This window comes from Megalobrama amblycephala, linkage group LG11 (genome assembly GCF_018812025.1).
Source record: "Megalobrama amblycephala isolate DHTTF-2021 linkage group LG11, ASM1881202v1, whole genome shotgun sequence".
Classification (NCBI taxonomy): Eukaryota; Metazoa; Chordata; class Actinopteri; order Cypriniformes; family Xenocyprididae; genus Megalobrama; species Megalobrama amblycephala.
This window is the reverse complement of record NC_063054.1, coordinates 18158750-18447107: the sequence shown is the minus strand read 5'-3', so window position 1 is coordinate 18447107 and position 288358 is coordinate 18158750. Positions and strand designations below refer to the sequence as shown.

The 288358-nt window shown below is 36.7% G+C and overlaps 16 protein-coding genes and 1 long non-coding RNA gene across 42 annotated transcripts in view; 6 read left to right on the top strand and 11 right to left on the bottom strand.

Annotated features, from left to right (window-relative positions):
• The window catches only part of chga (chromogranin A), an 11095-nt gene extending 9002 nt beyond the window's left edge, over positions 1 to 2093 (bottom strand). The window contains exons 1-3 of the mRNA XM_048206525.1: positions 1833 to 2093; positions 1063 to 1112; positions 1 to 41 (exon numbers count right to left, since the gene is read on the bottom strand). The exon at positions 1 to 41 is cut by the window's left edge and continues 53 nt beyond it. Of these exons, the coding sequence (XP_048062482.1) occupies positions 1 to 41; positions 1063 to 1112; positions 1833 to 1878 (137 nt within the window). The 5' untranslated portion in view covers positions 1879 to 2093. The remainder of the gene's footprint in view (positions 42 to 1062; positions 1113 to 1832) is intronic.
• A 6231-nt stretch (positions 2094 to 8324) lies between these two features.
• LOC125277918 (phospholipase B1, membrane-associated-like) lies at positions 8325 to 12907 on the bottom strand. Its single transcript, XM_048206520.1, has 7 exons — positions 12779 to 12907; positions 12209 to 12300; positions 11877 to 11958; positions 9891 to 9992; positions 9631 to 9726; positions 9329 to 9400; positions 8325 to 9215 (listed from the first exon to the last, which is right to left on the bottom strand). Exons 1-7 carry the CDS (start codon positions 12809 to 12811, stop codon positions 9078 to 9080), a joined length of 615 nt encoding a protein of 204 aa, XP_048062477.1. The 5' UTR covers positions 12812 to 12907; the 3' UTR covers positions 8325 to 9077.
• A 180-nt stretch (positions 12908 to 13087) lies between these two features.
• LOC125277920 (phospholipase B1, membrane-associated-like) lies at positions 13088 to 16353 on the bottom strand. The gene is made up of 8 exons (XM_048206521.1): positions 15781 to 16353; positions 15467 to 15557; positions 15116 to 15174; positions 14876 to 14943; positions 14655 to 14698; positions 13562 to 13682; positions 13376 to 13427; positions 13088 to 13262 (listed from the first exon to the last, which is right to left on the bottom strand). Exons 2-8 carry the CDS (start codon positions 15507 to 15509, stop codon positions 13104 to 13106), a joined length of 546 nt encoding a protein of 181 aa, XP_048062478.1. The 5' UTR covers positions 15510 to 15557; positions 15781 to 16353; the 3' UTR covers positions 13088 to 13103.
• A 140-nt stretch (positions 16354 to 16493) lies between these two features.
• sel1l (SEL1L adaptor subunit of ERAD E3 ubiquitin ligase) lies at positions 16494 to 30180 on the bottom strand. Its single transcript, XM_048206519.1, has 21 exons — positions 29574 to 30180; positions 29370 to 29416; positions 28934 to 29105; positions 28427 to 28594; positions 28021 to 28126; positions 26968 to 27130; positions 26703 to 26756; positions 26556 to 26615; positions 26141 to 26222; positions 23986 to 24140; positions 23418 to 23474; positions 23243 to 23311; positions 23036 to 23113; positions 22885 to 22947; positions 22714 to 22801; positions 21653 to 21801; positions 21402 to 21567; positions 20026 to 20100; positions 19442 to 19614; positions 18381 to 18509; positions 16494 to 18294 (listed from the first exon to the last, which is right to left on the bottom strand). Exons 1-21 carry the CDS (start codon positions 29644 to 29646, stop codon positions 18088 to 18090), a joined length of 2334 nt encoding a protein of 777 aa, XP_048062476.1. The 5' UTR covers positions 29647 to 30180; the 3' UTR covers positions 16494 to 18087.
• A 1088-nt stretch (positions 30181 to 31268) lies between these two features.
• Positions 31269 to 35469, bottom strand: ahsa1a (AHA1, activator of heat shock protein ATPase homolog 1a). 2 transcript variants are annotated; one of them, XM_048206517.1, is made up of 9 exons: positions 35024 to 35469; positions 33380 to 33570; positions 33196 to 33278; positions 32992 to 33109; positions 32803 to 32894; positions 32412 to 32537; positions 32175 to 32276; positions 32003 to 32054; positions 31269 to 31791 (listed from the first exon to the last, which is right to left on the bottom strand). In XM_048206517.1, exons 1-9 carry the CDS (start codon positions 35101 to 35103, stop codon positions 31619 to 31621), a joined length of 1017 nt encoding a protein of 338 aa, XP_048062474.1. In that variant the 5' UTR covers positions 35104 to 35469; the 3' UTR covers positions 31269 to 31618. The 2 variants fall into 2 exon arrangements, with proteins under 2 accessions (XP_048062474.1, XP_048062475.1); XM_048206518.1 differs by having other exon boundaries at positions 34982 to 35114.
• A 4344-nt stretch (positions 35470 to 39813) lies between these two features.
• Positions 39814 to 52296, bottom strand: si:dkey-177p2.6 (uncharacterized protein LOC568712 homolog). Its single transcript, XM_048206516.1, has 2 exons — positions 51748 to 52296; positions 39814 to 43383 (listed from the first exon to the last, which is right to left on the bottom strand). The coding sequence occupies exons 1-2, from the start codon at positions 51894 to 51896 to the stop codon at positions 42678 to 42680; spliced, it is 855 nt and encodes a 284-aa protein (XP_048062473.1). The 5' UTR covers positions 51897 to 52296; the 3' UTR covers positions 39814 to 42677.
• Positions 52297 to 53154: 858 nt separating this feature from the next.
• Positions 53155 to 58423, bottom strand: cdca4 (cell division cycle associated 4). 11 transcript variants are annotated; one of them, XM_048206506.1, is made up of 4 exons: positions 58260 to 58398; positions 56654 to 56678; positions 56088 to 56174; positions 53155 to 55391 (listed from the first exon to the last, which is right to left on the bottom strand). In XM_048206506.1, exon 4 carries the CDS (start codon positions 55381 to 55383, stop codon positions 54517 to 54519), a length of 867 nt encoding a protein of 288 aa, XP_048062463.1. In that variant the 5' UTR covers positions 55384 to 55391; positions 56088 to 56174; positions 56654 to 56678; positions 58260 to 58398; the 3' UTR covers positions 53155 to 54516. The 11 variants fall into 11 exon arrangements, with proteins under 11 accessions (XP_048062463.1, XP_048062464.1, XP_048062465.1 ...); XM_048206507.1 differs by lacking the exon at positions 58260 to 58398 and adding an exon at positions 57645 to 58202; XM_048206508.1 differs by lacking the exon at positions 58260 to 58398 and adding exons at positions 57645 to 57755; positions 57865 to 58202 and having other exon boundaries at positions 56088 to 56678.
• ftr97 (finTRIM family, member 97) lies at positions 57692 to 67622 on the top strand. Of its 5 annotated transcripts, none has more exons than XM_048206500.1 (17): positions 57692 to 57759; positions 60445 to 61045; positions 61142 to 61237; positions 61386 to 61619; positions 61776 to 61935; positions 62031 to 62162; positions 62338 to 62433; positions 62548 to 62676; positions 62773 to 62874; positions 63081 to 63200; positions 63352 to 63447; positions 66069 to 66170; positions 66266 to 66385; positions 66585 to 66680; positions 66771 to 66893; positions 67043 to 67132; positions 67228 to 67622. In XM_048206500.1, the coding sequence occupies exons 2-17, from the start codon at positions 60470 to 60472 to the stop codon at positions 67254 to 67256; spliced, it is 2301 nt and encodes a 766-aa protein (XP_048062457.1). In that variant the 5' UTR covers positions 57692 to 57759; positions 60445 to 60469; the 3' UTR covers positions 67257 to 67622. The 5 variants fall into 5 exon arrangements, with proteins under 5 accessions (XP_048062457.1, XP_048062456.1, XP_048062455.1 ...); XM_048206499.1 differs by lacking the exon at positions 57692 to 57759 and adding an exon at positions 58394 to 60218; XM_048206498.1 differs by lacking the exon at positions 57692 to 57759 and adding an exon at positions 58394 to 60218 and having other exon boundaries at positions 60357 to 61045.
• A 12882-nt stretch (positions 67623 to 80504) lies between these two features.
• On the bottom strand, positions 80505 to 85261 carry LOC125277911. Its single transcript, XM_048206497.1, has 9 exons — positions 84123 to 85261; positions 83880 to 84014; positions 83652 to 83786; positions 83291 to 83359; positions 83011 to 83105; positions 82795 to 82921; positions 82516 to 82636; positions 82206 to 82294; positions 80505 to 82102 (listed from the first exon to the last, which is right to left on the bottom strand). Exons 1-9 carry the CDS (start codon positions 84720 to 84722, stop codon positions 81995 to 81997), a joined length of 1479 nt encoding a protein of 492 aa, XP_048062454.1. The 5' UTR covers positions 84723 to 85261; the 3' UTR covers positions 80505 to 81994.
• Positions 85262 to 101203: 15942 nt separating this feature from the next.
• On the top strand, positions 101204 to 102825 carry LOC125277912. Its single transcript, XR_007187015.1, has 2 exons — positions 101204 to 101669; positions 102600 to 102825. It is a non-coding gene; the product is annotated as an uncharacterized LOC125277912 (long non-coding RNA).
• A 580-nt stretch (positions 102826 to 103405) lies between these two features.
• LOC125277910 lies at positions 103406 to 106508 on the top strand. Of its 3 annotated transcripts, none has more exons than XR_007187014.1 (5): positions 103406 to 104312; positions 105406 to 105525; positions 105691 to 105699; positions 105858 to 106221; positions 106315 to 106508. XR_007187014.1 is itself a non-coding variant. In XM_048206496.1 (4 exons), the coding sequence occupies exons 1-4, from the start codon at positions 104051 to 104053 to the stop codon at positions 106008 to 106010; spliced, it is 606 nt and encodes a 201-aa protein (XP_048062453.1). In that variant the 5' UTR covers positions 103406 to 104050; the 3' UTR covers positions 106011 to 106267. The 3 variants fall into 3 exon arrangements, 1 of the variants encoding a protein (XP_048062453.1); XR_007187013.1 differs by having other exon boundaries at positions 105691 to 105786; positions 105883 to 106221; XM_048206496.1 differs by lacking the exon at positions 106315 to 106508 and having other exon boundaries at positions 105691 to 105786; positions 105883 to 106267.
• Positions 106509 to 106930: 422 nt separating this feature from the next.
• Positions 106931 to 114837, top strand: ftr79 (finTRIM family, member 79). Of its 4 annotated transcripts, none has more exons than XM_048206492.1 (11): positions 106931 to 108098; positions 108198 to 108293; positions 108442 to 108675; positions 110403 to 110562; positions 110650 to 110772; positions 111163 to 111276; positions 111362 to 111457; positions 111854 to 111970; positions 112113 to 112208; positions 113860 to 113967; positions 114148 to 114837. In XM_048206492.1, the coding sequence occupies exons 1-11, from the start codon at positions 107523 to 107525 to the stop codon at positions 114231 to 114233; spliced, it is 1806 nt and encodes a 601-aa protein (XP_048062449.1). In that variant the 5' UTR covers positions 106931 to 107522; the 3' UTR covers positions 114234 to 114837. The 4 variants fall into 4 exon arrangements, with proteins under 4 accessions (XP_048062449.1, XP_048062452.1, XP_048062448.1 ...); XM_048206495.1 differs by having other exon boundaries at positions 106939 to 108098; positions 110650 to 110733; XM_048206491.1 differs by having other exon boundaries at positions 107008 to 108098; positions 110644 to 110772.
• Positions 114838 to 120463: 5626 nt separating this feature from the next.
• On the bottom strand, positions 120464 to 145053 carry LOC125278799. The gene is made up of 21 exons (XM_048208136.1): positions 144963 to 145053; positions 144777 to 144826; positions 144216 to 144394; positions 141937 to 142074; positions 141671 to 141788; positions 141403 to 141545; positions 141079 to 141246; positions 140583 to 140985; positions 137197 to 137378; positions 134855 to 134992; positions 134655 to 134772; positions 134363 to 134505; positions 134027 to 134194; positions 133533 to 133923; positions 132945 to 133073; positions 128484 to 128665; positions 125492 to 125629; positions 123062 to 123179; positions 122790 to 122932; positions 121074 to 121238; positions 120464 to 120967 (listed from the first exon to the last, which is right to left on the bottom strand). Exons 1-21 carry the CDS (start codon positions 144968 to 144970, stop codon positions 120557 to 120559), a joined length of 3633 nt encoding a protein of 1210 aa, XP_048064093.1. The 5' UTR covers positions 144971 to 145053; the 3' UTR covers positions 120464 to 120556.
• On the bottom strand, positions 133419 to 137755 carry LOC125277908 (leukocyte elastase inhibitor-like). Of its 3 annotated transcripts, none has more exons than XM_048206489.1 (7): positions 137463 to 137755; positions 137197 to 137375; positions 134855 to 134992; positions 134655 to 134772; positions 134363 to 134505; positions 134027 to 134194; positions 133419 to 133923 (listed from the first exon to the last, which is right to left on the bottom strand). In XM_048206489.1, the coding sequence occupies exons 2-7, from the start codon at positions 137362 to 137364 to the stop codon at positions 133510 to 133512; spliced, it is 1149 nt and encodes a 382-aa protein (XP_048062446.1). In that variant the 5' UTR covers positions 137365 to 137375; positions 137463 to 137755; the 3' UTR covers positions 133419 to 133509. The 3 variants fall into 3 exon arrangements, with proteins under 3 accessions (XP_048062446.1, XP_048062445.1, XP_048062447.1); XM_048206488.1 differs by having other exon boundaries at positions 137197 to 137378; positions 137463 to 137754; XM_048206490.1 differs by lacking the exons at positions 137197 to 137375; positions 137463 to 137755 and adding an exon at positions 135268 to 135325.
• An 8838-nt stretch (positions 145054 to 153891) lies between the features above and the next one.
• mylk4b (myosin light chain kinase family, member 4b) lies at positions 153892 to 183316 on the top strand. 3 transcript variants are annotated; one of them, XM_048206481.1, is made up of 15 exons: positions 153892 to 154099; positions 155644 to 155877; positions 175068 to 175155; positions 176364 to 176721; positions 177583 to 177821; positions 177901 to 178006; positions 179205 to 179298; positions 180208 to 180317; positions 180427 to 180568; positions 180659 to 180729; positions 180810 to 180938; positions 181049 to 181201; positions 181294 to 181372; positions 181462 to 181510; positions 181994 to 183316. In XM_048206481.1, exons 2-14 carry the CDS (start codon positions 155746 to 155748, stop codon positions 181504 to 181506), a joined length of 1746 nt encoding a protein of 581 aa, XP_048062438.1. In that variant the 5' UTR covers positions 153892 to 154099; positions 155644 to 155745; the 3' UTR covers positions 181507 to 181510; positions 181994 to 183316. The 3 variants fall into 3 exon arrangements, with proteins under 3 accessions (XP_048062438.1, XP_048062437.1, XP_048062436.1); XM_048206480.1 differs by lacking the exons at positions 153892 to 154099; positions 155644 to 155877 and adding an exon at positions 159053 to 159559; XM_048206479.1 differs by lacking the exons at positions 153892 to 154099; positions 155644 to 155877 and adding an exon at positions 171889 to 173842.
• A 428-nt stretch (positions 183317 to 183744) lies between these two features.
• On the top strand, positions 183745 to 280970 carry gmds (GDP-mannose 4,6-dehydratase). 2 transcript variants are annotated; one of them, XM_048206483.1, is made up of 12 exons: positions 183745 to 184017; positions 192542 to 192586; positions 192978 to 193065; positions 193163 to 193183; positions 196481 to 196590; positions 212002 to 212194; positions 213711 to 213815; positions 227945 to 228072; positions 265207 to 265325; positions 265541 to 265637; positions 280287 to 280355; positions 280446 to 280970. In XM_048206483.1, the coding sequence occupies exons 1-12, from the start codon at positions 183922 to 183924 to the stop codon at positions 280506 to 280508; spliced, it is 1134 nt and encodes a 377-aa protein (XP_048062440.1). In that variant the 5' UTR covers positions 183745 to 183921; the 3' UTR covers positions 280509 to 280970. The 2 variants fall into 2 exon arrangements, with proteins under 2 accessions (XP_048062440.1, XP_048062442.1); XM_048206485.1 differs by lacking the exon at positions 193163 to 193183 and having other exon boundaries at positions 183747 to 184017.
• Positions 280971 to 285763: 4793 nt separating this feature from the next.
• foxc1b (forkhead box C1b) lies at positions 285764 to 287838 on the bottom strand. The gene is made up of 2 exons (XM_048206482.1): positions 287551 to 287838; positions 285764 to 287458 (listed from the first exon to the last, which is right to left on the bottom strand). The coding sequence occupies exon 2, from the start codon at positions 287438 to 287440 to the stop codon at positions 286139 to 286141; it is 1302 nt and encodes a 433-aa protein (XP_048062439.1). The 5' UTR covers positions 287441 to 287458; positions 287551 to 287838; the 3' UTR covers positions 285764 to 286138.
• Positions 287839 to 288358: the final 520 nt, after the last annotated feature.

The window sequence follows — 288358 nt, the reverse complement described above, 5'->3', positions numbered from 1 at the left end:
GACAGAGCATCCGCAATTACTTCCACAATACACTTCATCACCTATATAAAGACAGAGAAAGGTTGGGATAGGAAACAGCATGACATTTTTATATATACACATTTTTATATGTAAATTACAGTAAATATAATAAATAACAGGAATATTGTGAAATATTACAATTTAAAACTGTTTCTGTAGTGATTCTTTGATTAATAGAAAGTTCAAAACAACAAATTACAAGTGATAGAGATTTTTTGTAACAATGTAAAAGTCTTTACTGTCACTTTTGAATGGTAGTGTATATATGGACTCTACACATTCATGAAATCAATGTGACAGAGGACATACAGTAGCAGCAGCATGCCAATGATATCTCAAATCCTCCCATATCTAACCGCCCTTACTGTCTTACGTTTCACTTTCAATCAATGTCATTTCCTTCTCAGTGCTTTCATCCCCCCACTAGTCTCTGCGATTTGTTTGCCTCCACATTCCCACAAAGTCAAACATTTCTCTGCTGTCAGGGAAAAACAGCATCCCTCAGTAAGGCCAAAGTGTTGCTGAAATGGCGTTTCATTTTACTGAGGAGAACAGCATCTGTTTGCAACTTGACATTAGCAATGTCTTTTTCCACAAAATGTCAGATTTGTATACATTTCTGGATTTTCTTGTCACCTCTATCAAAACAGACCCTCTCTTAAGGTTTTTCATTGGCAAGAGCAAAAAAGAGGCATGTGACAATCTGATCTAAGTTAAATGAATTCAACCCAACTTCAATTTAAGTTTAAATTCAGTTAATCGTAGTTTAAAAGCACAGTTTGCAGTCATCTGTAGTTGGCAAGCTCCTCTGAGTAAGCACACATGGTACCAGCTGTCACTAGGCTGAAGTCGTGTTGTTGAGTCACTGTCTCACTTATGCTGCTTTCCTCCACACTTCCTGACAACATGGACTTGCTGCTGTCGTTCTGTGCATCCTTATGCTCCAAAAGGCTGCTCAAAATACACGTTAAAATAATACTGCACAGTATTGAAACTGAAATAGCATTTTGTTGGTGAAAACAATGTTTTATAAACTCGTACCTTCACATCCTTATCATCCATGTGACCTGGGGAGACAGGCACTGAGAAGACTAGAAGTAGAAAGAATGTTTTGATCAAAAAAAAAAACTTAAAAAACAACTTAATGCTGTAAAATATGATTAGCACAAATTAGCATAGATTTAACCCTGTGTTGACTTAACGTCTTCATCTTTGGGTTAAGTAACTGTTACGGCGAGTCGTTTAGCAACAGGCGACCAATCACAAACGCCCTCAGTGCTTATCTCATTGAATATTCATGTTCTTTGTACAGTCCAGAAACTTTCACGCGCTGTGTGTAAACCGTTAAAAATATCAAACGACGATGCGAAACGCGTTAACAGACACATTATTGTTTTTGCTGTATGTTTTATATGTCTTAAAACAACCAGAGTAGACCTGCGTGGGGAAATTTACACAGATAAACTGGCTGTGCTGTATTTGTTCAATTGATGTTGCTGACCGTATACATATGCAAATGAGAACGTTAACCCTGTGTTTACGGTGAGAAATATCGAAGAGGATTAATTACCAACCAAGATTAAAATATTAACACTACGAAGCCACATAAACCACGATTACGAGTACAAATGTCAAAAGTGGAAAGCCCATTCGCGTTCCTCACAAGTGTTTTATCCGCTGTCCTTGGTGCTGACAGAGACAGAACAGCTCACATGTATAGTACATAATCAACACATCATCCAAAATAACACTAAGTATTCCCACAACAACTTAATACGTTACGTGATCATTTATACATTTTGCACACTTACCAAAATTCACCAGCACCACGAGACCAGCGCATCCTCGTGCGATCATTTTCGTAATGCGAAGTGCAACCGTTCTGCCTAAAGTGATGAACCGTCGTGCCAAAGCGAATGAACGTTAGTACTTTCCTGTCCTCGGAGTAAATGAATACACTTCGTGATTTATGGATGCATTATGCGCATAAGGCGTCTGCTCTTATTTGTTTCGCCAGATCCACAGATCACAATGCCTCAGTGTCACTACTCACAACCGCAGCGATGCCGCCTTTATATAGAAGACTTGATGAAGAGGAAATGACATCAGTATGAAATACAGCTGCTTAGTTCACCACCTACTAAATGATAAAGAAAAAAGTTAATAATAATAATTTTGCTTCAATATATGCATGCATATAGGCTATATACACACATTAGATATATAGAGATAGATAATGATAAATGATAAAGAAAAGGTTAATAATAATAATTTATATCACACACAAACATTCATTTTATATATATATATATATATATATATATATATATATATATATATATATATATATATATATATATATATATATATATTATATTCAAAATTCAAAAATACATAAAGGTCATAATCTAGAACAGACTCAGAACATATGGATCAAATCTGCTTTGCCAAACTAATATCAGTCACTTATATTAACAAAAATGCCATAATATTTACACACTGAGTGACTAGAGTGACTATGCTTTCCACTAAGTACAGTACAATATTAAAGGAAAATAAATGCAACTGTCATTTGGTCCCTCTAAAAGCAAACTGAATGACAGGCTGAGGTAAAGCTATACTGTATTGTTTTGCATGAATCTTTGTGCAGAATATTAAACATAAGTCGGTCAGTAGTGCATGCCATTCAAAACAGAAAGTAATTCAATTAGGGACAGCATTAAAAATTGGCATATACAGTAAATGATGGACCTCAGGGGAACCATACGTGATTACCCCACCAACTAATTTACTGAGCAAAGTAGAGATGCAAAGAGAGTGGCAGGGGATGAAAGAGAGTGAATGTGAGCAGAAAGCAGATTATTAGAAGTGGGATTAATTCACATTCTGCTTAATTGTTTGTTTGCCACTTATCCTTTTATGTTTTTATAGGTTTCTTTGATGGAAATATGCTTTGTTCATGGCAATACTTGTTAAATGTCCTTGTAGCTCATGAAAACTGTTTATAAGCCATTCATTGTGCATCTCAACAAGCCATTTAGGCTTCATTTATCATATTGTACGTAGATGACAGAGAATGCATGATTCTACCATACTGGGCTCTGATAATAGGCACATTAGAGGCAGCCGCGTTTACACATTTTATCCCTGTTGAATAAAATTATGTTGAGTTAAACATATACATTGCTGAAAAGCAAAACACTTTAGGCAACAGACATGTTGACCATTGATTTGTAATGAGAACATAATGCTATTTCTCTATTCTGGACACACTAAAATTGGATGAAAATCGAACAGTCGTTTGGAGGACGAGTATGTGCATGTGATGCATTGCATCTAATGGCCCTCAGAGATGAAACAAGGTATTGTTTCCTGTTTATATCAGTTTGAAATGGACAAAAAAAAAGACAAAAAAAAAAAAAAAAACTAAATGTAACAATGTCAACTATTGGAGTTTTCCAATAGTTTAATCAAGTTATATTAAAATGCATAAATTGTACATTTGTCACAGCTATAGAAATATATTAAAACTATGCAGCACTGTTTCTCAGCCGCATGGATGATTTATTTTTTTAATGTACCCGGCTAAACAAGAGACTACATGAGCAATTTGCTGTTTTGTTGTTTCATTTCAAACAGATTAGCCATAACAAGTTACATAAGCATAGGTTAAAGGTGCTACAGAGGATCTTTTCGTCGACTCAGAAACCAAAGACTGTTACTGAGTTTTTGAAATGAGCGCATGCGTAAGAACAACAATTTCAAGAGAACGCCTCCCAAAACTTGTGCACGAGTATTGGAACACGAGTGTTTACCACCGGCATTCGCTGTGTCGTGTTAGTGGATTCATTATGTCGGACTCACCACAGGTAACTCATAATCTGCAGTTGTTACTCCTGTCTCCGGACAAAAACATTGCATGCGGCACCTGTGGAGTGTGGAAAGTTACTGGAGCGCGCAGCTGCACACGTCTCTCACAAGGAACGTAATGGCAGTGATTGACAAGCCAGAGGGCCAATCGTTTACGCGATGATCGCGTAAATGATTGGCTGATGTTTTTAAGGCCCTACCTCGTGCACAGATGATGTATATTAATATTATTCCTTTCAGTTCACCTAATAAAGTCTTTTATCAGTTATATTGCAAAAATGTATAAAACAAAACATCCTCTGTAGCACCTTTAACTACTTTCTGAGAAAAGCCCAGAGGATATCATACTTACATGGAACTAAATGTTTTACTCATCTAACAAAACCCAGTGTTGTGAAAGTCATAAAAACTTTTTTTTATTATTTTTTTTATAAATGCTTGTTTTCATACTTGAGTACAATTATTTCTGATTATGAAAATACAATTTAACCATGATGGAAAGAATTTTTAAGAGCTGGGTTAAAACAATTATTTATTTTAATTGTATTTAATAAATAAATAATTGCAACTCACAATATATTTTACTTCTGAGAAGACAATCCCCACCAGCCTTTCCTCATGTTCTGAGACATGCTCATTATTGATACTGATCAAGGCAATATTAGGTGCAGTAGGTGTCAATACAGAGGAGTAAATTAATATATGTGTACACGACACAGATACAGTGCACAGCACAAATGAGTACACCCCCTCTGAACAAATACAAAAGATATATTTTCTTTATGATCACTAATACAATTCATGGAAAAACTAAAATGTATTAAACGTATACATAATAAAAACTGAGAAATATATGTCATTAATAGCCATAAAATAAGTAAATTAGCCAATTTTGTTTAAGTAAAGGATTGCAGAAATGAGTACACCCTAGATTTAATTCAACAAATGTATAATATTCTAGTACTTAGTATGCCCTCCATAATTTTGAATATACTGCTCTGACCCTTCTTGGCACGAAGAGTACAAGTTCATGACAAATTGTCACATCTGTCCTGTTTAACTCCTGGATGATGAGCTCCTTAAATGTCTTGATCTTTAGTGGGGAGTGTTGCTCAACTCGTCTCTACAGAATCCCCCACAGGTGCTCAAGAGTGTTAAGATTGAGTGCAATACATGTCCACAGAAGGTTTTTCACCTTGTGAAAATGTGTATCCTCAATGTCATGTTGAAAAATGCCCAACAATGCAGGGAATGAGGAAAGGGTAACATCTTCTGTTTCAAGTTTGTGTATTAAATTACACAGTGGTGTGTGAATGCATGACAGCATTGATAAAGCACAACTCCCTCACACCTTCAGCACTCATACATCCCTATATAAGATCTTTACTACCACTGAACTTTACTGTGGGAACCAGGCACTTCTCACTGTACTCCTCCTCTAGCAACACCATAACATTTTGGATACTGTTAGATCCAAAATGATTGACTTGGTCTCATGAGACCAGAGTATTGATTCCCAGAATCTATATTTTGTAAATATGGGCTTTGGAAATGGCTAACTGACTTTATTGTGCTTTGGCTACAGTAGGTAGTTCCAGTGAGAACAACAACCATGCATGTCATTTCTGCAGGCTGCATCTTACTCTGTGAGATAAACAATCACTCTTTCCATAGCTTTTGCTGGCACTGAGACACTCGCTTGGTATTTCTCCTGCTCTTTGTCTAGCAAAAAAATCCCTCATCACTAAATGAAAGCTTAAAATGAAGGCCTGATTATTTCAGGGGCCTTGTCACAAGTCCATTGTTTTTGAATTTCTGTTACTTTTGCTATATTTTCACACTTTCACACAATGATTTGGTCATCCTCTTGTACCACTGTCCTCTTTTGTGCTAAGAAATCAGTCTCCTGACAGTTCTCTCCCAAGTGCTTCCATCATTGTCAGCATTAAGTCTGAGAATGATTCAGTGGGCTATATAACACTTTTAATTGTCAAGAAATTACTTCTCTTTAAACGTTTTGGTTCAACATACTTACCAGAAAAATTGTATTTCATTTTATTTAATAACTTTTAGGAGGGTGTACTCATTTTTGCTACACAACATTTTATCACCTTGATAAGAAAATCTTATTTTCCTGAATAATTTTGACATGCTTCTTTGGTAATTGATCAAGCAGACTTGCTGGAACATTATATCCCTAACATGTCTTCTAAGTAATTGAGTAATTGCTGACTTTCAGAAGTTTCAGAAGGGGTGTACTCATTTATGCTGTGCACTGTAAGTCCCAAAAGCCTTTTAAATATTGGTCTTCTTAAACATTTGTCTTTTAAAAAGCAAGTCTGCTAGACACTGACAGCTCTAGACATTAAGACAGCAAAGAAAGAAAACTCAGCTAAGATTTGACAAATGTAGACGAAATCAAAAAGACTAACAAAACAAACATATTTATTAAGGACATAAATGTGAAGAAACCACCATGTAGCAGCTGGACAGATCAGACACACAATTATTTGTTATATTTAATAAATAATCCACTGGGGAGTCATAAGACTCCCTCTCAAGGTCCAAGCATGGTCCTGAGAAGTCTGGCCTCCTACTGATCATTCTCAACTTTTTCCCCCCTTCTGATACTAGCCAGGTAACTAGTGAACCCCAGAGATATTCCAGGTGGGGGAAAGGGGCCACGTGCAGCAGCAGACCATAGGAGAAACAGACATACAACAGACTTCTTTCCATTAATTCATAGACAAACCTTTCTCTGAATGAACATGCATATCCTCAGGACATTGTGTATTATTACTATTTTGTATTGTATATTTTTTTATGGATGCCTTATGATAGAACAATTAGATAATGTAACCTTATTGGTATCATGCTTCATATCAAAATAATCCTCGCTTAAATCTCTACCCATTGGTGTATATCACCTACTCATAATGTACATTGTATGCTTGTTATATTTATAAGAGTATATAGGGACACAACTGCCACTCTGATCATACAAATGAGTCAGCTTCTAAACAAAGGAACGTTTCCCGCCTGAAATTACACCCTTTTCATTGGTCAAGTCAAACTCGAGAGGGGTGACCTCTGCAGAAGTTACCCTCTCTTTTCTGGTTGCAGTTCATGTGGAAAAGACTGAAGTCAGACCATGATGCCACAGCGACCTCACTTTGCCCCGGTGCGCAGCTGGAGAGGCCTTAAAGTTACAACTAGCTGTGTCGTAACTTCCGATCCAGAAGAGAGGACCACGACATCGCTGAAGCACGTCATTCTTCAACTCGGAAGAGCCTGTTGCAACTTCACCACCATTGAACAACAACTTTCTTGTATATTCTGTACCCAGTAGAAACATTTTTTTTTCTGTGGCCTTGAAAACAACCTTAATGAGAGCTGAGAGACAATTAATATGTTTTCACTGGACAAACAGGTTAAGTAACCTGTTTAAATACTGCTACATCAAGTTAATTTTATTAACTGATCCAAATATTTATAATTATAACAAATTATAATTATTTATTCATATTTCCTTGAGCTAATTTGCTACAACCCATATAATTGTATTTGCTGTAATTTATTTTATTAAATAATTATTATTTTTAATTATTTGTTTTGTGTAGGAAAGAAGCTTGTTTCCAAGAAACTTTAGGAGCTGCTAAGAACCTTTAAAGGATTAGTTCACTTTAAAATAAAAAATACCCTAAGATTTACTCACCCTCAAACCATCCTAAGTGTATATGACTTTCTTCTTTCTGATGAATACATGAATACAATAAATATCCGGATGCACCTAAGCTTTATAATGGCAGTGAACGGGACCAACGAGTATGAAGCTCAAGAAAGTGCATCCATTTATTATAAACATACTCCACACGGCTCCAGGGGGTTAATAAAGGCCTTCTGAAGCGAAGCGATGCGTTTGTGTAAGAAAAATATCCATATTTAACAAGTTATAAAGTAAAATATCTAGCTTCCGCCAGACTGCCTTCCGTATTCAACTTACGAAGACAGTGTAAAACTCTTGCAGTTCAAAACGCTCCTACGCCTTCCCTATTCAAATGACGAAAAAAGTGATTTTTTCCCCCCGTAAGTTGAATACAGAAGCTAGATATTTTACTTTATAACTTTTCAAATATGGAAATTTTTCTTACACAAATGCATCGCTTCACTTCAGAAGGCCTTTATTAACCCTTCGGAGTCATGTGGAGTATGTTTATGATGGATGGATGCACTTCAAACTTGTTGGTCCCGTTCACTGCCATTATAAAGCTTGGACATCAGGATATTTATTAATATAACTCAGATTGTGTTCATCAGAAAGAAGAAAGGTTAGAGGGTGAGTAAAGCTTGGGGTAATTTTAATTTTAAAGTGAACTAATCCTTTAAGAACAACTATAAAGAAAGGTTCTTTGATTGGTAATGGAAGAATTTATTGACCCTTGCAGAACCCTCAGCATGTATGGAAAAAGCGTATTTAAAGTAAAAAACAAAACAAAAAAAGTACTTTCAAAGAAAAAAAAAAAAAAGGAAGGAAAAGAGGTAAGTATCCCTTCTGAAAGCTTTATTTGAGAAGACCGAAAGCACTTCTCACGTTGCAGCATCCAAAACAATTATCTTATTACTGTAGGCATTAGGAAGCTCTCAAACAGTTTACTTGTCAGAAGCAAAACAATGGTTCTCACTCAACATTCAAATCCTTTATCCGCACAGGCTTAATGAGTTTACAGCGTAACCTCTGGCCGTTTTTATTCAGACCACCCGGAATTAGCTTACACCATTACCTTTCATACCTAAATTAATTATAGCAGCATTACGCAGAGCTAAATGTGGCTTTGCACCTGCTCTTGTGCTATTTTAGTTGGGTATATCAGAAAAGGTCATCACATTAGCATAAAATGTTCTATTCTGAGGTTTCAACATTTCCATTTCAGAAACTCCATAGAGCAATTAAATATATTGACTGTAATCAAGTCATCGTATTTTGCCAACTCCAATTTTCAGTTTTCGATAACTTGTTTTTCATCTTTCACTCCCTCATTATCAGTTTTGTCATAGATCGTCCCGCAGTGGCTCAAGTCTCAAAATAGATCCTCAATGGTTCAGAGGCCGTCAAAGCATTGATATCCAGCCCAAGGAGAACATCAGGTGGGCAGAAATGATGTACCACGATACTCCATATGGATGTCTTACAAGGAGGAAAGATTAACAGCCAACCACAATGGAAGGAAAGCCAAGGCAAGCATGAGGTGGAGAACGGCTAGTCTGATGCCAGCTGATGGGCCTGGCTTTGCAGCAGTGGGTCTGGTGTAAATGTATGGATGACTCTGGGATTTGTCAGTTTGAGCATGAAAGAAAATTAAAGGATGTATTAATGGAATTAGCAAAATAATCCAACACATAATGGCATAAGAAAATTACACTAATCATTATTTCTTACCACAGAGGGGCAAATAAGCTCAATAGGGTTTGAAAAGCTCTCCACCATAAACTTCTCACCCTCAGGTTGAAACTTGCCACAAAAAATGAGAGAAACGATTTCAGAATGATAAACTGTGCCTATATGACAGTGACACAGAGATAATCAGAGGTTGTGATTGTAATATACCCAAAATGATATTTTATTCTATGTTTAATTTATTTTATATTTAGTTTTATTTATTTTAGTTTTGTTTACTTATATTTTATTATATTAAATGGAGCTTTGTGAATTTGTTCTGAGTAAAAGAAACCAAAACTTACCATGTTGTTCCACAGTCCCTTGGCTAGCTCCTCATGTCCTTTCATAGTAAAGTGGAAACAGTCCGGAGTAAAGAAGCTCATGTCAATCTTTCCATTCTAATCAGGGAAAATTAATAAAAAACACAAACCTTGAACAGCACATGAACATTTTAATGGAAACCTTCAATTTTAAACCTAATTCAAAGCTAGCAGTAAAGTGGCATAAATTATAGTAAATAATACTAAAAAAAAAAACAAAAAAATCAGAGGTCACTTCTTACAGGGAGTCTTGGAGGATCTGCGTGTTTCAGGAATGGCTGCAAAACTACAGCAAAGTCATTCTTAAAGAAGCGGTCACTGTGCAAGAGCTGCTCCAATGCTTTCTGAGACAAAAGATATTTTGGGTAACACTATTTTACAGTGTCCTTGTTACCGTACATATGTTACATGTACTTACTGTAATAATAACAGTAAACTAGAAACTGAAGTTTGTAAACAAACTTTGATGTTGGCTAGAGAAAGCCTGAATGGGCCTGAGTCAAAAGAGCCAAAACACAGGTCTGTTCAATGTTCTGTAGCTGGCCCCGCCACAAATAAATAAATAAATAAATAAAAACTTTCTTGTATTTAGGGCTGTAATAAATTATTATTTTGATGATCGATTAATCTATCGATTATTTTTTGTCCCCACTTTAGGTGTCTTTAAAGGATTAGTCCACTTTTAAACACTTTTCCTGATAAATTTACTCACCCCCATGTCATCCAAGATGTTCATGTCTTTCTTTCGTCAGTCGAAAAGAAATGAAGGTTTTTGAGGAAAACATTCCAGGATTATTCTCCTTACAGTGGATTTCAATGGCTACCAACAGGTTGAAGGTCAAAATTACAGTTTCAGTGCAGCTTCAAGGGCTTTAAACGATACCAAATGAGTAATAAGGGTCTTACCTAGCGAATCGATCGGTCATTTTCGATAAAAATACAACCGGTTATGCTTTAGCAACAAAACATCGCTTTGAACGTACTTTCCGCTTCCGCATTCTTCATAACGCTTACGCTGAATGTCCTACGCCTTCCCTATTCAAGTTACGGAAAAAAACGAAACTGGCGCCGCGTTCGTTCCGTAAGTAGAATAGGGAAGGCGTAGAACATTCAGCGTAAGCGTTATGAAGAATGCGGAAGCGGAAAGTACGTTCAATGCGAGATTTTGTTTAAAAAGCATAAACGGTTGTATTTCTTTTTCGAAAATGACCGATCGATTCACTAGATAAGACCCTTATTACTCATCTGGTATCGTTTAAAGCCCTTGAAGCTGCACTGAAACTGTAATTTTGACCTTCAATCTGTTGGTAGCCATTGAAATCCACTGTAAGGAGAAAAATCCTGGAATGTTTTCCTCAGAAACCTTCATTTCTTTTCGACTGACGAAAGAAAGACATGAACATCTTGGATGACATGGGGGTGAGTAAATTTATCAGGAAAAGTGTATTTAAAAGTGGACTAATCCTTTAACTATTATGTACTAACATTTAAATAAATAATTTAAATATTGGGTACATGCATGTTATTTTGTACTTATATATTTTCAAAAATACCTGCATGTAACTACAGCTTTAGTTAGTTTTGCTATAATTACATAAGAACACCTAATAAAAAGTGTGACCATTATATATATATATATATATATATATATATATATATATATATATATATATATATATATATATATATATATATATATATATATATATATATATATATATATATATATATAATTGATCTATTATTTTCTGATTAGTCAATTATAGTGCCTTACCAGTATAACCAGTTAACCTACCAATGAATAATAACTGTAATTTATGTTGGTAATCTTTACCAACAGGTTTTAAAAAGGTTTTATTTCAACTTTTTGTCATAAGATTTACAAATAAAAAATCCCAACATAGAAAATTTAGTCTCATAAGAAATATAATAATAATAATATTAAGTTTAAATAGCATTTCAATATGTTGGCTTTCTCAAGCCAACGTAATTATGCATAATTACATGCAACTAACCCTAAAACAAACCCTCATCCTAATCCTAATTATATAATAAGTACATGTTAATTGTTATTACTCAGTACTTGAATGTATAGTTACACTGTAACAACGACACTTTAAAATAAAGTACACCCACGTTTTGTTTAGCACCATATTTGCAAATTACAGATTGGTAATAATTACAGATTGGTAATAAATCTGTATAGACAATTGAGAAAACAAATCCACCTGGAATTCTAAGTTGACTCCAACCAGCTCCTTTAGATCAGCAGATCCAGCAGCTGGCTTTACCAGACAGGAGCAGAATGACCTGGAGAGATCAGAGCATTGAATAGGAGAGAAATGAACCTGTTGCACTGAAAGAACAAAGATGACGTTAACCACCTTAAACAAACGGACGCATCATCATATATATCAACCGCATAAACATTCAAAGAGATTTTTGATATGCATTATCAAACTCGATATGCATTGTGTATTTTCATTCGTGCACAATTAGCATCCATGACATCACATTTACTCTTAGATCAATTTTAAAAGCTTGATTTAATTTCCTGTACCTCTGGAGCAGACATCCTGGGGTGGGCTTCTGTACTTCCCTCAGGGTCTCCATCGGCAGTATCTGGACCACGTTCACTATCATTCGAGGAACCTGCAAAGGTAAATTGATACATTTTATTAATGCATTAAGTTGATCAAAGTGTCAGTAAAGACATATATAATATTACAAAAGATTTCTATTTCAAGCAGCACAGCTAGTATTGATCATAAGAAAAAATGTTTCTTGAGTACCAAATCAGCATCTTAGAATGATTTCTGAAGGATCATGTGACACTGAAGACTGGAGTAATGATGCTGAAAATTCAGCTTTGCCATCACAGGAATAAATCACATATTAAAATATTTAAAAATAGAAAACAGGTATTTTAAATGACTATTTTTTTCCACAATATTACTGTTTTACTGTGTTTAGCCTTGATGGTCTTTAGAGACTTCTTACAAAAAAAAAAAAAAAAAAAAAAAAAAAAGGTAAATGGTAGGGTATTTAATTCCGAGGTTTTAAAAGAAACTGGGGGAAAAAATCATATTTCAAACATTATTTTTGTGACAGTCTCAAAATCTGCTATTACCTCATTCATCAGCATTTCCAAGGACACAGTCATGTAATGGACAAAGTTCTCCACCGAAAACAGGGACTGTGTGCATAAATAGAGGACATAAATTTAGAGGCTCCACAAAGACACTCCTAAAGGACAATATGTCTGAATACAGAATATCGACTCTTTAAAGGTCACTTTTACTATAGCCTAGAACTGCTTTTTCACAAAGAGCAAACACATTTCAAGGCAATACTACAAGATGTTAAACAAGAGGTTGATGATCATCTCTACAAGCGTCTGCGTTTACAATCAATACAACATTTGTTTTAAACCTCCTCTAGTTCCCGCTTTGACATTATGAACAAAATCTGTCAATACTGTAGAAGAATCTTCTGTCTGTAGTTTGCCAAAGAAACAGCTTTGTAAGCAATGCCTTGTCTTTGCAGTAATCACAGATGTCATTCATCCCAATTAGAATGGTCAACAGTTTCCAGTCTTCATCAAAGTCAATATCCTGTAGCAAAAGATGGAATCACAATCACAGCATCTGTATTTGTAGCAAGCAAAAGATGCAGAGGACAAGCAACACATTTAGCTTTGAAAACCGCATATTCATAATGCATGTACCTCATATGTTTTCAATGTATCAATCAAATGTCTGACTTGTTCAGGAAGATTACTAGGAAGAAAGCAAAACTCATATCATCAACTGATACAATTCCACATTAGCTAAAAGGCCGCAAAATACAGTTTCAGGTATTTGTTCTTTAACAACCATTTATGAAGAATGACTAGGGATGTACTAGCATTTACAAGGTGTTGTGTCCGGTTACAGCCAGGTTAAATCCTGTCTCACTGAGGGGAGCTGGGGTCCCATGGACTGTCTTGGTTGGGGCAGGTCCCACTAAATAGGGGTTGAAGAGTCGAATAATGTCTAAATCAGAAGCACAGAAAAGCACAGGTCACCAATTCAATTCAGTTCTATTCACCAATTCATACTTTCATGAGCATTTGGGACCCACTTTATATTAAGTGGCCTTAACTACTATGTACTTACATTTAAATTACTCATTTGATACAATGCACTTATTGTGTACATACATGTCTTGACATTGTAGTTATATTTTAAAAACACCTGCATGTAATTACATCTGTAATTAATTTCTGTAATTACATTTATAATTACACTGCTGACCCATCCCTTAACCCTTACCCCTACCCTTAAAACCTACCCATACCACCAAAGCTTTCCCTAACCTTACCCGTATCCCACCTCAATATCAGCAAATGTGTTTTGCAATTCAATATGAACCCAATAAGTACATTGTACTTATTTTCTGATGTAAGTACATAGTAGTTAAGGCCACTTAATATAAAGTGGGACCAGCATTTGCAACCAGACTATGAAGATTTCTGATTGTTAAAGGGTTAGTTCACCCAAAAATGAAAATAATGTCATTTATTACTCACCCTCATACCATTCCACACCCCTGAGACCTTCGTTCATCTTCGGAATCAGTGTGTCGAATCAGCGGTTCGGACCTCTGATTCAACACAAAAGATTCATAACGCTCCGAAGCTTCATGAAGCAGTGTTTTGAAATCGGCCATCACTAAATAAGTCGTTATTTTGTTTTTTTTGGCACACCAAAAATATTCTTGTCGCTTTATAATATTAATATTGAACCACTGTACTCACATGAACTGATTTAAATATGTTTTTAGTACATTAATGGATCTTGAGAGAGGAAATGTCATTGCTGGCTATGCAGGCCTCACTGAGCCATCGGATTTCAACAAAAATATCTTAATTTGCGTTCCGAAGATTAACGAAGGTTTTACGTGTGTGGAACGGCATGAGGGTGAGTAATAAATGAACTAACCCTTTAAATGACAAAAGGACGTACTTGCCAGTGTAATGACATCTTGAAAGGATCCATAGCCGCCAATGCTTTTAAAACATGGAATAATTACAATAAAATTAGAAAATTTCTTGGCAAATATTTTGGCTACATTGTTAGAACTTCAGAAAGTATGAGAAATGTCATCAAAGTGGATTAAAAGTCACTTTATTTCTAAAAAGTAGTAGAAAATAAGAAGTGCATGTTAGTATTAGTAATACATTTACCTCCATGACACGTGACGAAATTCAATAGGTATGCCAAGAACTGTGGTTGCATTTGCACCAATGGCTGTCTACATGTGAAACAATTACTATTAGAGATCATTATTGCTTAACTTGCAAAACCCTGATATTATCATGAATAATGACAGTATAGAATTAATTCTGTTGTCAGCTAACTAATAAACAGTGTCCATCAAAAAAGAACTAAACCAAAAAAGGAAAGAGTAAATAAATCACACTCACTGTCAATGAATCCCCAAGAGCAGCGATCACTTTAATATCTGCTGCCCTCACCAGCTCAACTACAATAGATACACAGCGAATCAGAAGATCAGGTACCAAAACATTATACAATGCAGTTGTCTGTGGTACAACAAGAGCCAGCATTCCTCATCAATGATAAACATCAGTGTTGAGGTTTAAAAAGAAAATGTAAATTAAAATTTGTCCCATGAGTGACTAGCATTGGCAGCTTGTATAATCCAGCTTGATCATATTGGCTTTAGATCAGTAGTATATATTCATCAATGTTGGTCACAAATTCGTCACAATGTGGAAAAAATAGTCTAAAACACCGACCCTAGACCAGCCTACCTGAGGTTGGCACAGTAGAGGAGGGGTTCATGTCAGGACACATGAACGGTGGATGTTTGAAACTGATTGGCCTGGTCTTCTCAGGAAACTCCTGTAACAAAATAACATGCCAAACAGCCAGTTGACATCACAACCAAAACATCATTCAGGCCACGGACCACACCATTAATCACCTGGAGTACTCAAATGTTTACATTTTGATTTATCGCAGATAAACCAATTGGACAGTTGTATTTATGGTCTCATGTGACTGAAAAACATCCTCAACCACATGATAAAGCAAAAAAATTCCCATCACAAATACACAAACACACCTTTCTAAGCGCTTCCTCGCTGTAGTGACTGAGTCCTTCCTCATACTCCAGCCTCCACTCATCACCTTGAGATAAATATTTTGATCTGTGAGTACTCGAGCCTTAACAAAAGTTAAAATATGATACAGACCAGCCTCCATTGGTACAGCACAAAGCCCTTCAACACAGGATCGCATAAACATCTCGCTCCACCAATTTGGAGTCCTGGCGTCCCAGGTCAATCTCGCACATGTATCGTGGGCCCTGCGCTCCAGCTTATCTTCCCAGCTCTGGATGCTTCTAGCACTTACCTTTGACAGGGAACAGGGCTAGCAAGCAGGTTGCCACGGCAATGAAAAGCCACTCCATGGTGGAGCGTTTCCAAGCTGGTTAGCACAATGGATGTGCGTGCAGAGAGAACGGGGCCATTATATCAGTGCCCCTTTATCTCCCCCACCCAAAACAGCTGAGTGACGAAGTTCAGGCCCACCGACATAAAGCATGATCCAGATGCACATGCAACTGCCAGGGGACTGGTGACCATTCACAACTTCAGAGAGCTTTACTAGAAACTGTGTAGCACTGGGGCCTGGGAGAAACAGACCCACAGCGCAATGCAGATCAGGAGCCTTTCAGAGAGAAATAAATAAGGTGGCAGTTGATGTTTGCTCACTGGATGTTTGTTTGGATTGAATAGCATTTTAGGTCTAATTATATTAAGATAGGAAATGACATTCAGCTGGAAACCATTGATTTTTATTAGTTATTTAGAAACATTGCCATTTGACAACATTGCTTTTTTTAGACTCATCCGTTGTCATCTCAGTATCATGAGCGGCTTGATTTACATAGAAGAATCTGTTATATGAAGAATATGATTTTTATAGTTTCAAACCATTGCTGAATTGAGAGAACTCCACAAAAACAGACTAATGTTCTGGTGCATCTTTGCATGAAAAACAGTCCTTCACATCCTATTCACATATGTATGCTTACATTACAGATTTTTTATTTTTTTTTTAAACACCAAACGTTGTGGTATTGCTATATTACCTGAAACGACAGACACATTCCATCGCCAAACGATCAAATATTCTAGACATGCTCACAAATTAAGTGATCTGAAAAAATATTTTCCTCTGAAAAAAAGACACGAGAACTAAGATTCAGCACATCCTGAAGCAAATGAATCCGCTTCAGGAAGTTGATGTTACAGAGCAACAGACCTCACGCGATAATCATCAAAAATAGCTTTGAGAGTATTCGATGTCTTAATCTGAAAATAAAAAAGGAAAAAGGTGTCTTGTAAAACAGAAAACTGAGCATTATAGCCAAACAGCAACCCATTCAACAATTAAAATGTTGTTTTTCATGTATGCAGTGGAATTTATATCCTATTTTGGGAACTTTTGGGAAAGGTTGAATCGATGACTGCTGAAGAATGAAGCTTAATCTGAAACATACTGGACACCAGCCATAATTGCACTGAATCTTTACCATAAATATGCTACAGACACAATTTTGTAACAACAAAATGAGGTCCATGGGCAGTCTCAGTGACTCAACATTTGGCAGGGTGAGCGTTTATGGCAATAAAAAGCCTTTTGACAGAGTTCGGAGCTTTGGTAAGATTACTTACCATGTAGTTTATTCTTCTATAACTGCACATTTTAATTAAGTGAAATCTACATCTATGTGCTGGTGAAAACTTTTGTCTGAATACTGACATTATAAATAATTTCTGGACTTAAAAAAAAAAAAATCTGCTAGCAAGCCACTTAAGTTAACGTATGATTAAAGTATGAACTTTTTACATATCGAATTCAGAGCGCAGCCCACCTCACACTCTGTATCACAATGAGGACTGGTGTCCGAGTCCGAATTTGTACCGAACTTAATACTAACAAAAAAAAAAAAATCTGAATGGGTTGCACAAAACAGGTTCGGTCCTTGACTTTTAGCACAGCGGCAAGCAAAATTCATAAACAACTACCATAGTTTATTCAGCAATGTAATCTTTTTCCCCCCACATAGTGAGCGTTGATTTGCACAAATGTTATTTCACTTGGCAAAACCCTGAGGCGCACGTTTAAGATATCGTAGAAGTTCATCTAGTTCTTCCCCAAGCCACAGTAAAAAAAAGACTAGAGAGGGGCTAGACAGGGCAACAAGAGTCTTGAAAGCTCCAAAAGGGGTTTACAGGATTAAAGACCACAGCAGGGTGTAGGTGTCAGCGGCTGTCCTGGGGAGAGAGACGCTAGCGGGCCTCAATTCGCTCTCCCGTAACCCTAGTCCTGTTCGGTCACCTCCACCCTGATCTCTGCTCTCTCATTGTTCCTCAGGCTCTCCTGCAGGCTGCTCCGGCTGGGCTGGAGGTCTAGGGGGCGCTGGAGGGGCTCTGGGTACAGCTTGGTGCTGTCTCTGCCGATATGCGATCACTGTGCCCAAGAGCAGAGCAATGACAGTCATGAGATAGAGATCCCACTCTGGACCCAGTAACTGGTCAAGATCCACCTGAGATAGAAGCTCCTTCAGCTGAAGAAAAAAAGATGGATGCTATTGGTTATTCCTTGACTTGATAGCAGATTTAAGGTGGATCCTCACTGACAGAGGCCACTTACATTGAGATCCTGCAGGTACTGTAGTGCATAAATGAGGCCCAACTTGCACAGGGCCAGAAACACAGGAACTTGGGCATCAGGACTGGCCTCTGCAGCCATGTCATAGAAACGTTTAGCCAGATGAATGTCCTGTGGAGGAACAACCAAAAACATTAGTGCATTGTTTATTATATGCACTACAATTCAAATGTTTGGGGTCAGTAATTATTTTTGGTAACACTTTGGTATGGGGAACATATTTACTATTAACTACAACTTATGCCTCAAACTCTTAATTTACTGCTTATTAATAGTTAGTAAGGTTGTTGTAGCATTTAAGTTTAGGTATAGGGTAGGATTTAGGGATGCAGAATATGATCATGCAGAATAAGTCATTAATATGTGCTTTGTAAGTACTAATAAACAGCCAATATGCAAGCTAATAAGCAACTATTTAAAATTTAGAATTGTTACCCCATACAAAAGCATTACCCTAATTTAGAAAGAAATTAATATTTTTATTCAGCAAGGATGCATTAAAAAGTGACCACAAAGACTTTTATAATGTTACAAAAGATTTCTATTTCAAATTATGCTCTTCTTTTACATTTCTATTCATTAAAAAAAAAAAAAAAAAAAAAAAAACATACTGGAAAAAATAGATCAGGATCAAATGTAAAGGATTATGTGACTGAAGACTAGAGTAATGGCTGCTGAAAATTCAGCTTTGCAATCAAAATGTATAAATTACAATGGCTATGTTTAAATGCACAACTTTTATTTAAATTGAAATGAATTCATTCTGATTGATGAATCTGAATGCAGTATTTACATGAACGCTAAATAAGTGATTGTGAAATATGTTAAAATACAAAACAAATCATTTTAAATTGCAATAATATTTCACAATATTACCATTTTGGAGTATTTTTAATCAAATAAAAATGTAGTATTGGTGAGCATAGGAGACTTTTCTCAAAAACATTTTTTAAAATTTAAAAAAAAAATGATCTAAAATTACCGACCCCAAACTTTTCCACAGTAGTGCACATGCTATATGTAAATATACATGGAGATTTCACCTGTTTGATACCGAGGCCCTTCTCATGCATATATCCTAGATTGAACATGGCCTGTGCACTATGCTGTTGTTCAGAGGCCAAACGATAATGAATGACTGCGGTCTCATAGTCCACATCAGTGCCATAGCCATAGAAATGATAGTCGCCCAGCTTGATTCTGGCCACTGTGTATCCTGTTAACAAAAGATAAAACAGCTAAAATTCCTAAAGGAGTTTATTTAGCGATAACGATTGTCTGACTATATATTATCCAGTTTGTTATGTGGATGTGTAGCAAGTAAGTACATAACTTGGCATGAAACATTGAAACAACTATATTTAAAAAGAGTGCACCGTAATATGAGATATGCAAAACTATCACAGTCTAGAAGACTGGTTGCTAGGTACAAAGGTCAAAAACAGTTTAGCATTAATTAGACAGAAATATCTGACCACAGAATGCTACGAATGACCAATCAGATTCAAGTATCTGAGTGAGCCGTGAAGTAAGCAGTTATATTTGTCTCACTATAATGGTTGTAAGGCCATCAAAGCACTCGGCATTTTGTTAGAGCGACTGTATGGGTGCAAGAGAACAGTTTAACCTTGAGCAGCTGCTCTGGTCCAGTGGAGCAAAGCCCGTGGGTATGTTTCATTCTCATTGAAGATCTGTGACCCTTCTGAAAGACACAGACACAGAGTCAGATTGCTCTGTGCAGACTGCTTTACCTTCAAGAAAGATTCTGTCACCTTCTTTGTGCATTCCCACATATAAATTTCCGTAACTGTTTTCCAGTCATTCACGATTTGTAATAATTTTTTGACTTATCCATGACTTTTACAGGCCTAGAAATAACAATTTTAAGATTTCTTGATGATGTTTCCAGGTATTCATCCTGTTCTTTATTAAAAAAAATTACAAAACTGATTACAGGCGGGGGGCGGGTGAGGATGGGAAGTCAGTTGAATTTTATGTAAATTGTGTTTTTTGGAGATTTTCTTGTTATCTTTTATATTTCTGCAATAAAGATATGGTTTAAAAACAAAATTCAGATTACAAGGCAGATGCTGGCTGACATGAAACTATAAGGACAGATTTAAAAGGTCAGAAAGATCCAGGTTTGCTTTCTCAGACCAGCTTTGAACTAAAAACCACAATTAAAGGGTTAGTTCATCCAAAAATTCTGTCATTAATTACTCACCCTCATGTTGTTCATCTTCGGAATGCAAACATATCTTTTTGATGAAATCTGAGAGCTTTCTGTCAGCTACACAATTAAAATTCTGGCACTTCAAAAAGTTCATAAAGACATTGTAAAACTAATCCATATGATTTGAGTGGTTTAGTCCAAATTTTCTGAAAAGACTTGATCACTTTTTAGGATGAACAGATTTAATTTAGGCTATTACTCGCATATAAACATCGTTCAGCGAGCGTAAACAGAAGCTCAACCAAACCTGATTGTGTAAGAGCAAACCTCTTGCAGAAGCTCAAACGTGCTGTTTAACACACGAGAATGAACTTCATTGGTTCTTGCACATCAAGTGTTCTGTTTACCACAACTGATGTGTGCGTTGATGAATGTTTACATGTGAATATAAGCCTAAATTCAAACTGTTCATCATATAAAGTGATCGAGTCTCTTCAGAAATTTTGGACTAAAATTCATCAAAATCACCACTCAATTCATATAGTTTTAGTCTTATTATTACTTAGTCTCTTTATGAACTTTTTGAAGCGTCAAAGTTTCAGTTGCATAGGCTGTCTATGGAGGGACAGAAAACTCTTAGATTTCATCAAAAAGAGCTTCATTTGCATTCTAAAGATGAACGAAAGTCTTATGGGTTTGGAACGTCAAGAGGGTGAGCAATTAATGACAGAATTTTTGGGTGAATTAACCGTTTTTGGGTGAACTAACTCTTTAACATGCATGTAGGTGTTGGGGGTCTGGTGCCCTCTGGTGGTTGAGCACTGACTTACTTTGATCGAGGATGAAAGCCACATTGCTCTGGGCAACCTCATAACCTTGTTCGGCCAGCAGCAGATACTGTATTAGTGCAGAGTCCATATCTCCCTCCTTAAAGCTTCCGTATGCCGCCATGAGTCGCTCAGACCAGCGGCCACGCTCGCACACATTCTTGAAGAGCTGCTCTCATAAATACACATACATTATCTCAACTATCAGAAAATCTTTTTGAAACATGGCTATGCATCATGAAATAACGCCTCACCTCGACTGCAGTGTGGCAGGAGCGCATGACCCCAGTCCCCGTGGCATGCATCTGGGCTAGATTATAGAAGGCCAGGATGTGACCCGCTTGAGATGCCAGGTTAAAGAATTTAAGTGCCTGCTTATAATCACGCCTTACCCCGATGCCATCTAAAATATGAAGAATGGGAGAGTCATAAATGCACTTTGAATACTCTTCAAACACCCACCAGCTGAAATGACTAAGACACTTCTCAGTCCTCAATGTTTGTCAAGATCATGTCAAAGCAGAATGCAGGTGGGAGTTTGTCATGGCAACAATCACCTAGGCAACCAAACCAAAAGAGTCTGCTGTGATTTAAGATAAAAATAAGATAAATCTCAATTGAAGTGGTGGAACAGTAAGCTAGAAAAATAGAAAAACAGCAAAAACAAATATGTTTAGGTTCAGGTCCTAAAGCAATATTTTAGAGCGGAGGAAACCTTAGAAAACGTACATTCACAATATAAATTTCCATGACTTGTCCACATTTGTAAAATGTCATTTTACAAATTTCCATTAAATAAATAATACAAATAATAGTTGTTGTTATTGTATTCTCAGAATTTTGGAATGTCTGATAATAATATTAAACTAAATAAATTTTACCAGAGATTCCAAAATTCTGAGAAAAGACATTTATAAAGATACCTCCCTGTTCAATATTCTGCTGTATGTATAATTGTTAGGAATACGCACACTTTTTATATTTGCTATGAAAATGTGGTAAACTTATTTTCTTAGATCAAGACATTATTAAATCAGTCACAATATTTCCATATAAAATTCAACATTCATGATGAAAAGAATGTGAACAACCTCATGAATGATGTGTTTGGGTGTTTGAAATTAGTGAAACCCTGTGGGAACACATTTCATGGCCTGTACTGGCTCAGTAAATTTGTTCCCATTTATTATAAATGACTGCTTATTTTTCCTCTTGCAGTAACAGCAGGAAAGGTAAAGAAACAGAAGCGAGGGGGGAAAAAAGATTAATATTTTACGCATAATCTCTCTCTCTCTCTCCAGCACGCATGACTTACTGTAGTACATGGTTCCCAGCTGTAGCTGTCCGTCCACCCAGCCTTGCTCTGCAGCTTTCTGAAAATACTTAAGTGCCAGGTCATAGTTCTGCAGGAACAAGAAGAAACAATAACTGAAAAGGTAATTTAATGATCATACAGTGTTTAGTTCAGCTCGTCCAGGAAACTCACCACAGGAACGCCTCTTCCATACAGATAAGCCATACCGAGGCCACTCTGTCCAACTGGATTACCCTAAAAGATGAAAACAAAAATTAAGGATTACAGGAGAACATTTGAAAATAAACAGTTTCTTAATTTTAACAGGGAAAAAAATTCTCACCAAGTCTGCAGCCTTTTTGAAATAATGCAGGGCCGTCTCATTGTTCTGAGGCACGTACTCGCTGCCTTCAGAGTACATCTGAGACAACAGAACGAGGGAAAAAAGATGGACACATGGAGGTTGACAGATTAAGCCACATTGGACAAGAATGACATTCAATTACAGTCCAAGAAAACTAAAAATAAAAAGGACTCGTTATGTCGATACCTTTCCAAGGAATGCCATTGCATGTGTGTTCCCTGCATTTGCTGCCTGGTTGAAGTATTCATATGCTCGCTGAAAATTAATGACAAAAAGGAAGTATAAAATCCATTATTTTATATAATTTAAGAAAAATGATTAAAATAGCAGTGCCTCAAAAATATGCCTGAACAGAAATTACCTGATGATTCTGTTCTACACCTCGTCCTCCATGTAAGTGTAACTGGCCCAGACCCACCTAGACAAAAAATTAAAATATGACCGTAATCATCAAAAATACAGGTAGATGAAAATAGAATTAAAGTTTACATGAAACAGAAGTTGTGGTTGTCATTTCTTCCCTATTGTGATGTATAGCCAAGTGAAATGGCTTCTCGAATGAGAAAAAAAAAAGAAAAAGTAGGATGGGACTTGATTTTGTCCACTGGGAGATGATTGGATTGTTGTGGTTTGCTATTATGTGATGTCATGTGAGTGACAAGTTGTCCCAATGGACACTGATCAGAGAAGAGGAAGTTATTTTGATTAAAGATTACGAGGGAACATGAATAAAAAAAAAAAAAAAAAAAAAATGATGTGCACAGATAACACATTTATAATAAACACTGCAATATTCCAAAAAATAAAAGTATTGTAAATTTTTATTTCATATTGACTTTAATGCCAAAATATGAAATATACAAAATAGCCGCAGTGACATGCTCAATTTCAAATAATGCCACAGACAAAACAACATGGTTTTACTATACCTGTGCCTGCACATCTCCCTTCTCAGCCAAGAACTGGTAGTACTGGATTAAATCCTCCTCTAGCATTCCACTGCTAGAACCAGGATTTTCCACTTCATCTAAGAGCCTGATCCGCTGTACTGCACTGCCCCCTGTCAGGGACACGTCGCTGGCCACTAACCAAAAAAAAAAAAAAAATCCTGTCTTTTGATATTTCAAGACTTAATCATCACTGACTTCAGATCTGGATTAAGTAAATCTAAAATCTATCAACACAGCATGAGTAAATTGAACCAAAAAATGTGTTATATATTACAGAATTTGTATAGTATTTTTATGTTCACAATGCTCAGAAAACAATCCTTTCATATGTATTATGCTAGAAGTAAGTCACCATGTATTAAGTCACTAAACTTTTTTTTTAAACCGACTAAACAAAAAATTCATAAAGACCAAAATCATAGTACAGTGCTTAGCATAAATGAGTACACCCCCTTTGAAAAGTAACATTTTAAACAATATCTCAATGAACACAAAAACAACTTCCAAAAAGTTTAATATAACATCTGTTTAATTTATAACGTGAAAGTAAGGTTAATAATATAACTTTTTTCAGTTTAACTCAAATTAGGGTGATGCAAAAGTGAGTACACCCCACAACAAAAACTACTACATCCATGATTTTTAATGACATTTTTAATGTCAGCACCAAGTCTTCTAGGCATGGAATGAACAAGTTGGCGACATTTTGCAACATCAATCTTTTTCCATTCTTCAAGAATGACCTCTTTTAGAGACTGGATCCTGGATGGAGAGTGATGCTCAACTTGTCTCTTCAGAATTCCCCATAGGTTTTCGATTGGGTTCAGATCAGGAGCCACTGAATTACTTTCACCCTGTTCTTCTTCAGAAATCCAACAGTGGCCTTAGATGTGTGTTTAGGATCTTTGTCATGTTGGAAAAGTGCACGACGACCAAAGGCACAGAGTGATGGTAGCATCTTCTCTTTCAGTATAGAGCAGTACATCTGTGAATTCAAGATGCCATCAATGAAATGCAGCTCCCCGACACCAGCAGCACTCATGCAGCCCCACATAAGGACACTGACACCACCATGTTTCACTGAAGGCACCATGCATTTTTCTTTGTATTCCTCACCTTTGCGACGCCATACAGTTTTGAAGCCATCAGTTCCAAAAACATTTATCTTGGTCTCATCACTCCAGAGTATAGAGTCCCAGTAGTCTTCATCTTTGTCAGAATGGGCCCTGGCAAACTCTAGGTGGGCTTTTTTTGTGCCTGGGCTTTAAGAAAGTCTTCTTTCGTGGACGGCACCCATGAATGCCTCTGCAGCGTACGCCATATTGTGTCACAGGAAATAGTCACCCCAGTTTGGCTTTTTACTTCTTTAGAAAACTGCAGTGAACTTGCATGCCAATTTTCTTCAATCCTTCTCATCAGAAGACGCTCCTGTTGAGGTGTTAACTTCCGTTGACGACCTGGATGTCTCTGTGAGATGGTTGCAGTTCCATCTTTTTTTAAATTTTTGTACCGCTTTTGCTACAGTATTCTGACTGATAAGTAAAGCTTTGCTGATCTTCTTGTAGCCTTCACCTTTCTGGTGTAAAGAAATTATCTTTCTTGTGACATTTCTCTTCCATGTGGTGCTATTGCTGACAGCATGAAATGAGAATGGGTTTTAACACCCTTTTATAGTCAACTCTCTGTTGGACACCTGTGTAATGAACAATTAGACTCACCTGTGGTTGAATTCTTGTTAAATTAGACATTTGTAGTCTAAAATTTAGCTTTGCTCCAGAGACTTTCAGTGGGGTGTACTCATTTTTGCATCACCCTAATTTGAGTAAAACTCTGTCTAAGTTATATTCTTAACCTTACTTTCATGTTATAAGTTGAACAGATGTTATATTAAACTTAGTCTTGTCAACATTCTGGAAATTGTTTTTGTGTTCACTGAGATACTGTTTAAAATGTTACCTTTCAAAGGGGGTGTACTCATTTACACTGAGCACTGTATGTAACAAGATATCATCTTTACAAGTGGCCACCAGGGATCCAGATAACATCTTTTAAATTATGTTGTGCTGAAATAGATAGATACTAGATGTGTATGAGGATTGCAGCCAATGAAGCACAGAAATGTAACAAAGTTTACCGTGATTGGCCACTAGTCTATAGTGAGTGAGAGCAGATTCACAGCTCTGAGGAACCCCAACACCTCCCCAATATCTGTAGCCCTGAAAAGAAAGCATGGTATTCATCAGTAGGCACAGCCATGAACTGCAGGACAAACACAAGCCTACACCACAAGTACCAATGTATTGAGAAAGGAGTCATGGATAAATTATGGTGCCACAAGGTCTGAGGTTTCAACTTTGATTCATGTAACTGAGCCAACGTGTCGGTCAGAATTTCAATAGTTCCGAAGGCTTGTCTAGACACTCAGCTTGATATAAGCAAAGTCAAATAAGACTTGACACATAAGATAAGCAAGTAATCAAGTCTTGTTTCCAGGCTGGAACAAGATCCTCCCTTGTTTAAAATATAGGACAGAGAATCATTCTTCTTACCAGAATCATATGTGCTACTAGGTTTCCACCCAAAGCTCCAAAGGTGTAGTACACCAATGCCTGCAATTATGTGAAATACAGTATTTTCATTAAACATTCACATTTAAAATAAGCATGTTTTGCTTGATAAATGTCATTAGGGGATACCTTTGCTTGACTAGAGTTCACTCCTAATCCTGCAGCATATAGGAAACCGAGTGCCTGTGTGAACACAAAATGGATATGACCTCAATGTAAAAAAAAAAAAAAAAAAAAAAAAAAAAAAACTTTTCCTGATCCAATAGCATAGCACCAATAAATAACCCAGCACAGCTGCTATCCTTAACAAATGGCTTGAAATTAGTCACAGGACAAAAAAAGCATCAGTATTAACATAGAAGATGACATTTAGTTAATAAACAGCTGCTATTACAGTCTGGGCTTTAGGGGAGCCCTCCAGTGCCAGTTTCTCAAAGATCTCCTTCGCCTGAGGAACGTTCTGGGGTAAGTAGTCTCCAAACAACATGGCATATGCCACTTTCTCCATGGCCTTGGCATGACCCATCTCTGCAACTTTCAGGAGTCTGTCATACAACCTGTAAAACAGAAATTAATATAATTATGAATAGACTAGCATTCAAAAGTCTGGGGTCAGCATGTTGTTTTATTTTTGGTTTTTTAAATTGTTTTTGAAAAAGGACGCCATGGCTACAGTTACTTGATGAAAAATACAGTACAAAGAGTAATATTGTGAAATATTATTATTAAGAGTATTATTGTGAAATAAATATTATTATTACATACATACATATATATACATATATATATATATATATATATATTTATACATTTTTATTTATTCCCCTGATGGCAAAACTGAATTTTCACATGATCCTTTAGAAATCATTTTAATATGCTGATTTGATTTAAGAAACATTTGTTATTATCAATGTTGAAAACAGTTGTGCTGCTTAATATTTTTTTGGAAACCATGATACATTTTTTCAGGATTCTTTGATGAATAAAAAGCTCATATGAACAGCATTTATTGAAAATAGAAAACCACTAATAACATCATAAATGTCTACTGTACTTTTGATCAATTCAATGCATCCTTGCTGAATAAAATAATTAATTTCATTTTAAATTTTTTTTAAAAATAAATCTCTTACTGACCCTAAACATTTGAACGGTAGTGTAATTAAAATACATTTGATACTTTTGACACCAACAGAAGCAGCCAAAATCACCCTACACTTTTAGGAAAAAAAAAAAAATTGCAAACACTGTGCATGGAGGTACAAATATGCACCCTTTAGGGGCAGGTAAGCTACAAAGTTGTATCTTTGAGGGTACTGCACAAGCTATAAGCTTATAGTACATTTTTTGAACATTTCTTTCAGAAAGCGTAGCTTGAAGACGTAAAAATAACAGGTGCACTGCAAGCAATAAAAATATATATATATATACATGGCACAGAACTCACTCTTTCTTCTGGCTCCTCCGGTTGGTGCCATTAATCATTCTAATTGTGGCCTGGTACTGTTCTTCAGCCTCTTCCACCAACCTCCTCTGCTCTGCCTGCTCCTCTGCTGCGAGGACGAATGAACACATCACACATACATTTGGTATAACAACTGAAAGTGCTAAAAATCATGACTGATTTATAAAGGCTGGTATTTTTAGCACTGATCTACTCATATCCAGGCTAATTATGCAAAAGAGCAAGAGCAGTAAAAGACAAAAACATCATTCTACTAATGGCCGAGAACTAAAGTAGTAAAGTAGTATCATGTTTCATGTAGACTGTAGAGTCACAATACAAATCAATATGATTCATTTTTTCAATATAAAGCACTATAAAAATATGCTACCAATAATAGTTCACTCACTTTCACAGAAGCCCCATTTCTTATCAGTGCTGTAGTCGTACGTTGTGGCACACCACAGCCTCCCATCTCCTCTGCCTTCAGTAGTGCACTCAAAGTACTCTTTCCCTTGGAAAAGAAAAGGAAAGACGCAGGGCTCTCCAGAGGCCGTTCCACCAATGACCACCGGAACTACGTCACATAATTAACGCCAATGAGAAAACAACACAATAACAAGACACTTTTACAGGAAACTACACACAGGTGAATGCATGGGTGAGCAAGTTTCTTTTCTCAACAGACACTGTAGGCGGTGAACAGAAAAGAAAGATTTTGTGCAGTGAAAATCTAAACTTCAGCAACATACAGTATGACACAAATAGTATCAAAACTTTGATGGCGGGAGCAAAATAAAGGCTACAAAGTAGAGATAAAATGATGCTAAATGTACAGACAAATCTAACTACCGAAACCTAAATGCTACATCTTAATCAGGAAGCACCTGCAGACTGCATAATGGCTCTGACTCACCTTCTTTATGACGTTCCTCTGGTGGAGGGGGCTGATTTGGAAGGTCTTCTTTTTCAATCCCCTCAATCTCGCTTTCCACACCAGTGTCTGTTGTGCTTCTGTCAGGCTGGGCATCTTTAGGAACATATGCATGTCCCGCCATAATTCTGGAGCCATCATTATCATCTGTGCTCTGATTTTGACAAAACCATTGATGCAATGAGATGCAATGATCACTAGGAAAACAGCATTGTTTACACACACACACACACACGTGCATATATAGTATTTGTGTGTATATAATTACTTATGTTTTAAGAAATAAACAAATTTAGGTTTTTCATTGAGGACATGGAATCAAAATACAATACCAGGAGTCACTAACACAAACCACTGCTGTCTGAGTGGACATTATATAGCTCTGATGATGTGTCATTATGTTTTAATGCTGTATTACCTGAGGAGCACCAACCTTCGCACCCCCTTCATCATCTGGAAGTACTTCTATGAATGAATGTACCAAACAGTCAAGATATATACACTTTACATACCACATTTGAACTGTTAAAAGCTTTATACTTTAGTTAACGTCTAAATATATACATATTTTCTAATACAAGACTAAACATTGAATGCTTTTAGAAGAGTCTATTTGACTCACCACCAGCTGTCACATCCAAAGTCACAGCTAACGCCACAATAAGGACCAGACAAGACTTCTTAGTGGGATTCATGTTGCCAGAATGTGCAAAACGCAGTGAATGACTATAAATCTGACTTAAATGACTAAATCAGCACATGTGTTCTCCTAACTAGCCATCTAGCTATATAAATCTGTCAGTGAACTGCACCTGACTACATAACCGACCAAGCTATAGAACTTGGCCGGCTAACCAATCAACCATAAACTCCCAAAAGCCAAAATGGATGACAAAACAATCCATTCGCATAAATGTAACATTAACACAGTAACCAAAGCATTTGCAGCTAGCAGCTCAATGTAACTAACTCAGTGACCGCCTATCAAACACAGCTAGCAGAGCTAAACAAACAGCACTTCTCAAGAGACTTATGCTGTGGCGGTCGCAGACCATTAAATATTTCCAGGACGATTTCCGGAATAATGTTTCCAAGGCAACTACAATGTCTACGAAATTCAACAACACAAGAACGGAACAGTTCAGCCGTCTTTAAGGTTTCTCGTGTTTCAGCATATTTCTGTTCACTGACCGACCCCCTATTTCCTAATCCGCTGCGGCTTCACCACTCAGAGTACGGGAACGTAGGGGATAGCCAATCGTTGCGCTCCAAGAGTCAGTTGACCAATCAGTTGTGCACACACAAGAGCATTGCGGCTGCTGAGATACGCGAATGGAGCAGAAGTGTACACGACAGTTTGCAGGATGTGGGAACGCCTGTAACAGCTGACTCTCTCTCAGCCGTGTGTGAAGTAAACAATATGGGAGGAGGTATAACATATAAATAATAATTATTAGTATAATATTAGAAATAAATGCTTCAAATAGTCAACAAATAGGTTTAAAGGGTCTTACTATTTATTTCCTGTTTTATTACAACAAGATCTTACAATATATTTAAAGGGTTAGTTCACCCAAAAAATGAAAATAATGTCATTTATTACTCACCCTCATAACGTTCCACACCCGTAAGACCTTCGTTAATCTTCGGAACACAAATTAAGATATTTTTGTTGAAATCCGATGGCCCAGTGAGGCCTGCATAGCCAGCAATGACATTTCCTCTCTCAAGATCTATTAATGTATTAAAAACATATTTAAATCAGTTCATGTGACTACAGTGGTTCAACATTAATATTATAAAGTGACGAGAATATTTTTGGTGCGCCAAAAAACAAAACAAAATAATGACTTATTTAGTGATGGCCGATTTCAAAACACTGCTTCAGGAAGCTTCGGAGCATTATGAATCAGTGTATCGAATCATGATTCGGATCGCGTGTCAAACCGCCAAACTGCTGAAATCACGTGACTTTGGCGCTCTGAACCGCTGATTCATAACGCTCCAAAGCTTCCTGAAGCAGTGTTTTGAAATCGGCCATCACTAATTAAGTCATTATTTTGTTTTTTTGGCACACCAAAAATATTCTCGTCGCTTTATAATATTAATATGGAACCACTGTACTCACATGAACTGATTTAAATATGTTTTTAGTACCTTTATGGATCTTGAGAGAGGAAATGTCATTGCTCCTTATGCAGGCCTCACGGAGCCATCGGATTTCAACTAAAATATCTTAATTTGTGTTCCGAAGATTAACGAAGGTCTTACGGGTGTGGAACGGCATGAGGGTAAGTAATAAATGACAGAATTTTCATTTTTGGGTGAACTAACCCTTTAAGAGGTATCATGATCATACAATTAATTCGACTTTCACTTCATCACAGGCAAACGAAATATCACATATAAAACACTCAGTTTAAAATTGTTCAGTATGCCCAGACATAACATTCAAACATACATATTACATTCAAACATGACATAAGCTCTAATTCAATGCAATACCAAATACAAAAAGAATCTAGGCAACTTTTTTTCATTGAGAAGGCACAGGTGTTTGTGGGCGTCCAACTAACTTGTGCAGGCAGGATATACACAAGTGTTTCATATTCACAGATGTTATAATCTATGTGTATTATGTTCTGAGTTTCTGGCATGAGCTTTGGCTTAGCAGAGTCGTGCTCCATAACCAAAAGTCTGTTTAATAGCATCAAAGTAGTATCTCTGCCAGCCCTCTTTCATCCTTTCCTCCTCATTGCTGGGAACTCCTCTGGCCTCCAGAATCAGCTCTGTCTCACTGCCTTGATTCATAAAGTTTAAAATGACAGTTGCTGCGTGCCCTGAAAAAGAATTAAAAATAAATCATAACTCAGATTAAAGCAAACAGACTCAACAAGAGTGATGAACACATGCTACCAACAATCCACAGTGAGCAACACATTCATCAGACTTCATGCTAATATTAAAAGTGGTATGTGTATTAATTAAAAGATTATAAAACTATATTAATATAAACAAAAATAATACATAAATAAACAAATAAATAAATACCAGCAGGCCAACTTGAAAACCTCCATCTCATGACAATTTTCTGGTCTGGAATCTAAAGGGAAAGTGCAAGATTTTTAAAATCAATTTTGAATATTACGCTTCCCAAAGTGAAATTCTCACCAGATTATCTGAATTAATTAACATATTAAAGAGATGAAAGGTTTTTTCTTACCAGTTCTGCAAATTGTCCGTAAACATTTCCTTCCATTAGTCGGAATTTGCCACCCGAGCACCCATCCACAAAAGCAGCAAGGTGTGTAAATGCCTGTACCATCTACACCATGAAAAGACAAGGAGCAAATTAGTTCCACATCAAATAATATGTGCATCAAAGACCACCAGGATACATCTACATTTATTGTTTTAAATGCATTTGTATTTGTATCGTCAATAGGGGTGTGATTCTGACCTCTTGGTTTAGGAAAACCCTGTACAACTCTTCTGGTGAGGTAAGGAAGGTATCTTTCATACTGAAAGACACTGTTTGAATTTTGACTCCAGTGTTGGAAGAGTTAGCTGTCGTGGAGGACCCAATCTATAGGTTTGGGGATCAAAAGATGATCACATTTTGATACAAAGCATATCACTTGATTCCAAAAATAAGCACAAAAAAATTAAATAACTAAAACAATAACTTAAAGAAATGCATATATAATGGTATATTTTCAGATTACACAGCATCAGTTTTGTGCTGCTTTACACAGTATGTGAGAGATGGCCATTTCAAACATAAAATAAAGTGGATGGATGACTATATATCTAGCATATATATGATGCCAGAAATGTTTATGAGAACTTACTTGGGTGTTGTTCAGTTTGACCTTGGTTTGTGGCTCCTGATTCTGTGTGTTAAGTGCATTTTCTGTTGGTAAAATCATACCCTGAGAGAACTCTGTAAAAACAAGTCACAAGAATGTGATTAACTATACAAAAAACAAACAAACAATCAATGCAGATATGACTAATAAGTGTAGTTTTAGATCTCTCACCTGTTTTGAGATGTTTGACATAGTTGCCCAGTGCCATTCTGATTTTCTTGACTCCCTCTCTCCTCATGAGATCAGTCAGCGGTGTGCTTGGCTGGTCTTTACATAGTGAAACACTGATCTGTACAAACAAACATAAGTTAGATTTTCATGCAACATGCTCTCTTGTATAGAAAGAATATTTTATTAGAAGTGAAGTTCACTTACATCTAAGTCATCCATGTCATTTTCATCAGAGAGATTTGGTATTTCCACAGTGCCTTTATATTTGATTCCAATTTTATTTGTTCCTAATGTGAAGAAAAAAAAACATGTATTTATTTTTAGATTTTGAAGTTTCACCAATGCACTCGGTTATTTTGCTGTGTAATTAAACACAACTTTCACTCACCTGTCCATGAGGCTTTAACAATCCACTCATAGAAGAAGATGAGTTTCCCTTTGCGGTTGTTGATGGAGGCCTCGCCATCTATATTGCTGACATCTGTGATTTCGCATGAGCCTTCTTCACCCTCTACACGAATCCCAAGAAGGAGGTTATTTATTACATCTTGAGACCAGCTTGTGACATCTCTCTCTGTCCTGTAAGAAGATTATGAAATTTAAATATTCAGAAGCATAGTTTATTTTATATAAGTTGCATATAAATCATGTTTCAAGATTATTATGCAACTATTAGTTGCAGTTTCTCAGAATTCTATAGGGAAGTAAATCAGACTGACAGGTAAGACTGTCTCTTTAAGTATCTTTACAATGACATATGTGGCATACAGTGGGCGCGCACACACACACACACACACACACACACACACACACACACACACACACACACACACACACGTGTAATGTGTGTTTGTTTGTATATATTGTATTAATATTGATATTTAAGTTAATGCCATATATGCTTGAATATAAAGATACTTGAATGCTATGTGTTTGGAAAGTATGTGCAATACTTAAAATAATATTGATGCAGAGTATAAACCAATGTTCTTGACTTCTTTTGTTTATGATGTAGAAAAGTTGCTTAATGTTTGCAACTAACCACAAGGTTAAAGAGTGTCGACACAGGGGTGAAGAGAAGCTGTTAAAACCACAAGCGGAGATAAGATTGACAAAGATTACAGAAAAGAAGGAGAAGAGTGTAAGAAAAAAGACAACTAGCGTAGGAGAAGGCGGAAGGACATCCGGCTATTGACCATGAGACCAAGAGAGATTGATACTGAAATGGAATTATGCTGGTTATGCTGTTCTTTTGTTATTTTTTATTCATCAATGAATCCTGAAAAAAGTATCACAGGTTCCAAAAAATATTAAGCAGCACAACTGTTTCCATACACACACACACACACACACACACAAAACAAAGTAACGTCCTAATACATTTCAAGTAGGACCGTTCAAAAGTCTTACTCAGTTTGCTTTCCATCAGAACACCCTGAGTCTAATTCTGTCTCACATTCATGTGCTTCCAAAAATAGCCCTCACATTCAACTACAGGACATTCCAGAGGCTTCTGCAAACACTGGAAAAACTAACCTAAGGCCTATGAGAATCTATTAGAAATCAGATGTAGGCAGTAGCTATATATGAAATATCAAACAGTTTCAGCTGTTCCCTGTGATGTGACAAGCAATACTCGATTTTAAACATTTATAAATCATCTATTTTATATACAGTTTCTGTCCGCACATTGAGAGACAGCATTGAATAGTTGAGTATTTGTCAAAAATGAACTAGTGAACGTAGAAAGTGATCAAAATGCTCAAAATCTGTCATCATTAACAGAACCTATACTTTCATATATATATATAGTCTATACTTTCCTCTGTACATTTATGCATATATTAAGTTAAGATTTAGATTAATAAATTATAACCCTCCATATTATGGAAAATGAAATGTAATTTATTAAGAGACACTTCATAACAGTCCTACAGCATTAGAGGCATGCCCTCATCCATATTGTATAACAAAAAGCGACAAAACTTACACCATGTTGGTGCCAACTGGAAAACATGCACGTGCTGCCTACCAGTGCCAGTTATTGACATTTGTCGCATCTGCTCTTTCTTCCACGATCCAGCGCGGGTCCCCCTCACCCCATTTGGCCATGACAGAATTTATATGATTTGATAGAACTGAGATGTTCCGATAAACTGCGGATGCGGTCAGTAGCTCAGAGATTGACAGATGTAAATTCGTGCATAAACGTATGCAGCAGGAGCTCAGCTGATTTGCTGCGTCGATGAAGTTATGTAAATATTCATGAGATTATTCAGGAACAGCGAACGGAACGAGTAGGGATATTTAAAGTGTACAAAACAAAATTGTTAAAGAGAGGGAAATCCTAAGGAAGCACGGAGCAAACGATAAAAACGCAGGCTATGTTATGAGTAGTCGAGAGGTTAGTTGTCCGCTTCGTCAGCTGCTGTCCCCCAACACCTTTATTAAGCCCCTTAGAAAGTACCAGAACCGGAACTGGGTGAAGAAGTTTCCTCTAGAAGCTAGAAACCTGCGGACCTTTTTGGCAATTGATCCTCATTACCTCATTACAACCCTCTCCCCTTAAATCTCACCCTTCTCAAATAACTCCGAAATATCATCTGTCAAATACACTGACATTCAAACACCCCCTTTAAAAAGAAGTGTCCTTACCTGTAACCTGCAAATGTCCATTTGTAGTGTATTATAGTGTAGTGAACTTTGTAATATTATTAATATAATATTAATTAGCCTAAATAAAATGCCATTTGAGGTAGCTACTTTCATGACAAAGTTTGTTTATAAACTTTAGTACACGTTTTAAGCTAATGCTAGCTTGTGAAATTTTACACATTAGCCTACTTTGTTTGGCTTTTATGTCTTAATTAATCCACAATTCTAACCATTCTTACACAATTTTACCAAATCATTTTGCATAAGTAATATGTTATTTTGGAAATTCAAAAACAAAAACCATACATAGGCCTATATAGATTCATAAATGTATAGTAGCAGCCTATACGAAACAATATTTAGGAGAGTGAAAGAAACAGTTTTTTACTAAATGCACCAGGTATAGTTATATTTTCCAAATGCTATACTAGGCTGCTTTTTCATAAATAGCTTGTTAGCAATATGGGTACTACAAGCTGACCATTGTAATGAAGAACTACCAATGGTTTTACCTATGGTTACTATGGTTTTAATACAAAACATGACAGTTAAACTATGCAAAAACTATGGTAAATTTTCCTAAGGGAAGGAAAGTGCCTTTGAAACACTGAAACTCTACATGCATATAGGCCTATAATAACCAACATCACAATTACTCTGTTTTCTTTTTAAATTTAAACAATTTATTAAATTATTTATGTTATTAGATTTTCCCAAAACAAGTGTGAAATGGAGAAATGTGGGAAGAATAGAATATGTGCAATTATGTTTTTCCCTTTTATTCGACAGTACACAGTGTGTCCAGCAGGTGGAGCTCGACTCAAAGTGTGCTGACTGATCTTTGATTACAAGTCTGTCTTCTGGCCTTAAGCAAGACATGTTGTTGTGTAATAAAATTCAATGATTCTACAATTATTGGCATTATAACTCACTCCCACTGTCATTAAATTAGAGCTCTTATTTAAATTGAGGTTTTCCTCATGTTCCTCCTCACAACCGCCTCATCACCATTTGGAGTAACTGGCCTTTCAACATAAATGAACTGAACTGACATTCTATCAGTTCATCATATCATTGTCTTTCCATTTAAATGGTACTTTTGGCAATCTTTTGGCAGGCTACGATTTTGTGATATCAACTTTAAATTTGGAACACAACTTGGTTAGACATATGACTTTTATTATTTAGTTCATATTATTTTTTAACATTATATTATTACAATATTATATTTTAAATGTATTTTCTTGGCAGGAAATGTATTGAGCAAAATGCAAATTAAAAGAAGTACCTTTTAAAAGGGTATAAACAGAGGACAAAGACCCTTGATTTCTTTCAAAATTTCTGGAGGTAAATACCCAGCATATGAAATCAAATGAATTATTCAGAGGAAACTGACAGGTAAACATCTCATGCACTTGACTAGATTATCTGAACAGGAAGTGTTTAGTTCTGCTTTGTATATAACATTATGTCGTAAATGTCAAATTAATACATGAAAAAAATGTAGTCTTGACACAATATGTAAATATGAATCATGTTGTTTATAATTGTTAAACTGATATAATTATTACAAATGACAAAATAATTATAATTATTTAATGCTGTTTTTTGAGAGCCAACATTATAGTCTAATCCAGTAAGAATATGGTCATATGTACATCACATTTATCTGAGAACCACCATCCTGTCGCCATGCCACAGCAAGGAAGACTTTGAGAGCCACATTGGTGTTTTTCTTTTTCAGTCTAATTTGCCTTCCCCCACTTTGCTGACTTTGTTCTTCTTAGCAGCTGCCATCAAGCACAGACAACTGTAATGATATCCAAAGCTAGGAGTGCAGCAGGGCACGTCTCTGTATCCATGACAGTGGTGTGTTTATGAAGAACCTGGTATTTGAAATGCATACACTTTTAATTAGCCAGCTGTTTTAGAGAAAAATAAAATAAGAAGAGAGAGATGGCTGAGAGTTTCTATGGGGCCGACAGCAGATTTCTTCATACATGTTGCTGCATTATTAATGCATCTGTTTGTTGCAAGAAATTCGAGCCAAGTGCAGACGGCCTCCAGAAATCCATCTTAAAGTTTGAATTCAAATGTTTAACAACTAGCCTAGATTCATGGAAAGCAAACATCATTTTTGAATCAATTTCTATAGGCCTATATGAGATGTTTCATGGTGTAAATCCCAATTTTAAAGGTGCCCTAGAATCAAAAATTGAATTTACCTTGGCATAGTTGAATAACAAGAGTTCAGTACATGGAAATGACATACAGTGAGTCTCAAACACCATTGTTTCCTCCTTCTTGTGTAAATCTCATTTGTTTAAAAGACCTCTGAAGAACAGGCGAATCTCAACATAACACCGACTGTTACGTAACTGTCGGGATCATTAATATGCATGACCCCAATATTTGCATATGCCAGCCCATGTTCAAGGCATTAGACAAGGGCAGCCAGTATTAACATCTGGATCTATGCACAGCTGAATCATCAGACTAGGTAAGCAAGCAAGAACAATAGCGAAAAATGGCAAATGGAGCAATAATAACTGATCGGGAGCCGCAGCCTGAATCGGTGCATAGTTAATGATGCCCCAAAATAGGCAGTTAAAAAAATGTATTAAAAAAAATCTATGGGGTATTTTGAGCTGAAACTTCACAGACACATTCAGGGGACACCTTAGACTTAGATTACATCTTGTAAAAACTGGTTCTAGGGCACCTTTAATGCACAGCTTCTTATCATATGAGACTAAAGTGGTACCCTTTATTTCACAATTTTTATATACCATTTATATTTGTGTAGTAGGCTATATGAAATATACTGTATAGCATATCATGTAAAAAAAAAAAAAAATGTCAATGGCTGCGTCCAAAAACTGGAAAATGCTGCCTTCTGAGGACACATTTCAAAGTAGGAAGGCATCAAGGCACGCCGAATCCAATGTTAGCTTCACTTCCTGTTTCCTGAGATACCTTCATCTGGTCATATTTTAAAGGCAGCATAGATGTGTCCCTTGCTACCTTTGATATCCCACACTCCTTTGCGTTCCATTCTGTGACAACTGACAGAACTTTTGACCAACGTTTTCCACTTTTGATGTCATTTCTAGCTATAAATTACTACTGTAGTAATTAAATATTTGTTTTGTGCTCACCAAAGCTCTGGCTATTTTGCTGTAGATCATTAAACTGTTGCCTTATAAGTCTGTCTGAAATCAGTTTCGTGAGGTCTCTTCATGCTCAAACACTGCCTTACAAGTCACTGCCTGATAAGGCAGCGAGGCAACAAGTCAGCTACCTAGGTTTTCGGATGCAGCCAGTATCTATTCACATGCATTCATAGAATTTACCTTTAGGGGGCAATGTATGCCCATCTTTTCTAGATTTTTAACTGTCTTGTTTACTCCACATTGCCTGTCGGTTTTTAATCACTACTTCAAAAACGTGTGCGCGACTTGTTTTGGATTGGAGTAAATTGTTCTTGTTTTGGAGTGAATACACAACACATTTCCATTTCCATTTTTTATTTCACATACTGACCTGCTACAATGTATTGCATAGAATATGACTGCAAAAGAAAATGCTTTATTATTTACAGACCTCATAAAAACAGATCGTCAAAACAGATAGCAACAGATCAAAGGACAGTTACTGGGGCAAGAATAAATTGCAGGGATTACAGTCATTGTTTAAAAAAAAAATCTAGCCATGTATTCATTCAAAGTTATATAGGCTTACTACATTGTGCCATTTGCAAGTAGGCAAAACAGCGCTTTTTTCATATTTTCATATTGCACTTAGGACAAAGTGTCATTTTGAGGTTTCTGATATTACAATTTCATTAAAATCTCTCTCTCTCATATATATATATATATATATATATATATATATATATATATATATATATATATATATATATATATATATATATATATATATATATATATATATATATATATATATATATATATATATATATATATATATATATATTTTTTTTTTTTTTTTTTTTTTTTTATATATATTTATATATATATATATATTTATTTTTTTTTACAAAAAAAAGTTTCTCTTAAAAAATAAATTGCCAAATTAACAATATGAGGTGGTTTAAAGCTTGCTATTTTGTGCCTCACAACCAAGCAAATTTGAGGACCATGAAAGTCTTTCTGCTTTTTTGTATTCTCTGTGCAACCGGTACATCAAACATACCGTACATTATTTGAGTAAGCCGTTCACAAGTTTACAACACAGTGTGAACCACTTTTCACCATTGCTCTGTGCATTACTGCAATACATGCTGAGACTAACCCATAATGAACATTAGTTTAAAAACAGAGGCTCCTGGGGCTGATTATTGTAAAACAAATGTCCTTCAAGAGACTGAAATTCAAGCAGCAGGAGACATTACATTTAAATGAGGCCAACAACTGAAAGCTCTCCTCGATTAAGTTAACCACTTTAGCATAAAAAGTTAAAAAGCTGCCTAAACTGCCTGGTCCAAAGGGAACTGAACACACAGTAAAGAAGATCCCATCGTTGTTCAGTTCAGAGTCAGCACAGATTGAAACTTTTACAAATATTTCAATGATAAACATCTCTTCATAATTCTGCATCATCTATGTACATGTTAATTATTACTAAGAAGAGGAGGTGAAGTACAAATCACGCTTCAAAAAAACAAATAAACCCTCCTGAAGACCGAAGTCTACTGATCATATTTCACTCTTAAATAAAAGCAATATATTATCTCATGATCTTCAGTCAACAACAACAAATCAAAACACAAGAAAATGTATAAATACAAATATATATACACAAACACCACAAATAAAAAGAGAAATAAACAAAATGATCAAGCTTACAAAGCTTAAAAAGCTACACACTCATTAGATCCACAGCTCTCAGCATTAAAAACAGCTTGCTGATGTAACGCTGACGGTCTCACCATACAGTCTCTCTGGTTTATGGTTACCATCTAACACGAGCATGATTTCTAAAATCTGAGTGTAAACTTTGTGAGTGTCGGGTTTTCTCTGCGGCGGTGCATGTGTCTTGTGAGGAGGAAGGCAGGGTGGGGCGTCTGCGAGCCTGAGTTTAAAAGAGGACGAGCAGGCCTGTTTCTACCAAAAACCCATGAAGCCCTTCTATGCTGCTAACCTTGAACTCTGCGAGTAGTTTTTATTATTAAATGATTATCTCATTGTAATTTAGTTGGAATGCCTAAATTTAACCCAAATTAAGACTGTAACATGTCTCACAAGCCAGTAATGATCAGAGAGAGCCATCCATAGGCAAGGAAACACATTCCAACCAGAGTGAACATACCAAATTGAACTGCTTCTACTTGTTATTCTATTCCACATAAGAAACAAAGCTCCTCCCTTGAATGAAAGCGATTGGTCAGGAGGAGAACGGAGCCCCTCGGGGCCTCTCTGGGGGCGGGGCTTATTGTGAGCGCACCAATGCGAGTGTACACATACCAGCTGTTGTCAAACTCTCAATGTAGCGTTTACCACTAGCACGGCTCTCCACGTGACAGGAGCTGTTTGCTTTAACTCCCCCCTCCCCCCCTTAATCTCGCTCTCTAGTTCTTCCCCTCCCCCTTGTCTCTGCCCTGTCTTAATGCAGACCGCAGTTTGTGGCCCTTCGCATTCTACTGCAATGACTTGATGTTCAATGGATGTTAATGCAGCACAAAAATGAAGTGCCTTTGCTCTGGTCAACCATCTTGTGTTGTAGCAGTAACTAATAACTTAAAGTTGTGGTTGAGTTGGCTCAAAGTGGCCCAAAACTTGTGATGGGAGGAATAAAGTAAGCAGGTGAGACACCAGTTTGGATTGATCTCCGCTTCTTGCGAGCTTGTAAGCTTTGACATTCAGAAACGGTCTTCGAGACCACAGCACAAGAGGCATCCACAGATATCCACAATCAGCAACATTTTTGCAGTGCAGATCACAATGAAGGACAGTATGGAGGAGATGTGGACCCACATTTGGGTAATGGCTTCTTTAGAGGATAGAGGATCTTGCTAAATGCTCAAAAAAGCAGCCCACATTGGGAAATTCATAGGGGAAGTTCATAGCAGGAAACTCAGGCAAGTCTACGTGCGGGTCCACAGTGTGCAGTTCATCGTCGGCAGTCTTCATTCTCCATTGTAGGCACTATGTTCATACGAGGGATTCGACGGTGGCTGTGTGTCTGACAATCATGTACTTGAAAAGTAGAAATAGCATTAAATTCCAAGCGATTCGAAAATATATCACTTTTTACACAAGCAACAGCTCGTTCTGAAACGAAGAGTCAGAAAGGTTTCGAAAAAAGTTTTGAATAGAAAGATTGGAACAAAAGCGTTTCTTCTACAGCTATAGCTTTGGACAGAATCCTACCATTTGAGGAGAGGCTTTCCTGTGAACACAGAGCCATATATAAAACAATCAGCAGTTTTTTGAAAGTTATTGGAGAGAAACCATTCAAATACAGTTGTAACAATGACAGTCTTTGTATAGAGAAAGAGCTCTTGGTATCTTGAGAGGTAGTGTGAGTGCTGCATGTGTATGACATGATCTGATAATTGTAATTACTGACAGTAAATGTAATGCTTCAGAATACAGTGGAGATCACAAAAAAAAGTTGTTTAGCTCATCAAAAGCTACTGAGCGTCCATTATGATCCACTTTTCTTCCATCTCCTCCTCTTAAAGTCACTATTCAATATAAATAAGTGTCAATGGTAATACTTTATATTTGTTTCCGAAGTCCCTGCATATTCATATCTTAGTTTGCTTAAATATGAAGGATGGCAGCATAAGCTTGGCCATCTGTAAAGTCTTAAAAATGTGCATTTATCCTACAGTGAGAGTGTGTCAGGCAGTTTCCTTTTATTATATATAAATATAGCAGTCCTTTGTATAAAAATAGATAAAATATTTGTTTGTTTGTTTAAAAAAAGAAAACACATTGTATTATTCATTTTCCATAGAAAACATCGGGATGGCTGAATGAGGACACTGTGGTGCAAGATGTAGTTCAGGAGTGCACCAGGATCTCCATGATGTGGTCCAGGTCATTGAGGTCAGAGAGACATAGCTGCAGGCTGCTGTTGGAATTGCAGCTGGAAAGGCTCTTGAGGCCATCATCCAGCCCACTGCTTCTCTGCGCAGGAGACGGCAGAACAGAAACGTCTGCGGAGTCGTACATTGACGTGTCGATGTCCTCAAATATGTCATCTAGTGCCAAGTCTGTCAAGTAGCTGGTGGAATTTGTAATCTCAAATGAGCCGAAGAGAGAATCCGTCGACCTTGTGTCGTTCTCACCAGCGAAGGATGGCAAAAGAGTCTCATTTTCGGCACCGCCCAACTGGACCTCCTCATCCTCGGTCGTTGTGAGGGAAAATGAAGGGGACAGTGCTCCGGTTAGGGGCTGAGGACAGTCTAAGGGCACGGGTGGCAGGTCAGGAAAGTGGCGTGGGGTCGAGGCATGAGGGAGCGAGGGGCCGAGCGGGGCTAATGGCAAACAGGTTTCCCCCTCCTGTCTCATCTCCTGCTGAATCTGGCGGAGGGTGTTGGCCAGCAGGACCGAGCGGTGCAGGCTGGGTTCAGCTCGCCGCTGGCAGCTTTGTAGCTTGTCCAGACACAAGTCCAGCACCAGCTGCCTCTGCTGAGGATATGGCAAGTCCTGGGCAGGGTCCTCACATGTGCTCAGCTTACGTTTCACCCCCCTGCCCAACATGTACCTACAGTCGAGAACAGAAAAGAAAGTTAAGAAAAACAGGACAGAAGTTACATGTTGATTTCATTGTTTATACCATATGTTGATATTTCAATATGTGTGATTTATGTGGTATAACCAAGTAAAAAGAAGTAATAATTATAACATAACATAAAAAATATTTTCCTTACGCATTGAATAGACCTTAGTCGGGGTAGCGGCATATTTAATTTTTGCCAGGAATGAAAGAGAGGCTGTGAGGAATAGAAGTACATTGTGTTCAATGGATTGTACTGTTGTTTAACCCTTGTGCACCCTTAACCCTATCACACTTGTGGTGTTCCCGGTCAAAAATGCAAAAATGCGGCCTGCAAAAAATTGCTTATAAATGTCTCATTATGCTACCTTATCACCAAATATTGGATTCAATCTTTTTATCAGCTCGTTTTCTTTCAATTAGGACAGGATTTGTGTTTATTTTTGGAACGGATTGATCGTAGACGGATGAATCGCCTTTGGAACGGATAAATCGCCTTATTTATCTGAGCTCACGTACCTCAGTTTTTGAGTGAAAAAAAGTGTTTTTTGTGGATAATTTTGGCAATTTAGCATAAAATGTGAAATGTGAAATGTGAAAAAAGTGCACCGTTTATCACACTGGTGTGCTTTAATGTTTAAATGGGAAATTTGTTTTGAAATGGTTTTATTTTGTTTTTATTCATTTCAAAATGACACACACACAAAAAAAAAATAATAATAAAATAATCACACTTGTGGTGTTCCCGGTCAAAAATGACCAGCCTGCAGAAAAATAACTTATAAATCACTTGTTACGCTATTTTTATCACCAAATGTTGGATTCAATCTTTTTTTTCAACTTGTTTTCTTTAAATTAGGACAGGTTTTGTATTCATTTTTGAAACCGATTGATCGTAGGCCTCACTGATCTGAGCCTCACTGATTTGATAAAGTTCATCTCTGTGCAAAAGAAAGCCTGTAATACTCAAAATAGTACATGAACGTGTGTGTGTGTGTGTGTGTGTGTGTGTGTGTGTGTGTGTGTGTGTGTGTGTGTGTATGTGTATGTGTATGTGTATGTGTGTGTGTGTGTGTGTGTGTGTGTATGTGTATGTATGTGTGTGTGTGTGTGTGTGTGTGTGTGTGTGTGTGTGTGTGTGTGTGTATGTGCGCGGATGCACGAGTATGCATGTATCCATACATGCAGAGGTCCGAGGCCTTTATTTTTGCACGCCCACATGTATATATGTGAACATGAACATGATGAACACACTCCTGAACACTAATTGTTTCTCTGATTTTTGACTCGATTTTCAATGGGTGGTAAATTTTTGACCGATACAAGCTCAAATCAATGAGGCTTCACGATTGTGAAATTTCACAATTATTGATACTTCAGCAAAAACTAATACTAGGTTAACTAATGTAAGAAAAATGTCCTTAAAATAATTACATAAGACAAGTAAACAGTCAGCAATACAATGACAACAAAAACTAATTACAAAAAAAAAAAATGGACAAATACAACAGAACGAGAATACAATTTACATAAAGTTTTTCAGGAAGACGTACTAAGTGTATTCAGATAAGTAATATCCTACAATGAATCAACTGAATTATCAAATACAAAATAATAGTTTTACACAATAACGATTTTACCTCGATTATCTTGATTTCATAATTGTTGGAAGCCAAAATCAAAATCGAAAATCAATTATGATTAATTGTGCAGCCGTATTATATATAATATACTTTCTAAGCCCTGAAACTCAAACTATTTCCCGTTACCACATCCCCAGTATAGGGCTGAGTGGTATGACAGTATATGTCGTTACCACAGTTTAAAGATAGCATGCGATCGCATATTCAGTTCTCTTTCACGTCTTATTGCGTTCGAATGGTCAGATAGACACACAATTGTGTCAAAATGTCCGTCGTGTGGAATATTCATGTAAACAGTCGGTAATGTCTTGCATTAACGTGAAAGGTTGGGTGAAAACCAGGAGGTGTCAGTAAATTGGTTCCATGCATTAGATCTTAAAAGGACAGCAGCATAATAAACTGCTGTCTGGTTCATTAATGTCAATCAAACAACAAAAGAGAAAAATCACTCACTGCTCTTGACTGAATCAATTTTGTATCTTTAATAAGAATCAGATGATATTTGATTAATACGGTGAAGACTATGCAGTGTTTTCATTATACACTTGATTATTCAATTTCTGTAGCATTTCTTAGTAAATGTTAAATAAAGTAGGTTTATTTAGACTAATTTGTATCTTTATTGAAACGTTCTTGTGAAATAAAACTTTCATACCGTGAAATAAGATTTTAGTTTAATCTTGGCTTAAAATGAATGACTACTAGTCGACTAGAAAAACCTCAGGGACAGCCCTAACAAAAACTTTCAGTAGATTAAAAAAAAACCCATTTTCAAACATTTTGAAGTTCTGAAAGTGATTTTTGTAAACTGCATGTAATCTAGGACCTTTACCAGAATGCCTCTGTGTCTTGCCGTTTCCTGCAGAGACCATTGCACGTTCGCTCCGGTTATTAACTTTGCATGGAACAACCCAACTGTTTTTTACATTTAACATTTTACATTTAACAGCACATGACTGTCGTCTGTGCACAAAGACTATTGCTGAACTCTGTTCTTGACACTTTCGCCTTGAAATTTGACTGTTATCTGATACATGACTGATAACAAAGCTTTAACCTGACACAGCTCTTTCTCCTTCTCATCCCAGAGTGGGGCTTCCTGAGAGGTGGATGCATTAGCTGAAGCTCCTCCTGTCTGCGACTGCAGCACACTTGAGAATAAGATCATGCTTCATTAGCGCTCCCTTCACACAGCGGAGGAGGATACGCAGCACAGGAGCGCAATGCTTACTGCTGCAGCTCACCAAAGCCTTCTATCCTGCGAGCGATACTTACAAGCAAAGACCTCCTTCAAGTCTAATACATTGTTAAAAAGGTCCCAAAAAGGGGTTTTCACAGCAATGCCATAGAAAAGCCATTTTGAGCTTTTGTGCCTTTATTTTTAAGTATATGGAGACTGCCATGACCATTACCTGTCTAATCTAAATCACAGAAGGAAGTAGGAATTTCTCAGGTCATTTAAAATATGCAATTCCACACTCAAAGCTACCACTTCAAGCCACAATTTTTGTTTGGGCTAACATTTACAAGAGCGAAATGTGGCTTGTGGGCACACAATTTGAATCCCTACCATAACTGCCCTGTCAAATAGCCGTCTCGGATCTAGAGAGCTGGAGTTGGAGTGGAAAGGGCTGTAAATGTGAGTGACTGTCTATCCACCTCTGCGCTCTCTGTGGTGTAGGCGCCCCACCCCCTCCCAACATCCATCACTCTGAACGAAGGCAGACATCCCCCGCAGGTCTGGTCACTGACTGCTCTTCTCTACTGCAGGGTGCACAGGAAGCTGCTGCAAGAGCCAAGAAGAGCCTCTTGTGTTCAGAAGTGAGATGGATGCAATGCATTATATTGCACAGTCTCCATTCCACCATGTAGAAAAATGTGTAGTCTTAAGTCTTAGTTTAGGTAATAGATACCACAAGCAATCGTGAACCTTAAATAAAGCACAAAGGGAAAGGCAAGGAAAAAATATTTAACTAAAAGAACAACTCACACCATTGGTGTCAAAACAAGTTTGATTAAACACTTTCAATGCCCGGAAACAGCCTGAACATGTGTGCGCGCATGCATGGACTGCAGCGCTCAAGTGTGTCACGCTAGGGCTAGCAGTTATATAACCATCCATGCTAGCAGAGCACTCTGGGCTGAATTCCTGCTCAGCCCTATAGGTGCCTTCCCCACAAAGCAGTCACAAGGCTTCAAAAGGGACATTTTGTATCCCTGCAGATTTCACAGCTGAATTCCGACAGGAGCACGCATACGCCGAGGATCTCTGTCAGCAACAGAAAGCTACAAACGAAATGTGAGCGAGCAAACCACCAGTACACAAAAACAATATAATCCATTAGAAAGTGAAGGTAAAGAACTTGTATTACATATGGCTTATGCTTATGACATCAAACAAGTGTTAAAGCTTGAGAAAAAGGTTATAATGACTGATCCTTGTGCATTAAAATTTGCTTTTATAAAGCTTCTTTAAAGAAGGCAAGCTGAACAACTTGGAATTTGACCTGGTCTCTATAAAGTCTCACAGCTTTAAAGCAGCAAGACATGATTTAAATTGGGCCCCTCTGGTTAGACTGGCCTCTGTGGTCTGCTTGCCATGGCAACAGCGGTTGATGAGAGACTGGCGCTTGAGTGGCACACAGAGTCTGCAGCTCAAAGACAATAAGCACAACTACGTAGAGAACCATCAAAGTGGGTGAACACAATAGGATGCATTGCAGTAGAGTATGCTGGGTTGCATCAGTTCAGGTCGGCACACATACATGATGGTACTTCAGCCTTTTGTCTTTTTACCTAGTGGTAAATCAGAAGTGAGGCCCACCATGGAAGTCCCACCATGACTATACAATACAATGAAATCGAAACCAACCAATACTGATTTTTGTTTTTTTTTAAACAAGCAATTTTTATATTTTTGTGCACCCAATAACCAATGTGCTGAACTCATTTTTAATAATTTTATTGTTTCTGCAGTTTGACACAATAATAACTACATGATCATTATTTGTTAATAATAAATAACACTTTAATGTAATATAATACAATAACCTTTATTATTACTTTATTTTTACTAAATAAAACTTTCAAGGTTCAAGATTACTTTATTTGTCCCTTAGGAAATTTGTCTTGGACTTTAATATTAATAACAATAACAACATTTATGTTGTCATTAATTTATTTGATTAAATGTTTCTGGGTGAAGCGTAGTCTCAATAACACTAATTGCTATACCTGTATAATGGCGAATAAAAAAAACATGACATTCAGTGTTTTATAGACCGTCAATTTAGTACTTATAATGATTGTGAAACACACATAAGTATGGAGGACCAGGAGTGCCACTTAAAAATAAAACGAAGAATCAATTAATTAATTTAATAATTCAAACATAAATATATATATATATATATATATATATATATATATATATATATATATATATATATATATATATATATATATATATATATATATATATATCACTTTTTATATGGGCAAATTAATAGACATATTTAAAAGTTGTTTATTTATTTCCCATTTTTAAATGTAGTTTAATAAACGAATAAAACAATACATTTTAAAAATCTTTTGCAACCATGGCAACCTGGAATTATCAGAAATGGATAGACCTATAATATTTATTTTTAATTTAGAAAAAGAATGGAATTAAGAAATTATTATATTAACATAGCATATATTGTATTACGCATGATGTTGCTTAGACAGCATTCGAATGAAGTTTATCAATAAATGTTTAAATGTTGTACATTTTAATCCCATCCAACAGTCTTTTAAATCCATTCACTTATCGTTTATTTTTTATTTAATATTTTTATATTATTATTAGTTACATTTGTACATTTATTTGCTATATATAATATATTCCACCCTTATTTTTCATTCTTAATTAAAAATTATAGTATAATTCCAGGTTGCCATGGTTGCGCAGGTTGTTTACACATTTAACCCGTGGCCATGAGAAAAATATATCATTCCCTCACCATATGATCTGGAGGCCACGACTTTACATCGCATGGCCACGACATAAGGATGTCGTTACCTCGACAAAACGATCTCGTGGCCACAGGTTATTATCAAGTTCCCACGAGATTATATGTTGTGGCCACGACAAAACGAAATGAACCAAACATGTCCCCTCCCGGTCACCGTACTAACTGTCCAATGACAGTGAGTGTTACAAGTGAGAGAGGGTTGGCTCTTCAAATTGAGGCGAAAGTTGATTGGTTGCTCCCATGTGTGTACTGTCCAATGGCATTTTACCACTCACTTGACAAATGGATAAAGAAAAGCATTTGGCAAACCAACAAAGAACAGCAATTGGTAAATAGAGAGAAAAAAGCATTTGCCAAATGCTTAATTTATTGCTTAATTAATTGCCAAATTTACTAATGTACTTTTTATTGTTTTATTGATCTACGTTTTAAAAACTGAATTAAATGACCCGTTTCAAATTTGTCTATTTATTTATACAAAAAAGATTTTTAAAATTTACTGTTTTATTAAACTACATTTAAAAACAGGAATTAAATAAACAACTTTAAATATGTCTATTAATTTGCCCATATAAAAAGGGATTCATTTATATACATTTTTATGTTTGAATTATTAAATTAATTAAATGATTCTTTGTTTTATTTTTAAGTGGCACTCCTGGTCCTCCATACATAAGAGGTTGTACATCTGAGAAGTGTACTGTACTTTATTATACAGCTGCTTTCACTTATACCAAAGCATAACTGAATACCAGCCTTGTGCCACACAGATACACCAGTTTCACCAAAGGCAGAGAGATAAAGACTTCATTTCCATCACTGTGTGATTAGTACCCAAAATAAATCAAATGAACAGAAGACCACAAAGTGACAGACAAGCACTGAAATGATCTTTAGCCACACACTGAGCCCAAGATAAAGAGTTTCTTCAACTCATACACTAGTCTGCATTACGATACTTTCTGTACAAGAGCAAATCAAACTGACATGGTTGAGTCATTTCTCAATTTTTTCAGTTTCCCTCCCTTAGCCCTCCTACTTCCCCAAAGGATGCAGTCACGATAAAGAGGAGAGCAGGAAAGAGAGAGAGAGAGAAAAAAAAGGAGGGAGTATAAAAAAAACATTAGAGTGTGTACGTAAGCCAGAGAGAGCAGGAGAGTCGAAAAAGGTTAGTCTGAGAAAGAGAAAGAAGAAATACAGATTGAATTGAGGAGTGTGAGTAAGTGCACAGGGTATTGACTGAGTAGGAGGGAGGGAGTAGGTGGCAAATGCCATTGACAAGCCGACTAAGTACTGAATAATGAACCATTGGGTAGACAGGCCGGATGTCTTAGTTTGGGCAGCTTTGTAACTGGGCGGCTCCAACAGACTGACAAAGTGACTCAGAGTGTTAGTCACGCCGACAGACGTGAACACGCTCATACAGCTCCCTAGTCTTATTAATGATGTAAATCTTTGAGTTAGTGGTGAAACTTCACTCTAATAAGATATTCAGATGGATTTTATTAAATGAATCTGAATAAGTGTCTACGCAATAAGCAAGTAATATGACTGTTGTGCAATGGTCAAGAAATTAGATTGCAACCCTGCTTTACATTTGATTAAATGCTTAACGTGACAACATCAGGACCTTATAATCAGTCATTCACTTCAGCAAGAAAAAAAAACAAAAAAACACTTACAGCAAAAAACAATGACAACTCTTTGCAAGTAGTTAACTGACTGCTTGAACATCCCTGAGAGACCAGAAGGACCAAGTTTGTGCACTGACTTACTATATGTTTCTGCAGTAAACAGCATGTGTCTAGAAGTCAAATGTATATTAGTGAAAACTGTACATTTCTTTAAAAACATTAGTGTATTGACAGAATACAGACATGTATTCTGGTTGATGTCAATTATCCAAAAAACAAAACAACAACAACAACAAAACAGAAGCAATAATGGTGCACATGTCAACTAATGTAACATAAATAAAGCTTTAATAATTTCTAACACTTCATATACTATTTACTTTTACTGAAAACTATGGCATCCTCTTTTCGAAGGATAGCGGAACCTAAAACTGTACTTTATCACTCCTCTTATGATGACAGAATGAAACATAATTAATCCTTAAGATTCATGTAAAATTACACATCATTTAATCGAATTATTAAACTTTGGTAAAACCGAAAACTGCTTATTTGCGTTCATGTATGCCTGACTTTCGATTTTGCTTCAGTTATACATGCTTGCGAAAAGGTATCTAAAAATTTCGTAAAGATATCTTATTCTTTAATAATAAGTTTGTAAGAAAATTGTCCAGTCACATTTCGAGTGAACGTTAGCCGGGTGCAAACATCAGTGTGGCAAAATCGACCCCGTTACGCAACCGAGACCACGTACGAATCACAAGAGAAAGTGCGAGGTACCAAAGTTTCTGTTTAAAGGCTCACAGTGATCTAGATTTAGAATGCATGTATAAAACATAATTTTGCTATGACTCCGGTTGTAAAGAAACTAGTGTGTAACGGAGTAGAAGCTACTCAAAGCTCAAGTATCATCAACATAAACTCGAGTTGTTACGTAAAGCGGGACAGTGCTGAGCAGTTAATATATAAAATAATTTCCAGAAACAAAATGATACCTGAAAGGTCGCTGACCATCATCAGATGTAATTTAGAAAACGGTTTATGACTAAAAGTCTTTACCTTGACGAGGAAAGGGCACCATCTCCGCCGGGCTCAACTTCCTTCTTCACAGCAGTGGACTCCACTTCCAGTCGACACATAGATACACTGGGAATTCCGTTTTTCCTTTTCATGGACGCCTCGAACGCAGTGATATCCCTTTGACCCATACCATTATGTTTGGCTCAACCAGTTGCTTCGTTGTTTAGCGTTTATTACAACCAAGTACTCTCGCCAAGACGTGAGCGCGCACTGCTAGCCTCCGCGGCTAATCTCACAGTGATGCGCAGCGAATTAGCCAGTTAGCTAGTCCGTACTTGGGAAAAGTGCGATCTCTGAACTACAAAATAAATTTACACGAGTTACTCGAACGACAGCTACATTCTCTTGGCTGATAAAAAAAAAAAGACGTACGTTTGTTTAAATCGGTCGCTAGACCCCGAGTTGAGCTTCTGGTCCAAAGTCTGAACATTATTTTTTATCGCGAAACTACGCGACCGATCGCGTCTCACACGGGCACGAGAGCAGAACTCTCGCTACGCTGTAGAATCAACGGGAAAAGAACTCAGCTGATTGACGGTCGTCAGGTGGGATGGCTGTGATTGGTCGAACGCGACCTCAGACCCGCCTAGTAACTGCCTCTGATTGGTTGAACGCGTGTTCTGCCCCCACCTCTCTAGTCTATCACATTTGTCGCTCTAACATGCCCACAGACCGAAAACGTGACCGTTTGGAGCACTGGCTACCGGATTACGGTACAACTGCATTATAAATATCAAAATATCTATTTAAAAGCAATTAATATCTATTTAAGGAAACTATCTGAATACTATAACGTTAGATGATAACAGCTATATTTGATTCATAGTAGAATTTCTCTAAATAACGCTTTGTATATATCTATTTTTTAGATGAATCTGATACATTAGGTAATAAGAACTCAGAATTATGTGGGTTGGATAATACAACATTTTCTGAAATACAACCACCTAATAATATTCGCGAGCAGCGGAGGGATTTAAACATTGATGTTCACTGAGTCAAATCTGCTGACGTCACTTGCATGAGAATTCACTCCATACAGAACCGTGACGTCGATTTTATGTTTTACGCTCTTGTAAAAATTTAAGTTTTGCGCAAATTAATATATACGTTTTGTGTTTTCCTGGTATTACTAAGAAGAATTAATAAGTCAATTCTTCGCTAAATGAAAACATTTTAGCATATCTTTAAAACGGTTTAGAAAAGTAAATCGACACCAAAACCACGTCTTCACTTACACCCAATACCCAACTCAGTTACTGGGTAATCTTGCCACTTCAAATGTCACCCTTCTCATCCAACAAAAGTTCTCAATGTTCAACTACAGACGTTGATGACTATGATGACAGCTTAATACTTGATTGCAGGAGAAAAAAACACACAGAATTTTCATAAGTTGTACCTTTTATTAAAAAACGTTAAAAAAGCTACAATGCTCATATAAAATGTTTATACTCTATACTAGTTTAAGATCATACAATAAAAAACATCCTCTTAGAATTGAAGTGAGACAATGTTGAAGAAAACAATTATCAAAGTGTAATAACCAATAATTTGCACAAACATGGTTTATGCAAAACTTTACTTTAGACAAAACCAAACAAACTATATATGTAACAACTGGGGGAAATGTTGGGTAAAATAAAACCATCTCTTGTTGACTGATTCTGAAGTATAAAAAAGAATACTGTACTAAATGCATTTTAAACACTTCATACATAGAAAGTGTGTTATGACACTTAATGCATAGAACTGGACAAATGCCTTCTCATTATGAGGGGTCTAGAGGACTAATAGACAGATATACTAAAGCCATTCACCCATATTAAAACAGTTAACTTGCTTAAAATCAATACTTAAACCAATGATTGGTGCAAATCAACTTACAAAGCACTAATTCTGTGACCGATTTTCTATGAGCAAAAGGCTTTGGTCAATCAGTCCCCTAGAGTTAAAATGCCGCCCTGAGTTTGACCACAGCCAACACTCACCGTTTGCAGTAAATAAATTAAATAAATTAAGTCACAATACAGAATGGGTTGGCCCCATATAATTCATTTGTTGATTAGGCAAAATATAAGAACTTTGACGTCTAACAACAAAACCAAACCTACGGCTGAGCTGATTGACAGCCAACTGCAATCAAACCTTGAGAGGAAAAAAAAAAATACTTTGTGCAAATGAGCACATAAATGTAAAACATGCATCACTGTATGTATATTTGGTGCATTTTGCATACTGTAGTATTGAATTAAATTCCTTCAGTTTATGGATTTTGATAAACAGAAAAGTTGAGTTGTTGCTCATAAGAATCTAATCTCTTCGTTTAAAATCAATTTGTAGAACATGTACATAATGTACAGTAACATATTACAAGAAAAATCTATTGTAGAAAATATATATTTATGTACACATTTTAGACAATCTTTTGTCTCCTTATGAAAATATCCCAAGCTTTACAACTTGTATACATCTTGTTCTGCTCTCTGTAGTGTCATGAGTATAACAAATAAATTAAATAAAAACAAAAAAACACCATGTCTGGACAGACAAATACAGAAAAAAATGATTAAAACATACAAAGGGTATGCAAATAATGACTATGGTCAGCTCATAAAATCAAGGCCATCCTTCACAAGACATCAACTCTTTTCCCTGAAAGGACTCCAGACTTTACTTGCTTTCCATAAGGAACAGAAAAGCCATTAACATTAAGACAAGCGTGTAAGTCTCTGAATAAGGTCTAACCTAAGAACCCACAATGATTTCCATGATGTGATCCAGTTCATTGAGATCAGAACGACAGTTTGGTGTGGACACTATGGAAGGGGAACCGTGTGAAGGTCCCAAGCTATCAAGGAGGTCATAAGGCCCCATCTTGGGTGCACTCTGCATACCAGTCAGCATGGTGTCCAGATCATAGTAGGAGGTGTCCACATCTGAGAATAGCTCCTCAAGAGCAGAGTCTGGACCCGGTGAACCGTTTTTTATTTCAAATGTCCCAAAAACTTGTCCAATGGTCTTTGGTCCCTCCGTGGAAGCCTCATCCTCTGTGTCTACCTCCTCATCTTCTCCTGAACCAAGTCTAGAGTCTTCAAGGGCCTCTTCGTCCCTCTCTACGCCACTGAGCTCATTCTTCTCCCAGCACTGGCCTATACGGCCTGCCAGGCACACATTAGAGACAGTATCGCTAACTGAAACGGAGCACAGTGTCTCATCAGCTACCACCTCCTCTTCACGGCAACCTTCGTAGCTGATGACGGAAAAGAGCTTGGGTTCTGCATCCTGCTCCCGTGACCTGCAAAGGACCTCAGTGGCCACCAAACGCTCAGAGGGGCTCTGGCCTGCACCACAGAATGCTTCGGTGACCATATGCCAGCTGCCATCGTGGGTCATCTCCTCCTGAATCTGTCTGACTGTGTTGGCAATGAGAACCGAGCGGCAGAGGTTGGGCTCCACTAGCATGTGGCATAACTGCAGCTTAATGAGGGACATGTCCAGCAGTGACTGCCGTTGCAAGCTGTATGAGGATGCCACTCTGGCACCTACCAGGCCTTCGTCGGATAGCTCTTCACCACCATCGGAAAATTTACGCTTGGTGCCCTTGGAGAACATGTTTTAGCCTACAGACAAAAAAAAAAAAAAAATGGGATAGCAATGGTCAGTTCACATTCATCCATTCCTGTTAAGTGAATCAAAGTCAATTCTGGCAATATCAGAACTATAATATAAAACCAATAGAAATGTCAATGACAAAGGATAAATTCAAAAAGCATCATTCTATGAAAATGCAGTGCATAAAGCCTAACAAAAACATAAAAACAACAAATTCAGAGTGAAATTATTCTCTTAGGACACTTAAATAGAGTGTGTATATCATATTATATATATATATATATATATATATATATATATATATATATATATATATATATATATAAAAATGGATAATTAACTAATGTATGACTAAATACTTGCATATTAGAATAATAGATTATAAATTATACCAGAACTTGGTAATTAGAGCCTAATAGATCTATGGATAAAAAAATGCTTTAGTCTGACATTAAACTCCTACACTTCAGAATATTTTTGAGGACACAGATCACACTTTACATTCATTGTTAATCCACAGCCACCTAAAGTATAAAAAAGGCTTTTTTTTTTCTTTGTTTTTGTAGTGTAGATCTTTGCCCATGATGGGAATCAATTTTTAAGTAATCTACACTAATCTTCATCAAATTACTGATTTAGCTAAAATGTTGTAATTTTGCTTCAAGCTTTTGAATATGAATAAAAATGGAGGTGAAAGTAGATACCCCAAACAGAAAGTCTAATGTGGAGAGCCACAGTACTGAGACGAGGACTCCCTGTCTCCGTGGCCAGCCAACCAGGGTTACAGGAGCCTAAAAGTAACAAACATGCATCCAGTATAGGAAAAACACATGACACCAACCAGCATGACAAAGCACATTATCTGTCATCACACCAGATCTTGACCGACTGAGTGTTTGTGAGCGTGTATGTGACTGTGTGTATGTATGTAGGGAGGAGTAGGGAGGGGGCACAGGGACCTCTGATCTACTTTTGTCAAATACTGGTGGGTAGGTGAGAGGTGGGGAAGACATAAGACGAAAGCTAAACAATGGTAATGAGTTACATTTTACACATCAAACTCTTATGCAAAACAAGCAAACCAACAAATCCATTGAGTGCAAGCACACAAAAAACCACCACATATATTGCAAAGTCATTTCATGTTAAGAGGGATGACTTAACATAATGGAGATGATTTGCTTGACAGTTACCAAGATCACACACAAGAACTTTAAACCCATAACCACATTGTTATCCAGATATATTAATGGCATGGTGGTTTTCCTACCTGAAGCATGGGTGACATCCCAGCACTGTTGAAAAAAAGACCAGAGTGCAAGCTGACACACATCCGCTGCAACTAAAACTACAACCAACATTTCGTACACCAGCACTGTATTCTGTTTATAATAGAGTGCTGCAGGAATGAGTCCTAAAACCCAGAAACAAGTTAGAATTTTTTTAAACTTCTAGTTCCATCATCCCGAAGTCAATAGGTTTTTGGATAAATGCCTAAAAAATAAAGTCTGGTTAACAAAAGCTCAAGATATTTTCATTCATGTTTTATTCTCTGACATCAGTAATACCACACTCATGAATGATATGCTTTTATAACAAGTGGCTAAATGGGTCTACAGAGGATATTAAACATCACATCGAACAGGAAAATGCATCTACTGCTTCAACAGCCTCATTGTATTTAGACGCATGCTCTTGTAAAACTATTCTAACTCGAACTTTCCAAACTGTAGATTTTAAAGAATAAAAGATTTGTCAGAAATTCTGTGATGTTGAAGTCAAGCATGCATGGTATAAGTTCTTTATAGTCTAACTTTAGCTTTTTACTTCTGTCAATTGCATTTAGGCATCAACATTCATAAAAAATTGTTTTCATGCGTTATGATTATGATTGAAAAATTGGTGAGAATCATTAACTTTTGTTCATTACTGCGCTTATTTTCTGCAATTATCCCAAAGTCAATATAAAAATCTTACTAGTTTTTTTTCCCCTCAAGGGAACCAGGGTAATGCTAACTTCTGGGCTGGCCTACAAAAATGTGTTATCCCTGCGGCACTCTATATCTAGTAAGATTTGCAGGATATCTCCATGTGCCCTTAAGTATGAGAGTTAAGGTATTCTCCAGAACTGGTATTCTACATTGCAAGTACTGACACAAAGTTAAACAAAAGAAATATATATTTGTAAAAAAAAAAAAAAAAAAAAAAAAATCAATATACAATCCTTCCAGTAGCTGGAGTCTAAACTACATAAGACTTACAGCGAAGGGGGGCAATGGGTAATTCATCCACAGTGAACGTATCATACAGGCTCCACCCAGACAGACTCACTTCCCCTCCCCCACCGCACTGACGTGGTCAAAAGTGCGCTACTGGGTAAGTAACAAAATAAATAACCAGTGAAATAAACACCCAAACTCTTAATACGAAGGTTCGATAAACAATAATCCACTAGATAAATATAAAAATGAGGTTACTCACAGACTCCCTGACATGCGAGACGGGGAAACAAAGGTATAAACCTCTCTGCTGAGACGACAAAGATGGAAGCCATTTTGATTTTTCAAACGGGTCCGCTGGCTAGTCAACTTCGCCTCGTTTACGGCCAACCCAAACAGCATCTTCAACTTTTCCGCACGTTTACCGTGTCGACAAAATGCACATGAGAGTGAAATATATACTTCGGAAACACACATGACATGTAAAGGCAAATAACAGGGGCGGCTAAACATGGACCGCACGGTCACTTCCGCAAACATGCCGCTTTTCGAAATCGACCGCGCATTTAACCATCGCGGATCGAGATCTTCTAAAGCGGTGCGACTACATAATATAGATTTTATTTAAATCGCACATCACAGTACGTTAAGACTTACCTCGTGATATTTGTGTTTTTTGGTGGCGAGCGTCATAAGCGTTTCGTGGGCCTGGTTTAATACTGGAGCTGCAGCTCCTTCGGCCTCTCCAGCACAGATTGCAGTGAGCATACGGCAAGCAGCAAGAGGCAGCCAGCTGCAGCAGTGAAAGGGCCGATGGGGGCGGACGCTTGCATCTTGATCGACAGCAGGCCATCGCAGGAACGGGGAGCCCCGAACAAAAGCGTCTGTGATTCTACCCATGGGCCCCAACTTCAACAATGCACATCTTGTTTTTGAGGAATCTTAAAAATCAAATGGACATGCACGAATTTATGATTTCACAAAGCACACACTGGGTTATTTATTGGTCCCATTTCTCAGCCATTCCCACAGCCCAAAGACAACATTCAGAAAATCAGTTAATGTTAATTTTGAAAGATTCACTTTAAAAAAAAATAAATAAAAAATAAGTTAGGCTACAGTAAATTGAAGGCAGCATCAGAAAATATATTATACATTTGCACATTACACGTGGTTTTCAGGGTTGCTTTTTAACCTCTGTGAAGCTGTATTCCTTTTATGTAATTAATTCCTATAGCATACTCAAATTGAATCAATTAATTTAATTTAAATGGTTTCTGTATCCTGGAGAATACAGACATTTGATAAACTGGGCATTTGGAAGAGATACAAACCATAAAACCTAAAAAAAAAAATATATATATATATCTATTCTGAGGAAAAACAAAATGATATTTTATTCCTATGTGTTGGGAAACAGCTGGAAATTTTCAGAGGTATTTTTATGTCACTGCCCTTTGTCAAGTGGAACAATTTAAGTGAATAAAATCAAAGCAGATTCATTATAACGGGTGGGGAACGTTGTTTAAACTTTAAATGTTTAAACTTAACATTATTGTTATAATGATTATAACAATAATGTTAAGTTTAAAATGTATTTTTGACCACATTTTCAATATCTTGTCCATGCATTTTTACAGTTCTGCTACAGTAAGGGTAAAGTTAACTAGAAATTCTGTGCATTAGGTTCTGCATCCTGCTGAATGCTAATGGAAAATAATACCCCATCTGTGTCTTTAAAAATACAAAATTAGGCCTATTATAATTTAGTTAATTTGGCAGGGACACTGGAAAGTACTAAGCTGTCTGCCTTCAGTGGTCTGGCAGTAAAAACAATAACATGATTCATGGTTTTCCATATTCTGAAAAAGTGAGCCATGACTTTCATTGCTTTAATACTGTGAGGTTGGTCTCTGCAGTACTGTTTCCAATGCTATCAAAAGGACAGACCCCCTTTTTTTTTGCCAGTTTGTGGTGAATCTGTGTTCTTCCATAGTGACTCTAAACAGTGACTGTCTAACTGTGTGACTTCATTTTGCTGACAATAGTTTAGTCCACTTAAATCAGGTGACATTTAAGTTCTTCACTTGCTACCTTGAAAACATTGAATCTTGGAGAGAATTTGTCTCCACATCAATGTTGATAAGACTGAATGATGGTGTCAAAGGATTTACATTTGTTTAATGTATCTGATTATTTGACTGTGTTAACAATCCCATATATTTTAAAAGAAGAAGAAAGTTTATTGTGACATAAAAGATTGAAACTGAAGATTCTTCTCTATTCAGTGTCTCCATCTAGTGGTTGTATTTAACACACACACACACACACACACACACACACACACACACACACAAACAAGGAAACGCACTCATAGCCTTACGTTTACACAGTAGGCTCGAATCTTATTACGCTTTTTAACTGAGTTTTTTTCTTTGTTCCTTTTTATGTCTGCGCGTAAGACTATTTCTAAATAAGTATATTTTAATACGCAATGAAATTGTGACAAACGTGCACTTTGAACAAACATTTCAAGCTGTAAAATAGACCAAGGGTCAGAATTTTTTGAACGTGTCCTGCCACCTTACTATGAAACACACAACGGATTGTCATCAGGTAAATATAAGAATATTTTTCAATTCTGTAAACTTTTAGCCTGTTTGTGTTGTTTGTGTATTTCAGGAAATAGTTTTATCACGGTAGTTACGTATTACACCAATTCTTTACTTTCACTTTCACTCTCTCTCTCTTTAGATTTTACAAGACACTACTTTTCTAACTCGAGTAGGTCTTTGATAAACACCCTCTGTTAATCAGCAATATCAAGATAAATATTTTGCAGTGTTTTAGAACGTGTTGTAAGCAAAATGGCAGAGGCTATACTCGGAGATCACGACCAGTACAGCTGCTCGATATGTTTGGACTTGCTGAACGATCCCGTGACAATTCCTTGTGGACACAGTTACTGCATGAGCTGTATCAATGAATGCTGGAATACAAAAGATCAGAAAGCGACCTATAAATGTCCACAGTGCAGACAGACCTACAAACCAAAGCCTCCGCTCAACAGAAATACAATACTTGCTGAAATAATGGAGAAACTGAGGGACACAAAGCTACAAGTGTCAGAGACTCAAAGTCTTGCTGGACCTGGAGAGATTGCATGTGATTTCTGCTCTGGAGAAGTGTTCAAAGCTGTCAAGTCTTGTCTGGAGTGTCGAGCCTCTTACTGTGAAACACACTTACGTCCACACTATAACGTTCCAGCCCTGAAGAAACACAAGCTGGTGAAAGCTACCGTCATGCCAATATGCTCCAAACATGACAAGCTCCTTGAGGTTTTCTGTAGAACAGACCAGATTTGTGTCTGCATGCACTGCTTAATGGATGACCATAAGGGACATGACACAGTGCCGTCTACAATAGAGCGCAATGAGAAACAGGTGAAGATGTCCATCATTTTTTCTTCAATAACTTTCAAAACGCTTTCACAAATGTTTTCAGTGAGATTAAACAGACTGTGATTGATTTGCCCTTAGATGAAACTCACAGACACTCAGACAAAAGTCAAGCAGACAATCCAGGCAAAAGAAAAAGAGCTGCAGAAGATGAAAGTGGACATCACGTCACATTCAGTAAGTTCTAGGGTAAAACAAATAACATTCACTTTTAAACCGAATGGTTTATCAGCTGAAACAAGGGTTAATCACTGGGGTGATGGATCTTGCAATTGTAAATAACAGTGAAAAGATAACATTTTGGTTTTGTTTTGGTTCTCATCAGGATTCTGCAAAGGATGCTGTGAGGAACAGTAAGAGAGTCTTCACTGAATTAGTCAAACTTATTGAGAAAAGAAGTAATGAAGTAATTGAAAAGATAAAAGCTCAAGAAAAGGCCGATCTGGATCAGGGTGCAAAACTACAAGATAAGCTGGAGGAGGAAATTACTGAGCTGAAGGAGAGGGAAGGAGTCCTAGATACACTTCTACAGACAGATGACAACATCCACTTTCTTCAGGTACAACCACCATACGCAATGTGATTATACATTAAGAGCCAGGCCAGCATTATAAGACATAAAGAACTGTTCAGATATTTGACATTTATAAAAGTGTGACTTTTGCCAGTTGTTTTTAAAGTTATATTAATTAATTTGAATATTTTCCCCGCACAGAATTATGAGTCTATGTCCTCTTCATCTGGATCTGATGAGTTCCCCAGTCTCTCATTTCAGCCGTGCTGCTCTTTTGAGGACATAAACAAACTTGTATGTGAACTTACTGGGAGACTGGAGACTACATGTATGCAGGAAATAAACAAAACAATTAATAAAGGTAAATGCATACATTTATAAATTAATTTCATGACTTCTTGCATCTAATTGTATTTATGAGTGATTAAATGGTTTCCTGTAATCTTTTTCTTTCAGTTTCAGATTTGTCAACAAAGAGGACTCCATTTGACATTGCAGTTGGAGACAGAGTCCGCGTGAAACCGTCTGTTGTTATTCCAACACAAAAATGGGGATCGGTTACTCACATTAGTATTGGTGTTGTCAAAAGTGAGAGTACTGACTGATATTGATCTGATCATTTATATTAGGCATGAAAATTCCTGCCGTTTGCACAATAAATGAAGTAACGAAAATATAAATTGCAGTCTCACTGAATGACTATTACAGATTGAGAAAATGGAACATAGTTTATATTATTAATTTTTTGTTTTTACTTCTGCAGAAATTCAGGGTGAGTTTTTGACTGTAGATTTCCCCGAACAAAAAAACTGGACTGGTGTAGTTTCAGAAATGGAGCATGTGACCAGTGTTGGTTCAGGTAATCTACTGTATTCATCACACAAAAGCATGCAGAAGCATGTTGAACATTAAACTGTCAAACTGAATATTTAATTTTGCATATGAGCAGTTTGTAATATTTTGCTTGTTTCAGATTTGTTAACAAAGAACGCTTCAGTCGACATCAAAGTTGGAGACAGAGTCAGAGTAAAACCCTCCATAACTACCCCAAAACATAACTGGGGTAGAAACGTCACACATAAGAGTGTGGGTGTGGTAAAAGGCAAGAGCTATACATTTTTCCTTGCACAAATCATTCAGATTATCAAAAAATCCTCACTCAAGTACAAGTGTTACAATATGAACTTGTTCTGTTTAGACATTAAAGGTGATGACAGTCTGGTTGTTGACTTCCCTGGACATGCAAACTGGAAAGGAATTCTCTCTGAAATGGAGCAAGTAACTAATGATGATGAGATGGGTAAATAAATGTTTGAAAAATTGCAGCTCCAGCAGAAATATGAGTCCTAGCAGTAAAAATCTAGAGATTCTACTTCTACGAAACAGTTGTTCATCTGAAGGATGAGGCACAAAGTGTTTAAAGCAACCACATTTGATCTATGAGAGAATAATCTTATCAGAGTTTTCCATCAAACACTCATCTCACACCTCCATGTGACATTTCAGGACCTTCAAGTGTAGACTCCAATATTAAGATTGGAGACAAAGTCCGTGTGAAGCCATCTGTTGTTACTCCAACACACAAATGGGGAGCAGTCACTCACAAAAGCATTGGTGTTGTTAAAAGTAAGAGCACTAACTGGCATTAATTTCATCACTTATATTAGTCATGCAAATGTCTGAAAATGATGAATGGGGAAATAAATTATTGTATAGGCTCACTGAAAAACAGAAAAAGCAGCATACTTTATTTTAATGATTTGTTTTACATTTGCAGAAATTCAGGGTGAGTCTTTGACTGTAGATTTCCCTGAGCAAAAAAACTGGACTGGTATAGTTTCAGAAATGGAGACTGTGGCCAGCACTAATTCAGGTAATTGACTGTATTTAAAGACATTATCATTCAAATAACTGCAAACTTTATTTATTTATTTATGTATTTAATTCATTTTTGCTGCAGCTTAAATGTTGTGTTGTGCACTTAAAATGCCTACTGTAATATTTTACTTCTCTCAAATTTGTCAACAATAATGCTCTTTATAAGAGGTCATGGGCACATGCATGTGCTAGTTGGCATTAAGATGGGAGACAAAAAAGTGAAAGTTAAAGTGAAAGCTTCTATTACCACCCCAAAACATAACTGAGGTGCTTACGTCACAGGGATGGGCGATATAGCGGTAGACATGATTAACTGGTAGAAATTTGTCCACCGGTAGAGATTTTGGACTATTGGACTCTCTATTGCGGCTACGTTGATGTGATGTTGCTGTGCTGCATTGTCCCTGATTACGTCTCAATGTGCATACTATCCATCCTAAATAGTGTGTGACATTCGTAATATTCAGTACTATTTAGGTATGGGGAGAATAGTATGCATATTGGGATACAGGGTCTGTATTTAGTTGCAGTCTTTTCAGTGTTCATTTGTCTGGTCACATTTACACATAGCAGTTGGTTATGCTTGCTTATATCTCGTTTATATTATTATATCTGATCTTCATCTTCATCGTGTGTTCCTTGCAACTGCTGGTGACAGATGACCAGACCTAACAAGAAAATGGAGATCACCTCCATTAATGTTTCCACATGGATGGGAAACTAACCAACTTTTGAACAGAGGGACTGTATTTATTTTTCCTGAACGGCAGAGCTATTGAGGAGTACATAAAGGAGTTTTTGATCACCTGCCATCAAGCTGCCAGTGTAATACACCCATGTGTAGTCACAAGGTAATGTTTGTTATGTCGATGATGTCTGCTTAATGGAGGGATATCGGTGTTGTCTGGATGAAGTCTCTGCTTCGCCATGCCCCGCAGTAATTGCTAGACCCTGGAGACTTGGATGACCGCAGCCTCGTCCAACCACACCTCGACGATGTCTTGCAGCCAGACCTAGAGCTTAGCCCACAGCGCCAAATGGACACCCAGCGTCAGATGGAGAGCATCCACCCACCGCGAGTGAGCCACCTGTGACGACAGCGCCAACCATTGCCCCGGAGCCGATGCCCCAAAGTGAGTCTGACCAGGGGTGTGAGCCAGCAACCATTGTGGGAGTCTTGGTGGAGCTCAAGACTGAGGACTGTTTAATAGATTGGGACACGGAGGTAATGCTTCCCACCCTTCCCCATCCTGAATCATCTATATTATCATCATCTGTGCCTTCATCATCGCTGGTTCATCCCAGCATAATGACTGTGAATTATTGTTTTCGATCCCACCTAGCCTCCCTTTCCCCCCTCCTTTACAAATCTCAGCTAGTCCTCCAGCCCAGCCCCGCCTCAGCTCTCCTGCTGCGCCTAAGCAAGAGAATCCTTCATCTCCGCCTACAGCCTCTGACCCCTTCGCTCCTCCTCGACCCATCAAACTGTTGTGCTTCCTTGGCTCCTTCCAGCCTCGGCTCCACCAGGCTCCCTCGTCCCTCTGGCTTCACCTCAGTCAGCCGTCACCCTGCCTGTGCCACGGACTTAAGAGCCTTCTGCTGTGCCTCTGCACCCCTTTGGCTCCAGAGGGCTCTGCCCTCCCTCTGCATCCACCTTGGTCCTTGAGCACACTGGCTCTGCCTAAGGCACTCAGGCTTCACCTTGAGTGTTCGTCGCCACATCCTCACCTTGGTCTTCAGAGCCAGTGGTGTTACTCAAGCCCATCAGTTCTGTCTCCGTCCTGGGATTCTCTGACATCATCTCCATCCCTGCCAGTCATCACCCGGATGTTGACAGTCACCTTTACACCGTGGCTCCTCCCGCCGTCGACTTCGCTGTGGGCTGCTGTCCAAACTGCTCTCTGGGTCTGCACCTTCTGGCCACTCTTGTCATCACCACCTTGGATGCTCCCACCATCTACTCCTCTGTGGGTTCACTGCCTATCTGTCTGCCTGTTTTTTCCAGCCCTTCACCAACTCCTCAACCTCCTCCAAAGCCCCCACACTCCCTCCCTCCCTCATTTGTTTGTTTTTTATTCTGGCACGAGGTCACGCCTTCTGGGAGGGGGTGTAATGTCACGAACATTCAGTTATTTTGATCTTAGTTTCATTTTCATGGACATTTAGTTTATTATTTTCAGTCACATGTGTCCCTTTGTTTAGTTTCCCACCACTTATTAGTTACTATAGAGATTCATTAATCATCACAGGTGTTTGTCATTATTTCCCATTTGCTTTGTATTTAGTTGCTGTCTTTTCAGTGTTCATTTGTCTGGACATGTTTACGCATAGCAGTTGCTTATCTTGTTTTGGTATTACCTTCTGAGTGGATTATTAAAGATGTTATATTTTCATCTTCATTGTGTGTTCCTTGCAACTGCTGGTGACATTATCGTTATCATGAAATACAGTTACTCATATTGTGATATAAGATTTTGATCATACCACCCACCCCTGTCACACATAAAAATGGTGGTGATAAAAGACAAGATCTGTTTTTTCCCCACAAATAAATCTATTATTAAGCAATCCTCATTCAAGTGTATGCTTTACAATATTAACTTGTTCTCTGTTTAGACATCAAATATGATAACAGTCTGATTGTTGACTTCCATGAACATGCAAATTGGAAAGAAATTTCATCTGAAATGGACATAGTAACCAATGATGATGAGTTTGGTAATAATACACAGTATCATTATAATGTGTCCATGACATTTAAGTTGCAGCTATTAAATCTCTCTCAGATCTTCACAACACTTTTTGCATTTCAGGATCTTCAGGTCTCGAGTCCAGTATTAAGATTGGAGACAAAGTCTGCGTGAAGCCGTCTGTTGTTACTCCAACACACAAATGGGGAGCAGTCACTCACAAAAGCATTGGTGTTGTTAAAAGTAGGAGCACTGACTGTCTTGATTAAATCACTAATAGGCCTATAAGGCATGCGTATTCAAGACACTGTGATTGTTACTAAAATAAATGAAATGATGAAGGATTTTTTTGTAGACTCACTGTGTATCACTGAGTGAAAATAAAGTACATATATTTGAGGAATTTATGATTATTTTGATTGTTTCTTTTTAAATTCTGCAGAAATCCAGGGTGAGTCTTTGATTGTTGATTTCCCTGAGCATAAAAATTGGACTGGTATAGTTTCAGAAATGGAGCTTGTGACCGGCACTTGTACAGGTAATCTTCCTATGCATTTATTTATTTATTTATTTGCATCTGATTATATTTGTAAGTGAATATGCTTTCTGTAATATTTTACTTGCATAGATTTGTCAACAAACATTTCAGTTGACATCAAGGTTGGAGACAGAGTCAGAGTGAAACCTTCCATAACTACCCCAAAACATAACTGGGGCAGTGTCACACACCAGAGCATGGGTGTTGTAAAAGGCAAGATTTGTGTGTTATTCTCATAGAACAAACTTAATATATAAACTACTTCCATATTTTTAACATATCCACACATTTACATTTAGTATACATGGAGTTGCTCTTGGAAAAAATGTTTTGTAAGTAGGTTTGTCCTCTGATCTGGCTAGATATCAAATTTGAAGATGTGATAGTGGATTTCCCAAATCACAAAGGCTGGAAAGGGATGCTTTCTGAGATGGAACGGATAGATGATTCAGGTCAGTTACCTTAAGATTTTTTTTTTCTGAACTAGTTCTGTTTGCGAACAACCTGCAACCAAAATCTTATGCCTTTCTGTTGTAATTATATCTAGAGGCTGACGTTTCAGGATCCTCATCATGATGATGTGACAGTGGACATCCCTTTTGATTTTGTGAAGTTTTGATCACAGAAACTTGCTTTGTCTTATTTTTTATTTTGTAGTCATGTGTCTCTTTCAGACAATCCATTTTTGTTCACATCTGTCTTAGAGCCCTTCTGAACTCAGCAGAGTTATTTGATTAGTCTTGCATAAATATTCCTGTTCATTCGGGTGTTTTAAATTCAGTATCGAAACCAATCTTGTTCCCATTTTTTTCTGTTCTTCACTTTGACTCATATGATTGCATATTTTAATGTAGTCTATGGCTGCTGTAGTTAGAAAGAATATATTTTATGTCTTTCTTAAAGGAATAGTTCACCCAAAAATAAAAATTCTGTCATCATTTACTCAGCCTCAAGTAGTTCCAAACTTGTATGAATTTCTTTGTTCTGCTGAACACAAAAGAAGATATTTAGAAGAATGTCAGTAACCAAACAGATCTGAAATTTATGTTTCAGTTCAGGGAATATGCACACAGAAATTTGTTCATTCAGTTTTATTTTAACTATAATTTTAACAAATTATTCATTAATTATATATTTAATAATAATAAGATTCCTATCAAAATACCAGACACATATACAAATAGTGCTGCTATATTAGTATTTTTGTCTTTTGAGTGAACTTAATAAACTGTGCTCTTATATACAACCTGTGGTTTCATACATACTGTATCTGTGCCCCTGTTTTTTCCCCTAGTTGAAATTGTGCCAAATAAACAATCATGGCAGAAGCTAATTGTTATTAGTCATAACTTAGTTGTGTTGACCAACATTTTAGCTTATGTGCATTTTGTTTTGCATGACAAAACTATATTTTCCATCAAAATGGGTGTATAATAAAATGTGGTTATGTACTCCAGTTTGCTCAAAAGGCCCCATTATTCAACGGCGTGGTCCCAACCTCTATGACGAGGGAGGATGTGCATGTCCTACACTCTGAGGTGAACACTATGCTGGCCATAGAAGTGGTTCCTCAAGCCCAAGGCGAGTCAGGCTTCTACAGCCGTTACTTCCTCATGCCCAAGAAGGATGGAGGTCTCAGACCCATCCTCGATCTCAGACATCTGAACCGGGCCCTAATAAAGCGCCCATTCAGAATGATTACTGTAACAATGTTCGAGTTTGTAGGAGGGAAGACAACAGGGTCGGCTTTGTCTGCTGACTGCTCTTTATTTTCAACACAAAAACAAAAGTGTGCAGACAGGCACAAAACGGTCATAAATCAAGAAAATCACTCCAACTAAAATAAACACAGGAATCCTGGAGTGTGGCAGCCAGCAGTCCTTCTCTCTCTCACTCGCTCCTGTTTCTCCTGGCGTTTTATACTCTCTCCACGCCAATTACTGCAACAAGAGACAGGTGTTTGTTATTTGCACTTAACCCACTCACTCACCGCGCCTCTCTTGACGCTCTCCCTCGCAGCAGGGTTCGCTAAACCACGCCCCCCTTGCCACATACCCCCACCGCCCGACTCAGGCCGGGGAGCCATCCGGACTGCAGCCCCCGTGAGCCCAGCTCCTCTCAGCGACCTCAATACCGCCCTCACATGCTGCATATGCCGCTGCCAATCATTACTAAATATAATGATATCATCTAGGTAGGCAGCCGCATATGCACCATGGGGCCGCAACACCTTATCCATCAGCCGCTGAAAGGTAGCCGGTGCCCCGAACAGCCCGAAAGGAAGTGTAACAAATTGGTGTAATCCAAACGGCGTCGTGAAAGCTGTTTTTTCTCTGGATAATGGAGACAAGGGGATCTGCCAATAACCCTTCGTTAAGTCCAATGTCGAAAAAAAACGAGCCGAACCAAGCCGGTCAAGCAATTCGTCAACCCGCGGCATTGGATATGCGTCGAATTTCGACACAGCATTCACCTTGCTAAAATCCACACAGAACCGCACTGAGCCGTCCATCTTAGGAACCAAAACTATCGGGCTCGCCCAGTTACTGTTGGGTTCTTCTATTACCCCCATTTCAAGCATTGCCCCTAATTCCTCCTGAACCACTTTTTTCTTGTGTTCAGGCAAGCGATAAGGCCGGCTGCGAACCACCACGCCCGGCTCTGTCGCGATATGGTGCTGAATGAGGTTTGTACGACCAGGTAGGGGAGAAAACACGTCAGCAAACTCTGCCTGTAATGTAGTCAAATCAATGAGTTGGGAGGGCGAGAGGTGATCTCCCCCTGGGGCCAGAGCAAGAGATTGTTTTTTTATATTCGCTTCTGGTCCAAGATCATCCTCTCCGCTAATCACCGTCGCCAACATCACTGATTCTCCCTCATTCCATTTTTTAAGGAGATTGAGGTGATAAATTTGACGTGCTCCTCTCCTATCTGAGCGTATTACCTCATAATCGAGCTCTCCCACTTGCCGTGTGACCTCAAACGGTCCTTGCCACTTTGCAAGTAATTTTGAACTTGACGTTGGGAGTAATACAAGCACTTTATCTCCCGGTGCAAATTTACGCAAATTGGTTCCCCTGTTATACAGCCGGCTCTGTTTGTCCTGGGCCTGTAACAAATTCTCCATAGAGAGCCGCCCCAAAGTGTGGAGTTTTGTTCTCAGGTCCATCACAAACTGAATTTCGTTTTTAGATTGAGAAGGTCCGTCCTCCCAAGTCTCTCTTATGACGTCCAACACCCCTCTGGGCTGGCGACCATAGAGCAACTCGAAGGGGGAAAACCCCGTGGAGGCTTGCGGGACCTCTCGCACAGCGAACAACAGGGGTTCCAACCATCTGTCCCAATTTTTGGCGTCTTCCTGAACGAATTTACGAATCATTGTCTTAAGCGTGCGATTAAACCGTTCGACCAGCCCGTCCGTTTGTGGGTGAAAGACGCTGGTCCGAATCGATTTAATGCCCAATAATTCGTAAAGTTCGCGTAATGTCCGTGACATAAACGCCGTGCCCTGATCAGTGAGGATTTCCTTGGGAATCCCCACTCAGGAGATTAAAGAAAACAGTGCGTCAGCAACACTCTTAGCGGAAATGTTGCGGAGCGGCACTGCTTCTGGATATCGTGTTGCATAATCTACAATGACTAATGCAAAACGATGTCCTCGTGCTGATCGCTCTAATGGCCCGATGAGGTCCATGCCAATTCTCTCGAAGGGGACCTGCATTAATGGAAGGGGGCGCAAAGGCGCTTTTGGGGTGGCCGGTGGGTTTACCAACTGACATTAACGACAAGCCGCGCACCACCTGCGCACATTCTCGTGAATTCCCGGAGAATAATTCTCTCGATTTTGCTCTGTTCCCCCGAGGCAGTACTCAGTGGTCCCGGTTCAGTCTCTCCCACCTGCACACTCTCACTCCCCTCCGACGCATTTTCCCCCCAAGAGGCATCCGTACATAAAATTCCCAATAATTCTTTAAACGCTGGCCAATTCATCCCCAAAATTAACGGATGCCGGAGGTGCGGATTAACTGCCACCTCAACACTATGCTTTTGTCCCCGAAATTTAATAATGACCAGCAAAATAGGATGCTCAACCACGTCCCCGTGCACACACCGTACTTTAACCATGCGGCTCGTATCCAATGCCCCGGATTGTATCAAACTTTGATGGATTGAGGTTTGGTTACATCCTGAATCCACCAATGCCTGATAGGTACCCCCCTTGATACTCACAGGTATTTGGTACCACCCAGCCTGACCGGGGGCAGCCTGCGGGACATCCGGGACCCGGATCATCGTCCCCACCTCCATAACGGGACACCTATCCACAAAATGGTCCGGGTCCCCGCAACGCCAGCAGGCCGGCCCAGACTTCCCCGCCGCTCAAGTGGCAGGGAGTGGGTTAAGTGGCTGACGTGGAGAGAGCGGAGAAACAGGGGCGGGGTCCAACCCGGCCGGTGCCAGTCCCACCCCCCTGGTCCCCCCCTATGGTCCTCCACGAGATGGATAGCCGACTCCAGCGACGTGGGGCGGTGGCACTGGACCCACTCGGCCGTTCTTCTAGGAAGCCGAGTGACGAATTGCTCCAGCACCACTCGATCGATGATCTCCTCCACGTCGCTTCCGTCGGCCAGCAACCATTTGCGGCAGGAGTCCCGGAGCTGTTGGGCCAACACGAAGGGTCAGCCGGACTCGCCAAGCTCCAGGGAGCGGAAGCGTTGGCGGTGCTGCTCAGGACTCCGGCCGACCCGCTGAATGATGGCTCTCTTCAAATCCTCGAAGACCAGGAGATTCCGCACCGGAAGTTGCTGTGCCGCTACCTGGGACTCCCCGGAGAGCAATGGGACCAGGCGCATCGGCCACTGGTCCCGCGGCCATCCGTGGACCTCGGCCGCTTTCTCAAATAAGTCCAAGAACGCCTCCGGGTCGTCCTCAGGCCCCATCTTGTTGAGCGGGAGATGGGCGGGCACAGCTTGATGGACCGTGGCTTCCGGCCGAACCTCCCGGTCTATCCAGCTCCGGAACCTCTCGCGGTCTTCCTGCTGGGCTTGGAGGACGGCTTGGAACCGCCTCTCTTGATCATGTCATAAGTCCAGCAGGGCCTGATGTTGGTCGTGTTGCATGACCGCGAGGGATGTAATCAGCTCTGCAAATGGTGTAGCGGAGGACGCAGTTGTGGCGGCGGCATCCATCTTCCCTCCCGGGTTTCGGCACCAGTGTAACAATGTTCGAGTTTGTAGGAGGGAAGACAACAGGGTCGGCTTTCGTCTGCTGACTGCTCTTTATTTTCAACACAAAAACAAATGTGTGCAGACAGGCACAAAACGGTCATAAATCAAGAAAATCACTCCAACTAAAATAAACACAGGAATCCTGGAGTGTGGCAGCCAGCAGTCCTTCTCTCTCTCACTCGCTCCTGTTTCTCCTGGCGTTTTATACTCTCTCCACGCCAATTACTGCAACAAGAGACAGGTGTTTGTTATTTGCACTTAAAGGGCATATTGCAGGTTAGAGCTTTAGTGATTCAATGTGTAGAAAAATAATGTATGAAATAGATTTTCTTGAAAAAACACGCATAAATACGCTACATAGGCTTCTGGAGTCGTTTTTTGTGAGAGAATTTTACTTCCGCATCTGAAAAATGCCAAATCGGACGTGACGTCACTGAAGGGAACACGATCAATATAAACTATAGGAAAACAATGGATCGCAATGACAGTTTGGATGCTGAGGAAATTGTAAATGCTTATTTATACTCGTATAACTAATCACAGCCATACAATTAGCCTGCTATGTGGTCAAGAGAGCAGGGACAGGCCAGAATTAGACAGAATAACGGTCAAAAGAGACAAATTGAGCTGTTGTGTGAGAAGCAGTGGAGAACAGGACGAGACCGGTGTTAGCTTATAGATATAACGTTAACGACATGTGCTCAGATCACAATATTGTACAGATTATTATCATGAATCAGGCAATAGCTTTGCTATTAGGCCTACTCCTAGATGACCAACTGATTACTAATAACAGAAACGAATAAACTTTGATCAAGCGTATGTCACACGCGTTAATATCCGTCCACACTAACGTTATGTGATATAGCCGTTTCTCATCACGACTGATTTGGTAGTTAGCAAATGTAATAATCAAACACAAAACTTAAAATGTGCACCGTAAGTCTTCATAGAGCTGCATCTCTGACGGATCCGTGATCATGTCTCCCGCCGGCGGCCAAACATAGTGTTAACATACTGTATGTATTTCATGTTATCCTTTATTCATTAATTGTGTGTTATGAGTTTATTCCGTGCCCATTCACTGATTGTGTGAGGATGTATGACACCGTGATTATGTAGTTGTGTGAACTTGAATGTATATATAAGTTTACATACATGGCATGCATGAAATTGGAGTATTTACATTACCAGCACATCATTCAAAACTGTTTTGTGTGAGTGTGAGACTGTATGCATGTGTACATAATTTGTATTCATCAGTGTTGAAATTGATTCAAGTAAAAACGGTGAAGAAGCATAGCGTGTGTAAGTTTATTCATTTAATATAATAATTTACAGAAGTATTACAATGTTGAACTCCATCATATCGCCAGAATGATAATCCTCCAGTCTAAAATGAACGCGTTTTTCGACGCAGATGCAGAAGTGAAGTCCCGTCTCTTCACCTGCACAAAACAAACCCCGGCACGGAAGATAGCAGCGTAGTTTTTCTTGTTAGTAAACCTCTGTACTCGATGTCCTGACAGGCTGAAGTTTGTGCAACCTCCACAAACACAGTAATTTACCATTACGATGATAAATAGAATACAAAAACTACCGAAAACACACTGATTCACGGCCGCTGTTGCTAAATAGGCTACCAATATATTCTGCACTGAATCAACACAGAGCTCTGCGAACATCTCCCTGTAGTGACGTAAAATGACGCGACGCTGAAAAAAAGCGGTTTTTACAGAGACCGTCACTTTATCTACTAAATTAATGCCCTTATGTCTCGCAAAACATTTTTAAACCCTGCAGTACCTTTTTATATGGTATTTTTGTACAAGGTTATATATTCATCTCGAAAAAAAATGTTAAACCTGCAATATGCACTTTAACCATAGACTGTAAAAAAAATATGGACGTAGCGTCCGTGACGTCACCCATAGAGTTCTGAACAGCAGTTTTGACGCCTAAATGAGGCCGCGGCCATCTTAGCTGCGCGTCACAGCACGTCACTCCCGGATAACTGAAAATGGGCAAAGAGGCGGGGAGGTGGTTTGAGCTGATATGACTGGTTGCTGAAACCAAGCCTGCCTAGCTCGACGTGACCATGTTAGCAGCAAAGGAGCTATATATCTATCTTAGATACGATCTAAAATATTAATGAAGATAAGTTTTATCATCAGAACGTTCTAAAGGTTTACTGTCAATCTACGGTGTTTTTTAAGATATAGATGCTCCAACACCAGTAGTGTTGGTTGTGCAAATAACAACATGGAAAATCAAATGGGACTTCATACCTTTATAATGAAATAGAGATCGCGAGATGAATCCAATCCGTGGCACTTGGGTAAAATATGAATGTCCATTGCAAAACAAAAAAACATTTCACATTTCTTCTGAATGATCTGCTTTCTGTCATCGTTCTTCAAGAAAGGATGCAATCTGAGCAGCGATCGTATCTAACAAACAAATGAGCCTGTGTCCAAAGTATATTTTTTTCAAAATAGTGCAGCAGTTTTAGTTATAATATCCAAGCAGTGCTGTCGGATTTTGATATCCTCCCGCCATTGTCATTGCAGTAAATCTCACAACCAAAACTTTCAGCCAATGCCACGATCCATCAACAACGTGTGTTCTGTGTCTCTTCCCCATGCATGCACATCTACACAGACACACATCAGTCTCGAATATTATGCAGCAAGCCATATTTTATAATTGTATAAAATAATCGAGCACAAATACGGCTGAGATGCCAAATTCAGCGGCAGCTGAGGTAACATGACGGCTCACAGACAGCAGCGCAATCTACCTGTCACTCAAGTGACCACGCCCTTAATTATGCAGAACTTTAAGGCTTAATATAATTTAAACGGATAAGTTATAAAAAAAATTCACCCCCCTCAGAGTTGTCATGAAGGGCAAAAATAGCAGTATAGACCAAAACCACAATTTGAACCAACTTGTAAACATGTTTTTTTCTGCTATAAACTTGGCCAATTTAACATGGGACTCTATGAGATTCTGCTCTCTTTTGGAGCCTGTCCCTAGCGGCCAGGCGATGAATCGCAGTTTAAGTTACTTCCGTATTGGCTTCACGAGAGAAAGGGGGAGGTTGCCGCTTGACTTTAACCCACTCACTCACCGCGCCTCTCTTGACGCTCTCCCCCGCTGCAGGGTTCGCTAAACCACGCCCCCCTTGCCACAATAGAGTGCCCCAGGGATGACGTGTTTTTGTAGGCAAAACCCGGAAGCGAGTTAGCATTTTAGGACTTCCGGTTCCAACGCCATAAAGTCTATGGGTTTTTTGAATGGGTTTTTGCTAAATCGCCTGAAATAAGGTCTGTGGTAAACAAAGCCTCTAAATACTTTCACGTTTTGATCTATGACATAAAACACACCAGTTATAACCCACTTGTGATTTTTTTAACTTTTACTGCGTCTTCAAATCGGCGGTTGCTAACAAATTGCTAAAAGGGACTACTTCCTTTGGCGGGGACTTTAGACGTCATCATTAAAAACGGGACATTTGGACAGCATTTCTCATGAAAAAGTGGATAAGTATTCATACACAGCGCAGATCATAATCAGTGAGCATGTTTTTAAATAGAGTTGTTTTCTAAATAAAGTTTGAGGACGCTTGGTGGTGACGACGTTGATCCGCGACCATGGTGTGCTGTAGTCCGTTTATAGCCTACTGTTAGCCTTTTATATCTGACGACTTTATTTAGGCTTCAAAATCTATAAATGTTGTGTTAACTTGTAAATATTATCTTGATAGACAAAACGTGTAAGTGTCATAACCATTTGTTAAACACAGAGCTTATTTTCTGCGATTTTCCAAAAGTCTATGGGAAAAATGAATAGGCTTTCAGTCGAGGGAACCCGCGCGCCGCTAACTTCCGGGTTGGCCTACAAAAACGCGTCATCCCTGGGGCACTCTATTACTTTAAGTGTTATTTTAATATAATTGAGATACGATTATAGTTTTTATTAATAATTTGAATTAGTTTTTCTTACATTTTCAATGTAAATATATTATTAAATATATGTTTTGATATGTCTATAGATTTTTTAAATTATTTTTTATTTCAGTTTTAGTTATTGTAGTACTAAATTATTAGTTATTGTAAACTAAATGAGTATTACCTTTATCAACACTGAAGTGAATCAGGTGAGTTTGTGTGAGTGCTGTTAATGAATGAGAGAAATCTCCCTTATTCCTGTTTTTATTCACACACAGAGGTTCATATCTTTATTCTTTAAGGAGAGTGTGGATTGGTTTGCCTGACATTAAGAACAAGGGGATCATGAAATAGGTAGATAATTAAACACTGAAACAAGAGTAAGTGATAAAACACTCACAGAAAACCACTGTGGATGTATTTTAAACATGAGGCTTCATCAAACACCACAGCCAAAGTCATTACTTTTTTTGCACTTTCACTTTTGCTCTAGCTTCTGTAATAAGCTTACACTGTTATTCAGGTTTTGGTATGAAGATGAGCCAAATAATGCAGGTGGAGATGAGGATTGTGTTAAACTGATGCCTGACCCAGAGTCGGAATGATCTCAAATGCTCTGAGAATGGAAAAGGGATTTGTGAGAAATAGGGTTCATGTTTTTAGTTGTATTTTATGGAATCACTCTTATTGTGATCATGTAATTTTTGATTGAGGTTCATGTTTTTTAAATGGTCTGCTACTGTAATTTTAATTAGTAACTGCTTTATATCAATTTCATTTCACACTTTTATGTAACATACAAAACCATACATGGAATTCATATAATAGAAAAATGTTTAACTGTTAAAAAAAAAAAAAAAAAATGTATTGCTATAATAAACTTATAACATCAGTGGGGTGAATTAGGTAATAAGGGACAGTCGCTAATGTGGCACACCTTGCTCCATAACAAGCAGATCTATGCCGACCTTCTATCTAGTTTGTCCTTCTCATCTCGTTTGTTAGTCTGAAGTGAAAAATCACAATGTATTGAGTGTCTGCGAAACTACTTTTGAATTGCTTTCTGTTTTAATAAATGGCCAATTGCCATTATTTTCACAGCATTCTTTTTTTTATTTCATATTTCATTGTGTGTCTGCTTTATTGCACTACATATGGAGAGATTTGCTTTAGTCCAGCAGGGCACAGCAGAGAGCAGGTTTAGCAGACTGAAGTGATCAGAGAGGAACAGAAACATTAGATTCAAGGGGGTGCTTCTCATTTCTTATTTGTGCTTCCTCGTTTCCTTTCCTCACGTCACAGCTTCACCTCCGTAGGATGTGAGGGGAGGATGCAAAGAAAGAAAATGAGGACGGAGGAATTGAAGGAAATGTTATATTGGAATGTTCTTGATCAGTCGAGCGTCACGTTCTTGGTCATGTCAGGCATCATCAACTGCGCTTGAGGGATCTGCCCTCATGTTGTTAAAGTTTGGTTATTTAAAAAAATAATAATAATAATAAATAATAATAATGCAAGATGTCCCCTTGAAATATGTGAGATGTAAAGTTTATTTAAAAATTGTACAAAATAATACATTTAAAATAATTATTGTTGACAGTTGTGACGGGGGAGGAGAATGTATATGTGTCAGGTTTCTCGACTAAAGACTTACGCAGAGGATACACTTGTGTATCCTCGCACATGACTCCTCAGTAGCTTCCTCACTCCTCGTTCCTCGCCTCCTCGTGGTGCAATTAGAGAATTGAGATGTCCTACAAGATGGCTGAGCTCGATCGGTGTCCAGGTCATAGGATGGAGGACGGAGGAGTGAAGAAACAAGGAAGGATATTGAGAAGCAGAAGCACCCAGGGCACTTGCTGCTATTTCCTGCATCATCAAAACAAAGGACCAGTTTGGTCTGTTTAAGGGTGTTTGAGCCCATTTGAGTGGTCACAGATTCCTCTTGTTGGCTTTTGAAACTGAATGTTGCTAAATGTGATTGAATGTTGTGGTAGAAAATTCTCTATCCATCAGAACCCCGATAAGAACAGAAAAGAAAAGGGTATAAGAATGGCGTCCTGGCCAGAGACAAACTGAGATGTCCTCCAAGCATCTTGGCTTTGTTGCATTGTACAGTTAAGTCTTATTCTGAATTCTTGAACTCTGCCTCTTGAGCTTCATTTGTAAGGAAGAGATCATTTTTCTCCACAACATTAAGTAAAAGCAAATCTAAATTTCAGTAGTGTTTATTTTTACTCTCAAGTCACGAGTTTACAAATTCAGACAACTGTAGTTTCATTTCCCCTTTTTTATTCAGATGTCTTTGGCCGAAGATGCTTATTTTTCAAAACAAATGTTAATCCTGCAAGGAAAAGAAATGCGCAGTTCTTTGTCATAAATGCTGTTTACATAATGTGATGGAGGAGTGATACGAGACAGTTTCCTACACTGTAATGAATTGCTGTAAAAATTACAGCAATATTTTACAGCCGATGGCTGAATTTTAATGCTGTAAATTGCAATGAATTCCAGGGACGTGGCGGTTTGAATCAAATTTACAGAATATTGCTGTAAATTTCAAATATACAGAGGCATTGTGGGATCTCCAACGGTCAAGATTCGAGTAGCAGCAAGAGGAGTGATTTACAACTGTGGTAAGTGACTTATTATTTAATTTCCCCCTCAGTCTTTGGTAAATATGTATGTATTTACATTCGCGATTCATATTGGTAACCCCGGATTGACGCATCCTCCGTCCGCGGGGCGCGAAGTAGACTTGCGCGGGGTTTTCCTCAGCGCGGTCGCGGTAGGATCTCACACATTCCCCGGCGCCTTAGCATAGCGGCTGTGGGCCGAAAATTAATAATTAGAAACAGTTGGAATTCACGAGAACTTCGTGTTCATCAGCGCACTTGGTCGTGATTATTTTATGGCGTAAATCACATCTGTACAGGCAGACAGTCATCTGTTAACACGGGCCGAAACGAAAAAGCCTCGCGACGCGATTAGGCCGCTCACGGAGGATGTGTCACGCAAAATGGTGCTGCTTCATGCTGTTAACGTAACCAATGTGATGTATTTGTGGACATTTGCTAACTTAAGGTAATGCAAACACTTTAACATCTCTGTTTGATTTCAGTTTGCCTTGTATAGTTAACGTTAATGTATTAACGTACCATTACGAAAACAAATCTTTTTTAACTTGAAATGAAATGTGCTATTTACAGATATGAACAAACTGAGCTTCCTGAGCGGGGTAAAGTTAGTTTTAGGTTTGATATTCGCCGGATTTTCGCTTTCCCTTGCCACTGTACTACAAAGACGACAATCTTTCAGAGATATGAATACTATAAATAGTTTTAACAATTATGAAACTTCTGTATATCAACATAAAAAAAATCACTCAAAACCACCTACGGGTATTACAGATGCATATGTATGCTTTAAATCGCTTTCACAGTGCATGATCACGGTGCATGACTAAGGGAACGTCTGTCAATTCCCCAACTTCTTAAAAACGTCTAATTTGTATAATTTGAAATTACTTTAAAATCATTACAGTAATTCACCAAAAGGGTTTTTTCAAGATCCAAAGCTTGTAGTACCTTCCTAGTGACTAGACTGACTTACTACAGGTGAAATGTTACCAGTTTACCCCTTACTGTATGTACAGTACACAAATATTTCTAGAAAAATCATTACTGTAATTCACCAAAAGGGTTTTTTCAAGATCCAAAGCTTGTAGTACCTTCCTAGTGACCAGACTGACTTACTACAGGTGAAATGTTACCAGTTTACCCCTTACTGTATGTACAGTACACAAATATTTCTAGAAAAATCATTACTGTAATTCACCAAAAGGGTTTTTTTCAAGATCCAAAGCTTGTAGTACCTTCCTAGTGACCAGACTGACTTACTACAGGTGAAATGTTACCAGTTTACCCCTTACTGTATGTACAGTACACAAATATTTCTAGAAAAATCATTACTGTAATTCACCAAAAGGGTTTTTTCAAGATCCAAAGCTTGTAGTACCTTCCTAGTGACTAGACTGACTTACTACAGGTGATATTTGACCAATTTACCCCTTACTGTATGTACAGTACATAAATATTTCTAGAAAAATCATTACTGTAATTCACCAAAAGGGTTTTTTCAAGATCCAAAGCTTGTAGTACCTTCCTAGTGACTAGACTGACTTACTACAGGTGATATTTGACCAATTTACCCCTTACTGTATGTACAGTACACAAATATTTCTAGAAAAATCATTACTTTAATTCACCAAAAGGGTTTTTTCAAGTTCCAAAGCTTGTAGTACCTTCCTAGAGACTAGACTGACTTATTACAGGTGATATTTGACCAATTTACCCCTTACTGTATGTACAGTACACAAATATTACTAGAAAAATCATTACTGTAATTCACCAAAAGGGTTTTTTCAAGATCCAAAGCTTGTAGTACCTTCCTAGTGACTAGAATGACTTACTACAGGTGAAATGTTACCAGTTTACCCCTTACTGTATGTACAGTACACAAATATTTCTAGAAAAATCATTACTGTAATTCACCAAAAGGGTTTTTTCAAGATCCAAAGCTTGTAGTACCTTCCTAGTGACTAGACTGACTTACTACAGGTGATATTTGACCAGTTTACCCCTTACTGTATGTACAGTACACAAAAAATTTCTAGAAAAATCATTACTGTAATTCACCAAAAGGGTTTTTTCAAGATCCAAAGCTTGTAGTACCTTCCTAGTGACTAGACTGACTTACTACAGGTGATATTTGACCAATTTACCCCTTACTGTATGTACAGTACACAAATATTTCTAGAAAAATCATTACTGTAATTCACCAAAAGGGTTTTTTCAAGTTCCAAAGCTTGTAGTACCTTCCTAGTGACCAGACTGACTTACTACAGGTGATATTTGACCAATTTACCCCTTACTGTATGTACAGTACACAAATATTTCTAGAAAAATCATTACTGTAATTCACCAAAAGGGTTTTTTCAAGATCCAAAGCTTGTAGTACCTTCCTAGTGACCAGACTGACTTACTACAGGTGAAATGTTACCAGTTTACCCCTTACTGTATGTACAGTACACAAATATTTCTAGAAAAATCATTACTGTAATTCACCAAAAGGGTTTTTTCAAGTTCCAAAGCTTGTAGTACCTTCCTAGTGACTAGACTGACTTACTACAGGTGATATTTGACCAGTTTACCCCTTACTGTACAGTACACAAATATTTCTAGAAAAATCATTACTGTAATTCACCAAAAGGGTTTTTTCAAGATCCAAAGCTTGTAGTACCTTCCTAGTGACCAGACTGACTTACTACAGGTGAAATGTTACCAGTTTACCCCTTACTGTATGTACAGTACACAAATATTTCTAGAAAAATCATTACTGTAATTCACCAAAAGGGTTTTTTCAAGTTCCAAATTTGTAGTACCTTCCTAGTGACTAGACTGACTTACTACAGGTGATATTTGACCAGTTTACCCCTTACTGTATGTACAGTACACAAATATTTCTAGAAAAATCATTACAGTAATTCACCAAAAGGGTTTTTTCAAGATCCAAAGCTTGTAGTACCTTCCTAGTGACTAGAATGACTTACTACAGGTGAAATGTTACCAGTTTACCCCTTACTGTATGTACAGTACACAAATATTTCTAGAAAAATCATTAATTTAATTCACCAAAAGGGTTTTTTCAAGATCCAAAGCTTGTAGTACCTTCCTAGTGACCAGACTGACTTACTACAGGTGAAATGTTACCAGTTTACCCCTTACTGTATGTACAGTACATGTATGTATGTAGTTTTTTTTTTTTTTTTTTTGATGAATGTTATGTAAAAGTAAGTTCTGCAACTACTGTTGCTGGTACAACACATTTCAGTCATTGATTAAAAATCAGTAAGAAATGTTATATTAATTTAAAAAAAAAAAATTATTAAACAAACTTAATTATATTTGCAGTGTTATAAGTAACAACCTTATTTTAATGAATCAAGTAAAAACAAATTATGATATTCCTAAATACACATATTTAGAATATTCTCAGAATTTAGCCAACTTTGAAAAATTATCTTAACGTAAGACATTACAGTGGATAAAGTGGGCATGTTTCCACTGTTTAACTAGTCACACATCAAACAAAACCATTGGGCATCTTTTGCAGCAATTACGTCTGGTGATAGTCCAAGGCAACGAACATGGTACCATCTTTGGCACTGTTCACATTGTATCTTAAGAAATAAACAGAAATAAAAAAATTAAAAAATATGAACACATGCAATGTTGTATGGCTAGTACATGTTTACACACTTTTATTTACTTCAATATACATACCCAAACAACGTCACTTTTGGAATTCCGCAATCCTTTGGACTTTGGCAATTCTTCACATCCACAGTAAGAACAGTATTCCTCCTTGGATTCTATAGCAGATTGATTGATTACTTGGTTGGTTGGTTGTTATTTTATTTTAATTATTTCATTGTGTGATTTTTGAATTAATGTTTAACCATAAGTTGCAGTATGTGGACTACATTCTAAACTAGTGTTTAGGCCTTTTATTATTGGACTAATGCAGTGCAATAACTTTTACAGAATATTTCTATAGCTATCCTGTACAGTTGCTAGATGCTTGTTATATTACCTGATCCCTCAAGAATATCCTTTGCCATTTGTTGTCTGAGTTGCACAATGTTATTGCTATTGGGATCAATGTTGAATGCATCCGGGATTACTGGAAATTTCTCAATCACCTCTCTTGCCATCTGAAATGAAGGCAAATGTTTTAATGCAAAATGAAAGGAAATTTTTATACTGCCTGCAGGGGAAAATATTTACATATCATAATGACTATGTTGTTTGCCTAAATAGTAAATGATTTGTATTCATTTCATAAATGCTACAACAAATCAATAAAAATCACCTGCGCAACAAACACGCCACAACTTGTTGCATCTTTCTGCACTGTGTGGACAATGGTGCTTGGTTTCCATCTTATGTTTAACCAGTCCCTTTTGCCATGTTCTTTGAACCGTATCCTGAAATATTTTCTAAAAGAAACAAAAATTTTGGATTTATTTATTTATTTTTATTATTACAATTATGAGGAATTTATAATTTTTTGTCTCATTTGTCTTACCGAAAACGTGTGGCTGCTTGTTTTGAGTCCTTGAGGTCATTTGAGACATTATTAGGGTCAGCAACATATATTTGTTCTGACATGGCATGAAGGAGCTATAAATTAATTTCCCAGGTAGGTTCCATGAAAGAGAAGGTAAAGGAAAATAAATAAATTTTAAGAACATAAATTCACATAATCCTAAAAAAATAAAAATATGTCCAAGCATTTTTTCATTTAATTTACATTACTAAAACTATGGAATGAATAAAATTTTCAATTTATGAATGGTTTTGCTTACCACAAACTTCCAGTGATTGCGATGTACATTTACGAATCCCACTGCACCATCATAATTTTCAAAGTTTACCTGTAAAGTAATTTAAACTGTTACACTTAATGTAATACACAATTTGTTATACATTTGCAACTGGAGGTAGTAATAGATAATGTGCAGAGTACTCTCATCATTCAATAAATACTTCACCCTAAAGAAACATGACACTAACTAAAAAATACAGTACTGTACTACATAATAACTTTTAATGATTACTTTAAGAGTGTAGTAGTATTATAGCAGATCTGTGAGTATATATTTTAATATTACATATTGTAATTACATTTGTAAAGGTCATGTTTTTGTGCTTTTGAATTTTACTTACTTTTCTCAAGCCTTGGCGTGCAATTTGGGGTAATTTTCCGAACAGAATTACACTTACAGTGAAGTGGTTTTGAATGAACAGTCTCTTTGTGCCTTCACATTTATTCATATAGGCATGCATGTAGTATTCTATTATCTGGAAAACAGTTTAATATTTCCAAGTTTAGTACTGAAAACCTTTTCATTTTAAAATAAGTCAATGATCGTTGAACAGGGAATTTGTACTAACCTCTCCATTCAAAAGATTGTGAGGCTTCAATGTATTAAAGTCTTTGTGTCTAACAGACATCCTAGCCTTGTTGATTGCATTTTTTTGGACAGCAACAACCACTTCACAGCCTCTCTTTTCCCACAATTCTTCTGTCTATAATTACAAAGTCAAGATAAGCCATGATTTCATATGAAATACAATATTGTAATGTACTACTTAAAAATAATATTATCATTATATTGTATTGGAAATTTTACATACTTCCTTTTGAACATTTTGTGGTGTTGTCTCCAAAGTAGCTGCAACATCATTGCCTATGGTGGTCATGGAGGACAAGTCTGCGTCATCAATGCTGGTCATTTTGGATTTTGTTCCACTTTCTTTTGCTGTACTGACATTGTCGCAAATTTTAGGCTTCCCTGTCTGCTTCTTTTTGGGAGCAGATGTATCCTCTTCATGTTTTGAAACTGAAGTTTTCTCTTTTGCATCAGTTTCTGTGACCAGAGTTGCTTGTGTTGTTGTGCCTTGACTTTTGGCCTTTTTTTTAGGTCCTGGAATCCGTGGTGGGACAGAATAGAACTTGGAGTGTCCCGCCTTTGAAGAACCAGTCTTTTCTTCTTTTTTTGCCCATGATTCCTCAGCGAATCTGATGTCCTTTAAATTACGGGGTGATTTCAAAAGTTTCTGAGACAAGCCATGCTGCATTATATGTTCAGTATATCTACCCTGTAGTGAAGCATACATTTTGCGGACAAAGTTGCCCGGACGCAGTCTACGGGCCTTCTGTAGAATGTGCTGCTTAACGATGGAAAACCATCCTTCTACATGGCAGAAGTGTTTTGTCTTGTATTTGTTTTTCATCTTCAAATGATGTATCTTTGTCAGCTGAATGCCTTTTTAGGTCACCCAGCATGACTCCACTCCACATTGGAAAGATGGCCATGTATGTCTTGAAAAGTGTTTGAATAATACGTGGACTGTGGTACACGTTTTCCTCTGTAGACTCTCCGTCTTCAGGGACTGCAGTGGTTGCCTCATCAAACACTTTTCTGAACACGGCTGAGAAGCGAGACCTTCCCACAACTGTCCTTGCCTGATCATCTGTAGCAGCCGCAGTGTTCACCTGGTCTCTGTTTTCAGACATGTCTATGTCCAGGATGAAGCTCTGAATGAGTCCTTGAAGAGCCTTAACGCTCTCTTTTACAGAAGCAGTATTACTTCTTGTATGAAGGACAATGCAAAGAGCCCGAAATATCTCAACTGCTTCATCCAGAGTCTGGCTGTTTTGCAGTCTTGCAAATACAAATATGACAAACTCCCTGTGTCCCTTGTCTGTCACATGCTTGCAAACGGCCTGGGCCACAGCCTTAAGCACATGGGCTGAACAAAGGTGTATGATGGTGAAGTTTTGGGTCACATTGTCCTTACCCTGGCAAATATCAAAACATCTGTCAAGATATGTCAGAACACTCTCTCTGTTAAATGCCAGTAGAACAGCTTGAATAAGTGCCCAACTGTAGTCTGTTTCTACAAACCTGACTGTCAGTGTAGTGTACTTTGACAGGTTGTGCACAAACTGCATCAGCCAGAAAGAAACAGACGGCACTGTGTGGTCATTGGTCAGCATTTCAGCAATGGGCAAAGGTGGTGTGCCATGGCCCTGACCTGCCAAAATAAGGGCATAGTACAGAACTCTTTTTTTCTGTTGTTGTATTTTGGATACCACGCTTCCCGTGGCATCCAAGTAGAGGGTTACTGGTGATTTCCTCATATGCGTGGCTAGGATAGAAATACCCTTTTCAGTATACATATGGCAACAGAAAGGGTCCACTTGGAAGCTTTGGATGTAGCCGGGCAGATGTCTGAAATTGGTGTCACATTCTTTTATGATTTGCTGCGTTAAATGCAACTCTTACAAGATGTTGTCATGGAGAGAAGCTGTCTTTTTAACCTCAGAAGAAATTACTTTTAAAACATCTCTGTTTAGGGACCTTGTCAGATTTCCTGCCAAAATTTCTTCTACAGGAGTCTTCCTGAGCTTATTATAGTATACTTGGCTCACACCTTTATGGATGACTTTTGCAATTTTTCCTCTACGGATATTGGATGCCTGTAAATACTTTTCGAGTATTTACTTTTAAATGGCAGATTTGTCCACGGCGATAAACAGTCATGGAAACCTTTCTCTGCATGCTTGCAGGTTTTCTCTCCATCAGAAATATGTACTGAGCTTTGCATGTTGGAAATGTGCAAATTGCACGAATATTTACAAAGGCAGAATTCCTTTTCCTGCTGTGCATCAATCGGACATGTTGGTACTTGAAAGCAAGTACACAGTTAGGGTTCACTTTGTTGAATTCCTCATAAAGTACGTGTGTCCACGGTTTTCTTAATTTCCTTGAACCAATTCTTGGTTTTATTGTTCTCCATTTCTTTTTGTCAAGTGAAATCTTGAAGGTTTTTGGAACAGAACAAACCTTTCGAAGCTCCTTTGGCTTTCTCTGTGATTGATTGTGCTTTTCAACATGTTCTGTTGCCATAACAGAGTCAAAATCATCTGTAACTGTTAGCGACTCATGTTCACTATCCGTCCTTTCCTTGGCAAAATCTGTCACCATCTCACTCAATTGACTCAAAGTAGTATGCATGTCACTCTCTTCGTTGACTACTTCAGGAAATTCACTTCTATTATCTGTAGTCCCAGCAGTTTCCTGAACTTTAGCACAACATTGAGCAGTCTTATTGATGTTTGTTCTGTCAGTGTCATTCTCTTGTAACAATGGTTTTTTAATATCATCATCAGTACTCTTTCTCAAGGCATCATCAACGTCATCTTCACTGACATGTTGATTGTCACTGTGTGTTGAGTCTTGTAATGTATGAAGTGTTCCACTTTCTTTAGGAGTTTCTTTTGTCATGAAGGGGTCGCCAAGGAGCTTCCCTTGAGTATCAGGCGATCTTAACACAGGATCTGGAGGATGGCTCTTTTTCAGCTTCCTTGAGAGCAGCACTTGGTCTTTAATTCCCCTGCGGTTCTCATGCCAAATAACCCATAACCAATACTTGTTTTGTTTGTTCTCATTTCCAAAAATTGACAGTGACAGATTTGTCCAGATCTCAGAATTATATGGAACGGTATGTCCTAGATTCACTTTTGACAACTCTTTCTCGACAACACTGAAGCCACCTGCTAAAGCCCACAGGTCCTTTGATGCCTTTTGTTTCCTACCACGACTCATATTCTACAAAGTTAATGAATAGACAGTGTTAAAACATAAATCAAATTCCAAAGACAAAAATGAAAATAAGAATAAGAAAAAAGTAAAAAATTATTACAATAATGTCAAAGAACTAAGCTATTATGTTTGTGGCAGTCTTCAGTTAAGAGATATATTATTATCAATAACAGTTTATACTAAATACTATTGTTATTAGTTGGTGTTGTTGTTACAATTCTTAATGTTAAATTTAAAATAAAAACTAAAAATTAAAAAAAAAACTATTCATTTAAACTTAATGGAGTGTGACGATGACATTGAGGGCTATTTTTTGGCATGCCCCATTAATACTATTTTGCCTATATCTTGCAAATAATGTCAACATGCCAAATTTTCATGAATTTCTGATGCTAGGGGTTAATAGCAAATTCTACAGTGAATAACAGATAAGGGATGTACTAGTAATATTGTCCATATGGCAAAATGCGGCATCTCACTTTGGCACTTCTGGCGGCATCTCCAGCAGGCAGTGACTTTATTCAGCAGCATATATATATATACACACACACACACACACATATATATATACATATATATATATATATATATATATATATATATATATGTTAGATGCAATCAAAATTGTTCAACACCAATACAATTTTGCTGCTGAGAACAAAAATATTATTTGAGTGATTCCGATGAAGTTGATGAAAAAATCTAACTGGCTCTAACCATATGTGTTCACAAAATTATTCAACCCACACAAGTAAAATTTTGTGCAGAATCTTTTATTCTTTAGAACCTCCAATAAATGCTGCCTTTAAGCGCAGCTTTGAAGCTTCTGTCACCTCTCTGCTGCAATCATAGCCCATTACTTGATTGAAAAATTTACATTTTATCAATGCTTTTTACAAATTCCACCAAATATTTTCAATGAGATTTCAATCTGAAGACTGTTCAGCATATTCAAGTCAGCCTTTTATATTCTTGGTCAAGAGTGCAATTCGGCAAAGCTGGATGGATGGATAGATGGAAGGAAGATAGACAAGTGGTTGGATGGATGGATAGATGGATGGATAGATGGATGGATGGATGGATGGATGGATGGATGGATGGAAGATTGACAAGTGATTGGTTGATTGGTTGGATGGATGGACGGACAAATGGACGGACAAATGGATGGATAGACGGATGGAAGATGGACAAGTGGTTGGAAGGATGTATGGATGGATGGATGGTTGACGAATGGATGGATGGATGGATGGATGGAAGATTCACAAGTGGTTGGTTGATTGGTTGGATGGATGGACGGACAAATGGATGGATAGACGGATGGAAGATGGACAAGTGGTTGGATGGATGGATGGATGGATGGATGGTTGACGAATGGACGGACAAGTGGATGGATGGATGGATGGATGGATGGTTGACGAATGGACGGACAAGTGGATGGATGGATGGATGTTAGATTGACAAGTGGTTGGATGGATGGATGGGTGGATGGATGGATGGATGGATGGATGGACAGATGGATGTCAAGCCATCACAGTATAGCGAGTATGTGACCCTATTGACATCAGCAGACTCGGTTTCACACTTTGAAATACTTTTCCAGGCCTTTAATACAGCTTTCAACAGTTGCTTGTTTTTAAAGTTTCTGCTGTTAGTCTGCTCTTCAGATGAAATGCTTGTTCAGTCTGATATGTGTCATATAGTGGAGCATAAAAACTTTAATAACAAAATTTAAGATAAATTCTAACAAATGACAGTCCTGTGGTATACTTGTATTTTATTGAAATGTAGTTAAAAAAAAAACAAAAAAACATTACATTGAATTATGTAATTGGCCAGCGGCAGGTGCAGAAGAAGAAAGTCTGTGGCCAAAAGTTATGGTTATCTGCAGTGTGTTGAGCGCTCTTATTTTCAGGAACGAAATTTTGAGAAAAGCAGGTTTAACCCTCTGAGGTTCTTCATTTATGAATCACACTCAGGACCTTCAGGTCAAAAATGACCCGGAGGGTGGGATTCAGGTATACTTTTTTTCAGTAAAATCAATCAAATTTTGATATTTGATATTCAAATTTTGGTATTTTTGTTCAATAATATTTTTTCTTTCTTTTTTGGTGTTTTGAGAGAATTTTATGATAAAAATGATTTGTTTTATACATTTATTTATTGCTTTTCTTAATTAATTTTTATGCAATAATTATAAATTTTTTCCCATTGAATATAATAAAACATATATATATATATATATATATATATATGTAATTTTTTTTATTTTATTATTAATGCTGTATTTTATTTTAAAGTACAGCTAAGGCCTATAGAAAACAATTTTTGAAATTAGATTGGTGCCATCTGGTGGACAAATTAAGCATTTTTATCATGCAATAGCACATTTTTACCACTATAGAGAATTTACAGCTCTCTGTAGAAAGGCTTGTGAATTCTAGTGATTTTTGCAAATATTTGCCTATTTATTTCAGGTTGTGGATTTTAATATATAATCACAGATTCTCAAAGACTATTTTTGTCAAGTTTTTTTTTTTTGTTTGGTTGGTTTAAATGGTAATTTCAAGTGCCAGTTTTACTTTATAATACAGTCAAACCTGAACATTGCACTAGAAAGAGAACAAATGGAAAGCATTTTGTTACCCATTGTTTTAATTCTAACTTAATAAAAAAAATTACATTATTTCAATCATAACATATTTTTAATAACCTTTTATTATAAAAATTTCCATTAAAATTATTTTTTGCAATTCAATGAACAGTAACTCTTCAAAATTGCCAATAGCAATTATGAACAAAAACAAAAATAACAGCAAACGTATAATAATTTTCAAACAGTACATGTAAATGGAAAATAGAAAATAAAAAAAGTGTTTTAAATACCATCATAACTACATATTTACATATTATTATGTCCATATTATTTAAATTGAATGAACAGTAACTAAACTAACAGTTATCAAACTAAATTAATTATACTAACTATAAACTAAAAATGATCAAAACAGTAAATTATCAAACAGTAAATTAGATAAATTTAAAAAATCATTCTAACTATATTTACATATCATTTACAAACTAATTAACACAGGTTGTCACACATCACAATAGAGTGTCCCTTACAAATTGGAATGTGGCACTTTGAGCAAACGATGCCTGTTTTCAAATCGTGTGGTAACCACTTTCTGCATCTTCTTCTTTTGGCGGGGGAGGGACCATCTTTGGAGGGACCAGCTCGTGAGGGACCAGCTCGGGAGGGACCAGCTTGGGAGGGACCATCTTTGGAGGGACCAGCTCGGGAGGGACCATCTTTGGAGGGACCAGCTCGGGAGGGACCAGCTCGGGAGGGACCAGCTTGGGAGGGACCAGCTTGGGAGGGACCATCTTTGGAGGGACCAGCTCGGGAGGGACCAGCTCGGGAGGGACCATCTTTGGAGGGACCAGCTTGGAAGGGACCATCTTTGGAGGGACCAGCTTGGGAGGGACCATCTTTGGAGGGACCAGCTTGGGAGGGACCATCTTTGGAGGGACCAGCTCGGGAGGGACCATCTTTGGAGGGACCAGCTTGGGAGGGACCAGCTCAGGAGGGACCATCTTTGGAGGGACCAGCTCGGGAGGGACCATCTTTGGAGGGACCAGCTCGGGAGGGACCATCTTTGGAGGGACCAGCTCGGGAGGGACCAGTTCGGGAGGGACCAGCTTGGGAGGGACCAGCTCGGGAGGGACCAGCTTGGGAAGGACCATCTTTGGAGGGACCAGCTTGGGAAGGACCATCTTTGGAGGGACCAGCTTGGGAGGGACCAGCTCGGGAGGGACCAGCTTGGGAGGGAGTGTTGCAATACGCCTGAAGGTTACTAGGGAAGAATTCCATCCTTTGATCTCTGTGTGTGTGTGTGTGTGTGTACGCGTGTTCAAGAGAGAGAGAGACATAGTATGTGACTTTTGAATTTTGGACCCAATGTCTCCCCTTTATTTTATTCATTGATTTTATTTCACATATTCTCATATTTCTCTGTTACAGGCTCACCAGTCTAGTATTTCCTTGTGTGTGTGTCAACACCCACTGAGCAAATTAAGTCCAGAAGACGTCTTTTTGAGGTCTTGTCTCAGGTTGAAAAGACGTTCATTGAGGGGCCAGAATGAAAGTTTTTATGACGTCTTTTTTTGACGTCTTCTGGACATCCGATATAGACGAAACACGCAGAATCACCAAAGGAGAAAAAATCACAATTTTTAAGCCACCATCGTGGAGATGAGTGTTTGCTTTAGTTGGGCTCTTGACCCTTGACTTCTTAATATTAGAGTTTGTTTGGGCTGTTAACTAAGTCATAACAGTTAGACAAGTAAAGAGAAATGATCAGGTGTCAATTATGATTTCACATAATCATTTATGACCTGAATCACTGATCTCATTTAGAGCCCAATCTCTGAGTTAGATTTACGTTATTGATTACAGCAGAACTGTGATTCTACAGCTGAAGATCAACTTTATCAATATAATCTGGAGGTTTTCACAGGATTAAAAAAAAACCTTTCTTTTAGGCACACACAGACATCAAGAATCAGTCTGTGAATCTCAACGACGGTGACAAGCAACATATTCTGATCAACAGATCAACTCTGAACATTAGAAAACAAGCTACTAAAAAGTCACATAAAAACAGAAAAATTTAAATAGTGAGAATAAAGAAAATTCCTAAGAAAATTCAGCTCATAATTTATTCATGAAGCAATGCATGATGGGAGCCATGGGTGAATTTTGATTGGTGGCTCCCAGAATGCACTGCAACATGCTTTTTGATGGTCACCACTGTTGAGATTCACAGTCTGATTTTTTTTTTTTTCATGTGAATCGTATTGTAAAAGTTGATCTTCAGCTGTAGAATCACAGTGCTGCTGTAATCAATAATGTAAATCTAACTCAGAGATTGAGCTCTAAATGAGTTCAGTGATTCAAGTCAAATAATGATCATGTGAAATCAGAACCAACACCTGATCATTTCTCTTTGCTTGTCTTGCTGTTATAACTCAGTTACAACAGCCCAAACAAATTTGAATATAATAAGTCAAGGGACAAGAGCCCAACTAAAGCAAACACTCATCTCCACGGTGGTGGCTTAAAAATTGTGATTTTTCTCCTTTGGTGATTCTGTGTGTTCATCTATATCGGATATTCAGAAGACGTCAAAAAAAGACGTCATAAAAACTTTCATTCTGGCCCCTCAGTGGATGTCTTTTCAACCTGAGACAAGACCTCAAAAAGACGTCTTCTGGACATGTGACTTTTGCATTTTGGATCCAATGTCTCCCCTTTGATTCATTGATTTTATTTCACATATTCTCACATTTCTCTGTTACAGTTTCACTAGTCTCATATTTCCCTATGTGTGTGTGTGTGTGTGTCTATTTTGCAACCTTGATGGCTTACAGCCTCATGCTTTCATTGCTGTGCACTTTATTTCTTACATTGATGAATAATTGCTTTTATTTCACACATTTCCCAAAATTAGCTTTTGCAATGACACACTTTCATTTGTGTGATCGTGTGTTTTTGTGTGTATAAGTGTGTGTGTGTTAATTTTTTTGTCTGTTTTGCACTCTTGGTGTTTTAGAGATTCACCCCTTCACTGTTGTGTGCTTTTTTTCTGCATCGTGGCTGATTTGTAGATTGTACACACACAAAAACTCAGTATTTTCATATTTTTGCCAATTTCCCATTCATTTCCTATGGCGGGTCATTTTTGACACCGAAGACCCTGAGTGTGACTATTTTTTTTTACGACCACTTAGACTTTTCAAATCCTGTCCCCAATGTTTTTGGGTGTTCATATACCAAGTACCAATAAAGTCACCAAGTTTCGGACCATTCCGATGAAGCTACGATTTTTAACAATTTAAAAAAAAAAAAAAATCTCGGGTCATAAATGACCAAAGAACCTCAGAGGGTTAAATAACTTTTGCCTAGACATGAAAATGCACCTTCCAAACATAAATGGTTGTATTTCAAGAATGCTTGGAATAGACCTAAGGTTGTTTTTTTTTTTTTTAAAGAAGACACTTGTCAGATTATTGTAGAAGTTAAATAAATTAGGAAAGTGAAATAAATTAATGCAAGATATAAAAGTGTAGGTTTTTTAAAATGTAAAAATATAATTGTTTATATTTTACAATAATACATTTAAAAAATGTTTTACTCTTAAATGCAAGAAAATCTAAGCCAACAATGTCTACATTACAAATTTTATGTAGAAATATTTAAAAAATTAGTTTTCAGTAATATTTTGTTTGGGCGCAGTACCAAACTTTTTCCACTAGATGACACCCAAGCGCCATTATTGACAATTTAATGGCGCATCCATTTATTTGAGGGATCTGAACCATATATTTCCATATTTACATACATTTATGAAGTACACATCCTATTCAGAAGTAGTATGGGCAGTTTTTCAACATGTGATTTGAATTTAACCTCTAAAAAACATATAATTACAACATGTGTATTCATTATAGATCCATTTTAATAAAACAATTCTTTTTTGGGCAGTAGTTTGACTAACGTGAAATTTGCATTAATACACCTTTTCCCAGATCGCATCACACACTCAGACACAGACACACACACACACACACACACACACACACACACACACACACACACACACACACACACACACACAGCGGGGGCGAATTATGTAATTGGCCCGCGACTGGTGCTGCCGAAGAAGGTCCATGCTGCTGGAAATGCCGCTGTGAGATGCCGATGCCTCATTTTTGCGCCAGGCCCTACAGGTGAAGTTCACTTTAATAGCTGTAAATGTCTTTATTTTAGCCTATGCCTACTTCTCGAAAGCTGTAGCTCAACATCACTTTGTCTACCCTAACCTGCAGTGTCAATGTAAATTCACTATCTTATGAATAAAATACTGTCAAGATTCGAAATTGTTGTTTTACTCACCTGTTCTGACCGCGAAAGAAAAGACAGAAAAATGCAGAAGCTGGGAAAAAACCATTGCAGGAAAAATTATGATCATTACAAAATATTACAAATATATAGCCTATATATAATCTTATCACTTGCAGTAGCCTAATATAAGCGGAATAATCAACGCTATCTCACAACCAATTTTTAGGTATTTGACCAGGTGGCTAATTAGTACTAACTGTACGTCCTTACTCGATCGATGCGATCGCGAAAGCAACTCGGATACACTGTTTATTTCAAATTAAAAGCCAAGCATAGGCACTTCAGATTTTTTTTTTAAAACCCGGCCCAAAGAATAAATAAATAAATAGATAGGCTAAATTAAATTGTTCTTTAACAAAAAAAAAAAAAAAAAGTAATTACAAAACTACTTTTACATAAAACTTTTTCATTAGCATTCATTGTTGGTAAGGGTACAAGTTAACTTTTTATTATTTTTCCCCCCACATGTTCCATTTAATTCTGTAGAACATTCTTTTATATTTAGATAACGATTTTCATGATTTATCAAAACATTATGTTCTTATGATAAATCAACTTAGATAATGTTATTCAAATAAAATATATTTAGTTTTTTATATATTAATTTCTATAATTACACTTGTAATTACACTATTGACCCATCCCTTAACCCTTACCCCTATCCTTAAACCTACCCATCCCACCAAAGCTTTCCCTAACCTTACCCGTATCCACCTCAATAGCAGCAAATGTGTTTTACAATTCAATATGAACCCAATAAGTACATTGTACTTATTTTTGATGCAAGTACATATGAGTTAAGGCCACTTAATATAAAGTGGGACCATATTTTTCTCTTGTGGCCAGTACATAAAAAAAAACACTGTTAATCATTTAAATTATAGGCCTAATTAATGTCATTGTATAATAAAACAAATCTTATTAAAAAAAAAAATCTAAAGGAAAATAGGCTAATAGCCTAATCTTTTCTTCACATCTTATCTTAACAGCACGTCAGTTATGGGGTAATGTGCTATGAAATTACTGAGGATGAAATGTGGCATATTATAATATTAATTTATTAATAAAAGTAGCCTAAACAAATATTAATAGAATAGAATGGAAAAGGCCTAAAATAATTGGAAATGCTAAATGATCTTAATATTGCCTATATTTTTTGTTTTTGTTTTGACAATATCATTTTGATGCAACTCAGCAAGTTGAATTTTGAACTTGTGGTAAACTTGTCAAGGATTGATTATGTAATAAAATATTAACATGGGGGTTAACCAATTTCAGTATGCAATAAATACAAATATAATGAGAAAATGTCACGTTAAATGACTCGAGATTCAGTTGCAAGCATACAAATATTTATTAAGGAAGATAACGTGAACAACAGCTGAGTAACAAAGGAGGTCGTGGGTGCTGATGGTGTCTTCGGTAGTGCAGGGACTAAAATGGGTGGATGAATGAATTGCAAGACAGAAGTCCAGTGATAATGTGATCCACAAACGACAGGCAGTCCAAACACAGCGGGAACACTGGAGCACAGTACACAAGAGATCAGGTGACACTATACAAAGAACAAGAGTGAGCAGCAACAACAACAAAACAAAATATCACCTGTAGTAAGTCATTCTAGTCACTAGGAAGGTACTACAAGCTTTGGATCTTGAAAAAACCCTTTTGGTGAATTACTGTAATGATTTTTCTAGAAATATTTGTGTACTGTACATACAGTAAGGTGTAAATTGGTCAAATATCACCTGTAGTAAGTCAGTCTGGTCTCTAGGAAGGTACTACAAGCTTTGGAACTTGAAAAAACCCTTTTGGTGAATTAAAGTAATGATTTTTCTAGAAATATTTGTGTACTGTACATACAGTAAGGGGTAAATTGGTCAAATATCACCTGTAGTAAGTCAGTCTAGTCACTAGGAAGGTACTACAAGCTTTGGAACTTAAAAAAACCCTTTTGGTGAATTACTGTAATGATTTTTCTAGAAATATTTGTGTACTGTACATACAGTAAGGGGTAAATTAGTCAAATATCACCTGTAGTAAGTCAGTCTAGTCACTAGGAAGGTACTACAAGCTTTGGATCTTGAAAAAACCCTTTTGGTGAATTACAGTAATGATTTTTCTAGAAATATTTGTGTACTGTACATACAGTAAGGGGTAAATTGGTAACATTTCACCTGTAGTAAGTCAGTCTAGTCACTAGGAAGGTACTACAAGCTTTGGATCTTGAAAAAACCCTTTTGGTGAATTACAGTAATGATTTTTCTAGAAATATTTGTGTACTGTACATACAGTAAGGGGTAAATTGGTAACATTTCACCTGTAGTAAGTCAGTCTAGTCACTAGGAAGGTACTACAAGCTTTGGAACTTAAAAAAACCCTTTTGGTGAATTACTGTAATGATTTTTCTAGAAATATTTGTGTACTGTACATACAGTAAGGGGTAAATTGGTCAAATATCACATGTAGTAAGTCAGTCTGGTCTCTAGGAAGGTACTACAAGCTTTGGAACTTGAAAAAACCCTTTTGGTGAATTAAAGTAATGATTTTTCTAGAAATATTTGTGTACTGTACATACAGTAAGGGGTAAATTGGTCAAATATCACCTGTAGTAAGTCAGTCTAGTCACTAGGAAGGTACTACAAGCTTTGGATCTTGAAAAAACCCTTTTGGTGAATTAAAGTAATGATTTTTCTAGAAATATTTGTGTACTGTACATACAGTAAGGGGTAAATTGGTCAAATATCACCTGTAGTAAGTCAGTCTGGTCACTAGGAAGGTACTACAAGCTTTGGAACTTGAAAAAACCCTTTTGGTGAATTAAAGTAATGATTTTTCTAGAAATATTTGTGTACTGTACATACAGTAAGGGGTAAATTGGTCAAATATCACCTGTAGTAAGTCAGTCTGGTCTCTAGGAAGGTACTACAAGCTTTGGAACTTGAAAAAACCCTTTTGGTGAATAACAGTAATGATTTTTCTAGAAATATTTGTGTACTGTACATACAGTAAGGGGTAAATTGGTCAAATATCACCTGTAGTAAGTCAGTCTGGTCTCTAGGAAGGTACTACAAGCTTTGGAACTTGAAAAAACCCTTTTGGTGAATTACAGTAATGATTTTTCTAGAAATATTTGTGTACTGTACATACAGTAAGGGGTAAATTGGTCAAATATCACCTGTAGTAAGTCAGTCTAGTCACTAGGAAGGTACTACAAGCTTTGGAACTTAAAAAACCCTTTTGGTGAATTACTGTAATGATTTTTCTAGAAATATTTGTGTACTGTACATACAGTAAGGGGTAAATTGGTCAAATATCACCTGTAGTAAGTCAGTCTAGTCACTAGGAAGGTACTACAAGCTTTGGATCTTGAAAAAACCCTTTTGGTGAATTACAGTAATGATTTTTCTAGAAATATTTGTGTACTGTACATACAGTAAGGGGTAAATTGGTAACATTTCACCTGTAGTAAGTCAGTCTAGTCACTAGGAAGGTACTACAAGCTTTGGATCTTGAAAAAACCCTTTTGGTGAATTACAGTAATGATTTTTCTAGAAATATTTGTGTACTGTACATACAGTAAGGGGTAAATTGGTAACATTTCACCTGTAGTAAGTCAGTCTAGTCACTAGGAAGGTACTACAAGCTTTGGAACTTAAAAAAACCCTTTTGGTGAATTACTGTAATGATTTTTCTAGAAATATTTGTGTACTGTACATACAGTAAGGGGTAAATTGGTCAAATATCACATGTAGTAAGTCAGTCTGGTCTCTAGGAAGGTACTACAAGCTTTGGAACTTGAAAAAACCCTTTTGGTGAATTAAAGTAATGATTTTTCTAGAAATATTTGTGTACTGTACATACAGTAAGGGGTAAATTGGTCAAATATCACCTGTAGTAAGTCAGTCTAGTCACTAGGAAGGTACTACAAGCTTTGGAACTTAAAAAAACCCTTTTGGTGAATTACTGTAATGATTTTTCTAGAAATATTTGTGTACTGTACATACAGTAAGGGGTAAATTGGTCAAATATCACCTGTAGTAAGTCAGTCTAGTCACTAGGAAGGTACTACAAGCTTTGGATCTTGAAAAAACCCTTTTGGTGAATTACAGTAATGATTTTTCTAGAAATATTTGTGTACTGTACATACAGTAAGGGGTAAATTGGTAACATTTCACCTGTAGTAAGTCAGTCTAGTCACTAGGAAGGTACTACAAGCTTTGGATCTTGAAAAAACCCTTTTGGTGAATTACAGTAATGATTTTTCTAGAAATATTTGTGTACTGTACATACAGTAAGGGGTAAATTGGTAACATTTCACCTGTAGTAAGTCAGTCTAGTCACTAGGAAGGTACTACAAGCTTTGGAACTTAAAAAAACCCTTTTGGTGAATTACTGTAATGATTTTTCTAGAAATATTTGTGTACTGTACATACAGTAAGGGGTAAATTGGTCAAATATCACATGTAGTAAGTCAGTCTGGTCTCTAGGAAGGTACTACAAGCTTTGGAACTTGAAAAAAACCCTTTTGGTGAATTAAAGTAATGATTTTTCTAGAAATATTTGTGTACTGTACATACAGTAAGGGGTAAATTGGTCAAATATCACCTGTAGTAAGTCAGTCTCGTCACTAGGAAGGTACTACAAGCTTTGGATCTTGAAAAAACCCTTTTGGTGAATTAAAGTAATGATTTTTCTAGAAATATTTGTGTGCTGTACATACAGTAAGGGGTAAATTGGTCAAATATCACCTGTAGTAAGTCAGTCTGGTCACTAGGAAGGTACTACAAGCTTTGGAACTTGAAAAAACCCTTTTGGTGAATTACAGTAATGATTTTTCTAGAAATATTTGTGTACTGTACATACAGTAAGGGGTAAATTGGTCAAATATCACCTGTAGTAAGTCAGTCTGGTCTCTAGGAAGGTACTACAAGCTTTGGAACTTGAAAAAACCCTTTTGGTGAATAACAGTAATGATTTTTCTAGAAATATTTGTGTACTGTACATACAGTAAGGGGTAAATTGGTCAAATATCACCTGTAATAAGTCAGTCTGGTCTCTAGGAAGGTACTACAAGCTTTGGAACTTGAAAAAACCCTTTTGGTGAATTACAGTAATGATTTTTCTAGAAATATTTGTGTACTGTACATACAGTAAGGGGTAAATTGGTCAAATATCACCTGTAGTAAGTCAGTCTAGTCACTAGGAAGGTACTACAAGCTTTGGAACTTAAAAAAACCCTTTTGGTGAATTACTGTAATGATTTTTCTAGAAATATTTGTGTACTGTACATACAGTAAGGGGTAAATTGGTCAAATATCACCTGTAGTAAGTCAGTCTAGTCACTAGGAAGGTACTACAAGCTTTGGATCTTGAAAAAACCCTTTTGGTGAATTACAGTAATGATTTTTCTAGAAATATTTGTGTACTGTACATACAGTAAGGGGTAAATTGGTAACATTTCACCTGTAGTAAGTCAGTCTAGTCACTAGGAAGGTACTACAAGCTTTGGATCTTGAAAAAACCCTTTTGGTGAATTACAGTAATGATTTTTCTAGAAATATTTGTGTACTGTACATACAGTAAGGGGTAAATTGGTAACATTTAACCTGTAGTAAGTCAGTCTAGTCACTAGGAAGGTACTACAAGCTTTGGAACTTAAAAAAACCCTTTTGGTGAATTACTGTAATGATTTTTCTAGAAATATTTGTGTACTGTACATACAGTAAGGGGTAAATTGGTCAAATATCACATGTAGTAAGTCAGTCTGGTCTCTAGGAAGGTACTACAAGCTTTGGAACTTGAAAAAACCCTTTTGGTGAATTAAAGTAATGATTTTTCTAGAAATATTTGTGTACTGTACATACAGTAAGGGGTAAATTGGTCAAATATCACCTGTAGTAAGTCAGTCTAGTCACTAGGAAGGTACTACAAGCTTTGGATCTTGAAAAAACCCTTTTGGTGAATTAAAGTAATGATTTTTCTATAAATATTTGTGTACTGTACATACAGTAAGGGGTAAATTGGTCAAATATCACCTGTAGTAAGTCAGTCTGGTCACTAGGAAGGTACTACAAGCTTTGGAACTTGAAAAAACCCTTTTGGTGAATTACAGTAATGATTTTTCTAGAAATATTTGTGTACTGTACATACAGTAAGGGGTAAATTGGTCAAATATCACCTGTAGTAAGTCAGTCTGGTCTCTAGGAAGGTACTACAAGCTTTGGAACTTGAAAAAACCCTTTTGGTGAATAACAGTAATGATTTTTCTAGAAATATTTGTGTACTGTACATACAGTAAGGGGTAAATTGGTCAAATATCACCTGTAGTAAGTCAGTCTGGTCTCTAGGAAGGTACTACAAGCTTTGGAACTTGAAAAAACCCTTTTGGTGAATAACAGTAATGATTTTTCTAGAAATATTTGTGTACTGTACATACAGTAAGGGGTAAATTGGTCAAATATCACCTGTAGTAAGTCAGTCTGGTCTCTAGGAAGGTACTACAAGCTTTGGAACTTGAAAAAACCCTTTTGGTGAATTACAGTAATGATTTTTCTAGAAATATTTACGTACTGTACATACAGTAAGGGGTAAATTGGTCAAATATCACCTGTAGTAAGTCAGTCTGGTCTCTAGGAAGGTACTACAAGCTTTGGATCTTGAAAAAACCCTTTTGGTGAATTACAGTAATGATTTTTCTAGAAATATTTGTGTACTGTACATACAGTAAGGGGTAAACTGGTAACATTTCACCTGTAGTAAGTCAGTCTAGTCACTAGGAAGGTACTACAAGCTTTGGATCTTGAAAAAACCCTTTTGGTGAATTACTGTAATGATTTTAAAGTAATTTCAAATTATACAAATTAGACGTTTTTAAGAAGTTGGGGAATTGACAGACGTTCCCTTAGTCATGCACCGTGATCATGCACTGTGAAAGCGCTTTAAAGCATACATATGCATCTGTAATACCCGTAGGTGGTTTTGAGTGATTTTTTTTATGTTGATATACAGAAGTTTCATAATTGTTAAAACTATTTATAGTATTCATATCTCTGAAAGATTGTCGTCTTTGTAGTACAGTGGCAAGGGAAAGCGAAAATCCGGCGAATATCAAACCTAAAACTAACTTTACCCCGCTATCATAGCGTACTTGTCTTTTAGATGTACATTTTATCTATTGAGGCCTTTAACACAACTACAAACTATTTGTTTCTCAACTAGATTAGACATTTATTTTTTAGGGTGAATGTCTTAGATGTCTCTCTATTTGACGCTGGCAAACAAATTAGTTAAATAAGGTGTTGATTAGTGGGACATCTAAAACTTTCTGGGAGGTAAGTATTCAGGACTGGAGTTGTAGGCTAATACTGCTCTACCACATGGTATAATTTCATAAACATGATTACATGCCTCAAAAGCTAAAACCAATCTGAATTCCTGACCCTTTATGCACTTTGTAGGTATTTATCTGGAGAGAGGAACAAAGACGAAAGGAAAAGTGCCATCTAAAACAACAGGCAGACAGTTCAGAAGAAACGGGTTGCGTTCAACCTACATGTGGCCACTCTTCTGTGCAAAGTGATGGATTTTCAGTGGAATTTCTGAAATGTAAGAAATACACACACATACCAAGATCTATTTTTCCTTTTATTATATACTTTTATTATTCTATATCTGTATCTGACTGTATCTATCATCCCTCTATCAGTCTCTTAGGGTGCGTTCACACTTGTCATGTTTGGTTCGATTAAAACGAACCCTGGTGCGGTTGCTCTGTTAGTGCGGTTCATTTGAACATATGTGAACGCTGCCATCCGAACCCCGGTGCGCATCAAACAAGCGGACCGAGACCGCTGAAAAGATGGGTCTCGGTCCGCTTCCAAACGAACTCTGGTGCGGTTCGAATGATATATGAACGCAACACGGACCAAAGACATGTAACCGAACCAAAAACAGGAAGATGAGACCCTAAAAAGGACAGAATCCTCACGCATGTCGGTTTTTCTCGTCATAGAGTTTGCTCTATGACAGGCATCAGTTTGCGAGTTTGCTCATCACAGGCATCAGACGCGCGTCTCCACACAGCAGATCGTTTGTGTGTGTGACGGATGGATTCCTGCCGCTGTTTTGACTACTTTACACATTTTATAAGCTCTTCACGAGTTCCCAACTGGCCAAAATACCATCACATGCAGGCTACGCCCCGCTACGCACACACAACGAGCGCATTTACCTCAGCAAACAGCATTGTTTTGGATGTTCGGTAAGTTCCGTCTCAAAATAGGCAATACGTCATAAAATCCGACCAATCACGTTGTGAATGTATCCCTGTGCCTTTAGGTTCGGTATCTTTTGGTTCGGTGATAAAATTGCCAATCTGAACGCTAACCGGACCAGGACTAAATGTTTTTTTTTCTTCTTTGGTCCGGACCAAATGAACCAAACAAACCGAACTACAAGTGTGAACGTACCCTTAAAGTATTATGTTTTGTAATATATCTAATGTATTGTCCTCTTTGTTCCTTTCAATATTTCTAGCCTCTCTTTGAATCCTGGGATGGAACATCATCTGGAGCAGAATTGTTCTTTTTTGATCGCAAGTTTGTTGGACTTGTTGTTTGGCCATGTTGGTATGTTCATGAAGTGATAAAAGTGATGTGGGTTTTAAGAAATGTTTTTATATGACCCTGTTGGTCAAGTTATAGTTATAATTGTATTTCTTTGTGTGAAGGGCCATGATGGCCAATAAGTAATTTAAAAACATTTTCATGACAAACTTTTGTCCCTTTAAAAAATAAAATGATTTTCTAAATAAAAAATAAATTCAAAATAATACACCTTTTATGGCATTTTTTTAATGTAAATTTGAAAGATATATTTATTACATTTTGACCTGTTTTTCAAGATTAAGAAGCATCATTTTTTTGGGAGGGGGGTGAATTAAGTTATGCATTATACAACACTTTATGCAGTTAAAATTTGTTTAAAGTTTATGCAGTTAATAGATTAAATTTAAAATTCAGCTCCCAGTCATTAAGTGAGCAATAGGGAAAATATATTGTATACTGCATTTTACATATTCTACTTGACTAAACTACTTGAATGTGTGTATTTGCTATTTAAAGAAGTATGTTAAATGCAGTATACAATATATTTTTTTTGTAAAAATGCAGTATACAAAATATATAAATTACTGTAAATTTTACAGTAAAATACTGGCAGCAGGGTTGCCAGCCAGTTACTGTAATTTTTACAGTAGTGTTTCTGTAATTTAATTTACAGAATTTTACTGTATTCTCGATTTTTAAATTATTTGTTGGTTTAACTTAAAGAATTATTTGTTGGTTTAACTTAAAGTATAGCCTGCCTAACCTGGTTGCCTTAAAATTTGAGTCCATTTAAACTAAAAAATTGAGTTGATACAAAGAAAGAGATTAGTTTATTCAACAGAAAATAGGGAATGGTTTAATATAGGGCAGATTAAACATATTGCCAGTCTAGGCACTATTGCCAGTCCCAAACCCACACACACACAAACATCTACACCCCACCCACCACCACCACCACCACCCCCCAAGAGGGAGTATTGGCACTTTATTTTCTCTACTTCAAGCACTGGACGTGCTGTCAGACACAGCTAATAATGGATTTGGAACACATTTATCAAAATGTTGAACTCAGAGATATTAAGGACAAATTTGGACCTCGAACACAGAATAAAAGTCAGGATGAAGGAAAAGATGAAAAGCGCAGTAAGCAGAAAATTACTTTAAACAAAAAATGGTGTCATTATGTTTGAGGAAATTGTTTGAGGAATTGTTACATACATGTTTCATTCTTTCTTTATACTGTAAAACGATCTACAGCATTATCTAAAACAAAGGTAGATTACCTAGAAAGGTTGATTTGAAACTTCATTTCTAATAATATTAAGAGTATTCACTGATATTTGTGTTTTTGTCCTGTTTTTTTCAGAAGGAAGATGTTTAATGTTGATTACAGCGTGTCTCGGGGTCATTTGTGTTCTTCTGCTGGTCTTCATCATACTGCAGCACATCAACCTCACAACTGAGAGAGACCTGTTAAAGAGTTACAAGAACACAGCTGAAGAGTTCAATCAGACTATCAACAGCTTACAGGACAATTACACTGATCTAAAGATTGAAAAAAACCAACTGCAGAACAACTTCACCTCTTTGAGTCAAAAGAAATTACAGCTGGAGCTTGAACTAAGGAAGTTATATGAACAAGGTTTGGACAAATGGATTTATATGTATATTTGCACTTTACGACACAACTGAGCTAAATTTGTTAACAAAATTTGAAGTTGGCTTGAGAAAGCCCAAAAGTGCTGACGACAATGAGTTTCTGCTCTCTTGAATGTTTCTCTGTGAGCACGATCTTCACGTGGTGTGTGAGCTACTGTCTTATGTGTGTTTGTGTGCCATAATTGATTGATTGATTGAAAAACTTTATTAATCCCGGTAGGGAAACTGATTTGCCATCAACTTCGACAATACAACCAACAAACTCAGCACACAGTTAACACACAGATAAATTAAGAAACAATGAATACATGATTAAGAACCAGTGAGACATGATACAGTTCCAGTTTTGAGAAAAAATTAACGGTGTTCATTAAAATATCTGACCGCTGCAGGGACAAAAGACCTTCTCATTCGTTCACTAGACTAGAGCACCGAGGCATTATCAATCGCTCACTGAAAGAGCTTCTAAGTCCTTTAAAAATGTTGTGTAGTGGATGGCCACATTAGATCATGTATTGCCACATTATCAATGTATTGCCACATTAGATCAATATAATTATACACATCCGATGGTCTAAAATCACTTGAATGTTCAAACTGGCAAGCCTTTAAACACATACAATATTGACCATCTTTCATGAGGACGCAAGCAAAAGTGATCTTGTATCACTGTCTGTATGTGTGTACGTTACAATGCAGTAGCGCATAAGAATGGCGATTAACTTACCTGTACAACAAACTGTGTAGAACGTGCATTCACCTGATCAATACTGAGTATCAAGATGGTACAAATATGTGGAGCACTCTATGAGTTTATTTGACATTTATTTGATATTTTGAACGGATGGAAAATGATAGTAAATGAGAGGATTTATTATACTGGGACTCCCTCCCATCTTTAGCATGAATTAACATGTTTTAACACATTGCTAGCATGAATTAGCACAATGCTAAAATGTTGTTAGCATGATAGATAGATAGATAGATAGATAGTATCATTTACAGTGTGTCCACGACATTTAAGTCGCAGCTATTAAATCTTCTCTCAGACCTTTTTAACACTATTTGCATTTCAGGATCTTCAGGTCTGGAGTCCAGAATAAGGATTGGAGACAAAGTCCGCGTGAAGACGTCTGTTGTTACTCCAACACACAAATGGGGAGCAGTCACTCACAAAAGCATTGGTGTTGTTAAAAGTAGGAGTACTAGCTGTCTTAATTACTAATATTAGGCATGCAAGACATTGTGATTTTTACTAAAATAAATGAAACAACAAAAAAAGTAGACTCACTGTGTATTACAGAGTGTGAATAAAGTACATGAGGAATTTATGATGATTTTGATCTTTTTAAATTCTGCAGAAGTTCAGGGTGAGTCTTTGACTATTGATTTCCCTGAGCATAAAAACTGGAATGGTATAATTTCAGAAATGGAGCTTGTGACCGGCACTTGTACAGGTAATCTTCCTATATGCATCTGACTGTACTTGTAAGTAAACATGCTTTCTGTAATATTTTTCTTATATCAGATTTGTCAACAAAAAAACATTTCAGTTGACATCAAGGTTGGAGACAGTGTCAGAGTGAAACCTTCCATAACTACACCAAAATATGAATGGGGCAGAGCCACACACAAGAGTGTGGGTGTGGTAAAAGGCAAGATCTGTGTATTATTCTCATAGACAGAACAAACTTAAGGAGATATAAACTGCTTTCATATTTTAACATTCACAGTACATTCACATTTAGTATACAAGGAGTTGCTCTTGGAAAAAATGTATTGTAAGTAGGTTTGTCCTCTGATCTGGCTAGAAATCAGTGTGATTGTGGATTTCCCAGAACACAAAGGCTGGAAAGGGATTCTTTCTGAAATGGAATTGACAGATGATTCAGGTCTGTTACATCAAGACATTTCTTTTTTTCTTTTTTTTTTCAACCAACCTGCAACCAAAATCTTAAGTCTTTCTGTTATATTTGTCTATACAGGCTGACGTTTCAGGATCTTCATGATGATGTGACTGAAGTTCCCTGGTCACAGAAACTTGCCTGTCTTTTTTCTTTTTCTTTTTTTTTTTTTTTGTGTGTGTAAGTTTGTAGTCATGTGTCTCTTTTAGATAATTCATTTTTGTTCAGATCTGCCCCCCCCCCCCCCTTTTTTTTTTTTTTTAACTGTTCTTCACTTTGACTCATGATTGCATATTTTAATTACCTTTATTAGCAACATGGGTGCTGTATTTTAAAAAAATGAATATATTTTCCATTTCTTTATTAAGAGGTAGGCTATATAACATTGATTGTAAATTATGAATTGAAATTTATGTTCCAGCTCAGGGAATGTGCATCATTCAGTTTTAACAAATTATTAATGAATTATACATATAATAATAAAATACAATATAATTGATAATAGGCTAATAATAATAAAAAATCCCTGTAAAAATACCATAAACAAATGGAAATAGTCCTGCTATATTAGTAGCCTATTTTTGTCTTTTGAGTGAACTTAATAAACTGTATATATATATATATATATATATATATTACGTATATGTGGCCCAGTTGAGAATGTGTCAAATAAACAACGGAGGCGAATTGTTATTACTTATAAATTAGTCGTGTTGACCAACAGTTTAATTGGTGTGCATTTTGTCTTCAGCGCCAAAACTACATTTCCCATCATGCTCTGTGGCTGCGTGACTCGCGCATTTACGCTCTTCATTTAGGCATTTTCGCTCTTTACTGCATTGCATAAACGTTAAAAAAAAATCTTGTTTGTTTGAAAAAGAGGAAATGTGTAACATGTAGATTAAATCCTTTGGAGTTTGTAAGTAGCCTACCCATTTTAAGAGGAGTTATTCACAGTTAGGCTATAAAGAGCAGCTATTAATCGGTGTCTCCATCTAGTGGTGATACTGGAAACCATTTAAGTTAAAAATTCAAAGATCTACCACTTTGACTTGAAGCACGCTCGTCTCTTTCTCTTATGAGAAAAATACAAAATATTTTTTTTTTTTTTTTTTTTTTTTACGCTTACCATCTTAATAAATAAGCCTTTACAACTGTATTATTGTTAACATAGCCTATTGGTGTAAAGACTATGACGAATCATTCCCTGCTTTCACTTTCATTCTCAAACTTTTACTTTCACTTCAGTTCACGGTTCTTTTCTGACACAAGTAGCTTTTGATAAAGACATGGCAGAGGCTATACTCGGAGATCACGACCAGTACAGCTGCTCGATATGTTTGGACTTGCTGAAGAATCCCGTGACAATTCCTTGTGGACACAGTTACTGTATGAGCTGTATCAATGAATGCTGGAATACAAAGGATCAGAAAGAGACCTATAAATGTCCACAGTGCAGACAGACCTTCAACTCAAAGCCTCCGCTCAACAGAAATACAATACTTGCTGAAATAATGGAGAAACTGAGGGACACAAAGCTACAAGTGTCAGAGACTCAAAGTCTTGCTGGACCTGGAGAGATTGCATGTGATTTCTGCTCTGGAGAAGTGTTCAAAGCTGTCAAGTCTTGTCTGGAGTGTCGAGCCTCTTACTGTGAAACACACTTACATCCACACTATAACGTTCCTGCCCTGAAGAAACACAAGCTGGTGAAAGCTACCGTCATGCCAATATGCTCCAAACATGACAAGCTCCTTGAGGTTTTCTGTAGAACAGACCAGATTTGTGTCTGCATGCACTGCTTAATGGATGACCATAAGGGACATGACACAGTGCCGTCTACAATAGAGCGCAATGAGAAACAGGTGAAGATGTCCATCATTTTTTCTTCAATAACTCATAACAAAACGCTTTCACAAATGTTTTCAGTGAGATTAAACAGACTGTGATTGATTTGCCCTTAGATGAAACTCACAGACACTCAGACTAAAGTCAAGCAGACAATCCAGGCAAAAGAAAAAGAGCTGCAGAAGATGAAAGTGGACATCACGTCACATTCAGTAAGTTCTAGGGTAAAACAAATAACATTCACTTTTAAACCGAATGGTTTATCAGCTGAAACAAGGGTTAATCACTGGGGTGATGGATCTTGCAATTGTAAATAACTGTGAAAAGATAACATTTTGGTTTTGTTTTGGTTCTCATCAGGATTCTGCAAAGGATGCTGTGAAGAACAGTAAGAGAGTCTTCACTGAATTAGTCAAACTTATTGAGAAAAGAAGTAATGAAGTAATTGAAAAGATAAAAGCTCAAGAAAAGGCCGATCTGGATCAGGGTGCAAAACTACAAGATAAGCTGGAGGAGGAAATTTCTCAGCTGAAGAAGAGGGAAGGAGTCCTAGATACACTTCTACAGACAGATGACAACATCCACTTTCTTCAGGTACAACCACCATACGCAATGTGATTATATATTAAGAGTCTGAGTTATCATACATTATAGAGTGCAGTCGGGTTCTGTTAATAAAAATCCCATTTGATTTTTAATGATAACTTTAAAGACAGAGATACTGTGAGCTACTAATTGCTTCTGTTGAAGCCGCCAGTCACCATTATTTCAACTTATTTTTTAAATATTCATGTTCAACAGTGGTTTTCCTTGTGCAAATCTACATTACTCATGATTCTGCAGAGAAATCTCCACCAATCAGAGAATCGAAACAAACAGATCATGCCAAAAGAACCCTTTAGCATCCGCCCACTCCCATGAAGCACTGTGACTGATGTAATAGTCAATTCACCTTCATTCTCAAACTATTTAAATTTTTGTATATATTTTAAACCTAAAATATGTTGTTTCTATAGCTATACACAAATATTTTAATCAATGGTTTTATATTTCTCCATTGTTTTGTATTTTTTAAATTATGTAATTCGCAATGCTTCAAGGTACTGTAAATCTTTCTCTCATTAAAGCCGTTGACACGGTTTTGAATCTTTGACCCTTTGTCCAATTATCAAATACTTTTTTGTTTCAGATCAAAGTAGGTAATTTTCAGATTTTCCTCATAGCTGCTTGGTTTGGTTCATGGCTTATAACTCTTTAAAGGATTAGTCCACTTTCAAATAAAATTTTCCTGATAATTTACTCACCCCCATGTCATCCAAGATGTTCATGTCTTTCTTTCTTCAGTCAAAAAGAAATTGAGGTTTTTGATGAAAACATTCCAGGATTATTCTCCTTACAGTGGATTTCAATGGGCACCAAACAGTTGAAGGTCAAAATTACAGTTTCAGTGCAGCTTCAAAGGGCTTTAAACGACACCAGACGAGGAATAAGGGTCTTATCCAGTGAAACAATCTGTCATTTTTAAAAAAAAAATACAACTCTATATGCTTTATATAAACAGATGATCGCCTTGCACGTGCTTCCGCTTTCCGTATTCTTCACAAAGCTTACTCTGTATGTCCTACGCCTTTCCTATTCGGAAAAAAAACTAAACTGGCGCCGTGTTCATTCCATAAGTAGAATAGGGAAGAACCTTATTCCTCATCTGGTATTGTTTAAAGCCCTTTGAAGCTGCACTGAAACTAATTTTGACCTTCAACCTTTTGGAGGCCATTGAAGTCCACTATAAGGAGAAAAATCCTGGAATGTTTTCATCAAAAACCTTAATTTATTTTCAACAGATCAAAGAAAGATTTGAACATCTTGGATGACATGGGGGTGAGTAAATTATCAGGAAAATTTTATTTGAAAGTGGACTAATCCTTTAACAAAGACTTTCATATGGGAAACCAAGGCTGCTGAAAAAGTGACTTGCACTCTATTACACAGCTCTCTGGCATGCTTCATTTTGATTGGTCATTTGCGGCATTCATCAGTCAGATAGTTCCTAATATTCTCCGTTATCTATAGCAATGCTGTATAACTAAAACCGGTGTTACATTTATGTCTCTTGTATCACACCACAGATTCATGCTCTTATGTTTCACAAAAAACAAAACTGGCAATATCTAGCATCTCAGTAATTGATTGTGATGTGTGAAAGTTGCTAGATATAGATCTTTTCTACATGTTGCACTACTTTTAAGTTTTCCAGTCTATGACACATTAGAAAAACTAAATTAAATTTTTATTAATTAAACTATTGATGCATTTTTCTGCAGAATTATGAGTCTGTATCCTCTTCTTCTGGGTCTAATGGCTTCCCCAGTCACTCTTTTAAGCCTTGCTGCTCTTATACGGATGTAAACAAACTTGTCTGTGAACTTAAAGAGCGACTGGAGACTGTTTTCAACCAGGAAATAAATGAAACATTTAAAAAAGGTAAAATCACTAAGGAATACTTTCACTGGTCATATTTTTATTGTACCTATAATGTAATAGGCCTATAATATATTGTACCAGTTTCAGATCTGACAACAAAGAGCAATCCAGTTTGCATTAAGGATGAAGACAGTGTCAAAGTGAAGTCTTCTGTTAAAACACACGTATCAGGTAAAGGTGTCACACATAAGAGTGTGGTTGTGGTAAAAGGTAAGATCTGTATTATTCTCATGGACACAAATGGTACATTATTGTGCAAGGCATCACAAATGAATATGCGCAGCACACTCATTTACAAGTTCTTCTTTTAGATATTAACAGTGATGAGAGTTTGGTTGTCGACTTTAAACTTTTTGAGCCAGTAACTGATGATGATGAATGTGGTAAATATTCGAAGCAGGATTATAGAGTTTTTGTCATAGCTATCCAGCAAACATCTGATTAGATTAGAAGTATTTTTGCATGGAAACTCTTTGCTACAGAAATGTGTCATTTACATACTCAAGGATGCTATACTGTTTTAATACAGAGTGAGCCATTAAGAGTTTGAGATCGCCACATCAGTAAATGATAGCCTATGTTCTGCTCATTTTATTTCAGGATCTCTCACCTGCAATATTAAAATAGGAGACAAGGTCTGTGTGAAGCCATCTGTTGAAACTCCAAAATATCTATGGGGTTCGGTCAACCACAAAAGCACTGGCAGAGTTATAAGTAAGGGCAGTTAAGAACTTTCAGCTTAGTATAATTTATAATCACACATATATTAGGCAAGTATTAAAACATTTTCTCTCTCTAGGTGTGCAGGGTGAGACTGTAACAGTAGATTTCCCTGAGCAGGAAGGTTGGATTGGTGAAGTTTCTGAAATGGAGCTTGTAGTCAGTGCAGATTTAGGTATTATTGATTCATACATATACTATTTCAGTAATTCATCAGTGCTTAATGTGTGCCATTCTGTTCAGTTTAATCTACTTTATGTACATGGTCGATTTAATAGTGGTTAAAAATTTGTATTTTTGCACAATATAGATGAATGACAATATTTTTAAGAAATTACTAATTTGTGCAACATAGTCCATTGTTTTATTATGAAAATCAGTGGCATGATCTAATTCATTTGTATGGCACCACATGTGTAGTATAATTATATATTTTTCAATTTTTTTTCTATTTCACAAAAAGTTCAGTTTTATAAGCATTTTTTCACACTTGAATGTTTTACTTGTAGGTTTGCCTTGTGTAAATATAATAGTGTGAACTTTATTCCTAACTAGTTTCACTACTTCTTAGGCTCTGCCACTCATAACTGCTTCAAGATAGGAAACAGAGTCCGAGTGAGATCTTCAGTGAAAGAGCCAAAACATGGATGGGGATCAGTCACTCACAACAGCATCGGTGTCATTAAAAGTGAATACACTCAATATCCGTCAATGATTTTACTGAATTTTAATATACTGTGAGATACTTTAGTCTGAAATTACACAATTTATGCATCACATATACATCAAATCATTTTAGGGTTATTTATATCTTCTTCTATTTTCTGCAGAAATTCAAGGAGAGTCTTTGACTGTGGATTTCCCTGACCAGACGGATTGGACGGGTGTACTTTCAGAAATGGAGCTCATGAGTGGTGATGTTTCAGGTAATCTGCTGGATATTAGCATGTTATTGAACAAAAACATATGACCACTGCTACACTCTAAAAAATGCTGGGTTAAAAACAACCCAAGTTGGGTAGAAAAAATAGATAAACCCAGCAATTGGGTTGTTTTAACCCAGCGGATGTGTTAAAGGTGCCCTAGAACTTTTTTTAAAAAGATGTAATACAAGTCTAAGGTGTCCCCTGAATGTGTCTGTGAAGTTTCAGCTCGAAATACCCCATAGATTTTTTTAAATTAATTTTTTTAACTGCCTATTTTGGGGCATAATTGGGAATGAGCCGATTCAGAGTGTGTGGCCCTTTAAATCTCGTGCTCCACGCCCCAAGAGCTTGCGCTTGCCTTAAACAACATAAAAAAAGTTCAAACAGCTAATATAACGGTCAAAATGGATCTTTACAAAGTGTTTGTCATACAGCATGTCTAATCGAGTAAGTACAGTGTTTATTTTGATGTTTACATTGACTCTGAATAAGTTTGAGGCTATGCTCCGTGGCTAACGGCTAATGCTACACTGTTGGAGAGATTTATAAAGAATGAAGTTGTGTTTATGCATTATACAGACTGCAAGTGTTTAAAATGATAATTCGACGGCTCTTGTCTCCTTGAATACAGTAAGAAACGATGGTAACTTTAACCACATTTAACAGTCCATTTAACCACACAACAGTACATCAACAGCAACATGCTAACGAAACATTTAGAAAGACAATTTACAAATATCACTAAAAATATCATGATATCATGGATCATGTCAGTTATTATTGCTCCATCTGCCATTTTTTGCTATTGTCCTTGCTTGCTTACCTAGTCTGATGATTCAGCTGTGCAAATCCAGACGTGTAATCCCTTTCATAATGTTGGGAACATGGGCTGGCATATGCAAATATTGGGGGCGTACACCCCGACTGTTACGTAACAGTCGGTGTTATGTTGAGATTCGCCTGTTCTTTGGAGGTCTTTTAAACAAATGAGATTCATATAAGAAGGAGGAAACAATGGTGTTTGAGACTCACAGTATGTCATTTCCATGTACTGAACTCTTGTTATTTAACTATGCCAAGGTAAATTACATTTTTGAATCTAGGGCACCTTTAAATGTTTGGCTGGGCAGTTTTATTTAACAACCCAACTATTGTTAAAAAATTACTATATGGCTGGCTTAAAATGAACCCAAAATAGGTTGGAAATTAAAAATCAGACACATAATTACTAGAGGCAACAACAATAACCAAAAGGTGAACATTTAAGCAATTTAATAAATGTTTATTGTTTAATTATTATTCATTAAACTTATTAATAAATGTTAATTTCCATCATATTTTGGGTTCATTTTCAGCAAGCAATACGGTAAAATTTTAAACAATAGTTGAGTTAAATAAAACCACTGGGTCCATTTTCAACCCAACTTGGGTTGTTTTTAACACAGCATTTTTTAGAGTGTATGTTTAAATTCAGTTTTAGTTATTTTTAGTTAAACTAAATGAAAATGAGAAATGTTATCTTTTTAGGTTTATATATATATTTTATCATCATTTTGGTTGCAATTTATTTTACAGAACGTGCACTTACATGTACTTACAGTGAAAGTACTGGGTAATATAACTAATATAAAATAACTTCTTTATAATTCAGAACTCCTCAGTTTAAGCCCTGGAGCGAGGGTCCGTGTTAAACCCACCATCAGCACTCCAGCACATGGCTGGGGAAGTGTCACCAAGCACAGCATCGGAGTGGTTGTAGGTAAGTGTTTTTAGCCAGTTAGATTGTGTTGAAGTACTACAGTATTTAAATCACAGCTAGCATTTTCTGTTTCATTACAGTCAACAACACTTTTTTGGAATGTAGACAATAGATAATGACCACATACAGAAATGTCAAAGTATAGCAGTAACAATGTCCTTCTTCCCAATGTCTTAACAGCTATCGATGGCACCAAAGTGACTGTGAACTTCCCTGAGCAGTCTAATTGGACTGGCACTGTCTCAGAGATGGAGGCTGTACCTTAATGATGATACACAGCATCCAGGAGCAGTTAATAACATTTTTACTGTGCAAGGGTGTAAAATATGTTGATGTTTATGAAAAATGAGGTTGATGTTAACAGGTGTAGAGTCTTATGCACAGATTATTAATGCCCACTGGGACCCACTAGGATGGCCTGATCCTAACAGTCTAAACTTTATTTTACAGTGTCCTTGTTACATGTAGTTACTATAGTAATAACTATAAAATGTGTTATTACATGCAACTAACCCTAAACCAAACCCTAATCCTAACATGTACTTAATTAATATTACTCAGTATTTAAATGTATAATTACACTGTAACAAGGACACCTTAAAATAAAGTGTAACCAGACCTATTTTAAATGTTTCATTTACATAATGATTGCATAGGCATATTTCCACTACCATAATATACTAAAATTAATGTGTTAACATATGCTAATATATATGTGTCTTTTTTATTTATTTACAATATATGCTAATATGTATGTATGTTTATGTTCGTTTCTTGGGTTGACTTAGAATTGATATTTCTTTTGGAATGTTTTGTAAAGAATTGGAATATTTATGTCTTAAACAAATAAATACAAATTCTGCATCCCAATTCGCATACTATCCGTCCAAAGTATTCATAATTAGAATTAGTGCATCCCAAATTGTAGTGTGTTGAATTGAGTATTCCAAAGATACCCAGATGGCCTACTTTTTCTGGTTAGAATCCAAAGTGCAGATCCATGCACACTCTGTCTGCATCTGGAAACTTAAAAATGCTAGGAAGGTAGGAAGGATTCAAGGCATGTCTGAATCCAATGTTAGCTTCACTTCCTGTCTCCTGAGATACCTTCATCTGGTCATATTTTAAAGGCAGCATAGATGTATCCTTTGCTATTAACACTGTCTGAATCATTCCCTATCCCCTATATAGCGCATTATGTGCCATTCACCATATAAAAAATACAGTGCCTACAGAATTATTAGGTTTTATATTATTAGGGGCCAAGCACCGAAGGTGCGTAGGCACCTATTGTATCCGTTGGCGTTCTTATTATTATTCTGCTTCTTCCGCTCTGGAAGTCTATGGCAGAAGATCACTCTGGAAGTCTATGGCAGCCCATAGAACCGTATGGTAAAAAATTGTGAAATTTGGCACACAGTTAGAGGACAGTCTGACCTTTGTCCATAGCAAATTTGGAGTCTCTAACTCAATCCCTCTAGCGCCACCAGCTGTCCAAAGTTGCACTTATGTTTATGTTAATAACTTTTGAACTGTGAGGGAGAAACAAAATTGTTTTTCCCTCTGATTCCTTGGGTCAAGCCAAATCGATCGACGTCATTTTCCGTCATGAAAATTTTTCCGCCATTTTGAATTTTCTGAAAAACCTACTTTTTCTAACTCCTCCTAGGCCGTTACTCTGATTTTCACGAAAATTGAACCAGATCATCTTCAGACTATGCCGACAAAAGGTTATGTAATTCAAGTCGATTCCTCAAAGCGTTTTTGAAAAACACGCGAACAAATTTTACATAGCGCTTGCGAAAATGGACGTAAGGCTGTATCTCCGCAACGCTTTATCGTATTCAGACCAAACTTAGTACATGACATCACAAGCATGACCTGAGGCATCATTCAATGTTTCAGTGCAACGCCACCTACTGGTGTGGAGATATGAAAAATGGCTGTTTTTGCTTATAATTTCTGATGGGTTTGTTCAAAAATCATACATTTGGTCTCGTTGGATTCGGGGCATCATGCCGAGTCGAATGATAACCAATTTTCCCATATCGGACATTTTGGCCGTCGGCCATTTTGAATTTTGTGCTAAAATGCTGATTTGAACGCATTAGCGTATCATTACGAAACTCGGTATGGGTTATCAGCACAATGCCCTGAAGGAGCCTGAGAAGTTTCGGACCAGCGACACCTTGTGGTCAAAAGTTATAACAAAATTTACAAAAATTCTAATAACTTTTGACTATTTTAACTGATTGTAATGAAACTAGTCTCAGTTGATTCCTTGGGTCATGCTGAGAACATAGATATCAAATTTGCCATAGTTGGTTGAACTTCCTGTCTGCCATATTGTTTTTCTTTAAAAACATACTTTTTCAAACTCCTCCTAGACCGTTGCTCTGATTTTCACCAAAATTTAACCGTATCATCTTCAGACCATGCCGACAAAATTTTATGGATTTCAAGTCGATAAGTCAAACCATTTTCGTATACCGGAGCAACGAATTTGAGGCATGATGCAAAAACAACTCTTGAAGCTGTATCTCTGCAATGCTTTGACATATTGACACCAAACTTTGCAAGTGTCATTGTCACCTCAGTCTGACCATACCACAACAATTTGGACACATCGCCACCTAATGGTCGAAAGTGATGAACCAGTAAATCCTCATTTTTTTCAGCTCTTTTGCCTAAAATGATCTTAATAGGTCTTTAATTGTTGCAGTTAGTCTGATGCTCCCAGTAGAGGTCTACAAAGAAGCCCAGCTAACCAAAATACGTGACTGTTGCGTAACTGCAACGTAATTTGGTGACCAAACTTTCGTTGTGGCGACGTAACTAGTTACGTTGTGGCATCCGGAAAAGTGAAATTCCCGGATACGTTGCCACAACGTAACTTTGTGACGTTGCCAGTTAGTAACTGCGACGTCGTGGCAACGTTGTGTATCAATAGTTGTGTGCTGGTAATCAGTTGGTAATTTTTATATTTATTTGTTTTTCTATGGGCGGACATGCAGTAGTTTAACCTAATTTATGTCCTCATTTGCCCAAACTAATTTAAAGGCTATTACAACAGCTGTGAATGATGAATGCTGCAGACCTCAAAATGAATTAAATTCATTTATTGTGAAAAACACACAGAACATGATCAAAACTCTAAATAAAAATAATAAAATACACTCAAACTATAAATAAAAACATATAGCCTACAGCGAAACATAAAATAAAAGCATTCAAGACGTTTTGCACTCAGTATTATTAAAATCATATGCTATGCTAGCGTGACATTTTGCTAACATATATTTCAGACGATCAAGGAAAGATACCATATAATCACAGAGGTAAAAAAATTAACAAAAGTACTTAGTAGACTGTGGGTAATGTTACTTAACCAATCTGACGCAGTTGTTGAACTTTATTGCTATAAAACTGACGAGAAACACGGAGAAACGTTGACGCTGTCCTCTCCAGCAGCTTGAATGTTTTCCCGGTTGCCATGGCAACTCTAACGGCCACCAGCACTAACGTAAACATAACAATAAAAAAGGTTTTGTGTCTTTCCAAAGTTAACTTTATACATTTTTATAAAAGCCATTTATTCGTTGTCACCTCGGAAAAATAAATTCTTCTCTCAGAAAAATTAACTTCACTCACTTGTCAACATATGGGCGCGCGCGCACTCCATTTGTGGAGGCGCGCGCTGTATGTCACTATATAAAAAGCAGTCATCCATATTCTGACTTAAGGGACATTTCAGTCTTGTGTCTGACGTTTAATTACACATTTTAAATGGCAAATTCTGTTAATAATAACATATAAAGAAGGTGTAAATGATGGTGGTAATGAAATTACCAGCACATGACGTTGCTGTTACGTTACTGGTAAGTCATAGAATGACCATTATATTACCAATAGAGTACGTATCTGCAACGTCCTTGGTTTTCTTATAACGTTAGGAGATCGTACTGACGACGTTGTGATATGGTAATTTGATGGTAATAATATTACGGGTATACAACGTTGTAGTTACGTTACTGGTAAGTCATGGAATGACCATTATATTACCAATAGAGTACGTATCTGCAACGTCCTTGGTAATCTTATAACGTTAGGAGATCGTACTGACGACGTTGTGATATGGTAATTTGATGGTAATAATATTACGGGCATACAACGTTACTAGTAAGTCATGGAATGACCATTATATTACGAATAGAGTACGTATCTGGAACGTCCTTGGTAATCTTATAACGTTAGGAGATCGTACTGACGACGTTGTGAGATGGTAATCTGAAGGTAATGAAATTACTGGCATGCGACGTCGCAGTTACGTTGTCAGTTAGTAAGTCATTAAATTACCAAAAAGTACGAATAAATTACGTAACTGTTACGTCGTGTGTTAGCTGGGAGACCCGAGACCCGAAGACCCGGGACCCGACCCGGGACCCGTACGGGTTCGGGACTATATTTTAAATGGTCAGCCGGGTCCGGGTCGGGTCCTAATCTATTACTTCGGTTCCCGGGTCTGATTAACACTGTATGTATACCCGAGCCGATCTGATTCGGAGATCACCCGGCCGTGTTGGGAGTCAGTCAGCGTTGTGCGCGTGTTTTGTAACTTGCAAAGTGTGAGCCGGGAAATAAGGTGAAAAAACACGAGTGACCCCAGCCATCAGAAGCAGAGCGGGCGGAGTTAATGCAAGCGAACGGTGATCATCGAGTTTTACTATTCCTATCGTGTGCAACAGTAATGCAAACAAACTTCAAATCTCAAGAACTGCTTCTAGCCTTGCACATTCGCATTTAAATAACATAGCCTATTTCAAATCATTAACAAAATATGAACTATCACACGAATGTTTTCTGTGACGCTTAAAGCTTATGTTTCAGGTTGCTCCAGCTAACGCGCATGTCTCATGCGAGCGCACTTTCTTTCTCCTGTTTTTATAATAACATTATGCCGTCTTGTTATATCTAAAGTTTTGGTCAGACTCGGCTCAGAAAGCACAGAAATGACCGCAAATAAGTAATGCTAATGTCAGCGGCCATGTCACTGAACAAGCAATCGTTATTAGGCTATAGTTCAAAAGGGCAAACAGTCAAAGTTATTTTATTATGTGAGTTGACTCGAGTCTCGAGATACAACGAAATAATGCAAAACTGCAAAGTCGCATTTGTCATCGTGACAGCAAGAGAACTTTTAAAGCTGGAATAATGAGTGGATTAAGCATTTCAATCGGCAAGAGAGGAATAACGGATGAACTTTCTTGGCAAGTGCATCACAGTCAGGTAGGCTACAAGGGAGAAAGATATAGCCTACTAATGTTAGGTAAGACAACACGTTTTATTTTCGCAACTTGTTTATTGACTTATTAATAGCAATTTGCTGTGGAATAAACCTATGTGCCGATCGGGTCCAGACGGGTCCGGTCGGGTTCGGGTCCAGCTTAGACGGGTTCGGGTAGTACATTTATGGCATTTCTCGGTTCTGCACGGGTTCGGGTCCAACTTTCAAAATAATAGTCGGGCCGGGTCGGTTCCGTGTAGCACATTTACGGGTCTCTTCGGGTTCAGGTATGAATTTTTGGACCCGTGAAGACCTCTAGCTCCCAGCCGTGTTGGCTGGCTTCTTGTGCCGTTTTTGTGCTTGGCCCCGTAATTGTTGCTTGAAGCTATATTTAGGAATTAAGTTGATTTTCTGATCATTAAGTTGATTTTCTGATCAGGAACATCTTACCAATTCCAAACCACATAGCTACTATTAATTTTGTATTTAATTAATTATAAGTGATATATAATTGTTCATGAAGGATCGAAATGAAAATGCCTTATATTCAGGTGTGCATAATTATTAGGTATGTTCTCTTTTACAGATAAAATGATCCAAAAGAAGAAATTTAATAAGTCAAAAATTATTAAATGCACATTAGAAGGATGCAATACTAGAAATTGCAGTTGAAACAGGCATGACCATTGGACAGTGAAATGCTCATTAGGTCAGCAGGGTCAGACAAAAACAGGTGGAGAAGAAAAGACACAAAGATTTCTTTAAACAAACATTGTATAAAGATGATTCTTAACTATGTTATGAACAATATAATAGAATGAATATAATAGAATTTGATATACTATTCTATTTTATGTGATTTTTGTGTAAAATGGCCAGGGTTTTCCCATTCTATACAATGCATCGATACATTGTATCTAATTTGCATATTAATGTGTTCTTAGAGCAACATGCAATGAAGAAAGAAGTGTAAAAATGGGAGTAGTTGGCAACATTTTCATAAGAATATCTAATATTTCAGAATTTCTTTCCCTATTCACTTGTTGTGTCTCCCAAAATGCCTGATTTAAGTCCTGGTGTCCACTACATGGACATGAGAAATCAATGTCCTGTTCCATATCAGAAAGTCATATTCTGATTTGAAACCTCATAACAATTTACAAACATTTTTTGTACAAACATTTACTTCACATTTGTGAAAACAAAAACAAATGCATTTGGTATAATTTATTTATTTTGATAAAACATTCAGAGAAACGCATTTCTTCATTAGGGTGTAACAGAAAAAAAAAAAACACCATGTTTCTAGAATGGGCCTCTGAATCTGCCAAGGAAGAGGATGCTGTTAGTTGGGTTGTGCCTGATAAAGAAAATGAAGGGGTGATCAGCTATGAAATTCTGGGGATCTTGTTTAGAGGCACAGGAACCCAAAATGAATCCAGTGGCTGCTGCAGCCTCAGTGCCTTCCTCATTCACTTCAACAAAGGCCTTGTGAACCACAGCTGAAATGAAGAGGCCGTCCTGACTGCTCATGCCAGTCAGATCAGCCTTTGTTCCCTGGAACACAGAGCTCATACCCATCTCTTGCAGTATTTTTGATAGGGAGCACTCAACCTCCAGCTTGAACTTTGGCAAATGGACTCTGATATCCATCCGTCTGGTCATTTCTCTTTTGGTCCAGTCAAGCAGCTTGTCATGGGTCAACTCACTCTCCAGCTGTCAAATACACACAGATACTAAAAAATTAACACACACAGCAACAAACTAGTCTATCTAGGATCCACACTATCCACCTTTTTCTGATCATGGCACTTTTGCTGACCTTCAGAAGAGGATCAGAGCCATCCTGAGTTTCATTTGGAAGAAGGATCAACATGCTGACCTCCTGTTTATATGGTAACTCCAGCACCTGCAGTTCATACTCTGGGATGTATCTGAAGAGGAACATTTTCTTCTGATACATCATTTCCACAGGCCGGCTCTCATTCTGATTGAAAGCAAATTTTATCAAATGAAGAAATATACAGCATGTTCAAAATTAAAGGGGTCATGAACTGGATTTTTTAATTTATTATAATGTTATAACGAAGTGCACTTATAATGTTGATGTGATGTTCACATCAAAAAATTGCCATAATTTAGAAATAAATTTTAGTCCTCTGATTTGAACACTATGTTTGAAGGGGAGTGTCTGCTGTGAAACTTAAGTGTAAACACCCACTGCTGTGATTGCCTGACATCTTTGCATATGAAATAAGTATTACATGAGGAAACCTCTCGAAAACTTTTACTACATTTTTACTATTACAGCTATTTTACTATTATTGCATTATATTTAGATCTGTGGTTCTCAAACCTGTCCTGGAGTACCACCAGCCCTGAACATTTTGTATGTCTCCCTATATCTGACACACCCATTTCCAGTCTTGCAGTTTCTACTAATGAGCTTATGAGTTGAATCAGGTGTGATAGATACAAAATGTGCAGGGTTGGTGGTACTCAAGGACAGGTTTGAGAACCATTGATCCATTCCCATTACATGGAAGGTTGCAGTGATGATCACTGAGCAGATGACAGACAGTCTGTTGATGAATGAGTGTGAATGCAGCGATCTCATCATTGCAACACAATTTCACACTCTCAAAATGCTTTCATCTTAACTAATAATGCAAACATGATGTAAATACAGTTAGAGATTCATTATGTAGTGTAAAAGCATCACTATAATGGGAGTTTTGGCAAGTGTCCAGATAAACTCACGCTGTGTTATCGGCAGCTTCAGCCATTATAAAGAGAGTGTTCTTTGAAGTAAAAATACTATGATTATTCATTATGAATTTAACTGTCATTACCGGTTTAAAAATGAAATACGTTACTTACAGTTTGCGGGGTCCTTGCTGGTTCCAGAACTGCTGGTACAGCCTGATCTTCGAGCAAAAGTTTTTGGGCAAAGCCAGTATCGAATTGTTCTCAAAATAGTCGCTGGTAAAATGTACGATACAAACATGCAAGTCAGCACTGACGTGACTTGGACGTTCATTAAAAATAAACTGAGTCCATTTTTCACTGACATCGGTATCCTTTGGCAGCTTACGCAAAAATGTTTTCCCACAGCCAGGAACAACACAACATCTGCGTGGCATCGCAATCTTGTTATCACAATCTTACCGTAAACAACTACTTTAGATCCATTCGCTGCTTATCGACTGATGTAAAAGTAGGCATTGTTGTCTTGCTCCAGAGGGAGTTGTATCTAAATGACACCAAATGATGCCACCTCGGATCCTTTTTAAAGCTTGATTATATAAATGCTTTTTTATTGATGACGAGGATGTTTTAAGTTATGGAACTTGCAGAATGTATTAATGATACAAAGACCTCTTATATGCCAAAAGAAGGAAAATTTGATTTCTTATGTCATGACCCCTTCAAGTTTTTATTTCATGTTAGTACATGTGTGGGTAAGCACTATCAATTGTAAAAGATTTTAAAAAGCTTATGCTGTTCCTCCACCCTTTAAACAATAAGTGGACTGTACCTGGTTTATTTTAAATGGCATTTCTTTAGTGTCTCTTGCTTTAAATATGTGCACCCAGTTCCCTTTGAAGTAGATGGCATTAACTAGAACTAGACGGGTCATTGCAGTCACAGTTCCTGGCTTGAGAAGATCTTTGATTTTATCTGAAAACACAAGTTTATGTTTTCGACTTCACATCTTTGTGTGTTTCTTTTTTCTTTTTTTAAAGATAAGATGTATACTAGCAATAAGTGATTCTTTCAAATGTAATTATATGGAACTGTTCTTCTCACTTTCAGTCTGCTCCTCCACCCATTTGTTAATGAGCTGTCGTGAGTCCTCAGATGCTCCAATGAAGTCCACAGCCTGAAGGTCAGCGTGGTACAGCTTCAGGGTTGAGTCCAAATACTCCTGCAGCACAAAATAAAGGCAGTGTCTCAAAGCACACTGAAAGCATCAAATGGCTCATTTCCACCGAGCGGTATGGTACGGTACAGTACAGTACGATTCGGGATGGTAAACCCTGATCCACTGCCAACAGACAGTACCTTTACTTGATAGGCGTGGTGTATGCAAGAAAGTAGAGAACAACGCCATTCTCATGCGAAAAAGAAAGCGACACAGTAAACAACAATGGAGGACATATAGCAGACCTTGTTCTTGCTTCTCTGCATGTACAATGACACATTGCTGCATGCCGACATTGTGTTGCAACAGTATTGTGTTTCAACTGTACAGGTGCATCTCAATAAATTAGAATATCATGAAAAAGTTTTTTGTTCAAAAAGAGAAAACTTAAATATATTCTAGATTTATTTGACATAAAGTAAAATATTTCCAGACTTTTTTGTTTCAATTTGATGATTACATCTTGCTGCTCATCAAAATCAAAAAATCAGTATCTCAAATTATTAGAATATTTAATTTCAAGTTCTATTAAATTACCATTCTCAGGGTATAAATACTGGGTTTAGGTCAGTAATCCTAACAGCAGTCATGGGGAAGTCTGCTGACTTGACAATTGTCCAGAAGACTACCATCAAGACCCTATACAATGAGGGTAAGCCACAGAGGGTCATTGCTGAAAGAGTTGGCTGTTCGCAGAGTGCTGTGCCAAAGCATATTCATAGAAAGTTGACTGGAAGGGAAAAGTGTGGTAGGAAAAGGTGTACAAGTGAAAGGAATGACCGCAGGCTTGAGAAGGTTGTCAGGCAAAACCGATTTAGGAACTTAGGAGAGCTTCAAAAGGAGTGGACTGAAGCTGGAGTCAGTGCATCAAGAGCCACCGCACACAGACGTCTTCAGGAAATGGGCTACAACTGTCACATTCCACGTACCAAGCCACTTCTGAACCAAAGACAACATCAGATGCGTCTTACCTGGACTGTTGCTCAGTGGTCCAAAGTCCTCTTTTCAGATGAAAGTAAATTTTGCATTTCATTTGGAAATCAAGGTCCCAGAGTCTGGAGGAAGAGTGGAGAGGCACAGAAACCATGTTGCTTGAAGTCCAGTGTGAAGTTTCCACAGTCAGTGATGATTTGGGCAGCCATGTCATCTGCTGGTGTTTGTCCACTGTGTTTTCTGAAGTCCACAGTCAACACAGCCATCTACCAGGAAATTTGAGAGCACTTCATGCTTCCTTCTGCTAACAAGCTTTATGGAGATGCTGATTTAATTTTCCAGCAGGATTTGGCACCTTCCCACACTGCCAAAGGTATCAAAAGCTGGTTCAATGACCATGGTGTTACTGTGCTTAATTGGCCAGCAAACTCGCCTGACCTGAACCTCATAGAGAATCTATGGGGTATTGTCAAGAGGAAGATGAGAGACACCAGACCCAACAATGCAGATCACCTGAAGACCGCTATCAAAGCAACCTGGGCTTCCATTACACCTGAGCAGTGCCACAGACTGATTGCCTCCATGCCACTCCACATTGATGCAGTAACTGATGCAAAAGGAGGCCAAGTATTGAGTGCATAGAAATGAACATACTTTTCAGAAGCCTGACATATATGTTTAAAATATCCCTTTTTTATTGATCTTATGAAGTATTCTAATTTTTTGAGATAGTGAATTGGTGGGTTTTTGTTAAATGTGAGCCAAAAACATTGCAGTTAAAAGAACCAAAGACTTAAAGTACTTCAGTCAGTGTGCATTGAATTTATTTAATACACGAGTTCCACAATTTGAGTTGAATTACTGAAATAAATGAACTTTTCCACATTCTAATTTATTGATATGCACCTGTATATTAAGTTTAGTTTTATTGATTTATATAGCACATTTAATAACGACAGAGTCGAATGAAGTGCTGCACAAGAGTAAAATAGAAACATAAAACAGATAACAGAATAAAAACAAATAGACAAATTTACCCAACAATAAAAAAAACTTACAAATGATTCCAGTCTATAAGCCATTTTAAAATGATACGTCATAAGCAACAAATTTAAAAAATGGCGCCATTTAAAAAAATATTATCATTCCTCTTGTAGAACATGCAAGTAACAATTCTCTGTCAACCAATCCACGGCTTAGCTCCACCCTTTAGGTACCGGACTACTGTGCTAGGTACCACACGGTTTGGTATTTTGGTACCATTCACAATTCCTGACAATTGAAATGGAAATAAAGTAATTGTGTACCATACTGTACCATACCGCACCGCTCGGTGGAAACGAGCCAAAAGTGTCTTATTATTAAAGGCAGAATAGACTCACAGGTAAGAAGCTGAAGGTTTTCTCTCCGTAGAGGAGGTTGGCTAGTTTGAGGATGTAGGAGGCTGATGGTCTGTTGATAGTTGAGGTGAGGGTCTCAAAATGAGTGTGAACATCAGAGACAGAACTGAAGGACAAAACCTGCACAGAAAAATATAGATGAGTGTATCTCACAAAACCCCTCAAGAACATGTACATATTCCACTCCACCCGAAATAAAAACAAAAACAAATGTATTTTGCATAAAGAAAATTAAGCCTATTTTTTACAACCATTAATATGTTTTTTGGCATTGTGATGTGTGACAATAGTATGAGTGTACAAACCCGATTGCAAAAAAGTTGGGACACTGTACAAATGTGAATAAAAAAGGAATGCAATGATTTACAAATCTCATAAACTTATAACATATGAAAACATATGAAATGTTAAAAGTGAGACATTTTGAAATGTCATGCCAAATATTGGACATTTTGGATTTCATGAGAGCTACACATTCCAAAAAAGTTGGGACAGGTAGCAATAAGAGGCCGGAAAAGTTAAATGTACATATAAGGAACAGCCGGAGGACCAATTTGCATTTAAAATGGACTGTGGCAAAGTGGAAAACTGTTCTGTGGTCAGACGAATCAAAATTTGAAGTTCTTTTTGGAAAACTGGGACGCCATGTCATCCGGACTAAAGAGGACAAGGACAACCCTAGTTGTTATCAGCGCTCAGTTCAGAAGCCTGCATCTCTGATGGTATGGGGTTGCATGAGTGCGTGTGGCATGGACAGCTTACACATCTGGAAAGGCACCATCAATGCTGAAAGGTATATCCAAGTTCTAGAACAACATATGCTCCCATCCAGACGTCGTCTCTTTCAGGGAAGACCTTGCATTTTCCAACATGACAATGCCAGACCACATACTGCATCAATTACAACATCATGGCTGCGTAGAAGAAGAATCCGGGTACTGAAATGGCCTGCCTGCAGTTCAGATCTTTCACCCATAGAAAACATTTGCCGCATCATAAAGAGGAAGATGTGACAAAGAAGACCTAAGACAGTTGAGCAACTAGAAGCCTGTATTAGACAAGAATGGGACAACATTCCTATTCCTAAACTTGAGCAATTTGTCTCCTCAGTCCCCAGACGTTTGCAGACTGTTATAAAAAGAAGAGGGGATGCCACACAGTGGTAAACATAGCCTTGTCCCAACTTTTTTGAGATGTGTTGATGCCAAGAATTTTAAAATCAACTTATTTTTCCCTTAAAATGATACATTTTCTCAGTTTAAACATTTGATATGTCATCTATGTTGTATTCTGAATAAAATATTGAAATTTGAAACTTCCACATCATTGCATTCTGTTTTTATTCACAATTTGTACAGTGTCCCAACTTTTTTGGAATAATAATTACTGTGAAAAAACAAGGAAATATTATTTTGAATTGTATTTATACATATTGTTATAAATTAAAATATATATCATTTTATATATAATTTAGATGAAAAAACATTGCATTAATGCTTTACAATAATGAGAATCACCATGGAAATGACAAAAGAAGAAAAAGGTTATTTCTTTTATGAACAATATTTATTTTTACTTTTGGTGTTAGGGTATTTAATATGCAAGCTGGTTATGCCACAGTTGAGTAAAAATATGATTCTTTAAGTCATAATAATGAGAAACGTTCTCATTATAATGAGTTAATATGCTAGAATATTTGGGAGAAAAATCTCATAATAATGAGAAACTTTCTCGTAATAATGACTTAGTATCTCGTAACAATGAGAAACTTTCTTGTAATACTGATTTTTTTTTATTTATTTTTTTTTTTTACCTCATAATAATGAGAAACGTTCTGGTAAATAACATAACCTTGGTTCTAGGTCTGTTTTATCTAAAACTCAATCCTTCACCCTGCTTACTGATAACTGTCCAGTTGATATTTCCACTCAGGTGAAAAACCTTGGTGTTATATTTGATGATTTGCTTTCTTTTGGTTCCCATATTAATAATACTTCACATACTGCATTTTTTCATTTACGTAACATTGCTAGACTCCATCTATCACTTTCTCAGCATAGCACTTTTGGTTACATCACAGATTGATTATTGTAATTTTCTTTTATTTGGCCTTCCTGAAAAACTCCATCAATTACAGATAATTCAGAAATCAGCTGCTAGGATTTTTACACATTCACATACCTCTGATCACATAACTCCAATGCTTTTCCAACTACATTGGCTTACAGTATGTTAAGATATCCATTACAAAATTTTACTGCTCACCTATAAAGCTCTTCATAATTTGGCTCCTCTTTATGTCTATGATCTTCTTCATTTGTATACTCCTTCACATTCTCTGAGATCATCTTCTGCAGAATTATTGACTCTTCTAAACTTCAAGTTGAGTTCAATTTGTGGCTTTCAGCTGTGCAGTACCAAAATTAGGGAATTCTTTACCACTGCACATTCGCCAGTTGAATTCTATTTTTTTAAAGCTCAGATTAAAATTTATCTGTTTAGAATAGCTTTCAGTGACTTGATTGTTTGATTTGTTTGATTGTATGTTTGATCTGTATGTGTTTTTGCATAGCTTTGTATTTTAGTGATTTATTTTTATGCTAAACTTTTAGTGGCACCTAAAAAATGTATTCTTCTTCTTCTTCTTCTTCTTATTATTATTATTATTATAAAGCTTACAAAATGATCATCATAAACTAGCGAGACCCAGAATCTGCTCTACTTAAATTTATGGCCAGGAGCCGCTACTCTATGATTTACAGAAACAGGTGTTCTCTCTTTACGTAATGCACTGTAATATAATCCGGTGCAGTCAGAAAATCTGAATGACTTCTTAAATTCGTCAGTTAGCTATAATGTAGTAGGCTATTTAAAAACAAAATGAGACTAAAATTAATAGCACTAATGGTGACGTGTCAGTTCTTCATACCCATAGACATATAAAATAAAATATCTTATATGTCTGTGTTCATACCTTTGCCATTTCTTCAGCTGTGTCTCCTCGGGCTCCCAAGTAGACCATACTGAGCGCTGCGCTGATGCTCAGCGGGGAAAAGAACATGTTTCCCTCAGAGTTGCTCGCGCTCAGAGCCCGATAGAGATCCAGAGCGAAGAGACTGTTAGCTCGAGCGAGACCCTCCATGACCGATGACACTGCTGAAATACAAGCCAAAACATCAGCTGCAAGTAGGCTACCATAGTTTTGTGGAACTATCTTCCAACTCACTAATTAATGTGTTATTTTACATTTGTAAACGATGTCCCTTTGCCGTAATTCAGCTGTCCTCTTATTCGGTTCGGCAGCTCAACTGCGTTGTAAAGTAGGCAAGGCCGTAGGTATTAAAAACATTAACTAGGTATTCTAAAAAATGTGGTTAACCTCTAAAATGTTCAGTAAGAATGTGTATTGCACTGCACTGAGTCGGTTTGAGTGTGGAGGAGACCCCACCCAGTGTTGCCAGATTAGGTGGAAGATTTTCAGCCCAAAAGTTCACCAAAACCCGCCCACTCCAACAAAAAACCGCCCAAAACTTTAATGTGTAAATAATGTGATAGAATTTTATTGCCATGTCAATCAAGGTTGATATGGACCATTATTAACTCACAAAATAATGATGACAAAATAATATAAAAATAGAAATTTCTCAGAAAACAGATCAAATTAGGGCAAGACAACTATGTCAAAATGGCAATCAAGAAATTAACCGATACCCTCAGAAAAACACATGCATCATTTTTCAATGTCATTTTCAATGTCAGTCAGACTAAGCCAATTTAAATGAAAAAAGTGCCCAATATAAGTGATCAGAATAAGCAACGTCATAATGTTTTAAAATAAAATCTGTACTGGTGGGTTTCCGCGGGAAATTCGAGCATGCAGCCATTCGTCTTTGCGCATTACGTCACAGCTGTAAACAGAAAGGACCACCAGTGCTCGGGCCCTAATTAAACGAGTGCGGATTAGAACTCAGAACCTCTGACATGCTGAACAAAAGTTCTACTCCTAGTCCATCAGGACAATCTAATAAATGCGGATCCACGTATTTATTGGCTAATGTAAATATCCTCGAGACTAAGGACTAAACTATTATATTAAACATGAGGTCTATGTCAATAAATTTTGTGCAAATTTTGTTAACTACGCAGTTCAAGAGGCTAAAAGCTTTTCCTAAAATCTAAAGCTGAATCGATCATCGTTGATTCAGTCCAGATGCCACAGCAGAGCTGATGCTCATCAAGTGTGGGTCGACACAGGCGCAACTTGTTACATGCAATATACAGATTGCATCTTCCTCTGGCATTTCAAAGAAATTGAAATTTTCTCCCTTCTACCACACGCTCTCTGTTCTCTGCGGTGTCTCCTCCTAGCAGCAACAATTGCAGCCATGTTGCAAGGTGGGTTAAGACCATGCTTTTTTTGGGTGTTAAATAATGCTGCAAATACCAGTAAATTGACGAGCGCAAACATTAGTAAATCACGTTGTGTGATTCATTTAAATACTCTCCTCCCATACATTTTGTGTCTGAAAGGGAAACTCCTACAAATAAGGTCAGCCGCAAAAACAACTCAGTCCACGCCTTTTCAGCACTAATTTTGCATTGCATGTCTTTAGTAAATCCCAGCAGTAGTTTTAAATGTCAAAAGAGGGTTTGTGCTGGCGCAAGCTAATAAATCTAGCCCTAAGTGTTCTATTTGCATCAGATGTTCAGTCACAAATTAAATTTTTTTTCTTTCTCCAATTTTCCTTTCTATTTCTTCGTTTTCTTTTTTATTCAGACATTTCACCTGTTCACCATGAAATCTGTTTAATAGTTTCCTCATGCATGGTCTCCATTCTCTGCATAAATCTCATTAACATAGAGTCTGAACTCAGTTTGCTTTTTTTTGGTAGGATTTGGTTCAGGCGTATCAGAAAAAGATGCATCAAGTAAAGGTACTAAACCAGACTGTCCAGCAACTGCTTCCATTTCAACATCCAGCATTCTCTTTGCGGGGCTGTGCAGCAAGAAGAGTTTCTTCTTCCATATTCATGAGTCAGCACAGCAAATTGTAGCAAAAGCATGTGGTGTATAATGTATGTCTGCAGAATTTAACACAAAGGGGAAAAAATGCTAAAAAAAATAAATAAAATGAAAAAGGCTATTTAACTCATTGACCAGAGAACTCTTTCAAATTAGTTCCGAACATTAACTTTAACTTTAAAAGAAAAACGGGATTTGTGTGAAATTTTCAAGAGCTTCAGCACAACCGTCTTCATACGACACCATCTTGGCAGCCTCCCCAAAATGTATGTAATATCTAATTAATATATCTTACACTGCAAAGTTTTCCTTGACATCTCATTATTTCTATGCACATTTCTGGACATAATGAATGATGGGATATGCTTAACATCTAATACTGCTTCTGAGCTAGTGTAGATTTAGTGCGTTTCAGCTGTGTTATCTATTCTTTAGCAAACAGAAACATCTGCCTGCCTCATGACATTTTGCTGAATTTTCATTTACTTTTTTGTCCGTTAGAAAATCTGCACAAAAAAATATTGTGATAGTCTTAAAAGAAATTATCAAAAATAAAATTTATTACATTGTGTGCCATAATTTTTCCATAAAATAGTGTTGTTTTTTTTAAATGTATATTTCAAGTAAATCCATTATCTTTGTGATGCTGTGTTTCCTCTTACATACAGAAAGCATATAATAATGGTTTTTATTGTTTTTATTGTGGTGTTAGACTTAAAAACATCACAAATTTTAGATGGCCCTCTGAATCTGCCAAAGAAGAGGATGCTGTTGGTTGTGCCTAATACCAAAAAATGTGTTAGGACACGTTTCCAGAGTGTTTACTTTTTTCCGGAATATAAAGTAAGTGTGTTAAATATTTGAATAAAAAAATAACAGATATGACTTTACTTTAAGATCCACATTTTACTGTACATTAAACTGTGTTAGAGTCTTCGGGAAGAACACAGTCCGAAACATGGAATCATAAAGAGCAAAGCTTACATTTTCTAAACCAAGAACACAGCCAAACCAAGTTAAAAAAGGGAAAAAAGATCACAAACTCAATCATACAACTAGACAGTACACAAGTCAAATCTAACAAGACGTGGAAAACCACATTAGAAAAACAAAACAAAACAAAATGTGTTCTGCGTATATGAAGTGTTTCATATGGAGTTTCAAACATTGTCATTTTACAGTGATGCTTAAGGCTGAAGAGAGACCTTAGAGAGTAACGGTTGTCTGCAGACACTGGATATTTGGTTTAAAAATGGTGTGGAATGGAGTGCATGAGCAGTTGTGAGTAATAGAAAGACAATGAGAGAATTTAGTTGAGAATCAGATGAAATGCTGTTATAGAAAGTCCTGATTGATTAGTGTAATGCATTAGGTTCAATCCCAGCTAACAAGGAACGTTCCCATGACTTCAATAACGTTCTTTAAAAGTTATGTAAATGTTAGGACAAATTGTTCTTAAAACAACAAAAAAACTGTTGAATGATATTTTGAATGTTTAAAAAATGTTTTCATAATGGGAATGTTAGCAAACCATTTTAAAAACATATTTTTAGCTGAGATGAAGCCAGTGTATTAATCCTGCTTGCCCGTATATTTTATTTACAACTTGCATTCATTATTTGTTCCTTATGCATGTCTTGTGACTTCATGTTCTCTTCAATTCTCTTTAATGATCAAACATTAAAAAAAAATGTTAGATCAACTTCCAACTAAACCATTCCAAAATATATTTAGCAAATATTAATAACATCATAAAGACGTTCCAAGAATGTTGTTCTACGAACGTTTTCTCTAAGTGTTATGAGTGTTCATCAAGTAAAAAAAAACATTGTAAGGACGTTCGATGAACATTGTTCTCATGTTTTCTCTCTACATTCCAAGAACATCAGTCAAGTAAAAATAACATCATAAAGACGTTACAAGAACTTTGTTCTGAGAACGTTTTCACTCAACATTATGAGAACATCAGTCAAATAACATCATAAGGACATTCCAACAATGTTGTTCTAAGAATGTTTCCTCTCAATGTTACGAGAATGTATTTTAACTATAAAAACATTATAAGACTGTTACAGAAACATTATTTCAGGAACATTTTTTTCTAACATTTACATAACGTTAATGAACGTTACGGGTTCAGAGCGTTTACTTTGAAAAAATTAGAGTGTTCAAAGCAGGCCGCCCGTCGCCGCTGAATACCGCAGCTAGGAATAATGGAATAGGACTCCGGTTCTATTTTGTGGGTTTCTGGAACCCGGTGTCATGATTGAGAGGGACGGCCGGGGGCATTCGTATTGCGCCGCTAGAGGTGAAATTCTTGGACCGGCGCAAGACGGACGAGAGCGAAAGCATTTGCCAAGAATGTTTTCATTAATCAAGAACGAAAGTCGGAGGTTCGAAGACGATCAGATACCGTCGTAGTTCCGACCGTAAACTATGCCAACCCGCGATCCGGCGGCGTTATTCCCATGACCCTCCGAGCAGCGTGCCGGGAAACCAAGAGTCTTTGGGTTCCGGGGGGAGTATGGTTGCAAAGCTGAAACTTAAAGGAATTGACGGAAGGGCACCACCAGGAGTGGAGCCTGCGGCTTAATTTGACTCAACACGGGAAACCTCACCCGACCCGGTTATGGGAACGTTCCCTGTTAGCTGGGTAGATGCTGCTGTGGTCATGCAAAGAACATTGTCATTTCTATATGCAGTTAATATGGAACTGCAGTGGCTAGTATCTACCAAATACCACCATGAAGTTAGTAGCTTATACAGTAGTAGCGCCAGTAACTAAACTCATTTAAACTGAATGACAATGGGTTATTCTGAGAGAGAGCACTCTTTGCTTTGGAAATAGTATTGAAATGGCCACATACAAATGAATAATAAACTGTGATGACAGGAAGGCATAATTTATTTGATAAAACATTCAGAGAAAACATTCATTTCTTTATTTAGGTGTAACAGAGAAAAAATACACTACATTTCTAGGATGGGCCTCTGAATCTACCCAGGAAAAGAATGCTGTTAGTGTGGTTGTGCCTGATGAAAAACATGAAGGGGTGATCAGCTATGAAACTCGGGGTTTCTCGCTGACGGGCACATCCACACATAACGATTTTAGTGGCTGCAGCAGCCTCAGTGCCTTCCTCATTCACTTCAACAAAGGCCTTGTGAACCACAGCTGAAATGAAGAGGCCGTCCTGACTGCTCATGCCTGTCAGATCAGCCTTTGTTTCCTGGAACACAGAGCTCATACCCATCTCTTGCAGTATTTTTGATAGGGAGCACTCAACCTCAAGTTTGAACTTTGGGAAATGGACTCTGATATTCATCCATGTGGTCATTTCATCTGTATTGGTCCAGTCAAGTAGCTTGTCAAGGGTCAACTCACTCTCCAGCTGTCAAATACACACATATACTGAAAATTAACACACACAGCAACAAACTAGTCTACAGGATCCACACTATCCATCTTTTTCTGATCATGGCACTTTTGCTGACCTTCAGAAGAGGATCAGAGCCATCCTGAGTTTCGTTTGGAAGAAGGATCAACATGCTGAGCTCCTCCTCTTCATATGGTAACTCCAGCACCTGCAGTTTATACTCTGGGATGCATCTGAAGGGGAACTTTTCCTTCTGATACATCATTTCCACAGGCCGGCTCTCATTCTGATTGAAGACAAATGTTATCAAATGAAGAAATAGACAGCATATACAAAATTAAGTTATTTTTATCTTAGTGCATGTGTAGGTAAGTACAAGTAAAAGATTTTAAAAAGTGATCTCCAGTTTGCTTATGTTGTTCCTCCACCCTTGAAACAAAAAAGTGAATTGTACCTGGTTTACTTTAAATGGCATTTCTTTAGTGTCTCTTGCTTTAAATGGCTCCATCCAATTCCCTTTGAAGTAGATGGCATTAACCAGAACTAGACGGGTCATTCCAGCCACCATTCCTGGCTTGAGAAGATTTTGGATTTTGTCTGAAAACACAAGTTTATGTTTTTTCACATCTTTGTCTTTTTTATTCTTTTAAAGATAAAGCATGTATACTAGCAACAAGTTTAAACTGATTTTTAAAATGTAATTCTTTTTTATCTTAAGTAGAATTATATGGAACTGTTCTTCTCACTTTCAGTCTGCTCCTCCACCCATTTGTTAATGAGCTGTCGTGAGTCCTCAGATGCTCCAATGAAGTCCACAGCCTGAAGGTCAGCGTGGTAGAGCTTCAGGGTGGAATCCAAATACTCCTGCAGCACAAAATAAAGGCAGTGTCCCAAAGCACACAGGGAACATCAAAATGTCTCATTATTAAAGGCAGAATAGACTCACAGGTAAGAAGCTGAAGGTTTTCTCTCCGTAGAGGCGGTTGGCCAGTCTGAGGATGTAGAATTCTGATGGACTGTTGATTGACGAGGTGAGGGTCTCAAAATGAGTGTGAACATCAGAGACAGAACTGAAGGACAAAACCTGCATAGAGCAAGACAGATGAGTGAATCTCACAAAACCCCTTAAGAACATGTACGTTACACTTCACCCCAAATTAAAAAAAAAAAAAAAACACAAAAAAACGTATTTTGCATAAGAAAATGAAGCCTATTATTACAACCATTAATATGTTTTGGCATTATGATGTATGACAATAATATGAGTGTATACCCATAGGAAAAATGTATTGCTCATTGGTTGCTTTTCTTAAAGGGTTAGTTAACCCAAAAATGAAAATTCTGTCATTAATTACTCACCCTCATGTCGTTCCACACCCATAAGACCTTCGTTCATCTTCAGAACACACATTGAGATATTTTTTGATGAAATCTGATGGCTCAGTGAGGCCCCCATTGCCAGCAAGACAATTAACATTTTCAGTGCCCAGAAAGGTACTAAAGACATATTTAAAACAGTTCATGTGACTACAGTGGTTTAACCTTAATGTTATGAAGCAACGAGAATACGTTTTGAGCTCCAAAAAAACAAAATAACAACTTTTCAACAATATTTAGTGATGCCGATTTGAAAACACTGCTTTATGAAGCTTCAAAGCTTTATGAATCTTTTGTTTTGAATCAGTGGTTCGGAGCGCCAAAATCATGTGATTTTAGTAAACGAGGCTTCGTTACGTCATAAGCATTTTGAAATTTCAATAGTTCACGTAACTTTGGCAGTTTGATCCGTAAAGCTTCGAAGCAGTGTTTTGAAATCAGCCAGTTGTGATTCTCATATATCACTCATTTTAGTATCAATAGAGTTTTAGATGTTTCTCCTAAAATTCCTTAGGAGAAATAAGAGTAGACAGAAATGACAAATGAGACATGAGAAATATCTGAGAGACAAAAGAGTCAAATCTGAGACCGTGGTGGAAGAAACTTAGAACATCTCTTTATTGTCTTGCTGCAGTCTCTTTCAAGACTTTCTAAGTTTGTGAGACTTAGTTGTGATTCTAGCATTTTTCATTTAAAAAATATATTTAGTTACCACTTGTATAACACTATGGGTTCAAGTGTACTATAAGTGGTATCTAAATACGTTTTTTAAATACAGAGATAGTATGTTAAAAGCACATTTCATATTTCATGGTGTCTCAAAATAGCACAGTTGATTTTACTTAGATGTTCTTAAGATTATGTGATGGAATTTTTTAATTAATCAGAACTAATATTTCATTTACTTTGCAGGAATAACATTTATATGCTTTTGAAACATAAAAGTCTCAAACCTTGGGCTTAAGTCAATGTGTGTCTGAATCATATCCAAATATAAGAAAAGAGGAAATGAAACTTAGACTACCATCTAAATATAATAGCCCGATGATATTGAGTAACAAACAAACTAATAAACACATGACTTGGGCAGTTCTTGCTTTACCTAGTAACAGAAGGGTTTGACATATGAAGAACTAATCATATTGTAGAATGCTTTGCCAAGCTGCTATCCTATATGAACTGTTGTATTCTTCTTGCTGGTGGGATTCTCTGAGATTGATATGAGGTCCTCCGGCCGTGAATAAAGCATATTCTAAGGCATAGTCTGGAGTCTGTCTGGTTATTGCTGTGCAGCAAGTTAGAGAACACTAGAGACCTTATTCCCAAGTGATAGCGTTCAAAAGGGTCAAGACGTTGTCAAAGCCAGTTGCCGACTAGTAGACGTAGTGCAAGAGTATAAATATTTTTGAGTGTTGCCAGTAGATGCTCGGGTGTCGACTAGCAGATGACCCAAGTAAACTTAAGACAATCTACCACTATTATCTTAAAGGTGCCATCGAACGTTTTTTTACAAGATGTAATATAAGTCTAAGGTGTCCCCTGAATATGTCTGTGAAGTTTCAGCTCAAAATACCCCATAGATTTTTTTTTAAATAATTTTTTTAACTGCCTATTTTGGGGCATCATTAACTATGCACTGATTCATGCTGCTGGCCCTTTAACTGCTCGCGCTTTTTACCTTTGGTTTGAGTGTATTTAACGGCTCATTTCGATTCAGTGTAACATCTACTCTGCGCTCAATCAGACAATATCAGTGATATGATTTACAGAAACAGATGTTCTCTCTTTACGTAATGCATTACAATAATTAGAATCCAATCTGAATGATTTCTGAAGTTCGTCAGTGGTCCTTAAAAATCGAAATGCGACTGAATTTAATAGCACCAACTGTAACGTGTCAGTTCTTCATACCTTTGCCATTTCTTCAGCTGTGTCTCCTCGGGCTCCCAAGTAGACCATACTGAGCGCTGCGCTGATGCTCAGCGGGGAAAAGAACATGTTTCCCTCAGAGTTGCTCGCGCTCAGAGCCCGATAGAGATCCAGAGCGAAGAGACTGTTAGCTCGAGCGAGACCCTCCATGACTGATGACACTGCTGAAATACAAGCCAAAACATCAGCTGCAAGTACCATAGTTTGTGCAACCATCTTTTAACTCGCTTATAAATGCATTATTTTACATTTGTAAAAGATGTCCTTTCGCCGTAACTCAGTTGTCCTCTTGTTTGGTTATCGAAAGCTCCCTACTGTATACGTTTGTAAAGTATTGTAGTAAGCTACGTGGTAAAAATATTAACTGGATGTTCTAAAAGATGTGGTTAACCTCTAAAAGTCTCGGTAAGAATGTGTTTAATATTGCACTGCATTGATTTGGTGTTGTTGTTGCTGTATATCGGGTTGGTTGAGTGTATAGGAGGCTCCATTTCCCAATCACTGCAGTTTTTAACCGCTTTGCCTTGCTAAAATCATGAAGGCACACCCTTTAAACTAGCCCCTAGTATGGGATCCCAAGCCTGCCAAAATTAAAAATAAATAAATACATAAATAAAAATACAAAGAAATGTAAAAAATAAAAATAAATAAATAAATATACACAGAAAAGCAAAAAATATATAAATAATCATTTATTTTTCATTTTATTTATTTATTTATTTATTTATACATTTATTCATTTACATTTTGATTTTTTCCATATTTATTTATTTATGTATTTATTTTCATATTTGTTCATTTCCACATTTGTTCATTTCTACATTTCTTTATTTTTGCATTTCTTTATTTTTACATTTATGTATTTCTACATTTCTTTGTCCATAAGGTAATGAGGAGGGCGTGATTTACCTCAGACATGGCAATCGAGCTCAGAGTAGGCAAGAGTGAAGCGTTGAGGCCACAGTGACATCTTGTGGTGAGGCCGAAATACAAGAAGTGTAGCCTACTGAAGAGCCTGCGATACTGGGATGAATGACTTGGATGGGCAATATAGCCAAAATCTTATATATCAAGGGTTAAGTCGTATATTATCACCCTAACTGTACTGTGTGACATGGATAGGCTACTCTTTATTCCGACATGGCCGTAGAACATCGTCTGGTCTGGATTTGTAAAATGTCCTGGGGCTGGCAAACATGAACAGCAACATCTTCTGACTTGTGACTGTCCACACGGGAATTGACGCGATGCAACAAAATTTTCTACTGTAACTGACGCCTCATTCTATTTTGGATCTTTGAAATACTGTATGTGTTGTATTTTAAGCGTCAATCACGTAGTAGTGCATGTAAAAGTAGGAAATATGAATGTGAAGTGAATTTGATTGTTAATGGAAAATAACAAGCACTTCAGAGTCCCTGTTTTCAGATCTGTTGAAGATGTTGCTGTTCATGTATTGCAGTCTCTTTAGTAGGCTACACTTCTTGTATTTTGGCCACAGCACAAGGTGTCACTGTGGCCTCAACGCTTCGCTCTCGCCCTACTCTGAGCTCAATTGCTATGTCTGAGGTAAACCACGCCCTCCTATTTACTCTATGGACAAAGAAATGTAGAAATAAAGAAATGTAGAAATTAACAAATATGGAAATAAATAAATAAATAATGTGGAAATAAATAAAAATAATGAATAAATGTATAAATAAATTAAAAATATAAATATATACATAAATAAGGAAATAAATGTATAAATAATTATTTATTTTTTTATTTATTTTTTGCTTTTCTGTGTATATTTATTTATATATTTATTTATTTTTGCTTTTTTACATTTCTTTGTATATTTATTTATGTATTTATTTATTTTTAATTTTGGCAGGCTTGGGATTCCATACCAAATGCCCTGCTCCCTCCAAAGTCCCCACTTCAAGGACTCTTACCTTTGCAGGCAGTAGAGCATAGGGATGCTCCCTTCCGTTTGGAATTTGCCCAAAAGAAGTATGTCTGAATTCACTCTTGCCCTGCGTTCCATTCGGAAGGCCCGAAGTGTCCATCAGTTGTACCCTTCGAAATCCTTCATTCCGAAGGGCCCTTTGAAGTGGCCAGTTTTGAGCACTTTGGTTTGGAACGACCGTTCAATATGGTGGCCGTGATTATTTTCACTCCGAAGTGCCCTTCGGAGGGCGATATATCCCGTTTGGAACGCACCGATAAATGAGTAGGCAAAAAGTACCCGGATGACCTACTATTTCTGGCGAGATTCTGAAGCGTGCACATGGTAGACACTTTACTATCTCATGAGGCTTCCGGAGAGGATTTGTGAATGGCAGTGAAGCGACGCAATTGACGCAGGTTGGTCACATGATAATGACAACATGGCGAATGTAGTACATCCGGATTACATTCATACTACACATTCATACTGTAGTATAGAACATACTTTTTTTAGCAGGTGTGAAGTAATTACTTATTTAAAATAAGTACCGAGAGTGTACGATTTCAGACGCAGCCATGGCCTGCCCCACGGTCTTTGCACTTGACTACTTGTAGATTGACATGAAGTAGTTCCTGCGTTTGGTCCAAGTGTTCAAGTGGGCATGTAGACAGCAACAGTGTGTGAAACTTTTGATTTTCCCAATGGAACATACTTATTGTAAAAGGTTTTACACATTTTGATTGTCAGTACTTTACACTTTAAAATACATTAGTAAATGTCTGTTCAGCAGTCCTTATGTAACAGATAACACAATTTGCGTCTAATTAAGTGATAAAAAGCAGTTGCAAACGTTTGGCAAAATACACATATGCCCTCATCTCTGCACCATTTCAGTATGCAACTCTTTTCGTTTTACTACCAAATTATATGTAATATCTAATTAGTTTAACTTGCACTGCAAAGTTTCCTTGACATCTCATTATTTCTGAGACTGAGACATCTCCTGAACACAATGAATGATGGGATATGCTTAACCTCAAATACCGCTCCGAAGTGGTATTAGAGATAGTGTTGATTTAGTGTGCATTATCCATTCTTTAGCAAACAGAAACATCAGCATCCCTCATAACTGCATTTTGCTGAATTTTGATTTACCTTTTGTCACAGCTAGCAAATTTGAAGAAAAAATATTGATAGTCTTAAAAGTGATATGTTTATCAAAAACATATTGCATTGTGTACCAAAATAATTCATAAAAACAGTGTTTATTTTTTTTATGTGTGTATTTTAAGTAAATCCATCATTTTAGTAAAGACATTATCTTTGTGTTGTGGTGTTTCCTCTTACAAACAGAAAACACAAAATGTAAATTATTTAATAATGGTATTTATTGTTTATATTTTGGTGTTAGATAGACAAACATCACAAATTTAAGATGGGCCTCTGAATCTGCCAAAGAAGAGGATGCTGTTGGTGGGGTTGTGCCTGATGTAGAATAAGAAGGGGTGATCTGCCATGAAATGCTCTTCTCGTAACATACAGAAGGCCACAATGACCGCTGTAGCTGCTGCCGCCTCTGTGCCTTCTTCATTTACATCGACAAACGCCTTGTGGGCCACTGCTGAAATGAAGAGGCCACCCTGACTGCTCATGCCTGTTAGATCAGCCTTTCCCTCCTGGAACACAGAGGTCATCCCCATTCCCATCAATGTTTCTGCTAAGGAGCTCTCAACCTCTAGTTTGAACTTTGGAAAATGGACTATGATCTCTGTCTGGGTGTCCATATTGTTTCTGTTGGTCCATTCATGAAGCTTGTCAATGGTCAACTCACTCTCCAGCTGTAAAACACACATATACAAATAATGTGAGTCTCTAAACATACAAGATACCAAATATAATCAAGAAGATCAGTACAAAAACTTTTTGCCGACCTTCAGAAGAGGGTCAGAGCCATCCTGAGTTTCCTCAGGAAGAAGGATCAACATGCTGAGCTCCTCCTTTACGTATGGCAACTCCAGCACTTGTAAGCGGTGCTCATAGACATAGTTGAAGGGGAACTTTTTCTTCTGGTACATCATTTGCACTGGTCGGCTCTCATTCTGATGGATTACAGATACAGGTACAAATGAGAGAGTGAACAGGAATAATATGACTCTCTGTCAGGTAGGTATGATGTAGTACATAAAGCGTAAGGACATACAGATTTTGATTTTGATTCAGCACAGAAATGTTTCTGGGTGAAATAAGAATAGCACCTGGTTTATTTTAAATGGCATTTCTTTAGTGTCTTGAGCATTAAATCTCTGCAGCCAGTTCCCTTTGAAGTAGATGGCATTAACCAGAGCTAGTCGGGTCATTGCAGTCACCATTCCTGGCTTGAGAAGATCTTGAATTTTATCTGAAAAACACAAGTTTGTGTTTCTGACTTCACATCTGTGGCTTTTTAAAAAAGGTTATTTTGCAACAGGTCCAAACTGATTCTTTTATCCGAAATAGAACTGAATATGGAACTGATTTTCTCACTCTCAGTCTGCTCTTCCACCCATTGGTTAATGAGCTGTCTTGACTTATCAGATGCTCCAACGAAGTCCACCGCCTGAAGGTCAGCGTGGTACAGCTTCAGGGTGGAGTCCAAATACTCCTGCAGGACACATGACAACACATTCAGTAAAAAAGAGAAAAAAAAAAGAAAGACCTCAAGATTATAAAGTTAAACAATGGAGGGAAAATATTATATATCTCAGATTTAACCTCAAAATGTCTCATTATTAAAGGCAGAATGGGCTCACAGGTAAGAAGCTGAAGGTTTTCTCTCCGTAGAGGCGGTTGGCCAGTCTGAGGATGTAGGAGGCTGATGGATTGTTTATTGATGAGGTGAGGCTCTCAAAATGAGAGTGAACATCAGAGACAGAACTGAAGGACAAAACCTGCACAGAGCAAGAGAAGTTCTCCATTTTCAGCATAATAACACTTTGGAAATATCTTACAATACTGGCATATTATCATAGATTTCACTTTTATTCAAAAGAAAATCAAAAACATGCCTGCGGGAAGACTAAGTGTGCACTGAAGAGACTGTTCTGAGTACATTTACTGCAAGGAGTAAACTAAATCATGGATTTTATCTAATTGTCATTGGAGTCTGAAGTTCGTTGTCAAGCCAAGCATTTACATGCATTATCTAAATGAGTCTGTAATTAAGACAAATAGATGCAACATAATCAGGGTAGGCACAAGTTGGCTTTTGTGGCAACAATCTGGAATATTTTCTTCTAGGTCCATTTTAGTTTTTTTAGTTTTTTTTGGATTTGGAGGAATTTTCTTGAATTTTAAGCTGCTTCTAAAAGAGTCTCAGGCGGAGAGTGAGAGAGCAGCTGTGATCATTTGTTTACATACTTTACTTCTCCCTTCCTCTCTCTGTTGAGTCAGTCTCGCTTGCTGGTTGTATCACAGTCTGCATGCACTCTTTGGCTAATGAAATGTTCTGCTGTGTCTAGTTAATCAATAAAAGTTAATGCTTGGCATTCAGTATTAAACTGAAGCAGTCTAAGCATATTCAGTGGCTTTCTAAAAGACAAAAAACTACTTATTGACGATGTGTTATTCAGTCAGCATATAGACACTGCTGTGTTCATGCAAAGAACATTGTCATTTCTATATGCAGTTAATATGTAACTGCAGTGGCTAGTATCTACCAAATACCACCATGAAGTTAGTAGCTTATAGGATTAGTTCACTTTCAAATTAAAATTTCCTGATAATTTACTCACCCCCATGTCATCCAAGATGTTCATGTCTTTCTTTCTTCAGTCAAAAAGAAATTAAGGTTTTTTATGAAAACATTCCAGGATTATTCTCCATATAGTGGACTTCAATGGCCTCCAAACAGTTGAAGGTCAAAATTACAGTTTCATTGCAGCTTCAAAGCATTCTACACGATCCCAGACGAGGAATAAGGGTCTTATCTAGAGAAACCATCGCTCATTTTCTAAAAAAAAAAAAGGTCAAAGTTTGAACGAAATTGCCATATACAATATGCTAGTTCAAGTATATAACAATTAGATCAAACTTTGACCTGTGGAGGGCAGTAATACACTTAGCAGTGTCACTGCCGGAATTCTAATAGAGAAGAAGAAGAAGAGAGCTAGTTCAAGATGAGCATTTATGGTTAAAACGTATATAATTTTAATTTTTTTTTTTTAGAAAATGAGTGATGGTTTGTCTAGATAAGACCTTTATTCCTCGTCTGGGATTGTGTAGAATGCTTTGAAGCTCCAATGAAACTGTAATTTTGACCTTCAACCGTTTGGAGGCCACTGAAGTCCACTATATGGAGAAAAATCCTGGAATGTTTTCATCAAAAACCTTAATTTCTTTTCAACTGAAGAGAGAAGGACATGGACATCTTGGATGACATGGACGTGAGTAAATTATCAGGAAATTTTAATTTAAAAGTGTACTAATCCTTTATACAGTAGTAGCGCCAGTAGGTACTAACTGAACACATTTAAACTGAATGACAATAGGTTATTCTGAAAGAAAGCACTCTTTGCTTTGGAAATAGTATTGAAATGGCTACATACAAATGAATAATGAACTGATGACAGAAAGAATAATGATAATTCAAAGAAATTCAAAGGAAAAATGTCAAACTGCCATGATTTCTCAACCCTAAAATGAAAACTAATTCATTAATGAAAGCATTCTCAAGTCATTTAAAAAACATCTCAGGCTCTGAGAATTAAAGGTATTTTCTTCCCCCTATAAAATCTAGCTTAAATAAACACATTGGGTAACCATTGCATAACTGTGTGCCATTCTTTGAATATGATAAATGCATCTTTGTAAGCTCAAACTATGCTAAAGTGTTTACTCTTTTGACATCTAGGCCTCGCCCATTACCCATTATATAGGGTTCTTTTATCTTTCGTGTTTTGGGTTGTGTTTTGTTTCCCAATCACCGATTTTAAGTGCGCGCAATGAAGCCAACTTGTAGATTCACAATTAGAAAAATTCATTAGAAACCCTCACAGCCCTTGCTTGTTCTCCTGACGCCCATGCATCATACCTTTGCCATTTCCTCCGCTGTGCCTCCTCGGGCTCCCAAGTAGACCATACTGAGCGCTGCGCTGATGCTCAGAGGAGAAAAGAACATGTTTCCCTCAGAGTTGCTCGCGCTCAGAGCCCGATAGAGATCCAGAGCGAAGAGACTGTTAGCTCGAGCGAGACCCTCCATGACTGATGACACTGCAAAAAGAGCCCAAACATGATAGCAGCACCAATTTATACAACCATCGTTGCATACCATATAGCGCTTCTGACAAAACGAAGCGTGACACTGAGCAGATCTTTAGAGATTTTAAGTCTTTATGTTTTATGAATGCCCCGCATTTAGCTAAATAAGCAAAAATAACTTTAGACTGTTGTCCATTTTAATAATCGAATTCCACTTTTATTTCATTATTTGTAACAGTAGGTATCTTTTGTATAGCCTATATTTTATTAACGCACAGAGGTTTCATTAGCCTACATGAACGCGGAAGTCGCAAAGACGTAGCCAACATTATCGTTTATTTCTATACAGTTTCGTAGACATACATGTGTATAGATTAAGTAGCCTATTACTTACATTTTATGAAAGATGCTTGTCCCAAACGTACGTCTGTGCGAGAGAGAAACCTGCCCCAGAGTCACGCAATATAAATGACTAGCAAACGCCCATAATAAACAGAACAAGCTAGGCAAGTTAACTGCAGAAGTTACACATGTAGGCTAACAGGTGAGTCAGTCTCACACTCCCCCCGCCCTTTATTACCTTTTCATATGCTTCCCTTATTTTACTGCATAATGTCCAGCCAAGTTCAAAAGTGAGTAAAACAGTTGTTGGAATGTTTGAGTGTGCTTACTTTGGACAGAGAGGGAAAGCGAGCGAGCGAGAGCGAGAGAGAGAGAGAGAGAGTGTACAATAGGAAATAGATTTATGTTTTGTCAGCAACACAACACAGATGCATTCAATGAATGTGACAGCTCTGGACTAATCAGTTGGACTTTGTGCATAAAGGGTGAGTCACACTGTTGGATCAGAGGTTCTGCGCAATAAAACCGTTAAAGGCCTTTCACAATAGGGCCTGTGTTCATCAGAAATGCTTCTTCAGTCGTGTTTTCAAAATGGTTCTTTGTTTTTTATTGATCTATTGAGCATAGACTATTGATTTATTCAGAATACATGAGGTTTCTACCTTAAGAGATAGCATCAATAATTTGGCATAACATAAGGAATTATGAATGAAAGAGTTGGCCGCCTCACTATCAATGTAGGTATATAATTAACTGAAGGTTGGCCCCACAAACACACACACACACACACACACCTACGTTGGGTTTCCATGTTTAATGGGACTTTCCATAGACATAATTATTTTTATACTGTCAAATTTATATATTCTATCCCATATAACCCTTACCCTATCCCTAAACCATCACAGGAAACTTTGGGCATTTTTGCATAAAAAATCAAAACAAAACTCTAATATGATTTAAAAGCTGTTTTCCTTATTGGGGACCAAAAAATGTCCTCACAAGATCATGTTTTTGAAAGAAGTATCATCTCAGCTCAACATTTATTTTCAAAAACACAGTAAAATCAGTAATGTTGTTTTTAGTAATTTCTATAAAAAAAATTATCTTACATTATTCAGCAATTATACAGTCTACACCTAAACAAAACAGCTGAAAACCCTTTGATTGTGAACAGTTAGACTGAGTATTGTAGGCCACTGTAATTTAAATACACATTTTAATATTAATATGCATAATAGTAAATAAGGTGCACAGAACTCTTGAAGACTCAACAGCAGCACATAAATTGCAGAACTGGAAGGGATAGTGTGGAAAAAATGAAACCTCTGTCAGCTCTCAGATCTCATTCTTCATTCCGCTTATTTGAACAAGCATGCATGTATTAAAGGTCCCGTTCTTCGTGATCCCATGTTTCAAACTTTAGTTAGTGTGTAATGTTGTTGTTAGAGTATAAATAAAATCTGTAAAATTTTAAAGCTCAAAGTTCAATGCCAAGCGAGATATTTTATTTAACAGAAGTCGCCTACATCGAACGGCCAGTTTGGACTACATCCCTCTACTTCCTTCTTTAATGACGTCACTAAAACAGTTTTTTGACTAACCTCCGCCCACAGGAATACACAAGAGTTGCGTTTGTAGAGTGTGTTTGTCGCCATGTCGTCGAAACGCTGTTATTTTCATCCCGCAGTCCAATCACCGGGTCTGATTCCGGCTCAAATTGATAAAATTAAAGACATGTTTACAATAACACTGAGCGCATGCATCTCCATGTTATGGTAAGAGGCGTGACTTTTCCGGGCAAGGTTCGCTAAGCTGCTGTCGAATCACAACACAGGAACCGCTGGCACAATCAGAACTCGTTACGTATTTCTGAAGGAGGGACTTCATAGAACAAGGAAGTCATCAGCCCGTTTTTATGACAGTGGAAACAGCGGTATACAGATAAGTAAATTATGTGAAAAATACTGTGTTTTTTTACACGCGAAACATGAACACATGTTATATTGCACACTATAAACACAATCAAAGCTTCAAAAAACCACAAAAAACGGGACCTTTAAATTATAGCAAACACAAGAACAGCATTTGGCGTGAACCATGAAGCGGCTCTCCAATGCACCATTTTGGGAAATCTGAACACAACAGGGTTATAGTCTATGCTAATATTTTTATTTAGTAGACGAGGAGTCAATCTATATGGGCCCCTGCCCAATGACATTTATTAGCCACTAGATGGCAGAATTATTATTTTTTTGTAGAATGATGCATCTATTATCTACTATATTTTTGAAAAATAATAAAATTTTTCCTTTTAATTTTACTGTAACTATTCACTTGTTTTACCAAAGTTTATTGCAAAATCACTAATTCAGGATAATTCCATAACATGTGGAATATCAAGTTCTATGTGCTGTATATATGTTTTGTACACGCAGGCAGACAATCACTCACGCTCGCTCTCTCTCTCTCTCTCTCTCTCTCACACACACACACACACACACACCATTGCTGCTCTTGAATTACACACAGACAGCAGCACTTACACGTCAGAATGAGATTTAAATAAAACTCATCCTGTCAGCACCATGGTTTGCTGTTTCCACACCTCACTCTGCATGCATACTTCCTCGTGTGTGTGTGTGTGTGTGTGTGCTCGCATTGGATAAGGGCGATGTGTGTGTGTGTTTGCCGTTAATTAGCCAGTGTGTACGCAGAAGTTAGCTAAATCTGATAACCTCCCTTTGGGGACATCTCCAATTAGAAAAATGATTCATAAATAAGCAAATGTTTTGTCTGATGATACAAAATGTGAATGTTTTCTGATAGAGTTTTGGAATGTGATAAGATTTTGGAAATATCTACGGTATGTCCTCATTTAGATAGCTAACTAAATGTGTAAGTATGTACATGTCAAAGGAGAGAGAATTAGTCAGGAGGGACTAAAGGGTATAATTTGGCTCCCTGGAAGTGAGAGAGGAATGATTGGCTATGAAAATACTGTATGTAAAATTGCTCAGTGATGACAGAAAGGCAGGCACACACATCAGCTTCCTAAGTGTACCAAACATCTCCAAATGTACTGAAACACTTACCCCGCCAACACACAGACAGACAGAGATACACCTAGACACATGCACTTTCCTTGACCTCATTCCCAAAACAACTACAGAGAAGATGTTGCAAATTATAATTATTATTACATCAGAAATAATAAAATTAATTAAACATTTCAAATTTTCTGTTATTTTAAAAAAAGCATTTGGCCATGAAACTTTAGAACCCTTTTACATGCTCATACAGGTTTATGAAAGGACACGAGCAGCTGCAGTTTGCCTTTGATCCTGCTATTTCCAATGAGAACACAATCCATCATATATAACAGCACAAGTGCCAACTCATAGCATAGCTAACCTATATTCCAACACAATAAAGGAATCTTTATAGCTTTAACTAGGGATACCCAGCGAGAAGAGATCATCCCCTGTCTTAAATAAGCCAAGGAGAACAGAATTTGACATGGTTCTTCTTCTTGGTCTCTCCCTTTTCATTACAGTAGATATGCCATTCTCAAAAATATTATATATCTGCAGATGTGGATTTTCCATATTGCCTAAATTTGACCTCTGGTAGTAAACCTCGAGCAGCATTATTTAGAACAGCATTGTTGCAAAAATAGTGCACACTTAAGTCTTGGACCTGAGGTGGTTTCTCACTGACGAATCAATCACAGCTGAAGGCTATAAATAATACGAGTGACAAGACAAAGGTTTATTAGACTTCACAAAGCCATGGAGCAGGTGCTTTAGACTGAATTATCTCCAAACGTAGTATAGGAAAATATTATTGCCATTAAACATTTCAGTTTATACTTACAAATACAAATACACTTCTGGTCAGTAAATTCTTCCCCAACCATCCTCATGCTATTTGATAAATCAAAGTTCATGTATTTGTAGGGCATTTTTTATGAATCAATGTGTGTGTGTTTTTTTAAATAAGTATCTGAATATCTTTTTAGATTTTGTGGTTCGGTTTGTTGGCTTTTACGGTCATGAAATCGCCCTTATCCACCGCACGCCCACACACAAACACACAAACAAACACACACGTACATAGGAAAAGGGGAACACATGGCACTGAAATTCCACACCCTCTACAATAACATGTTTAACCCCTTTCCCACTCCCTGCGCTTCTCTCATCCCCCCCACACCCCCACCGCACATTTACACTTTGACTTGTCTCTGACTTTGCTGACCCGTTTCCACATCCCACAAACTATCTCTCTCCTTGCTTATTTGACTGTGTGTCACTTATACAGAGTAGACTATGTGAGCAAGTCACCATGTCTGAGGCTGTTCACAGATTTATGGATAAATCCTTGATATAGACTGTGTTTTACAACAAAAGGAAGAGGAAAAGCTGACTTGCGACTTGTCGACCTGCCTAATTGAATGTAAGAGGAAACCAAATTATTTTTTGTATGGTATCACAGTGTGATATTCTAAATATGCTATAATATTAGTAAGCTGGACTGAAATGAAATATGCTTTTATTGAATTAACAGCTGCTGTAATGTTGCATTAACAAGCCTGTACATGCAAACACACATAGGCTATAGCATGCCTAATGAACTCTATCAAGATGCATTTGTTTCAATAAATGTTTGTGCTGAATCTATTGGTGTAAGATGAAAGTGCATTGAAGTATGTGTAATTTTACACTGCACTGTTATTACCATGAGGCAGCTGCAAAAGTGATGGTGTTGATACAAGATCTGAGATTAAACGTTCCCTGGTGCGTCTCTGTGTGAGTACAAAATGGCTCCACAAGCTTTACAGTCATCATGACATTCCTTCTGACTTGAGATGACATTCCTCCTGACCAACATAGATTTAACTCAATATAAAATATCCTTTATTTGTGCTGTAGCTGCGTCTGTTGATCTTGGTGTATGGAAGCAAAGCTTTAAAGCAATCAGTCCAAGGTTCAAAACTCAAATGTTTCCTCTAACATATGTTATAAAGTAAAAACTGTCAGTCAAAAATAATTAAGAAGAAGTGACGTCAAATAAGAAACGTTCCAAGAAACATCCTGCCAAAATCTCACTGAGTTCTTGGCTAGAGGGGTAATGTAATGATATATTCCCACTGGGCTTTATCAAAAGAACATCCTAACTCTAGAATCATATCAAATCTGTTTAGCAACCATGGCCAATTCAGTTAGTATCTAATTAAGGACAAAATACCTATGAATTTCCTATAGAGGTAATTTGATTTAAAAAAAAATAACTTAAAATTATCTTAAAAGGATAGTTCATCCTCACCCTCATGTTGTTCCAAATCCATAATTTATACTATAGAACAAACTTTTTAATGGCCGCGAAGTAAATTCAAATTCAAATGTACCTACTCAGACTGTCAGACAGTAGGCTGAGAATTTTTCTATAGTGTGTCATTTGAGTGCTTTATGTACATTTGCTGATCAATGTTTATATGTGAATAAAAGCCTTAATTAAATCTGTTTATCAGTGATCAGGTCTTTTCAGAAGACTTGGATTAAACTGCTCGATTCGTATGGATTTATTTTACGATTTCTTTATGAACATTTTGAACCATCAGAAATTCCAATTTCGTTAAAAATATCTTCATTTGTGTTACAAAGATGAAGGAAAGTCTTTTTATGTTTGGAACAACATGACAGTGAGTAATTGATATGCCTAACAGAGTTTTCATTTTCATTTTTCACTTTAAGCGAAGTTACCTGTTCTAGAACTTCCACTAGACGACGCCCAACACCCCCTCGCCTACAACCGGTTTGGCGTTATGTGAGTGAAAAATATTTTTACCTGTAAAACAAGCAAAGCAATGTTCACTCTCGACTTCTTTTTTTGGGTTTCTTTATTTTCCCTGTCTTCCTCTTTTGTTTCACTGTGTAAGCCGCATCACTGAAATATTTATAATTTTTGTTTATATAATTAAAGTTATGTTCTGGGGCTAGTCTTCATAAGACTAGTCTTACAAGTTAGTCATCTTTTTTTTTTTCTTTAAAGGTGCCATCGAACGTTTTTTTTACAAGATGTAATATAAGTCTAAGGTGTCCCCTGAATGTGTCTGTGAAGTTGCAGATCAAAATACCCCATAGATTTTTTTAAATTAATTTTTTTAACTGCCTATTTTGAGGCATAATTAGAAATGTGCCGATTCAGGCTGTGGCCCCTTTAATTGCTCGCGCTCTCCGCCCTCTCCCGAGCTCTCGACTCTATCATTGCATAAACAAAGTTCACGCAGCTAATATAACCCTCAAAATGGATCTTTACAAAGTGTTCGTCATGCAGCATGACTAATCGCGTAAGTATGGTATTTATTTGAATGTTTACATTTGATTCTGAATGAGTTTGATGGTGCTCCGTGGCTAACGCTAACATTACACACTGTTTTATAAAGATTTATAAAGAATGAAGTTGTGTTTATGAATTATACAGACTGCAAGTGTTTAATAATGAAAATAGCGACGGCTCTTGTCTCCGTGAATACAGTAAGAAATGATGGTAACTTTAACCACATTTAACAGTACATTAGCAACATGCTAACGAAACATTTAGAAAGACAATTTACAAATATCACTAAAAATATCATGTTATCATGAATCATGTCATTTATTATCGCTCCATCTGCCATTTTTCGCTGTTGTCCTTGCTTGCTTATCTAGTCTGATGATTCAGCTGTGCACAGATCCAGACGTTAATACTGGCTGCCCTTGTGTAATGTTTTGAACATGAGCTGGCATATGCAAATATTGGGGGCGTACATATTAATGATCCTGACTGTTACGTAACAGTCGGTGTTATGTTGAGATTCGCCTTTTCTTCGAAGGTCTTTTAAACAAATGAGATTTATATAAGAAGGAGGAAACAATGGAGTTTGAGACTCACTGTATGTGATTTCCATGTACTGAACTCTTGTTATTCGACTATGCCAAGGTAAATTCAATTTTCAATTCGATGGCACCTTTAAGAATGTTCATAACTTTTTAAAGTCAGTTTCATAAAAACATAGATTGTTCTAATTTGATACTGAAAACTAAGACTGATTACCCCTAACTAACTGCTAGCTGGTCATACTAGTTCTTAAGACACAGTCAAACAAAATTGAATAAAAAATGTTGTGCCAGCATTTATCTTTTGTATGTATGTATGTATGTATGTATGCATATGCATATGCATACATATATATATATATATATATATATATATATATATATATATATATATATATATATATATATATATATATGCACAAACATTTTTTGGGTTGTGGAGAGTATCTCGGGATGTGCTGACAGAGTCAAAGATTTTGCCTTTCATCACTGTAGCATAAGCCGTTCCAAGCCCTTTAATTGAGACTCTGTACCACTGCACCGGAGAATATGAAAGCAAGGATAAGACCACAGTACACAGTCACGCACTCATTGCACCATACAGGACAAAATGCCAATAACATTGTCCACTATGAAGGTAACTGAAAATAAAGAAAAAAGAAAACTTTTGAAACTTAGATTGTCAGCAATACTTTTTTAGAACAACTCCAAATCATAAGAGTTTTTATAGGATTTGTTTGCCTCTATATATCAAAGTATTATGGAAAGAGACCTAAAGTGGAAATACAGTGTGACATAAGGAATCCCAAACTAATAGAGAGGTCATAGTCAGAACCAACATTCTTACGTCATTCTAGGGAATAATGCTTGACCACAGGCGCCAGAGCTGATTGGGGCTTGTGTCTGGTTTGAAAATAGAGCGTTGTTCTTGTTGTTGGGGTGTCCCAGCCCCAGGGGAATCACTCCACTTTGTGACTTTCTGTTACCCCAGGGCATACAGATGGATCAACATGCTATGCACAGAATGGCATCTCAACTGATCCCTTGGAAACAGAACAACACGCTTAGTTCCTATCAGAGTACGTTGAGCTAGAGCTGATGGCTAAATGCAGCTTGGATCATTGGTGACAGATATAGTGTATAAATTGAGTTATGTGAAGAGAGTCTTTTGGAGTCCCCATACCTTTTTCTGTCACATTGTAGAAGTACTTACCTTTAAAAAAGACATCATCATTATTTTCTCTATGCATTGTTCAAAAACAGTATGGACAATAGTCTTTCAAAATAAGGATCACCACCTGGGCCAAGTGCTTAAAGTTAAAAGCACAAAATGACCATCTGACCCCCATAAAGCTGCTTATAGCTGCTCACCCCAACCATTACCCATCCCGGATGTCAGCACTGACCTGCACCTGCTCACTGACCCGAAACACATATGAACTCATACATACATAATGTGACATTTCCTACCAATCTGTTCTTGTGTGTAAAAACACACTTTCTTCCTTTATATCTAAAGAAAGACGCTTAGACTATTGGACTATTACGGACTATATCTACCTTATTTTGCAATGTGGAAGTAAGCTATTTTCTGTGAATGTGTGAGTCTTACGATGCATTAGCCATTAGCCCATAGGTAAATAACTGCATTAAACTGTAAAACTATTTGCACTACAAAGGAGTGTTTATAATTATGACAATTCATTTAAGTAATACCAGTTTGCAATATTAAGCAGCATAAACAGCTATTTTGTGCCACTAAAAATAACTAGAAGCAAAGAAGCCAGACACATTGAATTTACAAATGGCCATGCATGCACTTAAAAAAAAAAAATGGATAGACTAGGGCAGACTACTAGAAATAAAACAATAAAATCAAGCTCCTGGGAGTGATTTTTTTTTTTCTCAAAAAAAAAAAAAAAAAAAAAAAAAAATCGTGTTGAGTCACCTCAGACATACTTCTTTTTCACATAGCCCACTGTTTTTTGCCTAGTTGGGAAGTATGCGGCTTTGGATGCAGCCTTACTATTTTTAACATATAATTATAGCAAAAACAGTATGAGAAGTATACTAGTATACGGTTCTGAATTCATCAACTATCTTTATGAGTGAGTGAGTCATTGAATCATTCACCGATACGATTCGTTGAAACACAGTGAATCATTCACGAACATCACTGCCATGTGTTGCTCTGTTAATTCGGCTGGCTTGTTTAGATTTTTGTTGGCGGAGCAAAATAGACAAAGTAATATTGTGTCTAAAAAAACTACACATTATTAACTTGTTTATTGAAATGTTGTATGAAAGCAATATCACACTAAAAAATGACTGTGTATCAGGGTTAGCTGGCCTATTCAGCGCGAGACTCTTCCTCACGTCACATGTCAATTTTCTAATACAGTGAAAAAACTATAGCGGACACACACCATGTGCTGACAGCCAAGACAGCGGAGGGTGCTTTGGATATGAAACAAAGTCACAGCTTTCAATTCATGTAAGTTTTATTACGAAATTCAAACGATAAATAGCGTTTTGGCGCTCTTTAATGTGGCTTGACATCCACCTCAGTTAACTAATAATCGCCACTGAAACTAAAATCTCTTTCTCTTTACTAGTTATAGCACGAAATAAACATGTTGAAAGATAGTTTATGTTACTGAAAGTTATCATGCTCAACAATCAGTGACGACGTCAATAAAACAGCTAAACAGTTAAATTTATCTCAGAAAAGCCATTCAGTGTCCATAAACTCTAAAATGTACTCTAGCCGAGGAGCATTTTGCAAAAAACAAGCAAATAATTAACATATTAACATATTAATTATAACCTATTTGTACTCTTATATCATCAGAGGTGTAAAGAGTACCTGAAAACCATACTTAAGTAAAAGTACAGATACCTTACATAGAAAATGACTCCATTACAAGTTACAAGTCACCAATTCCAATATGACTTGAGTAAAAGTCTTGAAGTATCTGATTTTAACAGTACTTAAGTATCTTACTCACGCTGAAAATAAGAAACAATTGATTTGTAAGATGACAAATCAAGTTTATTTTCTAAAATCAAAATTGAACTGAACACCTCGATATTGCAATAAATCAAGGTCGACACAACAATCTTTTAAACGTCTACAAACTCTCCAGTCTTAGTTGAGTTCAAGTGCACAAAAAGGCCATAAGTAAACCAATATCCTTCAAAAAGGTCTCGTCGATATAGCAAATAAATAAAACAATGTTAAATAAAATTAAATAGTCAAAGTCTACTGTATGTGCTGGTTTGAGCCTCATCACCAGCTGCAGTCATTTCCTCATCTCAAAAATCAAACAACTGCGATCAGCAATTACCTACTAATGCACTTACATTCACACAAAGTATCCTTGTTGACAAGTTTTGGGTGAGTAAAGGCAAAATGCACAAGATATAGTACCTTCAATGCCCTTAGATGGCGATATCGCTTCTTTATAGCAGAAACAAACTGCTGCAGAAAAAGTTAGGTGCCATGAAAAATCTAGTGTGTAATTGCATTACTCATCACAAATGTAGTGGAGTAAAAAGTACATACTTCTTCAAAAATGTAGTCAAGTAGAGAGTAAAAGTTGCCAATATCTTCTACTACAAACTAGCCAAAAAGATACTTGAGTACAGTAACTAATTACATTTACTCAAATACTTTACACCTCTGTATATCATTAAAAAGTTTTTATAATGTCATTATTTTAAAAACGGCCTTATATACAAATCAGTTGTTAATTTTAAACTTCAGTAATAATGTACTAGTTAAAAGGGTTCCCTGTTTGCAATATTAGTTAGAAAAAAAATAAATGTACTAAAATGAACATGTACCCCGCACCCCACCCTGCAGGAATAACTCTCACTCTGAGTTGGCAGCCCTGTTTTAAGGCATATTGACGTGACTTCAGTGTAGTTTTGGCTGTATTCTTAGCTCTTTTACCTATACGTGTATTGATTTGTTAATTTTTTATTCCAAAAAAGATTTTATTTTTGTTTGTACTTTTTTCCCCCTTCTATTTTCAGCTCAGAAGACAATACCAAGTTTGCTGCAGATAGTAAGAGGGGGTGTGTCAGGTCCAATAAAACACCCGCTGCCCATGCACTGCATTTCTTAACAACAGAGCCATGGAGGGGGAGGAATCACGCATCAAGGAGCTTGATGTTGGTCGACTTGAATTTTTTGGGCACCTTGAACGAGTAGAAAGAATGCGCTGCTACTGGGAGCTCAAACATGTCCAGCTAAAGACTCTAGAGCAGGTAACTCGAACGTGATATGTTATATGCACGTCAGGTATGTATACACTACTGTTTAAAAGTTTGGGGTCAGAAAGATTAATTCATTTCTTATTTAAATAATTTAAAACTTTTATTCAGCAGGGACATATTAATTTGTTCAAAAGTGCCATTTATAATGTTACAAAAGATTTCTATTTCAAATGAACTTTCTATTTATAAAAGAATCCTGAAAATAAATGTATTACTGGTTCCACTAATGTATTAAGCGGCACAACTGTTTTTAACATTGATAATAATAAGAAATGTTACTTGAGCACCAAATCAGCATATTAGAACGATTTCTGAAGGATCATGTGACACTGAAGACTGCAGTAATGACTGCTAAAACTTCAGCTTTGCCATCACTGAAATAAATTACATTTTAAAATGTAAATTGTAATAATATTTCACAATATTGCTTTTTTGATCATATTGAGCTTTGGTAAGCATAAGTGATGTCTTTAAAAAAAATAATAAAATCCTTCTAATCTCAACATTTTATAACTGGTAGTGTATAAGCCAGGGTAAAATAGATTAATTGTTTGTGTATTATTTCAGCTAGTTGTGTTGCACTGTTTTAAATTTGCCCATAGAGGGGGCTGTATCACCATGGATCACACCTATTATAACTAAAAAAAATTCTGTTTCTGTTTACAAACTGAGGACATACTGTCTGGGGTATTTGACAGCATGCCACAGTTAATTTGAAAATAACTAGAAAATTCTTTTAAGTTCAACTTCCCTTTGAAACTTTTAATGCTCTCTTTACTTACAAACTATGCCATGGTTATTTTTATAGAGATTGCACATGCACACTTTGACACACAGTCCAACATACACATGCTTGCACACCCAAAAACGTTTATCAACTTTCAAAAAAGTACCAAGGTCATGTGGCACTGGTAATATTTACTGACCATCCAGGAGGGGGCGACAGTTCATGAAATAGTGATTGCATTGCTCGCTGATGCACCAGGTTTTAGAAATGTAATCTTTCACAGACAGGGCTTAGAATAAAGGGTTATTTCACCCAAAAATGAAAATTCTGTCATTAATTACTCACCTTCATGTCATTCCATATTTTTGATGAAATCCGAGAGGTATATGACTCGTCCATAGACAGCAATTTAACCACCACTTTAAAGGGTTAGTTCACCCAAAAATGAAAATTCTGTCATTTATTACTTACCCTCATGCTGTTCCAAACCCGTAAGACCTTCGTTCATCTTCGGAACACAAATTAAGATATTTCAGTTGAAATCCGATGGCTCCGTGAGGCCTGCATAGGGAGCAATGACATTTCCTCTCTCAAGATCCATAAAGGTACTAAAAACATATTTAAATCAGTTCATGTGAGTACAGTGGCTCAATATTAATATTATAAAGCAACGAGAGTTAAAAAAAATAACTACTTATATAGTGATGGCCGATTTCAAAACACTGCTTCAGGAAGCTTCGGAGCATAATGAATCAGTGTATCGAATCTGCTGTTCGGAGCACCAAAGTCACGTGATTTCAGCCGTTGGCAGTTTGACACGCGATCTGAATCATGATTCGATACCCTGATTCATTTATGCAGTGTATGCATTTATTCATGAAGCAGTGTTTTGAAATCGGCCATCACTAAATAAGTCGTTATTTTGTTTTTTTGACACACCAAAAATATTCTCGTTGTTTTATAATATTAATATTGAGCCTATGTGCCCATATGAACTGATTTAAATATGTTTTTAGTACCTTTATGGATCTTGAGAGAGGAAGTGTCATTGCTCCCTATGCAGGCCTCACGGAGCCATCAGATTTCAACTAAAATATCTTAATTTGTGTTCCGAAGATTAACGAAGGTCTTACGGGTGTAGAACGGCATGAGGGTGAGTAATTAATGACAGAATTTTCATTTTTGGGTGAACTAACCCTTTAAAGTTCCAGAAAGGTACTAAAGACATTGTTAAAACAGTCGACGTGACGCAGTGGTTCAAACTTAATTTTATGAAGCAACGAGAATACTTTTTGTGCGCAAAAACAAAACAAATATAACAAATTTATTCAACAAAATCTTCTCTTCTGTGTCTTCTTATGTACCTTTCTGGACCTTAAAAGTGGTCGTTATATTGCTGTCTATGGACGAGTCATATACCTCTCGGATTTCATCAAAAATATCTCAATTTGTGTCTCGAAGATGAACAAAGGTTTTACAGGTGTGGAACGACATGAGGGTGAATAATTAATGACAGAAATTTCATTTTGGGGTGAACTAACCCTTTAAGCTAGGATTAGGCCTTAGTTCAATTAGGGCATTTAATAGCTTTTATAAATGTGTCTTAAAAACATTACTGGTGTGCATCTTGAGACAAAACAATGTCAGAGCAAGTTGCTTTCAGTTAAAACAGCTCAAACATGCATTTTAGTCTGGGATTAGGCTTAAGCCTTGTCTGTGAAACCGGGGTAACAGTACGTCTTATGACTACACTTCAGTAGACATTTCTTATAAAGTATGAATGATCATGTTTGAGGCTAAAATGCTTAGCATTTGGTCTTTAGAGTTGGAATAACCATTTAAACATACTTTGTGCATCTATTTATTTGTTATTTTACACAGTGTGCTGTATTTTTTTTATTTACATTTTTTTTTACAAAATGTTTGGTTAGGGTCTTTTGCTTTGGGATGTACAGTGTTAATAGGTTTTCTTTTCAATTGTGGGCAGTTATTTGGAATTGGAGTGTTCTCCTGCTATAGTGTGTGTGTGTGTGTGTGTGTGTGTGTATTTCTGTGTATTGTGACTGTGCGTCAGTCAGATGACCTATAGGTTGCAAAGTCAGATAGGAGTAATCCAAGAACTGCAGTCTATTTAAATCAGATCGCTACTGTTACGGTTTACCCCCCAACATGTCTCTTATCACTTTGTGAGCAGGAGTGCACAGCCTTGGTCTTTTGAATAGCTGTGAGTGTGTTTGAATGCCAGTGTGCACGTGCGCATATCTCTAGTCTGATTATAGTAGTCACACATGCTGAGAATACATGACAAGTTGTCGTTTCTCTTTAAAATGTTCTGAAGTATCAGTGGACCTGAGATAGGCTGAGTATGCTGCTTGCTAGGGCTGTATATGTCAGATTATACAGGCCACGTGTCATTCACCCCATTGTGAGTGTGTATGAGTGAGCACTTTTAAGTGCTGTGTCTAACGTTAAAGGATACACCGAGTTCTGCTAACTGCCCTCCATTGCCGTGGAGCCAGAGTTCCACCTGTCCACCTCTCGTCTCGCTGACTGACAGATGTTTTGCTCCTTATACGGAAGAGAGGGAGCGTTCTCTCCCGTTTACCCATGTCTCTCATTTGCTGTGACTGCCCACCTTTCGTAATTTGTAGCTCGCTTGTACAGCTGATGTCAACAACCGGACCGGCGTTAAAAGAAAGAGAGAGAGAGTTAAACAGGCTGCTAAAAAAAAAGTTAAGGAGTTTAAAAAAGAAAAAGCAACTGTTGTAAGGAGGTTTGCTTGGTGTGAATGTAGTTGCCATGGAGAACTTCTTGCGGGATAAGGACCTCTGGATTGTAGGAAGTGTGTGTTTGGTTGCATCCATCCTATGGAGACGATTTTGGAATTTATTTACATACAAGAGGAAAAGAGACACTTCACCAGAAAGTTCATCTATTGACATTCAGGTAAAACTCACGAATATATCCAAAACTGAAATTAAAAAATAATATTTTGTGCTAATTTACTCTTATTTAATTGTATTTAAATGAAAATGTGTTTTGCATTGTTTAGCAATGTTCCAGTAGCCTATATAAAGCACTGTTTTTCCTGCTTTTACTGTATATAACTATGAATAATATAAATATATGTGATATATATATAGGCCTAAGTGGTTCCTGACGGTATTATGACGTCTGTAAAGAAAATTTAGAACTAAATTTTAATTAATTTCCCAACTAATGCTCTGTTAAGCATTATATAATGCAATAGTGTTGTGGAATGTTGTTGTGTTGTGTAGTGTTGTGGTACGAATGAACATTATTATGAATGTAGGTCTAATTAATTAAGTATGAAAATATAGTTTTGCTGATACTGATTAGAATGCACAGGTGATTAAAAATTGTAAATAGTGATACATCCAAGTGCAGAATATTCACTTACTGTTATATAAATCAGTTTATATTTTAACAGCTATGACAAAAGAAGTGAATAAGCTAGACTAACTGACAACAAGTGATGTGACATAACTAGCACATGCTCTGAACTTAAGAATCACCAATAGATATATTACTACACTTGACCTGTGTTTTACAGTGTAGCTGCACTTAATAATCATTGGTTTTTAATAAACCAATGAGTAATCACAATTATGATAGCAATATTTTGAAACAATGAAATGACCAAATTGCAATATCTAGTGAGAAGTAAAAGTAAGAAGAGAGTACATGTATAAGGAGTAAATTTGAACTGTGATACACTGTCTTCCTTTTTTCATGTTAGTTTTTGACACCATTGTAATTTCGATTATCTGCCCTCCCACCCAAGTGGCATTTGGAACAACATGTGTCTAAACCACAAACATTAGTGTTGCTTAGTGCATGAGGTAATTATAACTGTGACTTATTATTGTAGTCATGCTAGTTGATTGCTTTTTACATTTTGTGAAAAAAATAAGAAAAGGTAGTGAAAATATTCATATTTCTACCCATCATGCTCTTTGAAAATCTATCTCAGTGGTTCTCAACTCTGGCCTTCGAGATCCACTTTCCTGCAGAGTTTACTTCCAGCTGTGATTAAACTCACCTACCTGCAACTTTCTATGGCTGTGTTTAAGTCCACTTTTTTATGCCCTTCCCTCGCTAACTTCCCTTCGCCTCGTTCACTCGGATGTACGTCATTGCTTACGTTGCATGAGTGTCCACGACTGGCGGAACCATTGCAATGAGTTTAAATGGAACAGCCCTTGATCACTTGTGGGTAAATTACAGTTTTTTTCAACTGCTTACACACATATTCAAAACTCTGCCTCTTTTCAAAACTTTACACACAAATCCAAGAATTGCACACACAAAATGCAAAAATCCTCTCTTGCAAAATTAAGCACTGCATTCAAAATATGACAAACACATTTCAAAAGCAAACATTTGTGTTACGTTGCAAACACCTTTGCCATAATATCCAATTTTTGGATATATCATATACACACAATTATTCAAAAGCTCTTTTTTCATGAGCTCCTATGTACATTTCTGTACAATATTGAAAGTAATTGGCAGAGAGATGTTGAAAAATTCACAGTAAACATGAAAGCAAGATTGAAACAAAACTATTTTTTTTTTTAACGTAAGCATTTGTGGTTGTGAATACAGTATTACACAGTACGAAAGAAAAGAAGTACCTCAACCATGTGTAGTTGGACAGAAACAATGGTTGCATTTGAAAACGGAAATCAAGATACTTCCTGTTAGATTTTTGTGTTACATATAGAATTGTGTTATGTGTTTTGCAAAAAGTGTTTTATGAAATTGAAAACTGAGTTGAAGGCCGAGAATTAGTGTATGGTTTTGCAGATTTGGTGTGTGGTTCTGGTGTTTGAGTGTCAGATTTCAGAAACTGTGTGTAAGCTGCTGAAAAAAACTGTAAGTGTGAGCACTGCGAGTTGCTGTTGTGACGTAACAATTGTGTTGCATTGTGGTCTAAAGATCTGCCTGAAGTGTACATATGAGCAGAATCGCTCCCTCGGTCAAATTGAGGGGTCAAGAGGTCTGTCCTAATAAACGTCCCGCATCCAAGTTGGCGAAGTCGGACACACTTCAAAATGGCGGTGGGGATTCCTCCAAGGGGAAGTGCTAGGGAAGTTCATGAGCGTATGTCTAAAGGCCCTGATATACGCACGTTGAAGTTCTTTTTCGTTCTTTGCTTAGGGGTAAAAAGTTCAAAATACACGACCAGCGATAAACTGTTAGCAAACATCCGAAGGCGCACACTCTGCTGAGAGCGGCGTTCATATGTAAATATGTGCTGTGTGCTTTCCACTCAATAAAAAAATAAACACACAACAAAATTGAGAAGACAGCAAGCATAAGAAAAGCATCTGATCATAGCAACGAGGATGTTTGCATGGACTCTGCAGTTCGGCACTCTAGTTAGTTCGTAAGTAAACATATCCACATTTATTTATATAGCACTTTATACAATAGATTGCTTAAAATTAAGCAGCTTTACCGTATTAAACATGAAAAATAGTGTCTTGTTTCATCAACTTAATTTTCTACTATATAGCAGCTCCTGTGTGTTCATGTTTTCACTCACGGACTTCTGACCTCGACAGACTGAACAGTAGAAATGAACCAAAAAAGATTTCCACATGAAAGAAGTAATTGTAAGTAATTAAGTAATTGCCACAGACCAATGGTAGTACAAAGGTGTTTACCAGTCGTAGCATACTTTTCTGGAAAGCTTTTTCAAACTCCCAAAATGAACTTCGATTTGGCCTGATTTTGTACGGAATGATGTCACATCAGTTTGTTCTTTGATTTCACTTAAAGTATATTGTGGCCTTAAGGGTATGTTTACACGACAACAATGTACTAAAAATGGAAATAATTTTACTTCACGTTTTTCGCATACAGACGACAAAGTCAAAATGATCCCCATTCACACGGATCCGTGAAAAACGACTAAAAACACTGTATTATGCATGCCAGGCCAGTAGTTGGCAGTCACTTTGGATATCACTTTGTAAAGAAACATTATGCACATATAGACTGAACATGTAATGCGCATGTGCATAGCATCACAGATTTCACAAATTCATGTTTTTGTAGTTTATTCAGAATTGTATATTTATATCTCACATTTCTGGCTTAATAACATGCAATTGTGAGTTTATATCTCACAAATCTGAGAAAAGAAGTCAGAATTGTGAGAAAAAAGTCAGAATTGTGATTTTTTTTAAAAAAATCTTTACCACACAGATTTGGCCTTTCAAATGATTTCACTCACAAAAGTGCATTTTAAGAATCAAAGTTTTGCCACAAAAAAGTAAAAAATAAATAAGTAAAACTAGGCACTGGCATGTTAGGAAAAAGGCATAAATACATGAATGAATGAATAAATGAATGAATGATACTCCTGAAACAACCTGTCCCTTGGTTTAGATCAGTGAGTACTAATGTGAAATTTCTGGCTTAACTCAAGTCTTCTTGTCTTCGAGTGTGATTTAGAGGTGTCTGAGGAGGGGGGGAGTTTCATATTGACAGCTCTGCATTATGAAAGACTACAAACTTGTTAGTTGAGTGTCAGGTGGCACCATGTGAACATATTGCGTGATGTGTCTGGCATCTTGCTCTCAAAAAATATTTAGACCTAAATTAAAGGTTTATGTATTTGAATTGCATATAAAATTTACATCTATTTGGATTAGACAGTTTTATTGCATGATCTTTTAAAAGCAGATATTTTACCTGTTTTATTTATATATGTCTGACAAATATGCATCACGTTAAGTTTATTAGTTTATGTTTAAACTGTGTAATCCCAAAAAATTTATATGCAATTTTATGCAATTCAAATACATAAATCCTAAATTTAGGCCTAAATATTTTTAAATACCTATAAATAAATACCTAAAGTTTTTTAATCTTTCTTTGTTTTGTTCTCTGTGATTCAGCACATTAGCATTAAAGGGATAGTTCACCCAAAAATGAAAATTTGATGTTTATCTGCTTACCCCCAGGGCATCCAATAGGTGACTTTGTTTCTTCAGTAGAACACAAATGATGATTTTTAACTCCAACCGCTGCCGTCTGACAGTCTTATAATGCGAGTGAATGGTAACACAATTTATAAGAGTCAAAAAATATGCATAGACAAATCCAAATTAAACCCTGTGGCTCGTGACGACACATTGATGTCCTAAGACACGAAACTGATCACGCTCTGATAACGACAGTGATGTCTGGCACTCATTGAAGTATATGCGCGAGACATCACTGCCGTTGTCAGAGCGCGATCAGACCTCACTAACCGAGTGCTGAACGCAGTTGGACATAATAATGTGTATTAGACGTAAAAATGATATAAATAACGTTCGGTTTCTCGCACAAACCGATCGGTTTCATGTCTTAGGACATCAGTGTGCCGTCATGAGCCGCAGGGTTTAATTTGGATTTGTCTATGCATATTTTTTGACTCTTATAAATTGTGTTACCATTCACTCGCATTATAAGACTGTCAGACGACAACGGTTGGAGTTAAAAATCATCATTTGTGTTCTACTGAAGAAACAAAGTCACCTACAACTTGGATGCGCTGGAGGTAAGCAGATAAACATCAAATTTTCATTTTTGGGTGAACTATCCCTTTAACTGTATTCATTTGATATCCTGAGCAAAGAGCGTTCAGGTACTCTGGCAAAAACATGTACTTTCTTGAACATCAATTTTAGATTTTATTTATATCAGGTTTCAGGCTGCCTCCCAGTTTTTGCTTAATCCTTCAAACCCTATGAAACATATAGTTCTGCACACATTTAAAACATTCTATAAATGTTGTGTTCCATCATATTGAGACAGAAAAGAACAGATTATCACTATGTTGATGTAAAACCCATGAACCCTTGACTAATATAAAATATAAGTTTGTTGTAAAATGAAATGTGTAGCACTGTGCAGTATGGTCTTGAAGTCTTTGAATTGAGCTTATTAGCATTTACAAAATGTTATTGCATTCATAGCATAAAAATTGAAGTGAAATTGTACTTTAAAATGACACAAAACCAAACATTAGTTTTAGTTGTTAGCTGTTCATCTGCTGTTAATACTGACCATGGTTTAGTTGCTTTTAATCTTTTTTTTTTTTTTTTTTTTTTTTGTAATCACTCCATTTCTTGTATTAAGTTGTCTTAGCCCACTGGCAATTTTTTTTAAGCATAAAAGCTTTTTCAAACCCACAACGATAATTATGAATATAACGATAAAGAGATAGTTCTAAAAATGATTCTAAATATAAAAGAATAGCAGAGTCCACACCACAAATATAAGTAACATAAACAGCACAGAGAAACGATATCACTGAAATCACTTTCAGAACGATTTTATCCCAGCTGATGAGTAATAAAAACATTGACAGCCAATCAGAATCCATCCTGCTTTAAGAGCTTGAGCATTGACAAAACTGCAGCATACGCTTTAGTTGATGCTCTCGGTGTGGACTTGCCTTAAACCTCAGTAAAACTATTGCCAACTTGACAAATAAGTGAATATATGATCATTAAAAACATAATAAAACTTTAATATTTAAAGCTGCAGTCTGTAAGTTTTGCCTCTTTGTCGCCATCTCTGTTTGAAACCTGCAATTGCAGTTGTTTGCGGAATTATCATCTTTATGTGGATTGTGCCTCGGCACGGCTCCTCAGCACGGATGAATCTAATGTTTTGAGGTGTCACCACACCAGTGTGGATTCTGTACTTAGGAATCACAGATTCTACGACTTGGAAGTATGACCAAAATAAGAATTTTCACCGGAAAGTGTCATCTGAACAAGTAAGTAACATGTCTGTCACTTTTGTTCTGAACAAACTGAGGGAAAAAAGCATTACAATAAATCACGCTGCCAATGGTGATTAAATCTAACGATTGCTTAGTTTGGATCATGTCAAAACGTGCATATTATTATTATTGTTATACTTTGCTCTCGTATTGTTAATGTTAACAACATCAGCATTGCGTGACTATGTGTATTTAGTGTATATAAAGGCCGGTACACACCGGGACGAATATCGCACGCGTTTATCGTCAGCGTTTTTCGAGACGTTTTTTGTGTTCACACCCAAGCGATTTTCACCGGCGATGCGCACACTGTAAAAAATGACCGTGATTTTAACAGTAAAAGACTGTAAAAATGCTGCGGTTAAAAACTGTTAATTGGTTTACAGAAAGTTTCCGTACTATATACGGTGAATAACTGTAATAGATCTAACGGTACATTTAATGTAATTTTACGGTAAAATACCGTTAAATTCACAGTTTTTGAAAGTGAAAAATAACAATTCATTGTAAAATTTACAGTGAAAAAACGTAAATTGACATTCCCACAATTCCCTGCGTGACACTTCACATTTGATATATTTTTGTTGAAATAACTCTGTTTCTTCTTAGTTTTTCTCATTTTTTTCTAATCAGTTATGTACATTAGGGTTTTATGTAATGTCTAATGTTGTTAAATTAATGTTTATTGCATTTTTAAAATTTCATGCATGTTACCATGATGGTGTTTAGTGTGTGTGTGAATGACACTGTGTGCACCTTCTATATATTAGTATTGTCCTCCTCAGCTTGTGGAAAAGCTGCTTGTGATGAACTTTGATTCATCATGTGACTCTTATCACCACTGGGTTTGGTGACTGTCAGTGTATTATAAAGATACAAAACAGATATTAGTACTTCATTAGGTTGGTAAATTAACATTATATCAGTTAATGAAATATGTTATTTTACCGTAAATTTTACTGGGATTTTTTTTTACAGTGTACTGAAATCCAATGTTAAATATACATATTTAAAATGTAAAATTCACATGTAACTCCATAAGTATGTTTACGGTTTGATGTCATTTTTACAGTATTGTTCTGGTAACCACAGCTGCCGGTATTTTTCCGTAGAAACAACGGGATTTTTTTTACAGTGCAGAGTGAAAGTGCAAATTCACTCCCTGACAGTATGTGGTGCTTGTGCTTAACGGTAGTGCAAATAAACATATGATATTAATAAAGTTAAAGAAGATAAAAAAATGCATATATAAAATGGCATAGGCCTACATTTTATATATATATATATATATATATATATATATATAGTCAGAAACGGTAGTGCAAATAAGTCACAATGACAGTAGTGCAAGTGAACGGTAGTGTAAATAAACATATTTATGAAACAGACATTCTCAACTATATTTCTTGAATGAGTGTGCGTCTCAGTCAGCTCTCTACTTCACTAGTCAGGGCACTGATCAGGGAGTCGGCCACATTCATTTACATGGTATACTGATACACGACCTAGGAAGCTAGGGAGCTGTTTGAGATGCAGGGATAGTTTGTAGGGGTCTTCCTCGTCTACTTACTTTGTCTTCGTCGTCTTGTGTGCTCTGCAAGACCGTTTTGTGCTTGAGCACCACCAAGTCGTGTTTTACTGTAACTTCAGCAGCTCCAGGCACGTGAACAAAAGCGGCAATCTCATTGGTCGGCCAGTTTTTAACGCGGAACGTCAAACCAAAAAAACTAACCCGAGGCGTTTTTTTTTTAAAAAATGACGCTTTTACGGCTCACGTTTTTCGCGTCGGTGTGCACACTCACATTGGCGCCCGTTGTTTAGTCACGAGGCGTTAAACGTCGGCGAAAAACAGGCCTTAAGTGTTACCTGTAGATTTCGATTTCTGTAGCCACTCTGCAGTCCTTTTGCTTTTGACTAGTTGTCACTGATGATTGTCATTTGGATCTTTCTGGATTACTATTCCGCCATCAAAATGATAAGTTTAAGTATTGCAGCTGCTGTGAGAAAAAAGCTATAAATGATCCACCACCTGCAGCATCCTCACACGTGATATAGCCTACTAGCCGGGACTCCTTCTTTATGTAAACAGACGTGACGTAATGATGCAAAGATGAACGCTGGCAAGCTTATATTTCGGCGGGAAACCCACTAGTACCACTCAAATTAAAACACATTATTACAAGCTTACCACTGTGAATCGGGCTAAGGTAAGGAGATAGTTTTGAACACTGGTTGGTTATGTACTTGCTCCAAAATTGGTTTTGGATCATTTTTAACCAACAAAAGTTACAGACTGCAGCTTTAAGCAGATTTTTCTAAAAATAAAAATCTTAGTAGGCATATCTGTAAGGATATTTAGATATTAGATGCAGTGCGTTCTCAATATTATAATCCTATTTTGTGGCAGAAATTATGAAAATTAGTCATGAAATGGAGTCAGGAGGGGGTGTTGGATTCTGTGTTTAAAGGATAGTTCACCCAAAAATGAAAATTCTTTCATTTACTCACCCTCAAGTTGTTCCAAACCTATATGAATGAAAATATCTTCTTTTGAGTTCAGCAGAAGAAAGAAATTCATTCAGGTTTGAAACAACTTGAGGGTGAGTAAATGATGACAGAATTTTCTTTTTTGGTTGAACTATCCCTTTAACGCATGTGGGCCAGCTGTTGTCACACCTAAAGTGAGTTCATCAGTGTTTCCCTGGGACTCCCTCACGTCAACGTGAGCACACTCAGGCAGTGCCAACCACATATACTGAGAGAACAGGAGGAGGGGAAACTACTCAGTGACCTTCCCTGGATGGCAAGTTTGAAGGGAAAGGGAGGGAGGAGAGAGAGTATGGAATCCATCAGGGGATGGGGGGCATTTTGTTACCTCCCACCCTGAAATAGCCTCCTGCGCATGCTCTTTCTATATATGCATACGTTGACAATGAGACAGTAACTCACTCTTGTGGATACTACATGTGCACATATATGCACACACAAATCAGTTTTAAACTTCTCTGATTTCAGTTAAGGAGTGAAGTGTTGGTGTACAGTTACTGGTGCATCTGTACATTTGTTCTCTCTCACACTCACAAATGCAGATTCTCTGGCCAGTGGACACATTTCCACTTGCTTGCGCCAACATGACACATCTAACACATTTATAAGGGGATTAGTTTTGAGGCATTAAAGAGGTGATTGACACTCAGTCTCTTCAGGTAGTTAAAGAGGTATTCAGCAGCAGTCTGACTTTATGGGCTGTCATCAACTTCAGACTGTTTTTTTCTAGGGCAGGGTTGTCAGGACAGAAAAACACTGCTGATATTAAGTTACATTTTTTAAAACTGTGAATTGACATTTCATATGCATCCTTAATGTTTCTATTAGGTTCCAACAAAGTATATTTCTGGCATACAGTATGTTATACTGTATATACTGTCTGCCCCCTTGTGGTGGATTAGATCAACTGTCAAGAATTTTGACATTTAAAAATCAATAGAAAGAAATGTCACTGAATCAAATATTTATATTTTTATTTTACAATTTAGTGAAAAATGTACATACAAGAAACGTTTTGCTAATAATCTTAGCATTAAACCTGAAGGAGTTTGTAGTATTTTGTTTTGTTTTTAAAGTATACATGAGTTGGATTATAATTTTTAAGAATATCAGTTTATTTATATATCTAGTATATAGAATATATTGAAATACATATGTGATAAGATCTGATTGTGATTTTTCTGATGTCTTTACACCATTTTTTGTATAGCACTGAAGTTATGTGACATCTGCTGTGACTGTCAGAGAGTTTATACAATCAGTCTGCAGCTGCTAAAGTACAAATTATGTCTCTCTGTGTGTCCTTTGTTTGTCATTCTACACATATTCTACACCCAATATAATCCCGGCTCTATGCCCATCTTGTGATCATCTCTTCAGGGCCGTCATATCATATTCCCCCATTATGTAACACATGAAATGCCATTACATTCTATTCCATCTTGTTAACTTTCTATGTTTGCTTACCAGCCTCTTTCCAAGACATGAAGGAAACATGAGTGCTATATACACAACTGGTGGAAAAAAGTTTGGAATAATTAAGATTTTTTTATGTTTTTGAAAGAAGTCTCTTATAGTTTGACCAAAGCTGCATTTATTTGATCAAAGATTTGTTTTTTGTTTTTTATTTTTTTTTAATACATTTTAAAATGTAATATATTCATGTGATGGGAAAGCTGAATATTCAGCATCATTACTCCAGTCTTCAGTGTCACATGATCCTTTAGAAATCATTCTGATATATTGATTTGATGCTCAAGAAACACTTCTTATTATTACCAATGTTGAACAGTTTAAACAAAAATTGCAGCAAAAACATTGATAATAAGAACCACTGAGCACCAAATCAGCATTTTAAAATGATTACTGAAAGATCATGTGACACTGAAGACTGGAGAAATGGCTGCCGAAAATTCAGCTTTGCCATATTAAAATATTAAAATGGAAAACAGTTATTTTATATGGAAGAGGATTAGGGCCAAGCAATAATAAAAAATAAAACCATCTCGAGATTAAAGTTGTTAAATTTCGAGAAAAAAGTCGAGATAAAATGTTGAGAATAAACTCATTAAATTACAAGAAAAAAGTCGTTAAATTACGAGAATAAACTCGCTAAATTATGAGAAAAATGTCATTAAATTTCGAGAAAAAAGTCGAGATAAAATGTTGAGAATAAAGTCATTAAATTACGAGAAAAAAATCGTTAAATTTCAAGAAAAAAGTCGAGATAAAATGTTGACAAGTTAATTTAACAAGTTTTTTTTCTCGTAATTTAACGACTTTATTCTCAACATTTTATCTTGACTTTTTTCTCAAAATTTAACGAGTTTTTTCTCGTAATTTAATGACTTTATTATCAACATTTTATCTCTACTTTTTTCTCGAAATTTAACAACTTTAATCTCGAGATGGTTTTATTTTTTTATTATTGCTTGGCCCTAATCATCTTCCGTAATTTTAAAATGTATACATATACATGTATAACATTTCACAAAAATATTAGCTGTAGTTTAAAGTAAAACTGTTTTTACTGTGTTTATAATCAAATAAATGCAGCCTTAGTGTACATATACTTCTTTCAAAAACATTTAAATATCATAATTATTCCAAACCTTTGACTTTGATATTTGTGGAAAAGCTTTTGTTCATTTAGAGTGCCAGTGGTTAAAGGTCATGAATGAGTGACAGTCTCTCTGTCCTCACCGATTGAACCCATGTGTTTTATGCATCTCTATTCCAAAAAACATTCTGATATGAACATTCATCATTTCGTTTCCATGTGAGGCTAGATGGTTTTGTAATCAAATCACAAATACACACAGTCTGGAATACAAACACACCCCAACACACAAAGGAATGTGAGCACTTAGTCTCTTTTTATAAGCTCTTGTTGTCAGAATGGTGGAGCTCACTTCACATTATCAAGTTCCCATTCCAAAGGTGCCACCAATCCTCCTGAGATTACTGAATGTTCAGCGGCTATTAATACATCAGCCAATCAGAAAACAAACCATTACTGCTCCAAGCAATCAAGTGCTCACTTTTAATGAGGTGGCCTATCACATACAGTGTGACGCATAACGATCCAGTCTAAAATAAGATTATTGTATTAAATGTTATATTTCCCCCCGCTTAGCTGTTTTGATAATATATACAAGCTATCGAGTTTCAGTGTAGCGTGTGAAAAGGCTGTTTAGCGGGACTATATCTATCTGTGTATGGTAAAAGTATACTGTAGCACCTGTTTGTGTGTGTTTGAGGATTGCCTCCGCTTACTGTCATTCTCTTGACTTGTGTGTGTCTGGGAATTTAGCTTGTTCTTTATTAAATTCGCATTCCTAAAAGAATGGATGTTGGATGTCAAATTCTTGTATTTTGCATACAGGAAGGTGATGTGAAAAGGTTAGCAACTATAGGCCAGTTCACTTCTGAAATGATGAAAGATTAGCAAGATTGCAGAAAAGGTCTTGCATATGTTATGTGAGCTGGAGAATTATTTTAAAGGATCATTTTCCAACTCTCCCAGAGTTAAACAGTTGAGTTTTACCGTTTTCAAATCCATTCAGCCAATCTCTGGGTCTGGCGGTACCACTTTTAGTGCGTAATATCATTGCGCCTGCTGCACCCATGGTACGGCAGCAAAGTTCCTTAATTATTACGCCGGAATGAGAGTATAGTTCCTAGCCATATCGGCCTAGAAAATTGCAACTTTTCATTTTCCGTCGGTCTTGGTACACGATGTAACTACAGAAGAGTCAGGTTTTAAATAGGAAAAATATCAAAACTCTTTGGTCATTTTTGAGCGAGATGCTAACGGTCTAATCAGATTCAATGAACTATGCTAAGCTATGCTAAAAGTGGTACCGCCAGACCCGGAGATCAGCTGAATGGATTCGAAAACGGTAAAACTCAACTGTTTAACTCTAGGGGAGTTGGAAAATGAGGCTATTTTCAAAAAAAGTGGAGTGTTCCTTTAAAGGAAAATACAAGTTTATACGTAAAGTACATGTTGAGCTTACAGATTACAGAATACAGAATACACATAAAGAATGTACAGTTTCAACACAATCCACAGACTAATTTTTCCAGGAATCTGTGGGATTTAAAATTTTTTTTTAGATATTACATTTGTGAAGAATAAGAGTGAGCAGAGTGTTTGTCCGTTTAAGGCTGCTGTAGAAACATGCTGACGCATAATGGCGACTTGACATGGAGGGGGGACCCACGGTGTATGTGATAAAAATGGCTCATTCTAAGGTTATAAAAACATAATGGTTCATGATGTAAGGTCTTTATGTACCACTGAAAACATAGTTATGTATATTATATTGCATATCTGTCAATAGTTTCTCACATTGCAAATTTTACACATTGAACCTTTAAATGAAGGCTAAAAACATTTGATAAATATTACACCTACAAGTAGTAATTGCTTGTCTGTTAAATATATTGAGCTGAACATAACTTAAAAACAGAATAAGTAATACATAACATGAATATGCACTAGAAATTGACATGTCAAGACTAAAGTAATTTCTATGACGTTTTACATCACTGGAAATCAAATCACAGTTATAATTTTCCCTGATATTGCAGTTGCATGACAAGAACAAACATTGTGGCAAACATTTCTGGGATTTCTGTCAACAAATTTTCTTTCCTTTTAAAAGACTGGCTGTAAGGTACTGTAATGTGCACAATCTTATCTGTCATGTTATTAGCATTTTTTCTCAGTTCAAATTCAATATCTTTATAGAGCTTCTCAAAACAATGAGATAGTGGAACCACATTGAAAACAGACCTCTGAGCCATTGCAGTGTCTCAACAGCTATTCTGTCCCAGTTCTTCAGTAGACGTGCACACCTGCTCTTGTTCAATCAAACACTTTCGCTTGGCTCATTGGTGTTCCGGACATTGGGTTACGGACATAACATACGGACACAGACCCTTTATCTGAGGTGTTGATTGTCAGTCAATCAGGGGAAATCTACTGGTTTAACAGTCACTACATTGAAAAGTTCTGTCAGTGGTGTTGATACGTCACTCTTTGAGTCCATCGAGCTCTATTCTCGCACCCACTCTGGTTTCAGTGTCTTCACACCTGGCTCTAGGATTCACACTCTAATCATACACAGAAGCCCCTCCTCTAGATGATAACACTGACCACTTGCACACCGGCCAATAGGAAGAAGCACGATTACTTCTATAAAAAGCATTGGTTTTGAAGCTAGAGACACCAGACAGATGGATAACAAGAGTGAATGAGAAGGGGAGCTAATGATCTGTAGGTTTCGAAAGCATTGTCAAGTAGACGTGAAAACAAGTACTTCTGTTTGTTTTAACCTGTTGTGTTAACGTGTTTCATTATGAGCTCTAATCTTGTGAAGTCTCTTGCTCGGGTTTATGACCCCAAACCACTCCATGCTCAGAAACGATGCGGAAGACCCACAGCGAGAAAAGCTTCACTTTCTACCTCAAACAAACGTCTATCTTCACCACTTTCTGATCAGCCTTCATCAAAACCCTCCTCATCTTCTTCTCTCGTACATATTGAAGGACAAGTCAATGATCTGAGTGGTAAGATGGACAAACTCCTCGCCTTGCAGGAAGCGTCTCTGAGAAGACTGGATGCCATCGGTCAAGATCAAGGAACAGCTACAGGTGGACGAAGTGTTGAGCAGATGTTGTGTGACGTGCGTATTGTCATAGAAAGTGTTCGAGAGAAGGAGGAACAACAGGATCAGCGACTTGATTCTTTGGAGCGAGTGGTCAGCAGCATTCAACAGGTTATCAGTTTCATTGCTGAAGTGTTGAAACACTCGAGATTGGCCGACCTCTTGAAAAACACACACTCAAAATCCAGCAGCAGGGTGAGTTTAAATGTTTTATGCACCAATTTAGTGTTTAAAACGTTTAAAAGCACTTATATTTATATTTACATTCCTGAAGTACAGAGGAAAACACTCATAAACTAGTAAAAGAATTAATATTTTATACACACTTAACCTTAAAATGCTTTGGCAATACTATTCTCTAAAGGGCTTTTCACATTTGAAATAGTTAACCCTGGGTCATTCTAAACCCTTAGGTAAACTGAATCCTAGGTTATCTTGCATCACGTTTCACACTGTTTATAATTTACCCGGGGTTAACAATTACTCCTGGGTATTAATAAACTGACGTTTCACATAGTACTTTCCTAAACTCTGGGTTAAGGTTCTTATTCGCAAAAGCAGTGCTAACCCTACTCCGGAGTAAACCTGGCTAACACCGCTTCTAAATTACAAGTGTTCCTTTACCTGGGGTTGAAAGCGGTGTTCAGAACGACAATATGCCCGTAATTGTCCTGCCAATAAAGTTGAACTATATCAAAAAGTAAAATTGAATAAGCCAAACTAACAAAAACAGAATTTTTCAATATACAAACATAAATTGGTTAGTAAAGTTTACGAAGCAGCTGACCATATGAGTGGATTAAAAAGTGGACAACTACAACAAAAGAAATATTTGTATGCCTTTTTTCACTGTATGTTTAACTTAAGAATTTTACACATTTGCTTTTTATGTTGTGTGAAGTTTGTCATCTTTTATGTGAAATAAATGTTCAAAAAGCTTGGATGCATATATACATAATGTTCTTTTTTCTGTGTCTAACTGCAATTCCAACAGGGGATTTTCTAGAACATGAGTTACCAGGTTCATTGTCCTTGTCATTGGCTTGAGCCATTTATAAAACAGATTGACTGATGACATGATGAGTGATTCTCAGTTTCAGCTCAAGGACAGTCACAGCAGATGATTGTGTGTGATCAGAATGAAATATCAGGTTCATTGCACGTTAGCAGCTCAGAGCATTTGAATGAAAATGCGTCATTGAATAGCTTGAAAGCAGGTGCTTTTATTTAAAGGTGTGTTAATAAATGATTGTTATTTACAATGGTTGGACTCTGTATGATTATCAATTTAACATTGTGGTTCAAAATAGCACAGGTGTTTTTTCAGAATATCTATGACACTTCACTCGTGACCATAGACTTAAACTTATGTAAAGACTGTCTTATTTCTTTCTCTCCTGTTGTCTCTTTCTCTCTCTAGTTTAGAGAAAAGGATGGGAAGGAGAAATCTAAAGTGTACTCAAAAGGGTTAAAAACCCAGAAGAAAAAGAAACCACTTGATGCATCAGGTGAGAAAAAACACACAGTGGGATTCAAAAGCCAAAAATCATATTGACAATCTAGGATTTAAAGGTGCCATCGAACGTTTTTTCACAAGATGTAATATAAGTCTAAGGTGTCCCCTGAATTTGTCTGTGAAGTTTCAGCTCAAAATAGCCCATAGATTTTTTTATTCATTTTTTTAACTGCTTATTTTGGGGCATCATTAGAAATGCGCAGATTCATGTTGCGGCCCCTTTAAATGCTCACGCTCCCCGCCCACGGAGCTCGCGCTTGCCTTAAACAGTGCATAAACAAAGTTCACACAGCTAATATAACCCTCAAAATGGATCTTTTCCAACGTGTTCGTCATGCATACTGCATGCATGCGCCGGATTATGTGAGTATTGTATTTATTTGGATGTTTACATTTGATTCTGAATGAATTTGAGGCTGTGATCCGTGGCTAATGCTACACTGTTGGAGAGATTTATAAAGAATGAAGTTGTGTTTATGAATTATACAGACTGCAATTGTGTTTAATAATGAAAATAACGACGACTCTTGTCTCCGTGAATACAGTAATAAACGATGGTAACTTTAACCACATTTAACAGTACATTAGCAATATGCTAATGAAACATTTAGAAAGACAATTTACAAATATCACTAAAAATATCATGTTATCATGGATCATGTCAGTTATTATTGCTCCATCTGCCATTTTTCGCTGTTGTTCTTGCTTGCTTACTAGTCTGATGATTCAGCTGTGCACAGATCCAGACTTCCAGCCCTTGTGTAATGCCTTGAACATGAGCTGGCATATGCAAATATTGGGGGCGTACATATTAATGATCCCGACTGTTACGTAACAGTCGGTGTTATGTTGAGATTCGCCTTTTCTTCGGAGGTCTTTTAAACAAATGAGATTTATATAAGAAGGAGGAAACAATGGAGTTTGAGACTCACTGTATGTCATTTCCATGTACTGAACTCTTGTTATTTAACTATGCCAAGGTAAATTCAATTTTTAATTCTAGGGCACCTTTAAAATAAAATTTGAATCTGGAAGTAAACTTAAAGTTTTAGAATTTTTTTTAGATTTAAAACAAAGAAGCGTTTGACAAAAAAATAAAGAAATGTGTAAGATTCTGTGCTATTTTGGGTCACTATTTTCTTCCATTATTTTCATCTTTTGTATGTTCTAATCCCCCTCCCCCCTCCCCTCCCCTTCCAGACTTAGTTCAGGCTGGTTTTGAAGAAGTGCAAAAGCTCAATCAACAGAACAATCAGCTTTCTCAATGCACAACAGAGACAGCGGCCAGCACAGCTGCGCATCTGGATCTTATTGAAGAGGAGCAAAAAGGAGAGAGCCATAAGGAAAGAAAGGATGACAAACAACAGGCTGCAGTGGAAGACGAGGCAAGAGAGCAGGAAATTGATGCTGAATTATTGCAGATAAAAGAAGAGGATAAAAAGGAGGAAGAGGAGAGTTCAAAGAAAGAGGAGGCGATTTGGTTATCAGAGGGGAGCCAACTAGCTGCTCCAAATTCATCTGGCCAGACCGATGAAAGCATTACAGTCACACCAGACAGGTTCATCCATATATATATATATATATTATGTTTTTTATATTTTGTTCAGTAAATGACTTTTAGATAAAGAGCAGAAGTATTAAACCCTGCAAAATAGACCCTTTTCACATTTCCGAGTTTCTCAGAAGAGGAATTCGTCATAGTTGGGTAAAATTCTATAGCGGTGAATGAGAGAATACATTAAATATATGTTTTGTGTTTCCATTTGCTCAAATAGCAAAGGAATGTCATTTTTTACCTTTACTCCCATAGCCACTGTATTAGAAACACCCTCACAGCAGTGTTAACTCGTTTTTTGTAATTTGATGCAAAGGTAATGTAATACTAAGTATAGTGTTATGAATGTACATATGTTTAAAAAAAAAAAAAAAATTAAATTATAAAAAACTTTGCGATATTGATTACCATTAAAACGCATCATCACAGTCCGTGAAAAGGGTCTATTATAATATTATAATGTGTTGTAATATTTGAATATTACAAAACAAATAATTTGCTTAAAATAAATAACATTATGTTGATTCAGTGTAAATTGATAAACATCCATTTAAAAGTTTTAAAATTTGTTCATGTTTTTGAAAAAAAAGTCTCTTATGCTTGTCAAGGCTGCATTTATTTGATCAAAAAAAATACAGTAAAACAGAAATATTGTGAAATGTTATTACAATTAAAAAAAAAGTTTTTGTTTGCTACATTAATATATTGTAAAATTTATTCATGGGACGCTAAAATTTTCAGCATCATTAGTCTTCAGTGTCACATGATCCTTCAGAAATCATTCTAATATGCTGATTTGCTGCTCAAGAAACATTTCTTATTATTATCAATTTTGAAAACTGCATATTATATTATATCATGTAGCTCTGAGGAGAATCTGGAAACAACTGTCAGCACTAAGAGGCATGTTGCTGACGAGACGCTGACAGATGACCTTAAAAAAAGCCGAGTGGAGGAGGCGTCAGAGGAAGAGGATAAGGAATTAAAGGAGGAAGAGGAGGCAGGACTTGAAGCTGCAGAGGCGGGACCAGAGAGACCAGAGGAGGGGACAGAAGAGGAGAGGAAAGATGCAGAGTCAGAGTCAATCGACGAATATGTCATTGGTAAGAAATTTGGTGTAGGTCTGAGAATAATGTAAATAGATTTCCCTTTTGTAGTTACATATTCTAAACTTTTCCACAGATTCTTCCCCTCCACCACCTGCACCATTTGAGCACCGTCTAGTGGCACCCAAAACCCACCAGATTACCAGCTACTACACTATCAATAAAGAGGAAGTTCTCGGAGGGTGAGTAGAGATGATATTAATATTACATCATATTATGTTAGGTTTGTTAGCATTGTTAGGAATTTTTAAAGCAGGATGCCTGTGATATTAAACCCATGGCATAAGATTCCTAAGCATTTTAAGAGTTTACAGGACATACGATACACAAGGGCATGAAAGTGACAGACAGATGTGTGTGTGTGTGTGTGGGAAGGAAAAACGTTAAGAGAGTGAGACGTGCAACATATTTTTAGACTTTAGTGAAAGTAAATAGCTAGAGCCAGGAGATTAAAGTGAATTTCCTCTGCAGTCTTACAAAGAATGTGGGAATTTAGACATTTGAAATGGATTGGGTTCGTGAATTAAAGGATTAGTCCACTTTTAAATACACTTCTCCTGATAAATTTACTCACCCCCATGTCATCCAAGATGTTCATGTCTTTCTTTCGTCAGTCGAAAAGAAATGAAGGTTTTTGAGGAAAACATTTCAGGATTATTCTCCTTACAGTGGATTTCAATGGCTACCAACAGGTTGAAGGTCAAAATTACAGTTTCAGTGCAGCTTCAAGGGCTTTAAACGATACCAGATGAGTAATAAGGGTCTTATCTAGCGAATCGATCAGTCATTTTCGAAAAAAAATACAACCGTTTATGCTTTATAAACAAAATATCGCCTTGAATGTACTTTCCGCTTCCGCATTCTTCATAACGCTTACGCTGAATGTCCTACGCCTTCCCTATTCAAGTTACGGAAAAAAACGAAACTCGCGCCGCGTTCGTTCTGTAAGTAGAATAGGGAAGGCGTAGAACATTCAGCGTAAGCGTTATGAAGAATGCGGAAGCGGAAAGTACGTTCAAAGCGATATTTTGTTTATAAAGCATAAACGGTTGTATTTTTTTCGAAAATGACCGATCGATTCGCTAGATAAGACCCTTATTCCTCGTCTGGTATCGTTCAAAGCCCTTGAAGCTGCACTGAAACTGTAATTTTGACCTTCAATCTGTTGGTAGCCATTGAAATCCACTGTAAGGAGAATAATCCTGGAATGTTTTCCTCAAAAACCTCCATTTCTTTTCGACTGACGAAAGAAAGACATGAACATCTTGGATGATATGGGGGTGAGTAAATTTATCAGGAAAAGTGTATTTAAAAGTGGACTAATCCTTTAAATTGATGTTTTTTATTATTATTATTATTGTCTCATTTTGATTGTAATAGAGGACGCTTTGGCATGGTGCACAAATGTGTCGAGAAATCTTCTGGCCTCATATTAGCAGCCAAGATCATCAAAGCCAGGAGTCAGAAAGAGAAGGTAAATGTGTCCATTTTAAGACATTAGTACTGTGACTTCAAGGTAGTGATTCTCGAAATTTTCAGTTCACTTCAGAATTAAAATGTCCTGATAATTTACTCACCCCCATGTCATCCAAGATGTTTTATATCTTTCTTTCTTTAGTCGAAAATAAATTAAGGTTTTTGAGGAAAACATTCCAGGATTTTTCTCCATATAGTGGGGTTCAACAGGTTGAAGATCCAAATTTTAGTTTAAATGCAGCTTCAAAAGGGCTCTACATGATCCCAGATGAGGAATAAGGGTCTTATCTAGCGAAAGGGTTTTATCTTCCACCTTATCTTACGCGTGACCTTTCCAACATGATTACATCATGCGTGGCACATCACAAGATTTGTGCTTTTGTAGTTAAAAAGTATTTAAATTTTAATTTTTTTACAAAATGACAGCTAGATAAGACCCTTATTCCTCGTCTGGGATCGTGTAGAGCTCTTTGAAGCTGCATTTAAACTGCAATTTGGACCTTCAACCTGTTGAACCCCATTGAAGTCCACTATATGGAGAAAAATCCTGGAATGTTTTCATCAAAAACCTTAATTTCTTTTTGACTGAAGAAAGAAAGACATGAACATCTTGGATGACATGGGGGTGAGTAAATTATCAGGAAAATTTAATTCTGAAGTGAACTAATTCTTGATCTAAGTGATCTAAGGACCACTTGGTGGCCCACAACTGTCATTATAGTGCAGAGTCAGTAATTTATGTACTATTATAGTATTTATTAATATTTATGAGTATTTATTAATAAATGTTAATATTTATATTTTATGTTATTTCAGCTTTATTTCAACTAACAAAAATTATTTTAATAGTTTTAGATTTAGATTTATAATTGTATAGTAATGATTTTACACACGTTTGTGTTGTCAGGAGGTAGTAAAGTGTGAGATTGAAGTGATGAACCAGTTGAATCACGCCAATCTGATCCAGCTCTACGCCGCCTTTGAATCTCGACATGAAATCATTCTAGTGATGGAGTAGTAAGTTACATCCACAAACAGACAGCCTCTCTCACTAAATCTCATTCATGCTTTCTTTCTCCTAGCATATTTAAGAATCACTTCAAAACATGTATTGTGCACCCCCTAGTGTTGATGGTGGAGAGCTGTTTGACCGGATCATAGATGAGAACTATAAGCTGACCGAGTTGGACACGGTGCTGTTCATCAGGCAGATCAGTGAAGGGCTTCAGTATATGCACAAGATGTACATATTACACCTTGATCTAAAGGTACCAAACACATTATTTTAAATAATATGTAATTAAAACAGCTGCATAAGAAGAACTAAATGTCTGAATAAATTTTTACTGTGTCAATAGCCTGAAAACATTCTCTGTGTCAGTCGAGAAACAAACAAGGTCAAGATAATCGACTTTGGGCTTGCAAGGAGGTTAGTATTTGTATCTTTCTGACCGTCTTCATGAATCGACTGTTTTTCTCACATCGATTTGTTCTTCATGTTCCTTTCAGATATAAACCCAGGGAAAAGTTGAGGGTGAACTTTGGTACGCCTGAGTTCCTGGCTCCTGAGGTCATCAACTATGAATTTGTCTCATTCCCAACCGATATGTGGAGTTTAGGTGTCATCACTTACATGCTGTGAGTCTGTAGACATCAATGATAATCATAATCATACATAATTATACAAATTAATTATACAAAAAGAGAGAGTTTTTGTGAAACTTACGTACTTATGTTTGTGTTTCTAGGCTCAGCGGCTTGTCTCCGTTCCTGGGTGAGGATGATAATGAGACGCTAAATAACATCCTGGCATGTCAGTGGAGTTTTGAAGAGGCAGAGTTCGCCGACATCTCTGAGGAGGCCAAAGACTTCATCACACGCCTGCTTGTGAAGAGCAAAAGGTTTGTGTCCCCAGAAATTGGCTAAATCTGACAAAAATCTGGCTGTTTATCAGTATGTTTGTGTTTTGATGCACATTTCTTTTTTTGCACAGCTGGAGAATGAGTGCATCCCAGTCCCTGAAACACCCATGGCTTTCAGACCGAGCGCTTCACTTCCGTCTTCACCATAAGGTTAATTACAGCTTTGAGTTTGTGGCTAAATTAGTGCATTAGTGAATTAATGTAAATGAAGGTAATTAATGAACGTGTTTCCCTCACAGAAAAACAAGTGTCACTCTTCACATGCCCCTCCTCCAGAGGGCTAAACAGGTAAGAGATGCACACAAACACTCACAGGCCTAGTCCACAACGCAAAAATACACTATGAAGCGCTGTCGAGAGCATGCCAAAACAAGAGGTGGCGATATAACCCTAACCGTAAAGCCATGTCGGCCAATCAGAAGCCTGGAAAAAAGGTCATTACCGATGTCACAAGCCAAAATCTCCGGTTTCACCATCTACACAACAACACTGTAACTTGAGTTTCTAAAAATCTTCACCCTGGCAGGAGTTTTCAAAAATGTTTGGTTTCAGTGACTGGATATTGTGTTTGCGTGTGGACGAATGGCCAAACCACATAGAAAATCCATGCATAGGGTTAGGAAAAAAAAAATCTGTTGCTACTTCCTTTTCATTGTGACTTTAACAATTACCCAATAACAATAAATGATAATACTCAATTGATTGCACTTTGTACGTCATTGAATGATTAACTTCACTTGTGGATAACATTACTTTTAATGTTTTCTGCAGAAGTGATCATTGGCTCTCCTGGTGCCGTGGTGACAAACTGGACCAATACTGTTGTACCTGAACAACTACACATCTGTTTAATATTACAGTCACATACCGTACTGTACAATCTATGTTACCTGCTTACCTCAACCTCAAGCTAAAACATCATACAACACATTAAAAATACTACTCCTTCTTCTTTTAACTGTCTTTTGGCTGTTGTCTTATTAAAAAAATACTCCAGACAGTTAATACTACAGTGATTTTGTCTCGCATGTGCACTTTATAAAAGGCCAGGATTGGAGGAAGTATGTTTATGGCTGAGAGTGCAAAAGAGAAATCATCATTCATACTCTATACGCACAAATGTATTGAGTCTTATCACGGTAATATTCTATACGTCACTGGTTTATGATAACATTTCATTCATGTGATATTTGTGAAGGCATTAGAATTTGGTTTTGACTGAAATTCACACTGGGACTACTGTACTGTATTTTACACTTGAAAGTCTAGAACCCTTAATGTCAAAATCCTGCAAATGATCTATGATTTTTGAATGTTACGTCTTTTCTGCCTTTCAGGAGGTCTAAGTGACAGAGCTTGGAGTTTGTTTGTCCGTGTGCATGTACCTACTGTTATCTGATACAACTAGCCATGTCCCAAATACACCTCTCGCTTACCACATTGTATTATATAATGTCATTTAGAGGGTTTCCTCTAGGGCAAATGTATTGTACAAAACGAATTGTTCACATCTGTTTTTCTTTTGGTGACGTTTTTAAGCTTGAAATTTGAGACTGGGAAACTGGATCCAAGACTGGCTGTTAGAGGCAACAATATGGTCTTGTTCACTCCCTCTCTTTGTAGTAAACATCTCACCTTCCATGAAGGCAAATGAAAAAAAAAAAAAAACAGAACACTACCTACAGATGTATTGTGTGTTTTGTGTGGTTCTATATATAAAGATAATGTCTGATGTTTACTTGAAAAGCTTTCACAGTATAGTAAATGGAATATAAACTTTACTGTACATCAACTGATGGCTAACAAAGTAGTGTTTTAGATGACAGTGAAAACTAAAAAAATGTATTTTGATGTGTTTGAAAAGACATAAACAAGAAAAGATTTATTTATTTTTATGTGTTAGATTTCACTTTCTGTATATGTGAGGGACTGGATTGAGAAAGGCTGAAATATAATAGCTCAAACTAACAGGACAAATAAAAACATTTCAATACTTTCATATATTAGTTCTTGCATATTGTTGTAAGTGACTTATGGGGTGTATGGGCCTTAGAACTTTAAATATTAACTAAATTAAAATATATATAAAAAACATTTGATTATTTTGTTCATTCCTTCCTCTTCGTCTTTTATATGTATTGTGCTGTGTTCCCCATTTCACTTGAATTTGTTAATATAATTTTTAATCACACATATGAAATATCCAAAATTTAAAACCTAGATCTACGGCTATGACGCAGTCAATAAGGAAGTATGTGAATCCTCCTTTTACTTTAGTGCTGAAAACTAGCCAACGGAATAGCAAAGCTGCTTAGGCTGTTTTTTTCAGCAGCTATTTAGGCCTAGGAAAAAAATATTTATAATTTATTTTACTTATTAATATTTGTTATCGTATTGTTATTATTATTACGACGAGAGAAAGTAAAAAGTTGTTTGTTTAATTCCTCCTGAACATCGAGTCCTTTAGTGGGCGCTGTGATAGATGTACACACTGAGCCTACAGTATTTGTCTCCTCTTTGTTCTGTGGTGCGCACGTCACTGGCGCTCTCGTCTGTGATTGGCTGCTGAGTGCAGGTTTCTGATGTGTCGCTCAAGCCGCTGGAGTTTCGGATGTGTCTGCATCCGTACATAATATCCGATCGCACAAAGTGGATCCAAACCCCATAGATTCCGTCCGAATCGAAAAAAGCTCCAGACAATGGCTCAGTGCACAGCAGCGTCGGCCAGTGGTGATGTGAACGGAGGCAGCAAGACGAAGAGGAAAGTGGCCATCATTACAGGCATAACCGGTCAGGTAACGTGAAGTATCGTCTCTATTACATATGCGACGCGATGGCATATGCAGATAACGTTAGTTCACCCAAAAATGAAAATCTGTCATATTTACTCCCCCTTATGCTGTTATAAACGCGTATGAATCTCATTGTTTGTGAAAAACAAAATGAGATGTCAGGCAGAATGACATCTTCAGTCACCAGAGAATAGAATAGTGAGCGACGCTGTCAGTCTCTAGCATCCTGTCTAACATTAGGGCGAGTAAACAATGACAGACTTTTATGAGACAGTTTTATCCTAAACCTACTGACTGCAAGGCTAGATCCCCTTACTTTACCTTGCGTTTTTCGGTAACCATGGTAACCATAGTTTTCGCTAAAATATCATAATTGCTATATGTTTGTCTTTGTAAAACTATAATACTTTAATATGGGCTAACCTCCAGGCTGTAGCTTCCTGGATATTTCTGTCATTTGTATTATTATTAATAATATTTTAGTGCTGTCAAATCTATTAATCGTGATTATATATATATGTGTGTGTGTGTGTAGATTATATGTACATAATACACAGACACATATATAATATATGTAAGGAATAATTGATTATGGGCCATTGAATTATTAGAAAAATAATGCACACCCAAGGTGATAATGCCATTACACCTCGGGTGTGCATTATTTTTCAATAATTCAACGGCCCGGAGTCAATTATTCCGCTTATACTACTTACCACAACTTGGGTAAAGTTGGTTTTATATTCGCACATTCGGACTTCTGATAAATTCAGACTTTCCAATAAATGTGCCATAAATTAATGTTTGCGAATTTTAAGCAGCGACATGATATTGACAACCAACGATTGTCAACTTACAACATTTTTCACAGTCGATAGGCAAGTATTGTTTTAAAGGTCCCGTTCTTCGTGATTCCATGTTTCAAACTTTAGTTAGTGTGTAATGTTGTTGTTAGAGTATAAATAAAATCTGTAAAATTTTAAAGCTCAAAGTTCAATGCCAAGCGAGATATTTTATTTAACAGAAGTCGCCTACATCGAACGGCCAGTTTGGACTACATCCCTCTACTTCCTTCTTTAATGACGTCACTAAAACAGTTTTTTGACTAACCTCCGCCCACAGGAATACACAAGAGTTGCGTTTGTAGAGTGTGTTTGTCGCCATGTCGTCGAAACGCTATTATTTTCATCCCGCAGTCCAATCACCGGGTGTGATTCCGGCTCAAATTGATAGGGTAAAATTAAAGACATGTTTACAATAACACTGAGCGCGTGCATCTCCACGTTATGGTAAGAGGCATGACCTTTCCGGGCAAGGTTCGCTAAGTTGCTGTCAAATCACAATCACAACACAGGAACCGCTGGCACAATCAGAACTCGTTACGTATTTCTGAAGGAGGGACTTCATAGAACAAGGAAGTCATCAGCCTGTTTTTATGACAGTGGAAACAGCGGTATAAATTATGTGAAAAATACTGTTTTTTTACACGCGAAACATGAACACATGCTATATTGCACACTATAAACACAATCAAAGCTTCAAAAAACCACGAAAAACGGGACCTTTAATGGCATATTTAATTGTGAATGTCCACTGAATGTCCAATGTAGTTTGATTAACAAGGCTATTGAATACGGATGTCCGAATGTGCGAATATAAAACCAACTTTACCCAAGTCTTACCACACCTCAAAACATTGTTTAGATGATGTATTTCAGGACATTTGTCAGATTTTTGTCCTAAAAATGCACTTGTGTGTAAGACTAATTTCTTAAGTATCTCATCCCACGTCTTCGTTGCTAATTCCAAAATTTAATTTTAGAGCTAGTAATTAGTAAGAGAGTATGAAAAAAGAGATTAAGCATATGAAATATAGCTGCAAGCAATTGTTGGGGTTCAAGTGCTTTAAGGCCTTTAAGCACATTTGAAAAAGGTATTATGTTTTAATTAGCAAGCCTGTAATCATCTCGATTGTATATGGAATAGACCATATACAGCCAATATAGGCAATTTACAATAGGACATATGTGGTTTATAAAGTTTTTTAACAGTTATTGAGGTTGAGCCAAAAACCTAGGACTAGTTAAAATAATCTCCAATATTTAACGAACGATTTGATGGACAGCGGCAGTCCTTGAGGCAAAGATATACAATCCTTTACCTACATGAAAATCACCCGTTGGACGATTTCTTTCCAATTTCTCACAGGCCTGTAGGGCCATGAGTCAAACAGGCCCAGCGAGTTTCATTCCGATTGGCCTCCGTTAACCTTGTCTAATAGGTGCTCAAACTTAATTGGCTGATGGCAGCCATGTTTTTTGAGATACACCAGGGTCACCTCATAGACAATCATGGCACCTTGGACAAAGGCACTGCATGCCAATTTTCAAGTCAGTTGGACTAAGGGTTAAGTAGTTACAGCCATTTTCATGTTTTTTCTTGTTATAGCGCCACCAAGTGGCTAGTTGCCACGTTTTTTTTCCATGTGACCAAAGATTGTTTAATATATTTATTTGCTTGGTTAGTGTTGTTGTGGGTTTTGGTTCTTTTGCAGTTGTAGGCTGTAAGGACCTTTAGAAATAACTGAAATCATATGGCGAAGTGATATAGAACTGTAATGCGGTCAAGACCTGTCTGGAACTACTTTAGCCATGCGTTTCCCTGAAAATAATTGCACACCTTAGAACCGAACGATCGTCAACCGATCAGATTCAAGCATTCAACAACCCTGTAGTATAAATATTAATAATATATATATTGTACACACACACATAAATACAAACTTTTATGTTAGATGCGATTAATCGCAATTGTTTGTTTTTTGTTGTTGTTGTTTGTTTCTGAAAGATAGAGAAGTTTCATGATCACACTTGGTAATTTCCTGACTTATTGCATGAAGACAATAACTGACAACTAAACTTGATCTATACTGCCAGCCTCTTGCACAGCATTCTTATTGTGTAACTGATGATTAATATTTAATGTTATGTATCATTACTACCGAGATGATCACTAAAAACTATAACTATTACATGTGTGAGAACACTGCCCTTTTCACTATTACCTAAATCTACATGCCACTCCCAAACGTTAGAAATATTATATGTACTATGTGTACTCTCCCAGTTATTGTTTCTTTTTGTATTCATTTATTATTACAGTAGGTGCATCCCAATTTTGTATTTATTTTTTTGTAAAAAGTGTGAGTAGTGTGTTCCCACTGAAAATTCCAAATAAAAAAGTGCACTTTAGGGATGTGACAGTGATAATTTTTCCCACCGGTTAATCGACATGTGACAACACCGGTAATACCGGTGTCACCGGAGAGGCGGGGCCGCTGCCTCTCTTTTTTAAAATCGCTTATGAATGCCAGTCAATTGCATTAAATATTTTTTAACGTGGTTACTACCCTTTTTAGGGTAGTTTGGAATGTTGGAAAATAACCTTATAAAATTCATACACCAGTTAGTAGACTACATAGTGTATAGTATGTCATTTAGGACACAACTAGGTTGTATTGCCTGAAGAGAATGTGTATTTGTGTATAAAATGTGCCCTGTTATGTCTGTAATGCTGGCGACGTTTCTATGTTTTGACAATTTGCATACAGTAAGCAACAGTTATAGCTGTTGTGTATAAAAAGGAGAGTCTTATGTGAGGCCTTTAATTGTTGACTGTGGCTTATCTGTCCCCACCCAAGCCTAGGGCTGGGTATCGTTCAAAAATTTTCGATACCGAGACGATACCGATACCTTGACTTCGATACCGATACCTGAACGATACCTTTTTCGATACCAATTTTATAAAATCTGTTTTAACAATATTACATTACCTCAAAAAAATCTTTGGTTTGTTTATTTTAACTTTGTTGACTTTTTTCAGACTCAAAGACTCATCTCCTGAGCCACTGCAGGGAATAAAAAAGCACAAATGAACAAAATTTACCCAACACAATAAATCAGTGCAAATAGTTTTAACAAAGTTTAGTTTTCAATGCAAAAATTCAGTATGTGAGGCTCTTTTTAAATCACTCAGCAATTGTTGTTCTTCTTCAAAAAATTAATTATTATTAACAAGATCAAAGCGGAAGAGTGACGCACGTTCGTTGCGTCTTACCGTGAAATGAGAGTTCTGTGTCTTTATTAAAATCAACACATTAATGATTCATCTCTCATCCACCCGCCATTAATTGGAATGTTATTTTTTTTATTACTTGGCCCGACCCGCGGATTATCCAAAGTATGGCAGTATCAGGAGGATGCTGATACCCCTTTTCCAGCAGAATTGTTCGCGTTCTGGAGCCAGAGCATGTGCTCGTGCAGGCGAACTAGAGGCCGTCGCGAACCGGTCGCGTGTTTCCATAGACTTGAGGAACGAACGCTGTGAAGCTGCTGTGTGTTGTAGCCTACCTGTCCAGAACTAGTCTAAAAAACATTGCGCGTTCCGCTGTTTCTGCAGGCAGCGCGACACTTCTGTTTTCTGTTCACAGTATCTGTAGTGAACCGGCTGCTCGCATAAACAGCCGTTTCTCACCCGTCCATTCGGAGATAAACTGAAAACGAAACCGTTGATTCACTCGCCCTCTCGCACATAGGGTCTCTCTCGCGCGCATAGTTATATATTTAGATATAAATATAAATAACAATGTAGCGCAACGTTACTTGCTCATCAACGAGACAGCGAAAGCATTTCTCCGCCCCCTCTCCCCGGCTCCATTCTGAGGTACCGAAATTTGGTACCGAATGACAAGACACTTTTCGATACTCGGTAGTATCGAGGCAATTCGATCGGTACCTAAAAAGTATCGAGTTCGGTACCCAGCCCTACCCAAGCCCTTTTCATTATGAATCGCAGTGAACTATGTAACAAGAGAACTGTGTAACACATAAAGGTTCATTGAAGATATAAGCAGGTAGCAAGCTTTTGTTATCCAGATTGCTGGTTAAAGACAGTTCAAACTGGTTAGAATAGGAAGTAGTAAAAAGTGCTTAACTATAATTTTGGATGAAAATAGTATATTTTTAAATATTTGGGATATTTAGAAGTATATTTCCTGAAGAGAAATGCACATGACACCAAAATGACATAAAAGTTCTAATAGATAAATAAAATGTGTAGGCCTACTGTTTGGTTGGTACATGGTTCCCAATTATTTCCATTGTTTCACAATTTCTAGTATGTGTACTGGCTTTACATTTTTATTTCAGTGTTGTAATTAGCAATTAATTAAATTTTACCTGTGAAGCAGATTTGTTATGTGACAGCATTAAAGTTTCTTATGGGTTAAGAACTTTTTGTTGGTTCAATAGGGTACTATTGTAATAAAGTAGTAGCTGGGACAGACTTTAAGCATCACCTCCTCTTAAAAAGATACAATCTAATCCTGTTTACAAGAAATAAGATGCTCCCAAGCAGGTTTGTGTTTACGGACCTGTTGCTATGACGGCAACTCCGGGACGAGCTTCGAAAAACCTAACAATCCTGACTCATGTCAAATCCTCAACTGTAAAAACCAGATAACTGAGTAATCCACGTACAAAGAATGGGCCCCTGGTTAGAGTCCAGTTTTGAACCCTATAGTGAATATTTGGTCTCACATTAAACTCAAACTAACTGGGAGACATTTTTTAACTACTCGTTGTGTACTGTATGTATATATATATATAATGCGTTTGACTTTGTTACACTTTTTTTATATATAAAAATACATTCATTTTAATCACATATTGAGATGCTGCCCACAGAACACTGACACGGTTTATTTGTGTAACATTAAATGACATCTGCTTGGCATACATTAATGTTAATTGTAATTTAGCTGTTGATTAACAGGAAAAACCAGCTTTTAACGTTCAGAGTTTGCTTGTGTGCATGTGATCTGAAAAATCTCGCATAACTTCAATGTTTGCAGTAAGTAGTGTTTAACGTTTAACATTAGCAATGAAGCAGGAAGTTCCTGGTTCGTCTCACCATAATAAAAGCTTCAACTTGGGCAGAGCGCAATTTATGAAAACCAAGTGAACAGTCAGAATGCAGTTTGCTTGATGAACAGCAGAGGGCTGTCGAATGACAAAAATGGTTCAGACAAAAGCGTATTTGCATGTTCTTTGCTTGCTGGTGCATTCTGTCCGATGCTGAAAAAATATTGATTAATATTATTGTTTAGTTCACACATATTTATGATTCTGTTTCTCTGAACAAATTTCTTAGTACATTATAAAGCTGTCCCAGTTAGTATATATTGTTGTTTTTTTTTATTATTCATTTAGCATAACATGTTTGAAGATGTTTTTGCCAGTTTACACGTTGTATAGGCTAGACTAGAAAACGGACCAATCAGCTAAAAGCTCGATGACTTAAGCAACGGTAGAGCATCAAATATTATTTTATAATAGTATGTGCCTATGTAGATGATGATGATAGATAGTTGATGATATATATATATATATATATATATATATATATATATATATATATATATATATATATATATATATATATGCACAAAAAAAAAACATTTTAGACAGATGGAAATAATAAATTGACTCGAGCGCGTCAACGTGACGGAGTGGATAAGTTGAGACAACTTACAGTTATTATCTTCATGGGAACGGCATGCATTTTCAATAATGATTTAGTGTAGGTCTGTCACCAGACAAATCTACTGGACGCACTTCTTTAACGCATATGTAAAACGCATTTGTCATAACCGAAATGAATAGCGAAACTTAATTCTGTGTCTTTTTTGATGTGCGCACTTAATTATGGTAAAATTGTTGCGCCCACTTGTGGTTCATAAGGGAACACGGAGCCATTTGTTTGGAATTGTGCTTTGATGCGGTCCAGAGAGAGAATCTTTACTGTGGTCACGGTCAAATGTACGGGACCTATTTTCACACAGGCAAATCAACACGCATTACGTAAACAATCAGAGATGTTACGTCACAGACAGAGAGACTGACACAAGGATTGGTTTGTTTGGGCAAGTTAAGTGGGCTTATTTGATTAGCTTTCATTCTTTCCTTTGCCATTCTGGTTTTCTCAGCATAAATGCATCCACAGTTTGCCATTAACAATTAGCCGGTGTCTCATGCAGAGGTCTATAGATTTATCTTTATGTTGGGTGATTGCAATGGAAAGTTTTTCCAAATTAGCCAGCATTTCTTCGCACATGTGGTTTGAATCAAAACAAGAGATGATCAAGCATTAAAAAGTGATTTAAGTTTATAATTCAGACATAAAGTTATTGACTGAGATGGTGGGTTACAAGGTAGGCCGGTGTTTGCGTACGCACAGACTGGTTGGAATGTCGTGTCCGTCTAGGTTTCCTGTCTATGAACGTAATCTGCGGGAAACAGGCAATGTTTCCCAACAGTCTCAGTGTGACGATAAGCTGCTTTTTATCAGGGTTATGAGTCCGCGCTGCAGTTGGCACTGCTTGTGTCACACACACATATGCACAGAGAGCCTCAGGTGGTCGGACACTGACCGTTATGTATGTAAATGTCCAGTGAACGGTGTGAAAAGGAAACGGAAATGAATCTTTAAGCACATCTTTTCCTCTGTGGACACATATACTTATATACAGGGACACACATGGCTGTTAGAGCTTCTCATTTTTTCCCAAAGGTCTTTGGGACTCTGCCTATATCACCCCAGCAGGAAGTAGGGGGCGGAATGCCATGGCCGGGGCGGAATGTTCCGAAGTTCTAGAATGTGCGGTCGGGAAGTATGAGAGGGGGAAAAAGGGAGAACGAGAAGGAGACGAGAATAAGAATGAAAGAGACTCGGCAGGCCTCGAAAGTTGTTTATGTTTTAGGTTAAAACGTGTCTTTAGGGTATGGCTGTGCTTTTTGACAGTCAGGTGGATTCAGCGGCTTAAACTGAGCTGTCAGACTTGTACTGACTGACATGATGGCCTTGTTTGCTTGATTAATAATACACTTTTGTCTGTGTGTGTGATGCACCCAGATGATTCAGTAAACTTGTATTACACCGGCTTATGGTGTGTGTGATGTAGCTCGTAGGCACTCCTTACTTATTTGTTAGCCATCTTGCCAACTGTTTTTCTTGCATTCTTTGCAGACTATGTATGGAGCCCGATTTGGTGAGGAGTTCTTTGCCGTTAAAGGGATAGTTCATCCAATAATGACAGTTCTGTCTTCATTTGCTCACCCCCATGTTAAACCCGTATAACCTTTCTTTCTTCTGTGGAACACAAAAGAAGATATTTTGAAAAATGACTTTTTGTCCATAAAATGGGGTCCAGTGGGGCAAGAACAGTTATGTTTCACAGAAGACGGAAAGTCATACATCTTTGGAACGACATATGGGTGAGTCTCGACATGAGCGTGTACGTGTGCGAAAATGCGTATTTGTATAATGTAGGCGTGTATTCGCTGTGGTCTGGCTTAAGAAATTCAGAAAGAAATGGTCATTGTGTTGCAAACTCTCTTGGGTAATGCTTGCCGTAAATGTGTGTGTGTTTCTCAAAACCCAAAATAATTCTCCCTCTATGTGGTTTCAGGATGGATCCTACCTGGCTGAGTTTCTGCTGGCGAAAGGTTATGAGGTGGGTAAGCCAATGTAACCCTGAAAGACATCCTACAAACTCATCAGAAATCATTCCCACATTCATCTGATGCAAATCTGTCTCACTGTCTGTTAACAATCAAAAATAAAAGTCATATTTTTAAAAGGTTTTCTTTCATTTAAGAAAAATAACAAGAAGCTCTTATTTTTTCTGAAAACTTTGATACTTCTTGATAGAAATCTCAAAAGAACAGCATTTATTTGAAATAGAAATATTTTGTAATATCACTTGTGATGATTTTTTTGTTGAATAAAAGTAATCATTTCTTTATTTTAATGACCTCAAACTTTTGCACAGTAGCGTCTATGCAGTCTGTTTAAAATCATGTACAGATGAGATTAAGACTTGAACTTTTTGGTGTTTTGAACAGGTTCATGGTATCCTCCGCAGGTCCAGTTCTTTTAACACGGGCCGGATCGAACACCTCTATCATAACCCTCAAACGCACACAGAAGGAAGTGAGTTTCACATCCATGCACCTGGCTATAATGAAAATCTTGTTTATTTAGTTTTTAAATGCACAAATGTCTTCTAACCTGTCTAAAATATCACTAGGTATTGGATCTTCTAAGTGTTGTAAGTTGTTCATTCAGTATTTATAATTTTATTTTTTAGTCTAAGAGTTCGGTAACACTTTTACAATAAGGTTCATTGGTTAAACATTAGTTAATGTATTAACTAACATGAACTAGCCATGAGCAATACATTTGTTTTTGCATTTACGTTATCGTTAGTTAATGAAAATACAGCAGTTCATTGTTTGTTCATGTTAGTTCACAGTGCATTAACTAATGTTAACAAGATTTTAATAATGTATTAGTAAATGTTGAAGTTAACATTGTTAAAGTTAACATGTTAACTAATGTAGTTAACTAAACTTAACTAATGAACCTTATTGTAAAGTGTTACCAAAAGTTCTTAAGCACTATTTGGATGGTAATTGTTTCTTTTGGGTGACGTCTGAGAAAAACATTGGCACAGCTCCTCCATGATAAAAACCATGCATTTGGAATGCAGTTAATCACGGGGAGACAAAGAAGTTTTTTATTTTTATTCATATAGGCAATGACACTTGCAAAATGCAGCTAAATATGGTTGTCACTCTTCTTTTAAGTGCTTAATCCCGTTCTGCACAAACAAGAGTGGGAGTGTCAACAGTTTTCAACTCCCCAAAATTATGGCGATTTATGAAAAATTCCAGATAATACTAGTGTCCTTTGATGACAAAATGCAGTACCTGCCACAAAACACCAAAACATTTAGACTGCTGTTAACATACAATAAAGATAATTTAGACAGCTCATGCATTTGTCTGCATGGCCATAGTTAGTTTTCTTAAACAAGCTTCCTTTGTGGCAAATACCAAAATGCTCATTTAAAGAAAGTATCAAATAACAGTCAGTGGTAAAAATGATTTTGGGCCCAAATAATCCATATAAATTCATACGGTAGAAGATGATTTGGGTGGGAATTGAAGTACCAAATGACTGTATGCTGTTCAAATGGTAATAAAGTCACTGACTTGGAAAACAATTGCCATCTAAATAGATCTTTAGTCTGTATCTGGTTTTGAAAGGTAAAAGGAAAGCAGAATTAAAGGCACAATATGTAATTTTTACCACTAGAGGTCGCTTATTCAAAACAAAGGCATAGCTTGATGACGCCGTGAATGAGCGTGGAGTTGTCATCTTCACCTCCACACAACCAGCCAATGGAAAGCAATCCGACATGGGAAAATTGTGTTCATGGATAAGCTAATGTGTTAAAGTTTTATTAAATGTTACTGTGGTATGCAGCAGGGCGGGGCCGAGAGCCTGGGAAATTTTACATTGTTTTTTTATTAAGCTTATATACCACAGTCGGACGCTGCCGTTCCTTTTGTTTTTTTTAAAGGTGCCATCGAACGTTTTTTTACAAGATGTAATATAAGTCTAAGGTGTCCCCTGAATGTGTCTGTGAAGTTTCAGCTCAAAATACCCCATATATTTTTTTTAATTAATTTTTTTAACTGCCTATTTTGGGGCATCATTAAATATGAGCCGATTCATGTTGCGGCCCCTTTAAATCTGGCGCCCCCCCACCCACGGAGCTCACGCTTGCCTTTAACAGCATAAACAAAGTTCACACAGCTAATATAACCCTCAAAATGGATCTTTACAAAGTGTTCGTCACGCATGCTGCATGCATACATCGGATTATGTGAGTATTGTATTTATTTGGATGTTTACATTTGATTCTGAATGAGTTTGATAGTACTCCGTGGCTAACGGCTAATGCTACACTGTTGGAGAGATTTATAAAGAATGAAGTTGTGTTTATGAATTATACAGACTGCAAGTGTTTAAAAATGAAAATAACGACAGTCTTGTCTCCGTGAATACAGTAAGAAACGATGGTAACTTTAACTACATTTAACAGTACATTAGCAACATGCTAACGAAACATTTAGAAAGACAGTTTACAAATATCACTAAAAATATCATGTAATCATGGATCATGTCAGTTATTATCGCTCCATCTGCCATTTTTCGCTGTTGTTCTTGCTTGCTTACCTAGTCTGTTGATTCAGCTGTGCACAGATCCAGACGTTAATACTGGCTGCCCTTGTCTAATGCTTTGAACATGGGCTGGCATATGCAAATATTGCGGGCGTACATATTAATGATCCCGACTGTTACGTAACAGTCGGTGTTATGTTGAGATTCGCCTGTTCTTCGGAGGTCTTTTAAACAAATGAGATTTATATAAGAATTAGGAAACAATGGAGTTTGAGACTCACTGTATGTCATTTCCATGTACTGAACTCTTGTTATTCAACTATGCCAAGATAAATTCAATTTTTAATTCTAGGGCACCTTTAAAGTACGAATAAAGGTGCGATTAAAGTAACATTTAATGTCCGCCTCCTTCTTCCCTTAAATTAACATTTTTTTTATTAGTTATATTAACGTTACTCTGTGCGTTCGCTCTGTGGCTGGTATGCGACACTTTCAACACACTGCAGCTAGATCGATATTAGAATATCATATTAATAAAAGCTGGATGACTTGTTGCTAAATGGCATGCAATTCAATAGTATATGATGGATAAAATGCTGTATTACTGTTACTGTGGCTATGTTAGCCACTTGACAAAATAGCATTGTCTCTGAGGCATGTACAAACATGTTATACTCACGGTAAATCAAGAAAACAAGAGATTCAAACAATAAGACTAACCCTGTTGAGATATATAACAATGATTCGTTTTCTGTTGATAAATGAATCCAAACAGTTGCTCACCTGTCTAATAAAACGCATAATATATTAAAGCTTCTTTGGTGTTTCCATGGTTTCTACGGAAATCAGCAGTGACACGGATATGACGTCATTGACAGGCGACACAATGACACTATTTTAACCATTACACTGGTTAAAATAGCTGATTTCTCTGGATTTTAAACATTGTTGGAAACATTTGGGATAATGTAAGTACACAGGTCAACAAAATATATAACATTGTTCTAGTGGTTGTTGGCTATTTTAATCCAAAAATCTTAAATACTGTGCCTTTTTAATAGAATGAAATTCAAAGTTGTACACACAAATCCAGAGACAGACTCGGTTTATTTCTCTCCAGGTGGTCCGGTGATGGGCAGCTATATACATTTCTTTTCTTTTTTTTCCTTTTTTTTAGCAAATAATTTTATGAACATTTTAGACATGCTGATCTGTTGCTGATCTCTTTTTATTGGGTCTGGTAGTTTTCGCTAAGGTGACAATCTTTAAACTTGAGCAGATGTGGAGGATAAAACTTTTTCTTTCCACTAGGCAGGAAAGCTATATCAGATTGCTTTATGTGAAAATAAAAAGTATTTTATTCTGTCCATCATAGACATGAAGTTGCACTATGGGGACTTGACTGATAGCACATGCTTGGTGAAAATTATCAATGAAGTCAAACCCACAGAAATATACAACCTGGGAGCACAGAGTCACGTCAAGGTAAAACACCCTCATTCTCTCTGTATTTCTCAACCACACAGATCCTCTTTGTCCGTCGACTCTCAAACTCTCCTGAACAGACGCACACACATACACAAACTGTTTCATAATGACTTTGGTTTCTTCTCGGTGTCTGTGAGGTGAACAAATGACCCCATCCAAGTTATACTTTGGAAAGGAAAAAGGTCTTAACTAAATACAGAAGACTTTCTTTCACTCTCTGTTCTTTAACCCACACCCCTAATGTCTAGTCATCTGGGATGAGGTCAGGGGGATGTTAGTCAGAGAGTTGGCCATCAGATGGTGTGTGTGAACTTCTGTGTGGGTGCTCCACAGGGTAATTTATGGGAAATAAGCACAACCGGCAGTTAAAGTGAGGGAGAGGAGGGGAGAGAGGAAGATGACTAAATAAGAAGATCAAAAGCAGAATGAGACAAGACAATGCGGAGGGATATGAATGAGACATTCATTTTGACATTGTATCATTCAGATACTAATGATGCTCTGATGTTCAGTCACAGGAAAAACCAGCTAAATGTGTTCAACTTGTATTAGAGAGAAATAACAGTGTTATGTTTTTTTCTGTAGCTTATTATGTTTCAACCAGACAAAGAAAATTTCTGAAATGCTATAAAAAAGGATCATACTGACCAGGAATTAAAAGATTTGTTTATCCCAAAACAAATTGTTAATATTTAATATTTCATGTGGCTTTAATTGGATAACCTATTCTTTGAAAGACATAAAACTTCTTTTGCAAGCATTTATCTTCCATAATGTGGAATGTGGTGTATTTCCAGGTGTAACAGAATATTCTTGGAAATAATGTTAGGACTACTGTCAGGATTTGATTGGGATGTTACGGACAGGCTATAATATTATAGGTTAATATTATTTTATCCCACTTATACTGCATTTGTTACACCAGCAAAACAAAGTAATTTTGGTAAATAACAAAGTTATTATACACTGCCCGGCCAAAAAAAAGGTTGCTGTTTGGATTTTAATAGGCAAATACTTAAGACTCTATGAATGAGTCATTATTAAAGTGATTATTATGTTTCTAGCATGGCAATGGTTCTTTTAACCCTTAAAGATGGAGTGTGTAGCTTTTCATTTCTTAAACAACCATGTAGGAAGACGCATCATGGCCATATTCCAGGATCAATGTCAAGATTCATCAGGGTTGAAATTGTGAAAGAATGGTTCAGAGAGCACGAAGATTCATTTTCACATATGAATTGGCACCTCTGAGTCCAGACCTTAACCTCATTGAAAGTCTTTGGGATGTGCTGGAGTAGACTTTACAGAGTGCTCACCTCTTGCATTGTCAATACAAGATCTTGACCAAAAACTGATGCACCTCTCAATGGAAATAACATCACTACATTTATTTCCATCGAGAGGTGCATCATTTTTTGGTCAAGATCTTATATTGACAAAGCAAGAGGTGAGCACTCTGTAAAGTCTCCTCCAGCACATCCCAAGAACTTACACCGAGGTTAAAGGTGCCGTAGAACGTGTTTTCAAAAGATGTAATATAAGTCTAAGGTGTCCCCTGAATGTGTCTGTGAACTTTCAGCTCAAAATACCTCATAGATTTTTTTTTTTAATTCATTTTTTTAACTGCCTATTTTGGGGCATCATTAAATATGCGCTGATTCAGGCTGCGGCCCCTTTAAATTCTCGTGCTCCCTGCCCCCCGAGCTTGCGACTGCCTTAAACAGCATAAACAAAGTTCACACAGCTAATATAACCCTCAAAATGGATCTTTACAAAGTGTTTGTCATGCAGCATGTCTAATCGCCTAAGTATGGTATTTATTTGGATGTTTACATTTGATTCTGAACGAGTTTGATAGTGCTCCATGGCTAACGGGCTAAAGCTAACATTACACACTGTTGGAGAGATTTATAAAGAATGAAGTTGTGTTTATGAATTATACAGACTGCAAGTGTTTAAAAAATGAAAATAGCAACGGCTCTCTTGTCTCCGTGAATACAGTAAGAAACGATGGTAACTTTAACCACATTTAACAGTACATTAGCAACATGCTAATGAAACATTTTGAAAGACAATTTACAAATATCACTAATCATGTCAGTTATTATTGCTCCATCTGCCATTTTTCGCTGTTGTCCTTACTTGCTTACCTAGTCTGATGATTCAGCTGTGCACATCCAGACGTCCTGCCCTTGTGTAATGCCTTGAACATGGGCTGGCATATGCAAATATTGGGGGCGTACATATTAATGATCCTGACTGTTACGTAACAGTCGGTGTTATGTTGAGATTCGCCTGTTCTTCGGAGGTCTTTTAAGCAAATGAGATTTATATAAGAAGGAGGAAACAATGGTGTTTGAGACTCACTGTATGTCATTTCCATGTACTGAACTTTTGTTATTCAACTATGCCAAGGTAAATTCAATTTTCAATTCTAGGGAACCTTTAAGGTCAGTGACAATTCATGTGTGAAAATGATTCTTCATGCTCCCTCCCAACAATTCTTTCACAATTTGAGCCTGATGAATCTTGACATTGTCATCTTGGAATATGGCCTTGATACATCTAAATACATGGTTGTTTAAGAAATGGAAAGCTACACACTCAATCTTTTAGGGTTAAAAGAACCGTTGCCATGCAACATAATAATCACTGTAATAATGATCCATCCATAGACTCTTAAATATTTGCCTATTAAAATCCAAACAACAACTTTTTTTTGGCCGGGCACTGTATGTTGATGATAGATGATGGTAACTTTTATATAATAACATGTATGATGAAATATATATATATATATATATATATATATATATATATATATATATATATATATATAGACATTAATTTCGAAGTATTTCCACACCCCTTAGGCTGACATTGTTTCTGTTGCTGCCGCCGTCTCTGTGCATGGAAAATTTTGTCAGTTACGTCACGTGAGGTTTCGGTCTTTGATATAGGGGGCATTTTTATGTGTACGAGTACAAGTACATGAGCTTGGTATCAATATCAATGTCTAACTATTTTATATGTAAACATGCACTAGACGGACATGTTTGACTGTTGCACTTTTTTTGCAGCATCTTGCACCTGACACAGCATTCTAAAAATGTGTTGCTCAAGTTCAATAAGTTCAAGTTTTAAAAAACACTCCACTTTCCTGTCTTACAAAACATGTTCTTCGTGAACTGCCCTAAAGCAAAAACTTTTTCCTGCTAAAGCCTTCACATTATTTAACCTTTGTGTTTGATAAATAGTGGCCTCAAAAGTATTTGGATAATTTTGGACACTCAAATCACTTGAAAAATGTTTGAATGTCACTGTATTGATACAAAATATAATCCCAACCCACAACTGTGAACAAATGATGCCTTTCTTAGAAGTAAGGCCACTTTTTTGAGTCTTTTTTGGTGGATTCATGAAGTCAGTTCCCCTTAAATTCACACAGGTGTACTAGCAAAGTAACGTTTGTGAAATGTTTTGCTTGAAAAGTGCATTTGTGTTGTTTTTTTAAATAAATGCTACTGATATTTTGTTATTTTGTTCTATTATTCAAAGACATTCATAAGTATGGCTTAACTGTTCAAATACTTTTTAGAGTCACTGTTTTTCTAAAATGATTCATGAGCCTTAATGGTTGGTTTGTAAGGATGGAAAGATCCAGACAGCACCTGCAGGCTCACACTGAACACGTACAGTTAAATACAGCAGCTGCCGTAATATGGAACTAAATAATTCAGATGGAAATTCACTGAGAAACATTGGCCAACAGACAGGCATCCATTCTAATAATTGGGAGGTGTTTTGGGTGTCCCATCAGGAGGATCATCTGCTGTGATGACAGATAACAGCAGGATGCTCAATGTCACAATGGAGCTTTAGTACAGCTGTGGCTCTTCAACAAAGAGAATAAAAAGTACTTTAAGCACAGACATAAGACTGAGGGAGAATAGTTCATATTTAAAGATTGCTGTCATACTGCGACAACCGCAATCAGGATTGCTATGTGGAAAAATAAACAAGCTTGATTTAATTATACCATCAGTTTAGGCTTGTTAACTTATAAATGTGTGTGTTAGCTGGGAATGTTCATTAAAGATAGGCGTTTCAATCAGTGCCCGCTGTAATGAAGTGGTAGATCATTGCTACTCTCTGATTGTAGTTTACATTTTTTACTCACCGCACTTTGTTTGGATATGGCAAAAAGAGTGGCAGAGAAAACACATACACACACTTGCTAGGTTTCCAGTTATTACACACAGGGGTCAGCAAAGTGCTATTTTATTTGAGAGTACCGCTTGGCGGTTTTTGTAGGTTATTCGTTTATTCTTACTGGAATGTTTCAGGATGAAAGTGATGTGCCTTTTTATTCCTTCCACACTCTCTCTTTGTCTGTGAGTATTTATAGTTCTGTTTGAGTTAGTCAAATAAATCTAAAGGATATATGACAGAAAGACAACAAGCGTAAAGACTGTAATGAGCTGTGATTTGAAGTAAAATGGTCATGGGGTATTCAGGTCTAATGTTGCACAGCAAAATGTTTGCTCTCTGTTAGTATGACTGATTAATGTGGACATGATTGTTTTTTTTTTTTGTTTTTTTTATAGTAGAGTTTGACAAACTATTCATTCTTTAGTCCAGTTAATTGCTCTTTAATTTGATGTTCTAATAATTTATGTAAAAAAATAAATAAATAAATAAATAAATATATATATTCAAAAGTGTGGGGTCAGTAAAAAATATTTTTTTTAAATTAATACTTTCATTCAGCAAGGACACATTAAATTGATAAAAAGTGACAACAACAACAACAAAAAAACAAAAAAACAATTATAATTCTATTTTATATAATCTATTTTAAATAAATGCTGTTCTTTTAAACTTTCTATTCATCAAAAAAAAAAAAAAAAAAATCCATTAAAAATATTAAGCAGCACAACTGTTTGCAACATTAATATAATACATACTAAATATAGTACTAAATCAGCACATTAAAATGATTTCTGAAGGATCATGTGACACTGAAGACTGGGGTAATGGCTGCTGAAAATTCAGCTTTACCGTCACATGAATAAATTACGTTTTAACATATATTAAAATAGAAATTGTAATAATATTACTTTTGGTTATTGTATTTTTGATCAAATAAATGCAGCCTTGGTAAGCACAAGTGACTTATTTCAAAAGCATAAAATATCTTACTGCCTCCAAACTTCTGAACAGTAGTGTACGTCTCTTTAAACGGAGTAGTACTAATGATTCTGTTAAAATTATGTGTATAAAATAACATTATTTTGTTATGTCTGAATAATATCCAATAATAATATATACAATCTATCAAATCTAATAATTAATTTATAATATTAAAATGGAAAACCTACAGGGCAACACCTGTTAGACAATACTTAACAGTGTAAAATAACAATAAAATAACACTGAATTATTCAGGTGGGATATACCAGCTTCAGGAGGTCTGTGTGTGCAAACACAATGGAGAGATAAAGGCTTTTATTTACATGTGAATACAAACTGTTCTGACTGTCATGTCAGGATATTAAAGAAGTGTTGTAAGCCATAATGTCGACTCAACGACAGCGTGCAGCCGTGGCTTTACTACAAAAAGAGCATAGTGTGCTTTACATTTTGATGTTTGTACAAGTTTAAACCTTGCGGTTATTATCAAATAACCACAAATGGAGCTGCCTTGTGGGATAGCACACTACAATTAGTCACGTTCGACCACATCAAACTTAGATCACATGATACTGAGTTGAAGTGGCACTTTTTTTTTGGCTGAGATTTTGAGGCAAGTAAAACACGCAAACAAACGGCCGCAGAGTGTGTATTTGATAGTGGGGGAGGGGAGGGGGTCATAAATCATAAATGAATGTACCCTATTTGATTAGAGGAACTTGATGCTTAATTTAATTCTTTCCGAATCACATTTTTACTTTTTCTTTAATGTTAAAGTAGTTCTGATTTAATTAAGAAACTTAGAACACAAAATAACATCTGCGGTATTTGGGCTTGTATTGTTCCGAGTTGAACTCTCCATCAACGCCAAACGATTTGTATGTCTCTCTTTGACTCCGAAATCTTGTTTTTGTGTCTGCACAGATATCTCTCTTATTGCACCAGCAGAATCTGTTTGCTCACAGTGTTAAGTAGGGTGTGATTGGCATAAGCTTTGTGTTTGTGTTTGGATTAGTGCAGAGCTGTAGCTTATATACAGGTGTTGGACTGGAACGTTGCAGTGTGTATCATGTTTTTTTTTGTTCACTTGTGAATGTGTTTGATGTGTAATGTAGATGTTGTCTAGGGAAGACTTTAGCAGTGCTGAAAAGCCGAGGAGAATGCTGGTTTGAGTGACACGCTGAAAAATAATTCAGATTTGGTGAACTGTAGCTCAGGAATTATTTACGCTAATGACGGCAGCATTTTTTAAATAAGGTCGCAGTTGCAATGTAGGAGACTTTGTGTAACACCTAAGTTTCCTTGTTTCCTAATTGGGTATCTAGAGGACGCAAGCGCTCTCGCTTTCACACAGACACACTCAGTTAATTGCTTGTGTAAATCATTCCACTCTTTTCACCTGCAAAGACTGACGTCACTGCCAACAAACAGGCCTTTATTCAGTGGTGTTACATCATGTTAAAAACATGATTTTGATTTATCTAAATGACAGCACCTATGAAACTAGTGATTAATTATGAGAGATAAAAATCTTTGCACTGCCATTTCTGTCACTCTTTTAAGTGTTGGAATGCACATGCATTTTATGCACGTTTGTGTGGTAGACATTTTGTATAACATGCTTATTCAGACACTGGGAGCGGTAGAAAAGACACATGATGTGTAATTCTTTTTTTCTGTATTTGCTACTCAGTAGACTAATCATTATAATCTAGGGGTGTAACGGTAAACGTATTCGTACCGAACCGTTTCGGTACAGGGCTTTTGGTTCGGTGCACGTGTGTACCGAATGCATTACATTGTAACATTGAGGTCCCCTATTAAAGGGATAGTTCACCCAAAAATGAAAATTTGATGTTTATCTGCTTACCCCCAGAGCATCCAAGATGTAGGTGACTTTGTTTCTTCAGTAGAACACAAATTATGATTTTTAACTCCAACCGCTGCCGTCTGTCAGTGGTATAATGCATGTCAGCAGGAACTTGTACTATAAGAGTAAATAAAACACGACAGACAAATCCAAATTAAACCCTGCGGCTTGTGACGACACATTGATGTCTTAAAAACACGAAATGATCGGTTTGTGCGAGAAACCGAACAGTATTTATATCATTTTTTACCTCTAATACACCACTATATCCAACTGTGTTCGTCACTTGATTCGTGAGGTCTGATCGCGCTCTGACAACGGAATTGATGTCTAGCACTCATTGAAGTATATGCGTGAGACGTCACTGCCGCTGTCAGAGCGTGATCAGACCTCACAAATCGAGTGATAAATGCAGTTGAACATAGTGGTGTATTAGAGGTAAAAAATGATATAAATACTGTTCGGTTTCTCGCACAAACCGATCATTTCGTGTCTTAAGACATCAATGTGTCGTCACAAGCCGCAGGGTTTAATTTGGATTTGTCTGTCGTGTTTTATTTACTCATATAGTCCAAGTTCCCGCTGACTTGCATTATACCACTGACAGACGGCAGCGGTTGGAGTTAAAAATCATCATTTGTGTTCTACTGTTGAAAGATACAGTACAACTTACTGAAACGTATAATATCTCGTGTTATCGCTTATTTAGTGTTTCAACGACGGAAAGTCAATAAAACAGCTTGTAAACAATATGTCACATAGCATTTACCTCAGAAAAGCGATTCAGTGTCCACAGCTTGTTAGTTCACCAGAGAAATGAACTCTTTCGCTTAATATATGCACTGCATTAGCCCATATATTCATTGTATTTTACTTAACCTGTTAGTGATGTCTTGAGAAACTGTCATGAAAATGACAGCCACTGTATATAAATGATTATATTTCAACAACGAATTGGAGTAAAACTTAATTTTATAATTAGATTTAGAAGTTAATGCAAAAACTGCCTTATGTGCAGCTTACATGTTTGCATACAATTTGTTATTTGAGTGCTGATTATTGTATCTAAAAATAAAAAGCTATTGAATTTAGGCTAATAGTTTGGGCTCACTTGTTAACCTTTAATATTATAGTAGCATAATGTGCAAGGAAGGGTTCCCTACATAGAAGATAATTTTTTTATCCTTATGAAACGTTTAGTATAATTTAATTTAATACATTTAAAGACAAAAACACAATTTGTTCAGTAAACCACTGTTTTATTTTATGTTTAGTTTTCTCCCCACCTGCTGTACCGAACCATGACTTAAAAATTATAAATATATTTACTTAAAAATTATATATATATAATTATATTATATTATATTAATAATTGTGCATATTGCGTTGGCCAGTTATAGCATGATGCTTCACATAGTTTGTGAATGGCAACAAACGCAACACAATTGTGTCGAAGCTCTTATTTGGGTATGAATCACTCAATTTTGAAAAGAGGTGACCCAACAAATTTCATCTTTGGCATACATAAAGCACATCAAGCAGTGACACCATTTATCTGGAGATTAAAACAGCATTATACTTGTGAAAAAACAAAAACAGTTTTGACACCTCTAGTCTCACATAAGCGTTGACTGTTTCACATTAGGCAAAAGAAACGAGAGGAAGATCGGTCATATAGTACACATTGTCTTTTTGGCAATACTTAGTCCAAGAAAATGAGTTAAGATGGCTTGACTTATCAACATCAGCTCATTAAAAATTTTGGAAGGAGTCTGATTGACATTTCATGGTACATCTGAAAAATATGCCAGTCTTTGTGAATTCACTGGCACAAGCACTCTACGCTTGATTGAGAGGTGGAAAATAGCCGTTTACAGAATAAAAGCAGGTATTGCAATGAACAATTCATCCATTGTGCGGTGTAAACGGACACATTCCTGTCTCATGCCCTGCCCTAAAGGAGTTAACATTTGTCAAGAGAAGCATTTATTACATACTTGCGTTGATTATGTATATTATTATTTATTATTATTATTGCCATTACATCAGGTAAAGATGTTGAACAGAAGTAAGGGATGAAAGAATAAAAATAGAGAATGATAGTTTGGATCATAGCATTACCAGAGATGTTGGCTCAAGTGACTGGAAGACTAGGATCAGGAAATATTTAGCTGCAGATTAGTATCATAGTGTGTGATTCCAAAGTAAACTCTAAAAATGATTAATGACATTTAAGATTATGATGAATGTAAAGTAGGATGCAAGAGAAGAGCTTAAATTCAAAAACATAAGCCACCAGTTATCACGTTATACAGAGAAATGTTATTAAGCCTCAACGTTTGCATTTTACATCTTTTATTTCATGCAGATTGGTGGAAAAAATCTCTAAAAGCTCCATGTTGTGCTTTTTCATACAATACAATACAATACAAGTTTATTTATATAGCACATTTAAAAACAACTGGTGTTGACCAAAGTGCTTTACAAGGCAAAAGAAGTCGACAATAACGACAAAATTTAAGCACTAGAGAAACGATAAAAGTAAAAAGAATAAAAATAAAGGAGAACAGCTAGTTACAAAAGAAATTTAGGCCAATATGAGTCACGGGATATTGAAAGCCATGGAAAAAAAGTAAGTTTTCAGGGCAGATTTAAAAGTTGACAAGGTTTGGGCAGATCTGATGTAGGCTGGAAGGCTATTCCATAACTTGGGGCCGATGGCCGCAAATGCGCGATCACCCTTACCACTATTAGAGAAACCTCTCTGCAAATTATTGCACTCTCTCTGGTGCCACTTGTCTGCATGACCTTTAGATCTGTACTCTGTAAGTTTGAGATATACAAGCAGGGCTCAACAATAAGGGTGCTTTTTTTTTTTTTTTCCCTCAGTCAGGCCAGCAGCTTAAATTTGTACTGCCCTGACAATATATTTTTACCGGCCTCAACACAGAAAAGTTATTCGTTTTACTTTTAGAGACATATATTATGTATGTCTGAAGAATTTAAAGGGATAGTTCACCCAAAAATGAAATTCTGCCATCATTTACTCACCCTTGTGTTGTTCCAAACCCGTAAAACTTTTGTTCATCTTCAGAACACAAATGAAGATATTTTAATGAAATCTGAGACATTTCTGTCCCTCCATTGACAGCTACGTAACTACCACTTTGCCGTTCAAAAAGTTCATAAAGAGACTAATTGAGCAGTTTAGTTCAAATTTTATAAAGCGACACGATTGCTTTATATGATGAACAGATTGAATTCAGGCTTTTATTCACATATAAACACTGATCAGCGAACATAAACAGAAGCTCAACTGTACTTGATTGGCATACGAGAACAAACCTCAGTGGTTGCTGGTTAACGCACAAGAATGAACCTCATTAGTTCTCACACGTCAATTTTTAATGTGAATAAAAGCTTAAATTAAATCTGTTCTTCATATAAAGCGATCATGTCTCTTCAGAAAATTCGAACTAAACCACTCAATTCATATGGATTAGTTTTACAATATCTTTTATGAATGTTTTGAAGCAACAAAATGGTAGTTGTGTAGACTAGACTGTAATTTAAAAGGAAAAAAAGTCTCAGATTTCATTTAAAATAACTTTTTTTTAAATATCAGATTTCATTTGTGTTCCATAGGAAGTCTTACTGTTTTGGAACAACATGAGGAAGAGAATTGTGACAGGATTTTAATTTTTGTCTGAACTAACCCTTTAAATTTGCAGTATATTTTTATTCTTATAAAATATTATTTATATATATGTAATTTTAGTTTACTATATTTTGTTATATTGTATTGTATTGTGTCATGTTAGCCAGCTAGACAACATTATGGCATATTTAAATCAGAATTTGCAGTGGCAATCTTCAGTATAACGCAGAGAACAAAATGTTTGCATCAGCAAGTCATAAAAACAAGCGAGTAAGAAGGGTGACCGATTGGACAAGTGACAGTCAGTCTGAGATTGAGTTGGATTTTTTCAGACAGGTTAGTGGATGGCATATGATGACAACACCCAAAAAAAAAATGATATGGAAATGGATTTGGTCTGCAGAATAACCTACTAGACACCATAATTACAGCTATTTATAGCTTGGAAGCATTCATCATCGTCTCTCAAAATATGCAAGTCAAGCACTCATATTTGATATTGTGGTGTTTTTGTGTTAATCTAAAGCGCATTCTGCACCGCTCAGTGCTTTTAACGCAACAAAACTGAGGTGAATGCTCAGCGATGCAGATCTTGGCATATCAGTTTGTACATTGTCAGTTTCATCATTGTTTAGTATAGGCTGCTTGACGTACATATAAGCACACACAATTGCTCACCTCATTCTTTTGAGCTCCTAAATGACAGCACCTGTCAACTGCGATGACACACGTGCTGTGTGTGTGTCAGAGAGTTGGTTCATTCAGAGACCACTCACATGTGGTAGTTGTTGGTTGCTGTCAGCACAAGGTTAACTGTCAACTGTCAGGAGCTGAACAGAACCTTGTGTGTCTGTGCTGTTCTCAAGCAAATGAAATAGCATGATGAAAAACGTGTGGTCGGATTATGTGGACTGCACTATACTCGTCACTTCAGAAGTGTTTGCACAAAGCCCAGACCTGAACACCTTTTGGGGTGAATTTGAATGCCAACTGTAAGCCAGACCCCAATCACCCAATGTCAGTGTCTGACCTCACTGATGCTCTTTTGTCCGAATGGGACAAATCCCACAGATTTGCTTTAACATCTGATGGAAGGCCTACCCAGAATAAATTCATGTGGGCCATGCTTTTGAAATCAAACAAGACACTAGCAGTAAGGTCAGGCACTTGTTTTATTTAGTTTTTAGTTTTAGTAAGTATATTCATTTATTTATTTATTATTAAATGAATAAATAAAAAACATTTAAAGGGTTAGTTCACCCAAAAAATTAAGATGTTTTTGATCAAATCTGATGCCTTAGTGAGGCCTGCATTGACAGACAGCAAGTTAAATTACACATTCAAATGCCCAGAAAGGTGCTAAAGACATATTTAAAACAGTTCATGTGACTACAGTGGTTCAACCTTAACGTTATGAAGTGACGAGAATACTTTTTGTGCGCCAAAAAAAAACAAAATAACGACTTTATTCAACAATGATGATGGGCAGTTTCAAAACACTGCTTCGTGAAGCTTCGAAGCTTTACAAATCTTTTGTTTCGAATCAGTGGTTCGGAGTGTGAAAGTCACATGATTTCAGTAAACGAGGCTTTGTTACTTCATAAGTGTTTCGAAATTTCAATGGTTTGCGTGACTTTAGTAGTTTGATTCACGCTCCGAACCACTGATTCGAAACAAAAGATTCATAAAGCTTCGAAGCTTCATGAAGCAGTGTTTTGAAATTGCCCATCACTAGATATTGATGAATAAAGTTGTTATTTTGTTTTTTTGGCACACAAAAAGTATTCTTGTCACTTTATAAACATTAAGGTTAAACCGCTGTAGTCACATAAACTGTCTTTAGTGCCTTTCTGGGCATTTGAAAGTGTTAATTAACTTGCTGTCAATGGAGGCCTCGCTGAGCCATTGGATTTTATCAAAAATATCTTAATTTGTGTTCCGAAGATGAATGAAGGTCTTACGAGTCTGGAACGACATGAGGGTGAGTGACAGAATTTTAGGTGAACTAACTCTTTAAATTAATTTCTTATTTATTTTTATTTTATTCATTTTATCTTATTTTCTTTTTTTATTGAATATATTACTTTTTTAAATCAGTTTCTTATTTATTTTTTTAATTTTAGTTATTTATGTTATCTTGTATGTTTATTTTATTAACATAAAGTAATGTGATGCTTTTATATTTTATTTGTTTTCTTTTTTAAATAAATTAGAAAATAGAGAAAAAAAGATGCATCTCTAGTTTTAAATAAATTGAATTTGTTTATTTTGTTTTTTAAGTTAATTCAAAATGACTAAATAAAATAAAAATCTCTTGTTTGGTGTCAATGAAGGGGGTACTTGAGCCCTACTGATGGAGCTGTGGGGCTATATGAGACAAAAATGGTTGAAGCGCTGTCTTCTGGAAACACAAGATGTGGTAAAAATAGAGCTTTGTTTTTACAAGGATGGAGACAGTTTAAGGACATCTGTAACAGGCTAAATGATTCCCTAATTATTCGCAGTCATGGTTTCTCCTCTCCCTCCCTCCCTCCCTCCCTCGGCTCTCACACACTCAAGCTTGTATTAGCTCTGCGATTGCTACAGACAACTTGCGCCTGGGGCAACCCCAACCGCAGCCCATAATGATCCAGGCTGTTGCCATGTTTACATGTGTGTTTATGTTTGAGGGAACGAGTGAATGATGAGGTGAGCGTGTCTGGTTGAGCAGGCAGAAGAGCGAGGGAAGTTGGTGTCATCTCAAGCATAGATTTAATTAGCTGATGAATTCCAATCCTGACGTGCCGAAGCCGTGAGGAGTGTAGGAGTAGTATCGATGGGGGGGTCGGGCTCTATTAAGAAAGCCAAAAGAGAAAGGGTGTTCGCTTGTGCACGAGTCGCCTGGGGCACGGGGACTTTCCCGATGTCAGACATTAATTCTGCCCCCCCTGACAGTTCCAAGTTGCTTTGGAAACACGAAGAAATTGCTTTCGCAGCACAATTTTCTACAAGTCTCCTGCTCACTTCGGATAACGCGTAAAATGCGGCCGCACTTACATAAACAACAAAATCCCTGTAATTTCCATGTCTTTTCTTAGCCTACAAATGCATACAGGGAGCAATTTGGAGTTCACAGCACGCTCTCTTGCATCAACGCAATGGCTACTGCTACTAGAAACAGCTGGAACGAGTAAATTACGGTATCGGTGTTCCTCTAATAGCACTATTTTGGCATATTTGTGACATTCGAAATCCGTGTCTTGGCTGTTTGTTTGGAGAAAACAATGCCCAAGAAACGAAAATTGCTTGCGGGGTGGCAAGATGCCGTGTAAGCTCTCCGCGCAATCTGAAGACATAAATCTACTTGTACCTGACAAAAACATGTCTCTCTTAGTTCAAACTGGTATGATTGAATGTTTTGGCTCACATTTAAGAGCATGTTTGCACAGTCCAAAAAAACTTAAAGCTAATTATCTCAGCAACGGTAATGATAGCTACTGGACGACCGCCAAGCAACACATCTAAAGTCAATCCATTGCTGCATTATAAGGATTATTTTGAAAGTGATGCGAATTTGCGTTGCGAAGACACTTAAACATCGTTTCAGTCTCACGATAATCAGCTGTCAGTCACTTTTTGTTTTCATGCTGAGGTGTGGTTACAGATGCACACTTGGGTATTTCGAGACTAAATCAGATCATGCCTGTTGCAGAGGGTTTGTCTCAATGGAAATTCGTGTAGGTGCAATTCTGAGAACTGTGTGTCAAATTTGAGGAACAGGTTAGATTAGTTAGTCTCTCCCTCTCTTTCTCTTGCTCAGTCCCTGTCTGTCTTTTTCACCCTATCTTTAACATCTCAGTTTCAGTCAGGGATTCCCCGGCTCGCTCGTGTTTGGGAATCGAGTATGTCTGAACTCGTTAAATTAGAGCAGAGAACACATCATGTAATAATTCTGTCGCATGATGTAGCACCCCAAACTATTTGCGCTATTAAAGGAGTAGTCCACCCAAAAATGTACATTTATTTGCTAACTCTTACCCTTGTTCCATATCCCATGACTTTCTTTCTTTGTGGAACACAATTCATTTTCTTCCATGCAAATACAATTACTAGGGTTTCCAATTGTAAAATTGCAAAAGTACAAAACTGTTGTGTCAGAAACAGGCCTAATTTAAAATCATTTTTTTACAGATATCTTGGCATCTGCTTGTTCTCTTTCCTGCTTGCATGAGAGAAGTAACCATCACTGATTTGTGAAAAAATTTTTTTTTTTAGTCAAATCTTAGAGTTTTCCTAGATAAAGCGACAAAATGTAACAGAAAAAATGCAATATTGTCAGATATTATCGTGTTGTTGTTCTTTTGATGGCTTGCAAGTTGTATGCACCGAATGCAGTTATTCATATACAACATTTAGTTGTTTGACCCAATTTACTCAAGCTAGAAGACAAACCCTTTGATGCTCTGTGTGTTTTCAACTAACAACAGACCATGCAACTCTGTGCAAACAAAGACACTTGATATCAAGGATTTTGTGCAGAGTTTTATTACCAGACGGTTACTTGTTTTCATGTTTCCTTAAATTATGTTTATGTTGACTCTGGCAACTTTTTGGCTTATGTTATTGGGTTATGTCAGCACTGAATTTATCCATTTACTTGTGTACTTTTGCATTTAGATCTTATGCATAAACGCTTTGTGTTTGCCAGATCTCCTTTGACCTGGCTGAGTACACCGCCGACGTTGATGGGGTGGGTACTCTACGGCTGCTGGATGCAGTGAAGACCTGCGGTTTAACTGACACAGTCCGCTTCTACCAGGCCTCCACCAGTGAGCTCTATGGGAAAGTACAGGAAATTCCCCAGAAAGAGACCACACCATTCTACCCACGATCCCCTTATGGTCAGCACACACACATGCATTGTATATATGTGTGTGTGTATGTATATATATGTTCAAAAGTTTGGGGTCAGTAAGATTTTTTTTTTCTTAAGAGATTAATAGACTTGTTCAGTAATGACACATTAAATTGAACAAAAGTGGCAGTAAAGAGATTTATAATGTACGGAAGAGGATTAGGGCCAAGCAATTATAAAAAAAAATAAAACCATCTCGAGATTAAAGTCATTAAATTACGAGAAAAAAGTTGTTAAATTACGAGAACAAATTCGTAATTTAATGAATTTGTTCTCGTAATTTAACAACTTTTTTCTCATAATTTAATGAGTTTATTTTCAACATTTTATCTCGACTTTTTTCTCGAAATTTAACAACATTTTTCTCATAATTTAACGAATTTGTTCTCAACATTTTATATCGACTTTTTTCTCTAAATTTAACAAGTTTTTTCTCATAATTTAATGACTTTATTCTCAACATTTTATCTCGACTTTTTTTCTCGAAATTTAACGACTTTTTTTCTCATAATTTAACGAATTTGTTCTCAACATTTTATATCGACTTTTTTCTCTAAATTTAACAAGTTTTTTCTCATAATTTAATGACTTTATTCTCAACATTTTATCTCGACTTTTTTTCTCGAAATTTAACAACTTTTTTTCTCATAATTTAACGAATTTGTTCTCAACATTTTATATCGACTTTTTCTCGAAATTGAACGAGTTTTTTCTCGTAATTTAATGACTTTTTTCTCGTAATTTAATGATTTTATTCTCAACATTTTATCTCGACTTTTTTCTCGAAATTTAACACGTTTTTTCTCGTAATTTAACAAGTTTATTCTCAACATTTTATCTCAACGTTTTTGTCGAAATTTAACAAGCTTTTTTCTCGTAATTTAACGAGTTTATTCTCAACATTTTATCTCAACTTTTTTCTCGAAATTTAACAAGTTTTTTTTTCTCGTAATTTAATGAGTTTATTCTCAACATTTTATTTCGGCTTTTTTCTCGAAATTTAACGATTTTTTTCTCGAAATTTAACAACTTTAATCTCGAGTTGGTTTTATTTTTTTTATTATTGCTTGGCCCTAATCCTCTTCCGTAATAATGTTATAATGTTTCCACAAAAATATTAAGCAGCACACAACTTTTTTCAACTTAATAATAATAATAATAATAATAAACAACATGATAATAAAAAGAAATATTTCTTGAGCAACAAATCAGCATATTAGAATGATTTCTGAAGGATCATGTGACACTGAAGACTGGAGTAATGACTGCTGGATGCTGCTTTTTTTTTCATGAAATAAAATGCATCCTTGTTGAGCATAAGAAACTTACTTCAAAAACATTTAAAAATCTTACCGACCCCAAACTTTTCAACTGTAGTGTGTATTTATATTTTAAAATTTTGAAAATCATCATGTGTCTGAGTTATTGATGGCATTTCTTTGAAAGTGTTATTGCTGTAACTCTCTGTCTCTCCATTGTTTTTATTTCTCATTTTTTCATAGGTGCTGCTAAGCTCTACGCATACTGGATTGTGGTCAACTTCAGGGAAGCCTATAACCTCTTTGCTGTGAATGGGATCTTGTTCAATCATGAGAGTCCTAGAAGAGGTCAGAGTTTAAGACACACACCACCAGGGCTTGACATTAACTTTTTTGCTCACCAGCCACTGTGGCTAGTGGTTTTCCAAAGTTGCTAGCCACTTAGCATTTTCACTGGCCACAATTTTGCTGTTGGGAAATTACATTTTATATGATTAAAGTTGACTTTGGCATACTTAAATTAGATTTAGACTAGATTTTGAGTTATTTTACTTGATTTACAAGATTTAAAATCCTTTCAAACTTACAAATACAGATTGACCACCCAAATCAAGACTATACATTGTATATATCAGCTGGAATGTACAGTTATTTTTGTTAGGCTATATAAAAAGAACAAAGAAGCAAAATTACAAATAGTAATTTAAAAAAAAAAAAATCTTTTTTCAGATGTTTATTTAGCATGTATACATTTATTTAACATTTTTTGATGTTTGATTAACATGACATACAGGTATTTATTTGGGTGCTGCTGAATGCATGGACGTCATACACATCCAGTTTTTACCCACCTGTTTACGTCCACTTAACCCATAGCCGACTGTATTCACGCGAGATAGGCTACTTCACACGATGCATTTTGACATCTGTGTGTGCGTGTATTCAGGCGCAAGGAGAACTGATCGCGCACGCGAGCGCTTCTGTGTGTCATTCAGCGCGATTCTGCCTAACCGTAAGTTAATCGGTAAAGAACTGTGACTAAATTGTAATTTTGTGATACGACGAGCTTGGCTACCTTTCATTTGGCTGTAGGCTGAAATTATATTCAACCCTCCAAAGTGGCTAGTGGGAGTGGCTGTCTTACCCACCACAGCGGAAATCTACCTGCATTTGGCTGGTTGGCGGGTGTTAATGTCAAGCCCTGCACACCACACAAAAGATCTGCCTACAAAATGAATGTTTGGTTGTTCTAGTACAGAGATACTAAAAGTACTTTGCTTTCTGGGCAACTTTCTGTTAAACATAGGCCTGATGCGGTTTCATTTTCATTTGGTTTTGAAAAATGTGCAGTAACCAACAGCCGCTGCTATGTGTTAGACCTATTTTTATCACCTCATTCATCAAAATATATTGTCAGATTGTTGTTGGTCAGTGTTGGTCAGTCTTAACAACTCAACTTCCTTTTAGAGTTTAAACTATAATTCTTGCACACAAATGCATTTATAATTCATAAATGCTTTCAGTATGTTAAAGGTTCACCCAAAAATGAAAGTTTGTCATTTACTCACCCTCATGTCAAAAGTACAAAAAAGAAGATATTTCGCCACCTTGGAATTATAAGGTTCTATCCGCGTTTTGAGCAGTTTTGAGATGTTGAGCTTCAAAGTTTTTGCATTCCATCCGTTTTTTTTTTTTTTTTCTTAAAAAAAAAAGTCCCTATATGTACGAAAAAATCACATAATGTAAATAAGTTGTCACAGAATAACTCAATTTTGACAAAAATGTCAGATAGAACCTTATAATTCCAAAGTGACGATTTTGAAGAATTTTCATTTTGAGGTGAACTTTCCCTTTAACTTCTCAACTACACTACAGTTCAAAAGTTTGGTGTCAATAAGATTTTTATGGTTTATAAAATTTAAAATGTAATTTATTCCTGTGATTGCAAAGCTGAATTTTCAACATCATTACTCCAGTCTTCAGTGTCACATGATCCTTCAGAAATCATGACGCTCAAGAAAGTTTCCTTATTTTTGGTTGAAATATAAACCGAATAGCAAAACTTACAATTAACATTTATTTACATGAACGAAAACAACTGCTAAATGAAGTGTGGAAACCATTATATAGTGTTTTTAGGATTCTTTGATGAATAGATTTATATAATGCAGAGCAACATTTATTTGAAACAGAAGTATTTTGTAGGAATATAAATATCTTTACAGTCTTTTATAAAAGTATTTCTTTCAAAAAAAAAAAAAAAAAATCTTACTGACCCCAAAGTTTTGAATAGCAGTGTATGCTCACTGCACATGCAAATATATATTTGATATTCAGGAAAACAAATTCACTTTTTATTTTTAGAACAAAAAGATAGATTACAATAAGGCAAATTTATCAGTCCAATTTGTGTTAATATTAGCTACTAGACGAACCCTCTGGAGTGTGATTATCCCGTGAATGCGCTGTCAGTGTTGTGATGACAGTCACAGCGCGACGGAACTGTTTACATTGCAAGTGTGTGGCGTGATGCAACAACTAGATTGCTTCCATTATAATTGTTTGAGGTGTCGATATCTTCAGTGATTGTAATCAGAGCAACAGTTTTGTTTTATCACATGAATAAAAAGTGTTTCATTTAATTTCTAATTCAGACAGAATCCTACCTATCGGTTTTGAGACATGCAATAACAGCCCTGCTAGACTACATTGAAGGAAGTGATGCAAGAGTCCAGGGAGAATGTTTTGTGTGTGGCCAGCTTCATTGTAATTGGTTTACGGGGGAGTATCATGACACAACATTTGGTAAAGGGTGCAGCCATGACATCTTCTCAACAACAAGAGTGTTGTTCTGTGCCCCCACCCACAACCTCAGAGCACAGGAAGAGCAGTGATGTCATCCACTAGCGTTAGTGGCAAGAATTTTTGAGCCGGTGACAAACATAGCCAACTAGACGTGTAATCGTGTGTGTGTGTGTGTGTGTGTGTGTGTGTTGAAGGAAGACGAGGAAAGAGGGAGTACAGGGCTGGAGGAGGGTTAGAGATAGCTAGACAGTGGGAGAGATGGATGGGATAGTGTGAAAAAGAAAAAAAAAGCCAACTTCATTTCCTGTCCGATTACCATGCTAGCCTCCCGTCATTGGGCGGGCCGGCAATGATGAGTTAATCTGGTTTGGAATTCACTTTGGAATTTCAGCCGGTGTCCACTTACACCAATAAACAAACCAGCTCCGAAAGAGTTTACGAAAGATGAGAAGAGTAAAATAATCTGTTACAAATCCGCCACAGAGACGTCTGGGGTGTGTGTGCATGTGAAAGCAGTTACACTTTGACACCTATTCAGATTCGTACATCTAATAGTGTGTGGTTCTAGAAGAGAGAATTGGTCATGCCAGTCAATCAGACAACATCTAAGGGTTCCTCCATTACGCACTCATCTCTCGTCTTTTTGTTTGCTCACATTCCCTCTTTCCTGCTGAAAGACGAGCGTTTTAAGAAGTTAAACCTCTCCAGGTGAGAAGGGCTGCACCTGTATGAAGGTGTCGATGGACCTCTCACCTATCGCAGATACAAACATGCAAAATGTACACACTGTTGGATGAGCTGTAAGATGTTTTGCTTTTTCACTTCTCGTCTACCCACCTCACACACCTGTGTTTGTGTTGTTGTGCTGTCATGGCAACAAAGAATGGAAGTGAATGAGATGCTCCTTTAATGTCTCAAATTAAACGTCACTCCTCACCTTGTTTCTCTCACTTTCTGTTTCTCACTCTCTATCTTTCCTACACACACTCCCACGTACACTCTAAAGCTGGTATAGTTTGTTACTTTGGTCTCGACAGTAAGGATTTTTTTCTGATTGCCCGGTTGGGCCAATGGTTCAGGTTGTCTACTTGCCCTGTCAGTTTTTTCACTGGCCCCAACACAATTATTTGTATTATATTATACATGATTTTCTCTCATAAAAATATCATTAAAAAAAACCCTCAGCACACTACTTGAGAAACACAATCAAAAATATAGCTGCGAGCAGCGATGGCGGGCCCAAGCCCGGTGGCACCGCCACCCCGGTGGCTTCAGGGCAACTGTGCACAGCGGGCAATAGGCACTTAAAACGGTTAAACATCAAAGGACTATGTCAAATTCACTCCACATTTACTGCACTACAAGGTGCCACTATAGAGCCCCTCCTCCCTGCCCATTTTCAAAGGATTACATGTGCCAAGTTTTAACATTATTCTGATGAATTTTGAAGCAAATCAGGTAAAAATAAGAGGGTGATCTCAATGTATGCTGAAAGTGACACATTTTCTGCTTCCAGTTGGTGGCGCTATTACTTTGAATCACAATAGTCACATCCATGTGATCAGCCTTGTACAACGAAGACTAAGCCGAAGTTTCATCAAAATCAATTAATGTATGCAGAAGTTATAACACTTTGTTTCCCTTTTCTTGCCATAAATTCGTTGCCTCGCCACGGCCAAACCGTTTGAGATATCCAAAATCCGTTTGCAATTAAACAACTTCAATGTGTTAGCAACAAGTTAAAAAAAGTTTGGTGTAAATTGGATAAACCCTGTAGGAGCAGTAGTATAAAATTCATAGCCTGTTTTTTCAAAAAATTAACATTCAAACCAAAATAGCTGACTTCCTGTTGGTCGGAGCTAATGAATGTAAATTAGAAAATTGTCCGGCTTGATGAGAACAATATGTGTACCGAGTTTGGTGATTGTAGGAAAAACTAACCCCCCACTTTTGTCAAAAGGTGGCGCTACTGAGCCCCTCCACCACGCCCATTTCTATGGCTTTGTCCATGTCTACTGGTTGACAATATTGATGTGTGTGTCGAGTTTCATGCAATTTGAAGCATGTTAAGAGCCTCAAAAACACTCAAGAATATTATTACAGTTTGACCTGTTGCCATGGCAACAATATTTCAAATATCAAAAATCCTGTCATAGGTCTACATCTGCTGTGTATTGACATTACACTGATGAAGTTTGAAGCAAATCAGGTAAAAATAAGAGGGTGATCTCAAAACATTTCAAAAAGTGATACACTTCCTGCTGCCAGTTGGTGGCGCTATAACTTTGACTCACAATAGTCACATCCATGTGATCAGACTCCTATAACGAACACACTCGTGAAGTTTCATAAAGATCAATATATGTATGCAGACGTTATAACACATTTCCTGTTTCCTTTTTCTCGCCATAAATTCGTTGCCTCGCCACGGCCAAAACCGTTCGAGATATCAAAAATCCCCTGGCAATTTTTAATCATCAGTGTCTTGACTTCATGCTGACCGAGTTTGGTGGCGATCGGATTAATCGTCTAGGAGGAGTATATCAAATTCCAGAGCATGCGTTTTTCAAACAACCCTTAATAGCTGACTTCCTGTTGGCGTGGTGTTTAACTTAGAGCACGAAAGTTGTTCGGCCCGATGAGGTCTATATGTGTACTGAGTTTCATACTAATACGTGCAAGCGTGTTTAATATATGGACCAAATTTTCAGACTTTTTTCAAGGGGGCGCTGTCGAGCCCCCCTGCCACGCCCGGGTACCAGCCTCTCCGGCGTCCTAATGGCCGCGGATTCCAATGTGTGTGCCAATTTTCAAGAGTTTTTGAGCATGTTAAGGCCCCAAAAAGCCCCGGAAGACGGAAAAAAATAAAAAAAAAAAAAAAAAAAAAATAATAAATATAGCTGCGAGCAGCGATGGCGGGCCCAAGCCCGGTGGCACCGCCACCCCGGTGGCTTCAGGGCAACTGTGCACAGCGGGCAATAGGCACTTAAAACGGTTAAACATCAAAGGACTATGTCAAATTCACTCCACATTTACTGCACTACAAGGTGCCACTATAGAGCCCCTCCTCCCTGCCCATTTTCAAAGGATTACATGTGCCAAGTTTTAACATTATTCTGATGAATTTTGAAGCAAATCAGGTAAAAATAAGAGGGTGATCTCAATGTATGCTGAAAGTGACACATTTTCTGCTTCCAGTTGGTGGCGCTATTACTTTGAATCACAATAGTCACATCCATGTGATCAGCCTTGTACAACGAAGACTAAGCCGAAGTTTCATCAAAATCAATTAATGTATGCAGAAGTTATAACACTTTGTTTCCCTTTTCTTGCCATAAATTCGTTGCCTCGCCACGGCCAAACCGTTTGAGATATCCAAAATCCGTTTGCAATTAAACAACTTCAATGTGTTAGCAACAAGTTAAAAAAAGTTTGGTGTAAATTGGATAAACCCTGTAGGAGCAGTAGTATAAAATTCATAGCCTGTTTTTCAAAAAATTAACATTCAAACCAAAATAGCTGACTTCCTGTTGGTCGGAGCTAATGAATGTAAATTAGAAAATTGTCCGGCTTGATGAGAACAATATGTGTACCGAGTTTGGTGATTGTAGGAAAAACTAACCCCCCCACTTTTGTCAAAAGGTGGCGCTACTGAGCCCCTCCACCACGCCCATTTCTATGGCTTTGTCCATGTCTACTGGTTGACAATATTGATGTGTGTGTCGAGTTTCATGCAATTTGAAGCATGTTAAGAGCCTCAAAACACTCAAGAATATTATTACAGTTTGACCTGTTGCCATGGCAACAATATTTCAAATATCAAAAATCCTGTCATAGGTCTACATCTGCTGTGTATTGACATTACACTGATGAAGTTTGAAGCAAATCAGGTAAAAATAAGAGGGTGATCTCAAAACATTTCAAAAAGTGATACACTTCCTGCTGCCAGTTGGTGGCGCTATAACTTTGACTCACAATAGTCACATCCATGTGATCAGACTCCTATAACGAACACACTCGTGAAGTTTCATAAAGATCAATATATGTATGCAGACGTTATAACACATTTCCTGTTTCCTTTTTCTCGCCATAAATTCGTTGCCTCGCCACGGCCAAACCGTTCGAGATATCAAAAATCCCCTGGCAATTTTTAATCATCAGTGTCTTGACTTCATGCTGACCGAGTTTGGTGGCGATCGGATTAATCGTCTAGGAGGAGTATATCAAATTCCAGAGCATGCGTTTTTTCAAACAACCCTTAATAGCTGACTTCCTGTTGGCGTGGTGTTTAACTTAGAGCACGAAAGTTGTTCGGCCCGATGAGGTCTATATGTGTACTGAGTTTCATACTAATACGTGCAAGCGTGTTTAATATATGGACCAAATTTTCAGACTTTTTTCAAGGGGGCGCTGTCGAGCCCCCCTGCCACGCCCGGGTACCAGCCTCTCCGGCGTCCTAATGGCCGCGGATTCCAATGTGTGTGCCAATTTTCAAGAGTTTTTGAGCATGTTAAGGCCCCCAAAAAGCCCCGGAAGACGGAAAAAAAATAAAAAAAAAAAAAAAAAAAAAATAATAATAATCCTTAGAAGAACAAGAGGGCCCTGCGCGAATTTTCGCTTGGGCCCTAAATATAGCTGCGAGCAGCGATGGCGGGCCCAAGCCCGGTGGCACCGCCACCCGGTGGCTTCAGGGCAACTGTGCACAGCGGGCAATAGGCACTTAAAACGGTTAAACATCAAAGGACTATGTCAAATTCACTCCACATTTACTGCACTACAAGGTGCCACTATAGAGCCCCTCCTCCCTGCCCATTTTCAAAGGATTACATGTGCCAAGTTTTAACATTATTCTGATGAATTTTGAAGCAAATCAGGTAAAAATAAGAGGGTGATCTCAATGTATGCTGAAAGTGACACATTTTCTGCTTCCAGTTGGTGGCGCTATGACTTTGAATCACAATAGTCACATCCATGTGATCAGCCTTGTACAACGAAGACTAAGCCGAAGTTTCATCAAAATCAATTAATGTATGCAGAAGTTATAACACTTTGTTTCCCTTTTCTTGCCATAAATTCGTTGCCTCGCCACGGCCAAACCGTTTGAGATATCCAAAATCCGTTTGCAATTAAACAACTTCAATGTGTTAGCAACAAGTTAAAAAAAGCTTGGTGTAAATTGGATAAACCCTGTAGGAGCAGTAGTATAAAATTCATAGCCTGTTTTTTCAAAAAATTAACATTCAAACCAAAATAGCTGACTTCCTGTTGGTCGGAGCTAATGAATGTAAATTAGAAAATTGTCCGGCTTGATGAGAACAATATGTGTACCGAGTTTGGTGATTGTAGGAAAAACTAACCCCCCCACTTTTGTCAAAAGGTGGCGCTACTGAGCCCCTCCACCACGCCCATTTCTATGGCTTTGTCCATGTCTACTGGTTGACAATATTGATGTGTGTGTCGAGTTTCATGCAATTTGAAGCATGTTAAGAGCCTCAAAAACACTCAAGAATATTATTACAGTTTGACCTGTTGCCATGGCAACAATATTTCAAATATCAAAAATCCTGTCATAGGTCTACATCTGCTGTGTATTGACATTACACTGATGAAGTTTGAAGCAAATCAGGTAAAAATAAGAGGGTGATCTCAAAACATTTCAAAAAGTGATACACTTCCTGCTGCCAGTTGGTGGCGCTATAACTTTGACTCACAATAGTCACATCCATGTGATCAGACTCCTATAACGAACACACTCGTGAAGTTTCATAAAGATCAATATATGTACGCAGACGTTATAACACATTTCCTGTTTCCTTTTTCTCGCCATAAATTCGTTGCCTCGCCACGGCCAAACCGTTCGAGATATCAAAAATCCCCTGGCAATTTTTAATCATCAGTGTCTTGACTTCATGCTGACCGAGTTTGGTGGCGATCGGATTAATCGTCTAGGAGGAGTATATCAAATTCCAGAGCATGCGTTTTTCAAACAACCCTTAATAGCTGACTTCCTGTTGGCGTGGTGTTTAACTTAGAGCACGAAAGTTGTTCGGCCCGATGAGGTCTATATGTGTACTGAGTTTCATACTAATACGTGCAAGCGTGTTTAATATATGGACCAAATTTTCAGACTTTTTTCAAGGGGGCGCTGTCGAGCCCCCCTGCCACGCCCGGGTACCAGCCTCTCCGGCGTCCTAATGGCCGCGGATTCCAATGTGTGTGCCAATTTTCAAGAGTTTTTGAGCATGTTAAGGCCCCCAAAAAGCCCCGGAAGACGGAAAAAAAATAAAAAAAAAAAAAAAAAAAAAAATAATAATAATCCTTAGAAGAACAAGAGGGCCCTGCGCGAATTTTCGCTTGGGCCCTAAATATAGCTGCGAGCAGCGATGGCGGGCCCAAGCCCGGTGGCACCGCCACCCCGGTGGCTTCAGGGCAACTGTGCACAGCGGGCAATAGGCACTTAAAACGGTTAAACATCAAAGGACTATGTCAAATTCACTCCACATTTACTGCACTACAAGGTGCCACTATAGAGCCCCTCCTCCCTGCCCATTTTCAAAGGATTACATGTGCCAAGTTTTAACATTATTCTGATGAATTTTGAAGCAAATCAGGTAAAAATAAGAGGGTGATCTCAATGTATGCTGAAAGTGACACATTTTCTGCTTCCAGTTGGTGGCGCTATTACTTTGAATCACAATAGTCACATCCATGTGATCAGCCTTGTACAACGAAGACTAAGCCGAAGTTTCATCAAAATCAATTAATGTATGCAGAAGTTATAACACTTTGTTTCCCTTTTCTTGCCATAAATTCGTTGCCTCGCCACGGCCAAACCGTTTGAGATATCCAAAATCCGTTTGCAATTAAACAACTTCAATGTGTTAGCAACAAGTTAAAAAAAGTTTGGTGTAAATTGGATAAACCCTGTAGGAGCAGTAGTATAAAATTCATAGCCTGTTTTTTTCAAAAAATTAACATTCAAACCAAAATAGCTGACTTCCTGTTGGTCGGAGCTAATGAATGTAAATTAGAAAATTGTCCGGCTTGATGAGAACAATATGTGTACCGAGTTTGGTGATTGTAGGAAAAACTAACCCCCCCACTTTTGTCAAAAGGTGGCGCTACTGAGCCCCTCCACCACGCCCATTTCTATGGCTTTGTCCATGTCTACTGGTTGACAATATTGATGTGTGTGTCGAGTTTCATGCAATTTGAAGCATGTTAAGAGCCTCAAAAACACTCAAGAATATTATTACAGTTTGACCTGTTGCCATGGCAACAATATTTCAAATATCAAAAATCCTGTCATAGGTCTACATCTGCTGTGTATTGACATTACACTGATGAAGTTTGAAGCAAATCAGGTAAAAATAAGAGGGTGATCTCAAAACATTTCAAAAAGTGATACACTTCCTGCTGCCAGTTGGTGGCGCTATAACTTTGACTCACAATAGTCACATCCATGTGATCAGACTCCTATAACGAACACACTCGTGAAGTTTCATAAAGATCAATATATGTATGCAGACGTTATAACACATTTCCTGTTTCCTTTTTCTCGCCATAAATTCGTTGCCTCGCCACGGCCAAACCGTTCGAGATATCAAAAATCCCCTGGCAATTTTTAATCATCAGTGTCTTGACTTCATGCTGACCGAGTTTGGTGGCGATCGGATTAATCGTCTAGGAGGAGTATATCAAATTCCAGAGCATGCGTTTTTCAAACAACCCTTAATAGCTGACTTCCTGTTGGCGTGGTGTTTAACTTAGAGCACGAAAGTTGTTCGGCCCGATGAGGTCTATATGTGTACTGAGTTTCATACTAATACGTGCAAGCGTGTTTAATATATGGACCAAATTTTCAGACTTTTTTCAAGGGGGCGCTGTCGAGCCCCCCTGCCACGCCCGGGTACCAGCCTCTCCGGCGTCCTAATGGCCGCGGATTCCAATGTGTGTGCCAATTTTCAAGAGTTTTTGAGCATGTTAAGGCCCCCAAAAAGCCCCGGAAGACGGAAAAAAAATAAAAAAAAAAAAAAAAAAAAAATAATAATAATCCTTAGAAGAACAAGAGGGCCCTGCGCGAATTTTCGCTTGGGCCCTAATAATCCTTAGAAGAACAAGAGGGCCCTGCGCGAATTTTCGCTTGGGCCCTAAATATATTTTCAATCATAAAAATAAAAGCTTTTGTCTTATGTAACTACCTATGATTTTTAATGTTTGTGAGGTTCATTGATTTATTGTTCTATTAAAAAATATAAAATTATATTTATGATACAATTTGTTATATATAAAATATTATTTTATATATTGTATTATGGATATAATTTTATATTTTACAATTATAAATTTCATATTTATTTAAAAAATATTAAAAAATATTTTCATTATACATTAACAAATAATTATTTTCATCAAATTAATCAAATTTGCAATAATAACTGCAAATTATACAGTCCTTAGTTTCATTTTCACAACCAAATGCCACAGAAAACAAATTTCCGAAGTAGGGATGCACCGATGTGAAAATTTTGCCCGATAACGATAACCGATAACTTTTTATATTTGAAAGCCGATAACCGATATATTGACCGATAAATCTAAATCCAAATTTTTATATAATTTTTGAGAGACTGATTGCAAAAACAAAAGTCTCCCTGTTAAAAGCTATGTCCCAAGCACACAATTATGATGTTCTCATTATAATTTTATGTAGCTTTTATGACAGACTTACGCTGTATGTTGCACTTAACTATTTTCCTTTTTGTAGTGATTTCACTTATATTTCAAGCACTTCAAAACCATCACGGTGAACAGTGCACATATGAAGTATCTCAGCTGAAGGAAATAATCCATTATTTATCAGCTTTAATAAATTGGCCAAATTTTCTTATTGGGCCGATAACATTAAAAATGAACATATATCGGCCGATACCGATATTGTGGCCGATATATCGTGCATCCCTATTCCTAAGCATAATGATGCATGTACATGATTACTAAAAAAAGTAAAACATTGCACTGACCCAATAGGGCAAGTGACGATTCATTCTCACACCGACACCCAAGTCAGCAGGCCATCCATACTTTTGAGTCTTTTTACTGTTTTTCTGGTATGACACCACTACTTTGCCGGTTCTGAAAGAGATCAGGGTGCTTGTGTGTGTTTTTGTCATTCGTTTAAATGAACGTGGCAATCCGATGGTAGTGTGTGCATGCTTGCGTGTACATCTGCATGAATGTGTGTTCAGACATGTGTCAAGAAACAGGAACAGGGCCTTGTACTGACAGTCATTTTTTTCACATGCTGGAAATATCTGAGTGTTAGTGACTGATAGACCAGACATCTTGACTGCACTTTATTTCCACCTGGTTTGGCATGGTGTCTTTCCATCCATTAGAAATTTCACATGGATACTCGGCATTACCCTCATTTATTTCTCTTAAAATGTGCATTGACAGAGCCCGGGCACATTCCCACTGCCAGCACGCACACCTGCAGGTCTGCCGCCTGTTTTGAGGCTTTGCCGTGCTCTTGTCCGCATAATCACGGCCTAAACCAGCCCTAAACTGGGTTGTTTTAGACTTGATGAGAGCGAGCCGCGGTCAACTCTCTGCGACTCTGCTCCTCGTCACAGCTTCCCACCGTGTGCTAAGAGACGGCATAATTACACTCCGACTGGAAACAGGAGCCGGTGCGCGGAAATGGCCTGTCTTGGACTTTTAAACACACTTGCACACAGACGCATAGCCGACCCATTATTGCGGACCAGGGTTTGGTCAATCGACTTCGATTCGCATCCCCCCCCCCTTTTTTTTTTTTTTTTAAATGAGTGAACAGAAATCAGATCCTTGAGTCCCCCCCCCCCCCCGTGGCGTGTCTGTAACGACGGATTGACCTGGCTGTTTATAGTGTGGTATTTTAAACCGCTCTTCTCTTGCCAAGCTTACACACCTGGTCATGAGCTGCGTTTAGCACGGATTAGAAAGAGCCCTTTGTGATAGCAGCAAGCCTGCACACGGGGGGCCCATGACGGACATCCTGCAAGTGGAAAGAGACCGCTCACTTATGATTTTTTTTTTTTTTAATTTTCGCTTCAGGTTACGTTGCGGATCAGGGCTTAGCAGTAAAGATGACCCGCTGGCTCAGGGCCACTGTGAGAAAGTTTCGAGTCAGCGCTATATCTTGTTATATAAGCATTGTAATGCCTTGCAAATGTAAACATGGTTTTCTATGACATTTAGTTATAAATTCTGCCTATTACAAAAACTATACATCAATATTTATTAATAAAGAAAACTTAATGTTTGATAAAAATGTGATTTATGTGTGAAAAATGTTTAATAATAAATACAGTTTTTAACCCTTACACTGCATTTGGCAGATGCTTTTATCCAAATTGACTTGCAATTTGTATTCAAGATTTACATTTTCATGCATTCCCTGGGAGTCGACCATGACCATGGCGTTGTTAGCGCAGTGATGTACTGTTTGAGCTACAGCAATGATTATTCATTACTTTAAATAATTTTCAAATAAATGTATATTTATGCATTAGGCAGAGCTTTTATTCAAAACATATTATACTGCATATAAGGCATTTTATTATTAGTTCATGCATTTCCTGGGAAACGAACCCACGATCTTGCCATTGCATGCTCTACTGCATGAGCCACAGGAATGCTAATAAATGCTTCTAAATAATTTTCATATAAATTTACATTCACACATTTGGGAAACTCTTTTATTCAAAGCAACTTACACTGAATTAGTATACATTGCAAGTATACATTTTATCAGTTTACATTTCCTGGGAATTGAATCCATGACACATGACGACTTACTTTTTTAGCTACTTGAACTAAATATTAAACCTTAGAGGAAGTAAATATTGAACAAAAGCTGAAACAGTTACATATTTAAAATGATACATTTAAAAAGTGTAAGCATAAAATTATAAATTTAAAAAAAAAATGTTGTGGCCAGTGGATTATGATAGCAATGTTTTAGACCGCCCAATTTTGTTGATGACTTTTGCTTTGTAGTCATAGGCCATGATCTTCCCGGCATTGCTGATTCTCTCCAGAAAACTTTTATGGCCAAAAACGCACACACATGCAGGCTTCAGCCCAAGTCAAGAGTGTAATAGTCGTCATTCACTTATACACTTAAAGTAAGTGTGTTCCTGCTCTGACCTGGGCCTGGTATTATAGGCGGTGGAGGTTTTCGTCTAGAACTCCCACCTCTGTCTGATTCAAGCTATAGCACAACTCAGCAGGACATAAGACTGTCCAAGGTTTCCCACAGATGAAGCATATGTGTGTGTGTCTGGCAGCCCAGTAGGACTTTGGACTGGCTTACAGATTCTCCAGGGTGGTCCACTGACTAGACAAGAGTCTGATTTTATCCCAGTGTGTGAATGTTAGTGCGTTGTTCGGCCTGTGCGTATGAGAGGGACACATTGACTGTTCGTTTTGGCCGAAACGAATGGATGTTGAAACAAATTTGCACTGACATTATGTATGGGGGAGGAGTGGATGTAATGGACAGGTACAAGAAAAGATTAAAGAATGAAAAAAAGACAAAACTGAGGGAGAAAGCCTGACAAGGCAGAATAAATGCTTCATACTATTTTTTTTTTTTTTTTAAACTATGTGTGTACATGTTTTTTCAGGTTCGAATTTTGTAACTAGGAAGATCAGTCGCTCTGTGGCGAAGATCCATCTCGGGCAGTTGCAGTGCTTCAGCCTGGGCAATTTGGACTCTAAACGAGACTGGGGCCATGCCAAAGATTATGTGGAGGTACTCACACACACTCAACACAAATTCAGTCTTCAGTTGTTTTAAGGACATTTACATGTTTACGTGTGATTGTGTGTAGGACTGAACGACTACAAATAGCATTCATGTGTCTACGTGTCCAATAGACATCAAGTTCATCCATGCTATGTTACATACCAAAGTGTTGCCACATTGTCTGTGTGAGTTTGAGTGAGTGCTCCATTGAGATTTCAGTCATGTATTTTGAACTCTCGTGTATTTGGACATCTCATTTAGACTCATTTTAATTTAATTTGATAATCAACATACTGATTTAGCATGAGTTTGAGATGAGGGTTATCTATATGTATTTATTTGAATAATTATATACATTTATTAATTAATAATTATATTAAATCTGATAAATCATGAATATGTGTTGAAAGACTCATTCTGTACTCACTCATTCTTTGTCCTAGTTGCATTAGTGCAACACATTGATGATTCAAATTCAGGTAGTGTTTTGTTTTGATGACTTGCCCTATCAAAAGTTTGGACAAAGGTTGTGTGTGAGAATGCATTGCATTCGGCTGCTGGATTGCATAATTTCTTGTTCTCATCATTTAGTTTGTTGTTACTGTTGATGCAATGTGCATTCCTGTTTAATAGCCGTCTGCATTCTTAGTTATTACTGTTTTAACAAGCATTACTATTTGTAGTAATGATGGATACAAAGTACATCAATTCAGTTGTCTTCTGTTGCTATTTTTTTAAAGAAAGGAATCCATTGGTCACATAAATATGTCAACATGTATCAGCCAGCTTTTTTGATAAAGATCCCAAAGTTCCTGATAAACTGGAATCCAGAATGAGAGCAACAGTGCATGAAATCACAAGCAACCTATTGACAAATGATTATTTCTCTCTTGTGGAGTAGTTATTTGCAACTGCACTTCCTCTTCTGATGTCTGTTTATGCTGTTGTCCTCCAAATTCGGTCTGCCCATTGAATCGAGTCCACCACAGACCCCAAAGCATCTCCATTGGCTGTAGATTGTGATATTAAACATTTGTCATTTTTTTTGATAAGTTAACTTCTCAACATACTATAAATGAAATTAATTATATTCCTTTTAAAAGGAATAAATTACATTTTAAAATATAGTACATATTTTAAAAAACTCTTATTTTATTCATATTTCACAATATAAATGCTTTTTTAAATTGAGATATATATATATATATATCATCTGAAAGCTGAATAAATAACCTTTCCATTGATGTTTTTGTTAGAATAGGACAATATTTGTCCAAGATACAACTATTTGAAAATCTGGAATCTGAGGGTGCAAAAAAAATCAAAATATTGAGAAAATCGCCTATAAATTTGTCCAAATGAAGTCCTTAGCAATGCATATCCAATCACAATATTTATTTATTTTTTCTCGATATATTTACAGTAGGACATTTACAAAATATCTTCATGGAACACAATCTTTACTTAATATCCTAATTTTATTTATTGATTTTTTTTGGCATAAATGAAAAATCGATAATTTTGACCCATACAATGTATTGTTGGCTATTGGTACTAATATACCCGTGCAACTTATGATTGGTTTTGTGGTCCAGGGTCACATATTGTAGTGTTTGTATAATGTTAGCCTATTATATAAAATATAAATATATATATTGGAAAAAAGTAGAGTTAAAGTTATATTCATATTCATATATTCTCTTATACAACTATATATTCAGATTTGAAATTATACATTCAGTTTGGTCTGACATATGTAATATGTATTTTGACCTTGCACTTTCTTTTCAATTTGCTTGTAATTACCCTCTGAGTGCACAGCCATGCTGTCGTGTTTATCCTGGATTAGAGAGACCTTTAGTTCCTTTAAGTTTTTGCCAGAGTGGGAGCTTTAGGTTTGTGTGTGTACGCGCATGCATGTGTGAGCTGCTCCAGGTTTCCTGTGGGAACGCTGGTATTCCAGGCGGCTGAATCATGCAGCCAGGTTTATGTGGCTCAGAACTGGGCAGATTTCGGGAAATCGGACCAAAGCTGTGAGCGTGTGTATGTTTGTGAAAGTTGTGTGCGTGTGTGTGTGTGTGTGTGTGTGTGTGTGTGTAGATGGAGTAGATCAGTGCGGTTTGCTACAGAAACAGTCCATGTATTCTACTCCATGTATTTTACCTCCAGGCAAAAATATAAAAATCCTTTGTCAGATCCATAGGTTTACATTTTTCCAAACAGACAGTATGTCAATCATCTTTTGTTCAGACTGTAGATCCCTGTCCTGCACCTCTTGAAGGCCTCATCTCCACAATTCCTCCACATGCTATTCGAGTCTGTGCAAAACCTTTAGTGAGAGACATAAGACCTGTTTGAATGTGAGTTTGTTGCGATACACACTGGAGATGTGTCTTTGAACATGTTAAGCAACATCAGTCACCATTACTGTTTAAACTGTCATATATGTGTGTACGCTACAGTTCAAAATGTTGGGGTCAGTAAGATTTTTTTTTTTTTAGTAAGTTATTAATGCAAGGATGCATTAAATTGTTCAAAAGTGACAAAAAAGACATTTATTATGTTACAAAAGATTTGTATTTCAAATAAATGCTATGAACTTTCTATTGAAAAAAAATGTATCAGATTCTACAAAAATATCAAGCAAACTATTTTCAACATTGATTATAAGAAGAAAAGTTTATTGAGCACCAAATCAGCATTAGAATGATCATGTGACACTGACGACTGGAGTAATGGCTGCTGAAAAAAACACAGTTTGTAAATTACTAAATTGTAATATTTCACAATTTGAATGTTTTTACTGTATCAATGAAATTAGCCTTGGTAGCAATAATAGATTTCTTTCAGAAACATTAGTAAATCATAACAACCCAAAACCTTTTATCTGTACTGTATGTGAGATCAAAACCTTTTCTATTAATGTCTGTGCGGCCAAGAGTGTGTTTTTAAGTATAAGCGTACAGATATGACTATGTAGTCGAGGCAGTGGGAGATGAACACTGTATGTTTGTGTAAACTCTTGAACCACGTACAGTTTTAATTGGTTCGCTGTTTGTATGACTTAATAAGCTGTTTGAAACTTGAAGCTTTATAGTTTTATGGAATTCAGACTTTCAGGCCTCCACTAAAAACATACATAAAATCAGGGCGCAAATGAAGTGAGTTCAAAGATTCCTGTGAAAACACACAGGCTGAGCTGATAGCATAAAACTCTCGACGGGGTCTTAGAGGTTGCTGATGTTTTTGTTATTTTTAAGATGATTTCACCTCAGACCACTTTGTTTCTCTAGCAACAAAATGATTTTGTCCTCGTTCTCACCTCTCGCATCTATCTGCATCGCCGACCAATCGTGTACTAAAGAGAGCTTGGAAATGAATCACGCTGGTCTTTATGAGAACCCGACGGCCAATCAAATCACTCATTACCTCAGCGACCAACTGTACCTGCAATGACCCGTCACTCAGGGAGACTCTTCTTTCATGGTTGTAATGCTTTGTAGGAACACTGCACTGGATTTTCCAGCAAGATGAGGAGATTGTTTTCAGAGGAAACTAGGAAACCAGCTAGACCTTTTCTGCCAATGGAATATTCTGTAATGCAAATTTTGTAATAAGTTGACAAAATGTTGAAAATATATTTATTATAATTAATATTCTTTTTAATTATTATTATTATTATTATTATTATTATCATCATATTTATAATCATTTATAATATGCATACATACACTATGGTTCATAAGATTGGGATCAAAGTTAATTAATATATATTTCATTCAGCAAGAATGCATTAAAGGTGCCCTAGAATTGAAAATTGAATTTACCTTGGCATAGTTGAATAACAAGAGTTCAGTACATGGAAATGACATACAGTGAGTCTCAAACACCATTGTTTCCTCCTTCTTATATAAATCTCATTTGTTTAAAAGACCTCAGAAGAACAGGCGAATCTCAACATAACACCGACTGTTACATAACAGTTGGGATCATTAATATGTACGCCCCCAATATTTGCATATGCCAGCTCATGTTCAAGGCATTAGACAAGGGCTGCCAGTATTAACGTCTGGATCTGTGCACAGCTGAATCATCAGACTAGTAAGCAAGCAAGGACAATAGCGAAAAATGGCAGATGGAGCAATAATAACTGACATGATCCATGATATTTTTAGTGATATTTGTAAATTGTCTTTCTAAATGTTTTGTTAGCATGTTGCAAATGTACTGTTAAATGTAGTTAAAGTTACCATCGTTTCTTACTGTATTCACAGAGACGAGAGCCATCGCTATTTTCATTTTTAAACACTTGCAGTCTGTATAATTCATAAACACAACTTCATTCTTTGTAAATCTCTCCAACAGTGTGTAATGTTAGCTTTAGCCACAGAGCACAGCCTCAAACTCAATCAGAATCAAATGTAAACATCCAAATAAATACCATACTTACGCGATTAGACATGCTGCATGACGAACACTTTGTGAAGATCCATTTTGAGCGTTATATTAGCTGTGTGAACTTTGTTTATGCTGTTTAAGGCAGTCGAGAGCTCGGGGGCGGGCAGCACGAGAATTTAAAGGGGTCGCAGCCTGAATCGGCGCACATTTAATGATGCCCCAAAATAGGCAGTTAAAAAAATGAATAAAAAAAAAATCTATGGGATATTTTGAGCTGAAACTTCAGACACATTCAGGGGACACCTTTAACGACTAGCTAAAACATTCTAAGACTGTGCTTAACATGCAAGCGATTGTTTCCTGCGACTGAAGCAGATTTATATACTTATTACGGAATTTGAACACCGACTGTAATCGCAGACTGAACGCAACTGGCTCTGACTGGACGCATTTGAGCGCGATCAGTCATAAGTATCAATTTACATTCATAATCGGCCTTACAATCGTTAGGTGTGTCCCTGGCTTTAGACTTATATTACATCTTTTGAAAACATGTTCTACGGCACCTTTAAATTTCAAGTAAATACTGTTCATCGTGTTTCTTTCTGGAACATCGTGTTTCCTTCTGGAGCATCAGTGAATGTTTGAACCTTTATTAATAGTTGTGTTTGAGTCCCTCAGTTGTCTTAAGTGTGAAAAGATGGATCTCAAAATCATTCAGTCACTGTTGCAAAGGGTTCAAATATGCAAAAGATGCTGGAAATCTGACAAGTCTGGTGAACCCGGAGGATTTTTCTGAAGAACAGAGCTCAGTTTAACTGCTCAGGACAAACAAGGGACTCATGAACAACCATCACAAAACAAAAAAAACAGTACAATCGTAGATCATCCAGGTAACCCAAACTTTTGAATGGGGTCATTTAAATAAATTCAGCTATTTTTTGTCTTTGGAAAATATCTTACTCAGGACAGTACTAAATAAAAAATAACATGCATTTTGTATGATCTCTCTTATTTTGATTCAAACTTTCACATGCCACTGTATATGCACTATATTAGCTTATATATTCATTATATTTACTTTACCTGTTAGTAATCTTAATTATTAGTCTTAATTATTTAATATGTTTAAATAAATTTGTTGTGAAACCAACTCATGACAGTGGTGTAAATGATTATATTTCAAAAATGAATTGAAGTAGAAAAATTATTGAAAATTAGATTTAGAAGTTAATCTTATCTGTTTTATGTACAACTTACAATGTGATATAATCTGTATATAGTTTACAGCATTAGCTGAGATAGATTTTTTTTTTTATCCTTAAGAAAATGTTAATTATAATTTAATTTATTTAAAGAGAGAGACACAATTTGTTAAATAAGCCAGTTTTATTAAAAAAAAGAAGCAATTTTATGTTTTTTTTTAATATATATATATATATATATATATATATATATATATATATATATATATATATATATATATATATATATATATATATATATATTTTAAGTTTTCTCCCCCCGCTGTACCAAACCTGTAATGAACTGTGACTTAAATACCGAGGTACGTACCGAACATACGTATATATATAATCATGTCCAACTTGTGTTGTTTAATTATTAATAGTAGTAAAATGAAAATCCCATAACAAACACTGGAATGTCAGAGTCTATATGAGTTGGGTATGTTTTGTGACAGGCGGCGGGTGGCTGTAGGGGTTGGTAGGATTTGATGCTCTGAGGGGTATTTTGGTATGAAGTGGGTGGTTTTGTGTGAGAGTGTTTTTTTTATTTTGGGGTGGGGGTAGGAGGTGGGGGCCTTAAACTCCAGTGGCCAGCATCCAGCAGAATAAATAAACACAGCTGCAAGTTGAGACCACCTTAATGTGTGTGTGTGTGTGTGTGTGTGTGTGTGTGTGTGTGTGTGTGTGTGTGTGTGTGTGTGTGTGTGTGTGTGTGTGCATGCTCATTCCCCCATTTCATGTGGGAGAACTTGGACTACAAGCTTTAAAACCCGCTAATGTACAGATACACACACGTACACACACCCACAATATGTAAGGTGATCTAGGGAAAGGGCTGATTTTAAGGTTGATTTAGCAGAGCATTTAACACAGGGCATTCCTGAGCTTGTGTAAAGCTCTCTGTGCTGAGAGGAGGTGTTTGTGAGCGACTATTAGATTCCTCGGTTTGTATGCTTCTGCTCGCATATGAAGAATGGGGGTTTATTCCACTGTGAGGTGTGTGTGTGTGTGTGTGTGTGTGTGTGTGTGTGTGTGTGTGTGTGTGTGTGTGTGTGTGTTTGTGCATCTGTGTGTGTGTGGCAGCTGGCTGTCTGTGTGATTGACATGACTGAGCTCTTCCCCACTGTGCTGAGGATGAAAGCAGATGCTCTCGTTTCGTTCTCTCCCTTTTTTCTCCCCTCTCTTCACATGCCCTCTGTAACCAGAATCCTCAACTTTCAGCCTCTCACCGAGCTAAAGATATGAGGGAGAGAGAGAGAGAGAGAGAGAGAGGGAGAGGGGAGATAAGAAAGGGAGGAAAAGAATTATTGAGTGGAGGAGAGGCTTAGAAAGTGGATGAAAGAGATGAATTTTATCACATTGTTCTGTTATCATGCCTGTGCTTTGGCAGTGCAGCACAGAAATGAACATGCCAATACAGCCTCAGTGAGTTAAGAAGCTCTTCTCTCTATGGCTTTCTGTTGGTCGTATGCATTCAGTCTATAAGGGTGTTTTTATCTTCTTTTTTTGTGGCTTTGTTCCAAAATCTAGTGAGCTGTCTATGGAAGCAGCATTTTAATGCATCTTAGGCACCTTCCTGACTTGAAGGCTGTTTTAAAAGGTCAGCACCTTAATCATGATGCCTCCAAGATACTTCATATTGGTCAAATTCTAAGGTGGTATATTTAAGGCTGTGGATCAACTGGAACTGATATTATGTCAATATGAGGTCACAAAAAAAAATGTTCATCTATGTTGGACTCCAGGGCGAAAGAAAAAAAATTATATATATATTAGGGGTGTGACGAGACGGGTATCTCACGAGACGAGACGAGACAAGATTTTTACACACTATTTTTAAGAAATCCTCAATGGCGAAATACATGACTAGAAAAAATATTCTGCAGGTGTATTTGAAATGTTTTAACTAATCATCTTGTAATGAATGTCATTTCAATTATCATATGCAGTAAAAGACAACAATACTCAAGTACTGTAAAAGGTTTTGCCACTAACTCAACTGACTGACTTCTCTCCTGTATGATTTCAGTCTCTTCAGGCCTTACTGTACAAGATTTATGAGCTTCTACAACTTTTGACCTCCTAACTGAACTCCTTTCCACAAACTGATCATAAAAACGGTATAAATAAAAATGGTAACACTTTACAATAAGGTCTCATTTATTAACATTAATGTATTAACCAACATCAACTAACAATGAGCAATATCTTTGCTACAGTATTTATTAATCTTTGTTTATGTTAGTTAATAAAAATAGTCATTCATTGTTAGTTCATGATAGTTCACAGTGCATTAACTAATGTTAACAAATGAAACCTTACTGTTTGGGCTTAATAAGATTAAGAGAAAACTGTTATTCATTTTTTATGGTAACACTTTACAGTGCAACCAAAGTACAAATAAGAAAATTTTCTCTGATACAGAGCTAAGAGATGGTTACAACTACACTGCCCAGCCTAAAATAGCTTTCATATTGAGAGATATCTGTATTCATCAGGGAGCAGCTTTCAAAATGCGGGGTATTGAAATCGCATTTGAATGCGCGCTCGCGTTTACTTTCACTTTTAGCGATCGCACGTACTCTGTAAATATGGAGCGGTAGCAACCGTTATCCAACTGAATTAAATGTTTTTTATTTAAATACAAAGCAAAACGACAGTGGAGGCGTAATGTGAACGAAGCGGTGGCATATTCTTTCCTAATCATCCTTACACTCTGTCATGGCAACAACATCACGAGACTACTTTTCGCCTCGACGAGAAATCTCGTCACATATTAGTCTCGCGAGATCTCGTGCCACAAGATCTCGTCACACCCCTAATATATATATACACGCACACACATACACACACACAAAATATATATATTTATATATATATATATATATATATATATATATATATATATATATATATATATATAAAATATTTAAATATATTCTATATTTGTTCAAGAAACATTTCTTATTATTATCAATGTTGAAAACTGTTGTCCTTTTTTTTTTTTTTTTGACAATGATACCTTTTTTCAGGATATTTTGATGAATAGAAAGTACAATAGAACAGCATTTATTCGAAATAGAAATCTTTTGTGTCTTTACTGTCACTTTTGATCAATTTAATGCATCCTTGCTGAAAGGGTTAGTTCACCCAAAAATGAAATTTCTCTCATTTATTAATCACCCTCATGCCGTTCCACACCCCTTAGACCTTTGTTAATCTTCGGAACGTACATTAAGATATTTTTGTTGAAATCCGATGGCTCCGTGAGGCCTGCGTAGGGAGCAATGACATTTCCTCTCTCAAGATCCATAAAGGTACTAAAAACATATTTAAATCAGTTCATGTGAGTACAGTGGCTCAATATTAATATTATAAAGCGACAAGAATATTTTCGGTGCGCAAAAAAAAAAAACGACTTGTATAGTGATGGCCGATTTCAAAACACTGCTTCAGGAAGCATCAGAGCATAATGAATCAGCGTGTCGAATCAGCGGTTCAGAGCACCAAAATCACGTGATTTCAGCAGTTTAGGCAGTTTGACACGTGATCCGAATCATGATTCGATACGCTGATTCATTATGCTCCGAAGCTTCCTGAAGCTTTCTTACGTGTGTGGAACGGCATGAGGGTGAGTAATAAATGACACAATTTTCATTTTTGGGTGAACTAATCCTTGAATATAACTATTCATTTCTTTCAAAAAAAAACTTACTGACCCCAAACTTTTGAACAGTAGTGTATGTACAATAAACACTATTGAAGTGAAATTTAAAATAATATTTTTATGTGCTATGTATTATGTTTATTTATTTCACCATTAGCTTAGCAGTATGCTAACATCAAACTCTGTTAATTATAAGTCTAGTTTCCTGTGAGGAGTGCTATTTGTGTACTGCACTGCTGCATATGTAGAGCGTTCCAAATCGGTCACTTCTGAGGTTCCATTACAGTTAGAATGCTGCCTACGTAGGCAGTAGGCAGAGAGACGGCTCACTAGGTTTCGGAGCAGAACTTGTGTGTCTCTTTCTTCTCTTGCACACACGCACACGTTTCTTTTTGAATTAATGGCTCCAGGGACATATCCAGTCTAATGGTCTGTGGTCTGTTCATTCTCTGGAATAGATATGAAGACTCACCACCGTCTATAATGCCGCTGTAATATCAGGCTCCCTCAGCTAACGTCTGTTTTCTGTTAGTGCAGAGTCACACCCATATGCTCTCGATCCCAGACCTGGCTGACCTCTCCGTCACCTCTCACCTTGTCTTTTCTCACTGAGTTACAGACCTCCTATGTCGCTCCATTTTCTGTCCATTTCATTTTTCTCTTGCGTACTCAGCAGCCAAAGTCTGTCATTACAGTGGAGACACTCACACACATACACACACATACACACGCATATTTATTCACACTCCATCATTCAGTGGAGTCGCATATTTCCCCTGACAGCTTCTATATTAAGCATCCGGGTTTTTGTCTTTTGCAACATCGAGACCAAATAAGTAAATCTAACCCTCTGTTGACTCACCACAGAAAGTAACGAGGGGTGTGTGTGTGTTGTGCCATTCATGACTGTGTACCATGGTTTGCAACAGCCCACATTTTCCCACTTTCCTCCATGTTAGCACACCAGTTTTCCACACAGCCGGGTCTAACCGTGACACAATGTTACCGCAACGTTAATCCTCACTAAAAAGCTGTGTCAAAGTTTCTCTGTTTTCTTTTGTTCTCTTTTAAACAAAGTTACACAGTTTTTGCCATAAAGACAGATTTTAATAATAGTACGCTCTTCTGTGACTGCAATTAAAGGGATAGTTCATACAAAAATGAGAATTCTGTCACCCCTATGTCGACTTTCTTCCGTGGAACACAAAAAAGATGTTTTGAAGAATGTTTTTACTGTTTTTGTCCATATAATGTGAAAGTCAGTGGGGTCCAGTGTTGTTTTTGTCTTTGAGCCCATTGACTTGCAATGTATGAACATAAATGGTGAAATAAACACTGTTGAAAGAAAGTCATACAGGTTTGGAATGACATAAGGGTAAATTTTTATTTTTGGTTGGACTATCCCTTTAAGCCTGTATATGAGTTTTAAAATAAAAATAGATAAGGTTCTTATCTATTAAAGGGATCGTTCACCCCAAAATGAAAATTATCCCATAATTTGCTCACCCTCGAGCCATCCTAGGTGTATATGATTTTCTTCTTTCAGCTAAACTCAATCAGAGTTATATTAAAAAATATCTCTTCCAAGCTTTATAATGGAATGAATGGTGCCATTTTTTTGAAGCGCAAAAAAGAGCATCCATCCATCATAAAAGTAATCCATACGACACCAGGGGGTTAATAAAGGCCTTCTGAAGCAAAGCGATGTGTTTTTGTAAGAAAAATATCCATAATTATAACTTTATAATCTGTAATCACTAGCTTCCAGTATCGGCCGTCCGCACATTCACCTCGAGAGTCGAGAACATAAGCATAGCGTAAGCTTAGGTGACGGTAGACGCCTCTCGCACTTCAGACAAACAACAAACTGGGCAACAAACTCAAGCACCTCCAACATTAAAAATTAAAAAATTAAAAATTCTAGCTTTAGACTTGTAATTTGTGACCAGTGTTTTGTTTTGCTCTGTCCTGCTCTTCCGCCGCAAATCGTCATGCGTCGGGTGCATACGGCCGTTACTGGAAGCCAGTTATTATAGTTTATAAAGTTATAAATATGGATATTTTTCTTACAAAAAACACATCGCTTCACTTCAGAAGGCCTTTATTAAAGGATTAGTTCACTTTAAAATGAAAATTGCTCCAAGATTTACTCACCCTCAAGCCATCCTAGGTGTATACGACATTCTTCCTTCCGTATTCCTTCCATATTCAGCTTACGAAGAAAACCTCCATCTGGCGGAAGCTAGATATTTTACTTTATAATTAGTTAAATATGGACATTTTTCTTACAAACGCATCGCTACGCTTCAGAAGGCCTTTATCAACCCCCCGGAGCCGTGTGGAGTACATTTATGCACTTTCTTGAGCTTCAAACTTTTGCCCCCTTTCACTGCCATTAAAAAGTTTGGATGCGTCAGGATATTTATTAATATAACTCCGATTGTGTTCATCAGAAAGAATATGTCATATACAGCTAGGATGGCTGTATATGACATAAGTGAACTAATCCTTTAAACCTCTGGATTACGTTTATGATGGATGGATGTCCTTTTTTGGGCTTCAGAAATCCATTCATTCCCATTATAAAGCTTGGAAGAGCCAGGATATTTTTTTAATATTACTCTGATTGTGTTTAGAAGAAAGTCAAATACACTTAGGATGGCTTGAGGGTGATTCAATAATGGGATAATTTTCATTTTGGGGTGAACTATCACTTTAATTCTTGGATTTTTAGTTAGTGTCAATGACAGCCATGTTTATACTGTGTTTCTGTATCATTGTCAAGGGAATTAGACTTTAAAGCGACAAAAAAGTTAATTGAAACGGTGTAAAAGTAAATAGCCTTTGGTCTCTCACAGCAGTGAAGGTGTGTGTGTTTGTGTGCGAGACTCGACTGAAGACAGGCCTTGTTTGTCCATTAAAGCGTGAGAGGAAGTCCAGACCACACCGTTTGAAGTGATGCAAGGTTCTGGTGTGTAAATGTGTGTGTGTTTTTGAGTTGCATTTACTTACTGGAAATGAAAATATCCCACATCTGTCACGTTATTCCACTTATAAATAATTCATATTTGCTTTCTGTCTCACTCTCTCTCTGACTCTTTTTTTTTTTTTTTTTGCTTCTGTCTTCGGTTTTGTCCTGTAAAGCTGACAGATGTTTCTGTATCTGTCACACCTGTTTCATCATTTATTTATCTAGAGTCACTCGTGCACACAATTTTTTTTATATATCTGTCATGAATTATTAATAAGCAGGAAAGACCATTAATGCTGTACATTATTAGATGGAAAATATAACTGCACACAGGCACTTTTCTTTTGTAATGTTGGGGTTTGCCAGTAAAAATAACAGTTGTTAGGGCAGCATATGTCACATGGACACACATACACACTAAGTTACTCTCACTGAGTTTTGCTTTAAAAAGACTGGAGGAACAAGTGACACAGAAGAGAGATTCTGTGTGTGTGAGTCTGTGGTCAAGAGAACGAGACTGTTTGCCAAATGGCATGTGTATGGAGAGAACAGAGTACCACTGTAACACATTATTCTGGAACACTAAAGGAACATAGTATGTGTGTCCTGTGCTCTTGACCTGTCTGTCTTTTGGGAAGATATGTGTACTGCTTACTGCCTAAAAGTACTGTATACTGCATACTACTTTCTTTAGAAATAGTACATAATATGCACTAACCTTAAAAATATTTTTTTTTAAGATTTTTTTTTTTTTTTTTTCATTTTCATTAAGTTGACCAAATGTTATTATAATGTTACAAAAGACTTCTCATTAAAATAAATACTGTTCTTTTGAAATTTCTATTCATTCAAGGATCCTGAAAACAATGTATCATAGTTTCCATGTCTTACTGAAGACTGGATTAATGACTGCTGAAAATTCAGCTTTGTCATCACAGGAATAAATTAAATTGTAAAATATATTTAAATAGAAAACAGTTATTTTAAACTTTAATAATATTTTTTAATAAATGCTGCCTCTGTGGGTTTTATATATATATATATATATATATATATATATATATATATATATATATATATATATTATTCATATTAACATTATATTTATGAATTCCTTTATCCATTTATTATATATTAATTCTTTTATTCACTTTATTCATATATTATATTATATTATATTATATTATATTATATTATATTATATTATATTATATTATATTATATTATATTATATTATATTATATTATATTATATATTTAGGGCTGTCAAAATTAACATGTTAATAGCGCATTAACGCAAATTCATTTTAACGGCACAAATTTTATTAACGCGCGATTAATGCAGCGCGCATTTTCGCGGCCTAGCCCGTAGTTGGCGAAAATGGGGATGCACCCATAGGGGCCGTTCTCATGTCACGTCTAAAACACGTGAAAAGCGCAGCCGCGCTGCTTTCTCCTTCTTTCCAAAGCGCTCCCGTGGCGTCTGTCAATGCTATGCAACCTTGAACTGAGCTCTCCACGACGACGAGGAAGTTTTAGCAAACGATAAATCGATTTCTAGCCCTTGCATTAGCTCTACTATTAGATATATTTATGGAGATGAGAAATAAAAACCAGCTATGTACAGCTATGATCAGTTGTTCGGCTGAGCTTTCAATGTTTTGTTAGAAAAAATGTAAAGAATACAGATAAAAATATGCGATTAAGTTGCGATTAATCAATCACAATTAAATATTTTAATCAATTGACAACCCTAATTATATTATATTATATTATATTATATTATATTATATTATATTATATTATATTATATTATATTATATTATATTATATTATATTATATTATATTATATTATATTATATTATATTATATTATATTATATTATATTACTATATTTTTTCTTTAGCCAACATTTGAGGCTCTTGTAAAGTAACAAAAGAAATACTAAAACCACAATTTTGTGTGTGTGTGTGTATTACCCAGAGCTGTGTGTCTGTATGCATGTGTGTGATTTCTATAATCTGGTGAACAAATGTTGAATGTAATAAATCCTGTAGTAGCTTCTGCCGATCAACCCACACTCACTGAAACACGAGAGCTCAACTTTCTCCTTTGAGAGTGTGTGTGTGCTGTCCACATTTACACAGTCTGCTGTTGGGTCATCAGTCAGCTGTGGTAATCTTTGTGATGACAGGCACTGGCTTTAGCGAAGAATAGAGTTTCCATAGCAATACGTGACCACGTTAGCTATTTATCCAAAAATCTGATGTTGTGACGGACACGGGCGGCCATCAAACTATAGTGTCGTTTAGGAGGAGGGAGATTTCTGGAGCCTTGGCGTGATGTGTGTATTTGTGTGTGTGTGTAAACGTGTTTGTGTGCGCAAATGTGTTTAGACATGTGGGTAATATCATGCCCTGCTATATGTCTGTCAGTGTGCCCGCCTCGAGAATTCAAAAGCATCCCTTCGGTGACTACAGGCTAATGTAACTGGCCATCCTTTGACGGCCCGTGTGTATACGTAAGGAGGTGATAAGTGACTTAATGAGTTTTTCTACCTTTTCACCCGCTGCATCTAATGGAGCATCTCACACACTTAACTGACATGTTTTAAATTATGCTTTCAGGTCCCCATCATCTTTCATCACCTTTGCATGTGCTTATAGATTGTTAGCAGTTTGTTGCATGTCTGGGTTCAATAGTCTTTGTGGAGTGGAGTTGCTTGGGAAGTGAACACAATAGCCTTTCCTATATGTCCATACATATAAACACACATTCACACACATACTTCTTTATCCAACCCGATTTGACCTGGCTGATCCAGTCACCTCCTCATCTGGTTCTGCTTTGCCCCTCCCTTAGGGCCAGGAAATAGTTGAGGAGCCATGTGTTTCCCTGGGGCCACATTTCACAGGTGCACCACTGTTTGTCTCTTGCCTTTTACATTTGTCTTAAATAATAGAAATAACAAATACGGCTCTACCCAGAGAAACAGGACCCACTCTGAGCTCCACGCAGTCCTGAACCTCCACGTTCAGTCATGCATACACACACACTTCTGCACATCTGTCTGTTTATCCCTATCTCCATCTATCTATCTATCTATCTATCTATCTATCTATCTATCTATCTATCTATCTATCTATCTATCTATCTATCTATCTGTCTGTCATCTGTCTGTTGTTCTATCTGTTGTTCTATCTATCTGTCTGTTGTATATATTGTTCTTGATCTATCTATCTAACTATCTATCTATCTATCTATCTATCTATCAATCATCTGTCTGTCTGTTGTTCTGTCTGTTGTTCTATCTGTCTGTTGTATATATTGTTCTTGATCTATCTATCTATCTATCTATCTATCTATCTATCTATCTATCTATCTATCTATCTATCTATCTGTCTATCTGTCTATCTATCATCTATCTATGTCTGTTCTATCTATCTGTTGTTGTATATATCTATCTGTCTGTGTCTGTCTCTTGTTCTATTGTTCTTGTTCTGTCTGTCTGTCTATCTATCTGTCTATCTTTCTGTCTGTTTCTTGTTCTATCTATTGTTCTTGTTCTGTCTATCTATCTGTCTATCTGGTTTGATATGGTAGTCAGTGTTACCGGTGTTCAGTCGCAACACCGGTTTCATCACTTGCCCTCCGTGGCATCGAGGCAAATTTTTTCAATTTAATGCGTTAAAAATATTTAACGCAATTAATGCAGTATCCATTTTTCTGCGTTATATGATCAAGCTCTTATTCATGCGAATGCTTTTAAACCGTTCAAGAGCGACAAGACAAAAGAGAATGCGCTGTCTGTGAATGTCCTGCCTATGTGACACACACACAACGCACACCAGAATCGAGTTCTCTTCTGCGCTTGAACGAACCATAACACACACAAATTATGCCAAAATGTCCGTTTTCTTTGTCCGTACTGTTTGGTTGTTGTGTTTTTCAGTAAGAATAATAACCCACCATTCAAGGAAATAGCACTAATTTGAAAGTGAAAGTAAAATGCACATGGCCGCACACGGCCACACCGGCATTCATAAGCGATTAAAAATAAATAAAATAAAAAAGAGGTGGACACCGGTATTACCGGTATTGTCACATGTCTACTAACCGGTGGGAAAATTTTCTCACGTCACATCCCTACTATCTGTCTGTCTGTCTGTCTGTTTCTTGTTCTATCTGTTGTTCTTGTTCTGTATCTATCTATCTATCTATCTATCTATCTATCTATCTATCTATCTATCTTTGTCTGTTCTATCTGTCTGTCTGTTGTTGTATATATATCTGTCTATCTGTCTGTCTGTCTGTTTCTTGTTCTATCTATTGTTCTTGTTCTCTATCTATCTATCTATCTATCTATCTATCTATCAAATTCAGAATTGCTTTATTGGCATGACTGTAAATAATACAGTATTGCCAAATCTTATATATATATATATATATATATATATATATATATATATATATATATATATATATATATATATATATATATATATATATATATATAAAACATCAATATAATAGAATAAAATATTAGCAAATATTATAACACTATCAAATATTATAACATAACTTAAACTTAAATTAACAGTGTAACAAATTAAAACATGACTGAACATTTGATACCAGTGTCTATCTGTCTATTTGTCTGTCTGTCTGTCTGTCTGTCCTATCTATTGTTCTATCTATCTGTCTGTTGTATATATTGTTCTTGTTCTATCTATCTATCTATCTAGCTATCTGTCTGTCTGTCTGTCATTTTGTCAGTCTATTGGTTGGTCTATCGCTATCTGTCGGTCTAGCAGTCTTTCCGGTCTATCGGTCTGTCTTTTGTTCTGTCTGTCTGTATGTCTTTGCTTTTTGTGCCTTCTCTTTGTATAATTTTATACATTCATACTCGTTTTTTTTTTTTCATTCACCAGTGCACATGTGCATTCACACACAGATTTCGAATGAAAAACAGTTCATCCACACACGCACACACTGGCCTTGCTAAACGGTAGTTTGCTAAACTGGTCTAGCTGAGCCAGTGAAACTAGAGCACTTTTTCATGTCACGTTTTAAACATCTTAATGACACTGCAGTCTGCCATGCACCCCCAGCATTAATCATCTCTGCACTCTTACGTTACACACTCACACACACACTCATGCAGTATCCAGATGTGCGCGCTGATGCGTTTGATTGGATAATAGGCTTGGAGGGACTGTTTAATGGTCAAAGTTTCTGCTTTAGGGTTTAGGGGTGAAAGGTCAAACACTGCTCTGCCCATTAAACCTGACCGGTGGGCGTGGGGGCGTGTGTGTGCGCTTCGGTGGGTGGCGGGGTCTTCGATTACTTGTAAATTCACACACAGAGCAGGTTTAAGAACCCCTATTTTATTGCACAATTAAACATAAACATCATAGTGTTTTGTATAGGTTTACAGTCAGCCACACTCTATTTCGCTCTCATTATCTCCGCTGTACTGAATTAACATCATATCATATTATATTTGAACTGCCAAAAAATAAGTTCATGCAATATAAATACTCTCTTATACACGTACGTAGTCTGGACATTATCAGATATGATGTGAAGGAAATAGCATGCTGTTTTTCTGTGGGTTTTTTGGTATGTTGACTAATATGTCCCTTTCTTGATAAAGATAAAGTTTGACAGGAGTGTTGTCACGCCAATACACTTCATTATTGTGTGAATATGTGTGTGTGATAGAGGGAGTGAGAGAATGCTAACATTTGCGTAAAGGGCCTGAATGGTTCCTCTGTTTAAATCTCAGGAAGTCAGTAGAGACTGGCTGCTTAACTGAGTGAGTGCTTCCTGTCTCTACAGGAAGTGCTGGCTTTTAGGAGGAGGAGAGGTAATTTAGAACAAGAGTGTGTGTGTTTGTGTGAATGTATTATCTAGATATCTGTGTGTGTGTGTGTGCGCGCTATAGGAGAGTGGGGTAAGCTGTGCCACGTTTTACTTAAGTTATCCTCTAGGCAAGAAGGAAGAAGAGGCAAAACTTGCATACCTAATTATAGTTCAGGATGTCTGCTCTCAACTGAAATTTGAAGAAAGCTTATAACATACGGCCATAGAAATATAATTTCAGTCACTCAACCTACCCTTTTTAGAGGTAAGTAGTGTAATGTCATGGGGTAAATATGATAATATAAATAAGTCATGTTTATATAATTCATATTTTCATAAAACAACCAGGTAAATATTAATATTGAGAATATTTCAACAATTTTCAATATTTTGTAATAACATTTGTGATTAATAATAGTATTTTTAATACTATTTCCAGCATTTGGAGTCAAAGCTCAATATAATTATTACTTGAGCCACTGGCATCTGACACACTTTACCCCACAGCTACCATTTTGGAAAAAAAAACTTTTTTATTTCATTGCTAATCTTTAGTGAAAACATTTACATGTAAACATGGCAAGTAAAAATTATTAGTTAACGCAAATGTATTCAGGTCTAAAAATGTATATAACACATGTATATAAAACATTTTTAATTCCCCAACATGTTTTATATACATTTTTAGACCTGAATACATTTGAGTTAACTAATAATTTTTACTTGTCATGTTTTACTTGCTATATTTACTTTGCAAAAAGCGGTTTTCAGTCACAGACAGCTGTATATGATTGCCACTTTTGTGATCACATGACACAAAATGCAGTTTATTATATTAATAGGGTGATAACCCTTGACATATCCTACCCCACTCTCACCTACTTGTCTTGGGATCTTTTTTCAGAAAGTTTACATGTATAATTGTCATCATTGTTTGCAAATATACGATTTGGGCTTTTTTTATTGCACAAAATCCATGTGTTTTGTGGATTTATTGCGTCTCAACTTCATGTTTGTTATTATTATCATCATAAGTTTCTCCATAACGACTTATTTCTTTGCAATGTTTAATCAAAAAGTCATTTGCCTCATTTCAGGCTCACACAGCCAAACACAATCAAAACCTGATCACACAAACCATGTGGGGTGTGCAGGAAGCATGAACATGCTACACACACACACACACAGCTGGATCTTGTTATAATCTTTACAGTAGCTGACTCTCGCTCTCTGTTATTAGAATTGTTTTGTACTGCTGCCGTAGCTCAGAATTTATGCAGTACAGGTGTTGAAGAATCACACACACCATCACACTTGTGATCTATAGCTACTATGTGTACAGTCTGGCATTTTTCCTCCTACCCTCCACACACACACACACTGTCTGACTCCTGACTCACACACACCTCCCTACAGGTTGAACATATCATGGTCTGTCTCGCTGAAATTGCAACATATGATTCTGATTTCAGGGCCTTCAAATCCAATATGAAAAAAATGTATTTCATTATAACTTCATATATTTCTGAAGACTAAACTATATAACTGAAGGCTGTGTGTTTGTGCAGACATGTATGTCGCTGTACGTTCATGAGGTTTCATTGAATGCGTTTGTTTACATCTCACTAGGTGAATAGAGAGTGGTGGATTTTTGTGTGTTTGTGTATGTGTTGGTAGACATGGCATTTCCTCTCTGTGTGTTCAGATTGTTGGGATGGAGGTTTGCCAAGAAAGGAATGTGAGTTTAAACAGCTCCGCAATCTCAGAATATTTCGGCAACAGACTTTCAGTGCTGTCACCAAACTTCCTCGCTTTAGGAATTTTTATGTTTTTTGTTTTGGTTTTGTTTTTTCGTTAACAACTGCTTTTAAATCATTATGAATCAAACTAGAAGTTTCTCGCAAAAGCAATTTGTTCTTTTTTTGGCAGCATTTTTAAATAAACGTGTCTTGTGGTATTACCTGTTGACTTTAGAAATGTTTTCAATGAAGGTGAAGATAAAATCATTTCTTTTACATCACTATCTGAAAAAGTAAAACGAATATTGAGTTTTATTGAGCATACATGAGCTTCTGAGATACACATCCATATACGCACACACAGGGAATATAGAATAACTGAATCCCAGCTTTCCATGACTAACAGCGATATAAAAGTGGAGTCTCAAATTTTACCCAGCATTCCTGACATACAACCTCATAGTTCACATGTATTCAGATTCACACAATTGGGTATTCATTAAGAAGCACAATGTATCCGTATACAATATCAATAAAATAATTAACCATAATTATTATTATTATTATTTATATGTTTTAATTACTGTTTTGATAATGCAAGCGGATAATACTGTCCTATTTTTTTTTTCCAAACAAAAACAGATCCATATTTTCCATCTTTTCTACTTCACATTATAAGGTTTTTGATGCCTGGTTTTATTTGACAGCATGAATGGCAAAATGGCCATCATTTCTGTTTTTGGCCAAAATATAAAAACAAATCAGAGCGTTATAAAATATATATATATAAAAAAATTATTTCTCAGTTTATTCTCATCACACACAAATTGAGTAATAACCTTGAGGTGTTTTTTGTGAAACAGCATGTTTGACAGTGATGATTATCTGTGGTAATGGATAACAGCTGATTCTCTTTGATGTCCATTTTGTTTAAATGGTTAGATGCCATCAAACCCACACACCCGTTTCATCAATGCCTGTCATAATTTTTGAAAATGCTTTTAAAAAATGCGTAATTATGAATTCGAGTGAAATATGTTCCTTGTAATCCACAAACACACTAAGCCACAACCTTCACATAAACACACCACAAATTTCCCTGATGTCTCACTTTCACCCTTAAACGCATTTTAATACACACGTGACGATCTCAGAGGTGGTCTGGGTGACCCTGGGAATTGTCAGCATATTTTTTACGAAAACACCTCCAGAGAAGAGCTCCTTCTTATGGTTTGTTTTGTTTCTTTTTAGTTCTCCGATTTCACTGGAGTCTGCAGGAGTCCAGAGAAGCAGCCATACGTGTGTGTGCACACTTTATTTTACTTGTCCCATTTTTTTTCCAGGCTAATAAGGTTTTAATTAGGTTTTAAGCTGTGTATTTGAAATAGACTTACAAGAGGTTAAACCATCCCAGATCAGGTGTCTTAACTCCACCCAACCTCCTCGAATGAAATCAGATCTATTAAAGAACCGCTGCAGATATTAAAGCCGAATTAAACAAACAGGTATCCGAGGTTCAGGCCGGTGCTGATCTTTAACAGTTATCAAAACAGCACATTCTGTACATGCCTCCACCGCTGCCAGCACCTCGGGCCAAGTGCAAAACACTGACGAGGCTTTCGTCCTATCTTCCTTCTTCTTCAGACAAAACCGTAGGTGAAGAATTTGACAGTTTATTGGTTAGTGACGTTGTTTGGCCTCTTTTATGAGTCTGTTTCAAACATTTGGCAGGAACTGGCTCCCTCTCTACCTGCATAGAGCTGCTGTAAACACCTGAAACCAACACCTTTCATTCTTTCCTTCTCCCACTTCCTTTAGAGGGCTTCCTTTGTGTTGTGAATATCACTGCTAATCTGTAGATTAGAGGTTTGGTCTTGTGGATGTGTGCCGATGTTTGTTTAAGCCTGATTGTTGGTAAAGTGAGATGATTACATAGTCTGTGCATGAATGTTTAGATGAACAGGTTTATTGCACCTTTTAGAAAGATTACAGAGTCTAATAGCCACACACTCACTGCTGTGTATTCATTTAACCTGATATAGACATGTGCCAGCTTGCAAATTCACTGATTCATTATACAAACTAAGCACCTGCACAGTTATCAAGGTTAATATTCAGTTTAAATTTCATCTTCTGGATTCATGATATGATCATATTGGTTAAACTGGGTCTAGCTTGACTGATAGCACTAGATAGTAGGTGGATTTATCCAAAATTTGAGCATAAGTTGCACAAAGAAGATGCATTACAATCTTTCCTTATTACATTGTTGTTTGCTTTTTTCCTTCAGTGAAAGTTGTCTAATTTCTCTTCCATATTTTCCAATCAGTTTAATCATTTTAGCATATCAAAAACTGGCAACTCATTTTGTGAAGGCCTGGTTTCATAGACAGGGCTAAGATTAAGCCAGGATTACGCATTAGTTAAATTAAGACATTTAAGTAGCTTTTATAAACAAGCCTTAGAAAAAATCATTACTGATGTGCATCTTGAGACAAAACAATGCTGCAGAAATATTTCAAGATAAGTCAGTGCAAGTTGCTTTCAGTTAAAACAGCTCAAACATGCATTTTAGTCTGGGACTAGGCTTAAGCCTTGTCTTTGAAACCAGGGGATAGTGTATTATGATAATATTCTCATGCGTTATGATGCATTTGTAATATCTGTGGTTGTAAATAATTGTACTCAATGTTATAATACATTATAGTACTTCCTGGTTATGAATTTAAAGGTGCAAAAGGACATTTTTGGAGAGGCTAGCAATAGTGAGCTAGCTTTCCAATCATAACATCCCACCCTCACTTCAGAGCATCTCCACAGCCACGCCTCCTCCAAAACACATGAAGGCGCACACACACACAGCATTAAACTACCTCATGTCTCAAAGTGCATAACATTATAATAATAATGAACGTAAGCAACTTAGAGAGCTTGTAACTGACTGCTGCAGATTAATTTCGGTGTTGATACTGTTGACACGGAAACGCATAATTCCGAGTCTGCGGTAATGAACAGCATGAACAGTTATTGGGTTGCCATCTCTTAATTATGGTAGTTGTGGCGTGAATGCAGCATAAGCTCGTTGTTTTGGAGGAACTGTAACTGCTGTTTGTTTGTGGTGCTCTGTGACTGACATCTGTCTATATAAACTCTGCATTGCATAAAACTCGCTGATGACGTATGATGACTGCACGAACAGGGTGCATGAGGGTATGTAAAAACGTGTGTTGACAGGCAGGTAAGACATTGTATTATTTATTTCGGACCGAATATAATGATTGGATGAACATTTTATGGTCCTATGTCTTCCACAGACGATACATATTTGTAAAAATACTTTTAGACTGTTTAAAGGTGCCATCAAATTGAAAATTGAATTTACCTCGGCATAGTTGAATAACAAGAGTTCAGTACATGGAAATGACATACAGTGAGTCTCAAACACCATTGTTTCCTCCTTCTTATATAAATCTCATTTGTTTAAAAGACCGAAGAAGAAGTGAATCTCAACATAACACAGACTGTTACGTAACAGCAATAGCGAAAAATGGCAGATGGAGCGATAATAACTGACATGATCCATGATATCATGATATTTTTAGTGATATTTGTAAATTGTCTTTCTAAATGTTTCGTTAGCATGTTGCTAATGTACTGTTAAATGTGGTTAAAGTTACCATCGTTTATTACTGTATTCACGGAGACAAGAGCCGTCGCTATTTTCATTTTTAAACACTTGCAGTCTGTATAATTCATAAACACAACTTCATTCTTTATAAATCTCTCCAACAGTGTGTAATGTTAGCGTTAGCCACGGAGCACCATCAAACTCATTCAGAATCAAATGTAAACATCCAAATAAATACCATACTGACGCGATTAGACATGCTGCATGACGAACACTTTGTAAAGATCCATTTTGAGGGTTATATTAGCTGTGTGAACTTTGTTTATGCAATGATAGAGTCGAGAGCTCTGGGGGGGTGGGCAATTAAAGGAGCCGCAGCCTGAATCGGCGCATTTCTAATTATGCCCTAAAATAGGCAGTTAAAAAAAAATCTATGGGGTATTTTGAGCTGAAACTTCACAGACACATTCAGGGGACACCTTAGACCTATATTACAAAAACATTCGATGGCACATTTAACATAGTGATTGCTATCAGGATATGAGGAGACTTTCAACCAGTATAACAAAAAATGTTTCTGTAGAGAATTAAATTTTTCTTTAATGCATCTTTAATGCATTACATGATCAAAAAACAAATTTGTTTAGCCTATGAAAGGTGTTTGAATGATTAAGTAGTACTATCATAATTGCGGTTAAAACATTTTTTAGGAAAACATAATGGATTTCCAAAGTACCTTTTGTAATACATCATAGATATAGGCATCAAATAAAAAGTTATTGAGCATTCTGACTAGAAATGTGAAATAAAAAATTCTGACAGTAATTGTCTTGTAATTTGATGTTGGTATGGTAAATTTGTGTTTCAGTGGCTGATTTGAATTTAGCGGAGCAAAAGAGTTTTCTTATATTGCTCACACTAAAGTGCAACATTGTTTCAGCACACTAACATTTTCTCTGAGAAGACGTGTCTCTAAATTAAAATAATAAAATGAAAAAAAAAGTTAAAGAAATCTAGTCTTCCTCATTGATTGACTTAATTGAACATCCTGACCTATCCCTAATTCTGACTTTATATTTTTTTATATTTTAGTTTCATGGTTCATATCAATCTCAAATCGTATCTTTTGCTCGCCAATTGTTTATTCTGCATTTGCCGAAACCTCTGTGCTACAGGACTGATATTTCTGCACCTCTGACCAAGTGAATGCACATCTATCTGTCTCTCTGTCTTTGTGACAGCGCTAAGACAAGCAGGAAAACGACAGATTCGCATACACACACCTCTCTTTGTTCATTGTACTCCAGGCAGTAAAAACTCACCTGGGGAAAGCATCAGCAGTAAGATTCGCCAGCACAGCATGCCTCCACAAATACAACTGTCATCGCTCTGTCTCACACACATTCTCACACACATTGTTCATTGGGCAGGAGTCTCGGTCACATAAATGTTCATTCAATCTGTCTCACACACACACACAAATACAATTAAAAGAGTCTTAATGTGTGAGAAAATTCCCGACAGTGTTACAGCTTGACCTTTCACTTTTATATGACCACACAAAATGAAGCCACCTGTGAAACAGACAGCAGAACAGAGAGAGGACGTGTGTGAGTGACTGTGTGCGTGCCGTCGCATCTGTGTTTATTGCGAACATTTATAGAAGGCAATGTTGAACTCTTCTGTTTTCCCGCTTGCAGAATTTCTGCGGTCACAGAAGTTGTGTGCACTGCTAATGGATGTGTATGGGAGTGTGTGTCCCCACTCACACACCTGTTCCTCATTTTCCAATTTGTAACCAATCTGCTCTCAACGAGGGGCTAAACGGCCCTGATAACCATCTTGACTGCTCTCTCTTTCTCTCTCTCTCACACACACACACACACACACACACACACACAAACGCATGTTTCACTGTCTGAATGCATATGAGTTCCAGTCAATAAACTGCATCTGTAACCGTTTTTTATCTTCTATCAGATTAAATTAAAGTTTCTTCCTGTCTCTACTGGTCAGTCATTTTCATGATCGATATGTCGATCTACAGTCTGGTTCTTTAGCCTCAGACATTTGTAGGACAGTGATTGCCAAAGTGCATCTCAGGATGTGCTTTAGCAGGTATTTGGAAAGTTCTTAAATATGAAATATAATTTAGAAAAATATTGTTTAATATAATAATGTTAAAAAATGAAATAAAAAATGCTACCACATAAGCAGGTATTTGAAAGCATGTCAAATACAAAGTATAATTTATAAAAAGAATTTTTAATATAAAATAAAAAATAAAACAAAATAAAAAATGCTAAATATAATAATTAAATTCATTTAAATTAATTAAAATGTAAGCAGGTATGTGAAAGGATGTCAAATATAAAATAAAATTCATTAAAATGTTTAATATAAAAAATAAAAAAAAAATTCTAAAGGGAGAATATGTTAAATATAATAATTATTAACTAAAAAGTTAGAGTTAAAAGAACACATTTCTATAGTGTTGTTAAAATGTACTTGAGCCTTGTTAGCCGGGTTTCCATCCATGTATTATCATCCAAATTTTGGTGTATTGCATAAAACATCCTGAATGGAAACACCAACACCAATAATAATAATAATAATAATAATAATAAAGGATTATTTCTTTTTATTCAGTAAGACATACTTATAAATTATAAATTATAATAAATTCCTACATTTACATCAGATATGTGGCTTTCCCAATGGCGACAGCTTTTTTTTTTTCCTAGAAAATGTTTTGTTCTTTTGAACAAATGGGATGGAAACTCTGCTTTATTCTCCAGTTGTTTAATTGATATTCCAATTTTGCATTATTTAAGTTCATAAAAATTGTGTTGAAGGAGTTGCATAGATCATCGAACAGATCCGCTAATGCATCAGCTCAGATGATCTGACTGGAACTTTGCCATGTTTTTGACGTGTGTAATGGTGAACTCTGTGTATGTGTTGTGCGTTTTGTATTGGCCAGCACAAGTAATGTGAGCTGTGTGGAAAAGTCAATTTAAAATAACGTTAATGAAGTAACCAGGTGAGCCGCAGTCAAAAACTCTCATCGTCTCTCTCACTCAGTCATTTAGTGGTCAGTGCTAACTTTCTCTCTTTGTCTGCTCTTTCACACTCTCTCTCTTTCTCGTTCAGTGTATGTGTGTGTGAGCAAGTGTCACTGTATGACAGCCTGTCTCTGCCTAATTCAAACCACCTGCCTTAAACAGAGTACTTCTGTGCTCCATACAAAAAAAGACTGTGTCTGTGTGTGTGTGTTGTGGTGGGTAGAGGGGAGTATTTAAACTTTCAGCAGCTCCAAAAATAAAAATAGACTTTTAAAAACAGGCTCCCTTTTAAACCAATGACTTTTGGAGCTATAGAGTCAGTTCCAGGGTATGTATGTATGTGTGTGTGTATGTGTGTGTCCTTCCCTGTGGATAGTTATGAATAGTTGTATTATTATGTGCAAAATCTACCTGAAAGCCTCATACAGTTCTTGTGTGAGGAATTCTTTACATGCCATAAAGCAAGCAGGAGTGTGGGCACTTTTTCTTTTCTTTTTTTCCCTTTATTTTAAACTTTTTTTGTGTGTGTTGGGATCATAAATGCGTGTTTGGCTGAAAAGCATTCAGTGTTGCAGAGAGAACTGCAGGTTTGTTTATTGCAGAGTAACAAACTAAAAACAAATGGAAATACCCAAAATGATATATCGTGAATGAGAGGAATTTAAAAAAAAAAAAAAAAAAAAAAAAAGTTTTTAATTTTCGTAATAAAGTAAAATGTTTATTAATTAGTTAATAAAATGTTTACATTTTATATACTCAAATTTTTATTTAATATTTAAATTTTTACGTTTGTATTTAAGTTTGTATTTTTTTTATATTTTATTAAACTTTGTACTTTGTATTTCACTTTTTTCTTTACCTTTTACTTAACTTTGTATTGTGTATTTCACTTTTTACTGTACTTTTATTTTAACTTTTATTTACTTTTTTTTGTATAACTTCTTACTTTTTAACTTTTACCTTACGTTTAATTTTTTATGTACAATTTTGAATTTTTTAAGAGGATATGTAAATTTTATATACCAGTCAAAAGTTTGGACAAACTTCTATGCAGTTTTGGACTAAATTTGTTTCTCATGATCTTAATTATTTGATCTAAAGGCTTAGTTCTAATACAGTCACATGACCATCGATTGCATAATCTGTCATAATTTACTATTCCAGAGTTTAAGATGATTTGAATATTTCAAGATACTTCATTCTAAATTTCCTGCAGGGGAATATAGTCACACGTGATTGGACAAACTGTAAAATGTTTATTACCACAGTAATTTTACTGTAAAAATAACTACAGTAAGCATACTGTAAAATAAAGTACAGCATTATACTATTATTTTTTAATTTTACTGTTATATATTCAATAACATAAGTTATTGCTTCACATCAACAGGTTTCACCTTTTACGTTTCATAGCTGAACTTCAATAGAATATACAGATTTACCAGGATATATTAACCAAATCTCATCAATGAACAAAATACAATTATAGCCATACCAGTAAAATCACAGTAACGCATTGTGCCAAATGTTGGAAATATAAAAATAAAAGTTTGAATAGTTAAAGTACTTAATTAGTAGCAGTATACAACAATAACCAGTGAATACATATCATCTTAAAACAGTTACAACCACATGCTGTAAAGAAAAAAGTTTTCTTTATTGCGATGACTCTTCCCACCTGTCTCACGAAGGTTCAGCCGGTCTGCCAGCGCCGCTGTAGGAGGAAAATGCTAGTTAGCACGACTTAACTGGGAAATTAGCACCCGCTCCAGTGTTTTTACATATATTTATTAACTCCAAAAGTTTTTATAACTTGCAAATAACATTTGTATAAAACAAATAAGGTGACTACATGTGTTTTAAAGTATACCCATCAATTTAACGTACTCCTAGGACTTTCATCTTCCCAATGCTGCAGGGAGGAAAAGGCCAAAAAATGAATGCTTGCTCAGATATTTTTATGGAAAAGTATTAGGAAAAAGGAAAAAAAGGAAAAGTTAACCTACCACACTCTGGGCTTTCATCGCCATGATGAGTCTGTCACAGAGCTGTTGCATGAGGAGGTGTGGTTGTTTTTTGCGCTCTTTTACTGTATTTAGAGTTACAATAGGCTAATATCTCTGTAACATACTGTACACAGCTTATACAGTTGGAAACTGTTAAGAATACAGTCATAATGCTGTGAAAACGACAAAATCTACAGTAACATACTTTACTCAAATTCTACAGTAGGGTATTGTTGAGAATACAGTATATTACTGTAAAATAAAACAGAAATCATTTATAGTGCGCATACTGGCACATGACCATCCATTGCATAATCTGTCATAATTTACCATTCCAGAGCTTAAGATGATTTGAATATTTCAAGATACTTCATTCTAAATTGCCTGTGGGGGAATATAGTCATATACGCCCAGATGCATAAAAACAAAAGAGGCATTGAAACCGAGAAGAGGATGTCATCACAGTTAATCCTTTGTTTTCTCTTTCACCTTATTTTAAACTCACCTCCCTCTCTTCCAAGTTTATGTTTGCTTGCATGGATGGATGGCAGGAGGAACACTGACACAGATTCAAAACAAACTGCATGCTGTACATGTCATTTTTGGAAAACTCCGATCCATTGGAGAAGGAAACTGCCCTTGAACCTCACATTCTGCTCTACCTCCGTGACCCTTTAAAGTAATCAGTTAAACAGATGTATGTGTACGTTTACCACTCTACGCGCAGGTCCTGGATCAGATGGTGATTTTTGCGTTAGGCCAATTTTAAAGGGAAGTGACTTAAAACCTGCATGGAGCTGGATTAAGCAAAGCTGTTCGAACCCGTATGACCTTCTTTCTTGTGTGGAATACACACACACACAAAAAGATATTTTGAAGAAAAAAACAAGTCTGTTTTTCTCCAAACAGTTAAAGCCAATTTTGTTTTGGACACCATTGACTTTTAGCATACAGGCAGAAATGGTTTAAACAAGTATCTTTTATTGTCTTCCACATAAGAAAAAAAAGTCATACATGTTTGGAACGACATGAGGGCAGTAAATAATGACAGAATTTTTATTTTGGGGTGACATGACTTATAATTTTTTGCATCATTTTCTATGTTTTATTTATACATTTGTTGAATTTTTCTAGTCAAATCAAGTCGCATTTATTTATAAAGCAATTTATATTCACCAAATACATTAAGATCAAGCAGATCAGCCAAATCAGTTTGTTTCATTAATAGAATGAGTAAATATTAACAATATTTTAATTACTGGATAAACTGTTCTTTTAAAATGGGATTTAAAGCATCAGTAGTTGGGGAGAATCTAATATGGAGCAGCAAGCTATGAGAAGTGGGCTGCGACAGAGAATTTAGGAACCAACAAAAGATATTATTTGAAGACTTTAGAGACCTAGTAATATGATATTGTGAGACAAAAGTACAGTATATAATGAGGTGCTAAACTGTGTAGACAAATAATGAAAGCATCTTTTTCTTTCATATACACAAAGTTTGCACATTTGCTGCTGAAATACCCAGAGAGCCTCAGAGTGTCCAAACTCCTCCCAAAACGCCAGGAGAGAGTGTATGTGAACAGGAAGGAAGGGAAGGGAGTTGTGCTGCAGGCCTCTCAGCTGTCTCTCACAGCGCTAATGATCCTTGGAGAGAGGCGTGAGGGAGGAATGGAGTGAAAAGGACGGAAAGCAAGGGATGTTAAGACAGATACAGCACAAGCCGGGTTTTAATTCAGAATATTTTTCCTGTTGGATACATTTACAGTAATGCTAAACTACCTCACATTTCCCAAAAGTCTTTGCTGACAATTCAAAAAAGTTGCCAAATAATAATGGCTGTAAAAACTAACACGGCGGAGAAGATTGCAACAATTAATCTGTTACGGTGGTTCGCTTCCCCATCAGTGTGTATGTTTGTGAGAAATAGAGTGGAAAAAAGAGTGAAAAAGCAGAGAATGCTGTTTGTTATGACTAAAATAAGATCAGAGAATGTTGCAGGCCATTTCCTCCCTTCACTTGACCTCTGTTTCATGCTGTTTGTCTCTCACACAAATGCACTCATACGTTCACCTCTTTTATCTGTAGGTTTCATCATTTACAAGCTGTATTCCTCACACTAGCTTCGGTGTATCATGGTAATTTATTACATATTTTGTGTTTTTTTGTGTTAATTCTCCAGAATTAGCACCAACTGGCAGTAAAACCTTTGCATAAATAAAATTACTTGCCGATTGTCTGCTAATTTTATTAGGAATTGCAACATTATATGGTTTATGTCAAGCTGTAAGAAGTCTGACCCCCGCTTGATGTCAGTGACATGCGTCTTCTAAAGAAAACATCTGTCGCGAATAACAAATTTCACCTCAGGGGAAAATGTACTGTCAGACGTTTATCTTCTCCAGAACTCTTAGTGACATCACTTAGGCGGAATATTCCTTAACAAAAATATGAGGAACAACATTACAATGTGTCTTTTCATGTTTTTGTGGCAGACATTGAGATCTCTGAGTGACAGTGACTTGACATGTTTACAACAAGTATGTTGTGTGTATATATATATATATATATATATATATATATATATATATATATATATATATATATATATATATATATATATATATATATATATATATATATATATATATACAGTTGAGCTCAAAAGTTTACATACCCCTTGCAGAATATGCAAAAATGTTAATCATTTTAACAAAATAAGAAGGATCATGAAAATTGCATGTTATTTTTTATTTTGTACTGTCCTGAATAAAGTATTTCACATAACAGATGTTTACATAAAGTCCACAAGATAAAAAAAAAGCTGAATTTATAAAAATTAATACTGTGTGTGGTTACCTGATGATCCATGACTGTTTTTTTGTTTTGTGATGGTTGTTCATGAGTCCCTTGTTTGGTCTGAGCAGTTAAACTGAGCTCTGTTCTTCAGAAAAATCCTTCAGGTCCTGCGTAATCTTTGAACCCTTTATAGAAATGACTGTATGATTTTGAGATCCATCTTCTCACACTGAGGTCAATTGAGGGACTCGAACACAACTATTAAAAAAGGTTCAAACATTCTCTGATGCTCCAGAAGGAAACACGATGCATTAAGGGACTGAAAACTTTTTGAATTGAATGAACAGGGTAAATTATACTTTTTTGTCTTCTGGTAAACATGCAAGAATCTCAAAATCTCAAAATCATACAGTCACTGCTGGAAAGGGTTCAAATATGCAGAAGATGCTGCAAAATCAAAGATTATGCAGGACCTGAAGAATTTTTCTGAAGAACAGAGCTCAGTTTAACTGCTCAGACCAAACAAGGGACTTATGAAGAACCATCACAAAACAAAAAAAAACAGTCGTGGATCATCAGGTAACCACACACAGTATTAAGAATCAAGGGTATGTAAACTTTTGAACTGGGTCATTTTTATAAATTCAGCTCTTTTTTTATCTTGTGGACTTTATGTAAACATCTGTTATGTGAAATATTTTATTCAGGACAGTACAAAATAAAAAATAACATGCAATTTTCATGATCCTTCTAATTTTGTTAAAATGATTAATATTTTTGCATATTCTGCAAGGGTATATGCAACTATATATATATATATATATATATATATATATATATATATATATATATATATATATATATATATATATATACTTTTGACCGGTACTGTATGTATGTATGTATGTATGTATGCATATTATATATATATATATATATATATATATATATATATATATATATATATATATATATATATGCATACATACATACATACATACAGTACCGGTCAAAAGTTTGGACACATTACTATTTTTAATGTTTTTGAAAGAAGTCTCTTATGCTCATCAAGCCTGCATTTATTTGATCAAAAATACAGAAAACAGTAATATTGTAAAATATTATTACAATTCAAGATGATGGATTTTTGTTTTAATATACTTTAAAATATAATTTATTTCTAATATGTTGATTTATTATCAATGTTGGAAACAGTTGTTGCTTTAATATTTTTTGTAACCTGTAATTTTTTTCAGGATTCTTTGATGAATAAAAAGTAAAAAAAAATTAAAAACAAAAAAAAAACAGCATTTATTTAAAATATATTTTTAACAATATACACTACCGCTCAAAAGTTTGGGGTCATTCATTTTTTCTTTCTTTTTTTTTTTGAAAGAAATTAATATTTTTATTCAGCAAGGATGTGCTAAATTGATAAAAAGTGATTGTAAAGACTTATATTGTTAGAAAAGATTTTTATTTTGAATAAATGCTTTACTTTTTAACTTTTTATTCATCAATGAATCCTGAAAAAAGTATCACAGGTTCCCCCCAAAAAATAAAAAAATAAAAATAAGCATCACAACTGTTTCCAACATTGATAATAACTGAGTATAAAATCAGCATATTTCAATGATTTCTGAAGGATCATGTGACACTGAAGACTGGAGTAATAATGCTGAAAATTCTGCTTTACATCACAGAAATAAATTATATTTCAAGGTATATTAAAATAGAAAACCATTATTTTAAATTGTAATAATATTTTACAGTATTACTGCTTTTTCTGTATTTTTGGTACTGTAATAAAAAAAATACTGTACACTTCAATAACTTACACAGACTCCAATATTAACATTTCTGCAACATTAAGCATTTTGAAATGTGTTCAATGCACTTTCCTGTTTGTTTTTAAGGAATTTCTACATTATAAACTAGACCAACCTACAGATATTCAAAATGCAGTTTGATTACTTAGACTTATAAATGCCGTTATAAAATCCAAAGCTGTATCAGTCATTAGTCACAATTCTGTGTGAGTTCTCTCGGTGCGTCTCTTTTTTATGGTTTTCTGTCTGTCTGTCTGTCTGTCTGTTATCTCGTTTGAGAGTTTTTTTTAAGTGAGTGCAGCAGGAGTGAAATATGAATGAGTTGGGCGGCCAAGTGCTGTGCTCCCACTGCAGCGTATAAAACGTGCTGATGGGGTCTTTATCCCTCCATCAAGCTGAGGGGAAGAAAAGAGCGCAGTCCTGTCAAGGGAATGGGGCGATTTTCTGGCCAACTGGCTGAACGCTGAAGCCCTGCAATCAGAAAATGAGAGAGGGAGCTAAAGCCAGAGAAAGAAGACAGAAGAGTATCACCCATTGACCTCTTGGCAAGCGTTCTTGTTTTAAGTATCTCACCATTTATTTCTCCAAAACCACTGCCTCTTTCATCTAGATCACCATTGAGATGTAGTCTGTGCATTTGTGTTGTTGTGTAGTGGTTGTATGGACTTGGGAACTCTTTGCTTTATTCCCACAATTGACATCCCATGAGGCCTAGTGTTGACGTCAGGACGGGGATGGCCGTGTGTGTTTTTGTGTTGGGGTGTGTGTAAGATCGTAACCACATAAAAGCACATCCTACTGGGAGCAGATGTGTCTGCGTTGAGTGTGTGTCGTGTGTATGTGGGGGAGTCTTGATACTTGATCCCAAATATGAACCTGAGAAAATAAAGCTGTTTTGATACTGAGAGTCCAATGAGGTCATTATATAATTTGCATCTTGATATGATCTCTTTAATCACTTGTTGTTTTTTTTTATTATTATTACACGTTTTGCACATTTACAACGCCAGACAGGGAACATACCAACTTCGTATGGCACATTTATTGACACAAAAAAGAAGCAAGATTTAAAATGGAATAGATTTAGTTTAACAAAGATGCATTAAAACAGTAAATATTTTAACAGAGGACCATAACCTCTGTTTTTCGACGGAAGCTTGTTTCTGCCACTAAATAAACATTTTATCTCAGAATTCTTACTTTTTTCCTCAGAATTGCATGAAATAAAATCAGAATTTGCAAGTTATTAAGTCAAAATTGTGTTATAAAATATTTTTTTCTCGCAATTGTTTATAACTCAGTTCTCACTTTATAACTTGCAATTCTGACTTTATAACTCACAATTCTGACATTATATCACACAATTCTGACATTATATCACACAATTCTGACATTATATCACACAATTCTGACTTTATATCGGGCAATTCTGACTTTCTAACTCACAATTCTGACTTTCTAACTCACAATTCTGACTATAACTCGCAATTCTGACTTTATATCACGCAATTCTGACTTTCTAACTCACAATTCTGACTTTATATCACGCAATTCTGACTATAACTCTCAATTCTGACTTTCTAACTCGCAATTCTGGCTTTATAATTCTGACTATAACTCGCAATTCTGACTTTCTAACTCGCAATTCTGGCTTTATATCACGCAATTCTGACTTTCTAACTCGCAATTCTGACTTTCTAACTCGCAATTCTGGCTTTATATCACGCAATTCTGACTTTCTAACTCACAATTCTGACTATAACTCGCAATTCTGACTTTCTAACTCGCAATTCTGGCTTTATATCACGCAATTCTGACTTTCTAACTCACAATTCTGACTATAACTCGCAATTCTGACTTTATATCACGCAATTCTGACTTTCTAACTCGCAATTCTGACTTTATAACTCGCAATTCTGACTTTATATCGGGCAATTCTGACTTTACAACTTGCAATTCTGGCTTTATATCACGCAATTCTGACTTTCTAACTCGCAATTCTGGCTTTATAATTCTGACTATAACTCGCAATTCTGACTTTCTAACTCGCAATTCTGGCTTTATATCACGCAATTCTGACTTTCTAACTCGCAATTCTGACTTTCTAACTCGCAATTCTGGCTTTATATCATGCAATTCTGACTTTCTAACTCGGAATTCTGACTATAACTCGCAATTCTGGCTTTATATCATGCAATTCTGACTTTATAACTCGCAATTCTGACTATAACTCGCAATTCTGTCTCTCTAACTCGCAATTCTGACTTTCTAACTCGCAATTCTGACTATAACTCGTAATTCTGACTATAACTCGCAATTCTGACTTTCTAACTCGCAATTCTGACTTTCTAACTCACAATTCTGACTTTCTAACTCGCAATTCTGACTATAACTCGCAATTCTGACTATAACTCGCAATTCTGACTTTCTAACTCGCAATTCTGACTTTCTAACTCGCAATTCTGACTTTACAACTTGCAATTCTGGCTTTATGTCACGCAATTCTGACTTTCTAACTCGCAATTCTGGCTTTATAATTCTGACTATAACTCGCAATTCTGACTTTCTAACTCGCAATTCTGGCTTTATATCATGCAATGCTGACTTTCTAACTCGCAATTCTGACTATAACTCACAATTCTGGCTTTATATCATGCAATTCTGACTTTCTAACTCGCAATTCTGACTATAACTCGCAATTCTGGCTCTCTAACTCGCAATTCTGACTTTATAACTCGCAATTCTGACTATAACTCGCAATTCTGACTTTCTAACTCGCAATTCTGGCTTTATATCATGCAATGCTGACTTTCTAACTCGCAATTCTGACTATAACTCACAATTCTGGCTTTATATCATGCAATTCTGACTTTCTAACTCGCAATTCTGACTATAACTCGCAATTCTGGCTCTCTAACTCGCAATTCTGACTTTATAACTCGCAATTCTGACTATAACTCGCAATTCTGACTTTCTAACTCGCAATTCTGGCTTTATATCATGCAATGCTGACTTTCTAACTCGCAATTCTGACTATAACTCACAATTCTGGCTTTATATCATGCAATTCTGACTTTCTAACTCGCAATTCTGACTATAACTCGCAATTCTGGCTCTCTAACTCGCAATTCTGACTTTATAACTCGCAATTCTGACTATAACTCGCAATTCTGACTTTCTAACTCGCAATTCTGGCTTTATATCATGCAATGCTGACTTTCTAACTCGCAATTCTGACTATAACTCACAATTCTGGCTTTATATCATGCAATTCTGACTTTCTAACTCGCAATTCTGACTATAACTCGCAATTCTGGCTCTCTAACTCGCAATTCTGACTTTCTAACTCGCAATTCTGACTTTAACTCGCAATTCTGACTTTATAACTCGCAATTCTGACTTTATAACTCGCAATTCTGACTTTCTAACTCGCAATTCTGACTATAACTCGCAATTCTGACTTTCTAACTCGCAATTCTGACTTTAAAACTCGCAATTCTGACTTTAAAACTCGCAATTCTGACTTTATATCATGCAATTCTGATTTTATAACTCGCAATTCTGACTTTATATCTCCCAATTGTAAGTTTGAGAAGAAATTCAGAATTGTGAGATAAACACGCAATTGCGAGAAAAAAGTAAGAATTACCTTTTTTATTTTTTATTTCATGGTGGAAACAAGCTTCCATAGTCTTTCTGCATTGTTTTTTGAAGTATTGAAACTTTTGGAAAATTTTTCATTAAATCATAAAGAAATAAACTAGTAAAGGAAGGATTACATTTCTTCCATTTACATATGTGAATTTATTTACCCACCAAAATTACCATGTTTACAAGGTCAGCATAGTGATATCATATTCATCATCTCAAATGGAAAATGCTTCATAATAATGATATTGATCTCTGTGTGTCTGTTTGTCTTATAGGCAATGTGGCTGATGTTGCAGCAAGAGGAGCCTATCGATTTTGTCATAGCGACAGGGGAAGTGCACAGCGTACGGGAGTTTGTGGAGGGGGCCTTCAAACACGTGGGCAAAACTATTGTGTGAGAGCACGCATACACACACATCTATCTCAGATTAAGCCCATCTGGTTAATCTGGCACATCTGGTGTTGATTCGCAGACAGGCTGTACAAGACCACAAAACAACACGCAAACACACCATAAATATTGTAAATATGTAACACATATGTTAACAGCTGAACTGGGAAACAAATAAGATGAAGGAATGTGTTCAAAGCTATTGTTCTTGCATTCAGGTGGGAGGGCAAGGATGAGAAGGAAGTGGGGCGCTGTCAGGAGACAGGAGTCGTTCATGTGAAGGTTGATCCGAAGTACTACCGGCCAACTGAAGTGGTGAGTTGCTTCAAGACTGTTTCTTCACACGTAGACAAAGGCTTGAATACTCTACATGACTTTTGCCAAGATTTATAGCCCGACTTAGAATCTGATTGCACAGTCTAGTTGCCGAAAGTCAGAGCCAGTCTGCAGATTTGAGTTGACATATTTTACAGAAAGTCACGTATGTGATGTGGATGATGGGCACAGACTACACTTTTTCAGCTTCACACTATGATTCCATTTAGTCAGAGCCTGCATGAGTTTGTGTTTGGAATCACCTTAAAGGGATAGTTCACCCAAAAATGAAAATCATCCCATGATTTACTCACCCTCAAGCCATTCTATGTGTATATGACTTATCTTTTTTCAGACAAACACAATCAGAGATATATTTAAAAATATCCTGGCTCATCCAAGCTTTATAATGACAGTGAATGGGGGGCCCAGTTTTTAAGCCAAAAAATGCATCCATCCATCATAAAAGTACTCCACACGGCTCCAGGGGGATTAATAAAGGCCTTTTTGTTAAAAAAAAAAAAAAATCTATTTAAAACATTGTTAACTATAATAGTTAACTAGCTTCCGGCAGACGGCCATACGTATCGACTTTCTTTGGCTTCAAAATCGGGCCCCCCATTCACTGCCATTATATAGCTTGGAAGAGCCTGGGTGAACTATCCCTTTAAAGTCTGGTAGTGTGTGAACCTCAGTCATTTAGTTTATGATGCCTAATGTTTTAAAATCTGGCATATAGTTTTAAAAAGTTTTGAAGTGTATTCCAGCCTTAAGAGCATCCAAGGTGCCTTTAGAAGAGATTTATAATGTGTTTGTTATTTTATAATATACAACAGGTGTTCACTTCTCCTAGATGTGTAGTGGGAATATATGTTTCTAATATAACACACTGACATTGTAACAAGGTAGGCTGTACTCTGACACAGGCATGGACTTGAGTACCTAGAAGTAACAGTAATGACTGATCATGAAAATAATTGTGAAACTATTTCAACTTCAAAACATTTCATACTGTTTGAAATATAGTAATTACACAATAATGTGTCAAAAAGGACCATTTTTGTTCATTGTGTGGCATCAACAGACGACAGTTTATGTCAGTATTGTTCTCAATTAAATCAGCAGTTCTCAAATCTCTGGAGAGGATTTGAGGGTGTTCACACAGGACACTTTCTTTATTTCAAAAACAGCTAGATGTTGCACAAATCAATGGAAGAGGTCTTAAGGCTTTGTGGAAGAACTTTTCACTTCATACAACATCTTAAAAATGTGTCACTTAAAGGCAGGAACACACCAAGCTGACGGTCGGCAGTCGGGCAGTTTTTGTTCATCAGCCAACAAAATTTTCTCAGTGTGTTCAGCACCGTCGGCTGAAGTTGGTCCTCGTCGGCTTTTTTCAGCTGATTCCATATGTTGAATCAGCGTCAGAGCTTGTCGGTCCGTCGTGCCATCTGATCGTTCTGATTGGCTGTTCAGCTACTGCCACCTACTGGTACGGAAAGGCATTTCATCTTACGCAGGCGCAGAACGGACGTGCTACTTGGCCGTCGGCTGTCGAGCATTGGTTTGGTGTGTCAGGGAAACTTCGGACCCAGACGCTGCCGACGTGGGCCAACCCCGCAGTCTGCTTTCATCGCCACTAGTTTGTCGGCGTCGGCTGTGTGTGTTGCTGCCTTAACATACATATCCCTGAATAAGCAGCAAGACACAATGTATTGGCCATTTTTGGTTCAAAACTTTTATTCAGCAAGGATACATTCAATCTTAAAAAATTCAGTTTCCCCCAAAATATTAAGCATTGCAACTGTTTTCAACATTCATAATAATAATAATAATAATAATAATGACACTGAAGACAGTAATATCTGCTGAAAATTCAGCTTTGCCACCACAGGAATAAATTACATTTTAAAATATATTAAAATAGTAAAATGTTATTTTAAATTGTAATAATATTTCACTATATTACTGTTTTAACTGTGTTTTTGATCAAATAAATGTAACATTGATAACCATAAGAGACGTCTTTATAAAACATTAAAAATGTTACTGACCCCAAATTTTATTGAAGTAGACAAAATGATCAAAATGTCCATCCTTATTCTGACATGCATATAACATGTAGATGTCAGTTTGTGTATATGTGTGTGGGTGGTCATTTAGGAATGAGAAAGGGCACTAAATCTTTAAAGAAAACATACACACTAAATGATTGTTGACAGATCAGAGGTTTTCTCTAAGACACATGCTTGCTTTGTATGGGTCAGCAGGGTGTTTCCAAAGAGCTCTTTCAATGAGAAGAAAGAATCATGTGAAGGTGAGACCGAAACATGTGTGAGTGTATGCCGTCTGAAGATGAGTGACATCAGAGAATTAAGAGGAACTGATGCAGAAAGAAGGAAATCTGTTATTCAAGTACAAAGCAATTAAATATTCATGGTATCAGGTTATTGATGACCACAAAATACATCAACAAACAGTGTTATATGATATCAGTACAAGATATTCAAAGACACAAGCTGAACAGGTCATCTATCAACACAGAGGTGAAATGGGAACGCGTGCCAGCGCGGGACGCAGGTCACTTACGAGGATGAATGACAGCGTGTGTGTGCGCGTGTTTGCAGTACATATACAAATACGCTGTCCAATGGCTACATGTGTACATGTTGAATTAAGCCTATAATTAATCAAATCACTTATTCTGACAGAAACAGAATAGAAAAAGGATCCTAATTTAATTTCAAGCACGTAATAGTTACTTGATCCGCACTTGCTTCGCCTGAAGGGAGTAACTGAATGAAATACACACACCTATTAATAGGAAAGCAGTCACTACGACGAGTTTATCCAAAGAGACCCTCGTCAGTCGTCACTCGAACTGCTGTTTTTGAGCCGTCCTAATCTGTTTTCATTTGTATTACACCTGCATGATTTATGAAAGCATAATTACTGACAGATAAAAATCTTCTGGCTGAAAGATCCCACGTTAGAGCTAAGAATAACTGTCACACCCAAAACTGCTGTTAGATGAATAGCTTTATGCATTATTATCATTCCCAAGATCAACATGTGAAGCCTCTGAGTGATGGCTATCATGTCAGACGTAACTTGCGGTTGGGTGTGCGTAAATCGCGAGCGAATGCTGGAACCCAAATCAGCCATCGTTATTTGCATAACCTTTAGAGATCTCATAACGAGCATATCTGTATGGAAGCGTGTGCGTAGGGCAGGATTTCATCCGTGGCTTTGCTGTATCTCGCTTTCACTGGATGTGTTCTTTCAGTCGACACACACTCGCTCACATTCCTTAAAGAGGTTTTAGCTTCGCAATGAGAAAAGCAGGTAATGCTCTTGGCCTTGTCTGTCCATCACACGCCATCTACTCGCTCACAGACAAAGAAACTGTGTGTGTGCGCATTGAAATAATACGCTAACTTGCTTTGAAGGCCTGAAATACCCCGATTTAAATGAAGCTTGAAATATTAGAGCGAATTTTGGTTACTTTTTACGATTTCCAGCAGGAGAGCGGTGTAGAGTAAATAGTGGCCATTCTTTTATTTCTCTCTCGCTCTCTTTTGTTCTCCCTCTTGCACATGCACAAGGACGCGGCGGATTGGGTGCAATAACGAACACATCAAAACGAGCGCTCTGTCTTTCAGCTGATTGAGAGGGTTTAATAGTGAAAGCTCGAACTGATGAATGTGTCCCCCAGACGGCCGCTGAAGACCGCTCCGTGAACCCTGCGGTCCCTGCTCTGCTTTTCGGTGAATATGATTTTGCACATCCATTTCATTCTTTCGGATGCTGATTTAAACAATTTTTATGAGGCACTTTGGGGAAGGAGGACCAAAGTTAGCCAAAGGCTTCTTTTTTTTTTCTTTTTTTTTTTCACATTTTATTTTCCAGACAGTCCCCAGGAAACCCTCATGGTTTTTTTCTTTTCGTTTTTCATTTTGAAAGAGAGAGAAAGGAGCACGAGAGAGGGCATAATGAAAGCAAAAAGGCTTTGATTTATGCAACAAACTCCACAGACGGCGAGTTGCTCGGTTTAGTAACTCACTGACTCATTTATGAATATCTTGCCCTGTTGAACTCGTGTGCACATCTCAAAATGACAGAATAAAGATTTTTTGTGTGTGTGTGCGTGAACCTTGTTGTGGTCGTTTTGTTATATGATGTAATTTCAGCTGAAAATTGGTTTGAAGATTTGAGAATGTCCCAGGGAACATGGGGTTATGGGGCGGCATATGCTGCAGGGATTTTCGAAAATAAGTGTGTATGAATGCTTTTATGATGCGTCTGCCAAGAATATAAATGTAATGTACAGTAAATAAGTGTAAGTGTGAGCATGCATGCTGATGATAGACCAAACACACAAGCTGCGGAGGCTGCAGTTCACTGTGTGTATTTCATCAAATTAACTTAAAGACTTGGCGACCCTGAGGAACTGCCCCAACATAATGATGGAATTATGTGGATTATCAGAGATTAGTACATATTTGGTACATATGTCAACATGTTTCCTCTGGCAACTCATAGTGCACATAGTGCACACATCTCTCTTTAGAGACTTGGATTTGAGATGGTTGTTCTTTTAGGGCCTAGTGTGTATTTTTAGAAAGGTAAATGCATCCTGTCTTGATTTTTAATATAATACATGATATTAGTTAAGCTTTTTTTTGCAGGGAACACTCATACTGATATACCCTGAATGCATTGTAAGTCACTTTGGTGTTTATTATATCAAAGTATGTTCTATGATAATATTAATTAAAATAATATTACAGCAAATAAGAGAAAAATAATAACCTTAATAAAATTAATAAACATTTGTTATAATTTTACTATTATTATCATCAAATTTTTACTGGAGTATTTTGTATAATTTTACTGGAATATTGTCATGCCATTAAAAAAATGACCAGGAAAGTCTATAGTCATAGAGTAAGATGCTACTCAGAAAAATGTAAGCTTTTTTAAGATTTTCAAATTTCACTGTATAGTAAAATTCCATCAAATTGAATTGAGTAATACTTACATATTATGAATTAAAAATTTTAAATGAGTAACAAAAACTAGAGCTTAAAACATTTTGTATAAATCTTAATGGAACAAGGGAATGGACTGTTTCGTTTATATGATTCGTATTCATAAATTTACATATTTTGTTTTTTTTTTACTCATTTAAAATTTTCAATTCATAATATGAATAATATGTAAGGATTATTCAGTTCAATCTGATGGAATTTTACTGTGAATTTAAATGCGTAAATCTTAAAAAAACAGGCTAAATATTTTTTTGAGTCGTGTCTTTGCTCTGTGACTATAGGCTTTGCTGGTCATTTTTTTAATGGCATGATAATATTCCAGTAGAATTATACAAAATATTACAGTAAAAAATGGTGATAAATCTATTGTATAAATCTTAATGGAACAAGGGAATGGACTGTTTCGTTTATATAATTCGTATTCATAAATTTACATATTTTGGGTTTTTTTACTAATTTAAAATTTTCAATTCATAATATGAATAATATGTAAGGATTATTCAATTCAATCTGATGGAATTTTACTATGAATTTAAATGCGTAAATCTTAAAAAACAGGCTAAATATTTTTTTGAGTCGTGTCTTTGCTCTGTGACTATAGGCTTTGCTGGTCATTTTTTAATGGCATGATAATATTCCAGTAGAATTATACAAATTATTACAGTAAAAAATGGTGATAAATCTATTGTATAAATCTTAATGGAACAAGGGAATGGACTGTTTCGTTTGTATGATTCGTATTCATAAATTTACATATTTTGGGGTTTTTTACTCATTTAAAATTATCAATTCATAATATGAATAATATGAAAGGATTATTCAATTCAATCTGATGGAATTTTACTATGAATTTAAATGCGTAAATCTTAAAAAATAGGCTAAATATTTTTTTGAGTCGTGTCTTTGCTCTGTGACTATAGGCTTTGCTGGTAATTTTTTTAATGGCATGATAATATTCCAGTAGAATTATACAAAATATTACAGTAAAAAATGGTGATAAATCTATTGTATAAATCTTAATGGAACAAGGGAATGGACTGTTTCGTTTATATAATTCGTATTCATAAATTTACATATTTTGGGTTTTTTTACTCATTTAAAATTTTCAATTCATAATATGAATAATATGTAAGGATTATTCAATTCAATCTGATGGAATTTTACTATGAATTTAAATGCGTAAATCTTAAAAAACAGGCTAAATATTTTTTTGAGTCGTGTCTTTGCTCTGTGACTATAGGCTTTGCTGGTCATTTTTTAATGGCATGATAATATTCCAGTAGAATTATACAAATTATTACAGTAAAAAATGGTGATAAATCTATTGTATAAATCTTAATGGAACAAGGGAATGGACTGTTTCGTTTGTATGATTCGTATTCATAAATTTACATATTTTGGGGTTTTTTACTCATTTAAAATTATCAATTCATAATATGAATAATATGAAAGGATTATTCAATTCAATCTGATGGAATTTTACTATGAATTTAAATGCGTAAATCTTAAAAAATAGGCTAAATATTTTTTGAGTCGTGTCTTTGCTCTGTGACTATAGGCTTTGCTGGTAATTTTTTTAATGGCATGATAATATTCCAGTAGAATTATACAAAATATTACAGTAAAAAATGGTGATAAATCTATTGTATAAATCTTAATGGAACAAGGGAATGGACTGTTTCGTTTGTATGATTCGTATTCATAAATTTACATATTTTGGGGTTTTTTACTCATTTAAAATTATCAATTCATAATATGAATAATATGAAAGGATTATTCAATTCAATCTGATGGAATTTTACTATGAATTTAAATGCGTAAATCTTAAAAAACAGGCTAAATATTTTTTTGAGTCGTGTCTTTGCTCTGTGACTATAGGCTTTGCTGGTCATTTTTTAATGGCATGATAATATTCCAGTAGAATTATACAAATTATTACAGTAAAAAATGGTGATAAATCTATTGTATAAATCTTAATGGAACAAGGGAATGGACTGTTTCGTTTGTATGATTCGTATTCATAAATTTACATATTTTGGGTTTTTTTACTCATTTAAAATTATCAATTCATAATATGAATAATATGAAAGGATTATTCAATTCAATCTGATGGAATTTTACTATGAATTTAAATGCGTAAATCTTAAAAAACAGGCTAAATATTTTTTTGAGTCGTGTCTTTGCTCTGTGACTATAGGCTTTGCTGGTCATTTTTTTAATGGCATGATAATATTCTAGTAGAATTATACAAAATATTACAGTAAAAAATGGTGATAAATCTATTGTATAAATCTTAATGGAACAAGGGAATGGACTGTTTCGTTTATATGATTCGTATTCATAAATTTACTTAGAATTACCTAGAATAATACAAAATATTACAGTAAAAATATGGTGATAAAGGGATAGTTCACCCTAAAATGAAAATTCTGTCATAATTTACTCCCCCTCAAGTAGTTCCAAACCTGTATGAATTTCTTTCTTCTGCTAAACACAAAGGAAGATATTTAAAAAAGAATGTCAGTAACCAATCCGTTCTCGCCCCATTGACTACCATAGTATTTATTTTTCCTACTATAGTAGTAAATGGGGGGCGAGATCTGTTTGGTTACAGACCTAATATCTTCCTTTGTGTTCAGCAGAACAAAGAAATTCATACAGGTTTGGAACAACTTGAGGGTGAGTAAATGATGACATAATTTATCCCTTTAATGATAGCAAAAATAAAAAAATAATAATATTATTATGATTATTTTGGTTATTATTTTTCTCTTTTTTTTGCTGTAATATTATTATTATTAATACTATCGTAGAACATACTTCAATATAATAAACTGGGTATATCAGTATGTGTATTCCCTGCAAATCAAACCTATGACTGCGATGTTGCTATATCATTCAATTGAACCACATGATATTTATTACATCACACGCTGGTAGATGGTATAATTGGCACATGTGCATTATTATGATGTTTATATATAGCGCATCTGTGTGCTTTGTTTGCGTAACGTGTACGCGCATGCTGATTTTTTGGTTACCGTTGGAATGAAAGATGGCTTTGACCTTTCACTCCAAGGATCAGGATGGGGTGATGTTATCTGCTCTGTGGCAGAGGTCAGGAGCGAGATAAAAAGAATCCTGTAGTGAGCAGCACACACACACACGGAGGCCCTCACTCTGTGAATGCAGGAGTCTGTCTTATCTGACCCATGCCGAGCGTCATAGTACCAGCATGCAAAACACAGCTGCATCATCACTTACCTGCAGCTTTGCTTTTAATTTGAATGCAAGATCCATTTTATTTCAGGCTTTTAAGATCAGCGGCCAACCGATCTGCATGCTTTTGTGTGCGTCGTGCGATTTATGTGTGCGTTGAAGGCAGGTCCCCCACATTTAGTGGAGTTTTAGCCTCTGATGTCTGTCGTGATGCTTTATGGGTAGTGCAGTCTTTAGGGTTTTCTGGGTATTATAGTTGCTGTGGTTGAGAGGCTGGCTCTGTGTGACAGTTTTACTGTGATATGCAGTGTAATAGGTCAGAGTTGTTAAAGTTGAGTGTGAATGATGTTGTAAAGAGTCTGGCCGATCGCCAGGTGGAACTCAAACCTGCAATAAAGCCGCGCTCTTACCGTACAGCCTTTCCTCATGATGACCGTATATACATCCACTTTTATTTACATCACACTTTACGGTAGAGCTTAACTCTCTTTCATAACATTACATGGCACTTTTTAAAGCGTGGGGTCCTTTTACCTCGCGCCCCGGGACGTTTTCTTTTACCGTGCTACTCTGTCTCACACTCTGTTCTTGTTGATCATCGGGGAGAGAGAAAAAGAGAGGGAGAGAGAACAGAACTAAAAAAATAAAGAGGGAGAGAGGGGTGTACGTTCTCCCCTGGCCTACTCTCTGGTATTTCCTGAAGGACTTTGACTGAGCGGAACCACCCTGGGCCCCACGGAGGGGAAAGAGAGAGAAAGAGCTTTTAAAAAAGAAAGAGAGTTGAGAATATAACACTTAAAAACCCAGCCAAGTGTAAAGCTTCCCAATAAACAGGTGAATTTTTTTATATGTAACTTAAATGTTTAGGAGTGAAAGACACACCCTTTTAAGAGAGAGAGAGAGAGAGAGAGAGAGAGAAAGTGAAGATATTACATCACTAGATGTCTATTACTGAACTAAAATGTGCAACATTAAAGAATTATTCCGGGTTCGGTACCACTAATTTCGGCTTGTCCCCACGTTTTCTTTAAAAAGAAGCAAAAGTTAGGAAGGTTACGTGAGATATATGCATTGAAAGTGAATAAGGCCTATTTTTGGAGGATTTAAAAGCAAAAATGTCATGCTTATAATTTTATAAAAGCCCAAATTTGTCCATTAAAACAAATTATTTGATCTGTTTAAATCATTTTCACAGTCATTATAGGGTTTTAAGTATGTTGTCATGATAACAAAGTCATTGTCAATAACTTTACGCCGAAAAGGTTTCACACTAAAATCATGTTAACACACTTATTGTGTATGTCTTGCAGTTATAGTATTGAAACAGTGCAATTAGCATTTGTAGATTGGCCCCAGCCTAACTGTAACCCAGTTTTTATTTTATTTTTTTAATGGGAGCACAAGTCATAATTTATTTTTGTGATAATCAACATTATACCACAAGTGTTGTAGACTTGGAGTATTCCATGATACGTTTTTTAAGAAAATGCTATTTCAGTCTTTCAGAATGTCATGTTTAATTCAGTGTTACTTGCTGTTTCTTTTAATTAGTAGTGAAATTTATTAGCAATTTCTGAATGAATGAAATCCAACACCAATTATTTTTCAGTGTGTTAACTTGTGTACTAGTATTGGGTTTGTTTGTGCCATAATGTGTCATAATTACCTTGTGTGTGTGTGTGTATGTGTGTGCGTGTGTGTGTGTGTGTGTGTGTGCGTGTGTGTGTGTGTGTGCGCGCGTTCGCACTTTCACGGCCGTGTGTAGTGGGAGAGGGGAGGTTAATTGTAGGCTGCCCTCTGTAAATGGCATGTCCCAGGCTCGTTATCTTGATTGAGTAATTAACTCTGGCTCTCGGCACTCTTACTCTCACTGTCAGACTGCTGAACTCCTGACACCTTGCATTCCTCACTCCCTCTCCCTCATGCTTTCTCCTCTCTCGCTCTTTAACTTTCACACAGCTCGTCTCCCCGAGCTTTCAATTTATCATCATTTTCCTTTCTCTCCATGTCATTCCTGTCTCCGTCCTCTTTTTCCTCCTCTTCTCTCACTCTCGATCACTCCAGACAAGAGCGTTTTTTTATTATACACACGAGTTGTTAAAGTGATAGTTCACTTAAAAATAAAAATTCTGTCAGCAGTTACTCACCCTCATGTCGTTCCAAAACTGTGACTTACTTTCTTCTGTGGAACACAAAAGAAGATTTTTTTTTTTTTTTTTTTTCTAAATGGATTAGTTCACTTCAGAATTAAAATTTCCTGGTAATTTACTCACCATCATCCAAGATGTTCATGTCTTTCTTTCTTCAGTAGAAAAGAAATTTTGGTTTTTGAGGAAAACATTCCAGGATTTTTCTCCATATAGTGGACTTCAACGGCTAGCAAAGGGTTGAAGGTCCAAATTGCAGTTTCAATGCAGCTTCAAAGGGCTCTACATGATCCCAGCCGAGGAATAGCGCTATTATTTAGCGAAATGATCGGTCATTTTCTAAAAAAACAAAAAAAAAGTATATACTTTTTAACCACAAATGCTCGTCTTCCACTGTTCTGTGATGCGCCACGCATTACGTAATCATGTTAGAAAGGTCAAGCGAGACGTAGGCGGAAGTAACGCAGTAGGGCGAAAAACTCATTTTCTCCTCCAACTTCAAAATCGTCCGACAAAATCATCCTTTTTTTTTGTAAAGGCCATTTGACTTAGTCTTTGCACATTTGCTTTGTAACACTTGCTCTGTACTTCCACCTACGTCATGCATGACCTTTCCAACATGATTATGTAACGCGTGGCACATTGCAGAGCAGTGCAAAATGAGCATTTGTGGTTAAAAAGTAAAAATGACTGATCTTTCGCTAGATAAGACCCTTATTCCTTGGCTTGGTATCATGTAGAGCCCTTTGAAGCTGCATTTAAACTAAAATTCGGACCTTCAACCCGTTGGTATCCTTTGAAGACCACTATATGGAGAAAAATCCTGGAATGTTTTCCTCAAAAACCTTAATTTCTTTTTGACTAAAGAAAGAAAGACATAAACATCTTAGATGAAATGGGGGAGAGTAAATTATCAGGACATCTTAATTCTGAAGTTAACTAATCCTTTAAGTCAATACTAGTCCATTGTTGTTTTGGACCCCATTGACTTTCATTGTATGGACAAAAACATTCCAGATATGTTCTTTTGTGTTCCACAAAAGAGGAAAAGTCATTATTAAAAGTCACTTTAATTTTTGGGTGAACTGTACCTGTAACTGAGGTAAATATGTGTGTTGTGGCTTTCAGTTGTCGTAGCTCTTCTCTTTCTCTCCTCACCCATATGAAAAGCATTATAACAGGTGAGATGAAAAACAAAAAAGTATCTGGGTCATTTGAATGAGCTGATTCATGTACATGCTGGCAGGCAGGACTCTTGAATGCTCAGCTCCGCTGCGGTCACTCTACCAAAACATGTAGACTCTGCTCGAGAAGATACAGCTCTCTGAGGCTTGTAAACACACAAACACACTGCCAATACCACATGTAAGCACATACAGATCCTCAGTAATAAACACACCATTGAGTACATGTAACTCTTACAGATGCTTTCATGCTGCGATCTTGTCATTCAAGCCCGGCTGTTTACACATTGACACTGAAGTTATTTAGATTCAGATGTACTTTTGCACTTAATCATTTAGTTTGACTCTAGTTTTCCTGCTCTGTGATTGGCTGTTGTTTGAAAAGGGAAATCATTGGAGTCTTTGATCCCTCCTAAACATCCTGCATCAAATAACACAACTCGCTCACACAAAACTGCACAGCACAGAGCAAAGTCTGTCGAACAGCCGTGGATTTCTTTTTCTGCTTCACCATGTACTTTTGCGGGTGCAGTTGGATTCATCTTGCTCGTGTCTCTTACATACATACGCATACATTTAAAGTGTCAGACACTTAGGGTCAGTGTCTCTTTACTGGAGAGGGTTTACATGATCATATAAATATTTATTAAACTCTTGAAGCAAGAATCTGAGATAGAGACGTTCTCCCTTGTGTTAATTCTGCATTGTCTTTTATCTCTTTTACACGTTCTGATATCTCTGTTTTATATACAATACCCTTCAAAAAATTGAGGTCTGTAAGATTGTTTTTAAAAGAAGTCTCTTATGTTTACCAAGACTGGTTGTTTGATTAAAAATACAGTAAAAACAGTAATATTGTGAAATATTATTGTTTTTTATTTTAAAATGTAATTCATGTTCAAGCATTATTCAGTGTCACATGATCCTTCAGAAATCATTATAATATGCTGATATGGTGCTTAAACATTTTTATTATCGATTTTGAAAACATTTGGAGCTGCTTAATACTTTTGTGGAAACTATATATATATATATATATATATATATATATATATATATGAGATTTTTCAAAGAATCCAATCAAAAAGTATATATATATATATATATATATATATATATATAAGATTTTTCAAAGAATCCAATCAAAAAGTGTATATATATATGAGATTTTTCAAAGAATCCAATCAAAAAGTGTATATATATATATATATATATATATATATATATATATATATATATATATATATATACTTTTTGATTGGATTCTTTGAAAAATCTCATAGAAAAGTCCAAAAGAACTTCATTTATTCATTTACAATGTAAAAGTCTTTACTTTACTCAAATTAATGCATCCTTGCTGAATAAAAGTATTGAGTGTGTTTATATAAAAGTATACATATACATGTGTAGTAAATGTAATTAATTTTTTTAAACAAAAAACTATTTAATGCTATGCATATATATATTTAGAATAGGATGCCATCTGATGTTTTCATTTATCTGTAGAGATGATAACGAATTCGAATCTAGATTTGTTTAAAAAAAAAAAAAAAACATTATAAAAGCAGTTAAGATGTTTACAAACAAAACAGGTTTGTTCATCAATAGAAGTTTGACACTTTTTTTTTTTTTTTGAGTGCTTTGTCGAAACTGATTTTGTGGATTTGACCTTTGTCTCATTGACCGTTGCTCAATCTGTGTGTGAAACAGATTGTTTGAGCATGCTGTTTTGTCATGAAGCATGTCTCAAAAACATTAAAACTCCATCAGAACGACACTGAAATATGCATGCAAATATGTATCTCAAATATCATGTAGTAATGCCATAACCTAAAAGTTTCTTGATGTGTGTCAAGGTCTGTCTCTCCATTAGCCTGAATTCCTTTACGTTAAGTGTTGAGTCACACACAATAAAAATGCACCCAGATGATGATTATCACTATTATTTATTATTTATTTGCATTTTATTTGCCATATATGCAGGTGCGGCTTCTGTTTCAATCCCTGTCACCTATAGAACTTCTTTAAACAAGCAAAAACGCCCAGTGTTTGAAACTAAAATCTGCCTGTAAACGTCCTGTGCCTTTGATATGTCTTGACTTGCTGACTTTCTATTTAATAGCAACAGCCATTGCAAACAACGAATGATTCACATGCACACGCAATGCTTCAGTTTCATTGAATTAATACTGTACTTGTTTTCCTTCCTTGCGAATTCTTTGTAAACTTACATTGTCAGGACACAGTATACTGTAGTAGTTTGCATGTGAAGACTTGGATGGGCGACAAAAGCAGCTGATGTTAATTTAGCTTTCAGAAAAGTGAAGACTAATTATGATTAATATGCCGCATTAATACATGTCTTTGATTATGATGGTTGCATGCTGTTTCATATGTTGATGAATGAATGCTATTTCGCTAATTAGTCTTTAAAGTACGGTTATGTCATTTAAATGATTTAATTGGAGCTAAAATGGAACCATGAGTTAGCGACTGTAACTTCTCAGGGTTCAACATTAAAATATGGGCTTTGGAACAAGAGCTCTCATTTGTCAAAGCACAAAAGTGGGATTGTGAATGTGTGTGTGTGTGTGTGTGTGTGTGTCTGTTCTGGTTTCTTGTGTAATCAGATCAGCAGCAAGGACACCCTTAAACCCTTTACTGCCACCCTGAGGAGCACCCCTAAGAGTGTGTGTGTGTGTGTGTATATGTGTGTGTTGCCATCCCAGCAGGAGAACAGAAGGGGTTAGGCCACAAGAGTCACATAATCCATCATGCTCTGGCACTGGGAGAGGGCTGGAAAAGAGGGGGTGCTGGATGGATGGCCTGCCTCGGCCCTCACCTTCCCCCAGAGACATGGAGCTTGACACCTGTGTGTGTGGTGCTGGCGAGTGTATGTGGGTGTGTGAGAGTGAAGAAGAGTGTGGGGGGTGGGGGGGTATACAGGTTGGGAGGTCCGGTTAATAAAGGAGAACTAAACCACCCCTCTGCCTTTTTTTTTAGTCTTTGTTTTTTTCCTCATCTCACTCTCTTTTGGTCTTTTTCTAGGACTTCTTGCAGGGAGACAGCTCCAAAGCCTTTAAGATCCTGGGCTGGAAACCACGGGTGACGTTTGAGGTGAGCGTTCCTGTACAAAAATCAATGTGGTTCACATCCAGTGCTCTCGAGTTTGAGAAATAACCGGTGTGTGTATGTGTATTTGAACAGGAGCTTGTTAAAGAAATGGTGGACGCGGACATCGAGCTCATGCGGAACAACCCGAATGCCTGATCCTACACGCCTTCATCTCCATGCATGCCAAAGAGGCGGCTGTCTTGTGTTTGTGTGTGTGTGATCACTGGAAGAAGCATTCAACTGCATTTCTGTTCCTCCGTCTATCGTTTTCTCTCCTGCTTCAGCTTTCTGATTTCACTTTCTCTGTGTTTTGAGGGTCCCCGATGTTGCCTTTTTCCATTTCCTTAATATTGTCATATTTATGGTCATGTGTATGGATTTTTGGATTGTTTTCTGTCTAAATGACTTTTATCCATTTTTATAAAGCAGTTTTAATTAATAATCATGAAAAAAAAAATGTTATAAGGGATTAAAGGGTTTGTAGAGCTTTTTAAATGTGTCTGTTGCTGTTTTATTCATGATTCCTTAAATTGAAATATATGACATTAATAATTGGTTGGAACATTGATAATTGTTTCCTGATTATTTAAAATAAAAATACAAAATATGGTTTTAAAATTCAGTTGTAATGTGTATTAATTCAATCAAATTCTCAAAGTGTCATTTGAGTCTGTTTGTTTGTGGTTCTTAACCTTTTTGACTCCAATGTTCCCTTATTGATATTTTCTCTGGTACTGGTAATTATGATAGATCTGCTTGTTTTCAAACTTCATCATATTAAAAGACACTATAAATGAATAGATGAAAATGATTACCTTATTTTTTTTTTCAATAAAAATGTTATTTGGGTACAGATTAACACAAATATGTAAGTTTACATGTTGTTGATCTTGGTTTTTGGTGTTTCATTTTATGTAGGCTATTTGTTTATTTTGCAGTCATTCCCTGAGGCCTCCTGATTGAGAACTGGTTTACATGTTTGTAATTTTAATCTACATTATTTAGCGCGATAAGAGTGATTTAATTTTTGTATAATTTACATTATTAAACAGAACAACATTTAGGCCCATAGCTATAGATTATAGACTAATATTGAAGTCTTAGCGAGTTAAAGCTCGAGATTACTTGGTTACAGTCAGTAAACAACATTTTGAGAATAACGCGCAACTTTTCAGTTTTATTCTCTCTCACCTCAGAAGTTAAAATATACAGTAAAATGCGTCAGAAAGCTGCTTGTGTCAGCTTTCGCGGGTTGCCTAGCGGTCATCGAGCCCCTCGCGCCGAACACAACCACTCTCTTGTATTCAGAGGGAAACGGGCGTCCACGAGGCCTTCATTCCAGATGCTCGAGCACGGCCCACCGCGCGCAGCTTAGGGAGCAGTAACTCGGCCTTGTAAAGCAGCTCATGTTTAATCACCTCTGACGTCGGGCGCAGCTGGGCCACTGAACCCTGACAGTGAAGACATTTCACTGTGTGCGAAAATCCTCCGTCGTGTTTATTTGTAAAGGTGACACGGTTGTCCTCATCAAAGTAACAGCGGATTCAAGAGACCTCTGTCAGCTGAAGTGTCCTGAAGCGAGGAGAGAGAAACCCGGTAAAATCTGACTCAAGAGGCCACAGATATTCTAGTCTATTCAAGGTGCCAAATGAAGGTCATTTGACACCGACGTCTAAAGAAAGTGGGGTCTTTGAGACCCTCACAAGACAGGCGACTGTGGGGGCGGTTGATGTATGTGTATTTGTGTTTTTTTGAGACGGCATCTCGAGCCAGTAGAGTGCCATTTAAGCGCCTTCAACAGCGCACCAGTGTGAGCGGGCCTGATTGGAACCAGACGGTACCTAGCCGGTCCGCGAGCGTAAAAAGCACTTTCCACTGGCTAGGGTCGCGAGCTCTACCACATACAGGTGCACAGGCCACTAACTACGTTAAATATCCCGGCGAATATATTTTTTACGCTTGAGCGGGGAAATTTAAGGTATTTTGGTACTACCCTGCTGATGTTCCCGTAAAAGCAGTGGGAAACGTGAAATTCAATTGATCCAATGAATTAAAGTATCATAAAATTTTAAGGGACGTGGAAAACCTTAACATTGTTAAGACTCTGAATTTCTTATAGGCCTAATGTGTTTATTTGTTCTGTTGGAAACTCTCAATAACATCACAACGCGTTAAAAGAGAGTTTTTTTGTGTGTGTTTGTTTTTTTAAAAGGCAACTCTCAAATTATCCTCTCTGCGAAAACTGGTTTGCTCACAAATGTTGATTGCTTCCAAAAGTCATGAAATGAATAATTAAATATTATCAAAACCCATAAATATCTTTGTGGAGAATTTGATATGGCTAGTGGCTCTGTAGTTATTTTATCTCTTATAATTTCGTCTATAGGAAAGATAATTACGTAAATCATGAAGTCCTATGTTAGCCTATGTTAGCCTATCTTATATTTTATATTGTAATGTTATACATCATATATTAAAATTATATTACTATTGTATTATATTTATGTGGTCTTAGTATTATAACTATAACTGAGTATTATAACTAGTTTCACACCTTGTCCGGTATTGTTTTTGTTTCCGGATTATATTTTGGAAAAGCAGGAATTTGCTTTGTCATTAAAGCATTACAAGCGTTTGGATTTCATGGATAAAGAACTTTCACTCTCATCCGTCTCATAATTTTACCCTTTGAGATTTTTTGCCACTCAGAAGAAAATAATTTTGTTTAAATCCATTTTTTCAAGCTAAGTATTCCAAAAACTCTATAAACTATATTTTTCTTGTGTTTATTTTTCATTGTCATTCAGATTGCCTTGATAATCCTCTCGACCTTTCTCACAGTCCACGGCATTATATGTTTACCTCAGTTCTATTTGGAATTCGGAATTGAAAAAAAAAAAAAAAAATTAAATTAATGTTCTTAATGAGAGTTGTTCTTTACATTTAAGGACAATTGTCTTGATGTGCTGCAATATATTTTCTTGTTAGGCTATATATTGGTTTTGAATTATTGTTAAATATGCGTGAATTTCTAGGCCTATTAGTATTGAAAAATTCGTTGAAATGTAGCATTTAAATCTACGTTGTGTATCTTTTTGTTTGTTTTTTGTAAGTTGGGTGCAAAGCGTTTCCTCAAATGGCTCATGGGCGTGTTTATTTAGCTTAAATTGTGAGAGAGGGGGAAAAAAAGAAATCCGAAAGAGGTTAATTAATATACTGTAACTTAATTATTAACATTTAGCATATATGTTTACTTTAATTCTCAACATTGTGTAGATGCGATTTAGGCCTGAGTAAAGCAGGCCTCGGAGTTCTTATGTGTTGTTTGCCCGATCAAACTCTTTTTTTATAGTTTAACATTGGTGTTGAATATCAATAGATTTAAAAAAATTAAATATTAAATCTAGGAGTATTAAAGACGTTTTAATTGTGCATTTATACTATATTTAATTGTTAATAATAATAAATATACATCCATATTATTTGTTATTATCATTTTATCATTATTATAATAATTAACAAACTGTTTTGTTTTTTTTGTTTTTATTAAGAGCACAAATTTTTGAATTAACCAACACAATAAATCAGCAGCACCTCACAAAAACGCACTTAAAAACTATTGAAAATTAACTGGAGAGATTGTCCTGTCTTTAACTAACTTAAAGAGACCGCGAAACGTCCAAGTAAATGGTAAAATCACACAGGATATCGCGCATTCTACTCGTCGATTTAAAATAAACAAACAATCACACTTGTGTGATGTGAGATCTGCATCTGGTTAAAACGTGATACGTTGAAGGCTCTCTGCTGTATCACATTCCCCCTCCGCGCAACTCAATCCTGAAACACGCAGCTGATCACAACAAAGACACCTTTTCACTGGCACGAGCCCCTAACACTGCCCGCGCGCACCTGTAATGCATTTGGCACTTAAGCCCTTCATACAAAGTCAAATCGCCTCGGGCTGACCTTTCTATACGCACAGATACTTAACGCTGTAAAGCTTATTCACAGCTTCTTTCTCACCATATTCCTCTATTTCTCCTCATTTGTTTCTCTGGATTTACACTTGAGGCCTATTCAAACCTTGACTGTGAATTGGTCATGCACAAACCTTATTTAAACATAATCACAAAAACACCACACCAGTTACGGGGCCAATTAAACAGCAAATAAATACACGCGTGCACTGCAAGGCCCACGGTTTCTGCTGCAGATTATTGCAAGAAGTTGTATCTATATAGCCTATTGCTGTGCGCATACGCATATTTAAATAGTGCTAAATATGTATCAGGACAACAAATCAAAACAAGAAAATCATCAATCATATATTTCTTATACACTAAAATAATGATAAAATGGTAATGCGTTATTAGGATTGTGTCCGTTTCAGTCAGATTTTGACTTGAGTTAAAACATATTTACGTATAGACCTATATTATGTATGTATTTGTTTTACATTTAGCCTATATAAAAGCAATGCAGATAATATCAACAAAGCACAGACTCACAGACCGAGTTTGTTTGGAGGTTCTTGCTGAATTAATCATTTGATTTATCAAGGCCATATTTTACACGGCTGGCTCAAAGTGTCTGGCCTACAGCAATTCTTTCATCTGCTGTTTATCTGCTTTTTAATCTATTGTGTGTTTACAAATGAAAACTTCTATCAAAGACAATGGTTGTCTACATTCCACAAGATTGCAAAAGTGCAGTTCACTCCAGTGTGCCAACAGTCGGTTCTAACAGCATGAAGAGAACCGAGCAAAACGCTCAACTAAACAGCATAAAATAAAACACTATCTCATTAAAATGATACATTTTATCATATTAAAGCTTACAAATAAAAACGTATTCATACTCTAGAACTCATCTCCTTTTCTCGAAAGTATTAGTTTAGAAACGAATTACATAGGAACACAAAGAACGTTTATTAAAATGAACGCTATAAAAGTGAGGAAAACGAATGTCAGTTAAGTGCTCGATTATTCTTTTTGTTTACTTCGACATTATAGCATTGAATTGATTGTTGTTGTTTTTTTTGTAAAGTATTATTATTAATAATAATAATATTTTGCTGTTTTTATTAAATGCATTTTTAAATGTTAGGAATAATTTAAGTATTTCTTGCACGCGTTAGTGAAAAAAAAAAATAATAATTTCCAGATGTTTTTAAACCTTTGACCCCCACCTCCACCCCCTGTCCAAAGAGTGCCTTATTAAAAGCTAGATATTTTTAGGAGGGAAATAGGAAAATTGACAAACATTTGCTAACTATGTTTTAAACAAAACATTGTTTTAGAAAAAATAGTTCGTGCTTTTGGTGGCCTCTAATCAACAACAAGCTTTGACAGTCATTTAAGTAAACAATGGATTCAACAGGCATTACAAATCGATAAATCACTCGAGAGTTTAACTCCAACAAGACGACAATTTATTAAACAAATAGTAACTTTAGATATTTTCAAAAAAGTATACGAAAAAACTGTAACTCAGTTGTACACTCGTTACCTTTCTATACTGAATTGATTATAAATACTTAAGACATTTCCTTGCAAAGTTGGTCCACCTGCTCTTACATGAAATAAATTAACACATGTTCTCTTAATCTCTCTTGATGGACGAGCAGGGAGAGAATGTTTATGTGCAGCGGAATTATCCTACTTACCAACACAAACTCGCATATCAGCCCGAGTTCACTGACCTAAAGGCTTCCTTAAATTACAAACACATGGAAAATAATACGAATATATATTAAACAATTTTGAAATTCATAAAACTTTTGGTCAGAACTTGCTGCAGTCGTATACAAAGGCTCCGGAAGCTCGGTAGAGTGGCTGACTGGACGGGAAAGCCATTTGACAGCTATTGCTTCCGGTCACCGGAGAGCTGTTCAGAGCTATCCGCTGCGTCTCGAACATCTCTCGCACAGCGTGAAAGTTCTGCTGCTGGCCGGGATAGCTCGCGCTCAGGTGTCCCAGCTCTCCGGACTGATTGAGGTACCAGGGTGCGAGTCGGTTCTGCTGCAAGTGCTGGCTCTCCTGGCTCGAGCTCTGGTGGGGGTGTGAGATTGAAGAGGCGCTTGTTGTGTTTGTGTATTCCGGTAAAGTGTCATCCCCGTGGCCGCGGTCCCCAGTGTACAGGCTCGTCGCTTGCATGTTGCAGTGATAAGTGGCGGGCTGGCCGCAGGGTGGACTGTAATGGGCGGGCTGCGGGGATGGCGAGTAGGTCAGAGACACCGAGCCTGGTAGAGCGGCGCGAGAGGCCGGCAGCTCTGCCGCGTGCTGCGGGGACCCTCGAAGTCCTGTCATGATTGTATCCATACTAAAGGCCTGTTGTGGCGTTTGCGACTGAGGACTCCCGCTACACGCACTCCCACCGCTCCTGTCTGGACTTTCCGTTTTGGGCACGGTGCTGAGGGGTGGAGTGCTGTCATGCGGGGGCGTGCAGGCCCCGTTCTCCGTTTTTATGTCCCGGAGCTTCACTGGTTGCTGGGCGTCTTGCTCGCACGCTTGTCCCGGGTTGTCCTTGCCCTGCCGGTCCCGCTCCTCTCTGTCCCTCAGCACGTCCTTCTTCTTGAAGCGGCGCCTCCGTCGCAGGAAGCTGCCGTTTTCAAACATGTTATATGAGTCCGGGTCTAGAGTCCAGTAGCTACCCTTACCTGGCTTCTTATCATCTCTTGGCACCTTGACAAAGCACTCATTGAGCGACAGGTTATGTCGTATGCTGTTCTGCCAGCCTTGCTTATTGTCCCGGTAAAATGGAAAGCGCTCCATGATAAACTGATAGATTCCATTCAGTGTGATCTTTTTGTCGGCTGAGTTCTGGATCGCCATGGTGATGAGTGCGATGTAGCTATATGGCGGTTTCACCATATCCTTAGGCTGCTGTGCAGGGGCGTACGGCCCATATGCGCGGGCCATGCCGCCGGGGTACTGCTCGTGCGCCGCGTGAGAGTACATGCTCATAGGCGCAGGCATCCCGGTATATCCACCTCCGGCCGCGGCTCGATAAAAGCCTTGGTCTCCGGTGATATAAGGCACTACGCCTAGAGGGCTTTGGCTAGACACGGGGTAGCGCGCCTGCATCGTACCCCTGCTCTCCAACTGCGGACGAACAGAGAAAAATAAGGTAAAAAATAGGCAGACGTCTTAATTCACTTCGAGACAAAAAAAAATCAAAGCATTCCAAAGTCCACCTTTTCCTTCAGTATCTTGTCTCAAAACTTTCATCCAAAGTTTCTCTCCAGTCTGATGTTCAGGTCTTTGTCGTGCAGGCGAATGAGAAGCAAATGTCGTACGAGGAGAAGTCAGTGAATAGGGAAAACCTGTGAACTTCCCGCATCCGTCACTTCACAGGGACTTTTTCACCGAATTACCAATTCTGCCTTTTGGCTGCGCTAAGCGCTCCTCCCCGCGCTCATCTCACGACCAATAAGCGCTCGAGAGCTGTTTGTGGAAAGACTGTACCCGAAGACCTTTTCCCTGTGGGTATAGGCATAGTCTACCCTTGAGTTAAGGATAAGGGAGACGCAAACAAACGGAAAGAGTAAAAATGTTGACAGAAAACGAGAAAATTCACATATCCTTAGACTACTTATGGCGTGAAATAAATAGAATGGCTGATATCTGCTGTCATGGAAATATGGTAGCTATAAAATGACATTTTGTATAAAAAAATATATGGCCAATGTTAAGGTAAAGCGGATTTAGAATATTCGCAAAGATGCCTCGTTTTTTTAACATGGTTGTAGCCCGCCCGTCGAACAGGAATGACTCCCTGTTTTCGTTCATGTAGATGTCAGGACTCATTTCAATCATTTGGCACTAATAGATGCGCTGGAGGGGTGAAGTAAAGCGATGTTTGTTCTTCAGAAACAAATGTACTACTGAATGGGAGCAAAGCAAAATCTCTGCAGGCCAAAAGGTGTAAATGATGCGATGTGTCTTTTTGGAGGTATAGGTCAACGAAAAGCCACCCAAATGTGCTTTACACTTATTCTTTGT

Excerpts from the sequence above, each read along its gene's own strand:
- LOC125277918 (XM_048206520.1), bottom strand. The coding sequence starts at position 12,811 with ATGACTGTGTCCTTGGAAATGCTGATGAATGAG. Across the intron at positions 9,993-11,876 it reads GAGTCAACTTAGAATTCCAG|AAAGCATTGGAGCAGCTCTT; the intron begins GTGGATTTGTTT and ends CTTTTGTCTCAG. Across the intron at positions 9,727-9,890 it reads CAGATCCTCCAAGACTCCCT|AATGGAAAGATTGACATGAG; the intron begins GTAAGAAGTGAC and ends TTCCCTGATTAG.
- LOC125277920 (XM_048206521.1), bottom strand. The coding sequence starts at position 15,509 with ATGTGTCCTGACATGAACCCCTCCTCTACTGTGCCAACCTCAG. Across the intron at positions 15,175-15,466 it reads CTCTACTGTGCCAACCTCAG|TTGAGCTGGTGAGGGCAGCA; the intron begins GTAGGCTGGTCT and ends TATCTATTGTAG. Across the intron at positions 13,428-13,561 it reads GTAACCGGACACAACACCTT|TAATCTTCCTGAACAAGTCA; the intron begins GTAAATGCTAGT and ends CTTTCTTCCTAG.
- sel1l (XM_048206519.1), bottom strand. The coding sequence starts at position 29,646 with ATGAATCCCACTAAGAAGTCTTGTCTGGTCCTTATTGTGGCGTTAGCT. Across the intron at positions 26,223-26,555 it reads TAGTAGCACATATGATTCTG|GGCTACAGATATTGGGGAGG; the intron begins GTAAGAAGAATG and ends CTTTCTTTTCAG. Across the intron at positions 23,475-23,985 it reads AGGGAGATGTGCAGGCACAG|GTGGGTCTGGGCCAGTTACA; the intron begins GTATAGTAAAAC and ends TTTTTTGTCTAG.
- ahsa1a (XM_048206517.1), bottom strand. The coding sequence starts at position 35,103 with ATGGCCAAATGGGGTGAGGGGGACCCGCGCTGGATCGTGGAAGAAAGA. Across the intron at positions 33,571-35,023 it reads AATGTCAATAACTGGCACTG|GACAGAGAGAGATGTCACAA; the intron begins GTAGGCAGCACG and ends ATCTTCTTACAG. Across the intron at positions 33,110-33,195 it reads ATGACATGGATGACTTAGAT|ATCAGTGTTTCACTATGTAA; the intron begins GTAAGTGAACTT and ends TTGTTTGTACAG.
- si:dkey-177p2.6 (XM_048206516.1), bottom strand. The coding sequence starts at position 51,896 with ATGGGTCAAAGGGATATCACTGCGTTCGAGGCGTCCATGAAAAGGAAA. Across the intron at positions 43,384-51,747 it reads GGTGCCCTTTCCTCGTCAAG|GTACATGTTGGGCAGGGGGG; the intron begins GTAAAGACTTTT and ends TCTCGACTGTAG.
- cdca4 (XM_048206513.1), bottom strand. The coding sequence starts at position 55,383 with ATGTTCTCCAAGGGCACCAAGCGTAAATTTTCCGATGGTGGTGAAGAG.
- ftr97 (XM_048206500.1), top strand. The coding sequence starts at position 60,470 with ATGGCAGAGGCTATACTCGGAGATCACGACCAGTACAGCTGCTCGATA. Across the intron at positions 61,936-62,030 it reads AAACAAAACAATTAATAAAG|TTTCAGATTTGTCAACAAAG; the intron begins GTAAATGCATAC and ends TTTTTCTTTCAG. Across the intron at positions 62,434-62,547 it reads TGTGACCAGTGTTGGTTCAG|ATTTGTTAACAAAGAACGCT; the intron begins GTAATCTACTGT and ends TGCTTGTTTCAG.
- LOC125277911 (XM_048206497.1), bottom strand. The coding sequence starts at position 84,722 with ATGAAAAACAAATACAAGACAAAACACTTCTGCCATGTAGAAGGATGG. Across the intron at positions 83,106-83,290 it reads GCAATCACTGGAAGTTTGTG|CTCCTTCATGCCATGTCAGA; the intron begins GTAAGCAAAACC and ends ATTAATTTATAG. Across the intron at positions 82,637-82,794 it reads GTGGCGTGTTTGTTGCGCAG|ATGGCAAGAGAGGTGATTGA; the intron begins GTGATTTTTATT and ends CCTTCATTTCAG.
- LOC125277910 (XM_048206496.1), top strand. The coding sequence starts at position 104,051 with ATGTTGATTACAGCGTGTCTCGGGGTCATTTGTGTTCTTCTGCTGGTC. Across the intron at positions 104,313-105,405 it reads AAGGAAGTTATATGAACAAG|GATCTTCAGGTCTGGAGTCC; the intron begins GTTTGGACAAAT and ends TTTGCATTTCAG. Across the intron at positions 105,526-105,690 it reads AAGCATTGGTGTTGTTAAAA|AAGTTCAGGGTGAGTCTTTG; the intron begins GTAGGAGTACTA and ends TAAATTCTGCAG.
- ftr79 (XM_048206491.1), top strand. The coding sequence starts at position 107,523 with ATGGCAGAGGCTATACTCGGAGATCACGACCAGTACAGCTGCTCGATA. Across the intron at positions 111,458-111,853 it reads TGTAGTCAGTGCAGATTTAG|GCTCTGCCACTCATAACTGC; the intron begins GTATTATTGATT and ends ACTACTTCTTAG. Across the intron at positions 113,968-114,147 it reads CAGCATCGGAGTGGTTGTAG|CTATCGATGGCACCAAAGTG; the intron begins GTAAGTGTTTTT and ends ATGTCTTAACAG.
- LOC125277908 (XM_048206489.1), bottom strand. The coding sequence starts at position 137,364 with ATGGAGGGTCTCGCTCGAGCTAACAGTCTCTTCGCTCTGGATCTCTAT. Across the intron at positions 134,506-134,654 it reads GGTGGAGGAGCAGACTGAAA|ACAAAATCCAAAATCTTCTC; the intron begins GTGAGAAGAACA and ends TTGTGTTTTCAG. Across the intron at positions 134,195-134,362 it reads TGCCATTTAAAGTAAACCAG|AATGAGAGCCGGCCTGTGGA; the intron begins GTACAATTCACT and ends GTCTTCAATCAG.
- LOC125278799 (XM_048208136.1), bottom strand. Across the intron at positions 142,075-144,215 it reads CAGCGGAGGAAATGGCAAAG|GTTTTGTCCTTCAGTTCTGT; the intron begins GTATGATGCATG and ends TGCTCTGTGCAG. Across the intron at positions 133,074-133,532 it reads TAACAGCATTCTTTTCCTGG|TTTCAGCTTTGCAACCATAC; the intron begins GTAGATTCAGAG and ends AATTCCTTTAAG.
- mylk4b (XM_048206479.1), top strand. The coding sequence starts at position 173,339 with ATGAGCTCTAATCTTGTGAAGTCTCTTGCTCGGGTTTATGACCCCAAA. Across the intron at positions 176,722-177,582 it reads ATTACAGTCACACCAGACAG|CTCTGAGGAGAATCTGGAAA; the intron begins GTTCATCCATAT and ends TATATCATGTAG. Across the intron at positions 180,318-180,426 it reads ATCATTCTAGTGATGGAGTA|TGTTGATGGTGGAGAGCTGT; the intron begins GTAAGTTACATC and ends TGCACCCCCTAG.
- gmds (XM_048206483.1), top strand. The coding sequence starts at position 183,922 with ATGGCTCAGTGCACAGCAGCGTCGGCCAGTGGTGATGTGAACGGAGGC. Across the intron at positions 193,066-193,162 it reads TCAAACGCACACAGAAGGAA|GTATTGGATCTTCTAAGTGT; the intron begins GTGAGTTTCACA and ends AAATATCACTAG. Across the intron at positions 193,184-196,480 it reads TATTGGATCTTCTAAGTGTT|ACATGAAGTTGCACTATGGG; the intron begins GTAAGTTGTTCA and ends TGTCCATCATAG.
- foxc1b (XM_048206482.1), bottom strand. The coding sequence starts at position 287,440 with ATGCAGGCGCGCTACCCCGTGTCTAGCCAAAGCCCTCTAGGCGTAGTG.